Consider the following 286,932-nt stretch of genomic DNA (forward strand, 5'->3'; position numbering starts at 1 on the left):
GTGCTTTATGTGGATTTTGTGTCCTTGATTTTTAAAAACAGGTAAATAAACAAGGAACACACCGAAGCTCCTGAAATAGCCAAGGCTTAATTACGTCACCTTCGGTCAGCTTATTTTTAAATAGTGTATTGTCACTCTACATAGACAGTCAAGCTACAATCATGCACTATTTTCAGATGTCTGTGACCATATTAATCAAGTGACCAGTCTCCTCTCATAGGCTTTGATTTTGCCTTCCCAAGATCAACTCCTAAATTCAGAAAAATAAAAACTTCATGTCTTTTACCTTTAAATTATCTTGGGCTTCCCTGAGGGCCACTGGACAACCGCAAGGACTTGTTCTTTTACCTTTGAAAAGAGAGGGATGCTAGAAGTAACTAGGTTTATTCATATGTTCTATGTTTTTTAATTAGCTCAACCCTATAGTAAGAGTTGGATGAAAAAGCTATTGAATCAGAGGAGCTCAGCCTTCCTTATATTAATTTCATTCAAATAAATTGTTGTTAATAATAAATATTATTTCAAAGATAGCCCCTTACAGAAAGACCCTGCTATTCCTTGTCTTCTGTGTGGTCTGCTCAGATTAGAGAGATTCGAATATCATTGTCCATTTGTTCTTATTTGACATTAGTGTAAAGGGGACATCCTGACCGTCAATTCAAGGCACTTTTTTTTTTTTTTTAATGTGCAAAAACTAGCAGAAAAAAACCCCTGTCATCTTAAAGCAACTGTGTAAGAAGCAGGAACCTGAATTTACCTTTGGGACAGACTGCTCCTTGGTTTGGGGAAAGCTATATGAACAAACCCTTCAATTATATAAATTTAACACAAGTATCCACCACTAGTGCTGTCCCCCTCCCTGCTCTAAACCCAAGTCAAAAGATAATTGACAGGGCTTCCGTGGTGGCGCAGTGGTTGAGAGTCCGCCTGCCGATACAGGGGACACTGGTTCGTGCCCCGGTCCGGGAACATCCCACATGCCGCGGAGCGGCTGGGCCCGTGAGCCATGGCCGCTGAGCCTGCGCGTCTGGAGCCTGTGCTCCGCAACGGAAGAGGCCACAACAGTGAGAGGCTCGCGTACCGCAAAAAAAAAAAAAAGATAAATGACAAACTGGGAAATTATGCAGTATCTGTGGCATCAAAGTTAAACTAAAAAACAGACAGACCTTAAATATCAGTGAGAAACGACTCACTGGCAAAGGAACATGAACAAGTAGTTCATAGAAAAAGAAATATAAATAAAATATATAGATTAATACATAATTTTTACATAAAGAAGCCTTTTAAAATATATAAACAAAATATAAAACATTCGAGGGAAAGAAATACATTGTTTTATTTCTCAGATGGGTACAGTCAAAAAGTTTAACATATAGGATTAGAGAGTTGAAGGAAACAGGTACTCTCTTTCACTGCTGGTGGGAGATCGATCAACAATAGCATTCAATATTTGAAATAAGTGTATCTTTTAATTCAGCAATTTCTTGTCTAGGAATTTATCCTACAGACATATTCACACACATGCACAAAGATGTGTGAACATATATACTTCAGCTTTGCTTGTGGTTGCAAAAGACTGGAAATAAACAATAAAATGGTCTTCATTAGAGGCTTATGAAAGAAACTATGTGGAGTCATTCATTTAATGTTTTTTGAGAGCCCATCATTGCCAGATGCAATTTATAAAGAACTATTGCAGTTTTTTTTTTTAATGAAGTCAATCTATATACATGGCTGTGGAATGATCTAGGTATACTGAAAAAGTAGAAAATAAGTGAAAAATGTAAGGCATATTGCAATGTGTTTAGCATGCTTCCATTTTCATGAAGGGAAAACATGCATATGCCTGCAATATATATTGGGTTGGCAGAAAAATGCCTTTGGTTTTTAAGTAAAAACAAAAGATAACATTTTTCATTTTCACCAAGAACTTGATTGAACAACATAGTCACCCTTTTGTTCCACAACCTTCTGCCATTTTTCAGGCAACTTCATAATTCCATCTTCCCAAAACTTTTTATCTTTTTGAGCAGAGAATTGTTCTAGGTGCCTTTTACAGTCTTCCAGGGAATTGAATTTTTTTCCATTAAGAGAATTTTGTAAAGACTGAAATCAATGGAAATCCAAAGGTGCAATACCTGGTGAATACAGAAGATGAATCAGAACTTCCCAGCCAAGCTCTAACAGTTTTTGCCTGGTCATCAAAGAAACATGTGGTCTTGCGTTATCCTGATGGAAGATTATCCATTTTCTGTTGACTAATTCCAGACACTATTCATCGAGTACTGCTTTCAGTTGATCTAATTGGGAGCAGTACTTGCTGGAATTAATCGTTTGGTTTTCCGGAAGGAGCTCATAATAGAGGACTCCCTTTCAATCCCACCATATACATAACATCACCTTCTTTGGATGAAGACCAGCCTTTAGCGTGGTTGGTGGTTGTTCATTTCACTTGCCCCATGATCTCTTCCATTCCACATTATTGGACAGTATCCACTTTTCATTGCCCATCACAATTTGTTTTCAAAACGGAACGTTTTCGTTATGTAGATTATGTATATAGAGAACTGTATGCGGAAATACAGTCAAGAAGGTTTTTTTCGCTTAACTTATGAGGAACCCAAATATCAAAGTGATTCACATGACCAACCTGGTGCAAATGATTTCAACGTTTGATTTGGATATTTTGAGTATGTCAGCTATCTCCCGCGTGGTGTAACATTGATTGTTCTCAGTTAATGTCTCAATTTGATCACTATCAACTTCAACTGGTCTACCAGACTGTGGAGCATTGTCCAGTGAGAAATCTCCAGCAAACCAGTTTTGACACATTCAATCAGTCACAGCACCTTCTCCATACACTGCACAAATCTTTTTTTGCGTTTCAGTTGCGTTTTAACCTTTCTTGGAATTAGAAAGCATAATATGCCGAAAATGTTGCTTTTTTCTTCCAACTTCAATATTAAAAGGGCTACACAAAAATTCACCAATATTGATAATTTTTTTAAAATACACGCTGATACGACAGCTGTCACAATACAATCTAACGAAATTGTTTCGAATGAAGTTAAAGACAACTAAGTGCTACTAGAGGCATCTTACAGAAAAAAAACGAATGACCATTTTGGCCAACCCAATACGTGCTTTTATAGACAGAATATTTCAGGAGTGTCTGCCTCTAGGGACTGGAATCTGCAGTTAAAGGAAGACTTCTCATTGTACTGTTTTTGTACTACTTGATTTTTTTAAACCATATGCATGTACTAATTTTTCCTATTTATTTGAAAACATATGTAATGAGAAAAATATAATAATTTGAGGTAAAATTCCTCAATAAAAACCAGAAAGTAAATGCAGTGTCCATGAAATAAAGATGCCCTGTGTCGTCTCTGGCCATGTCCTGTAGGATTCCAGGGACAGCTCTCTGCTGACTTCTGCACTCCATCTTATCCTCCCCATTGGAAAGTGGCTGCAGTTGTATTTTGAGAGAAGATCTTTGTAGGTATCCCTTCATCCACTTATTGCCTCGCTCCTCAAAGTTGGACTCTGAGGTATTTTAATTTTCAGTTCCATTATAAGAGATAAAACCAAAATTCATACTGAATATGAAGGGATGAGGGCCCAGAAATAGGCCACATCACGGAACAGGAGAGAGCATGGATTGATTTGGTGCCCATTCCCCAAATGTCCACAAGGACATGTTGAGAATCTTCCAGTGAGAAGATGTTCCTGGACTTTCTCAGGCAGCTAATGTCTTATAATTGGTTTCTTATTTCTTCATTTACCATTTCTATAAAATGAAGGAGTATTTTTTTAATGTGAGCTTAAGGATGTTTTCCTTTTAAACATTTTTATTGACACCTTGAATTAGGTTTCTTTTCATTCTTTTTGTTGTTGGGTTTTAACTGGTTAAAAATTAACTTTGTACAATAATACAAAGTTATACAATATCTTTGTGAAAAATGCAAGCATTACAGATAATGGTGAGAGTATCCTTTGGACTCCACCCCCAATCCCAGTCACTTCCTTCTTCTTCCCAGATAAAACCATTTTTCTCAGTTTGGGGGGTATCACTTCAGATTTTTCTTTGTGCATTTACATGCATATGTGTACCATAGAAAAGATACAGTGTTATTTAGTATGAGTGTATGTATCTTTACATAAATGGTATCACGTTTCCCTAACTTTCAGTAACTTGTGTTTTCGCTCAGTGTATGTCTTAGAATTCTTTCCATGATAACTAAACATGGATCTACCTTGTTTATTTTAATGGCTACAGAGTATTCCAGAGTCCTAAATTATTTCCTGACTGATGTACATTTAGGTTTTACACAAGTCTTGGCCACTACAAACAGTGCTGCGATGACCATCTTTGTACGTATCTCCATGTGCATATATTTAACTTTTTCTCCAGAGTTACCTAGTGATGGATTTATTGGGTTCCTGCATTTTCAACTTTAATTTTAAAATACATTGCCAAATTCACCTCCAAAGTAACTGTACTGTGTTACATTCTGACCAGTGAACAGCGCTCGTGCCTTCACAGAGGCGCCATTCTTGCTAAAGTTTCAGCATCATAAAGCTGGAAATGCTAATTAGTAGTACAGATGATAAAATTAAAACTTAAAAGCCTTTCTACAACTTAGAAGGATTAAGGTAAAATTAGTAGATATAGTAAAGTTCTGCTCCTAAGTTTAAAAAAAGAATAAATTGAGCAAGTATAGCATGGCAGAATCTGGCTTAGAAAAAAGTCACGTAAAAAATACCACATGGAAGTTAAAAATTCAATGGCCTCATCCCAGGCCTACAATCCCCGTGTAAACCTATACCTCTGATTGTCCATGATTTGAAAATAAAGGTCATCATTGCTGTTGGTATACTGAAAAAAGAAACATAAAAGATCACATGATTAGTAGAAACCAATAGGGTAAATAATTGCCCCCAAAACTACCATAACTGGGCTTCATTAATAGATGTTTAGTAAGCAGATAAGAGGGTACAATTTCTCTGAACTTTGAATACATCACATATGGAACATTAATATCTTTTTTTTTTTTTTTTTTTTTTTTTTTGGGATGCGGTCCTTTCACTGTTGTGGGCTCTCCCGTTGCGGAGCACAGGCTCCGGATGCGCAGGCTCAGCGGCCATGGCTCACGGGCCCAGCCGCTCCGCGGCATGTGGGATGTTCCCGGACCGGGGCACGAACCCGTGTCCCCTGCATCGGCAGGTGGACTCTCAACCAGTGCGCCACCAGGGAAGCCCTGGAACATTAATATCTTAAGGGGACATTGACAAGACAGAGTTTTCAAGATAGGGTAACACTGATTACCATAATCATGCAAATTCCCACTTTTCATCAGGTTCTTTTATGCAAAGGCTGAATGAAAGTTCATTACAGCAAGAAACTGCAGAAACACTCTTCCTTCAGTTCTCCAAAGAGAGTTTCTACTTATTATGGACTCTTTGTCAGCCTTTCTAGACACAGGAGAATGGACCACCATAGGGCTTCCATCTCTACAGTTCTAAGATTCTTTATCTTTTCTTGGATATACTTCTGTTTTCCCAGAAATGTTCCCAGACATCAGTAGCTTTAACCTGACTACATATGGTAATGTGTACCAAATTTAGAAATATTTTAAACTCCAACCCACCCAAACTGGCTAACTATAGCCAGTGTTTATTTATGTTCAGAGGAGAGGATTGAATATTTTTCTCTTTCATCTCAGAGGAAGCATCAGCTTTATCGTAGTCCAATTTACTATATCTTCAGCCAAAACTATGACTTTCTTTGTAACTCTTCAGCCAATGACCTCAAGACTGACCTACAGCAGTCATCTCCCTGGGGATGAAAAAGGTTATTTAAACACTTCAGTCCCTAGTCATTAGGAGAATACAAAATTTCATTTCAAATTAGTGTTAAGGTCTTCTCACAAAAGTAATACAGAAAGGAGTAGTGATTAAAAAAAAAAACAAAAAAACTGGAACCAGTGTTGACTAGACTTGAAATTTTCAAGTGTTCTCTCAATATTCCTTCTATGATCGGAAAATGCATTTCATTAATTTAAACTGTCCAAAACAATGTGCTGTCTGAAAAACTAACATTCTGACCAGTAGTTAACTAATAGAATAATGAAGTTATTTTAAAGATTCTATTTAAAACCATTGCAATTCAAATAGGCTGAGATAAAGTTAATGTTTTCACTATCCATGTAAAAGGCAAACATAGTTAGAAAAACAATCAATAATATTATTATAAGGACAACTATTTAAAAACTTTAGCATTATGTATATGTACGAACAGCAAATGAGTACTAATTTCCAATTTTTCCTGTTTATTTATTATAGAGCATCTGGACATCTCTCTACCTTACATGTCTATTTAGAAAAACAATTTGAGGGGACTTGCCTATTAAAAGACAGAAGAGCTTAAAATTATAAAAATGAGCAACACATGTCACTTAAAAGGACAGTACTAATTGTACCAGGAGCTGGATCTTTACATTAATCGATCACTGAATTTAGCTCTAATCTTCCTGGCAGACAAGGCAATAAGGGAAATAAGTTGTGTTCTAAAATGTGTGCTATTTGATAAGAGCTCACGGAAAAGTTAACTCTTTCCTGGCATCAATTCTCTTAGAAACCTGTTAAGTGGCTCTTTATAAAGGGAGCAGTAAGTAACGTAAGGGCCAATATTTTGAACTGTAATTTCACCAAAGATTAAGAAAATATTCTTCAGATTTCCTTAATAAAGCCAAGTTCAACATTCAGTTGTAACTTGGTGAAAGCATTTCTGTAGAGGATTTTAAAAATGTATTTCAGAAACACAGTATTCTGTTGATCTAATTTAATACAAGAACAGATTTTACGTAATTTAGAAGAACAGTTGAATAATACACTCCTTAGGTCTTCTCTCTCAAATATCAGTTACCCCATGCCCAATTATATACTTATTACTATTATTATTTCTTACAACTACAAGAATGTTCATGAAGATAAGCACAAAGAAGAAAGTATTGCTGTAATATCCCTAGCCAGCAATTATAATGCTAACATTTTCTGGTGTATCCTTCATAGATGATGGATAAGGATAGAGATCTATAAATAGTTTAGTTTTTACCAAATTGGGTCATACTGGACACATTTTTATAACATTTTCCATTAACCAGTATATTATGAACATTTCTACATGTCATTAAGTATTTTTCTGTAGCTTTATTCTTAATGCCATCGTATTATTGCATTGCATGGATATACAATAATTTACTTAATCCACTGCTTGTGGACATTTAGGTAGTTCTCACTGTTTAAATGATATCTTACTGTATAATTCTAATTACTTTCTTAGGACTAATTCTTTGCTCTTATGTCCTTTTGATTTCCCTTTCATGGGGCTCATTGCACTTCTAATTATTTGTGTAATGTCTATTCACTCACTGATAGAATATAATTTCCAGCCCTTGATATAGAAGACACTCAATAAATAAATACTTCTGATTAAATAAATGAATGTTTTAAGACTTTGGGGTACATTTTATCAAGTTTGTTTGAAAAAGTTGTGTCAGTTTACACTTTTCCTGAAAGCATGATGAGAGTCCCTCTTTTTTCCATATTCACTTTGGGTATCAACTCGGGCATCACCTTGATGTGCAAAAAATGTCAGTTCACTAAATTACTGTTTTAATTTAAATTTTTAAATTTTTTCATAAGTTTGGCAAGTGCTAAGAAAAGGTCATTTCAATGTTATCTGGAAAGTGCCTAAAATACCAGTGTTCAAAGCAACACTCTCTGGTCCAAGTTACCAGATTCACAGACAATAACTTCAGGCTATAAATATTCAGAATTTTGACTTTTAGTCTGGAAAGGAAAGATTTTCATCTGCACAGAGGTGGACCATAGGGGTTCCTATGAGCCTGACATTTGGGGAAAGAGACAGGAAAAGCCAGTCAGGTACCTGTACCTTTTAATTGTTCTTTTCTGCTCATCACATTTCCATACGACATGGATTTTTAAAGGAACAAAAGATAAAATATTCATTGACCGTTTTTCTTGGTCAATTATTATAAGCACTTAATTTAAATTTATTTTTCCTCTTAATGTGTTCACTTTTCTCCCCCATTTCCTGATACACTTTGAATAAATCCCACTGTGCAATCATATCCACCTCACTGGTATTAAGTACTGTTAGTGACATCAGTGTGTAGGCTGCAAAAAATACCTAACTTTTGAGAGGAGCTAGTCATGCAATTTGTGTCACCCTGTTTTCACTTAAAGCCATCACATTAAAAACAAAAACAAAACCAAAAAAAAAAAAAAATTACCTCACTCATCCTGAGCAAAATGACACAGATTTCTTCATTTTGCAGTTGCTGAGGGTGTCAATTCTCTTGAGAGTCTACGATCTAATTCACACCCATAAATCACGGGTCATGGCTTCTGATGGGTGATGGCGTCAGTGCCTAAGATCAGCTCATTCTGATATTTCCAGAAGATGTTCTGGTATAATGATAAAATTTTCAAAGAGTAAATGGAAGTTGATACTTCAAGACAGCTGCTTGCAAGTGTACTTTCAACATCATTGTTCACACATAAAATGAAAAGGGAGGATACTAGCAATTTACGGCACCGAAACTGAACTCTTTAAGAGACACAGCAAAAAGAAAGACCATGTGTTCAAGGCGTTGATATCATATAGTTGAGATAGGGTGTCTTGCACAGGATATGTCAATAAGACCTGTTACTGCCCAAACCTCAAGTAGACCCTCAGTTTTCTCAGGGAATTCTACCATATTGCCTCGGTTGCTTAACACTTTCAACCTCTGAGACCATTTCACACTTCTCCTTTTATCTTAAACTTCCAACAAACCCCATTCTTAGTTGACTCCTCCTTTTGCTTCTTATTTCACTGAAGGTAATGGAATCAATTAGAATAGAATTCCCTCAACTTCCCACCATCAAACAGCCAACCTACTTGTATCTGCTCCCATGTACTCTATGTGGCCCTTGACCTGCCCCGTGCCCACCTCCACCTGAATATGGGCTCACATTTCCTCTCCCTTGCTGAAGGGTTGTTCCCCAGCATCAGTTTTGCTCCTTCCCAGTAGATCATAAAAATATGATCAGCATAAAAATATGTAGCTCTTTCCCTAACTTCATAAAAGTCCCTCCCTTCCCTTGGCCCAGACCTTTCCAGGTACCACCCCATTTTCTGCTTCCCTCTAAAGCAAAATTCCTCAAGGGTTGTCTAATTGTTGCTTCTTCTGCTTCCACCCATTTGTTTCTCTGTTTTGAGCCCTTGATTTCATTTATTGCTTAAGCAACTGTATGACAACAGAAGTGATGACTGCAAAAAAGACTTCATCCACATTCCACTAGCCTAAGACATCAGTTCTTGTTTTATTTGTGCTTGCTTTTTGTATTTGCTCATTGGTGTATGCCCTTTTTTACCCTGTTCCAATCATAGACTAGGAATATTTTTTTTATGCTACTCTCCTTGCTTAACAGTATAATTTCCTATCTTGCTACACAATTTAAAGAATTCTTATTTTAAGAATTAAATTTCATCTAGTTGATACGTGTATAATTCATTTCACCATCCACTATTTTGGGCCATTTAGATGGTATTTTACCATTGTTACAAATACTGCTTTGGTTAAGCACTTCATGTACCTAATTTACCAGTAGCCTTTGTATGAATTGTTTGTCCATGTAGATTGTAGAGAAGTCATTTAAAATGTGGTATAACTATCCAATGATATAGTGGCTGGTATTCTATCTACTATGGAAAAAGTATAAGATCCTCCGTAATATCATGTCACATCAAGTTGGACTTGGGATGGGAGGACGGTTGCCTCATCTTCTTCCTGGTTACACTTCACCACTGTTCTTTCAAGCCCTGATGGCATGGGTCATTCAGTGGCCATCTTCAAGATTCTCCAGGCCAGAAGTAGACACAGTGTCCATGTTCTGGTATGCCCCATACTTCAGGAGATCACATTACTCTCCCAAGAACTCTCTGTATGCATTACTTTGGTGGCATCACCTGACCATACCTGTGTGTTCTGCAACTCAGCAAGCATCCAGCCAAGGAACTGGACACAAGTCACCTCATTTACAATCTCTGTGCATCTCCTCAAGTGCTTCTCTCCAGGAATATTGTTTTCCTTAAGGCCTAAACATCACTCTTCCCCATCCCCAAATCTTTCTTTACACAGACTAGGGAGAGGAGGGTACTGGCTGATGTGCCCATTAGGAAGTCCTGCCGGGATATTCTGGCAGCTTGACTTCCAGATAGTTCTCTTATGGGAGAACATTTGTCTCCATCTGCTCCCCAGCATTGGGTCTAGCATAAATCTCACAACTTCTGGGTAATAGGAAAATCCTATTAACATCCTATTACTATTACATACCTTTCCTTTCTTCAAAGTTTTCCTTGTTGCTTTAATTTTGGTCTAGTGCTTGTAAACAGTATGTGTGGCAAGTATCTTGTCTGCTTGCTCCTCTGGACCCACTATTCACCCTTCTGGTCCCTGCAAAAGGGCTGACTTGTAGGGACCACACCAACTTCTTCCCTTGCTCTCTGGCTAAATCAAGGGAGGGAGACTGAAGTTAATTCTTGACTCCTTCCTGTGATGTCACCTCTATGACCTTCAACTAAGAGTCACTGCTCCTCTCTGGGTGTCCTACTCTACATGATTCTTTCTTTCCAGGTTCTGGGAATCCCACCCTCCCTTTGTCCTTTTGGGCCTCGGAGTGGGAACAGCCCTGCTGGTGTTCACCCAGTATCACACTATGCCTTGTACTTCCACTCCCCATGCACACCTTCCAGAGGAGGCCTTTCTCAAATTATCCTGTTTCCAATGTGTCATCTTACTGAGGCCCTGCCTGATACAGAATATAATCGAATTTGATTTTCAAACTCAATCTGAGAGTTTTTGCCTTTTGATAGGAGAATTTCACAATGGTAGTGAAAATTTATAGACTTAATTTTATTTCTTCCACTTCATTGTACATTTGTATACTTTCTTTTCTCTCTTTTCCTCACTCTTATTAGATTGATAAGGTTTCTTTTTATCTGTTTCTCCTCCACTCATAAATTGGATTTCCATTCTGCTACTCATAACTTTCCTGGCTTTAGAAGTTATTTTTATATTTCTATGGATATGTGAAAATTAAATAATGTCCTCCAACTTGCTCATTCCCTACCAGACATACATTTTTTCAATTTTACTAATAGTTGTCTTCCCAACTGTAATAATTACATCTTTCTATCGATGGATCAAAAAATAAGTAACAACTTTGCCTTCCTACCACACTCTATTACTAGCTTAATACTTCTCCACTTCTTCCACTGAAATGAAACCTTTAGAACATTTGACTGCCCATACCTTCCCTATTGTTTGCGGTATGTGGGTCTCTCACTGTTGTGGCCTCTCCTGTTGCGGAGCACAGGCTCCGGACGCGCAGGCTCAGCGGCCATGGCTCACGGGCCCAGCCTCTCCATGGCATGTGGGATCTTCCCGGACCGGGGCACGAACCTGTGTCCCCTGCATCAGCAGGCGGACTCTCAACCACTGTGCCACCAGGGAAGCCCAAATCTTGAGTTTGTATGAGATAATTATAGGATTTCAAACCCAGACAGTCATCAAGTTTTTCCTCATAGAATCTCCTGTTTCAAAATTCTTACCAGAGTATGATCTCCAGTTAACTGTCATATTCCATTTAGATATAATTGTAAATATTATGAAATTCATTGTTCATCAATGTTTCCTGAACTTTTCATCTTCCCTATCATGAGATTTGATTTTCATTTGGTTAGAAAATTTTCTCAGAAAGGTACACAGGTAGGATATTTTTGGAGCCTCTGCAACACTCCAAAGCTTCTTTACTTTGCTCTCACATGGGGATGAGAACTTCCCTTGATAGAGGGATATTGCCAGTGGTCTGTAAATATAAATGCAAATTGTCTGATTCAACCAAGGTTACAGATAAGAAGTCTATTACTAGTCTAGTTATCTTTCCATTATCAATTGCCTTTGAAAGTTTTGTTCTTTGTCTAGAAGCCTTGGAAGATTTTCAACTATGATGCCAGATGGTGATTTCCTAAATCCATCATTCCTTCCACATTTATTAGTGAGTATTATATATATATAGTGTTGTATACTGTAAGGAAAAGCTTTTTCTTCTCATTCATTCATTCATTTTTGTATATTAGTATGAACTCTTGGTTGCTTAATTTATTCAGTAGGCAATATCTGTTTCTATTGTTGTTTACTGACCCTCAAATTGTCCCGGATTTGCCTAGCCCCTTTAGGCTGGCTTTCAGTTCTTTTGACATATTCTCATCATTCTTTGAACACTTCTGTACTTTCTGGCACACACACAAAAATTTTCCAGGCTTATCTTATACTTTTCCAACCCCAGCCCTGGAATCAAGTATATCTTCAAAGAGCTTTGGGCTTTTTTTTGTTTTGTTTGTCTGTCTGTTTTTCTTTTGTTATTTTTTTGCAGAGAATGGTATTTAGTAACAGATCTGAACAGTAGGTATTCTCAATGTTTTTGCAATGGCATTGCCCTTAGGTTCTCTCAATGGAAAGAGCTAGGGCATATATATCTGCACACACACACACACACACACACACACACACACACCTATATACATATACTATCGAAAACACAAACACAAAATGACTGATATATCCAATTCTGATTTTACATACTTCAGGGTTTATTCCAGTTTCCTCCCTTTCCATATTCGTAAATCCTTTTTCTAAGAGGGAGAAGCCTGGCCCCCATAACCCCAATATATTTGTTTGTTGGATCAACCCCCAAGGTAATCAGTCTCTTCTCATCCCCACTGCCCCCTGAGTGGGCATCCACTCACCTCGTTCTGCAATTGCCCACATGTACGGATGCTGTCCCTATCTTGCGTGGGCGCACATGCCACGCCATCGCTACAACCCCACTCCATGCAAAGGCCTTTCTCATCCCTCTCAGGAACCACCTCCTTGCACTGGGCCACTAGCACCCACTGTCCAATGTGGATACTTACTTTTGCTCAATTTCACCTACTGGCTTTAGTACCAAATTATTTAAGCAAGAAAGAATGAAGGAAAGAAGGAAGGAATGAAGGCAGGCATTTAGGAAAAAAAATTATCTATCTATACATATATGTGTATGTATACCTACATTTATATGTATATATTCCAAAACTCCCATCACCATAATTGATGCCCTTTCTTTTATTACTTTATTTTCTTTTTCTTATTACCAAAGCAGGTCATACAAGCAATGTAATACTGATAAGTGTAGGAAAGGGAAAACATTTTCTTCTAACCTCTCAGGTTTTGTATCTGGGAGCCTACAATTAAACTGAGAAAAGATAGATTAATAGGAGAAAAACTGTGTGTTTCTTTGTAGATGTTAATATTTTCACATGCACAGGGGCTTCAAGATAAAAGTGAAAACCCAAAGAATCCGTTAAACCAGTGGACTCATGTCTGTATCGTTTTTAACACAGGGTAATAAATTGTGGAGAAGTGAGCAAAGGAAAAGGGGTTTGGGGCCTCTGTGGGTAGTAAACTGTGGAAAGATGACTAGGAAATATATGGGAGACAAAACTTGTTTAGTTAGGCAGATAAGAGCTATATTTCTCCTCTTCCTGGAGAGGAAAGCACATTTACAAATGGAAATTTATATCACCTTTACAAAGGGAAATTTATGCCCCGGTTTTAGGTAGAAAGGGGGAGGCAAAGAGTTCTTCCTGTGTCACCTCTTCTCAATTGCCTTCAGCTCAAAATAATCCTTATGCCAAAGTAGCATATTTTGGGGTGGTATGTGCTGATTCCTTTCACAAGCAAAAAGAAGAAAGTAACGAGTACTTATAACTGGGCCAGCTGCATGGGCATGTGACCCGTGCAGTCACACAGAGCCCTGCACCCAGAAGGCTCCTGCACTTGGTTCAATGCCCTGCTGTCACCATCCTGAAATTCTTGGCAATTGTTGAACAAGTGTAGGGGAGGGAAAAAAAACATTCCCTCTACCCTTTTGAGTTCTTGGTTGAGGCCCCCTTGTTAATAAAAAACAGGTTAACAAGAGAGAAAAACAAACAGAAATTTATTAACATGTATACGTCATGTATATGTGGAAGATACCCAGGGAAAATGAGTAACTCTCCAGATGGCCCAAGCCACTACCTTAAATTCCATCTTCTGCTAAAGACAGGGAGAGACCAGTTATGGGAAGTTACCAGGAAAAGCCAGGTAAACAAGGGTAAAATTTGTTATGCAGATTGACGTCTGTGCCTTCTCTATTATTAGTAAGATTCTCTTGTGATTTAGTCAACCTGGGATTCCTGGTACTGAGAGGCACAGAGGTTTCCTTTATAAATGCAAATGTCCCTTACAAAAGGGTAACTTCTCTGTTTTAGAGCTTCTGCTGTGTCTGCAGGCTCTCAAAAATAATCAGTTTAAGGTAATAATCCCTGTGTCAAAGAGGCATATTTTGGGGTGGCATACTTTGCTACCCTTCACAAGGGTCCCTGCATTTTCATTTAACTTCCATCACTCCTTTCTAAGAAAGTATGCATGTTTTTATTTTTATATATTTTAAAATGAAATCACAGGTGCATATTACGTTATCTACTTTTCTCAGCTGAAAAGTTTGTTTTATATGTCAATATGGTATATGTTCAGCATTGTTTTTAATGCCTGCATAATATTTAATTTTATGGATGTACCATTAACTTATTTAACTAATTACTTATTACTGAACATATAGATTATTTCTACCTATTAAACATAGATTATTTCTAGCTTTCTAACATTACATTTGGGTTAATAGGTAGGCTTGGGTTAAAATCCTTCCTGCATCACTTACTAATTGTATCACCTTAAAACAAATTCATCTATTTGAATTTCAATTTCCTCATCTATAAAATGGGGAAAATAATAGACTCTCATAGTGAAACTGAGTCCCCCTAAAATCGAGTTCCCCTGCTGAGTTTATGACAAACCTCTCTATCTAAAACTTTATTCCCTTTTTTGCCCCATCCCTGTCCCCCTCAGGATTGAGGGGTATCAAAGAAAAGAGGGGATTGAAACCAAGCAGGACTCTGCAGGGCCCTCCCGGGTACAAAAACCCCTGTGCTCCATGTTTTCTTGTTTGTAAAAGAAGGCTTTAGTCTTCTAGACCTTCCCTCAGTTCAAAGAGCAAACTCAAGTAGTTACTAATTAGGAAAGTGAGGGAATTCAGAAACAAAGGAAAAGCAGTCAAGAAACAATAGTTCAGCAATGAAACAGAGTCCTAGTTTCTCAAGAGATATACATAACAATCTGATGCGTATCTTTGAGTTGTTTTGTAGAAACAAAGACCTCTGTCCAGGTGAAGGATGGTGACTACATTCTGAGCACCAGCACTAGCTCCCAGACCGGTTGGAACCAGAAGGTTGATGATTTAGATTCCTGAAACATCACCTTGTCACGTCACCACCAACCAATCAGAAGAAAGCCCAGGAGCCGTAAATCTCATCCACATGTTGCCTTTAAAAACCCTTGCCTGAAAGCCAATAGGGAGTTCGGGTCTTTTGAGTGTGAGCTGCCCATTTCCCTTGTTTGGTGCCCGGCAAATAAATCCTGTACTTTCCTTCATAACAACCTGGTATCATTAGATTGGTTTTGCTGCGTGGCAGGCAAGCGGACCCAAGTTTGGTTTGGTAACAATAGTTATTTTTTTATTTAAGGGTTAAATGAGATACTACATACAAAGCACTTTGTGCCTGGTACATAGTATTTGCTTAATTAACTTTTCCTCAGCTATAAAATGGGAATCCATCTCACAGTTTTTGTGATAATTAAATGAGTTATTATATGTAAAGTGCATATAATAAGTTCTCAGTAAATGTTAATCTGATTATCAACTATAAACCAATTCGGAGATGATTGATAATAAATTATCAATTAAAAGACCAAAAAGTGAAAAACAAACTCTGTCAGTTATTTATAAACAGACAAAAATACTTTAAAAATTTACAAATGCTTCTTTGACCCAAATATCTGAAACCAAGAGGAATTATGTGCCCAAACCTTAGTTTACTCTGGTAAGTTTCTGGAACACAATGGATAGTTGTACGTTTTATTTAGATTACTGGGCCCATTTTCAATCATGCCACTGTTGAAGAGGGAAAACTTTCCCCTACCCTCTGGGTTCTTTTGGCTGGTATAATAATTAGATTGACACAAGACAAATAGGAGAAAATCAAATTAAATTTTGTGTGTTCAGAGGTCTCATAGATATGGAACCTAAAGAAATGACCAGAGCAGGCAGCTTTTATACTTTTTAGACAAAGAAACTACACAATTGTGAAGAACTGACAAGACACAGAACTTTGGGCTTGGGGTAGTAAAGTAACAAGTGTTGTTTATACAGCCTTCTGAGCACTGACTTCTCTCTCTCTGGTGATAAGAATGTCTCCCTACCTCCTGGTGCAGGGAGGGTACCTTTCACACGGGGGATTTATTTCCTGCTTTCAGGGAGACAGAGGAGGGTCAGAGTGTCCATCTTGTATTGGCTGTTTCTTAAGTAATTCAAAATAATCAATATGCCACTTTGGCACATTTGGGGGCAGCCTGCCCTAACACCATTAATTCCAGTTTTAAAACCAGAACAATATTCCCTCTTCATCTCTGTTTCCTACAGTGAAGAAAACTAACATTTTCCTTTTACTCGTTCCATTATGACTCTTTTTATCTAGCTCTCAGACATATTTTGGACTAAATTCTTATGTCTTTTAAATTCTTCTCTAGTAGTAGACATTTGGGATGTTTGCTCGTGTATCTGGACCAAGGCCAAATATTCATCGCTGCCTATTTTAAGTATCTTGAACAAATTTAAAGTGGTTTCTCTTCCTATTCTTTTCCATCTTATTCTCCTCTCCAGGGTCCAGATCCTGCAAGTCTGGACATGCCCTTCGAGGTGCAGCCCCAGGCGAGGTGAAGTGATCTAGGGATTTCCCTACCAAGCCTGAAACTGAAACCTCTAAAAACTCATCTTGATTTCTTTCCACATTCCTTTTCATTTGCCTTTCTGGCACAGTCCTCCTTTTTAGAAAACTTCTTATCCCTCCAGAGCCTCTAAGCCGGCTGCACGTTTCCGTGCCTCTGGTCTTGCAGTCCCATCTCAGCTGTGGCGAGGTTGTGCCCTCTCTTCTGAAACCCTCCTTGTTTCGAAGGCTCTATTATTTAGTCTGAGGCATCGTTGCCTCAGGGAGGATCAGCATTATTAAGGGAGGAATGTAAAAACAAAGAAAAAATTATTGTTCAGCTTTTGTGTTTCAAGAACAGACTTTTGAAACCCAGAGCTGAGACAATAGCTGTGAAAGAAAAAAATATATATATCAGGGCTTTTTGAGGGAGAAAAGGTTTTTTCAGTTCCAAAAAGTTAGTTTTCAGTATCAATTAAAAAATCCCCTAATGAAGTTTAACAGAAAAATTACCTTGTAAAGAAAGTAGTTGAAGAACCTAGCAGGTCAGAGAGTAGAAAAGTATTGCCCCAGAAGAGGGGTGGAAAGTGCCTCAGAGCACATGGATGGCATGTGGGTCAGAGAAGGCGTATGTCCCACTTCCTTAGGGGTTGAAACCTTGGATGGTAGCTGAAGAGACTCTACTGACAAGTTTTCAAAATGCCAAGATGGGGAGCCTCCTGTCCTAAGATGGAGCTCTGGGATGGCCGGAAGCCTCATAAGACCCACACAGAGCCTGGTGCAGGCTTACTCACCTCACTCACCCGGAAAGGGGCAGCGTGCAGTCAGTGCTTCCAGGCCCTAGGAGGGATGAGAGGGGTGTGTGTGTGTGTGTGTGTGTGTGTGTGTGTGTGTGTGAGAGAGAGAGAGAGAGAGAGAGAGAGAGACACACACAGACAGAGACAGAGAGAGAGACAGAGACAGAGAGAGAGAGGGAGAGACAGAGGGAGAGAGGGAGAGACAGACAGAGAGACAGAGAGACAGAGAGACAGAGAGAGAGGGAGAGAGGGAGAGAGGAGAGAGACTGCAGGGCCTCAGGGCTGGGACTCAGAGGGGCGACTACAGCACTGACTACACCTGGGGATCAGATGAGTTACCAGATCTCAGTTGATGATGACCACCTAAACACCACATGGGATGGCATATCTGTGCGCCACCAGTGTCAGTAAGTGCTGATAAATAGAGACCTCTGGATGACAGAGTGGTAGGAGAACAAGTATCCAGGACACTGGCCGATGCCTAGCCACCTTGGAAGCCCCCTCTACTAGACGCTGTTGGTCCCACCCCACACCCTTTATTTGACCAGTACACCCCCCTCAGCTGTTGTGAGTGTTGGCTGATAGTAGCTTGTGGATCCACCCTTCTCCAGAGAATTGCCCTCACCAGGGAACTGCCCAAAACTACTTGGGAGGTTTACTGCACACCCCCTGCCTCCACCCACCCAACCAGGGAACCAATGACTGACTGACACGGGGTACAAAAACCTGTCCCCCTTGTTTCAGCACCCTTTGCTTCTGAAAGCGTTCCGGCGTTCAGGTTCCAGTCATGCATCAGTCCTTTGGTTCCGTAGGGAGGAACTTTAGTTCCAGATGTTATTTTAGGTCAAAATTTTCTCCTCTGGGCATGCTTTGGCCACATGACTTGCGGGTTTTGTTCTGCTGTCTCTGAAAACAACTCAGTACCTTTTTAGAAACAGGATAGGGCTAGTTTGGGCTGGTTCAACAGTTATAAGGAGCATCGACTTTGTGGTGCCACTCACACCCCGGGGCCCCCCAGCAAGCTGAGGCTGGATTTCAGCAGAAATCTCATTGTGTTTAGCTTTTTTGTTTGTTTATTTTTTAAGCTTTCCTTTCAGGCTCCTCTTCTGCTACTCTGTCAGCCGCCACTTTGAATTTTTCCCAGATTGACCGCTTGTAACAAATCTCTGTCTCTCTGGCTTTACATCTTCTGAGAATCTGGACACCAGATGATTGTTAAGATGCAAAACAAGGGCTGGCAACCCTTGGCATGAGAGCTACTCTTCCCCAACCAATCATGACCCACCAATCACTAAAAGCCTGGACGTGGTCTTAGAATCCTTCACAAAAGACGCTCCCAGAAGTGCCTACCAATGGATAGAATTGGCATGGGAGCTGAAACCTATCTGTCATGGGATGGTGGTAGCAGTCAGGTCCTGCAAAAAATAAATGGCATCTCAAACTTGGTGACGTGAAGAGAGTTTATGAGAACAAATCTCTGACCTCATCTCCCTCCTCTATTTCAGTGTCCTCCCAGTGTTTCCTATTGGCCGGCCCCAACTGGAATACAGAAGGCAAGATAGATCTCTTTGGTGCAGTCCATACAGATCCCTCTCCCAGGGCACAGAGCAGGATGGAGATGGCTGGAGAAGGGACATAGGAGGCACCAGAAAATCTCTGACTCAGAAGGGAAATGATCTTTCTAGGGTACTGGAGAACCAGAGGCAGAGCTGTTATTTGGGGATACCTGGCACTGACTATACACTGATGTATCCTGCTGATGGTGAGAATGGTTCAAGGACCAGGAAACCTGGTATCTGTAAGCCTTCTGTTAGACGGAATGACCTATGGTGTTAGTGTAAGTTCTAGAATGGTGATTGAACACTTAGTATAGAAGGACAGGGTTTTAGCCAGAATTATGTTTCCAGGTAGAAAACCCCACCCTGTATGGACAGTGTCAGTTTTATTTTCTTGTCCCTATCCCACCTCTGCTCCCAGGGACCCTGGGTCAAGGAAAGCCATGCTGAAATATGCTACATCTGTTCCTGCTCTGTGGCTTCCTGATGTCCTATGAGATTTTGTATCCTTAGCTAATTAAATGGGAATTTGATTTAACCTTTTATCATGAGTATATGTGGGTGTGGTTTTCTACTGTCAGACTAGAGCCCAGGAGAAACATTTCTCCATCTCTGACCTAGAGGAGAGTGAGACTGATTCAGTTTTGCAGAAGAATCAGAGTTTTCTTTTAGGTGAAACCCATGAACTTGATTGAAAAAGTATAATGACATTGATTTAGGCTGTTGAGACCATTTTTGCCTCGTGGTTCTTGATCGTATTCTGGATAGGAGAGGTTGCCGGCTCGCCAGGTTCTAGGTAGGTGAGGTGCTACGAGGCCTTCCTTCCTTCAGGGCTGCCCACGTGTGAGTCCTCCTTTTCTAACGGCTCTGCCCCCTGGACCTACAGCAGACTCAGGGCTCCCATATCGTAAAACGCTGTTTTCCATACGACTTCTCTTCTTTCCTTCATCACTGAACCTCGTCAAAGACTCATCACACCTGCGACCCACTTCGTGACCCACTGCCCCTCTCTACTCCTTAAACCGTGATTAGTTTAAACATTCCCTCCCACGCTTTGCTGCCAAATGGACGCCAGTGACTGTTGTCTAATTAGATTGTTCTGGGCCTTCCTTCTCTGTCTCTAGATGATACTGTCATTACTTCATCTTGCAGTGTTCTTGTCTTTGGACCCTCCTCTCTCACCCTTTTCGTCTTTTCCTGGTGGCTTCTTCTCTGCTTCCATTATTACTGACTTTTCCTTTTTCTGTTCTCCAAACGTATAAGTCTTTCCCAAGTTCCTTCCCCGGGTCCTCCACCAAGAACTCCTACTCTCTCTTTCATTTTTAGAACCCGCTCTATACTTTTTTCCTCAGCAAACATCCACTCCCTTTTCTTTAATTACCCCTGCTTTGAGCATGACTCCTAGACTTATAAAATTAGTCTCTACCTGGGTACACAGCCATCTGATTCCCACCTGCCTGGCTGTATCTACATACGTGAGCGGCCAGCACAAACCAAACTAGTCAAAGTCAAACTCATTACGTTCTCTTGCAAATGATCACTTCCTGATGATTCATCTTTCAGCACCCTAGCTTGATACTTTGGATTTGTCTCTGTTCAGTGGCTTTCTAGAGGCTTTTCTGTCTGCCAGCCCTGCTTCTTCAAGAACTGTCCCATCCTAGCCACACGGCCACAGTCTTACAGGGTTCAACCTTCTCTGGCCTCAGATGATTGGCTAAAGGGTGGATCCACAGTATGCCTGTGGAGAGCAGCAGTACACGGTGGTTGATGGCTTGACCCTGAAGTAAACGGCAGGATTTTAATGACTAGGTTACTATCCTCTAGATAGGTGGCATGGGTTTCTCTGATGATAAAGTACCTGCTTCATTGGACTGTTAATGAGTATCAAGTGAGATAATACATGTAAATTACCATGGAAAGCAGTTATTTCCTGTGATGTTTGGATTTGAGAAGAAAGCAATGTCTGTTTGTTATTTCCTCTCAGTGGTAGAACTTGAAAGACATAAACCTCAGGAGGTATTAGTGACCACGTCTGCCACGTGGAAAAAGCTCCTCTGTAAGACGGAAAGTTGGTTGACAACAGCGTGCAGGAAGGATGGTCGGTGAGAGATAGGATGGCATTTGGGTCCCTGCTTCTAGTTGGCTCTAAGTGCTCCCAGGGCTGGGTTTCAGCCCCCCTTTGGATTTTGTGAACTCTTTTTGCCTAAGCGAATTCAATTTAACCTTCTGTTATCTGGCTGTAACCAAGAGTAACACCTTTAGCTCCCAAGTTCTTCTGATTACCAGGTCCTAAAGATTCTGAACTATCTGTGGCTTGGTGTCCTCTTGTCCATTTCCACTGCTTCCTTCGTTTTTCTGGGCAGTGCATATACCTGCTAATCGATCTCTGTACCTACAGTTTAACCTACAGTCTCATTTAAAAATAATGTTTTCTCAACTGCTACTTGAGCATGCCACGCTCTTTCTCCAGAACCTCCTAGGAATCTTCACTGTCTTCTGAGTAAAGGATAATTTCCTCCTGGTGGTTTTACTTACCTTCTCAAGCTTCTCTCCATCCTCCCTGCCCTGCCAGCTACTCGCCACTTTTTACACTGCAGCTAAATAGAATGACTTGCTCATAATCACTCTAGACTGGGCTCTCCTCTGTGTCATTGCTCACGCTGCTGGTTTCCATCAGTCCCCTCAGCTTTCCTGCCATCATTTCTATAAAAGCCTCACCACCTGCATAGCCGACACTAAATTTCATTGTTTTTTCCAAAAGACTTGTCTTTTTCCATAAGACTTGTCCCCAAGCAAAATGACATCTCTTGAACCATTAGATGTCTCATTTATGGTGTTTGACTCTGTTTTCTACTATAACTGTTTGTGTGCATAATTTATTTCTTCCACTAAGTACCTAGAGGACCAGTGTCTTACTTGCCACTACATAGCTACTACTGCGCTATGCTACTACTTACAGGGCATTCAAAAAACATTTTTTTTTTTTTTGTGGGCCTCTCACTGTTGTGGCCTCTCCCGTAGCGGAGCACAGGCTCTGGATGCGCAGGCTCAGCGGCCATGGCTCACGGGCCTAGCTGCTCCGCAGCATGTGGGATCTTCCCGGACTGGGGCACGAGCCCGTGTCCCCTGCATCGGCAGGCGGACTCTCAACCACTGCGCCACCAGGGAAGCCCCAGAAAACATTTTTTTGAAGATAATTGAATCAAGAAATAATGTTCTCTGGTAGATTGGGACCAAAGAAGTTGAATGTATGTATTTGTGAATGTGTGTCCATGCGTGTGTGCGTTGGGAGAGAGAAACAAAGAAACAGAGAGAGACATATTTGAAGAACAGAATTAACTTGCACACCACAGATGAATTCAAGATGCATACAATTTGGCCAGTGACACCAATTTTGCTTTGTACTGCTATTTCTGTTTGTCACTATGGCAAAACTGATTTAATATTTTTTTACCTTAGTTCATATTCTGTATAATTCTTCTCTAAGTTTCTATGTGTTCTATTTTTATTAAGTATTATAATTTTATAATTCAATGTCCAACTTTAAAAGATAATCTAAAGCATTTTTTTGCCTTATTATATATGGTTCTTAACGTAAGTATAGGAAAGGCAAATTGTGCTTTTAGTCAAAATCAGTAAAGTTTATTTTATTTATTTATTTATTTTTGTTGGAGTATAGTTGCTTTACAATGTTGAGTTAGTTTCTACTGTACAGCAAAGTGAATCAGCTATACATATACATATAGCCACTCTCCTTTTAGACTTCCTTCCCAGTTAGGTCACCGCGGAGCATTGAGTAGAGTTCCCTGTGCTATACAGTAGAAAATCAATAAAGTTTCAAACTGTGTTTCCTATTAGCTTAGCTGATTGCATACTCAGTTTAATAGTCATCTAGCAAGTGATGACTAGATATGCAGGAGTTTTATGTAACATATTCAATACTTACTTTTTCAAAGAATCTTTCCATTTCTCCTCTGTAACATATTTCAGGATAAACTGATCCTTTAAATGAGAATTAAAAAGAGTAAGAAAGCATTGGTATTCTGGAAAAATTTTAATATTATTAAAAATAATTGCCCCCCAAATAAAGTCTTTTGCTTAAAATACATAGATGGTATGTATTTTTCCTTTTTATTCAAATATTAACAGTTATTTTTCAAGAGGAAAAACTTCTGCATAACAAAAATATCGAGCAGGTCATCGTGGTTTACTAATAGAAATTGTGATTATCGAAATCTACATCTATGGAAATGTGTGCACATTCCGTTTTATTGAGGTGTGCCATTTGTAAGTCTTTATCTCATTTCCTGCTTAAGTGCCTTCCTGTTTAATGTCTACCCAAGGCAGGCAGTCAAGTAAAAAGCCAGAAACCAGAAAGTAAGTGGAATCATATAGAAGATGAGCTTTATGATTACCCCAATTCCAATCTTAAGAATACTCATTCCAGATGGATTAGAAGAACAGCAAGCTATAATGAAAAACTAGTTCAAAAGAATCTGAGCCATTGTATAATGTCTACACTTGGCCTTGAAGGGGAGCAAAACTTTCCCCCTACTCTCGTGATCTCCAGCTAGGCCAGGGAATTAAGCTGACATAAAACAAATTAACAGGAGAAAAGTATACAAATTTTATTTTTACATGTACATGGGAGCCTTCACGGGAAAATGAAGACCCAAAGAAGAGGCCAGGCCTAAGTGTTTATATACTAGGTTGAACAAAGAAAGTTGTGGAAAAGTAACTAACATATATGGGGAGAGCAAAGGAAGATCAGAGTTATTTTAACAAGGTCTGTTTGTACAGAGTGCTCTTGGCCTCCACTCTCCATCTCTGGTGGTAAGAATGTTCCTTTCCTCCTGGTACCAGGAGGGCATCTTTCAAAAGGGAGTTTTATCTTCTGCTTTGGGGAAGAAAAGGGGAGTGAGGGGCTTCCCTGGTGGTGCAGTGGTTAAGAATCCACGAGCCCTGGTCCAGGAAGATCCCACAAGCTGTGGAGCAACTAAGCCCGTGTGCCGCAACTACTGAGCCTGCACTCTAGAGCCTGCGAGCCACAACTGCTGAGCCCACGAGCCACAGCTGCTGAGCCCGTGCGTCACAACAACTGAAACCTGCACGCCTAGAGCCCATGCTCCGCAACAAGAGAAGCCACTGCAATGAGAAGCCCGTGCACCACAACGAAGAGTAGCCCCCGCTCGCTGCAACTAGAGAAAGCCTGCACACAGCAATGAAGACCCAACACAGCCAAAAATAAATTTAAAAAAAAGGGGGTGGGGGGAAGGTGAGAGCATCCTTCTTGTACCTGCTGTTTTTCAAGCACCTGCAGCTAGAAATAATCCTTATGCCCAATGGCATACTTTGGGGAGGCATACTCTGCCAGTATTCAGTCTTCGTGCGGATTCTGATGGGGTTTTAAAGGTGAAGACAGCAAAATGACCAAGCTTTAGGAAAAAAGGGCCTGTATAGGAAGGGAGATTGGGAAGAATGTAGAACATTCTTTTATTGGCGTTGGCTCTTCCATGTGGGTCTCCAGATGAGCAAAGACTGAGGGAAGATAAACTAAAGACCAATAACTAACAGTGAAATAGGGCTGGTTCATGCACACGTCTCTGTTCTGGTTAGTATTGACCTGAGAGCCCCGCATAATTATTCATTCTAGAGAATGAACTGTAGCCAAACTCCAAATCCTTTTTTTTTCCTTTGTAATGGGTTATGTTTTTTAAAGAATGGGTTTACTTCTTTCCTTCTTATTTTTACTTGGGGAAATAATAAAACATTAAGTAATGATACCATAGCAAACACTAAAGCAATCGTCAGGGGAAGCAGCCAAGGAGGAAGCCAGATCTCCCATCTGATATAAAACATTACTTGATAAACCAGAAAAAAAAAGCATGCAGATTGCTGGAAGTGGACGGCATTTCAGGTGTTGGCTTTTCCTTCTTGCATGTTTAATATACAAAATGTGTGCTTGCTGCAGTACTGGTCTAAGCAGAAACGCTTAGGAACGGGATGCAAGCCGAACACAGACCATATTCCCTGTGACTGTAGCCATCTGATAATTTGTTCTTGTATTCTTTGCCTTCTTTTGCACACAGTCTGTTTCCCAGAGATCTCTGTTTATAAATACTAAGAAAAGAAATCATTTATTATGACCATTGACTTCTTTCCTCTAAATGACTACTGTAACAACTTGAATTACCTTGAAGTATAAGAGGAGCTTTCTGAGGGCTGCATACCAGGCGATGGAATTTTGCTTCCATGGCAGTTTTGATGACAATGACCACTACCAAAGCAGCTGGCTAATCACTGAAAATAGAGAAGAAAAACTACTTTTTAGAAAATAACTTTTTTTGATTGTGTTTTGTAATCTTTTTTAACATACCACCCTCAATCTAAAGTAAAAATTTGCAGTTTAGAGTATTTTTTGTTAGTTTTCCTGAAAAGTAAATCCAAAAATGTTTCCCATTTTCAACCTAACTGAATAATATTATAATTCTAATATAGCAGTTTTGGTTATTCATAAAATAAAGATAGCATAAGAGAGAAAAATAAAAACAAAAGGAAAGAAAATGGACATATCACAAAGTGATTTTGGTAATGATGTTGCCTTATATTTGTATGATTCTTTGTATATTTCAACGTATGTTCATATACAGTGTCTTTCTGAGCTTTATAACAATCCTCTCTACTATAAAGAGTTTCAGACATGGAACCCAGAAGAAATAACTTGTTTACCCCTGTAATTGGGCAACAAGAAAAAAAATAGCCAGAAAATAGTATATCTAAAAAAATGTTCATTTGATGACAGCTTTTTTATCTTGGGAAAAGATATACCACAAAACTGAAGCTGGAATAGAGCAGGTTAGTTAAGGGACTGGTAATGCAAGACTTTTGATTTGCTCCAAAAGAAGGAATCAGCATTCGTATATGCTCCAACAGTAGCCTCATGTTGCTACTTCTTTTCCAACATTCAAAATTGCTTTCAAATTCCATGTTCCCTTAAACTATTTCTATTACAACTTCATCGAACTCAAGAATCTTCCGAGCTTGAACAGCACCCATTTCTCCTCTTTCTTTTTCTCTTTTCTTTCCTTTTTATAAAAATTTGCCCTTTTTCTTCTTTAAATGCTTTAAGAAACTTCTTGCCACGTTTGTTATAGATGTGGGGGAAAAAAGAAAACTGTAGAGTTCTCCTTTTCTTTTTTTATTGATCATTGGTACTGTATACTGTCTTTGAATTTTCTGTGCATTGATAAACAGTCATAATCAGATTGGAAACTGTCATATAGTAATTCTTGGAAAGAGTACAAAAGATTAGTTTGTGCTTTTGAGAAAAAAAATCCCCAAAGCACCGAAATTCCAAGTATTGTTACTTCTATTAAGAATCAGAGGGGGAATTCCCTGGTGGCACAGTGGTTGAGAGTCTGCCTGCCAATGCAGGGGACACGGGTTCGAGCCCTGGTCCAGGAAGATCCCATGTGCCGTGGAGCAACTAAGCCCGTGTGCCACAACTACTGAGCCTGCGCTCTAGAGCCCACGTGCCACAACTACTGAAGCCCATGCGCCTAGAGCCCGTGTTCTGCAACAAGAGAAACCACCGCAATGAGAAGCCCGTGCACTGCAACAAACAGTAGCCCCCACTCGCTGCAACTAGAGAAAGCCCGTGCACAGCAATGAAGACCCAAAGCAGCCAAAAAAAAAAAGAATCAGAGGGACTTCCCTGGTGGCACAGTGGTTAAGACTCCATGCCCCCAATGCAGGGGGCCTGGGTTCGATTCCTGGTCAGGGAACTAGATCCCACATGCCGCAACTAAGGAGCCCACTTGCCGCAACAAAGGAGCCCGCCTGCCACGACAAAGACCCAGTGCAATCAAATAAATATTTTTTATAAAAAGAATCAGAAAATCCCTTTGCTCCACACATCAGAATTACTGTCCAAAAGGGGAGGAGTCAGCACTTGTTGGAGGTTAGAAAGATGAAAATGATGATAGTTTATTTTGGTGATTTTCTTGCATATTTATTTTCAAAAACTGGCAGAAAAACAGAAGAGAATTGAAGTTACAAGGAAAGAGAAACTGACTGGTGTCATTGGACACTTTGATAGCAGAATATGCTGTCATTTAAAAAATTCAGCATCCCAGTATTATATTTTTGCTGAAATCTTTTTAATGAAATATTGGGATTAACATGCATACACTACTATGTATAAAAAAGATAACTAACGAGAAGCTACTATATAGCAGAGGGAACTCTACTCAATGTTCTGTGGTGACCTAAATGGGAAGGAAATCCAAAAAAGAGGGGATATATGTATACGTATAGCTGATTCACTTTGCTGTACAGCAGAAACTAACACAACATTGTAAAGCAGCTATACTCCAATAAAAATTAATTTAAAAAAAAGAAAGAAAGAAAAGAAAACAGAAGTATTAACACTGCCGCTTCATTCCCAACAGTTACATCCGTCTATCATCAGATTTCTTCTCTGTGTACATGAGTGACTAGAATGTTTCCCTCTGAGTCAGACATTGGAGCAAGCTATCCAATGCATTTGTGTAGAAACTTCTAGTGCATCCATTGGATATATTCCATTCTCCATCATTAATCATTTAATGGGGTTCCTAAAGTATTTTGAAATCTATAAACAGGAAACCCTGTGTGTAATACTTTCTTCTGGTCTTTGTCTTCTTGTAATATTATACTTCAAAAGTAATTCCTAGTAGTCAGATGACTAAATAAACACGAGATTCTGGAATTAAAAGAATAAATTAAAAGGATGGATTACAGGATTAACTCATTAGGCAGAAATACTAAGGACACTAGGCCAACTGGGACCTCATTTTCTGTCCCATGGTATTTCGTGATTTCTAATCTTTTGGCAACACATTGTTCCAACATGCCTGGGCATGTTTGGGAGACAGGCTTTGCTTCAAGCCAAGCTCCCCAAGGACTCCTGATAATTCAATGGCGGGAGAGGGTGGGAATTGTCAGTAGAGCTGTAGACGTACTTTAAGTTCAAGCTGGGATCCCCACGCCACACAGATACATAGAAGCTGTTATTATACCTACACTTATTACAGCTACATCTCATCATATCTATTTTTCACGGTATGCCCACACATAGGAGTTATTATATCTAAATAAACCTGACAGAGACCAGGAACAAGTTGAATTTGTTAATTCTACAATAATCTTAACGGTTAAGGCGATCTAGGCTCTTGACAGACATCTAGATTCTTGAGAGGGAAAGATGCTCTTAAGATTTTTATAATTGCTTATTCTTAATAATTTTAAATGTTATATATAAGCCTTAGTGTCTTACTAAACATCCTACTGTCATGAAAGAGAAAATGCCATCAGCACTAGAAGTCTTAAGATAAAGGGAACATAGCTATTCAAACAACACCATGGTGAAAAGCTTAAATTTCAAATAGACTCAATTATCTGTGTCCCTCATCAATGTGATGAACATCTAGTGTGTGTGTGTGTGTGTGTGTGTGTGTGTGTGTGTGTGTGTGCGCGTGTGTGTGTGTGTGTGTGCGCGCGTGTGTGCAGGCGTGCTCATGCATGCATGTGTGTATATAATAGTACATACTATTATATACATACTGATCTATAATATACATTGTATATAAATATAATATTTATATACAATGTATATTATAGATTAGTTCGTATCAGTTCTTACATAATAGTATATATTGTAGGAATTGTATTAAATATAATAAAAGTTGCATTATAGTGTAGAAATTATAAGCAGTGGAAAGGCTGTTTACAGCATTGCTTTCAACGTGGAACATCCCCAAAGTTTGGGGCTATTAGAAGTGTCACAATTGCTATCATAAGGCTCACCTCCCTAAATTTGCTACATTGCTTGATCTTCCCAAAATGCACAAACTGAAATCCTAAGCCTCAATGTGATAGTATAAGGACAAGAGGCCTTTAGGAGGTGATTAGGTCATGGAGGTAAGGTAAAGCTCTCTTATAAAAGAGACCCCAGGTACATACCTTGCCCTTTCTGCCAGGTGAGGACACAGTGAGAAGAACACATAGGCAGTCTATGGACCAGGAAGCAAGCTCTCACCAGACATTGAATCTGCCAGCACTTTGATCTTGGCCTTCCCAGCCTTCAAAACTGTGAGAAATAAATTTCTGTTAATAATAGAAATATATTCTTTTATAGCAGCCTGAACCAAGACATGTTGGTACTGTTTTTTTTTTAATTTTTTTTATTCAAACAGAAAGTCACAAAAATTATAATCATTCTCATCAGTTCACTCAGTCCCATGTCATTAATTATTTTTTCATCTTGATCTTTTCTTAGAATTTTTATGAATTCATCAGTTTTCCATTAGAGTTCTGAAAATGCTTATTCATTCAGTTCAGCAGTATAGTCAGTTACCAGAAACCTGTACTTGTCAGAGTCTTTTCCATGATGAAGGTGAAAATGAAAGGATGAAGATGAAACCCTTTTATAGAAACATTTTTGTAAAAGCATCAGAGTATACCCAGAACTGTCTGTAAATGACAAAAGACTTAAGAATGACCACGGTTAAAGATTTGATGAAAGTTCATAATAATGCAATTGACAAGGAAATTTAGTTATTTCTGAGATATACATTTTAAAGTAATAACTAGAATTATGACTTATAACATTATACCAGAACATATAAGATTTTTAGGAATTTCATGTAATGTCTGAAACATTTATATTAAAATGTTTCCATAAAAATAACCCAAAGAAAGTTTAGTATTAGTTTTTGTTTGTTTGTTTTTTATACAGCAGGTTCTTATTAGTCATCAATTTTATACACATCAGTGTATACATGTCAATCCCAATCGCCCAATTCAGCACACCACCATCCCCACACCCCACCCCCGCAGCTTTCCCCTCTTGGTGTCCATACGTTTGTTCTCTACATCTGTGTCTCAACTTCTGCCCTGTAAACTGGCTCATCTCTACCATTTTTCTAGGCTCCACATACATGCGTTAATATACGATATTTGTTTTTCACTTTCTGACTTACTTCACTCTGTATGACAGTCTCTAGATCCATCCACATCTCAACAAATGACTCAATTTCGTTCCTTTTTGTGGCTGAGTAATATTCTATTGTATATATGTACCACATCTTCTTTATCGATTCGTCTGTCGTTGGATACTTAGGTTGCTTCCATGTCCTGGATATTGTAAATAGTGCTGCAATGAACATTGAGGTGCATGTGTCTTTTTGAATTATGGTTTTCTCAGGGTATATGCCCAGTAGTGGGATTGCTGGATCATATGGTAATTCTATTTTTAGTTTTTTAAGGAACCTCCATACTGTTCTCCATAGTGGCTGTATCAACTTACATTCCCACTAACAGTGCAAGAGGGTTTCCTTTTCTCCACACCCTCTCCAGCATTTGTTGTTTGTAGATTTTCTGATGATGCCCATTCTAACTGGTGTGAGGTGATACCTCATTGTAGTTTTGATTTGCATTTCTCTAATAATTAGTGATGTTGAGTAGCTTTTCATGTACTTCTTGGCCATCTGTATGTCTTCTTTGGAGAAATGTCTATTTAGGTCTTCTGCCCATTTTTGGATTGGGTTGTTTGTTTCTTTAATATGGAGCTGCATGAGCTGTTTATATATTTTGGAGATTAATCCTTTGTCCGTTGATTCGTTTGCAAATATTTTCTCCCATTCTGAGGGTTGTCTTTTCGTCTTGTTTATGGTTTTCTTTGCTGTGCAAAAGCTTTGAAGTTTCATTAGGTCCCATTTGCTTATTTTTGTTTTTATTTCCATTACTCTAGGAGGTAGATCAAAAAAGATCTTGCTGGGATTTATGTCAAAGAGTGTCCTTCCTATGTTTTCCTCTAAGAGTTTTATAGTGTCCAGTCTTACATTTAGGTCTCGAATCCATTTTGAGTTTATTTTTGTGTATGGTGTTAGGGAGTGTCCTAATTTCATTCTTCTACATGTAGCTGTCCAGCTTTCCCAGCACCATTTATTGAAGAGGCTGTCTTTTCTGCATTGTATATCTTTGCCTCCTTTGTCATAGATTAGTTGACCACAGGTGTGTGGGTTTATCTCTGGGGTTTCTATCTTGTTCCATTGATCTATGTTTCTGTTTTTGTGCCAGTACCATATTGTCTTGATTATTGTAGTTTTGTAGTATAGTCTGAAGTCAGGGAGTCTGATTCCTCCTGCTCCGTTTTTTTCCCTCAAGACTGCTTTGGCTATTCAGGGTCTTTTGTGTCTCCATACAAATTTTAAGATTATTTGTTCTAGTTCCATAAAAAATGCCATTGGTAATTTGATAGGGATTGCATTGAATCTGTAGATTGCTTTGGGTAGTATAGCCATTTTCACAATATTGATTCTTCCAATCCAAGAACATGGTATATCTCTCCATCTGTTGGTATCATCTTTAATTTCTTTAATCAGTGTCATAGTTTTCTGCATACAGGTCTTTTGTCTCCCTAGGTAGGTTTATTCCTAGGTATTTTACTCTTTCTGTTGCAATGGTAAATGGGAGTATTTCCTTAATTTCTCTTTCAGATTTTTCATCATTAGTGTATAGGAATGCAAGAGATTTCTGTGCATTAATTTTGTATCCTGCAACTTTACCAAATTCATTGATTAGCTCTAGTAGTTTTCTGGTGGCATTATTATTATTTTTTTTTGCGTTACGCGGGCCTCTCACTGCTGTGGCCTCTCCCGTTGCAGAGTACAGGCTCCAGACGCGCAGGCTCAGCGGCCACAGCCCACGGGCCCAGCCGCTCCGCGGCACGTGGGATCCTTCCGGAACGGGGCACGATCTCGTGTCCCCTGCATTGGCAGGTGGACTCCCAACCACTGTGCCACCAGGGAAGCCCCTCTGGTGGCATTTTTAGGATTCTCTATGTATAGTATCATGTCATCTGCAAACAGTAACATTTTACTTCTTTTCCAATTTGTATTCCTCTTATTACTTTTTCTTCTCTGATTGCTGTGGCTAGGACTTCCAAAACTATGTTGAATAATAGTGGCGAGAGTGGACATCCTTGTCTCGTTCTTGATCTTAGAGGAAATGCTTTCAGTTTTTCACCATTGAGAATGATGTTTGCTGTGGGTTTGTTGTATATGGCCTTTATTATGTTGAGGTACGTTCCTTCTATGCCCACTTTCTGGAGAGCTTTTATCATAAATGGGTATTGAATTTTGTCAAAAGCTTTTTCTGCATCTATTGAGATGAACATATGGTTTTCATTCTTCAGTTTGTTAATATGGCATATCACATTGATTGATTTGCGTATATTGAAGAATCATTGCATCCCTGGGATAAATTCCACTTGATCATGGTGTATGATCCTTTTAATGTGTTGTTGGATTCTGTTTGCCAGTATTTTGTTGAGGATTTTTGCATCTATATTCATCAGTGATATTGGTCCGTAATTTTCTTTTTTTGTAGTATCTTTCTCTGGTTTTGGTATCAGGGTGATGGTGGGCTCATAGAATGAGTTTGGGAGTGCTCCTTCCTCTGCAATTTTTTGGGAGAGTTTGAGAAAGATAGGTGTTAGCTGTTCTCTAAATGTTTGATAGAATTTGCTTGTGAAGCCATCTGGACCTGGACTTTTGTTTGTTGGAAGATTTTTAATCACAGTTTCAATTTCATTACTTGTGTGGTCTGTTCATATTTTCTATTTCCTCCTGGTTCAGTCTTGGAAGGTTATACCTTTCTAAGAATTTGTCCATTTTTTCCAGGTTGTCCATTTTAATGGCATAGTGTTGCTTGTAGTAGTCTCTTAGGATGCTTTTTATTTATGCAGTGTCTGCTGTAACTTCTCCTTTTTCATTTCTAATTTTATTGATTTGAGTCCTCACCCTCTTTTTCTTGGTGAGTCTGGCTAATGGTTTATCAATTTTGTTTATCTTCTCAAAGAACCAGCTTTTAGTTTTATTGAGATTCGCTATTGTTTTCTTTGTTTCTATTTCATTTATTTCTGCTCTGATCTTTATGATTTCTTTCCTTCTACTAACTCTGGTTTCTGTTTTTTCTTCTTTCTCTAGTTCCTTTAGGTGTAATGTTAGATTGTTTATTTGAGATTTTTCTTGTTTCTTGAGGTAGGCTTGTATTGCTATAAACTTCCCTCTTAGAACTGCTTTTGCTGTGTCCCATAGGTTTTGGATCATTGTGTTTTCATTGTCATTTGTCTCTAGGTTTTTTTGATTTCCTCTTTGATTTCTTCAGTGATCTCTTGGTTATTTAGTAACGTATTGTTTAGCCTCCATGTGTTTGTGTTTTTTACATTTTTTTCCCTGTAATTCGTTTCTAATCTCATAGTGTTGTGGTCAGAAAAGATGCTTGATATGATTTCAATTTTCTTAAATTTACTGAGGCTTGATTTGTGACCCAAGATGTGATCTATCCTGGAGAATGTTCCATGCGCACTTGAGAAGAAAGTGTAATCTGCTGTTTTTGGATGGAATGTCCTATAAATATGAATTAAATCTATCTGGTCTATTGTGTCATTTAAAGCTTCTGTTTCCTTATTTATTTTCATTTTGGATGGTCTGTCCATTGGTGTGAGGTGTTAAAATCTCCCACTATTTTTGTATTACTGTTGATTTCCTCTTTTATAGCTGTCAACAGTTGCCTTATGTATTGAGGTGCTCCTAGGTTTGGTTCATATATATTTATAATTGTTTTATCTTCTTCTTGGATTGATCCCTTGATCACTATGTAGTGCCTTCCTTGTCTCTTGTAACATTCTTTATTTTAAAGTCTATTTTATCTGATCTATTTTATCTACTCCAGCTTTCTTTTGATTTCCGTTTGCATGGAATATCTTTTTCCATCCCCTCACTTTCAGTCTGTATGTGTCCCTAGGTCTGAAGTGGGTCTCTTGTAGACAGCATATAGATGGGTCTTGTTTTTATATCCATTCAGCAAGCCTGCGTCTTTTGGTTGGAGCATTTAATCCATTCACGTTTAAGGTAATTATCGATATGTAGGTTCCTATGACCATTTTCTTAATTGTTTTGGGTTTGTTTTTGTAGGTCTTTTTCTTCTCTTCTGTTTCCCACTTAGAGAAGTTCCTTTAGCATTTGTTGTAGAGCTGGTTTGGTGGTGCTGAATTCTCTTAGCTTTTGCTTCTCTGTAAAGCTTTTGATTTCTCCATCGAAACTGAATGAGATCCTTGTCAGGTAGAGTAATCTTGGTTTTAGGTTTTTCCGTTTCATCACTTTAAGCATATAATGCCACCCCCTTCTGGCTTGTAGAGTTTCTGCTGAGAAATCAGCTATTAACCTTATGGGAGTTCCCTTGTATGTTATTTGTCATTTTTCCCTTGCTGCTTTTAATAATTTTTCTTTGTCTTTAATTTTTGCCTATTTGATTATTATGTGTTTCGGCATGTTTCTCCTTGGGTTTATCCTGTATGGGACTCACTGCGCTTCCTGGTCTTGGGTGGCTATTTCCTTTCCCATGTTAGGGAAGTTTTCAACTATAATCTCTTCAAATATTTTCTCGGCTCCTCTCTCTCTCTCCTCCTTCTGGGACCGTTTTAATGCAAATGTTTGTGCGTTTAATATTGCCCCAGAGGTCTCTTAGGCTGTCTTCATTTCTTTTCATTCTTTTTTCTTTATTCTGCTCCACAGCAGTGAAGCAGACACCATTCTGTCTTCCAGGTCACTTATCTGTCCTTCTGCCTCAGTTATTCTGCTATTGATTCCTTCTAGTGTATTTTTCATTTCAGTTATTGTATTGTTCATCTCTGTTTGTTTGTTCTTTAATTCTTCTAGGTCTTTGTTAAACATTTCTTGCATCTTCTCGATCTTTGCCTCCATTCTTTTTCTGAGGTCCTGGATCATCTTCACTATCATTATTCTGAATTCTTTTTCTGGAAGGTTGCTTATCTCCACTTCATTTAGTTGTTTTTCTGGGGTTTTATCTTGTTCCTTCATCTGGTACATAGCCTTCTGCCTTTTCATCTTGTCTATCTTTCTGTGAATGTGGTTTTTATTCCACGGGCTGCAGGATTGTAGTTCTTCTTGCTTCTGCTGTCTGCCCTCTGGTGGATGAGTCTATCTATGAGGCTTGTGTAAGTTTCCTGATGGGAGGGAGTGGTGGTGGGTAGAGCTGAGTGTTGCTCTGGTGGGCAGAACTCAGTAAAACTTTAATCCACTTGACTGTTGATAGGTGGGGCTGTTGGTTGTTTGGCCTGAGGCCACCAAACACTGGAGCCTACCTGGGCTCTTTGGTGGAGCTAATGACAGTCTCTGGGAGGGCTCACACCAAGGAGTACTTCCCAGAACTTCTGCTGCCAGTGTCCTTGTTCCCACGGTGAGCCACAGTCACACCCCACCTCTGCAGGAGACCCTCCAACAGTAGCAGGTAGGTCTGGTTCAGTCTCCCCTGGGGTCACTCCTCCTTCCCCTGGGTCCCGATGCGCACACTACTTTGTGTGTGCCCTCCAAGAGTGGAGTCTCTGTTTCCCCCAGTCCTGTCGAAGTCTTGCAATCAATTCCCACTAGGTTTCAAAGTCTGATTCTCTAGGAATTCCTCCTCCCGTTGCTGGAACCCCAGGTTGGGAAGCCTGACGTAGGGCTCAGAACCTTCACTCCAGTGGTTGGACTTCTCTGGTATAAGTGTTCTCCAGTTTGTGAGTCATCCACCCAGCAGTTATGGGATTTGATTTTGCTGTGATTGTGCCCCTCCTACCGTCTCATTGTGGCTTCTCCTTTGTCTTTGGATGTGGGGTATCTTTTTTGGTGAATTCCAGTGTCTTCCTGTCGATGACTGTCCAGCAGGTAGTTGTGATTCTGGTGTTCTCGCAAGAGGGAGTGAGAGCACATCCTTCTACTCTGCCATCTTGGTTCCTCTCTCCAGTATTGTTTAACTGAAATGAGAAAGACATAAAACAGTAATCCTTACAGAGAGGACCATACTATCCAGGCTAGAGTTTTGAAGCTGACACGGTGATTAGAGGAGCAGCAGCAAGGTCCAACTATATACATCTATGTAGGAGCCAGAACTCAGTGATTTAGGTGGATAAGCGTAAGTTGGAGGGACAAGGAATCCTGGCATACTCTGTTTTAAGAAAGTGCCACACGGAGCAAAGTAGACATTATTTACCTGCAATCAGAGAACTTTACTGGCTAACAGATCAATGAGCATCAGGGAGAACCCTAAAAACTGGACTTGTAGGAAGTGTGTCATGAGTTCTGTAGATTTCTTCCAAAAACATGGTTTCTTACAAAACTTCTGGTAATAAGAGTGAGTTAGGGAGAGTAGTCTCATGTTGCTTAGTGGTTTATACTCCCTCTTCAATTTATAGCTACTTTTTTTCTAAATTACAAAAGTAGTACTTTATTATAAAAATTTAAATGATATAAACATGTTAATATAGAAAAAAAATTCCCAACAGTTTCATTCTCCAGATATTAATTGACTGTTGCTTAATCTCCGAAACATTTTTCTTTACACAACAGGGAGGCACTGTGACCTGGCAGTTGAGAAGGCAGGTTTGGGAATCAAACTGCTTGGGTGCAGATCTTAGCTCTGTCACTTACTGTGTGACTGTGGGGCAAGAAGCTGAACTCTCAGTGCCTTGGAATCCCATCTGTATGGTGGGGTAACTACCTACCTCCCAGAGTTGTTGGGAAGATTAACAGTAGTATTTATAGAGCACTTGGAACAGTGCCTGGTACATGGTAAGTGCTGTTTTTTTGTTGATGATGATACAATTACATATAAGTAGATATTTACACATACAAATATAAGGTAATTTATCTGTATATATAGCTTTATCTTTACAAAATTAGGGTCATAATACACATACTTTAGTGATACTGATTATTTATAGGTTGAACCTCTGTGATGTGTCTTCCATACCTCTTTGGACCACTTCTCTGACATTTTTCTCAGCATTCTGCATGATTTTCTCAAGCTTGTCCTCCATATCACAGATTGACTGCACCTGATCAATTTTGCTACTTGTTGTTTCAGATGAATTCATTATTTCTTTAATATCATTTTTAATGAATTTAAATGCATATGACATCAACTTCAAAAGGAACTCAAAGGTATACAGTGAAAAACTCCCTTGCACTTGATACCCAGTTCCTGCCTAGGAGCTAGCACTTTTGTCATTTTCTTTTGGATCCCTCCAGAGATGTGTATATGAAAACAAGTAAATGTAAATAAGTATTATTACATGAACAGTAATTCTATAGCCCTTTTTCCATACCTTCCTTAACAATACATCTTGGAGAGCTTGGATTATTATTATACAAATATCTGCCTCATTTTGGTTAATGGCTGCATATTGCAGTGTATGAATTGTCATAATTTATTAGGCTGGTCTCCAACAAATGGGAATTCGTGTCATTGCCAATAGTTTACTAGCACAAACAATGTTGCAATAAATAATCTCATATATACATCATTTAATACACATATGATTCTACACATGTTTTACACACACATATGTCACACAGAATAAAGTCCTCCTACTGGCATTTGTTATTTTTATAGATATTGTCAAATTGCTTCCCACAAAACTTGCATGGTATTATTTTTGTCTTTAAAAAACCAACTATCTACATTTAAACTAATTTATCTACAATTTAATATAGATAACTAAATTAGCCTACATTTTAATATCTAATTTAATTTAACTGCTTTTTCCCTATACCCTCTTCATTGGGATATAAAATATTTGCAGATTCCTCACTGTAGATATACTCTATAATTTATTTTAGGGTGTAAAATCTTTCTAGTTTATTACCTGAGAATTTTATCTTGGACGTCTTCTTCTAGTATAGATTTTTCATATATTTTTTGCATATTACATTCTATTCTTTTCTTTAAATTTTTAAAAATTCATCTTCTTTTCTTTGACCAAAAGCTGTACTCTGGTCTGTTCTCCCCGCAGGAGATCCTGGGGGAATAGTGTCTTTGCTAGTGAGATTATCAATCCTAACTGATTTGGCCCGTTACTTCCACCCAGTCCACAGAACAAGGGAGCAAAGTAAAATTTTGGCGGCCCAGCTTAGGCCAAAAACTAGCTGTTGTGAAGAAGAGAGTTCCTTATTGGACTTCTTACCCTCACCAATCCTCATCCCACAAACGATTAGAGAGAGGTTCAGTCTCTTGGCCACTGTTTAATAATATTTATTTTGGTCTTTGCTGAAGTTTTTGCTTATTTCATTATAAGTGTTCTTGGCAAGAAGTGGAAATTTATTTTGGTCCAACAGTACAAACTTAAACTTAATCAGTAAAATATTAGTTAAGCAGAGAGAGAAGAAAATTTCCCCATCTGATATTTGGCCTGCTTACCTATTAGGTAATTTGATTACAAAAGTCTTGAAAAGCAACAGACGAATTCAGCACTTTTAATTCCAAAATGATATAGGAGATCAGATATTAGGATCCCATTCTACCCAACTTATCTCATTATTATCCATAATAATAATAAAATAATGTTAAAAATGGCAGACACATTTAGCACTTTCTATGTGCCAAGCACTTCTAAGGATTTAATATGTATTAAAGCATGACACACAATGGCTATACTCTGCATAAGGCTCTGTGCTCCAGCAGAGATGGCTTGTAAATCTGCATCAGAGCTTCCTACTGGCCAATATAAAAATGGAAAGATGATCAGCTACATCACAGTGACCACAAGATAAAAATAAGCCAATTTGTCAGGAGGCATATGGAAAATTCTTGTTTCTGTGAGCCAAGAGAAAATTCTTCTATGGTTATTCAAAAAATGGAATGTGTAGATCACACCAATGTCAACCTTAAGTAATAATTAGGTCTATAAACTATTTCTTTATAACTTTCTGCAATGTAGGCAGAGAGATTAATATCCAAGCTTAGTTAAGTAAAAGCAATTTTACAAGAGGCCAACATGCTATGCTGTACAGAGAAGCTTTTTTGTAACCTGTCTTGTTCAAGGTATGAAATTTAGCCTATTTCGAGGGATGGATAATCCATTAAGAAATCCTCTGCAAATATGATTTTCCAAACTGGGATTTTATCGTTATGAGGCAGCACAGAATTCACAGGTATACTCTGTTAGGTAACTAACAGGCAGACATCCCATGTTATTATTTGAGGAAAGAATCATAAGCTTCAACAGTCAGCCAATGAAGGGATTTTTACCCTATTGAGAAAGTATGAGAAGCCTAACCTGGATACATGCCTCTTCATGGAAGTAAGATTAGGGAGTATCTGCCAACATGCCAAGATTCTATAGTCATTACTGTGGTAGATTCTATTATTGGCTTCGACTCTTCACCCCATATTGTAACTTGGAGCTTGCCCTGTGACTCAGTAGTTCCTCCTACTAAAGGTGAAGTTAGCTATTCCACTGGCTTGGGCAAAAGTGACAGGATGCCAATTCTGAACCTAGACCTTAAGAGATCCTGCATATTTTTGCTTGTCCTCTTGTACGTATACTATCACCATGAGATGAACTTTACTTTAGGTAGCAGCTGCCCTTTTAGTCTGGGGCTCAGAATAAACATGCATTGAGGAGAACTATTCCAGCCTATGGGTAGACTTGTAGCACGAGGCAGAGCCAGGGGCTGCAGGCAGAGGCAGAACTGCCCCAGCTACTTCACAGATCCATGAGCAAAAGCAATGCTTTTGTTAAATGCCACGGGTATTTTTTTGTGATTACACAGCAATAGCTGACTGTTGCAATAGTGTTAGGTAAGTTTCCAACACATGTACAAATAGAAAACAGAGGTTCTAAATATTTACCCCATAGAATATGGCAATGATAATTTTAGCTTGGAAAATTTTTAAGGCAAGTTTATCAAGCATCCAATTTGACCATAAAAATATATTAAGAAATACTAATAGAAGGTCCTTCTATCATTAAACAATGCAAGTTCTTGGTAAAGCCTTGAATAAAATGATAGTAGCAATCATTTTTTTTTAGAGGCAAAGGTAAGCAAGTTATTACACTAGGCACATTACATTAATTATCTCATTTTACTTTCATCAGTTATGCAAGGTAGAATGTAAAAATGCAAACTCTTGCCAGCGAATGTTGGCCAACCAACGGTTACTTAAAAGAGTTAATTTGTAAATTCCCTTTAAGTAATAAAACCTTTGGCTGGGCGTTTTCCATTCTATTATTAACTAAAGAGGCTCAGAATCAAATTGGCATAACTCTCTGAGGTTTGGAAACTACACTTGTCAGGTCAGTTTGCCTACAGAAATCAGACTTAGTACCTCTACTTCCTCTTGCAAACATTTTATGGGCCTATGACAGTTTTTAGTAGTTTCCTTAATTTTCTATCCTCTTGACTTGTTAGTGTTACAGTGATTTTATTACAGTGACCAGAAGTGAAGATGTTTAGTCAACTGACATTCTTACTTACCTGAATGAAAAGTAAAGTCACATTTTGCTTGGGTTTTAATGAACCTCTTCACTTGAAGGCACTCGGTCTAGATGTTTTGCACTGTTGTAGATTGAAAAACCTGGGCACTCTCATTTTGCAGCTCATCCTATCAAGAAGAGGATTCTATTCCCCACCCCTTGAATCTATGCTCGTCTCATCTCCTGCTTTGACCAAAAGAATGTGGTAGAAGTGTAGCTGTGTGACTTCCAAACTAGACCTTCAGCTTCTGCCTTGGTCTGCTGGGAATCCTGCCCTGAGACTGACACAGAGGCAGCCAGTCTAGCTTACTGAGGATGAGAGGCTACTGGAGAACCAAGTGCCCCTACTGAGAGCCAGCACCAACTGCAAGATATGTGCCAGAGGCCATCTTGGACCTTCCAGCCCAGCTGACCTCCAGCTGTTTGCCCAGGCAAAGCCAGCAAGGTAGCAACAAGCCAATGCACAGAATCATGAGAAAGTAAATGGCTGTTGGCTTAAGCCACTAAGTTTTGGAGTGATTTATTACACAGAAATATACAATTCATACTTTTTCTTCTTATTCCTGGTAGCATAGTGGAAAATATTAGATAATTTGGAAAAAGGTAGTGAACTAAGGAGAACAGGCAGTAAACTCTATGAAGATGGATCACATGCTTTACTTCATAGACAGCAAAGGGGGAAAATGAAGCAAGTCTCATTGCAGATTGGAAGAGATGAGTGACTGCAGATTGGGGTGGTAAGCAGCAAGTTGTAGAGGAACGGCTCCGCCATGGCACACTGGTGACCTTGCACATATCCAAAGAGGCCAGGTTTAGACTGCAGCCTGTCGTAAGTCTGGCAGATCCTCCTTAGGATCTTCCTGAAACGTGAGAGCATGAAGGCTTGCAATACCAGGACACTTCTCACTCGCTTCCCAATCTGTCAGGGAGACTGACAGGAGACGGGTTCTCATCACCTCCCGGGTTCTGAGAAGGTATGAGGCTTTCTGCCTTGCCCCCGTTAGACGAAGTGCATGCTATAAAACTGTAGAGTTGCATCTAGAAGTCCCTGCTTGGCAAGAGTATGCTGCAACTGCTTTGCGGTCATCTGGCTCTTTTGTTTCAGTGACACCTTTTTGGTCTGTAGAACAAGAACCGTGGGAAACTGGCACCTTTGGCTACTCTTCTTTTCGTTGCCTATGTAAGTAATAAATCATCTAAAGCTAAAAAGGGCTCATTTTGTCTTTACTGGCCAAATATGGCAGGCCTTGGACGTGGCCTTCACTGCCGTGTGCTTGACACAGGTCAGTAATGAAATCAAAAGAACCAGTCATAAAGAATTAAAAAAAAAAAAATCCCAAACTGTATTTCTGTAGTTGAGGTGGGATAGATTTGACACATTTTCTGAAATATGATTAAGTGGAGTACATTCTTCCTCCTTCAATCTTCTTTAAAATGTACAGAATATAATATGACAACTATAATAGAGAAAATAAAAAATAGTAACTGCAAAATTAAATGGGAATTACATGTTTTACCAATTTAGGTTTAAGTGATTTCTTCACTGATCTGTACGAGTTCTTTACATAGTAAAGACACTATTCTGTCATATTTGTTGAATATATGTTTTCCCAATTTGTTTACTTTGGGGGCTTTCTGATATGCAGATGTCTACATTTTTATATAACCAAATCCATAAATCTTTTCATTCAGCACTTCCTTCATCTTTTCTAATTTAAAAAGTTCTCCCCACTCCAAAGTCTTGATAAATATCTCCTTTTACTTTCTGTGACAAAAAAATTAATTCTTCAATCCTTCCAGAATTTGTTTCAGTAGATAGTGCAAGGTTAGCTTCTTAACATTTTTTTCCTAACTAGCTAATGAATTTTCCCAGCACCATTTATTTCTTAAACCTTAAATTCTCCATTGAATTTTTTTAAGTTTTAAAAATTTATTATCAAATTTACGTGCAGTACAATTCACGCTTCTAGTGTGCAATGTGACAAATGCATAGAATTACGTGATCACCACCAGGACCAAGCTTCATCATCCTAAAAAAAAAGTTTGACCCCTCGGTGGTCAAATTCTTCCTCCACTTCTTAATAAAAGGCTTAATGAGATATAATTTACATACTATGCAACTCACCTCTTAAACTGTGTAACTCTGGGTTTTTTTTACTATAGTCAAACAGTTGTGTAATTATCACAATTAATTAATTATGTTGCATTTTGAGTATTCTTGGTGCAAGCATGTGATTTACAAGTATGTTTCCAAGTCTGTGACTTGTCTTTTCATTCTCTTAACAAAGCTTTCAGAACAAAAGCTTTTAAGTTTGAAAATCCAATTTATCAGTTTTTAAAAAATGGTATCACTTTTGGTATCATATCTAAGAATTCTTCCCAAGGACACAAAGATTTCTATGTTTTCTTCTAAAGGTTTTATAGTTTTATGTCTTACTTTTAGGTCTATGATCGATTTTAAGTTAATTTCTGTATGAGGTGTGAGATACAGATCAAGGTTCATTTTTTGTAATATGAATATCTAATTTCTGTTGAGTTTTAATGCATCATCCTGTTAGATTTTTGTAATATAATAGGATCTATTGTTAAGCTATTTTTCTGCACCATTAATCTGTTTGATACCTTATGCATTTGATAATCTAATGCCAGTATCAGATTGTTTTTATTACTATAACTTTATAAACTTAAAATATATATATATATACCATAATCTCATCTTCAGTAATGAACTGAAATCTCATCTTCAGTAATGAACACATGGAATCCCAAATCTCATCTTCAGTAACGAACACACGGAATCAACACTTCAATTATTTGTCATCCACGTCCCTAACCAACCTTTACAAGTTGATCTGTACCACCAATAAATAAAAATAAAAAACCTGTGTTCTGGAAAGATAAATAAAAAACCTGTGCTCTGGAAAGATAGCCTGGGTTGACTCAGATGTAAAAGCACAGTAAATATTTGAAACTTTAGCTCATATGTCAGTGAAGGTGCAAATACTTTGACATAAATTGTTCCAAGTTGTTGAAATATTTAAGATAAAATTCATGAGTTCTCTTTTTTTCCTGGTCATTGTTAACTGTTCACAAAGGAAAAAAGTCAGAAAAATAAATCAGTAATACTGGGAATTTAAATTCACTACCATGTAAATATTTTTCCATACAAACAAAATTTGGGTGAAACAGATATTGTCTCTACAAAAGAACCTGATTCTCAGAACTGCATAAATACACCTATGATATTAAAGTCTTTAAGGAAGCACATAGAATTTAGGGAAACTTATTCTGAAAATTCCTGCTCCAAAAATGTTTATAAAAATTAACTTATTTTCTTCTTTCATTCTCCCCACTATCTGAATGTGAATAGAGTCCCTAAAAGGTAAAACACTGGACATTAGAAGGAATAAGAAGAAAAGCAAAAGACCTGAATTATAAACAGAATAACAGAAGCTCTGAGTAACCAAAAAGTTTGTGAAAACAAACATCCTGTGTTCAAAACCTAAGCAAGGATTCTGCCCACTCTGGGCACACAGAGTGCTACTGCTGCTCCAAGTAAATAGCAAACTAAATGAGCCCGTTTTTATTAATGTCAACAGTGAAAGTGGTCTAGCCAAACTAGTTTCTACCTTATGCAGATATCATTCATTCTTCCACAGTTAAAGATTTTTAAATTTGTGCAGGCCAATATGGAGGATGGGGTACTCATCCATGAATAAAAACGTAACAATTTAACTGACATTCACTGAGTGCTAACCATGAGCCAGGTACTGTGATTATCCCATGTGTCACCTTGGGTCCAGCTTTCCCTACTTTAATCCACTTCTCTGCTTAAAATTATTCCAAGGCTGCCCAGTGATTCCAAAATGAAACAAAAACACCTATATCTGGGGCAGACAGCCCAGCTCTTGCCAGCCAGCCTCTCTGGGCTCCTCCCTGCGAGTCCTCCTTCCTCTTTTAGATCTCCAGCCCCAGACAGACTTGCAGGTTCCCAAAGGTACCCTGACTCTGATGCCTTTGCACATGCTGTAGCCTCTTTCTCTCCCTACCCTTTCCATTTCCAAGGGAGTAAATGTTCCTTCTTTACATATCCATAGCATAATCTGCCCATGACTATACCAGCACTGATTTCACCGCAAAATTGTTCCCTCATCTTTGTGATTCTAGCGCTTAGCACAGAATAACAGTCAAAAACTGTTTCTTGAATGAATAGTGGACATTAAGGTACAAGCTGGAATAGTGTGAGCTTAGGTAGTGGAAATATTTGTAATAGTGAAGATGAGAATAATTCTTCAGAGGAAGAATATGCCTTTAAAAATGGCATACAGGTGTAATTTTTCAAAAGCCAACTACATTGATGGCTATGGATGCAAACTCTCTCATGCAGGGTTCACAGGAGTCCAGAAACTCGTTCTTATTTGTGAGGGTAAAAAAAGGTGTGGACTTATAAATAAAGGGGACAAGATTCACATGGCTTTGTATCAGTCTACAAGAGGTAAAAGCCAGAGGACTAAAGTAAACCTTAGTTTTCATGATTCATCTAAGGCCTTAGAGCTCTAGTTTTTTCCTGATACAAGCTTGGAAAAAAATGCGTGTAAGTGGCTCTAAAAAATTATACTGGGGCTTCCCTGGTGGCGCAGTTGTTGGGGGTCTGCCTGCCGATTCGGGGGGCGTGGGTTCGTGCCCCGGTCCGGGAGGGTCCCACGTGCCACGGAGCGGCTGGGCCCGTGGGCTGTGGCCGCTGGGCTTGCGCGTCCGGAGCCTGTGCTCCGCAGCGGGGGAGGCCGCAGCGGTGAGAGGTCCGCGTACAGCAAAAAAAAAAAATTATACTGGCAGAGATTGGGCTAAAGTTTCTGGGACCATAATGAATGCACAGGACTTTCCTTGGAAGGGTAAAAATAGACTGGTGTGCTATGAGTCAATAGGAATCTAGGAATGACTTCAAGGGATAAGTAAGGAGGAAGAGGAAAAGAGAGAACTCCAATATTATGGAAATATTACTGGACTTGGAGTTATAAGGTCTGAAGGAAAGTCTGCTTATTCTTTTTTAATACCGGCATAGGCTAGTCATAACTTCTTTATGCTTGTTTCCACATTAGAAAGAAGATGATAAAGTGTCTCTGAGACTTCCAGTTATTATGGTAGATTGGGCCAATAATGGAGATCTACTCATTCCACAAAGTTTTAAAACAGGCTTGAATGTAAGAAGGAGAGCTCTCCAAATAATAAAATAAAGAGGAAACAAGAAGCTAAGATGTAGAGAGTGAGAGAGAGCTAAAAACACTCACAGGGGCACTAGAACAAGATATACAACTAACGGGCTGGGGATTTCTAATAATAGGAGGAAACAGGTTAAGGTGTGTATGGCCCCATGCATGCTAGGTGCTAGACAGAGGTTCCTTCATAAACCTAGGGGCCCAAAAGGCTCAGAAATGGCCTTTTGGCCATAAAATGGGGCCCAGAAAACTCCAACATCTATCAGGGATAGGCATGGAGGAAAGCCAGTTGCATACTAAGGATCTCTGTTTGGTAGAAGGGTTATATATTGATTAAATTTTATTAAATTAAATATACATATTAAAATTGAAGAGTAACCACTCAAAAGAATAGAAATAATATGTTAACCTTCTTCTCATTCTAGTAGATTAATAACAGACTGTAAAGAAGCAAACAAGTATTAATGTCACTAAAATGACCATACTACCCAAGGAAATCTGGGAATTCAATGCAATCCGTATCAAAATACCAAGAACAATTTTCACAGAACTGAAAGAAATAATTTTGAAATCTGTATGGAAACACAAAACCCCCTAAATAGTCAAAAGGTCTTGAGAAAGAAGAACAGAACTGGAGGGATCATTCTCCTTGGCTTCAGACTATACTACAGAACTACAGTAATTTCGTGGTACTGGCATGAAAACAGACACACAGATCAATGGAACAGAACAGAGAGCCCGGAAAAAAATCTACAAACTTATGGCCAATTAATCTATGACAAAGGAGGCAAGACTAAACAATGGAGAAAAGACAGTCTCTTCAATAAGTGGTGCTGGGAAAACTGAACAGCTACATGTAAAAGAATGAAATTAGAACATTCTCTAACACCATATTCAAAAATAAACTCAAAATGGAGTAAAGACCTAAATGTAAAGCTGGAAACCATAAAACTCCTAGAAGAAAACATAGGCAGAATGCTCTTTGACATAAATCATAGCAACATTTTTTAGATCTGTCTCCTAAAGCAAAAGAAATAAAAGCAAAAATAAACAAATGGGACCTAACTAAACTTAAAAGCTTTTGCACAGCAAAGGAAATCATCAACAAAGTGAAAAGACAACCTACTGAACTGGAGAAAACATATGCAAATGATATGACCAATAAGGAGTTAATATCCAAATACGTAAACAGCTCATACTACTCAACATCAAAAAACCAAACAACAAGATTAAAAAATGGGTAGAAGACCTGAATAGACATTTTTCCAAATAAGACATACAGATGGCCAACAGACACATGAAAAGATGCTCAACATCATTAATCATCAGAGAAATGCAAATCAAAACCACAATGAGATATTACCTCACACCTGTTAGAATGGCCATCGTCAAAAAGAACACAAATAACAAATGTTGGTGAGGATGCGGAGAAAAGGGAACACTTACACTGCTTGTGAGACTATAAACTGGTGTAGCCATTATGCAAAACAGTATGGAGGTTTCTCAAAAAATTAAAAATAGAACTATCATACGACCCAGCAATTCTACTCCTGGGTATATATCCAAAAAACCCTGAAAACACTAATTTGAAAAGAGAATGCACCCCAATGTTCATAGCAGTATTACTTACAATTGTCAAGATATGGAAGCAACCTAAGTATCCATCAACAGATGATGGATAAAGAAGATGTGGCATATGTATACAATGGAATACTACTCAGCCATAAAAAAAAGAAATTATGCCATTTGCAACAACGTGGATGGACTTGGAGGGTAGCATGCTTAGTGAAATAAGTTAGACAGAGAAAGACAAATATGGTATGATATCACTTATATGTGGAATCTAAAAAATAAAACAAACTAGTGAATATAACAAAAAAGAGATTCACAGATATAGATAAAAAACAAGTGGTTATCAGGGGGAAGAGGGAAGGGGGGAGGGACAACACGGGGTAGGGGATTAAGAGATGCAAACTACTATGTATAAAATAAATAAGCTACAAATCAATAAGCTAGGATATATAGTACAACATAGGGAATATAGCCAATATTTTATAAGTATAAATGAAATACAACCTTTAGAAATTGTGAATCACTGTGTTATACAACTAAAACTTATATAATATTGTATATCAACTATAATTCAATTTAAAAAAGGAACAAAAAAGAAGAAAATAAGAAGTAAAGAAAATTCATGGTAAATAAACACAGAAAAGGTGGTGAACATAAGTTCAACTATATTACTAATCACAATAAAAATAAATATATTAAACTTATCAGCACAAATTAATGACAATAATATATTAATACTCAGCTCATAAAGTTTTAAGATTTAAATGAAATTAGATGCCATGTAAATTTTTATTAGTTACAACACAAAATGTTCACTCTCAATCCAAGTTCAGGTTTTGCTAATGACCTTTAAGACAAACCAACTGGAAGATACTTTCCAAAGCATTTAGAGAGTTCAGTACTCGGCTTTCCATAACTGCCACTCATTTAATGATTTCTTTTTCTTCCAGCAGATCAAGAATGGCAGCCTCCTGACAAGATGAAGCACCCATGTCATTGAAGACTTCTGGCCTTGTTAACTACTCATCATCTGTTTAGTGTTACTGGACTTAAGTTGGAAAAGAAGGAAAACGACAAATTTGGCTTCCAATTTACTTTGTTCTTTGTTCCATCTCTTTAAGAGTTCAGCTTGAATCTGTTTTACAATGTAAACATCATTTAAAAAATACAAAGCAAAACTCTGAATCACACAAAGAGAACCGTGGACACTGCCTATCCCAGTGAGTTTCTGGTGCTGTTCTAAAGAGCCTGCAAGGCTTTGGGAGCCACAACAGGGAGGGTGAGGGAGGGTTCTGAGCAGGAGAGCCCCAGGGGCCTTCCCATAGCTTCCTCAACCTGTTTGGGCTTCAACCCAGCTTCTGTGTGAGATTTTATTTGAAAAGAGTACCACATTCTTTGTTCAACAGAGGATGAAACAGTTCAGAGAAGGTAAGTGACTTGCCCACTGTTGACAAAGCAAATAAAAAACCAGGGACTTGGGCTTCCCTGGTGGCGCAGTGGTTGAGAGTCCACCTGCCGATGCAGGGGACACGGGTTTGTGCCCGGGTCCGGGAAGATCCCACATGCCGCGGAGGGGCTGGGCCCGTGAGCCATGGCCGCTGAGCCTGCGCGTCCGGAGCCTGTGCTCCGCAATGGGAGAGGCCACGGCAGTTAGAGGCCCGCGTACCGCAAAAAAAAAAAAAACAAAAACCAAAAAACCAGGGACTAGAAATCGACCTTTCTCTAATACTGTCTGTACACTAGAGACATGATTTTGTTTTTTCTCCTAACAAAGGAAACTCAGGCATTGTGTTAAGTGCTGGGACTAAAATATAAATAAATAAAAATATAAATAAATTGTGGTCTCAGCCCACTGGGGCCTTTGACTCTATGGCATCATCCAGGAGAAAGTTTTTTTAAGAGGGATGGAACCATCAACAATTTTTAATGCAGTCAAAGGAACCAGGAAGATAACAAAATAACCCAAGGAAATTGAAAAAAAAAAAAAAAAAAGGAAACAGACTCACATTTTTAGAGCAGGTGAAATTTGACCTTGACTGGTTATTGCTGTAAGTGACTTCACATGTATACCATCATCATAATATAATATAGATCACTGAAGAAATTTACATCTCCATAGACCTTTAAGAAGAAAATAGATAATCATTTGCTAATATGGCCTAGACTAATGGGCTCCAAACTTTTCTGATCACATGTTTGGGGGGTCCCCAGGACCACACTCACTTCTGACAACAACTGCAAGTTCAGGCAGTCCCCAAGACCACTCTCAGGTTTGATAATTCCCTAGAAGGACTTACGGCTCTCAATGAAAGCTGTTATACTCACAGTTATGATTTATTACAGTGAAAGGCTACAGATTAAGATCAGCAAAGGGAAGATGCATACGGGGCCGAATCCAGGAGGCGTCCATGGATAGAGCTTCCAATTGTCCTCTCCCTGTAGGGTCATAAATAGTGCTAACTTTTGGAAACAATATATGACATTACACATGGAGTACTGCCAACTAGGGAAGCTCACCGGAGTCTTGGTGTCCAGAGTTGTTACTGGGGCTTGGTCATGCCTTTAGCGTCCAGAGCCCTTGAAGGTCAAGCCAATGCTACTGTATGGCTGAAAGTCCCTACTGTAAGTCAGATACTTAAACTATCCAGTGTAGCCTGAGGTCGCCAGATAAATAGAGACACTCTTATCAGACAGGACATTCCGAGGGCTCAGAGATCATCTCCTGGGAGCTGAGGGAAAAGGCCAGGTCTTTCTTTAGATGAGGATAATTCTTTACCTTTATAAATTTATAAATTATACACAAGTTCTACATATAAGTACATAATGAACATTATGAAATACATAAAAGTATAATTTATTAAAGGAACACATAAAAAGTTAAATACTAGATCTGGAATAAGGAAGCCTAAGTCTCATCCTACTCTGCCATGAAGAACATCTCTGTGCCTTAGTTATCTCGTCAGTAAAATGGGACAATCAACATTGTTCAATGAACAACAGAGTTCAATATCTGTCAGCTGTTATTATTATCCAATGGGTATCTAAAAAAGGAAATAGAGTATGAGTGTGTGAAGGGATGGATCTTTTCTTGGAGCAGTTACATTTGGAAAATTTAGTAAGGGTGGAGGGGAAAAATACTTGAAAAACCAACAACAACAAAGAAAAATATGTTGCTCTGAGGAAGTTCTTAAAGTTGTGCTAATATATATGATAATGTAATAGATGGTGCTGAAATAGTTAGCTTGAACAACTGGTACTGAAAAAGAGCTAAATGATTTACCAAAAAGTTTTAAAGACATTAAACAAGAGAAGAAGCCAGAATGGCTCGATGTGCCCACATGTTAAAATATTGCTTTGAAAAGAAGATGTAAATTAAGTAAAACGAAACAGTAAAGAATTGTGGAAGATAAAAATGGCTTTATTAGCAACTAACTATATGGATTTTTCTCTGGGCCTCAGGTTCTTTACCTGTAAAATGAGGAGGTTAGAGGAGAGAATCTATAAAATCCCTTGTAGCTAGAAAATATCACCACACGGACTTGGTCCTCAATAAAGGGGAATATGCATATATATAATATACATATTTTTTTAAAATATGTGTTTTACATACATTTGCTTAGTAGCTAAGAACCAAGATGTACTTTTCTTTCTGTAACTGTATTTTTCTTACGGGAAAAAAACAACATCCTTAATAAAGAGTTGACATAAGATTTGTCAATCAGTGAAGAAACAATTGGAAAAACTAAGAATTAGAAAAAAATACTCATTATCTCTGAATCTGGCTAATATTATGATCAGGATGGTGATGTCCTCAGAGAAATTAGAACAATTAAGAACAAAGCAAATTTAAAATGATGTTTGTTTTCTTTATAAAATAAGTAAAACCTTAGATGCAAGAATATAAAGGCATAATCTACAAGTGGCTAATGGAAAGAAGGACTTCTGGAAATTCATGAAAAGATTTCAAAGGAAGTAGATTGCTTGCAAAACGGAGCTTATGAAGTCAGTGGCAATGCTAAATTGAGTCAATTCTAAACATGTAATCCTGGAACCGGAGGAGTCACTGTTGAACCATATTGTTTTAGCCTACAAACATTATTGCAAAAGGAAGAGGACATTTTCCAGAACCTCACAATACTGTAGTCATTTCTAGAAACCAAAGGTCTTAGAAATACGAATAGTGCTAAAGAAATATAAAAAGAGGTATGAAACTCTGGAGCATATGAAGAAAGAAAGTGGGAAACGTTCAAATTCATAGAGCCTGGAAAAGCAATAAGCAAAAAAGAAAGGAAGGAGAATCTAGGATTGTCAGCATATCAGTAGCAATTAAGAAAAAATTACTGGCAACAATATAAAAGAAAAAATTTAATTGAGCTTAGGGAAATTCAGTTTGATAATTGGTAAAACAGATTGCAATAAGGTTTCCTGTAACTAAAAATACTTGAATTAGCTAATTCTCTTTGGTAAGTATCCTTATAGGAATTCAAATTTCCCAGAATAAAAAGTAACTATAAACTAAAGGTAGTCTCAAAGAACTGGATTAAATCTCAAAATATTATTTGGCCAATTACCATAAGATACCATCCCCAAATAGAACAGATTTTACAGCAAGGCTGTTTTTCAGAGAGTTCTGAGGACAAAGATTCTATAGCGCCTTTGGTAAACAATCCAATATTAAATGAACCCTACTGTCAAACACTGTCTTTATGTTTCATCAGACTTGCTTTTTCTCATAGGTTAAGATAGCATCTTAGTCAATCTTTCCTGTATTCTCAAGTGGAGGAGCCTGAATATCTTTTAAACTTTTCCTGATGACTCAGTTTTCCCAAAGCACAAATCATAAATATAGAGCTCAAAAATGAAAGATCACGAAGTGAATTCTCCCCTGTAACCACCACCCAGGTCATGAAATAAGAACCCTGCCAGCACCCAAGACCCCTCCTTGTTCTCCTTGCCAATCGCCACCCCTCCTGCCTCCCCAAAGATAACCACTGACCTGACTTCTAATGCTCTGGTTTACACATGCCTGTTTTGGAAATTTACAATGGTTAAACCATGTGTTCTCTCTTTCTTAGTAGCATTTAAAATTGAGATATACTTCACACAACGTAAAATCCCCCACTTTAAAGTGTCCATCAGTCTGTTTTGTTTTTTTTACTATATTCTCTATGTTGTGTATCTGTCACCATTATCTAGTTCCAGAACACTTCTACCACCACCCCTCCCCTCCGGCCCCCTGCCAAACACCCTGTGCCTACTAGCAACCTTTTGTTCACTGTTATGCTTGTGAGATCCATACGCTGTGTTTAGCAGCCAATTTTTTTTTAATAGAGCCTAAGGAGTAAAGCACAGGTTTTTCTAATTAATTTTGGTTCCATACACAAGACTAGTGGTTTCAACCCTGGTTGCACACTAGTATCCACCAGGGAGAGTTAACAATCACTGATGTGTAGGCCCCATCCCAAATAAATAAATGACAGTTCGATGGTGTAGAAGGAGCATTAGCAGCTTGAAAAGTTTTCTAGATGATTCTGTTGTGTAGCCAGGGTTAGGAACTACTACAAACAACTAATCAGAAGACTTAACCTCATCAGGAGTAGGCTCTAGTTAACAAGACTGATTCTCTTGGGCCCTGGGGCATACTGAATTAGAATCTTCAGCGGGTGGGTCTGGGAATCTGCATTTTGACAAGAGGTTCATGTGCTCCTTATAAGACAGTTTCAGAAATGCTGCAGGAAACCAATAATTATTACTAAGAAAATAAATGACTTCATCAACAGAGGTTTCTACTGCCTTTAAACAAGAAAACACAAATGCTAGTTTAAAATATTTTTAATACACCAAAAAGAAACTATTTTAACATATAATTTAGAATGATGAGGAGAAAAATGTATTACATCTGCCTCACTTCTTTTGTTTTGATAGTAGCCCAAAGTGGAAACCTATTGGGAAGTAGCCTTTTCCACCTCCTGCTCTGAGGTTAACACAGGAAAACAGGTCTACTTTTTTTAGACGTCAAACAAGTCTCAGTGCTGTCAACAGACTGTGCAATTCCCAACTGCTTTTTGTTCGTAGTGGAAAGTGTACAAAGAATCTTCTTCACATCACCAGATAAACACATTGGGAAATTTAAAAAATGCAATTGCCGAGAAAAATAGCAAACAAAATGGAAAAGGAAAAAGAAAATTCAGAAAAGAAAAAGAAATCTCCAAATAGTCTCAAACTTCATTTCATATCGTAGTATGATACTAACAACTTCACATACGGAGAAGTAAGAACGTTTTGTTAGAAGCTAGAGGTTGCTTCGTGCCCTAGTAATAGCCCTTGTAATGTGCTCTTATCACCTGCTCCTGATAGAGACAGCTTATATAACCAGGTGCAAGGGCAGGGCTTTATGTAGCACTTTCCAGATCCTCAGCTCTTAATAATGTATCACTCTCTTTACTGAAGGGTATCTTCCATTATAACAAGAGGTGTTCTCTCGTTCTACCGCCTGATTATAGACATGACCTCATAATCGTTCATCTTAGCAGCTGGACACTAACAGTAAACTAGGTTCTGTTATTTAATGCATTAGTTCAATACATGAGATGGTGTTAAAGTTGTCTGAATGTACTAATACACTTTAAAATTTAAAATTTAATTTTAGTATAGTTTAGATGTATAGAAAAATTGTGAAAATAGCCCAGAGAATTCCCATATACCCCGCATCTAGTTTCCCTTATTATTAAGATCTTATTTTAGTATGGTACATTTATTACAATTAATGAGTCAGTACTGATACATAATTATTCATTAGAGTCCTTACTTTATTTTGATTTCCTGAATTTTTACCTAATGTCCACTTTCTGTCCCAGGATCCCAGCCAGGACAGCACATTACTTTCAGTTATCATGTCTCCTTACACCCCTCTGTGCCTATTTCTCACACTTTCCTTGCTTTGTCATAACCTTGACAGTCCTAAGCAGTGCTGGTCAGACAGTTTTTTGAATGTCACACACTAACAAACTTTTAAACATCCCTGATTTATTCCTTTTTTTTTTTTTTTTTTTGCGATACACGGGCCTCTCACTGTTGTGGCCTCTCCCGTTGTGGATCACAGGCTCTGGACGCGCAGGCCCAGCGGCCATGGCTCACGGGGCCCAGCCGCTCCACGGCATGTGGGATCTTCCCGGACCGGGGCACGAACCTGTGTCCCCTGCATTGGCAGGCGGACTCTCAACCACTACGCCACCAGGAAAGCCCCCTGATTTATTCCTATATTCAATTAATGCACTAGAAAAATTTGACTTACAGCAATATTAAAAGGAAAAAAAATCTTTGGGAGGTGGTTCAAACTATTAGAATCAACTCTAATAGACTTGCACAATTGGTCTTAGTGTATATAGAGATACAGTACAAGATAGAATAAAATTCTGACTAGTAGTTAGAATTATTGTCATTTCTAAAAATTGGAACGTAACTTTACAAATTAATGAGAATTGAAATTATTTACATTCTTCTGGGTTCCAGTCATTGTTACTGTTTTCACATAGCCATAATGTTAATATTATCTTGAGTTCTGATTTTTAATGTCATTATTTATAAATTTGTTTATGTGTTGAAGTAAAATGCATATTTGACATTTTAAAAAGCAGTACAGTACTCATTCCATCATATTAATATATTCATCTAAATATTCCCCATTGTGGAATATTTGGTTTGTCTCCACTTTCTATAATACTACTATTAACACTTGTGTACAAGAACAATTTAAAGTTGAACCAGGGCTTCCCTGGTGGCGCAGTGGTTAAGAATCCGCCTGCCAACGCAGGGAACACGGGTTCGAGCCCTGGTCCAGGAAGATCCCACATGCTGCGGAGCAACTAAGCCCGTGTGCCACAGCTGCTGAGCCTGTGCTCTAGAGCCCACGAGCTACAACTACTGGAGCTCGTGTTCCTAGAGCCCGTGCTCTGCAACAAGAGAAGCCATTGCAGTGAGAAGCCCACACACTGCAATGAGGAGTAGCCCCTGCTCACCGCAACTAGAGAAAGCCCACGCGCAGCAACAAAGACCCAACGCAGCCAAAAATAAATAAATAAAATAAATTTAAAAAAAATAATAAAATAAATTAAAAAATAATAAAATAAATAAAGTTGAACCAATTTGCATTTTCTCCAGCAATGTATATAAATGCATGCTTTCCCACATGCTCACCAACACTGAGTTTTACCTTTTATATATTTTCTACTCTAGTATGCAATGCTGCATTAAAGCAAACACTGCATTATAGGAGCAAGCTGTGCATTTTCCATGTCTCCTTGTGTAAACTGTTTCTCCTTTTTAAAGTGGAATTTAAATGCCAACCCTATAGATGAAATTAGATGGTAAAAATTTTATTTACCAATATGCCTCTTAGGGAGAACTGTCCTTTTGGGACAATGGGCGTTTATAGTCAAGGGTGAATGTAAGAAGAACTCTTCCTGAAACTAGGGATGATTTAATTGATTAAGGAAGAGGGGAGAGTGAGAGAGGAAAAGCAAGAAAGGAGGGAGTAATGAGGAAATAGTGAAAGGTCAGCACTCCACATTCTGAATCCTGCCCTCTCTGTAACTTACTCAGATCTTTAATAAAGTACTTTTAAAAGCCCATAAAGTGCTTAATATGAATGGGTAGATTAGCTGTAGACACTAAGATTAGAGAAGTAAAGGGTGTTAAGATAAAGGAAAAACAGAAGCAAAAGGACTGTATGTGTATGTGCGTGTGCATGTGCGTGTGGTGTGTCTGGGGAGCACAATAAAATTCTCAGAAGGCCTTTTGATATCAGAGTGACTAGATTTAAGTTAGGGAGACCCCAACTGCTGCCCAGATTATACATATTCATACATTTAAAATAGTAAGCTTTTAATGGTGTGTCACACTTAGTTCTTCCTGGCATTTGAAAATGTTTTTATTCTTGTAGTGCAGAAAAATGTATGCTGTGTTAATACCTTCTTCTGCTTTTTAAAATCCACTAACTTATCTCCCATCCACAAAAGCGACACATATACTATTTTGGCTTCTTTGGGTTTTATATCTTATATTCTGGTTTCTTGCAGATTTATATTTTATATTCTACTTGTGAACCCATTACTACTAATTTGGCTGCAGTGACAACAGATCTAAGTTAATTCCTTTTCCATATCATTGAAAAAAGTTATCTCACTCTATTGTATTACTCCTTGTTTGCAATAAGTTATTATAATGGTTTGAAACTATAGTTGGCCAATTTTTGAAGCTCCAATGTTATACACATCATGTACTAAAGATTTTTGTAATCAATTTTAAAGTCTGTCCTTATCATTATAACCTTTTATTAAAAAATTATTTATTTTATTTATTCATTTTTGGCTGCATTGGGGCTTCGTTGCTGTGCTCAGGCTTTCTCCAGTTGTGGCGAGCGGGGGCCACTCTTTACTGCGGTGTGCGGGTTTCTCATTGTCGTGGCTTCTCTTGTTGCGGAGCATGGGCTCTAGGTGCACAGGCTTCAGTAGTTGTGGCATGCGGGCTCAGTAGTTGTGGCTCGCAGGCTCTAGAGCACAGGCTCAGTAGTTGTGGCGCACGGGCCTAGTTGCTCCACAGCATGTGGGATCTTCCTGGACCAGGGCTCGAACCCGTGTCCCCTGCATTGGCAGGTGGATTCCTAACCACTGCGCCACCAGGGAAGCCCTCATTATAATCTTTAAAGAAGGAATTTTGGACATTTTTGCTCCCTTTCAAACGAGTTTCACTGTCACTAAAAATCTGTCAGGGATTTAAATGTGTTACAAGGATCATAAAATTTAGAGCTGGAAAGTATAATAGGGATGACCTCATTCAACCCTGTGATTTAAAGGTGAGATAGAGGCTAACAGAACTTGAATCACCTTCCCTAGTCCCAGCTAGTTAACAGCAGAGCTGGGACTCTGACCCAGGTCTGTGCTGACCATCTCAAAACATATAATAATTAAAAAGGAACTGCCTGTTACTTTTACTGGTCCTTTTACTTTAAATCTCCTTTAACATTGTATTTATGCTAACCCACACTAAAATAATCTCATCTTTCTTTCTGTGGACTTTAAATAAGCAGGTCAAAAATTTAAAAGAGCATAAGAATGAAAGTTTGCCACCTACAGGTCAAAAGAAAGAAGAAATGTTTCAGGGTTTTCAGAGTAAAGCTCTGATGCCCCTTATGAAGCAAAAGTGTTTTAGAATACTTCTTTGAGACAGTAGCTCTCAATATAGCACAGGAAGACTTTTATAAAGGGGATTCTGCCTTCATTCTCATCACTGTTGTTGTGACAAGTTTTTATTACATTCTTTTTTCAGTAGTATATGGTAGCAGAAAAGAATGATGGAACACTGAACAGCATGAATCCATAATTAGCCCGGAATGAAAATGTTTCATAGCAACTGAGAACATGGTATTTCTCTTTCTATTGGTATCTCCACCTCACTGCTAAGAAATATCTGAATGGACAATGAAAACCCTATAATGATATTGGGACAACTAGATAACCATTTAGAAAAATTTCTTTTAGAGCCATATCATCTACTAAAATAAATTCCAGATGGGTTAAATATTTAAACGTAAAAGATTAATAAGACCTTAAAATTACTAGAAGTCTATATAGGTGATTATAATGTAAACTTGGGGTTGGAAAGACCTTTCTAAACCTAACACCAAAGGAAGAAAATCAAAAGAAAACATAGACATTTTACAAACATTAAAAAAATATAAGGGCTTCCCTGGTGGCGCAGTGGTTGAGAGTCCGCCTGCCGATGCAGGGGACACGGGTTCGTGCCCCGGTCCGGGAAGATCCCACATGCCGCGGAGCGGCTGGGCCCGTGAGCCATGGCCGCTGAGCCTGCGCGGCTCGTACCACAAAAAATAAATAAATAAATAAATAAATAAAAATCACTGTTCTTTCTTTCACACTAATAATCATAGAAAGGTTAATCAAAATGAGACTGCATTTTCGCTCAAATTAGTGAAACAAAATTTTGGTAATAATATCCAGTGTTGACAATGGCTGTGGAAATGACTCTTCCATTTACAGAGCCTTTTGGAAGAACAATTTGGCAAAAATATATTAGAAAAGCTAAAATGTCTACCTACCTGTTGATCCAATATCCATCTCTAAGAATTATTCACATGATATAATCATTAAGAGGAAAGATTCATCTATAAATACATTTTTATACCCTTGTTTATTATAGCAGCCAAGCTGTAACTGAACTAAATATCTGATTGGATATGGGGTAAATAAATTATAGTAGGCTATTGTGCTGTAATAATATGATGCCACTGAAACTATTTTACTGACCTCTAATGATATTAGGGCTATTTCTTAACATATTACTTGACAGAAGTAGATTATATGGCAGTGTGTTCCATATGATCCCACTTAGAGATTATAAAAAAACACATCTACATCCATACATACAGAAGGGGCCTGGGAAAAACAAACCCCAAATATTAATAATGGTTACCTTCGTGTGTGGGGGGAAAAGAGATCAAGAGTTTCCTCTAAAACTGTTCTTGAAGAATAATGGAAAGAATAATTAATGTGTTAAAATAAATCCCAGGATGGAAGTGTGAATAGGGGAAGAGGAAAAGACAATCCATAGTTAAAGATAAAAAGAATGGGGCCTGGCTATGAGGAGAGAAAGAAAAGTATTTAGGAAGAATGGAGGTGCCAGAACATGCAAACAAATTGGCGAAGGATAAAGTCAGGTGCAAAGTAGGAGAGCCTGTACGACATGATCGAGGCGCATGGACCTGAGGTCACAAGCAGCACGGGCAAATTCGCACGCCTGCTGCTTTGCACAAGGTGGATTTTGTTCCCCCAGGGGTCAATCTAAAACAGATAATAAATTCTCTAGTCTAAATAAAGACCTATGCTGTCTAAAAAACTCCACAAAAACACATTGCTAAGTGGTCACAGATGAAAACTCATTTAAAAGTAACAAAGAAACTAGATTTTTTAGAATGGCTCATTGAAAAGTAGTTCAAAGTATTTGAGAGTATGTCACTAAAATATATATTTTTTAAGTCTCAATGTTTTTACCTATAGAAGAAGACAGAGCTAACCAAAATCCATCTGATTTTCCCTTTAGCGGAAATTTGCTCCTAGGTTACTGTCTACTCTTTCAAAACAGACTCATATTCTGCCACATGCTATTTGTATACCCATTAGCTCCTAGAGAAATGGTCTTCAAACTTTTCTCATCATTTGACCCAATATGTGCACATTTGCTTATTTATAAATAATATATCCTACTAAACTAATATGATATGTAAATTACATAACATAAAAAAATTAAAATTACAGAAAACAAAAGCAAAAGGAAGTAGAAATTCTACTATATTCCTCTTGCACCCCAATGGACCTTCTCATCTCTGCATCTGCCCCTCTTCAGAGACCACTGGCTGCCATTAGGGTCTCTCTAGTTCCACTGCCAGACTGTACTTCTAAATAGCTGTGTACTTAAGGCAAGACACGGCCTCTGTGCCTCACTTTATCTGTGAAATGAAGATAATAGTAGAGCCTGTCTCACAGAACTGCTGTGAAGACCAAGTAAGCCAGTGCCTGTAAAGTGTCCGCCATCACACTTGGCATGAAGAAGTGCTCTCTATTGGTAGCTGTGATCTATGATTGACACTTTGCCAGGAGCAATCCTTCTTTAGATTGCTGAGTTAAAGTTGATTATATATATCTGATATTTTAGAATTCCAGCTGTTTCATATAAAATAATGCATGAAGATCTGTCATCTTTCCCTATCCTTCTTTGTCACTGTGACTTTTTCCTACATTATCCTCCCCAGCCTGGACCTAAGTGCATGACTTTCATATTTTTGCAAAGTTGCAACCATGTATTCCCCCGGAATGTGTGGGTTCACAGTTTTCTCAGGGAAGATTAGCAATTACTTTGTATTAAAAATACCTCTTCATATTCTGTCTAATCTCTTCATATTCTATTTGAGTTATAGTAGTGCTGATCAATCCTGACTGCACATAATGGTCATATGGGAAGCCTTAAAAATCCAGATATCTAGGCCCCAACTCTAGAGCTTCTGATTTAATTTGTCTAAAAGCTCCCCAGGTGATTCTAAAGTGCAGCCAGAGATTGAAAACCACTGAACAAGGGGGAAATCGTCCCTTTATGTCAGTGTTCTCAATCCTGGCTGTACATTCCAATCACATGGGGAGCCCTTAAAAACACCAGTGCCTGATTCCCCTGAACCTGGAGACATAAAATGATCCAACAAGGTGCCCACCCTCAAGGAGCCTATAGTCAGCCTACTGGGGGAGAGAGATAAATCCATAGGTTACTGTAATAGGGTGTGGTACATGGTATTTCTATGAACAGGTTGCTGAGAAAACATAGGAGGGGTGCCTAACCTGGACTGGGGAGGAGGCATATAGTCAAGAAAGATGCTAGGAAAGGCTGAGTTTCTACTTTTCCCTTTGAACCCCAAGAAACAGGGTTTTACTAGATTGGCATTCTAGTAGCTGGCATAGCAGGGATTCATGTACTTTTTTTGTAAATTAAAGTATTATTGACTTACAATATTATGTTGTTTTCAGGTGTATAACATAGTGATTTGATATTTTTATACATTACAAAATGATCACCACAATGTATTTCTTTTAAAAATTAGTTCAGATTATGTCTATATTCATATTTGTATTTTACCTCAAATTACCTGTCTAGTTCAAATAAATCTCACCTTCTAAAAAACAAAACAAACAAACAAAAAATACCAATGCCTGGCACCCTGACCTCAGATTAGTTAAATATCACTGTGGATGTGGTCAGGCCATTAGTAGTTCTTAAAAGCTCCCCAGTCAATTCTTATAAGAAGCCAAGGTTGAGAACTACTGCTTTATGTAAACAGAATACTAAAGTAAAGAAGGCAGCAACCACAGTGAGAACTTGACAGCATGGTTTGTAACAGATGACACATACATACTTCAAGGGAGGCTGACTGAAGAGCGGTGTGGTGCACCATCATCTGTTGCTAACTCTTGAGTCTCCTTGGGTTGGGCCTGGCTTTGTTGCTTTAGGCCAGCAAACCCATGTGGGAGAGAGTAGCCCTGCTACCCAGGATACCAGTGGCCCACAGGAGTCTAGTAACTCTTTAACCGGGTAAAGCACTACACCAAACCTACTATTATTATTATTTATTATGTTCTTCAACTGCCCGGGTTCCTATCTCCTCCAGCCACCTTGAGAAGTAGAATGCAGCTTACCTAGTATACTCCTTTCCTATTGCTCTTATCTCCAAAGTAGGCACACTGACCCTTTTCGTCCATGGGGCGTTATTTCTAATTATCAGAAAGAGGGCAAGGAAGGGAGGGGCACAGAGAAGAATCACTAAATTGTAAACCTAGGAAAGGAACAAAAATCTCATAAAATTGTTTTATAACCACATTCCAAATGCCTGACTTACTTTCCTGGGTATATACACAGAGTTAATATTTACTGAGCTAGGTTATCATAATGCATATTTAACTTAAGCCTCAAGGCCACTTTAAGAATACATTTTGCAGATAAGGAAACAGATTAAAATAGGTTAAATGACTTGCCCAAGGTCACACATGGGAGAAAGTCAGAATTTGAACAAAGGTCTCCTAGTTTTCAGTCCAATGCGTATTTGATCTCATGGGAAGCACAACTTAGAAGCTGACAGATACCTTCCTGTCATCATTCTTTTATCATGGAAGGGAGAACCTTTAGTTGGTCTATGGGAGACTATATTCTGTTGCTCCCAGAACCTGGAGATAAGGTGATACTCTAGGGTTTAAACAAGTACCTTGAAGTGGGTGACTGTGGTTATTAGAAGATGTCACTCTAGGGAAGATGTTCCTCAAATCAAAGCAATAAGTTGTCATTTAAAGGGGCCGTAGAGTCAGAGATGGAAAAGATGGCAGAGTAGAAGGAACCCGGGCTCACCTCCTCCCATGAGCACACCAAAAATACAACTAACTGCTGAACAACCAGAAATAAAAAAGACTGGAATCTGCCAAAAAAGATATTCTACCTCCAAGGATATAAAGAAGAAACCATAACAAGACAGTAGGAGGGGCTCACTCATAATATAAACAAAGCCCATAACCCCTGGGTGGGCAGGGCAATCTACAGACTGGAGAATAATTATACTGCAGAAGTTCTCCCACAGGAGTGAGAGTTCTGAGCCCCATGTCAGGCTTCCCAGCCCGGGGGTCTGGCATGAGTGGGAGGAGTCCCCAAAGCATGTGGCTTTGAAGGCCAGCAGGGCTTGACTGCAGGAGATCCACAGGACTTGGGGAAGCAGAAACTCCATTTTTGGAGGATGCACACAATGTTTTGTATGTACAGGGACCTAGAGCAAAGGCAGTGACTTCATAGAAGCCTAGGCCAGACCTACCTGCTAGTCTTGGAGGGTGTCCTGTGGAGGCAGGGTGTGGCCATGGCTCTCCCTGGGGACATGAACACTGGTAGTGGAGATTCCGGGGAGTGTTCATCTACATGAACTCTCGAGGAGGCAGACATCTTGCTTGGGTCAAGACCAAGACCTGGCTCCACCCAACAGCCTGCAGGCTCCAGTCCTGGGACGCCTCAGGCCAAACAACCAACAGGGTGGGAACACAGCCCCACCCATCAGCAGACAGGCTGCCTCAAGACCTCCTGAGCTCACAGCTGCCTCTACACACACCTCTTGACATGGCCCTGTCCACGAAAGGGACAAGAACCAGCTCCACCCACCAGGGGGCAGGCACCAGACCCTCCCACTAGGAAGCCTGTACAAGCCTCTAGACCAGCATCACCCACCAGGGGGCTGACACCAGAACAAGAAAACTATAATCCAGCAGCCTGTGGAACTGAGTCTGCAAACCCAGACTCAAAGTGAGATGGCATAGGAATATGCTCTAGACAAAGGAATGAGATAAAACCCCAGAAGAACAACTAAGGGAAGTGGAGATAGGCAATCTACCAGAGAAAGACTTCAGAGTAATAATCATAGAGTTGATCCAAGGTCTCGGAAAAAGAATGGATGCAGAGTGCAAGATGTTACATGAAATTTTTAACAAAGAATTAGAAAATATAAAGAACAACCAAACAGAGTTGAAGAATACAATAACTGAAATGAAAAATACACCAGGAGGAATCAATAGCAGAATAAATGAGGCTGAAGAACGGATAAGTGAGCTGGAAGACAGAGTGGTGACAATCACTGCCAAGGAACAGAACAAAGAAAAAAGAATAAAGAAACAGAATAAAGAAATGAAGACAGTCTGAGAGACCTCTGGGACAACATTAAGTGCACCAACATTTGCATTATAGGGGTCCCAGAAGGACAGAGAGAGCCAAGGCCTGAGAATATATTTGAAGAGATAATAGCTGAAAACCTCCCTAACAAGGGAAAGGAAACAGTTACCCAAATGCTGGAAGCACAGAGAGTCCCAGGCAGGATTAATCCAAGGAGGAATACACTGAGACACATAGTAATCAAATCAACAAAAATTAAAGACAAAGATAAAATATTAAAAGTGACAAGGTAAAAGCAACAAATAATATACAAGGAAATCCCCATAAGGTTATCAGTTGATTTTTCAGCAGAAACTCTGCAGGCCAGAAGGCAGTGGCATGATATATTTAAAGTGATGAAAGGAAAAAACCTACAATCAATAATACTCTACCCAGCAAGGCTCTCATTCAGATTTGAAAGAGAAATCAAAAGCTTTACAGGCAAGCAAAAGCCTAAAGAATTCTGCACACCAAAACAGCTTTACGGCAAATGCTAAAAGAACTTCTCTAGGCAGAAAAGGACAAAACTAGAAATAGAAAATTATGAAATGAGAAAGCTCACTGGTCAAGGCAAACATACAGTAAAGGTAGGAAATCATCCACACACAAATATGATATCAAAGACAGTGATCATGAGAGGAAGAGAGTACAAATGCAGGATACTTGAAATGCATTTGAAATTAAGAGATCAGAAACTTAAAACAATCATGTATTTATATAAACTGCTATATCAAAGCCTAATGGTAACCACAAACCAAAAATCTATAATAGATATACACACAAAAAAGGAAAAAAAATCTCAACATAACACTAAAAATAGTTATCAAATCACAAGAGAAGAGAACAAAAGAGAATAGGAAGAAAAAAGACATACAAAAGCAAATCCAAAACAATTAACAAAATGGCAATAGGAACATACATATCAATAATTACCTTAAATGTAAATGGATTAAATGCTCCAACCAAAAGACACAGACTGGCTGAATGGATACAAAAAAAGACTCGTATATAGGCTGTTTACAAGAGACCCACTTCAGATCTAAAGACATACAGACTGAAAGTGAGGGGATGGAAAAAGATATTCCATGCAAATGGAAATTAAAAGAAAGCTGGAGTAGCAATATTCAAATCAGACAAAATAGACTTTAAAATAAGGACTGTTACAAGCAACAAAGAAGGACACTACATAATGATCAAGGGATTAATCCAAGAAGATATAACAATTGTAAATATATATGCACCCAACAAAGGAGCACCTCAATATATAAGGCAAATGTTAACAGATATAAAAGGAGAAATTGACAGTAACACAATAATAGTGGGGGACTTTAACACTCCACTTACATCAATGGACAGATCATCCAGAGAAAATCAATAAGGAAAAACAGGCCTTAAATGACACATAAGACCAGATGGGCTTAATTGATATTTATATTTATTTGTATTGAAAGCAGCAGAATACACGTTCTCTTCAAGTACACATGGAACATTCTCCAGGATAGAGCACGTGCTGGGACACAAAGGAAGCCTTGGTAAATTAAAAAAAACTAAAATCATATCAAGCATATCTTTCCACCAAAACGTTATGAGATTAGAAATCAACTACAAGAAAAAAAGTGCAAAAAACACAAACATGTAGAGGCTAAACAATATGCTGCTAAACAACCAATGGATCACTTAAGAAATCAAAGAGGAAATCAAAAAACAGAGACAATGAAAATGAAAACACAATGATGCAAAAGCTTGACATGCAGCAAGAGCAGTTCTAAGAGGGAAGTTTACAGTGATACAAGCTTACCTCAGGAAACAAGAAAAATCTCAAATAAACAACCTAACATTACACCTAAAGCAACTAGAAAAAGAATAACAAACAAAAGCCAAAGGTAGTAGAAGGAAAGAAATCATAAAGATCAGAGGAGAAATAAATGAAATAGACATGAAGAAAACAATAGAAAAGATCAATGAAACTAAAAGCTGGTTCTTTGAAAAGATAAACAAAATTGATAAACCTTTAGCCATACTCATCAAGAAAAATAGGAGAGGGTTCAAATCAATCAATCAGAAATGAAAAAGGAGAAGTTACGGGCTTCCCTGGTGGCGCAGTGGTTGAGAGTCCGCCTGCTGATGCAGGGGACATGGGTTCATGCCCTGGTCCGGGAAGATCCCACATGCCACGGAGCGGCTGGGCCCGTGAGCCATGGCCACTGAGCCTGTGCGTCCGGAGCCTGTGCTCCACAACGGGAGAGGCCACAACAGTGAGAGGCCTGCATACCGCAAAAAAAAAAAAAAAAAAAAGAAAAGAAAAAGGAGAAGTTACAACTGACACCACAGAAATACAAAGGATCATAAGAGACTACTACAGGCAACTATATGCCAATAAAATGGACAACCTAGAAGAAATGGAAAAATTCTTAGAAAGATACAATCTCCCAAGACTGAACCCAGAAGAAAGAGAAAATATGAACAGACCAATTACAAGTACTGAAATTGAAACTGAGATTAAAAAACTCCCAACAAACAAAAGCCCAGGATCAGATGGCTTCACAGGCAAATTCTTCCAACCATTTAGAGTTAAAACCTATCCTTCTTAAACTATTCCAAAAAATTGCAGAGGAAGGAATACTCCCAGACTCATTCTATGAAGGCACAATGACCCTGATACCAAAACCAGACAAAGATACCACAAAAAAAGAAAATTACAGGCCAGTAACACTGGTGAACATAGATGCAAAAATCCTCAACAAAATACTAGCAAACAGAATCCAACAACACATTAAAAGAATCATACACCATGATCAAGTGGGATTTATCCCAGGGATGCAAGGATTCTTCAATACACGCAAATCAATCAGTGTGATACACCATATTAACAAATTGAAGAAGAAAAACCAGAGGATCATTTCAGTTGATGTAGAAAAAGCTCTTGATAGAATTCAACATTCATTTATGATTAAAAACTCTCCAGAAAGTGGACACAGAGGGAAACTACCTCAACATAATAAAGGCCATATATGACAAACCCACAGCTAACATCATACCCAATGGTGAAAAGCTGAAGGCATTTCCTCTAAGATCAATAACAAGACAAGGATGTCCACTCTCACCACTTTTATTCAACATAGTTTTGGAAGTCCTAGCCATGGCAATCAGAGAAGAAAAGGTTTTAAAAGGGATTCAAATTGGAGAAGAAGTATAATCGTCACTGTTTGCAGATGACATGATACTATACACAGAGAATACTAAAGATGCTACCAGAAAACTACTAGAACTCATCGGTGAATTTGGTAAAGTTGCAGGATACAAAATTAATACACAGAAATCTGTTGCATTCCTATACACTAAGAATGAAAGATCAGAAAGGAAAATTAAGGAAACAGTGCTTTACGATTATATCAAAAAGAATAAAATACCTAGCAATAAACCTGCCTAAGGAGACAAAAGATCTGGACTCTGCAAACTATAAGACACTGATGAAAGAAATCAAAGATGACACAAACAGATGGAAAGATATACCATGTTCTTGATTGGAAGAATCAATATTGTCAAAATGACTATACTACCCAAAGCAATCTACAGATTCGGTGCAATCCCTATCAAATTACCAATGGCATTTTTTACAGAACTAGAACAAAAATTTTTTTAATTTGTATGGAAGCACAAAAGACCCCGAATAGCCAAAGCAATCTTGAGAAAGAAAAATGGAGCTGAAGGAATCAGGCTCCCTGACCTCAGACTATACTACAAAGCTACAGTAATCAAAAGAGTATGGTACTGGCACAAAAATAGAAATATAGATCAATGGAACAGGATAAAAAGCCCAGAAATAAAGTCATGCACCTATGGTCAATTAATCTATGACAAAGGAGGCAAGAGTATAAAATAGAGAAAAGACAGTCTCTTCAATAAGTGGTGTTGTGAAAACTAGACAGCTATGTGTAAAAGAATGAAATTAGAACATTCTCTAACACCATACACAAAAATAAACTCAAAATGGATTAAAGACCTAAATGTAAGACCAGACACTATAAAACTCCTACAGGAAAACATAGGCAGGACACTCTTTAACATAAAATGCAGCAATATCTTTTTGGATCCAACTCCTAGAGTAATGGAAATAAAAACAAAGATAAACAAATGGAATCTAATTAAACTTAAAAGCTTTTGCACAACAAAGGGAACCATGAACAAGATGAAAAGACAGTCTACAGAATGGGAGAAAATATTTAGAAACGATGCAACTGACAAGGGATTAATCTCCAAAGTATGCAAACAGTTCATACAGCTCAATATCAACAAACAAACAAACAGTAAAACAACCCAATCAAAAAAGATCTAAACAGACATTTCTCCAAAGAAGACATACAGAAGGCCAAAAGGCTCATGAAAAAAAATGCTCAACATCACTAATTATTAGAGCAATGCAAATCAAAACTACAATGAGGTATCACCTCACACCAGTCAGACTGGCCATCATCAAAAAGTATACAAATAATAAACGCTGGAGAGGGTGTGGAGAAAAGGGAACCCTCTTGCACTGTTGGTGGGAATGTAAATTGATACAGTCACTATGGAGAACAGTACGGAGGCTCCTTAAAAAATTAAAAATAGAGCTACCATATGATCCTGCAATCCCACTCCTTGTCATATATCTGGAGAAAAGCATAATTTGAAAAGATACATGCACCCCAATGTTCACTGCAGAACTATTTACAATAGACAAGACATGGAAGCAACCTAATGTCCATCAACAGAAGAATGGATAAAGAAGATGTGAGATGTATACACACACACACACACACACACACACACACACACACACACTGGAATACTACACAGCCATAAAAAAGAATGAAATAATGTCATTTGCAGCAACATGGATGGATGTAGAGATTATCATACTAAGTGAAGTAAGTCAGACAGTAAAGACAAATATATGATATCACTTATATGTGGAATCTAAACAAATGATACAAATGAACTTATTTACAAAACAGAAACAGACTCACAGACACAGAAAACAAACTTGTGGTTACCAAAGGGGGAAGGTGGGGGGGGATAAATTATGAATTTGTAACATATACACACTACTATATATAAAATACATGAACAAGGACCTACTATATAGCACAGGGAACTATACTCAATATTTTGTAATAACCTATAAAAGACTCTGAATCACTTTTCCATACACCTGAAACTAACATGTTTTAAATCACCTATACTTCAATAAAAAAAAATTAAAAAAACAAACCAAGAAAACCCTAAAGGGGCCACAGAGTGATGCTTCCAGAGGGCAAGTCCAAAATATAATTGAGTAAAAAAATGCAGTGTCTAATTATTTTATCTTAACATCTGAATAAAGGGTTTGACAACAGAAGTGAGCAAAGAGCTCACCTTCCTGGTTAGTGGTGGGTTCCCACCATTGTTCCTGAAGAGAGGGTATCTGGCTAGTGCTGTATCAGAGGAGACTCTTGGCTTGGATTGTAGCCTCAACAAGCGATCTTCCCAGCTTCCCAGAGACTTTCACACACAGGAGAAAAAAATTCTTGGCTCAGTTCATATGAGTATTCTGTTTTTTCTAGTAGTAACGTTATAAATATAAATATGAAATTAGCATCTCAGTTTCCACAATTGTCTGTGAGTTTGATTAGTAAGTCGATTACACTGATGATGATTACCTCCTGTTAGCCTGACAGTTTGTGGGCCTGTGAACCTATGATCATGGAAACCCTGCCGTTGGGTGACTGCAAGGCACGGCCACCCTGAGAGGCCCTGGACTCCTTTGATCCACCATTGCTCTCCCCTCACTAAATAGAGACTTTCAGAGTAGACCAATGGTATGAACTAGGGAGCTAAGAACTGCCCCTAAACTTAAATGAGTGATTAAAGGCTTTGAAAGTTTCCAGAGGGTGGCTCTAATGTTAGACTGGTCCCTGCTTTACATAGAAAAATCATCCTTTGTAAAGTTTGGCCATTTAAATCATCATCTTAAAAGAAAAATGGTACAATGCAGATCTCTGATATGGAAATTTAGAATTTGTGAAAGAGGAGATTGCTCTACTGGGCTCCTGGGAATGAAATTTATATCCTGTACTGTGCTTTCTGTGGAGTCTATTGGCTCCTGTATTACTGGTACAGTTGGCCCTTGAACAACATGGGTTTGAACTGTGCAAGTCCACTTACACACAAATTTTTTTTTTTGATAAATATATACTACACTAGTACATGATCTGAGGTTGGCTGAATCCTCAGATGTGGAACCTTGGATACAGAGGGCTGATTGCAGACTTATACTCGGATTTCTGACTGTGACGGTTGGGGATCAGTGCCCCTAACACCCATGTTGCTCCAGAGTCAACTGTAATTTAGTCCAATTCCTTTCTGAGTTGTGTCAGTTGTCATTTCATAACCTGTTGTTAGCCATCTAATTTCTGAGATCGTCATTCCTACTTAGTGCTGTTTTTTCAAAAACTTCAAACTAAATGATTTCTTTGAACTCAGAAATATTACTTTTCATCTGCTTTGTAGCTACATTTTTTTTTTCTGGTGAGCTCTCATTGTCTGTTCAAATGTTATTTAATCCATTTTAATCTTTTGCCTTGTACTGAGGTCATTTGAGGTTAAATGGCATTTCTTTTTTCCCCCATGTTCAAATGACGTGGATTTTTGTGAATCCCATCTCAGGAGGAGATTCTTGTGGAAGAGATGGGGATGGGCTGGGGCCAGTTACTCAGTTTCATGGCTCATCGTCTCTCTTCTAAGTGAAGGACTGAAAATATAGCCTTTCTCTGTAGTTCTTCTCTGTGTGTCAAAGCTAAGTCTGGTTGGAAAGATTTTCTACCTCCAGCTCTGTGTTTCCAAGAGGTCTATGGACCTTGCCTTCAAGGTTACATTTATCTTCAGAGCTCTTATTCCTCCAAGTTTCCCGGCCACCCATCCTAATACAAAGTGACATTGTTTCACCATTCCCAATGTAGCTCTTCTCTCTCCCTTATTCCAAGTGTTCCTGCCCTGCTTTATTCTACTTGCCTCCAACATTTTTTTCCCCTCAGAGTGTGACTCAGTTCTCCTGGAAGGAAGTATTGAAACCGAGTCCCCCTAAAACCGAGTTCCCTTACTGAGTTTATGATTAATCTCTCTATCCAAAACTTTATTCCCATCCTTGTCCCCTCTGATCTCAATCCTGTGCTAACTGAACTAATCAACCAGAGTCAGATGACTAAGACTGCTGCTGTTGATAATATCATTAATGTACTAAAATTGCTGTTGTTAACATCATTAATGTACCAAAATCGCTATTACAGATGCCATGATTAACGTACAGACTCAGGTTGTTTCTACAGGGTAAGATGAGTTAACAGACCCCCCAAGCCATGGACCACTTGGCCAGAGAATTGTAAACCAGAGACATCCTGACTCCCAAAACTATAATTAAGAAATGTCACAGAAATGTCACAAGATGATAATTAATCCCAACCTCTTTGTTCTTCCCCTCTTAGAACTCCTAACTCAAAGACTAAGTTGGAGTGGATCTGGGGCTTGCCTCCCACTGCCTTGCTTGGTGCCCTGCAATAAATCCTTACTTTGCTGATAATTCTGGCTGCCAGAGTCTGGCTTTCTGTACTGAGGGCACACGAGCCCTTTGCTTGGTTACAGCATGCGCTGAGTATTTCTGATATTCTTCAGAGCTTAGATCACCACAGCACTAGTCAATTCTCCTACATCTGCTATGTAAAAAAATAATAATAGTAATACAGAAACCTCAATTAAATAAGAGCTGGGAGACCAGAACGGGAGCTCTCATGCCCTGGGACAATAGCAGAGCCCAACAGGAAGAAGACAGACTCATCTTCTTTGCTGGCAAGGACTCAGCCAATGAAAAGCCATGGACTCTGTTTTGCTGTAACCCTTCCAACTTCCTTTTCCTCCCTATGAAAGTGTTCTCCTGCCCTTGCCACGTGGGGACTTGCATGTGGCTCTCCATGGTTACAGACACTGAACTGCAATTCTCTGCTGATCCTGAATAAACCCATCTTTGCAGGAGAAATATCTGGTAGTCTGTTTATTTCAGGCAACAACACAGACACATAGAGTTGGGGTTATTTTGTTTGTTGTTGTTTTGCACTCACCCAGAATGTGATGCCCGTGGGTTAGTTCTCAAACCTGCTTACACTTTTTCTTCCATTCATATTTCCTTTCCTTTTGGAAGTACTTGTTAGCAATTTGGGGGACTGTAGCTCACAGTGACCTGTCAGTAACCCCTTCACTCTTGCTGCTTCCCAATTCCTTTCTGCTGATCTTGCATCTGTCCAGCCTCTGGGTGGGCAGGCACACTTGCCTATAATCTGGAATACGTTTCCTACAATTCCATTGCTGGAATTTTTTTAAAGATTATTTTTTGAAGAACTAATTAACCCCTCGTCCAGGAGGCGTTATTTACCTTTGGGAAAATGGGCTATAATGTAGAGGTAAGTTAACTGCAAACCTCTTTGTAGTCTGTAATATTCAAGAGGCAGGTTGGTCTCACAAACATATCAACACTGCACTGGTCTTTTAAGAAATGTCTACCTGCTTATAGATAGGGTTTCTTGAAAACCCCACTTACTTAGATGAATCAAGATTTTTCAAGGGACTGTCCTCAGTTTGCAAGGACAGAAAAATCCCTTGAGTAATTAAAATTTAAAGGTATTTCTTATAAGAATTAGAAAAACAGCTGATAAACCACATGAGAGTACAAAGCTTTTTTTAAATCTGGGAACAAAACAAACTTACAGAATCTATATTAGAGTGAACTTCTAGTTTCAAAGGAAAGTATTTATTACAAGATCTACTCAGTACTTAATAGTATGAATACATGCAAATACGAACTTCATTAAAAAAATCTATATTAAATGAGCTGAACATCTATGTGAATATTAGTGGCACTCATAATCTTCGTACTATTTTAACAAAAACTACCTGTTAATAGTATACAGAGGGAGAATAAAAGTATCGCTATCTACTCAAGTAAAATAATATCCTTTATTTTTAAAAACAGTTCAATACTCAACATTGTTATTATTCTAACTGTGAACAAAGACGGTACGTATAATTGGAATGATTATCTGTGCAAAGTTCTCACATTATAAGACAAGCACCAAACCAAAAATGATATTCTTTTACCCAAGCATGAACATAATCAAATTACATTCTCTGATACATTTAAAGTAGTTCTGTAAATAAACCAGGCATTCTCTTTTGTTTTGTTGTTACCTTACAGAAAAAAAAAAGCTTCATATCACAATTAATGCTTAGAAATATATACCTTTTTTTTTTTTTTTTAGCGGTACACGGGCCTCTCACTGCTGTGGCCTCTCCCGTTGCGGAGCACAGGCTCCGGACGCGCAGGCTCAGCGGCCATGGCTCACAGGCCCAGCCGCTCCGCGGCATGTGGGATCTTCCTGGACCGAGGCACGAACGTGTGTCCCCTGCATCGGCAGATGGACTCTCAACCACTGCGCCACCAGGGAAGCCCAGAAATACAGACTTTGGAGCCAGATAAAACCTTAGTTCAAATTCCAGCTCTACTACCTATTACTTGGACAAGTGTCTTAACCTCATTAAGCTAATTCCCTCAACCGTAAAATGCAGAAAATAGATGTTGCAAAGATTGAGACTACATATGAGTTATGGGCTGAATTGTGTTCCTCCGTCAATTCATACCCTGAGGTCCTAAACCCCAGTACCTCAAAATGTGACTGTATTTGGAGATAGGGTCCTGAAAGAGGTACTTAAGTTAAAATGTGGTCACTAGGGTAGGCCTTAACCCAATATGACTGGTGTCCTTACAAGATGAGGAAATTTGGACAAAGATAGGTACAGAGGGAAGATGTTATGAAGACAAGGGGAAAAGACAGCCATCTACAAGTCAAGGAGAGAGGCCACAGAAGAAACCAGCCCTGCCCACACCTTGATCTCAGACTTCTAGCCTCCAGAATTGTGAAAAAATAAATTTCTGTTGTTTAAGCCACCTAGTACGTGGTACTTTGTTGAGGTGACCCTAGCAAACTAATGCAATACATAAAGAATTTAGAATGGTGCCTGGAACATGATAGGTAATCAGTAACTTAATTAATACAATTATTTTCTCATAGCTCTTCTAATATTCATTTCCAAAAACTACACACATAAATTCAGGCCTTATAATGTTCAATTTATGGCTAAGTAGCAAAAGAGGCTTTGTCGGGACAGGCAGTCTGCCATGGGCTCGGAGCATCCCTGCATGTCCTTGCTGGGTATTGAGTTCTCTTTTTCCAGGCCATTTCTCAAGTCTGTGTTTGCAGTGAGCAACCTTGAATGATGATGTAATATCTTTCTCCAGACTAAGAATAGGCTTACTTGTGCTAACTATAAAAGTTGTGAATCGGGGGGCTTCCCTGGTGGCGCAGTGGTTGAGAATCTGCCTGCCAATGCAGGGGACACGGGTTCGAGCCCTGGTCTGGGAGGATCCCACATGCCGCGGAGCAACTAGCCCCGTGAGCCACAACTACAGAGCCTGCGCGTCTGAAGCCTGTGCACCGCAACGAGAGGCCGCGATAGTGAAAGGCACGTGCACCGCGATGAAGAGTGGCCCCTGCTTGCCACAACTAGAGAAAGCCCTCGCACAGAAGACACAACACAGCAAAAATTAAAAAAAAAAAAAAAAAAAGTTGTGAATCACCTGAGCTCAGTGTTCCTCTACTGTAACACAAACTACCATGTGTGCAGACATTCATCATGGGCTCCTTATGTCACCCCCGAGGGACTTGAGAGCGCAGGGGACCAACATAAATTAACATGCAGCTCTGGTTACTTTTATAAAGTCCTTTGTCTCTGACCCAGGAGTCTCGAGTCTTCTGCCAGTGTTGCATGAAATTTTAATAGGCCAACTTGTTAGCTTGTAAACAGAGCAAAATCCCAGACCCTGCATAGTTCTTGCCAGTTTTAACTTGAGAGAACCATGGTTCTCTGGAAAAGATGAGCCCCAGTGGGTGGGGTTAAGAGATATGATTCCATGGGTTCCATAGTGAATGCTTTCACTCAAGTAGTGGGTAAGGGGGAGGGGATTATGGGCTGCCTACTGTCTACCTGTTAATGAACGTTTGGAGACTAAGTATGAGAGAGAGGTCATACAACCAAATGGTGTCTTGGTTGTTGCCCACTCACGTTGGGTGGGAGAAGGAAGAATGTGAACATGACAACAGGGCAGCGTGCCCCATGGCACAACCTGAGAAGAAACCGGCTGCAGCCACCAAGTCAAGGGGTCCCCAGAGCTGAAAGAAATGCTGTCAGCAAGGAAGAAATACAACTTTTTTATGTGGGATCTTAGTTCCTCGACCAGGGGTCAAACCCGCACCCCTTGCGCTTGGGAGCATGGAGTCTTAACCACTGGACCACCAGTGGCTGAAGAAATACAACTTTGAGTAGACCAAAAATACAAGCTTGTTGAGCACAAGTTGGGCAGCTGATCAAAACCAAAAGTAAACACAAAGTGTTCCTTCCTGGCATGGAGCCGTTCTCTCCCTCTACACTTAATACCTCCGGCACCCTCCACCCTGAAGTCATTTGTTGTACGGAAAAAGCCAAGTGTGTAACGGGGGAACTCTGGGGAAGAAAGTGACTCAAATTTTTATAGCTCTGTTAGATACAGGTGCCCAAAGGACCATGCTACCCAGTCCCTGAGGGACGTGGCTACTGGGCACAGGGTGGCCCAAGGTACCCAGGACTGCAGGGCACTGGGGAGATGCAGTGGTCAGCGGAGGACAGAGAGAAAGATCCCTGGAGCCTGGGTGCTCTCCAGATACTAGGAAGGGCACGGGGAGAAGCTGGCACCAACACTGAAATGCAGAGTCAAAAAAACAACCCCCAAAACAAAACCTCCCTGCCTGCCGCCCTCACTCTCTGCTCCTTCCTGAGCTACCCGTCAGGGAGATAACACCAACTCTTGGCACCCGTTAAAGCCCCTAATGTGAAAGTGTTAAACTTCTTGGTCCATGTTTCCATAGGGGGAAAAAGTGACTAAAGGTAACTGACAGGATTGGAGCAAATCTTGCAGTAAAGGAAAAAAGTGACCCTGTGGGTGGGTCCCAATGGCCCAATTCAATGTACTATTATCATGAAAATACATAATTGGCATCGAGGTGTTATGTGCTTGAACTTAAATGCTCATGAAGTGCCAGAGGAGATTCTCTCACGCGGGGTATTGCTACAGGTAGAGAAATGAGACAAGCTTCCGGCTAGCTACCACCATGCCCTGACCCATCCTAACCCATCCACAGGGTGGGACTGAGTGTGTGTGCCTCTGTGCTCTGATGCCTCAGGTGTTCACTATACAGGTGATATATATAGACGTTCTGGGGTTGACAGGTTAGAAGCCTGTCTCAATGGCCCTGACTGTGGCGTTATCTACCTCTACCAGTAGGAGTGACCGATAAACCTGAACAAAATTCAGAACACTGGTTGCCAAGGAAAGTTCCTTGATACCATTTGGAGAGATTCACAGCACTCATCCCTCCGGGAGTCAAAAAAGCAAATGCTTTATCTCCTTGACCACCACAAGCCACCACCACAAAGGAGGCTCAACTCCTTGTTAAGCCTCTTATTTGGTACAGGAGGCAGGACATGATGCCATCAATGGCAGCTCTCAGTTAAGAACACTTACAAACACAGGAACCAGGACAACCTTGTTTCAATCTGACTGATCATATGCTTCTCTTAATGCCTGAGTGGCCTTGGATTTTGCCATGCATGGCAACTGAGGCTGAAACTACTAGGTAACACTACCTATGTGACTTAATCAAATTTATATACTGGTGATTCAATTCAGGTTTAACAAGAAATCCTGATATACAGTGACCTGGGCCTATTGCGGTTATGTGCTTGTATGTGGGGAAAATGGGCCACAAAGGTATCTCCACTAGCGATGGGAGTTGCCTTTTGGCCCATCTATTGCCTCCTGTTATTTTCGGCAATGACACCAAAGACAGGTAAGACAGTCAAAGCTCCCTTGCGTGGTTCATAATGGATAACAAATTGGTCTTAGGCTACATTCTGGCTAATAAGAAGGCCTACTGGCCCTCCCTTGGAACTTACATTTGACTACATTCAAGGCCCTTGGGAACATGAGTGAGGTCAGTACTGCAGCCTGGCTTCACCCTGCTGCTCGGCGTCTGTTTTAGTAGCCTTGATTTAGTTGGTATGTGAGACCAACTGAATAGATTTGGTACTGACTAAGCAACCTGTTTGCCAGATTAATCAGAGTAGCCGACAGAGTGGCATACTCACATGAAAATTCAAGTCTGGCCAAGAACGTATCAGGTTGAAGAGTGAATTTCTGGAGCAGGCTACCCACCATGGCTCTGAGTGACACTGCAGACTTTCTCAGGACGCCAGGCCTATCTTTACCCAGTCCACGTCTCAGGCTTGTGTTTACACTGAGCAGCCTTGAGGCATGAGGTAACAACTGCCCTTGGACAAAGAACGGGATTGTTTCTGCTTACTGTAAAAGCAGTGGCTACCCCAAGTGTTCCTCTTCTGTAACACAACACACTGCGTGTGCAGGCTGCCATCAGTGGCCCTCCGTGTTGCTTTCGTGGGACGTAGAGAACTGGGGAACTGATGCAAAGCAACCTGAAGCTCTGGCTACTGCTTTTCCTGTGAATAATAAAAGCCCTTTGCCTCTGATCCAAGCATCTTGTGTATTCTGTAGCATCCCATGAAACAGCAACAGGCTAACCTGTTAAATTATAAGTAGGGTGAATGGCAATCCCACTACTTGGCATATACCCTGAGAAAACCATAATTCCAAAAGAGTCATGAACCACAGTGTTCACTGCAGCTCTATTTCCTGTAGCCAGGACATGGAAACAACCTAAGTGTCCATCGATGGATGAATGGATAAAGAAGATGTGGCACATATATACAATGGAATATTACTCAGCCATACAAAGAAACGAAATTGAGTTATTTGTAGTGAGGTGGATGGACCTAGAGTCTGTCATACAGAGTGAAGTAAGTCAGAAAAACAAATACAGTATGCTATCACATATATATGGAATCTAGAAAAAAAAAAAGGTTGTAACGAACCTAGGGGCAGGACAGGAATAAAGACACAAAGGTAGAGAATGGACTTGAGGACATGGGGAGGGGGAAGGGTAAGCTGGGACAAAGTGAGAGAGTAGCATTGACATATACACTACCAAATGTAAAATAGCTAGCTAGTGGGAAACAGCCACATAGCACAGGGAGATCAGCTCGGTGCTTTGTGAACACTTAAAGGGGTGGGATAAAGAGGGTGGGAGGGAGATGCAAGTGGGAGGGGATATGGGGATATATGTATACGTATAACTGATTCACTTTCTTATACAGCAGAAACTAGCACAACAATGTAAAGCAATTATACTCCAATAAAATGTTAAAAAAAGAGACATGTCCAGCTACAGAATAAAAATATAGAAACAGAGAACAAAATTGTAAGTAGGGTGAAATCTCCGACTCTGTACAGTTATTGACACACATCAATTATTTTCTCTTGGTAAAAGCTGGCATTTTAGAAACTGTAACTTGGCTACTAGAAAATTTATTATTAGCACGACATATTACCAAAGATTATTTTCCAAAGACTTAGCCAATAACACTACAAAAATAAAAAGCCCTCTGATTCCTGCGAATTTATCTGCGTTTGTTCAAGTCCAGTGATAATTTCACTGTCTGTCTGAAGAACTAACAGTACTAAATCCAAGGCTCGGCGCCATGCCTCAGTCTTTGGTGTAACAACGTCATAAACTCTTGGAATCTGTTCCAGTTTATCTGAAATGTCTGAATTTAAAATCCCACTATTGAGTTTACTATATTCATTCAAGACGTAAGAGGAAGGAGAGCCAGAGTCTGTAGCATTTTGTAGATGATGTTGAATGAATGTGCCGGCTTCAAATTCTGATGAGTAACTGGCAGTGTTATACAGGAGAGTTGAAAGGTATCTGCGCCACCCATTTGCCAGGAGTTTAAGCACAGTCGGTCTGTACTGTGTCACAGATGAGGCCAGCCAAGGGGAAGTATTATGAAGCCATCCTGAATAGCCTTGGTTTCCTTTATTCACAGACTGCTCCGCAAGAATCTGAAGATGGCTAAGACACAAAAATTCAACTGCGCCACCCCCAAGGAATACCTTTTGCTCTTTTAGAGCATGATACAGACGATAGGCACACGTCCAGAAGGTATCTTCTTTGGTTTGTACCTGGGCAGTGACTGGACTAGTCAGCACTACTGTAACCAAATTAATTCCTTCTGTTTTTAACATGATTGCCATTCTGTTGATCTCATCTGCAGCATCAAAGGGAATGCTTCTCCAGATGGTCACACAGACCCCACTGCCCACGCAGTTTTCGTTCACTTGTGTAATGTAGGTCACCTGCACTGCTCCTGAAGCCTCTGCAAAAGCCTGCATTACATTGCCATTCACTGATCCAATTACCAACCTCTTGCTGTCTGTGCATTTTTCAATTAAGCGTTCAGACACATTTCCTTGTGCCAGGACAAGGTTCACATTGAACTTGATTAACACCTGTAACACATGATCTGTCCACAGTTCTTCTGAGCCATCTTGTTGAACCTTCAAGCTTTCTGATACTGTTTTAATACTTGCAGACTTATTAAATCCCAGGTGGCGATAATTCTCTGTGAGATCACCTTCAACAAGAACAACGCGAATAGGCTGATTCTGCAATTCCTTGATCAGAGCAGCACTAGATATTGATACAACAGTGATATATCCTGGACAGACACAAGAAGAGGTTTCAGGGAAGCCCGGTAAGCAGCAAGTGAAGATTCTTGAAATGTCAAAAAGAAATGGCACTGTACAGCTGCCTTGTTGCATACCTGCGTTCTGATATTGTAGCCGTACTGCTTTGTCTACTAACTTCATGCTGCTGTGACCTCCGTGACTCAAACCCACCTCCAACTCCACCAAATCATCACATCTGTAAGTCTTGGGAGTAGCTGCACTAAGTTGTTCTAGAACTCCGTCTGGTTTGCTTATCCATTGATTATTACCTGTCCTACTAAAATGTCTACTGTGGGTTAGTACTGACTTTCTGCAGCGGGTGTCTGCAAGCAGACTGTTTTTCAGAGTTTGAGGAGTTTGTGATGTGTTTTCATCTGCTTCAACCTTATCCTGAGACCTAAAGAGTTGAGGTGATTTAACAGGTCTCCCAGAAAGACTGTAAACGGCCAGTGACTGAGAGGCAACATCTTTGAGATCACGCTCTTTCTGTATCAAACCAGTACCTGAAGGGATTTGGAGAAAAGGGTATACGCCAACACTAAATGTTTCAGGTCCAGAAAATGTCTTTGTGTTAACCATACGGTCAAATACATTGTGGATAGGTACTTGAAGGGAAACTACCTCTTCAATGCATGAATTCAAGCCTTCTGACATTACAGACACTATTAATGAAATGGGGACACCCAAATGAAGACATTCTTCAGCAGCACTGCTCCATGCACCAACAAGAAACAAAAGAGTACTGGTTCCAGTTCTGTATGTGTTATTTTGTGCTTGAACTGCTTCTCTGAGAAGCTGTCCCACTGCATTGGTTAAATCCAAACTTTCCAGAAGCCTTACTGTTGAACTGATTAACACACTTTCATGACACTCTTCATCTATAATAAATTTGGATGATTTTACTGGGCCTAGGAAAGTTCTTCCTGTTTCTGCAAACGATGAAAGCTGTTGAAGTCCCACGTGCCTTCTTTTGTTTATGACCCTGCAAGCCATCACCATGAATCATCATCTGCAAATAAAATTAAAACTTGGAACTTTATTCAGTGCAATTCATGGTAATAAAAGAAAAGTAAGATACAGTCCCTGCCTTCGAGGAGTTTCTGATATATGTAGTTTCCATTAAATATGGTCAGTGCAATGATACAGCATTAAAATTTGAAAAAATAATTAGCAAGTTGAAGGAGGTAGTAGTAAATGCACATATATGTGACAAAAACACAGTGTACTTGGGTAACACAAGTAATTTAGTTTCACGGGATATAAAGCAAGTAGTGGGGAATAGTAGGACATGAAGCGTTAGAAGAGGAAAGGGGCTGGATCATGAAGGGCAGTATGCGCCACGTCAAACCTGACCCTACTTATAATGGGAAACATGGAAGTGCTTTAAGGGGGGGAGATGAAGAAACAGCTTGATGTAGTATCTGAAAGCATGTACTCTGAATCTAGAAGTCTGGGTTTGAACTTGTCTCTACTGCTTACTAACTGTGTAGCCTTCAGCAAGTTTCTTAACTTCTTTACCCTGTTTTCACGTCTGAAAAATGAGGATAATAACAGAATCTACTTCATAGGGTTATTACCAGGAGTAAATGAGTACAGTGCTTAGAACAGTGTCTGGCACATAGTGCTTTATGAGTACTTGCAATAACAATGATAAATTTATAATATAAAACTGAATAATATTAAAAATAAAATTAAGTAATATTAAAATTATTATTATTATTAGCGTTTTGGATATATTACCACTCTGATAACAGTGTAGAGAACTGATTGGATGAGTGCCAGACAGAAGGCAGAGAGGCCATGGTTATCTAGATGAGAAATGTGGAAGAGGGATGGAGGTAAAGGATGGATTTAGCTATTGATTAGAATATAAAGGGAGGAAAAGTACTGTTTAAAAGGAAGTTCGAGGGCTTCCCTGGTGGCACAGTGGTTAAGAATCCGCCTGCCAATGCAGGGGACACGGGTTCGAGCCCTGGTCCAGGAAGATCCCACATGCCACGGAGCAACTAAGCCTGTGCACCACAAATACTGAAGCCCACGCGCCTACAGTCCGTGCTCCACAACAAGAGATGCCACCGCAATGCGAAGCCCGTGCACTGCAACGAAGAGTAGCCCCCGCTCGCTGCAATTAGAGAAAGCCTGCATGCAGCAATGAAGATGCAACGCAGCCAAAAATAAATAAATAAGTAAATAAATAAATTAAAATTAAAAAAAAGGAAGTTCGAGAGCAATTAGACTTTTCCCAGGTAGTATTTCAGAATTCATATCTAAAGCTAATAGGAAGAAGTTATAAGAGAAAAACTTCAGCCCAATAGAAAGAACTTTTTAACAAAGTACTCTCTAATTGAAAAGCTGTCTGTAATAAAATAACCTGTCTTGTGAGGTACGGGCTCTTAAAGCACTACAGCTAAAACTGTAGATAACATACACTTCTTTTCCAACTCTAAGACTTTATAATTCTTCAAGTACATATATATACATATTTTAATATTTTTAAAAAATATATATATTTATTTGGCTGCGTTAGGTCTTAGTTGCGGCACGTGGGATCTTCGTTGCAGCAGGCGGGATCTAGTTCCCTGACCAGGGATTGAACCCGGGCCCCCTGCATTGGGAGCGCGGAGTCTTAGCCACTGGACACCAGGGAAGTCCCGCAAGCATATTTTTTACCACAATCTTTTAAATCCAAAATATCAAAAAGTAAACAACTCTCGGAGTTTTTGCTTTTCTTCTAATGCTGGCCACAGCACTGGTAAATTTGTTCCTATAATGCCTAGAGTCATCCTTGATTCTGAAAAGCTCCACAGTTCCAGATACACCTTAGGATCAGCAGGAAGCCACAGCACCTGTTGCTCAAGAGTAGCTTCCTAGAGGCTTTCAAGGACGAAGGAGAAAAGCCAGTACAGCCTAAGAAAACATATAACAAATTGTTTGAACTCAGCTTCAAAACCTCTTTTGTGAAACTTTCAGTTCTGTAAAATAAAAATAAAACTCTTGATATACTCAGGTATATCCCTGGACAGCATCAAATTATACTCTAGACTCCAACAATGCTGAGACCCATCCTGTCTTACAGCTCTCTTATCTTACCATATTTTTGCTGTCCTCCACCCCATATTATCAATTCTCTACTTACCCAGTTTAAGTTCCCATTTGCGGATTATAATCACTCTCTTGTACATAGACTCTCAAAGTCCTTGTCTCTCTTTTGGTTCATCTTACCTTGCAAAGCCACTAATCTTGAGGAAATCCAACTCTGTCTACTCCATGTTTACCCTGGGGCAGCTGAAAATAAACAGAAAAACACACACAACCGCACTGACTGGTGTCATTTTAAGTTCATGACTCCACACTGCAAGTGGCCCTTAATACTGCCTGGCAATCTATTTTGTTAGTCCTTTTGTCTTTTTTTTAATGGTTATTGGGTTCTATTTTTAAAAGTTTCATCTACCCCTGAGTACAAAGGACATTCCATATTTCTTCTAAAAGCTTTATGGTTTTAGTCTTTTTTTAAAAATTGAGGTAAAGGTCATAAAGGTCATATAACATAACCATTTTAGAGTATACAATTCAGTGGCACTTCGAACATTCACAGTGTTGTACAACCACTACCTTTATCTAGTTCCAAAATATTTCCATCACCCCGAAAGAAAACTCTGCAGCCATTAAGCAGTCCCTCCCTGTATGTCTCCCCCCAGCCCCTGGCAACCACCAAGCTGCTTTCTTGTCTCTGTGGATTTACCTATTCTGGATATTTCATAGACTCATGTAATATGGGACCCTTTGTGTCTGGTTTCTTTCACTTAGCATAATGTTTTTTAAAAAATTTTTATGGGAGTATAGCTGCTTTACAATGTTGTGTTAGTTTCTGCTGTACAGCAAAGTGAATCAGCTATATGTGTACATAAATCCCCTTTTTTGGATTGCCTTCCCATTTAGGTCACCACAGAGCACTGAGTAGAGTTCCCTGTGCTGTACAGTAGGTTCTCATTAGTTGTCTATTTTATACATAGTATCAATAGTGTATATATGTCAATCCCAATCTCCCAATTCATCCCAACCCCCTCAGTTAGCATAATGTTTTTGAGGTTCACCCACATTGTAGTATGTGTATTTCATTCCTTTTTATGTATGTGTGTAGGTAGCTATCATTTTGTTTATGGACATTTGGATTGCTTCTACCTTTGTTATTTTTAATTAATTAATTAATTTATTTATGGCTGTGTTGGGTCTTTGTTGCTGTGCGTCGGCTTTCTCTAGTTGCGGAGATTGGGAGCTACTCTTTTTTTTTTTTTTTTTTTTGCGGTACGCGGGCCTCTCACTGTTGTGGCCTCTCCCCTTGTGGAGCACAGGCTCCGGACACGCAGGCTCAGCGGCCATGGCTCACGGGCCCAGCCTCTCCGCGGCATGTGGGATCTTCCCGGACCAGGGCACGAACCCGTGTCCCCTGCATCGGCAGGCAGACTCTCAACCACTGTGCCACCAGGGAAGCCCTAACAGCTTTATATAATTATGCAAATCTCCCCCTTTCAACCAGGCCTATCCTGAGCATCCTATTTAACACTGCAAACTCCTCTTTTCCCTTTACATTCTGGATTCCTTTTATTCGCTCTAATTTCTCTTTTCCCACAACATTATCACCTTATAAAATAGTACATACACTACTTATTTATTTACTATTTATTGACTATGTCCCTCTGTTGGAATATAATTCCCAGAAGGGCAGTTTTAGTCACTGACGTATCCCATATACTGATAACACTGTCTGACACAATGCAAGTACTCAATAAATATTTGACAATGTGGTTTTCACCACATTTATTATCGTACATTTAAGTACAGAACTGAAATAAGACTAAACAGATGCCATTGTCAGTATTCCTCCACCATAAATTTAAGGTTCTACCACCTCTGGAGTCGACATGATTGCTATTTGGCACTGCCATGGTTGAGGCCCTTTAATTGCTTCCAAAACGGTTCCTCCTTCACATGGTTGTCAGAATTATCTTTGAAAAGCACAAACCTAATCGGATCACTCCACTGCCTAAAACAACTCTTCATCTTAGAAAATAAAGTCTTTACCTCGGTAAAGGTGTCTCATAATCTGACTTCAATCTAATTTATAAGGCTCATCTTCCACCTTTCCTTATAAACCCAATGATCTAGTCACACTACAACATACATTTACTTTCATTTCCGCACATACTATACTCTGATTTGAATATCCTACACTTTCTTCACCTTGGCAAATGCTATATATCTTTCATGACCCAAGGCAAATGCCACATTTTTGATACAGCCTCCTCCAATGCCTCAAGGAGAAGTAGCACCTCCTTCCTGGGCTGCCAAAGTACTGTCTACACACATCTACTAAAGCACTTAGCACCCTGAATTAAAAATACTGTTTTTATGTCTGTGCCTATCTCCCCACTACTCTGTGGGTTCCTTGCTTTCATTCATCTTTATACTCTACGCTCAGTTCCTTTCAAACTCACCCAATACATGGCATAGTACATGATATGTAGAAAGCATTAAATAAATTTAGTAGATTTAAGAGTGATAGTAGGTTTAACATTTTTCCAGATTAATATTATTAATGTTCTATAGTAAAATTAGATTAGTAACAGCTAGTTTTCAAGACTGAGTACTTCCTACCTAAGACCTAGAAACTGCAATCTGAGCCTATAATTGAAAAATCATTTTCACTAGAAGTTAATGTCCCAAATATAAAAGCCTAAATCACAGAATGATGTAAAAGCAGGTGAACACACTACGCAGCCTTTTAGTTGCCATAAGATCAAACTTGATCCAGGAGAGCCTAAAAAGTAGAATTGTTTCTACAAATTTGGTCATTATTCATTTCTGGTCTCAGAAATCCCTTTAATATTAGTAGTAAAGAAGAAGTATATGTCCTTGAAACTAATCAAGAGCAACTTTCTCAGTGAGATTAATGGCCTGAAAAATCAATATACTATAATTAAGTGACTGAATATTTTACCTAATTCATGAACTATCTTGAATTTGCATCGTTTAAATTTCCACTGGGGTAATTTTACACAGAAAAATCACTTCTAATATTAGAATAACTTTACCTATTTTCCAGAATCCTAATGAGGTTTTGTTTTTGGGTTTTTTTTTTTTTAGATCAATTATTACAATGCTTGGGTGTCTGCCTGGTATATAAAGTGAGCAAGAAAGGATGATGGTTTTGGAAAATGTGCCATGTTTCAACTAACTGAAGTAGGAAAAGTGACTTGGAAGACTACTTCAAGAATGTACTTTGCACATTTTTCTTTCCTTACCTTCAAGGAGATAAGTGGGATAGAGGGAAAAACCTAGGCAAAACTTAATATTCTTCCTGAATCCACTGTTGGAGAATCCTGTATGATTTTTAGGAAAAAGTACTTACTCTAGAGAAGGCACTGCAGGAGGCATAAAAAAGAGCCCTGATGTGTAAGCGACTAAGCGTTAGAAGTTTTAAGAGACTATCACCTCTTCATTCCTACCACCTCAGTCCTTCCCCTTCACCCTTTAGCTGGTCCCAGACAAGATTCAGAACTGGGCGGAACCAGCAAGTCTGGCCCTTTGGCCAAGAATTTGCTTTGATTTACAGCACTTATATGGCATCTGAATCTCGACAGTTACTGAGTCAAGTGGATTTTCAGGCTACCTATGTCGGACTCAATGCGGATCTATGCTGGATATATTTGGAAAACCGGCCAAATCTTGGGATTCAACCAACTGAACGGCTGTGGGTGAGAATGTCGGGGGCGTGGAAAAGTCTGATGGTGATTATGGGTGGGTCCAAAGTCCAACCCCGCAAATAAACGCTACAACACTGGTAAAGACTCTTTCCTATGCAAGGAGTCTTCATGTGCATCCTAAGACCCGCACTGCCCCCGTGCCCACACCACACCCCTCCTGTAAAGAAATGCTGCCTAGGGCTTCGCTGGTGGCGCAGTGGTTGAGAATCCGCCTGCCGACGCAGGGAACACGGGTTCGTGCCCCGGTCCGGGAAGATCCCACATGCCGCGGGGCGGCTGGGCCCGTGAGCCATGGCCGCTGAGCCTGCGCGTCGGGAGCCTGCGCTCCGCAACGGGAGAGGCCACAACAGTGAGAGGCCCGCGTACCGCAAAAAAAAAAAAAAAAAAAAAAAAAGAAAGAAAAAAAAAAAAGAAATTCTGCCTACCAGGCCAGAATCGCTGTGAACCAAGGAGGAGGGAAGTCGCTAAAGGCCAAGCCCCAGGCACTGTGGAGGCTGAAGGATGCCTAGCGGCGCAAGGTAAGGACAGTCCCCTCCGCCTCTGGTAATCCGGCCGGTAAACCGAAGCTGGACCAATTCAGCAGACCCACCAGGCTCTAGAGTCTCATCCCTTCCCCCGGCCCCAAGAGGTTAGAAAAGCAAACAATATCCCCCCACATCTCCGTCAAAGACTTAGCAGTTGGTAGAAGCACCTCGCTACGAACCTCGCTCTTTTCTCCATCCCTATGGGAGGCTCCAGTTCCCCGAAGTTCTGCCTGACACTGTGACGCCAAAACGCCCGGGGGAAGAACCTTCCTTTCCGGTTCGCATTTTGCGCAAGTGCGCCGCGGGCCCAGCTGGGCTAACGGATAGTCCTGGTTGCTAAGAAACCCTACGGAAAGTTCTGCTTAATGGTAGCCTGGGAAAGGCATAGCGTTACGCTATTGGTAGAGAATAGAGTGGGGGATGGCCTCAAGGACCTTCTTTTGTGACCATTGGGTGGCATGACTGTCAATCAGTGGGGGCAAGCCTGTGTGGGCGGGGCCGCAGAGAGGTCGGCGAGAGAGGCCTTAGCAACGGCTAGCAGGCTGTGAAGACTACAGTCGGGCTGTGTGGCGGGCGGGTGAAGCCCGGAGGTCCCGGTTGAGGGCGCCGGTCGGGGACATGGTGAGTGCGAAGCTGCAACCACTTACTGGGGCAGGGCTGGGGCTGAAGTTTCTCCCCGGAACAAGGAAGGAATTTAGTTTACGAAATGTATTATTCGCCTCCTTTCATGATCCTCGACTGTCATTAGTAACCGCTCCCTTCGTCGCCGAATAGAAGCGCACTGTCCATAACTCTAGAGACAGAAGAGCGGTTCTCCAGTTCATTTTTTCCCCTCCTCAAACCCAGTAACCGCTATTACCAACGGTGTTGGAGACAGAAACCGCTCTCTAGCCAGAAATGAGTTGAATACAGAGAATAAGATGCTTTAAAACCGTTGGAGGGCCTGGGCCTCTAGGAAAGACATCCAGAACTCTGAAAAAACTGGCCGGGGGAGCTACGAACTCTGTCACTGGAACTGTTGAAGATGAGTGTATCTGCAGTCCAGGGATCAAGAATCTGATGCTGCCACAACCAGTCTTAAGATATGTGAAGCTGGCATCTAGATACACGGGTCGTGGAGTCTCTGCCACCACTGCTTCTTAACCCAGAGCTGCAGACAAGATACTGAAATGAGGCTGCAGAAGAATCTCAGGAGTAACTCTGGGACCTTGCTTGCCAGCAGAAAATGGCAAGTAGCAGGAAGATGACCTCCATCTTCCCCAGATACGGATAATTGGTCCAACATTTATTCTTCTCCCAGGTCCCTGGAGTAATTTTTCACCTGGAAAATGTATTTTTTCATTTCTCAGTCTCTGCAACATAGAAAAGTATGTGAGAAGGTGGGAAAGGAAATGATGTTCCAATCAACCATGTCTCACAAAATAAATTTTATTATGAGACACACAGGCAGAGATGAGAGTAAATATGCCTTAAACACTGCTGTTCAGATATACCAAGTAAGGGACTTCCCTGGTGGCGCAGTGGTTAAGAATCTGCCTGCCAATGCAGGGGACATACGTTCGAGCCCTGCTTGGGGAAGACCCCACATGCTGCGGAGCAACTAAGCCCGTGTGCCACAACTACTGAGCCTGCGCTCTAGAGCCCGCGAGCCACAACTACTGAGCCCACGTGCCACAACTACTGAAGCCCCCGTGCCTAGAGCCCGTGCTCCACAGCAAGAGAAGCCACTGCAATGAGAAGCCCATGCACCGCAACCAAGAGTAGCCCCCGCTCACTACGACTAGAGAAAGCCCGCGCGCAGCAACAAAGATCCAGTGCAACCAAAAATAAAATTAAATTAAAAAAAGATATACCAAGTAAGGCCAATTGTTTTCTGACATAACATCTGCTATTCTAGCATGTCTTCTTTGCCTCTTTTCCGTATCAAAAGTCACTAATTTGATGGAAAAACCTAAGATGTAAAAAAGAACCAGGCTTTCCAGCAAGATATGAATAACTAAAATCACAAATGTTAGCAAAGGGAAAGGGGGAAATTCTTGAAGTTCATTATATGATAGGGACTAGGATACTTGAATATGTTTATTATATTTAATTAGTTCATCATTAACTCTTCTGCTTCTGGTACTTTTTCCAGTTACACAGTTTATCTTTTACCCACATGTGTATTTATTACAGGCATCCAACTGCCGCACAAGTTCAGGCCAATGGAAGAAAAGAGCAGCAGAAATTGAATGAAACCCAAAAGCAAGAAATTAAAGAGGGCTTTGATTTATTCGATGTTGTTGGGTCTGGAACCAGAGATGTGATAGGATTGAAGGTTCTGAAAATACTTATAATTCCAAAACATTTGAAAAACTCTCATTGCTTTGTTGCAATCTTTAAATCTTTCTTTAACAGTAGCCTTCTGAAAGCTTGATATAAAATCTCTTCAGTGCAGACACCTACCCCTGCAGTGTACATGCCTGGCCTGCATTAACAAAACAGTATCTCGTTAAGCATTTTATTCTTGTTTTATGAATGAGTAGGCCAAAGCCCATCGTGTCACAGTGACATCTTATGGCACGGTAGGATTGGAACCTAAGCCTGCTGACCTGACTTTCTAGGTTTAAGCCTAGTGCATAGTGAAAAAGAGAGAACCTAGTAATTAATAGGTAGTTTAAGAGCTAGGAATGAGATTGTGGCCTGTTATAATTTATTTGCTTTCTATTTCAGATTGCAATGTGGGCCTTAGGATTTGAACCAAAGAAAGAAGAAATTTAAAAAATGGTAGCTGAAATTGACAAAGAAGGAATCGGCACCATTAGTTTTGAAGATTTTTTGGCCATAATGAATGTAAAAATGGTATAGTAGTGATTTTGTTTTTCAATGAAATACAAGCAGTAGCCTTCTACAATTTTTGGCTGAAGCGATCAGAGGAAGAATTGGAACTAGTTCTTTAAAGATGGGTAGGATTTAGATAGATAGGAATAACAAGATTAAAGATGTTTTCAGGGTAGTAATGAAGACTGTCCAGTGTGGAGAAGAGGTTTCTTGTTAGGAAATAATAAGGATATATGGCTGGATAGAGAGAACGGGGCCAGCTTTTTTAAGCCTTGAAATCAGCAAACAATTTATTGAGTGCCTATTTTTGTCAGGCAGTATCCTAGGGAGCATTGAATGAGACAACCTCCCTGTTCTCTTGGAGCTTATATTTTTGAAATGGATCTCAGTTAGTGAGGTTAATACAAGATAGATTCTCTTTATCACCCTGTGGCTCTTCCACTTAAATAAACCCTGAGTTTCAATACCTTGAGGGCAGATGTGAATGCACTGGAATAATTGTTAAAAGCCAGAGCAGTAAATAGAGCTCAGCTACCTGCTGTGTTGCTGTTCTAGACCTCAAAGACCTATACATCCAGACTAATCAAATAAATAAATGAAAGACTAATGACATTCAGTTGTTTCTGTTTTTAAGAGTGAAAAAGATGAAAAAGAAGACATATTGAAGGCTTTCAAATTATTTGGTGATGATAATACAGGAAGTATATCACTAAACAATATCAAGGGGGTTGGTAAGGAACTAGGGGAAAATTTGACAGATGATGAACTTCAGGTAAATTTTACTTATTTGTATAATTATAATTTCACATATAACTTATATACAATTATAATTTATTATAATTTATAGCTATATTCTTTAGTTGTATTAATACATTTAAAATAAAATTTGGTTTTGAGTATGTATTTGAATGTTCATTTATATCATTATTCCTTTTTAATAGATTTCACATATCCTATTTACATTTCATTTTACAGGAAGTGCTTGATGAAGCTGATCATGATGGGGATGGAGAAATAAATGAGGAAGAATTTTTGAGAATGATGCAAAAGACCACTCTTTATTAATACTGTTTTTTGTTCCTTCTGGCAAGTTGTTAACAAGTTTGTATCTAAGTCCCATAATATCTGTATGTATTCATTTTCAGTGTTTAGTTTATGTACACAAACTGGCCTTTTGTTATCTAGTCCATGTGAGAAGTTACATGTTTCTACCAATATGTTGTTAAATCTGTAGCATCAAGAAACAAAGGAAATGTAGTGACTTCCTTGAACCATGAATCTGAGAACAGTATTAATTCCAAGTGCTATTTTTAGAGCCCCAGGGTCCAAAGACTTAGATTTTTTTTTTTTAATTTAAGGAAATCAGCCCCACATCAAATGAATTTGACAAGCAAGCCATTACTTTCCCTGTTACTTTCCTTTTGTGCAACTCTAAAAATGATGAACATTTGCTTTTTAACCAATTATTCAGATACATAAAGCCTTAAATAAAACTATCTGGCAACTTCATTATTTGCTAATTTGCTTCTTATAAAGAAATTCAAAGCAGCACTTATATCATCCAGATTTCCCCATACGTTTGACCCTATAAGTTAGCATTTATTTAATACCTATGTCCTAGGGCAGGTGCTAGGGGTTTTACATATATTATCTCAGTTACTATTTAGAAGCAGTAGTATTAGCTCCATCTTACTACATATGAGAAAACTAAAGTTCAGAGAATTTAAAATTGCTAATTTGCCCATAGATGATAAAATATGGATCCTAAATCTTATAACCTCACTCTTCATTATGTTGCTTCCCTGTGGATAAAAACTCTCAGGATAATTGTGTGTATTTTCTAACTCATATAATTCTATGACCCTCTTGTAATTTAATTTTATTTGTTTTTTATGAAAAAGCCAAACTATGGGGAGTCTTTTGACCCCCGCTGGGCCGCACAAGAATGGGCCTTGGGCCTGGAACACTTCCTTACCAAGAGATGGAATCCTTACAGCTTACACTGGTCTTGTCACCTTGTCTGTAATTATCTTTCCCTATTTCAGACTCAATGTGTACTACTTTGTTCTGCTTAAGTACATGTGTCATATGGCACCTGGCCAACCCCAGTGCCTATCTGTCCCCTTTGGGGAGAAGACGGGGTTCTTCTGTTGTACAAGAAGGGTGTGTGTTGGCCAATTGCCCAGTGTCGGCTTCTGGGAGGGACCTGCTGGCTATAGGAAACTGACACTCACTACTGAAGCTGATCTTTCTCTGTCTTTTCTCTATTCTAGTAAAGCACTGTTCCAGCCAGTACTTAACTGCACTGTGTTTTCCTTAGCAACTCTGATACCAAGATGCAGTGGGCAGAAGTGCTTCAGGCTTCTGCTCCTGATAATAGGTAACAGATGCCACTTGCTGGACAAAACTCTTCCTAAAATCAAGTACATGGTAATGGTCTTTGGAGCAAGAAAGGCTGGTAGAAAATGTTCCTTTAATTGCCCCACCTAGTTTATTTTTAGCTCAACTGAAATGAAGACTAAAGTTTTTTGTTTTGTCAACACAAGAGAGGTTTTTATTTGATTTAAGCTAGGTTGGCATATGCTAATGAATGTTCTTAAGTGCTTCACAGTATTTTTAATTCCTAATTATGTAGCATTTCCTCTAGACTAAAGAACGATATACCTACTAAACATGCTTCATATGTGAAAATTATGGCCTTTAGGTTGTTAAAAGATTTATATTTTTAAGTGGGTAATACACTTAAAAATACACATGAACAAGTTTAAAGAGTTCTAAATAAGTCTTCTTACCATTCAGCCCCAGGTCTCCTCAGAGATAATTATTTTTACCAGTTTCTTATGGATCATTGCAGAGGGTGCATATACCTATGCACATGAATAAAGAATAGATTTTTTTCCCACAAATGATAGCATACTACATACATTGTATATATTAATTTTTTCACTTAATATATTTTAGTGATACTTCCAGAGCAATGCAAATAAAATGACTCATGCTAATGGCTATATAATATCCCATTGTAAAGATTATATTTTATTTAAGAGTCTTCTATTGGTGGACATTTTCTTTATTTCTAATCTTTTCCTTAATATCCTTATACATATGTCTCTGTATAGATGTGAGTATATCTGTAGAATTAATTCTTACAAGTGAGATAGTTGGGTCAAAAGCTATATGCATTTTAATTTAAACGTTTTTTATTTTGATAGATATTGTCTTCTAAAAATATGTTTGCCAAGTTACATTCTTAATAGTATATGAAAATGCCCATTTTTTGATAAAGTATTACCAAACTTTTTGATTTCTGCCAATGTAACAAGTTGCAAGTCATATCTCATTGTAGGTTTAAATGTTAAATTCTTTTATGAGAGGCATTGAGTATCTTTTCATATTTGGGATCTATTTTTTTCCTTTCTGTGTATTGTCTGTCTGTGTCCTTTGCCTATTTTTCTGGTGGATTTTAAAAAATTTATTGATTTCTAGGAGCTCTTTCTATACAAAGGAAATTAATCTTGTCATATGTGTTACATGTATTTTCCTGTTTGTTGTTTGTCTTTTGATTTTAATTATGGATCAGTTTTTAAATTTTAAAAAGCTTACTTCATGAGATTATTTCTATAGATGTTCAAACTATTGTAACAGTAAGAGGGCAATGATGTGTCTTTTATCAGTATTTATTCTCACAATAACTGTATTTGTCCTACGAGACTGTAGTCTAATTCTGAGAGTTAAAAAGTGGGGGACAGGCTTCCCTGGTGGCACAGTGGTTGGGAGTCCGCCTGCCGATGCAGGGGATGCGGGTTCGTGCCCCGGTCCGGGAGGATCCCACATGCTGCGGAGCGGCTGGGCCTGTGAGCCATGGCCGCTGAGGCTGCGCGTCCGGAGCCTGTGCTCCGCAACGGGAGAGTCCACGACAGTGAGGGGCCCATGTACTGAAAAAAAAAAAAAAAAAAAAAAAAAAAAAAAAAAATTATACAAAAAGTGGGGGACAAGGTGATTATTTATCATACCATTAAATTTTCCATTTGAAAAATAATCATCTTTACTTTTTAGATGAGATGATCTGGATTTAATCCAATGCTGGAGTAAGGGAGAGTTTTATAAGCATTAGATCTGTTTGAGTTTGCTTTATGTTTGACTGAACCCAACTAAAATGCCTCAAACTCTAAAAATGGCCCTGGGAATATTGCTAGAAGAGGAAAATCCAGGACCAGGCCAGAACTCTTGAGCTATTTTGGAACATATTCAGCCTTCTATGACTGCTGTGGCAGAAATTAACTCCTTAAGATGAAGTGAAATTTGTTGGGGTATTTACATCTCAAAATGTTCCCCTATTAAAAATACTTTTTGAGGGCTTCCCTGGTAGCACAGTGGTTAAGAATCCGCCTGCCAATGCAGGGGACATGGGTTCGAGCCCTGGTCTGGGAAGATCCCACATGCCGCAGAGCAACTAAGCCGGTGCGCCACAACTACTGAGCCTGTGTGCCACAACTACTGAAGCCTGCGCACCTAGAGCCTGCGCTCTGCAACAAGAGAAGCCACCACAATGAGAAGCCCGCGCACCGCAACGAAGAGTATCCCCCGCTCACCGCAACTAGAGAAAGCCCGCGCACAGCAACAAAAACCCAATGCAGCCAAAAATAAATAAATAAAATAAATTTATTTTAAAAATACTTTTTGAGATTTATAAATTTTGTAAAAAAAAGAAAAAATTGAAAATTATGACTATTTTATGGTTTCACAGTCAAATAAAGGCAGATAACGTAAGATGATAAGACTTAAAACGCTTGAATCATCTTAGCCAAAGATCTTAGAATTCACTTACTTTTATCCCAGAACAAATTCAAACTTACCTAGTTTTCTACATTTTCCTTCCTCTCCCGGGAGCAAGATCAAATCCAACAGTATGTGGACAACTTAAGAAGCTCTCATAAAGGCATAAAGGTGGTCGAAATTAGAATAATGCTTACTAAAAGAAAAATCATTTCAATCACTAATCAACATCAAAGTTTTTAGATTGTCTGCTAGGTAGGGGGGCTGTGAAGGATACAATGAATTAGATGTGGATCTTATTGTCTCTAAGTTGGCTGGTAGTTCATGTGGTAGGCATCTTCTGAAGTGGCTCTCAGTGATCCAGTTTCCTGGTATCCTTGCCTTCGTGTAATCCCTTTGTTGAGTGTGGAGTAGATCCAATGATTGGCTACTAATTAATAGAATATGGCAAAAATGATGGGAGGTCTCTTACGATATTGGGTCTTAAAAGACGTTTACTTCCCTCTACTGGCACTCTCTTGCCTTTTTGTTTGCTTGCTCTGGTGAAGCAAGCTGCTGTGTTTTGATCTGCCCTGTGAAGAGAACCACATGGCAAGGAGCTGAGAGCAGCCTCTGGCCAACAGCAAGTGAGGGACCAAAGCTTTCAGTCTGTCAACAAGGAACCAAATCCTGCCAGCAACCATTTGAAGGAGCTTGAAAATGGATCCTTTTCTAGTTCATCTTTGAGGTGGGCTGCAGCCCCTGCTGGCACCTTGATTACAACCAGTGAGAGACCCTGAAGCAGAGGAGGACTCAGTTAAGCCACATCTTGATTCTTGAACTTCAGAAACTAAGATAATAAAGGTTATTTTAAGCTACTAAGTCTTGGGAGTAATTAGTTACACAACAAGGGATAACTAATACAGTCCCCCATCTTGAAACTTGTGTGTTCACTTCTTATCAGTTGGGTTGCTAGATATACAAGTAACCAAGTAACAATTACAACTCTCCATACTAAATATAGAGGAGATTAATTAGACTTATCACATGAGAATATAGTTAAACAGCAATACCATTCATTAGGGTGCTACTGTTCTCTGACTACTCACTTTCAGCCACATACCTGAAATTCAGCAAGTTTTCTACCTAATGTTTGTAGCTTGGTGTCTTAGTCTGTTTGGGCAGCTATAACAAAATACCACAGAATAAACAATAGAAATTTACCTCTCACGGCTCTGAAGTCTGGAAATCTGAGATCAGGGTGACAGCATGGTCAAGTAAGGGCTTTCTTGTGGATTGCAGGCTTTTCATTGTATCCTCATTGGAAGGGGCTAGGGAGCTCTGCGGGCTCTCTTTTATAAGAACACTAATCCCATTCATGAGGGCTGTACCCTCATGACCTGATCACTTCCCAAAGGCTCCACCTACTAATACCATCACCTTTGGGGGTTCGGATTTCAACATATGAATTTTTGGGGGGGGAACATACACATTCATATCACAGCACTTGGATATCATGAGGAATTCAGCCCACCAATGAGAGGACCCCTAAGAACTTTATTATAAAGTTCCATTTTGCAGTTCCTGCAACCTGAAGCTGTCACTCAAATGACCCTTTCCTTAGAGCCATTGGCTGGTATAGATGTCCTAGAGTTCTGACTGATATTTTAGTTGCTAACAAGCAGGTGTTGGCAGTGAAAGTAACTAACTACTGGGCTTCAGGCAGCACTAAAAGCGGGGTGATTTCAAGGTTGGTGCTGATAGAATCTTGGCAACTACAAAAGCAGACCGACAAACACCTTAAAATGGATGAAAATACATATTGGATGGATCACCATCTGGCCTAGGAATCAGCAGCAAGCCAAGGATACAAGAATATGTAGCAAAATCTAAACAATTCTTTAATTATTAAAGAAATTGACCCTGAACATTAAAATGTTACTTCAAAGAAAACTCTAGGTCCAAATAGCTCGTTGGTGATTTCTGCCATTTAATGAAGAGGATATTTAATCCTTCCAGAAAATAGAAAAAGAGGTAACTCTTCCAAACTTGGTTTGTGAGGTCGGCAAAACTTTGTTACCAGAAGCTACAAGCATAATGCATTTTAACCAAGTTAGTTTTGTTTCAGAAAAACAAGATTTGTTTAGCATTTGAAATTTGATCAATGTAATTAATATATCACATTTTAGAATAAAAACCAAAAATGATGTAATCATTTCAGTAGGTAAAAAAATCTCACACTTGATCAAACGTAACCTCCATTCATTGTAAAAATTTGTGGCAAACCAGGAATAGGAGAGAATTTCTGTTAACTGTGTGAAGGTATCTTCAAAACCTACAAACATCATCTTAATTGCAAAACATTCAAATCTTTCTCTCTGAAATGAGGAATAACAACAGAATGTCCTTTATCACTAACTTCTATTCAATACTGTCCTGATGAGCTAGCCAGTAGAGGAAGAAATAAAATTCTTTTTATTTGCAGATGACATGATGCATACACAGAATAGTGAAAAGAACTCATATATTGCTGATGCAAGGCTGTTATGCAAATGCAAATATAAATACAATTGTATTTTTACATACCAGGTACAAATAACTGTAAAATGAAAAAAATTAAGAGACTAATTATAATAGTATTAAAAATATAAAAATCCTATGACTAAATCTGATGAAGCTATACAAATCTTCTACATCAAAAACTATAAAAGAATATCGAGAGAAATTAAAGAAGACCTAAATAAATAGAGGAATATTATGATCATGGATTGGAAGACTCAATACTATAAAGATGTCAGTTCTCCCTTTATTGATCCATAGATATAGTGCAACCAAAATCCTAGCCTGTGTGGAACTTGACAAGCTGATTCTAAAATTTACAGAAATCCAAGGGGCCAGTACACATTTGAAGAACAAGGTGAGAGGACTAGCTTGCCTGAATATCAGGATTTATTATAGACCATAGTAATTAAAATAGTGTGGTGCTGACTAGGAGAGACTAATGGACCTATGGAATAGAGCAGAAAGTCCTGAAACAGATTCATACATATACGGCCCTTGCATTAAAACAAAAGTAACTATGCAGATCAGTGGGACGTTTTCATTATAACAAATGGTTCTGAGTCAATAGGATATCCATAAGGAATAAAGGAAAACATGATCCCAAACTCACACCATACATTAAAATTAATTCTAAATGATCGTTGATCTATACATGAAGAATAAGAATATAAAGCTTCCAGGAGATAACCTAGGAAAATATCATCATGATCTTGGAATCAGATCCTAATTAGGATACAAAAAGCACTAACTTTAAAGGAAAACACTTATAAATTGGACTATATTATAAATAAGAACCTCTCTTCATAAACAGAGAGTATGAAGATATAAGCTACTAAGTGGAAAAAGATATTTTCAATAAATATACCTGACCAGAAAGAGAAAAACAAATATCGTATATTAATGCATATATGTGGAACTTAGAAAAATGGTACAGATGAACTGGTTTGCAGGGCAGAAATTGAGACACAGATGCAGAGAACAAATGTATGGACACCAAGGGGGGAAAGTGGTGGTGGTGGTGGGGTGGTGTTGGGATGAACTGGGAGATTGGGATTGACATACATACACTAATATGTATAAAATGGATAACTAATAAGAACCTGCTGTATAAAAAAATAAAATTCAAAAATTCAAAATAAATAAATACATATACCTGACTAAATACTTGTATGTAGAATATATAAATAACTGTTTAAAAATCCGTAAGAAAAAGCCCAGTTTAAAACAATGAGCAAAAGACTTAAGCAGACATGTCATAGGAGAAGATATCCAAGTGATCAAAAACATGTGAAAATTAATCAAAATAAGGAAGGTAGTAGGCTGAGTAATGGCCTCCCAGGAGATATCCTTGTCCTAGGCCCTAGAAAATGTGAATGTTATCTTATATGACAAAAAAAGGACTTTGCAGATATGATTAAGGATTATGAGATAGATTTCCTGGATTATCTGGTGGGCCCTAAATGTAATCACAGTGTCCATATGAAAGAGAGGCGGAAGGACATTTGACACATAGAAGAAGAGAAGCAAATGTAAGCATAGAGGCAGAGAGTGGAGTGATATGGCTAAGGAATGCTGGCAGCCACCAGAAGCTGGAAGACTTAAAAAATGGATTCTCACCTATTGGCAGTGTATCCCTGCTGGCTCCTTAATCTTGGCCCAGTGAAACTGGTTTCGAATTTTGGACTCCAGAGCTATGAGAGAATAAATTTCTGTCATTTTAAGCTACCAAGTCTCTGATAATTTGTTTCAATAGCCACATGAAACAAATACAAGGGCAATGCAAATTAATGTCGCCATGAGAGAATTATAAATCCACCAGAATGGCTAAAACTAAAATAACCAATAATTCAAAGTGTTGGTAAGAATGTGAAACAATGAGAATTCTCAACTACTGCTTCTAGGAGTGTAAATCACTTCAACTGCTTTGAAAACAGTTGGCATTATTCGATAAAGAGTAGCATATGTATATGTTATGATCAGCATGTATTCCTAGGAACAACATATCCAACAGAAATGTGTGCACATATGGGCCATGAGACATAAAAACTGATCATGGCAGCAGTATACATAATAGCCCCAAACTAAAGACACTCTAAGTGTCCATCAACAGTAGAATATATAAATAAATAGTTACATATTTATATAGTGGAATGCATATGCTAATGAAAAAACAAATTCACTCACATGCAGCAACACGGATGAATTGCAACCATAGCATCGACAGAAAGAAGCCAGGAACAAAAGTATATGTTCTGCATAAATGCCATTTCTATAAAGTTCAAAACCCAGGCATATCTAAAAGACAAAATAATGATTACCTTGGGGAAGAGGGAGGAAGTAGTTGTTAGGAGAGGGCTTGCAGGGGATTTCTGAAGTGTTGGTAACTTTATATATCTTGGCTTGTGTAGTAATTACTTAAGTGTTTACATTGTCTTAATCCGTTGAGCTGTTTATTTGGCTTGTGCATTTGTGTGAGTGTTGTACTTCAATAAAAAAAAGTTGAAAAAAATTCATGTCATATTGTTAGGCATCATAATTTTGTGTCATTTACATCAGTAATGTGGAGAGAGTCCTGGGGTGAGGGAAGTTATCAGCCAACACACTGATAGACTAGAGAGGGATGCCAAGCATTCAGTTACAGGAGGATCTAGTGAACCTTCATCTCCTGTGTACTCCTATTAATCGTTGGAGCCAATACTGGAAAGAAACTATGTTTGTAATGAATATGAAAATCTTTTCAACTAAATATATCTCTGTTGCATATTAGTTATGTCCCTTTTTTTCAATACTAACATTGTTTATTTATACCCTATTTTTTTCGTGAATCGATCTTGCTAGAGGTTTCTCAGTTTTATTAGAATTTTCAAAGAACAAACTTTTGAATTTGTTTATCCTATTGTGTCTTTGTTTTCTATTTCATTAATTTTAGTTTTATTGTGCTACCTCACACCAGTCAGAATGGCCACCATTAAAAACTCTACAAGTAACAAACGCTGGAGAGGGTGTGGAGAAAAGGGAACCCTCCTACACTGTTGGTGGGGATGTAAGTTGGTACAGCCACCATTGAAAACATTATGGAGGTTCCTCAGAAGATGAAAAATAGAATTACTATATGATCAGGCAATCCCACTTCTGGGCATATATCGAGACAAAACTCTAATCCAAAAAAATACACGCACCCCTATGTTCATAGCAGCACTATTCACAACAGTCAAGACATGGAAACAACCTAAACATCCACGGACAGATGAATAGATAAAGAAGATATGGTACATATACACAATGGAATACTACTCGGACGTAAAAAAGAATGAAATAATGCCATTTGCAGCAACATAGATGCAACTAGAGATTATCATACTAAGTGAAGTAAGTCAGAAAAAGAAAGACAAATACCATATGATATCACTTATATGTGGAACCTAAAATATGACACAAATGGGGCTTCCCTGGTGGCACAGTGGTTGAGAGTCCACCTGCCGATGCAGGGGGCACTGGTTCGTGCCCCGGTCTGGGAGGATCCCACGTGCCGTGGAGCGGCTGTGCCCGTGAGCCTTGGCCGCTGGGTCTGCGCGTCCAGAGCCTGTGCTCTGTGGTGGGAGAGACCACAGCAGTGAGAGGCCCACGTACCGCAAAAAAGAAAAAAAAATAAAATAAAATATGACACAAATGAACCTATCTATGAAACAGAAACAGATTCACAGACGTAGAGAACAGACTTGTGGTTGCCAAGGGGGAGGGGGTTGGGAGAGGGATGGGTTGGGAGGTTGGGGTTAGCAGATGTAAGCTTTTATATATGGAATGGTCCTACTGTATAGCATAGAGAACTATATTCAGTATCCTATGATAAACTGTAATAGAAAAGAATATTTAAAAATGTATATATATATATATGTATAACTGTATCACTTTGCTGTACAGCAGAAATAAACACAACATTGTTAATCAACTATAATTCAATTTAAAAAAAAGGATGAGAATTGTGATTCTTCCAGTATAACAAAACAAAAAGCAACAAAAAGAACAAAAAAGATGTCTACAAATTCTTTGACATTTCTCCCATCAACAGGAAGATTCTTCACTTCCCTTCCTTTGAATATGGGTTGTACCTAGTGACTTGCTTCTAACCAATAGAATGTAATGGAAGTGACACAAGACTTCTGAAGATAGATTAGAAAAGGTGATATAGCTTCTGCCTTGCTCTCTTTCTAAGCATCCAACCCAGCCACCATGCTATGTTAGGCAGCCACTTGGCACAACCACATGTAGGTGTTCTGGGCATAGCCCCATGGAGGTTCCAGCCAATAGCTAGCATCAACTAACCAGGCAGGCAAGTTAGGGAGCCTTCAGATGCTTCCAGCATCCAGACTTTGAGCCATCCTAGCTGATTCCGAGTAAAGACAAGATGTCCCCACTGAAGACAAGATGTCCCCACTGAACTCTGCCTAAACTGCAGATTTGTAAGCAAAATAAATGCTGTGATTTTGCTGAACCAGTAAATTTTGGGGTGGTTTATTAAGTAATAATAGAATACAACTTGCATCCTAGACTTATTACACTTTTCCTTTAATTAGTACTTTTACCAATTCCCCCAAATAGAATTTTACAATATAATGATAATCAAAAGAGGGTTTAACTCCATTTCTCTCTCTCTTTTATTGGCTATTGTCATATATTTTACTTTTATATATATTCAAATCCCTACAAGATATTATAATTATTTGTCTTTTATAAACCAGTCTGTATTCATTTAGATTACCCACATAACATTTCTGGTGCTCTTCATTCCTTTATGCAAGCCAGTGGTTCCATCTAGGATCATTTTCTTCAGCCTTTATAACTCTTTAGTATTTGTTGTGGTAAAGATCTACTGGTGATAAGCTCAGCTTTTGCTTGTCTGAAGAGGCTTTAATTTTTTGCCTTCTTTTTTTTTAATAATATTTTTACTGTGTACAGAATTCTACGTGAGAAGGTAGAAAGGTTTTTTTGTTCTTTTAGCATTTTAATGCCATTCCATTATGTTCTGATTTCCATCATTTTTGTTGAAAAGTAAGCTTACAGCTTTATTGTTGCTTCTTTGAAGGTAATGTGTGGTTTTTTTCCCCTCTGAGTGCTTCAAGATTTTTCTGTTTTTCTTGGTTATTAGCAGCTTAACTCTGATGTAGCCAGGTGTGGTTTTCTTTATACTTTTATTCTACATGAGGTTCACAGAGTGTCTGGATTCTGTGGTTTAATGTCTTTTATCAACTTTGAAACATTTTTAGCCAGTATTTCTTCAAATGTTTTTTCTGAACTATAATTTCCTCTCCATTTCTAGGACTCTAATGACATGCATGTTAGACTGTATCACTATTCTTCATGTATCTCTTACATTCTTTTTTGTATTTTCTATCCCTTTTTCTCTTTCTGCTTCAAACTAAGTATAGTTTACTTACCTGTTTTCCAGTTTACTAGAAGGTCTCTGTTCTACCATATCTAATAGATTCCAGGTCTCTGTTGAAATTCTCCATATTTTCCTCTGTTTTATTGAACCCACTTATTATTTTTATTTTAAAGTCCCTGTCTGATTGCTTCAATATCTTAATTATCCCTAGGTCTATTTTTATTGTTATTTTAAATTATGGCTTTTAGTTATTTGGTTTTTTTTTTTTTAGCCAGGTATTATGGATGAAAAATTGGAGAGGCTATAAATGCTATCATATTCCTCCACAGAAGATTAAGTTTTCTTCCAGCAGGTATGTAAAATATAGAAGGATTATTTTAATTCTTTTGAGAGATGGTTTTAGTTATTATCAAGGTTTTTATATTTTAGGTTTGTCCTTACTCACAGGATACAGTACTTCCATGTTTTGACTGAAAGCCCTGGGTATTTATCGACACCCCCTGCCTTCCTTCATCTTGCCTGGGCTTGAACTCAAATTTCAATCTTTGCAACATTGCACAGCTATTTAATTAAACTTTTGCTCAGCTCTTTTGTTCTCTCAGATGCTATTTTCTGCTGAGGTTTTTGGGGTCTCACCCTGGGCATGTGTAACTAAGGAGTTAGCCAATGAGGGGGTAAACTTGGGGGATTTGGACAATTTTCTCATTTCACTCCACCTTGATTGAATCCCTGTTATCTATAACTTTTCCTCTCAAGTCCTAGACACTTAGGCAGCCCCAGATTCCAACCTACTTCCCCTGAGCCCAATTAAGATTCCTACCTTTCTGCTTGGGGCCTATTTCCCCTATTTTGTGAATTAGAAAATGTCCTCAGGGGAAAGTCATGGTGAGTGTGGACCTGCACTCCAGTACTTCTCTTCTCTCAAGGATTGTAGTCTTTCCTTTCCAATCCTACCCAAACTGGGTGCTTTTCAGTTCCTTCACGCAGTTGTTTCACATATTAGCTTTTACAGTTGTTTTCAGCAGGAAGATTAGCTCATCATATCCTGAACCAGAAATGTCAACATTATTTTTAGGAAAATAAATCTGAAACTGAGTCGCCCTAAAACCGAGTTCCCCTGCTGAGTTGATGATTAACCTTTCTATCCAAAACTTTATTCCCTTTCTTGTCCCATACCTGTTCCCCTCAGGATTGAGGAGTATCAGAGGAAAGGGGGGATTGAAACCGAGCAGGACCCTAAGGGGCCCTCCCAGGTACAAAAGCCCTTCTGCCCATTTCTTGTTTGTAGAAAAAGGCTTTAGTCTCCTGGGCCACTGCTGAGTTCCAAAGAGCGGACCTAAACAGTTACTAATTAGGGATATACATAACAATTTTATACATATCTTTGAGCTGTTCTGCAGGAGCTAAGGACCCCACCCCCACCAAATGGAGGATGGTGACTTCTTGCTGAGCACAAGCACTAGACTCCAGACTGGTTGGAACCAGAAAGTTGATGATTAAGATTCCTGAAACATCACCCTGTTACCTCACCACCAACCAATCAGAAGAAAGCCATGCACCCTGCAGTCCTCACCTGAAATGTTGCCTTTAAAAACCTTTCCCTGAAAGCCACTGGGGAGTTTGGATCTTTTGAGTATGAGTTGCCTGTACTCCTTGCTTGGATCCCTGCAAATAAACACTGTACTTTCTTTCACCACAACCCAGTGTCAATAATTTGGCTCTGCTGTGCAGTAGGCAAGCAGACCCTAGGTCAGTTCCATAACCAGACCGATGACAGTGGACTATAATTGGGAGAGACTGCTGGCCTAAAGGTCTGTTAGGAGGCTACTGCAATCATGTAAACAAGGGATGGTGAGAGCCTGACTAGTGAATAGCTGCATTTAGGACTGGATTCAAATCTTTCATTTAGGCTACCTTATTATTTATTCATAAGACTCTGATGAAATAGCAATATTAACTAATAGTCATTGAGTGTTTATTATGTGTTAGGCACTGTTCTATCTCTTTTACATGGATTTTCTTATTAAGTCCTATGCTTTTTGGATACTATTATCATCATCCTGAATTTTACAGATGGGGAAACTGAGACACTGAGGGTTTAAATGACTAGCCCAGCATCACATGGACAGTAAATGGCTCCTCTGGACTTTGTGAGTCAGGGCCTCTAGCTCCACCTTCTGCTCTTAACTACTATGCTCTGCTGCTCTCATCATTCCTTGGAACAGGTATTATAAATGGGAGAGGCTGATAATCTGTATTCTCAGAGGGAGAAAAGCAGAAAAATGAATTCAGTGGTTATTTTGCAGTTGTTTGGAAAAATTAATGAAGAAATACTTAAGGGAAGCGATACATCTGGAGAAATGAACTTAAAGAAAAAGATATTTTTTTAAACAAAGGAATAGATTCAAGTCTTTGTAGATTTAATGGTAGAGAGTCATGATATGGCCAAGAGTAGGCAGTCAAGACAAGCAGAAAACTTGGAAGATCCAAGATAATTATAGTGATAAAAGTTATTAATGGATATTTTATATATGGGCATGACCACCCCCCCCCCAATATTTTCCCTTGTGTTCTTGGTGATGGTTCATTTTAACCAGAAAATTTAAAATACAAGTTTAAATATTAATTAAATGAATGAAAGAAGGAAGTACAATTCTAATATGAAGAGCTTGTATCAATTCATCTTACCCACTGGAATCAGAGGGTTGGTCCCATATGATGGAGCATGGAGAGGTCACTCCACTAGAGGGCGTTGAGGTCTTGTCTCAGTTTGGTAAGTAAAGGTGTGGTTTGATTTATTCTTATTCTGATAGTTTGACCTAAATTAGTGAAAGATTTAAAGAAAGATCAAAGTTAAAGATGTAATTTATCTAGCACAATTTGGGGAAAATTTTACAGAAACTGTATTATTCTTGAACCCACTTCCTTGGTAACTAATTATTTATGTTAATGAAAAGTCAGGAGTTTCTCTTAAAACCAAATCTGATGCTACTCATAATGTAAGCCATGGAATTATCAGGGGAAAATATATTATTTGAAGATTTTTTTAAAAAGACTTTTTTCCCCTCCAACCCAATTTTGAAGATATTTGACATTTTCCTCCATCTGAGGTAAGAATTCAATTATTTCATGTAAAAATGACAAAATGGGACTCCCTAAACTGTTAACAATGGTTACTTCTGGGAGAGGACAGTGTGATTTGGGAGAGGGTAAAGATGTTTGCTTTTTATACACCATACCTATATATGGTTTGAATTTTTATGAACATAAAGTTTATAATTTAAATAAAAAGAAGAAAATTCAATTGCATTTAAAACTTGGTTAGGAAGCTACTATAAAAATGAATTAGAAATAGAAGTCAATATAATCTGCTTAAGTATAAATTCAGCGTCCAAGTAATATTAATAAGCATTCCACAGTAGAACGCTAAAAAGGAAGGAAGGTTGCTGCTACCACTGTATACCTTAACATCTCTTGGGGTGTGTAGTGGATAGTCACACACAGGCTGTGAAGTCTTCAAAAATGAAACAATTTTTTCTAGCTCCAGTTTAGTTGAGAATGGAACACTTTCTTCACACTTAACAAAAGAGTTAATAACACAGTTGTATAACTCTCTGTTTGCAAAAGAGTGACATACAAAAGAATTAAATATATATAAACAAAGAAACATTTATAGTCAAAATAAATTATGTCCTGGAATGGGGTCCTTTAATTATAAGCTATTGGGAAAATATATAGGTGCCCTGATTACATTATTTCCTTCTGCGTTTTTATTAGAAATATGTAAGTACCTTTTACTTCTCTTAGGAACATATTGTGGATAAATCGAATATCAAACCATATAAAAATTAAGAAGTAAAAACCTATAAATGTGAGTAGCAACTCCATACTATCATTGACTAAACACTCTTGAACTGCTGTGCCCTGAGGAGTGTCGGATGGTTGGGTGGAAGCAGTGTCAGGGCCTTCATGTTTTCACTGCTAACCCAATCATAGGGGCCCTCTTCCTGCCCAAAGGACTAGAGTTAAAACATCCCTTCCATCAACCCAGCAGGGGAATATCACAGAGGCATCCAGTGGGGGGACACAGAGCACAACTACGTTTTACCAAGCACGTTGAAAGGAAAGAACGTTTCAGGAATACTAATTATCAAGATAGAATTAAGAAAATAAATTTTGAACAATAAGATAAGCAGGAGGCTAAGCTATTTTTGTTTTTTGTTTTTTTTGGAAATAGAGATGAGGGCTCTGATGATGGAAGAAACAGATGAGAATACTATGGGACACACTTTGGAGAACGAGCAAAATCCAGACAATGAAAAAAAAAAGACAGCAATCTGATTTGAGCAAGAGTAGAGACCATTTTCTTACCTATAGGTGGCTAAACATAGGATGTGTGTGTGTGTGTGTGTGTGTGTGTGTGTGTGTGTACTAGCCACTGTGTGTGAATAATACCACATTTCCCCCAACTGTGTATTTTTGGTAAATTTGTAGTATGAAACTATGCATAACTTGCATATTTAGTCATTATTTTTCAAAATAAGTTGTCTTCCTTCAAGTCCTTTTTATTTACGTATTTATTTTTTATGAAATGTAGGTTAAATAATACCATCAGGTGTCTGAAGTGGGTTGACACTACCTAATTAATGTAGCCAAAATTCTTTACCCCAACTGTGTAAAACATAATATAGAGCATCTGATAAACAATTTTTTTTTTTTTGGTCTGGATATGTTAGGTGTCGCAGAAACAAAATCTTATTCTTTTTAAAAATTTATATATACATATATATATTTTAATATTAACTTAGTTATTTATCTGATTGTGCCAGGTCTTATTTGCAGCAGGAGGGTTCCTTAGTTGCAGCACGCAGGCTCCTTAGTTGTGGCATGTGAACTCTTAGTTGTGGCTCATGGTCTCCTTAGTTGCAGCATGCATGTGGGATCTAGTTCCCTGACCAGAGATTGAACCCAGGCCACCTGCATTTAGAACGTGGAGTCTTAACCACTGCTCCACTAGGGAAGTCTCAACAAATCTTATTCTTAATGTCCCTGGATATTTTCTACTTATTATTTCAGAATTATATTGCAGAATTCTTCATGTCACCTATTTTTTAAAATTTCAATTATTTAGATTAATTTGGAAATTCAGTATAAGTGACTACTCATTCTCATGCTATAAATCTATGTTGAACAGCACTAAAAATCTATCTTACAAAGAATTTAAATGTCCTAATTAAAATCTTGTAGCCAAAATTAATTATAATCAGTAAACCTCCATTTTAAAGCTTCTGCTAACTTTTCAATTGTTTTGGAAAATTTCTAGCTCAGTAATCTTACTTCCTCATATCTCTTTTTAAAACAACTGGAAAATCTGAACCCTCCTAAGGAGGGCTGGTGCCTGTGAGTAAGTAAAATAGGTAACACGTCAACGGTGGAGTATGATTTGGGGGACAGGAAGGGTGCAGTGGGTTCAAACATGCTCTTCCACAGTTGGGCATGATTTGGATTATTTCTGGCTTAGATGACAAAGTTGGAGTCCTCATCTCTGTAGCACACAATTAACAGACATACAGGGTACACTATGGAACAAGACAGAAAACTACTTTCTAATTCTCAAGTTACCATTTAACTAGATTGGACACTTTGTCCATGTTGGCTAATTTCTCTGGGCTTTCTATTACAGCATATATAAAAGGTAGATAAGAAAACTGTCTAAAATATACTATTGTACTGCTGAAAACCCAGATGATAAGGGAAAACATCTTTTATTTATGAAATATGTGAAACCTACAGAAAATTAATTAACAGCTACCATGCATTTACCAACCAGATTTAAAAGATGTGAACAATCTGCTGAAACTGGCACAAATTTCATTTCGTATTAAAAAATAAAACACTACAGATATAGCAAAAATCACCCCCTTGCCTCTGGTATCACTTTTCCCTCCCTTGTCAGAAGTCATTGGTGTGTATCATTTCCAGGCATATGTTTGTTAACTATATAAGTATGTACCTCTAAAATTATAAATTATTGTTTTGGATGTTTCAAATATTACATGATAGCATACGTAAGTATCCTTTGACAGCTTGATTTTTTTTAACTTGACATTATATTGTTGAGATTTAGTTACATTGGTACATGTTAATATTGTTCATTTCAACTTCTCTATAGAATCGTGTTATGTGAACAGTTTATTTCTCTACTGGAAGTCAGATTGGTTCCTTATTTTTACTATCAGGAACAATAGTCTCATGAACATCCTTATATTTCTTTCATGCATATGCATAAGAGCTTTTCTAGGATAGCCACTATCTTAGCTTCAGCTGCCATAATGAAATACCATAGACTGCGTGGTTTAAACAGCAAAAATTCATTTTCTCACAGTTCCAGAGGCTGGGAGTCCAAGATCAGGGTGTCAGCCTGGTTGGATCCTGGTGAAAGCTCTCTCCCTGAATTGTAGATGGTCACGTTCTAACTCTGTTCTCACAAGGCAGATAGAAGGAGAAAGAGGTCTCTTTTCACCTCTTCTTATCATATCAGTTTAGGGTCCCACCCTTATGATCTCATCTAACCTTAATTACCTACTAAGGGCCCTATCTCCAGATACAGTCCCATGGGGGTTAAGGCTTCAACTTATGAATTTTGGGCAGACACAATTCACTCCATTGTAGCCACCTAGTAGTAAAATTGCTGGGTTGTGTGAAATCTGCATCTTCAACTTTTCTAGATATTTCCAAATTGATCTCCAAAGTGGTTGTAATAATTTACACATTCTCCAGCAAGTATACAGGTGAAGGGGTATTTTTAAAAATATTTATTTATTTATTATTTATTTTTTGGCTGCACCAGGTCTTAGTTGCGGCACGCAAACTTCTTAGTTGTGGCATGCGTGCGGGATCTAGTTCCCTGATCAGGGATTGAACCCAGGCCCCCTGCACTGGAAACGTGAAGTCTTACCCACTGGACCACCAGGGAAGTCCCAGTGAAGGGATATTTTTAACTACAAGAACTAAAAAATCCCAAATGGAAGATAGAGTGTATATTTTCAAGTCGCAACTTTTTCCAATTCCACCAATATCTGGAAAGTCTTCCAAGTAGCTCTCTCAGTATTGGCTTCTGCCAATCAGTTCTTTCGTTTGTAGCCATTGTGCTACATGGAGTGGTCTGTCCTCCTCTTTAATCCCAATATAAAAACCACTGACCTTACTCAATCCAATAGAGCTTCATTAGGGGTCAGTGATGTGGAAGAGAACTTCTCAATGGATTCATAGTGATAGCTAGAGAGTTTTCCCAGAGCAGCCAGATCTTGTTTGCTGGGGACAAATGGCACAAAGAAAGTTTCAAGTCCATTTCAGTACAGCCCCTCAAGCTCCCAGTCATCTCTGGTTCCAGCTATGAAAAGCTAGTGTTCTTTGACATCCACAGTGATTTTTTTTTGGCAAATAAGATATGGAATTTTCCTTAAAAATGGTTTAAACAGCATTTGATTCCCTCCCTCTCATTTCCTCTGTCACTCCTCTCCCCCTAATTTAGCATCTTGCTTTCTCATTTCTTCAGCACTCAGGAGCCCTATTTTCCTTTTGTTAATGTGATTCCTCCTCATGCAAGCACAGGGAGGTTTTATTTGCCCCCTGAGGTATGAGTCTGTGAATTGAGAAGTGTCTGATTAGAGAAAGGGATGGTTTCTTATGTTTCAATCATGTAGACAGTCTATGAATCAAAAGGGATTTTTCAGAGTGAGTTAAGCAATCTATTTTCCTTCCCATATGTGTCACCATTTTTCTGGAAACTCTTAGTTATCAGGTAAAACTTGACTTAAGGTGGTTCTCTGACAACTTAATCATGTTCTACACTGGATCCCACAGTGAAGCCAGAAAGCTGAAAGTGTTTGCCACTCTCATTTCCATGGCAACTGTCTGAAGGGCCAAACATAGGATTGCTGTTTCGCTGTAGGACCCAGCCGAAGAAGAAAACTGAGTGGTGAGGAAACCCCCTTTTAGTCAGAAATTTTTCTTTAGGAGGTCAAAACCTTTGAAAAATTAATGGAAAAGTACCAAACCAGACCTTTACATTTATATTTTTAATGCTGCATTTTTCTTAACCAGGGAATTTTACATCTGTGTCATAATGAATTCATTTCCCCTTTACTGCCCCTTTCTCCCTCTTTCCATGTCTGTCAGTCTATCCATTTCTTGTTCTTTCCACTGTAATGTGATGCCTCTCTAAGCCAGAAGGAACTGGAAAAGTATTTAAAAATTAATACATGTGACCAGTTATGAATAATCCCATACATATATGAGGCTTTTCAAGAGATGAACAAATAAATATCTGTCCAAGGAGTGCAGTGCAGATTCCCTGCATTATCTGGGGAACAAGAAAGTTTTCTGAGCAGGGGTCAACATGGAACAGCTGAACAGTTTTCCAGTTTCTCCTGACTTAAGATCTTTACTTTTTATTTTCAAAGATTGTGAATTTTTAGAGCAATTCTCTCATACTCAGGTACGATTTTATAAAGATAAGCTACCACTATCTTTGGTATGAAATATCAAGAAATGACTACAAAGCCTCCCTTTTTGAAAGAAGGGGGAATGTGTTTATGCCACACTGTTGGGCAATATACATAATACACAAAAAGACTTGGGTTTAAGGTTGTTGCCACCTTCAAAGGAAAACCTGAACATTTCTGTATAGCAGGCTGTTTGGCTTTTGATGGCCACAGTCTTAATTTCTCCTCCCTAGGAGCTGTTCTCTATAAAAAGGATCTTAGAGTTTTATTTACACATTTATAACTATTTTATATATATATATAATATGGCAAATAAACATCATTTTTATAGTTAGAAATTAGATCGAGACAGTGGTCTGATTACTATGAGGACACCTCTTTTAAAGTCACTGAGTAACCTGTTAGAATCCATGTCATTCCTCAGCTCCTTTATCAGGGTCAAAGAGAGACATTGAATTAAAGCAGTTATCCAGCTAGAATGAAACCGCACATACTATTGCAACATAGTTGTCTCTTTGATCTACAATTTAGCTCCCATCTATCATTTCTTAGTGCTCATTTATCAAGTTTGTTTACAGTCGGCCCTCCATATCCACGGTTCTGAATCCACGGATACAGTCCAATGTGTATTGAAAATGTTGGGGAAAAACAATTCCAAAAAGTTTCAAAAAGCAAAACTTGAATTTGCCTCACCTGGCAACTACTTACATAGCGTTTACACTGTATTAGCTATTATAAGTAACCTAGAGATGATTTCAAGTATACAGGAGGATGTGCGTACATTATATGCAAATACTACTAATGACAGCTTATATAAGTGCCTTGAGCATCTGCAGAGTTTGGTATCCGAGGTGCAGGGGTTGGAGGGGTGTTCCTGGGACCACTTCCCCGGGGATACTGAGGGATGACTGTATTTCATTATTCACAATTTATGATAATTTTTAAGAAACACTATCTAAACTCTGCCAATATTTGTTATGAAACAAGACCTGGAAGGAAGCTCCTACGTAAATAGAACAAAAGCATAAAAACTTGTTAAGTGTGGCATAATTTCTCCCCAAGCTGTCCTCAATCAAGCTGTGAACATGAAGAGCCACCTTCTTAAGCGCCCACACTAAAAAGGAATTGTATGCGTATAATCCCTATGTTACATTTTTGTTGGTTCGTGTATACATATTTGTATATGTTTACATATGCATACACACACACACACACACACACACACACACACACACACACACACTTATAAAACAAATCATCTGGATCTATGGCTTCTTGGTTTCATTTTGCTTCCTTGGACGCATGTTTCTTTGCCCTTGGACCCCCAAAGGGCAGAGTGTTTTCTTTTTGTTTATTAATATTGTGGATAGTAACAACAATAAGAAAGTCTTAGTTTAACATTGAAATACATATTAGTTGATGGTTTCTTTATACTTATAATACCACATCTCAAATTCTACAAGCAGTAAAAGAGATTTTCCTATGACTTGTAAACTCCCAGTAGAGTAGTTTTGCTATGATTTCTAAAGAAAAGAAACAGGTGAAAGTTAAGAGGTGCTGGGCCAGGATGGCACCCCCACTTCCCCCAAAGGTTAGGAGGACGGACATCTCAGAAGAATGTGTGCTGGTGCCCCCGTTCTCTAGGGGCCGCCTGACCCTGGGAGCCCACTCTTTTTGGCTTCCTGACAGCTGGTGATTCATGACACTGGAGTGCTCATGGAGTGGCCAAAAGCAGTGCCAGGCTCTAGACACATCCTCATATCTGTAATTCAAACAGAGGCGTATTTTGACGTGTTTTAAAGAGAACTGAGTCACTCCTGTAACTGTGGGGGGCTGGTGCAGGGAGGTATCTGCCCTCTGGGCACATGGAGCCAGGATCAAATTCTGTCAGAGCCTTCTTTCCCTTGCTTGTCCCTGCTTCTCTCAGAATGTTCGTGCTTTCCCACAGCAGAGCAGATGAGAGGCTTCCACACAGGGGAGGTCAGCCGGCCACGGCACCAAAGCCTCCCATCTCTACCTTCCACACAGAAGGGTCAGGACCTGTGCAGCTGAATGCGGCTAGTGGTGATGGCTTCCACTGGCCCAGCTTGGGGAGGTGGAGGTGTTAATCCTGAGCCACTCAAGAGTGTGCAAGAGCATGGCATTCCTGAGAGGGTTTTGAAAGTGCTTTTGAGAGGCACTCAGTTGATTCACAAGGTGGCCTCACTTAGTATTTAAGCCCTTGGCTCAGGACACTTCTTATCTAGAGCTGAGGTCTCACAGTGCGCTTAACAAGTATATGGACTGTGTATAAGGCATGACACATAGATTTAAACTCATTGAAAAAAAACCACGAGCTACATTAAAGGACGGCTGGAAAATCTCATAGTTTAAAAAATCATAAACTTTTATAGTTAAAATATATGATTATCAATAATATGTTTTACTGGCTATAAAACTTATGGGGAAAATAAATGATAACTTTGATACTTTTATTTTTTTAACATCTTTACGGAGTATAATTGCTTTATAATGGTGTGTTAGTTTCTGCTTTATAACAAACTGAATCAGCTATACATATACATACATCCCCATATCTCCTCCCTCTTGCATCTCCCTCCCACCCTCCCTATCCGACCCCACTAGGTGGTCACAAAGCACACAGCTGATCTCCCTGTGCTATGTGGCTGCTTCCCACTAGCTAGCTATTTTTATTTTTATGTCATAGAGTGTTCTGCCTATGTTTTCCTCTAAGAGTTTTATAGTGTCTGGCCTTATATTTAGGTCCTTAATCCATTTTGAGTTTATTTTTGTGTATGGTGTTAGGGAGTGTTCTAATTTCATTCTCTTACATGTAGCTGTCCAGTTTTCCCAGCAACACTTATTGAAAAGGCAGTCTTTTCTCCATTGTATATTCTTGCCTCCTTTATAAAAAATAAGGTGACTATATGTGCATGGGTTTATCTCTGGGCTTTCTATCCTGTTCCATTGATCTATATTTCTGTTTTTCTGCCAGTACCATACTGTATTGATTACTGTAGATTTGTAGTATAATCTGAAGTCCGGGAGCCTGACTCCTCCAGCTCCATTTTTCTTTCTCAAGATTGCTTTGGCTAGTCGGGGTCTTTTGTGTTTCCATACAAACTTTGAAAATTTTTGTTCTAGTCCTGTGAAAAATGCCATTGGCAGTTTGATAGGGATAACACTGATTCTGTAGATTGATTTGGGTAGTACAGTCATTTTCACAATGTTAACTCTTCCAATCCAAGAACATGGTATATCTCTCCATCTGTTTGGATCATCTTTAATTTCTTTCATCAGTGTCTTATAGTTTTCTGCATACAGGTCTTTTGTCTCCTTAGGTAAGCTTATTCCTAGGTATTTTATTCTTTTTGTTGCAAAGGTAAATTGGAGTGTTTCCTTAATTTCTATTTCAGATTTTTCATCATTAGTGTATAGGAATGCAAGAGATTTCTGTGCATTAATTTTGTATCCTGCAACTTTACCAAATTCATTGATTAGCTCTAGTAGTTTTCTGGTGGCATCTTTAGGATTCTCTATGTATAGTATCGTGTCATCTGCAAACAGTGACAGTTTTACTTCTTCTTTTCTGATTTGGATTGCTTTTATTTCTTTTTCTTCTCTGATTGCTGTGGCTAAAACTTCCAAAACTATGTTGAATAATAGTGGTGAGAGTGGGCAACCTTTTTTTGTTCCTGATCTTAGAGGAAATGGTTTCAGTGTTTCACTATTGAGGATGATGTTGGCTGTGGGTTTGTCATATATGGCCTTTATCATGTTGAGGTAAGTTCCCTCTATGCCTACTTTCTGGAGGGTTTTTATCATAAATGGGTGTTGAATTTTGTCAAAAGCTTTTTCTGTATCTATTGTGATGATCATATGGTTTTTCTCCTTCAATTTGTTAATATGGTATATCACATTGATTGATTTGTGTATTTTGAGGAATCCTTGCATTCCTGGGATAAACCCCACTTGATCATGGTGTATGATCCTTTTAATGTGCTGTTGGATTCTGTGTGCTAGTATTTTGTTGAGTATTTTTGCATCTATGTTCATCAGTGATATTGGCCTGTAGTTTTCTTTCTTTGTGACATCCTTGTCTGGTTTTGGTATCAGGGTGATGGTGGCCTCATAGAATGAGTTTGGGAGTGTTCCTCCCTCTGCTATATTTTGGAAGAGTTTGAGAAGAATAGGTGTTAGCTCTTCTCTAAATGTTTGGTAGAATTTGCCTGTGAAGCCAACTGGTCCTGGACTTTTGTTCGTTGGAAGATTTTTTTTTTTGCGTTACGCGGGCCTCTTACTGTCGTGGCCTCTCCCATTGTGGAGCACAGGCTCCGCACGCGGAGGCTCAGCGGCCATGGCTCAGGGGCCCAGCTACTCCACGGCATGTGGGATCTTCCCGGACTGGGGCACGAACCCATGACCCCTGCATCGGCAGGCGGACTCTCAACCACTGCGCCACCAGGGAAGACCCTGTTGGAAGATTTTAAATCACAGTCTCAATTTCAGTGCTTGTGATTGGTCTGTTTATATTTTCTATTTCTTCTTGGTTCAGTCTTGGAAGGTTGTGCTTTTCTAAGAATTTGTCCATTTCTTCCAGGTTGTCCATTTTATTGGCATACAGTTGCTTGTAGTAATCTCTCATGATCCTTTGTATATCTGCTGTGTCAGTTGTTATTTCTCCTTTTACATTTCTAATTCTATTGCTTTGAGTCTTCTCCCTTTTTTTCTTGATGAGTCTGGCTAATGGTTTATCAATTTTCTTTATCTTCTCAAAGAACCAGCTTTTAGTTTTATTGATCTTTGCTATTGTTGTCTTCTTTTTCATTTATTTCTGATCTGATCTTTATGATTTCTTTCCTTCTGCTAACATTGGGGTTTTTTTTTGTTCTTCTTTCTCTAATAGCTTTAGGTGTAAGGCTAGGTTGTTTATTTGAGATGTTTCTTGTTTCTTTTGGTAGGATTGTATTTCTATAAACTTCCCTCTTAGAACTGCTTTTGCTGCATCCCATAGGTTTTGGGTTGCCTTGCTTTCATTGTCATTTGTTTCTAGGTATTTTTTGATTTCCTCTTTGATTTTTTCAGTGATCACTTCGTTATTAAGTGTGTACTGTTTAGCCCTCATGTGTTTGTTTTTTGTACAGATTTTTCCTGTAATTGATATCTAGTCTCATAGCATTGTGGTCGGAAAAGATACTTGATACAATTTCAATTTTCTTAAATTTACCAAGGCTTGATTTGTGACCCAAGATATGATCTATCCTGGAGAATGTTCCATGAGCACTTGAGAAGAAAGTGTATTCTGTTGTTTTGGGGTGGAATGTCCTATAAATATCAATTGAGTCCATCTTGTTTAATGTTTCATTTAAAGCTTGTGTTTCCTTATTTATTTTCATTTTGGATGATGTGTCCATTGGTGAAAGTGGGGTGTTAAAGTCCCCTACTATGATTGTTTTACTGTCAATTTCCCCTTTTATGGCTGTTAGCATTTGCCTTATGTATTGAGGTGTTCCTATGTTGGGTGCAGAATTATTTATAATTGTTATATCTTCTTCTTGGATACATCTCTTGATCATTATGTAGTGTCCTTCTTTGTCTCTTGTAATAGTCTTTATTTTAAAGTCTATTTTATCTGATATGAGTATTGCTACTCCAGCTTTCTTTTGATTTCCATTTGCATGGAATATCTTTTTCCACCCCCTCACTTTCAGTCTGTTTGTCCCTAGGTCTGAAGTGGGTCTATTGTAGACAGCATATGTATGGGTCTTGTTTCTGTATCCATTCAGCCAGTCTATGTCTTTTGGTTGGACCATTTAATCCATTTACATTTAAGATAATTATTGATATGTGTGTTCCTATTACCATTTTCTAAATTGTTTTGGGTTTGTTATTGTAGGTCTTTTCCCTCTCTTGTGTTTCCTGCCTAGAGAAGTTCCTTTAGCCTTTGTTGTAAAGCTGGTTTGGTGGTGCTGAATTCTCTTAGCTTTTGCTTGTCTGTAAAGGTTTTAATTTCTCTTTCGAATCTGAATGAAATCCTTGCTGAAGAGAGTAATCTTGGTTGTAGGTTTTTCCCTTTCATCACTTTAAATAATGTCCTGCCACTTCCTTCTGGCTTGCAAAGTTTCTGCTGAAAGATCAGCTGTTAACCTTATGGGGATTCCCTTGTATGTTATTTGTTGTTTTTCCTTCGCTGGTTTTAATATTTTTTCTTTGTATTTAATTTTTGATAGTTTGATTAATATTTGTCTTGGCATGTTTCTCCTTGGATTTATCCTGTATGGGACTCTCTGTGCTTCCTGGAGTTGATTGACTATTTCCTTTCCCATATTAGGGAAGTTTTCAACTATAATCCCTTCAAATATTTTCTCATTCTCTTTCTTTTTCTCTTCTTCTGTAATTTGAATGTTGGTGTGTTTAATTTTGTCCCAGAGGTCTCTAAGACTGTCCTCAATTCTTTTCATTCTTTTTTCTTTATTCTGGTCTGCAGTAGTTATTTCCACTATTTTATCTTCCAGGTCACTTATCCATTCTCCTGTCGAGTTAATAAGCAGAAGATAATAATAATTAACTATTACTAATATAATAATAGCTATTCTGCTATTGATTCCTTCTAGAGAATTTTTAATTTCGTTTATTGTGTTGTTCATCATTGTTTGTTTACTCTTTAGTCCTTCTAGTTTTTTGTTAAACATTTCTTGTATTTTCTCCATTCTATTTCCAAGATTTTGGACCATCTTTACTATCATTACTCTGAATTCTTTTTCAGGTAGACTGCCTATTTCTTCCTCATTTGTTTGGTCTCGTGGGTTTTTACGTTGCTCTTTCATCTGCTGTGTGTTTCTCTGTCTTGTCATTTTGCTTAAATTACTGTGTTTGTGGTCTCCTTTTCACAGGCTGCAGGTTCATAGTTCCCCTTGTTTTTGGTTTCTGCCCCCAGTGGCTAAGGTTGGTTCAGTGGGTTGTGTAGGCTTCTGGTGGAGGGGACTAGTGCCTTTGTTCTGGTGGATGGGGCTGGATCTTGTCTTTCTGGTGGGCAGGACCGTATCTGGTGGTGTGTTTTGAGGTGTCTGTGAACTTATTTTGATTTTAGGCAGACTCTCTTCTAATGGGTGGGGTTGTGTTCCTGTCTTGCTAGTTGTTTGGCATAGGGTGTCCAGCACTGTAGCTTGCTGGTCGTTGAGTGGAGCTGGGTCTTAGCGTTGAGATGGATATCTCTGGGAGAGCTTTCGCCATTTGATATTACATGGGGCCAGGAGGTCTCTGGTGGAGCAATGTCCTGAACTCAGCTCTCCCACCTCAGAGGCACAGGCCTGACACCTGGCCAGAGCACCAAGACCCTGTCAGCCACACGGCCAGGTGGGTGGGGAGTTTCTTGCTTTTGGGGAAGTCTGAGGTCTTCTGCCAGCATTCAGTAGCTGTTCTGTAGGAGTTGTTCCACATGTAGATGTATTTCTGATGCATTTGTGGGGAGGAAGGTGATCTCCACATCTTACTCCTCTGCCATCTTGAAGGTCTCCTCACATGATCTTTTTTTAGAGCACATGAGACTATGGAGAGACACAGACTTATGCAACACAGACTATGGAGAGAAATGTCTTTCAATTAATTTAAGAAGAAAATTCTAGTGATAAAAAGAAAGGTCACATGTCTATACTAAATAGTTTGATTTTTTAAAATATGAGACACAATTAACAAATAGAACTTTAACCGAAGAAAAGGTTAATGTTAGGTAAAACAGTGATCTTACTGAAAACTGTCAGCATTCTCTCAAAAAGTGTTGCTGAGAGTGTGTATTAGAATAAGCTTGTACCAGTTGAAGCTAAGGTTAGGGAACAATTAAATCTCTGAGTTCTGAACTGAGAATAAGTTAATGCATTTTTATGTGATTTTCAAAGAAATGCAACACATATACACTTTTAACTACCTCTTTTAGTTTCTCCGAAATCAACTTTTATGTCTCTCTTCTAACAAAACATAACTACTCCTCCTCCATGAAAGAACTGGAGATCCTTCCAAAAGATGTCATTGTGAAATGGAAAGTTCTCCCTTTCAAGACATAAAAGGAAGTTGCATTCAAGATGTGCCCAGGCTTCCTCAGTTGGAATATAGGAAGAATTCTGCAATAGGAATAGTGAACAGAAGGGGTTGGGTCTTAGGACTTCTAAATGCCAGCTACCCCTGGTCCCCCAGCTTTCTGACTGATGTTGTCTCCAGTAAGGATCACCAGCCAAATGAAAGAAATTAAGCACTTATTTATTGAGCTGCACAAGCATTAAAAAAAAAATTTCCTTGTTAAAGGATTTTGGGTATTCTGTGTTGGAGAACCCATCTCAGTCCTAAGACAAAGGTGGGATTTCCTGTTGCCTTTGCAAATATGATACATAGGAACTGTAGGTTCAGGTATGTCTTAGAAGGAGAAAGAGAGAGAGAGAGAGAGAGAGAGAGAGAGAGTGACTGCAGAGCAGACTACAAGTCCATGAAGCCAAACAGTTGTGTGGGAGGAGACAGGGCATAGACAGTGGTGGGTCTTCATCACCCTTCAGTATGGAGATCCTGTCTAAATTCCATCACATTTCTTCACTGTACTAGGAAAATGACAGTATCAGTTAGCTTTTAGTGCATTATAAACCCCACCACAAAATTCAGTGGCTTAAAGCAAAAACTACAAGACTCACAGGTCTGTGAGAGGCAATATTCAAGGCCTCTAAATACCTGGGCTCATAATGGTACATTGTCATTTCCCTTTCATTCTATTGCTCAAGGCAAGTCACATGAGTAATCCTGAAGTCAAAGGGTGGGGAAATATACTCTGTTCCCTTAGAGAGAAGAATTGCAAGGTCTGTGGCAAAAAGCATGGACACAGGAAGGGGCAGCGAACTAGAGGCACTGATGCAAGTTACCACAATGGTCACTGATCCAACAAACTTAAATTAGATATAGATACTGCTCCTTGAAGATTCAGGTGTCTCTCTATGTGGGAGTTAGGGATCACAGAAAGGAGAGCAGGGCAAGCTTTTGAGTGGCATGTCTTGCAAAGGCACAATGCCTAAACCTGACATTTAGAGATTCAAGACTCCCTGAATCTAAGAGTATTTTAAAGCATTTGATCTACTGGTTCTACAGAGGAGCTGGGGGCCTCTCTCTCTATCTCAGAGCTGTGACAAATAGAGCCAGCCAGGAACTTTCTCATCAAGACAGGTTAATGGAAGGTAGATGTTCAACAGAGGCAGGAACACATAAGGGGTAACTAACTATGGGAAATAGGTACATTTTCATACCAGTTTTGAGGAGCCTCAGTTACTTGGCCCTCAGTCTTAAGAAGGGCCCTGAGGTATTATAGATATGCCTCTGGCTCACTACCCTTATCAGGATTACTTAGAAGAAAAAATCTTCTGGTGACTATGCTTAACTTTTGTTGGGGGGAGTGTATAAATACAAAAGCGTTCTACTTTCCTGTAACTCTCCTGGCAGTTGTGCAAAATGACCCGTCCCCCCAAACTTTTCCTCTAGTATTGGTTTCTTTAACAACACCTCAGCCAGTTTATAAAAAAAATTTCCACCTATTTTGGATATTAGAACAGTCTAATTCTGGCATTTTCAGGTTTAGTCCTGTTCTCAAACTTGACTCAAAGTTCATCTTCTCCTGCCTCCAGCTCAGGCTAGATCTGCCTGAAGGGACCATGGTTGCATCTGTATCCATCCCCTCCTCCCTCTTCTAGCTGCATTTCAAGGGGGGCTGGGGGGAGGCGGGGCAGAGTTGCCAAGCTGTTCTTGGTTGACCATGACTACACTTCCGTTCAGTGTCTACACAGCGGATGAGGAGGCCCCCCAACCTTTGCCAACATGGTGAGGAGGTAGCTTATTCTGGTACAGCTCCCTTAGGCGCTGGCTATCCTTTGCCAGGTCTGGCCATCTATTCTAGGCGCCCCCCAGTTGTGGCATTTACTTGCAATGCATGGGCCTCTTTGCCAGCATCCTCCTTTCCAACATGCGTATGCACACACACTGCTTCCATTGCCCCAAACTATAGCCTCGGTTCGCACCTTCCGGCCAAGTGTTAGGTGGGCCGGCACACACCGGATCCATCCTCTAATGGAGACTGACAGATCACAGGCAGAATGGTCCTTGGATGTCACCATGCCCTCTCTCTCCATATCTCTCTTCCCCTATTCAGATCACATGGGAGCCAAGCTTGAACTAAATCACATTATGGGGATCAAAATGTTGGTTCCCTCTTCTGGTAGGCATTCAATCTTTAGAAGAAATTCTCTTTTTTCCCCCTTTCCCTTTCCATTAGCTCTGGGGAGGGGAAAACTACACCTCTCTCCCTCTCAGTCCTCTTAGTGGGGGAGGGGAAGCAAAGATGGGAGGTGCATAGGGTGGATGGTGGGAGCAGTTCTGCTCCTTGAAGCTCTGGCAGAATGTGGCTGGCTCCAGGTGCTGGCAGCTCTCTGATTTTAAAATGGCTTTAGTCCACTGCAGCTGGACCCCCACTGCAGTTCAGAGACAACAGTAAAAGTCTTACTAAATGTCTTATTAGCTTTGGAATCAGGCAGAACTTGTTTCAAAACTGGGCTCTGCTACTTATTATTGAGTCTCGTTTTCTTCACCTGTAAAATGGTGTTACTAGAAACTACTTCTCAGGGTTATTGTGATGGGAAAATGAATGAATGAATGTCATTTGGTTCACACATAAAAGGAGTTCATTAATATTAGCTATATTTTCTCATCATCTCATCCTCTATGTCCACTTCCTGCACCTTACTTGTAACCACCTCTGCACATCTGTATATCTATGTAGACAAATATAAATGTATGTGTATGTTATGTGTGTATAAAATCTAGGCCTTTGATGTTTTTGCCCCTTGAATCCATGTTTTGTTATTGGTGGAGAAAAATACATTTGGGACATAAATTTTCAACATTTAGTAGCAGTAGTCCTAAGTTCTTATATGACTCATCAAGTCATAAGTTACAAGGGTATCAGGTGTGGACTTCTACTTCCTGCAGCACATTTGTGTAGGTGTATTCTTACCAGAAACCCTCCATAATGCTACCTAGTCATTTTGGTCTCTGTTTCTACAGAAATGACTAGGATGAAAGAAAGAAAGACTGAAACAAAGAAATGTGATTGTTTTTATGTTTTACCATCAAGAATATCATTTTAGTTCAAATGAGATCATTCAAATGAGAATAAACAAATTTAAATGAAAAAGAAGTTTTGATGCTGATTTCTAAACTGAATGGGGTTTTCCCTGATAAAATCTACAAAGCAGAGTATTTAGCCTGAAAAAAATATCAGCTGCATATAATCATAATCATTACTCATGATTTCACACCTTCAAATAGAGTAGATTTTTTAAAAACTCAATAGGTTGAGAGATTTTTAGGATATTTGGGCTCTATGTTTAAAGAAAGGAAAGGTAGCTTAATTATTCATTCAACAAACATTTGTTACAAAGCTAAAGAGGCTCTGTCCCTCTTCTCCATTGCTTTAAAGTGTAGAGATTAGTCTAACACAGGAGAAATGAAGTGAGTTTAAAAAATCAGACTTCAGTATCTTCCTATTCTTCACCGCCTAACAGCTCCACCAACTTTTGACACCGTCAACACCTCTACCATCACAAAGCATTCTTAAAATGACCTGCTGTATTTGCCTTGCAGGAAAGTCTACAAGAATTGGAGAAATCTTGATTCATTGCTTCTCAAACTTTCTGCAAAATTTACACAATATTGTCCTGACACAATATTGTCCTGACATTGGACAAATGTGTAGAATACCTATGTTCAGGTTCTGCTTTCATCTACAAGTACACACACACACACACACACACACACACACAGAGCTTAAAAATAACTGGGAGAGAGGCAGAATTTTTGTTTGATTTTTTTTTTTAGACAGAGATTGAATGAGGATGCACTAATAACTATGGCTGGTTTTGACTAATACACATGACTACAATAGTTTTGACATACCAACAAAATAATTCCATGAGTTATACTCACCCACATAGATAATGGCCAAGGAATCAGAGTAATAGGATGTTGGAATTGAAGGGTCTCAGAGGTCACTTGTCTGGATCTCTCATGTTACTGGTAAGGAAATTTAGGTCTTTGACTGTCAGGAAAAATTTGAAAGACATTTAAATAGGAAAAAAAATCGCTGAGTGCCCTGTCTAATACATCTTTCCAGGTTGTCTGGTTCTACAGGGGTCTGAGACCAGTCGTTGAGCTATTTTATAACTCAGTAAGTCTTAGAAAACTTACAGTAATGCAAATGATTCTTTTCCATAGAAATGCAAATTAATATTTTCATGTGGAACACAATTGATTATTGCCCTGCGGATAATGATCAGTTTTCCATCTGCTTGCAAGTTCATTTCAGCTTTCCTAATGATATACGTAAGCATGCTTTTGAACCGGTTGTATTATCTTACTGGTTCCCTCATTAATTAATGTATTAATCACAGCCCTCATCTTAGTTCCCCATTTAGCATATCAAGGGACAGACTCAGCCAAGTGGATTCTAGGGTTTTTCCTTAGGGAGGTCCAGATACAAAGGGGAAGGGCGTGAACTTGCTTGTTCTGTTCCCAGATGACTGTGGAAAGAGAAGGGAGATAGAGGCAGTGACAGGCAACAGTCAGATGCAGGTCCCCACCATCAGTTACAAACAAACAAACAAACAAATAAATAAATAAATAAAAGATCGCTCGCTCGCTCGATCGATCTGAGTCCTGCTGTGAACGTGGTTTCCTGAACCCAGCCCGGGCCTACTGAATCAGTCTATGAAGGTGAGCTTCATGCACACGCAGGTTTGAAAATGACTGTTCCAGAATCACAAAATACTCTGAGACTATAAAAAGGAAGGGGAAACATGAATTAAATGAGGCGAGAGGAGAAAGCCCTTCAACCCTGATGTGGTTCAAATTTTCACAGGGAATGACCCATAGAAAACTATACCCTTGGTCTAACGGTATAAGGGCTTCAAATGTGGGTATAGCTTTGGCAAGATTATCTTCTATTTAATTGCCAGAAGCTACCAGAGAGTGTTTTCATACGGTTCTCCAAGCCCAGTAAAGGCCTTATCTTCAGTGCTATTTCTAATGATTGCTGCAGAACCCACCCCAAGCAGCCCCTGCTTCAGCAAGGAAGAATTAGGATATTTTTCTAATGGGGATCTGTTCACTTTTACAATGAACAAAGAAAAATTGTAGTTCTTTGAGATTTTGTTTGTTCATTTGGTGATTCGGAGCTTAAACATAAAACACTAGTTTCAAAAGAGGAGATGTCCAAAATTCACCTACCCTGAAGAAGTCAAACAAACTTTTCTATGACAGGAAATAATGTTATCCTTACAGAAAAATGCAGGGAGGCAAACAATCAGGGCTCAGGGCCATCCTAGACATTGGGGGCTAAATAAACTTATACTGTAGAGCACATTGAATGCACCTCTGGTCTTAATGGTTCTAAAAACGTCAGTGTAACTAAACTAAGTAGGTTACAGAAGATTTGGACATCAGCGTAATTCAAAACGCTCCTGCCTCTCATGTCTGAATATGTGCATCGAGAGTGGCTCAAATGTTGGGAAACCAAAATAGATTCTGTACGGTGTTGAGAAAAATACCTTAAACCATTCCATGAAGAGAAAAGGAGGCACTGTTGAAGCAAAGTATTGAAATATGGCTTATACAAAACTGCCTTTGTGCTTGTTAAGGTAGCCCAGGCATTTTCCCTAATTCCCACTTAGCAATAACTGCATTTCTGTATGTGCCTCATGCTTGTCACTGAAGAGGCTGAAAAGAAAAATCAGTCATGGCCCTCGAGGAGCCTTCACATTAGTTTAACAGTTATATTGATGAGCTTGTGGAGCCAATAAGACACTCTTCTCAGTAACACCAGATGTTAAAATTCCACAAATAAAATACATTGTTGGTCTGGCTAAAGCTACATTTAAAGCTATATATATATTGAAGAACTGAGGTTAAGTCTCAACACCGTAATTTGAGTATCTCTTAGATGACATGTTACAAGATTGACTTACAGCTGTAGCTCATGCTAAAGTCCTCCAGTGATTCCTCGTGACCCAAGAACAGACCCTAGACAGTGAGACCACTTTTTATAGAAATGCATGAATAAAAGCCCAGTATCAGCTCTTGACAGCAGAGTTAGCAGAATTCAGTAAATACATACCTAAATGTCTATCGATGACTTAATCACTTAAGCAATGACTTAACTCAGCCTACGGAAGCATTAGCCGACCCCCCATCCCTCTTTGCTCCTAGAGTTCGGGTGGCATAATGTGGATCTGAAAGACCACCCTGAACAAAGTATGGAGTTACATATTCATCAGAATACAGCTGCGGGATATGGAGATCTTAGTTGTTCAAGTGGCAGCAAAGCTAGCAACGTTGTATTGTTATTAAGGTCTACTATATTTATATCAGGGACTTCCATTGTGTAATAATAAGTTGAAAATCAACTCTCTATGCAAAGTGTTAATAAAAAAAGAAAACACTGAGGAATAGAGAATTAAACAAAATTCAAAATATTATTTTGCTTCGGGTCTTTGAAAAGCCTCTATATGCCAGTATTTCCTAGTAGTGCAGGAGATGAGACATGCAGAATATTCCAGATATATTTGACTATGGTATCAGTTAAGATTAAGTTCAACTAAGAGTGATAGAAAAAAATATAAAATATCAGTGTCTTAATGTCTTAAACTAGATAAAAGTTTATTTCTTTCTTAAGTAAAATTCCAGAGATAGCTAGTCCAGAGCTGCTTCAGCTCTTTAGGGTGTCATGACTCAGGTTTCCATTGTTAAGACCACCTCATGGTCCCATATGGCTGCTCCAGCTCCAACTTATACATCCATATGCCATCTAGCAGGAAGGAGGAAATGAAAAAGAGAAGAGAAGCCCCTTTCCCTTCAAGGACACTTCCCTAGAGGTTACAAAGTGACGTTAGATTACATCCTATTGATCAGAACTTAATTCCATGACCACGTCTACCTAAAAAAGAGAACTAAAAATGTAGGCTTTATTCTATGCAGCCACATACCTGCTTAAAAATTATATTTGTATGGAAGAAGAGGAGGGACCATGAATAGTCTCTGCCACAACCATGAAACTCTTTATTTCATGGAGCACTTCACAACATAAAGGTGTGGAAAGGTCGGTGTAAGTTAATTACTTTTCTCAGTATTTTCTCAATTGCTAAGAATCAGTGTCCAAGGCAATCTACTGGAAGAGTCTGAGAACCAGGACTGGCAAACTGATTTACCAAGGAATTCAAGCAGGAACCAGAAGCGTGAAAAGGAGAATTAATGTTATTTCATTTGCATTTAGCAATTGCAATAATTCATTTGAAAGCAGAATGCTTCCTCAAACACTGGGAAGCCATCTCTTTGAAATGTAATCATCAAGAAAAACAGAACCCTTATCTCCCAGTTTCTGTGGGAAAGTAGGAGCCTAACTTGAGTGGGCACCTTGCTCTAAATTACAAAGTGATCTTTTTTCATAAAGATAATAAGAACTTTGTTCTTCCTTTGGATAAAGCCAATTAGCTAACGCAGAGGGTCACCTCAATTACCAGATACGTTTAAGACGAACTGTAAGACACAGATTTAGAGAATGGACTTGAGGACATGGGGAGAGGGAAGGGTAAGCTAGGACGAAGTGAGCGAGTGGCATTGACATATATGTACACTACCGAATGTAAAATAGATAGCTAGTGGGAAGCAGCCGCATAGCACAGGGAGATTGGCTTGGTGCTTTGTGACCACCTAGAGGGGTGGGATAGGGAGGGTGGGAGGGAGACGCAAGAGGGAGGAGATATGAGGATATATGTATAGGTATAGCGGATTCGCTTTGTTAAACAGCAGAAACTAACACAATATGTAAAGCAATTATGCTCTAATAAAGATGTAAAAAGATAAAAGATGAACTCTGTAATAAATGGTGCTGTCAAGTCCTCTTTTTTGAGGGCTAATTACCGTTTACCTTGAGAACATGTATGGAATGGGTAGTTATCTGCCTGGCTATGTAAAAGGGTGAGATTTCTTTCTGTTTTTGCAGTCTCTCAGTGGATTGCCTGTGATGCACATCACATTCTGGATTAATGCTTATTCAATAACAAAACTGTTTTCTTTCTCCTCTACTTTTGTGGAGAATTTTTCTTGGTTGGCAGGAGATTTTTTTAAGTTTATACTCTGCAACATTTTCCTCAATCTCATTTGCATCACATCACTTAGTGTATTCTCTGACACAAGTAACAGACTGTTGTAATTTAACATTGAACTGCCTAACTGGAGCTTTTTCTTGGTGTGGCTCAAGCAAAGATTCAATTAAAGGAAAAAGATTTTCTACAGAGAGATGTTAATCGACATTAGCTGCTTTCAGATTCTTGGGTGTTGAGTTCTGTGTTCACCATAGAGTCAGTGAGATTCTTTACACTGTTGTCTTGTGACTGCAAAACCCAGTTCCATTGCTCAAAACAGGCTGCAAACCACAAAGATAAGAAGCTCCCAAAGCCTTTACTTAGTGTATTAGCCACCTGGGGGGCTTAAAACAACAGAAATGTATTGTCTCACAGTTCTGGAGGCTAGAGGCCTGAAATCAAGGTGTCGGCAGGCCTGCACCCCCTCTGAAACCTGTAAGGCAATCCTTCCCTGCTTCTTCCTAACTTCTGGTGGTTTGACGGCGGTCTTTGAGGTTGCAGCTGCATAACCCAATCTCTGCCTTAATCATCACATGGTGTTCTCCCTCTGTCTTTGTGGCCATATTCTCATAAGGACACCAGTTACATTGGAGTAGGTCCCCACCCAATTCCAGTATGACTTCATCTTAAATAAGTACCTCTGCAAGAATCCTATTTCCAAATAAGGTCACATTCTGAGGCTTGGACAGTTAGAGCTTTAACATATCTTACTTGAGGGGACAAAATTCAACCCATAACACTTAGTAAGAGTCACCATAACAAAGTTGCCCTCCCTGGCCCTGCCAGATGCCTCAAGCTTCATGTGTTAATGTGCTCTCCAATATTTTGCTCCTAGTTTATTTTTTAAACAATAAAGAGAAAAATTCTCCCTGTCCAAGTTCTGAAGTATAAAGGAGTTGGCTGGCGTTTGGAGGTAAAACTTAAAACTTTTGTTTAATTAGTAAGGGCTGGGCTGGAGGACATGGTTTCTGAATGCAGGTGAGCTTCCAAACACTGAAGCCCAGAATTCAATTCACCCATCCAGCAGCAGGGCAGCCAGATCACACATATATCACTCATGTAATCAAGATGTGCCCAGGTTTGACCTTGGCCCTGGTATTTTGCTGAAAGAGCCATACAGACGTCTACTTTCACAGCATTTCTCACATCCTGAAACTTGTGGGTGATCAGAGGTCGGGTGATATCATAATCATAGGGGACCATCATAGATGATCAGCTTAACAGTGACAGTAACACAAACAAGAGTTGTGAACAAGGGATGTCATTTGGATTTATCAATGATCTGAATAACTATCTGGATAGTCCCTTTCAAATTATGGGCAAGTAATGAAGATTGAACTTGTGTTAAAATTCTTATTATCAAATTCTGGGAAGATGACAATGGTGGGAATGGCAAGCTTTTGGATCTTCCCAAATCCCAGTATGGAGAAAACAGTGAAATTAAAACAAAAAACAAACCAGTGTACAACATTTACAACAAAACTAGGTGACAAGGTACTCCATGAACCCCAAAGTGCAAACAAGCAAGAGTCACAAGATCAGCACATAATCAGCAACTGTTCAGGAGAAAGCAGAGGGAAGCCAGGAGACGACTGACAACCTGATAATAGGAGACACCAAGATGGCTACCAGATCCTCAGGAGGAGGTGGGACAGTGAAAGCAGCAGCAGGAATGAGAGGGGTTTGCCCCTGGCTTAGCAGGAGAGGCAAAGGGCCTGCAGGAAGCCGGGCTGACGGGCTTAGCAGCACACCCTCCTCACCTTCCATAGGGCCCTACACCCAGGCAAGATGGTCAGAGATGAATCAAAATTGAGCAGAAAGGAACAAAAGAGATGAAGGAAAGAGAAGGCCCAGATAAAAGTGGGGCAGATGAATAGAGGAAGAAAAACTCAGAAAAATCATTTTAAAATTAAAAATATATACACTCAAGACCACACAGAAACAACAGGAGTTGTTAGAACAAAATATCCTTCTGATAGTCAGGAAAACTTAATTCATATAGAAATGAGTAACAGAAAATGTCAAGGCCAAATCCCGTACAAAGACGCTACGTGTCTTCAATAAAAAGTCCTATTTGAGAATTTTTCACATCTTGTGAGGATGAATTAAATCATCATTTTGCCACCTTAAACTTTCATGAGGAGGAAAAAGTTCAAAGTCTGGATAAATTACTTTCTATTTTGACATAATAAAGAATGTGAAGAGAAAGGGAATGGAATACATTGTTAGAAAAAATATTTAAAACACATTTAATTTCACTAATCAACTTTTAATTTGTGACTACTAAAATTATTATAATAATTCTATATTCTTAAATTATTTTTCAGATTTATTATTGATTTCTAGTTCTCTTACGTCAATACTTGGTTTTGACCTTGATTTCAGCCAAGTATTGACTTTAACTTCTGGTCCTCTAGCATTTGGAAAAAGTATCCATCAGTGCATATCCACCCTGTACAATTTATGGTCTGGACGGCAGAAAGAGAACATGGATTCTCAGTGGGCTGCTTCCTCCCAAAAGGAGAATGAGAGGAAGGAATTGGGCTATGCATCCTCAACATCTTTTTCTAGATTCTTCCATCAGATTAAGGATTTATCAATTATCTATGATAAAAACCACTTGAAAATTCTAATTTGAAAAGATACATGCACTCCAATGTTCATAGCAGCACTATTTACAATAGCCAAGACATAGAAACAACCCAAGTGCCCAATGACAGACATGTTTAAGAAGAAGGGGTGTGTGTGTGTGTGTGTGTGTATGTATGTGTGTATATATAATTATATATATAATGTTCCATTATATTATATATAATATATATTATATTATATATAATGGAACATTATATATATATAAAAGTGGAATATTACTCAGCTATAAAAACGTTTGAAATATTGCCATCTGCAGCAACCTAGAGAATATCACACTAAGTGAAGCAAGTCAGACAGAGAAAAACAAATATTATGTAATATCACTTATATGTGGAATCTAAAAAATAACACAGATGAATCTATATACAAAACAGAAACAGACTCACAGACATAGGAAATAAACTATGTTACCAAAAGGAGAAGGGAGCAGGGGGAGGGATGAATTAGGAGTCTGTAATTATCTGTTAACTCCTATACATAAAATGGATAAGCAACAAGCATTTACTATATAACACAGGGAACTATATTCAATATCTTACAATAATCTATAATGGAAAATAATATAAAAAAATATATATAACTGAATCACTTTGCTGTACAACTGAAACCAACACAATATTGTAAATCAGCTACACTTCAATTTAAAAAAATAAATTAAAAAAACCCTTAGTAACTTAAAACAACAACAATTTTAAATGTTCATAATACCATGAGTTGTTGTTGCTTCAGCATCACATATACTAAAATTTAAACAATACAGAGAAGGTTAGCATGGCCCTGAGCAAAGATGACACACAAATTCACGAAGTATTTCATATTTTTAAGGGGTCAAATTTTCAAGAAGATATAATAATTGTAAATACATATACACCCAACATAGAGCACCTAAATATATTCAGCAAATAGTAATAGATGTGGAAAGAGAAATAGACAGTAATACAATAATAGTAGGGGATTGATTACCCCACTTTCAGCAACGGATAGATCATCCAGACAGAAAATCAACAAGGAAACATTGGATTTGAACCCTACATTAAATGGATCTAACAGACATTTATAGAGCATTCCATCCATCAGCGGCAGAACACTCATTCTTCTCAAGTGCACACAGAATATTCTCCAGGATAGACCATATGATAGGCCACAAAGCAAATCTTAGTAAATTTTAAAAGATTGAAATAATACCAAGTATATTTTCCAACCACAATGGTATAAGTTGAAATCAACAATAAGAGGAAAGTTGGAAAATTTACAAGCATATGGAAGCTAAACAACATACTCCTGAACAATGAGTGGGTAGAAGAACAAACATAAAAGGGAAATCAAAAAATATCTCAAAACAAATGGAAATGGAAACATAGCACACCAAAACATTTGGGATGCTGCAAAAGCAGTTCTGAAAGGCAAGTTTAACAGCAATAAATGCATATATTAAGAAAATAGAAAAATCTCAAATAAGCAACCTGACTTTACACCTCAAAGAATTAAAGAAAAAAGAACGAAGACCAAAGTTAGCAGAAGGAAGGAAATAACAAAGATCAGAGCAGAAATAAATGAAACATAGACCAGAAAAACAACAGAAAAGATCAATGAAACTAAGAGCTGGTTTTTCAAAAAGATAAACTTTTAGCTAGACTAAGAAAAAAGAGAAAAGGGCTTCCCTGGTGGCGCAGTGGTTGAGAGTTTGCCTGCCGATGCAGGGGACACGTGTTCATGCCCCGGTCTGGGAAGATCCCACATGCCGCGGAGCGGCTGGGCCCGTAAGCCATGGCCACTGAGCCTGCGCTCCTCAATGGGAGAGGCCACAAAAGTGAGAGGCCCGCGTACCACAAAAAGAAAAGAAAAAAAAGGAAAAAAGAGAAAAGACTCAAATAAAATCAGAAACTAAAGAGGAGACATTACAAATGATATTACAGAAATACATAGTATCGTAAGAGATTACCATAAGCAATTATAGACCAACAAATTGGATAAGCTAGAAGAAATGGATAAATTCTTAGAAGCATACAGCCTACCAAAACTGAATATGGAACAGACTCACAGACATAGAAAACAGACCTGTGGTTGCCAAGGGGGGTGGGTGGGGGAGGAATGGATTGGGAGTTTGGGATTAGCAGAGGTAAACTATTATATATTAGAATGGATAAACAACAAGGTCTTACTGTATAGCAAAGGGAGTTATATTTAACATCCTGTAATAAACCATTATGGAAAAGAAAAAAAAAGACTGAATCTGGAAGAAATAAAAAATCTTAACAGACCAATAATGAGTGAGATTGAATCAGTAATCAAAAACCTTTGAACACAGAAAAGCCAGATGACTTCACTGGTGAATTCTACCAAACATTTAAAGAAGAATTAACACCCATTATTCTCAAATTCTCCCAAAAAATTGAAGAGAAGGGGACATTTTCAACTTTCTTTATTTCATGAAGCCAGCATTACCCTGATACCAAAGCCAGATAAGGACACTACAAGAAAAGGAAACTATAGAACAATATCCCTGATAAATGCAAGAATTCTCAACAAAATATTAGCAAACTGAATCCAACAACACATTAAAAGGATCATACACCATAACCAAATGGGAATTATCCCCGGGATGCAAGAATAGGTCAACATAATGCAAATCAATAAATGTTATACACCACATTAATAGCATGAAAGACAAAAATCATATGATCATCTCAATAGACGCAGAAAATGCACTTGACAAAATACAATACCCTTTCATGAGAGAAACCATCAACAAATTGGGTGTAGAAGGAATATACCTCCACATAATGAAGGTCATACTGACAACCCACAGCTAACATCATACTCAATGGTGAAGGACTGAAAGCTTTTCCTCTAAGATCAGATACAAGATCAGGGTGCCCACTCTCACCGCTCCGATTTAAAATAGTACTGGAAGTCCTAGCTAGAGTAATTAGGCAAGGTATAGAAATAAAAGGTATCCAGCTGGGGAAGGAAGAAATAAAATAGTCATTATTTGCAAATCATATGGCCTTATGCAGAAAATTCTAAAGACTGAACCAAAAAAACTGCTGGAACTAATCAATGAATTCAGTAAAGTTGCAGGATAAAAATCAACATATATGCTCAATATTCTGTAATAACAAAGAATTTAAAAACTCATAGATACATGTATATGTATAACTGAATCACTTTGCTGTACACCTGAAACTAACACAACATTGTTAATCAACTGTGCTCCAATATAAAATAAAAAATTTAAAAAATCAACATACAGAAATCAGTTGTGGGCTTCCGTGGTGGCGCAGTGGTGGAGTGTCTGCCTGCCGATGCAGGGGACACGGGTTCGTGCCCTGGTCTGGGAAGATGCCACATGCCGCAGAGAGGCTGGGCCCGTGAGCCATGGCCACTGGGCCTGTGCGTCCGGAGCCTGTGCTCTGCAATGGGAGAGGCCACAACAGTGAGAGGCCCGTGTATCGAGAAAAAAAAAAAAAAAGAAATCAGTTGTGTTTCCATACACTAACAATGAAATATCTGAAAAAGAAGTAAAACTATCCCAGCCACAACAGTATCAAAAACAATAAAATAATTAGGAATAAGTTTAAGCAAGGAAGTGAAAGATCTGTACAATGAAAACTACAAGACTTTGATGAAAGAAATTGAAGAAGACACAAATGGAAAGCTATTTCATGTTCATGGATAAAATTAATATTGTTAAAGTGTCCATGTTATTCTAAGCCATCTATGGATTCAATGCAATACCTATCAAAAATCCAGTAACATTTTTCACAGCAATAGCAAAAACAATTCTAAAATTTGTATGGAACCACAATAGACCCTGAATAGTCAAAGCAATCCTGACAAAAAGGAAAGGATATTTTCTTCAGTAAATGGTGTTGGGAAACTTGGGTAACCACGGGCAGAAGAATGAAATTGAACCCTTATATCACTCACAAAAATTAACTTGAAATGAATTAAAGACTTAAACATAGGCCTCATACCATAAAAGTCCTGGAAGAAAACAGAGAAGAAACTCTTTGACATTGGTCTTGGCAATGATTTTTTGGATGTGATATGACACCAAAAGCTCAAGCAACAAAAGAAAAAAAATCGACAAGTGGAACTATGTCAAACTAAAAATCTTTTGCACAGAGAAAAACAATTAACAAAATGAAAAGGCAAACTATGGAATGGGAAAAAATATTTGCAAACCACGTATTGGATAAGGGGTTAATATCGACAATATATAAAGAACTCATAGAACTTAATACTAACAACAAATAAACTGATTAAAGATGGGCAGAGGAACTGAATAGACATTTTTCCAAAGAAGATATCCAAATAGGCAACAGGTACATGAAAAGATGCTCAACGTCACTAATCGTTAGGGAAATGCAAATCAAAACCACAATAAGATATCACCTCACACCTGTTAGGATGGCTGTCATCAAAAAGACAAGAGATAACAAGTGTTTGCAAGGATGTGGAGAAAGGGAACCCTTGTGCATTGCTGGTGGGAATGTAAATTGGTTGAACTGCTATGGAAAACAGTGTGGAGGTTCCTCAAAAATTTAGAAATACAACTAACGTGTGATCCAGGAATCTCAGTTCTGGATATATACTCGAAGGAAATGAAAACAGGATGTTGAAAAGACATGTGCACTTCCATGTTTATTGTAGCATAATTCACAATAGCCAAGATATGGAAACAACCTAAGTGTCAATGGATGAATGGCTAAATAATTTCTATATATATATAAAATATATTTTTATATATATATAAAATATTCCCTTACATATATATATATATGGTTATAGAAGCTGTTTTATATATATATATATATATATATATATATATATATATATCCCAATGGAATATTACTCAGCCATGAGAAAGAAGAAAATCCTGCCATTTACCACAACATGGATGGACTTTTGAGGGCATTACGCTAAGTGAGATAAGCCAGACAGAGAAAGACAAATATTGCATGATATCACTTACAATGGAATCTAAAAAAGAAGAATTTGTAGACACAGAATAGAATGGTGGTTACCAGGGACTGGGGGAGGTGGGTGAACTGGGGAGATGTGTTAAAGGGTACAAACTTGCAACTAGCAGATGAATAAGTTGTGGAGAGCTAATGCACAGCATAGTGACTACAGTCAACTGTACTGTATAATATATTTCATTGCTAAGAGACTCCATCTTAAGTGTTCTCACCACAAAAAGTGAAATGATAATTATGTGCCATGATAAAGGTGTTAGCTTAAGCTATGGTGCTAATCATATTGCAATATATAAATGAATCAAATCAACACATTGTACACCTTAAACTTACACAATGTTATATGGAAATTATATCTCAATAAAAAAATACTGTGGGTCATCAATTTGCACTGGACCCAATGGGAGGTCTTCCTGCTGGTTTTGTCTGGGTCACACACATAGCTGCAGTCATCTGCAGGTGAGCTCTCTTATACAGCTGGTGGTTGGTTTCAGCTGTTGGTTGGGCCTTTCTGTCATGTGTTCTCTCACTGTTGAGAAGCCTAGTCTGGGTTACGCAAGAGCAGCATTCATGGGGACCAGTGCAGAAGCTGCAAGGCCACTGGAGGCAAAGAAGTTCAGAAGCCACAACCCACCACTTGCACTGTACTCTGTTGATGAAAGGAAATCATAAATGCAGGCCAGATTGAAGGGGTGGGAAATTAATCCTGCCTCTTGGTGGGAGAAGTGGCTAAGTCACATTATAAAGGGCCTGAGGAGGGAGGAATTATTGTGACCACTTTTGCAAACAATCTTCCCCAAAGTCCAGCTCCTCTCCTGGGACAGATGAGTAAAGGAATGAGAGGCCAGCAGTGCCAATGGGAATGGAGCCTCTGAAAATGGAAGGAAATAGCAGGAGTGAGGGAGAAGTGTCTGTTCTTCCCACTCAGCCCACAAAACTTTAATACTTTATTTATTTTTGGCTGCTTTGGGTCTTCGTTGCTGTGTGTGCAGGCTTTCTCTACTTGTGGAGAGTGGGGGCTACTCTTTGTTGTGGAGCACGGGCTCTAGGCACACGGGCTTCAGTAGTTGTGGCTTGCGGGCTCAGTAGTTGTGGCTCGCAAGCTCTAGCGCACAGGCTCAGTAGTTGTGGCGCATGGGCTTAGTTGCACTGCGGCATGTGGGATCTTCCCGGATCAGGGCTCAAACCCGTGTCCCCTGCATTGGCAGGTGGATTCTTAACCACTGTGTTACTAGCGAAGTCCCTAATACTTTAAAATAAAGGATTCCTTTCAACCTATGAGTAGCAATTTCAGAAAGTAACATTAATTCAAATAACATTATTCTCTGCTTATATCTTTTAATCTTATGATATCACTTATATTTAGAATTTAAAAAAATGATACAAATGAACTAATATACAAAACAGAAGTAGACCCACAGACATAGAAAACAAACTTACAGTTACCAAAGGGGGAAGGTGGGGGAGGGATAAATTAGGAGTTTGGTATTAACATATACACACTACTATATATAAAATAGATAACCAACAGGGACCTACTGTATAGCACAGGGAACTATATACTTTGTAATAACCTATATGGGAAAAAAATCTGAAGAACTATACATATATATATATATATATATATATATATATATATATGGATGTATATATATATGTATAACTGAATCAATTTCCTGTACACCTGAAGCTAATACAACATTGTAAATCAACTCTACTTCAATAAAAAAAAGGTTACCAAGATAAATTAAAAAAATAAAAAAACAAAACCTCTACAAGCAGTAAATGCATTGAGTGATTCTAGATTTTTAGACTGCATATATATTTTTGCTAAGCCCTGATTATTAAAGAAAGTTTAATTAAAGTTTAAATATATTTTTCTCTAGATGTAGAAAGGAAAGTCAACGAATATACTAGGAAGTGAAGTGAGATTGCCATACTACAAAGATTACTGTTAAACATTGGCATAATTAAGGAAAGCTTCAAACTCAAGGTTTTCTCTTCAGGGCTTTACAAATTGGAGAGATTCTTCTATATTTAGATGGTTTAAAGGACAGCATCATACATACCAAGGGAGGCGGGGAGATGAATATTTTTAACCATGATTCATTTTGCCTCTGCAGCCCCATGGCCAACCGGTGTCTTATAATGAGAAAGGCTGCTAACCCATCACAACCCCATGGATTTGGGTGCTGATGAGTAAAAGGAAAACAAGGTCTGCATCATCATCAGTGGCTAAGGAGACAGGGGTCAGGGCAAGTGGAGGACAGGCTTCGAGTGTGCAGTACAAAATCCAGCGCCTCTGCGGCTCCCAGGAAGCTTGCTCAACAACCGCTCCAAACTCTTCCCTTTGGGACAGTCTAACATTCATGGAGCAAAACTGGACCAGGAGGTAAAACCAGTCTGTCTTGAATGGCTGGGCCTTGGTTTCATGGACATCTTGGTGTCAAGTCTTGGCTGTTGTGTGATCTGGTCACAGTAGGGAAAGGGGCTGGTGCTATATCCCTCAGTAGGTTCTCACCTTTTCGTTCTGAATCAGGGCAAACTGTAAGGTGGAAAAACAGAGCCCAAGAGGGGAAATGGAAAAGCCTGCTGCCTCACACCTTTTCTGCCCTCCCTCTGCTGGGGCTTTCCTAGTGCTGAGCTGCAGCTAGCAGGGAACCAGAGGGAAGGAGAGGTGCCCAAAGGGAGCTGCTGATATCTGGGGGACTGTTTGTATGCAGGAATGTCCCAGAAAGACTAACCCCACCTACAGTTTCTCTTCCTTTTCACTTATGGTAACAATGGGCAATGAATCTCTCTCTTTCCCTCCCTTCCTTCCTTCCTTCTCTGCTTCTTCTTTCCTTTAAAATTCCTCATTACTATTCACTGTGAAACTTGGTAAGAACTACCATGATTGAATGTGACGGGCATCCACACAGCTCAGGGACATTCACAAAAGGCATTTTAACCATGAAAGCTGCGAAGTATGACTTAGAACATCTTCTCAAGGGCGTGAAGAATTCTGAATTTTGCATCTTTTATTCTGGCTATGCACATGCATACATATACACATTAACACTAAAAAAATTTTTTTCTGAGTCTTGAAGAAATGTATCAAGATTGAGTCTTCAGAAAAATCAGTATTTTGATAGAGTATCATTTGTATTTTTTATCTTTACTAAAGATATATCTGATATTCAGTCTGTCTTGTAAAAAGATGTAGCTCAGTGGAAAACTTTTGCTTTTTATTTACAGTATGATCTTCGGTCAATGGGAGATTATAATAACTGCTTTTGACTTATTAAACCGTTTTATTCTGTGCTGAAGTTTATGTAGCACATGTTGTATCTAAACAGTACCAGACAGAAAACTGACCCCAGTATAAGGAGCTGAGGGAAGGCTGAGACTTCATTTGTCACAGAGGAGATTCCCAATTGACTAGATCACCCTTATACATGAAGATAGAGGAGCTGACAATTGGCTCGGTTGGCATATAATGAAGCAGCAAGATGACAAAGTGGTTGTCTTAGGGTTTTGTGTTCACTTTGTAGATATTTTAGAAATAATAGAAATTATTTCTGATACTACTTTAGAAAGGTGTAGTACAAATTCACAAAAATCCTTATCTTCCTACATTAGGCAAACTATCCTATACTCTTGAGTCTCTGGATTGGTATCTCTAATCTCAGCCCACTCTGTAGCCAGCAGAGGTAGCCATCCTGACCTTTCTTTAATAATAATAGTGTTAACGTATATCTCATTCCTCTCAGGTAGATTCTGTTTTTACCACCGGTAGGTGGTAAAGCCAGGACTTGAACCCATTAGTCAGACCCACGCCATCATATTGCATTTGTACCTTGATATCAAGTCAAGTATTTTTAATGCAAGTGTACTGAAATGCTTCATGTTTGAGAGGCAGATTAAAATGCTTATTAAATGCAACAAATTCCACTGTAGTTGGGTTGAATATGTCACTTCCTTGCTTCAAAATCTCCAGTTGTTCCCTATTGACCCACACCTAAGTGATCCATTGAAGAAATCAATTAAAATGAGGAAAATGCTGTAAACGCATACTAATATTTTAAATTTAACATGAAACATGGGCAGCCACGTGTGATATGGAGTGAGGGTCTCATCTTGAGCAGGGGTCCTCTGGTGGAGTTCAGGGGGGCCTCCTTACCTACATCACAGTCAGCTGCATCATCTTATGATCTGAAGTTGCAGTTTCTTTAAAGTAGAACAAGATCTGAAAGACATCTCTGAGGCAATCTGAGCCCAGAATCCTTCTGGAGTTCTATATATTTTCTCCAGTTTTTAAAATAACTTTCTCCCCTACAGCTAATTTAACATCAATTTTTTTAGGTCCTCACTTTAATCAATTCTTTCCAAAGCATTCTACTTAGCTGTCATAGAAATTATCCCCCCATCATTCCCCCTCACATTCTTTTTTTAAAAATAAATTTATTTATTTATTTTTGGCTGCGTTGGGTCTTTGTTGCTGTGTGTAGGCTTTCTCCAGTTGCGGTGAGTGGGGGCTACTCTTTGTTATGGTGCATGGGCGTCTCATTGCTGTGGCTTCTCTTGTTGCAGAGCACGGGCTCTAGGTGCACGGGCTTCAGTAGTTGTGGCACGCAGGATTCAGTAGTTGTGGTGCACGGGCTTAGCTGCTCCCCAGCATGTGGGATCTTCCCGGACCAGGATTCAAACCCATGTCCTCTGCATTGGCAGGCGGATTCTTAACCACTTCACCACCAGGAAAGTCCCCCCCACCCCACATTCTTATTTCATCAGGTTACATAGCATTGAATTAAATTATGTTGTTCCAGTTACAAATAAAGAAGGCACCAACAGGCTCAGGAGCAAAGGTAACTAATTCTTGGTAAGCCCTGAACTCAGATGGTGGAGGCAGCAGTGCTGGGAGCTGTGGAGAGAGGCAGCTGTCTCCCAAGTTCAGGTGCAGGAAGCATCAGCAAACAAGTTTTACGAAGGGAATGAGAAGTGTCAATTATCTACAGAGCTGACTGACTGGACATCCATTATGAAAGCTTCTCTGGTTCAGGTTTCTCAGTCTGGCATTCATGGTCCTCAGACTTGCCTCCACCCAGCCCCCAACTCTCCTATCCCCTGCATGTGTCATATGGACCATGGATGAAGACCATATTTACTCTTCTCCAGCCAGAAGTATCAACACTCCCCTGTGGTACAAGATACTTTGTCCAAACTCTCCTGGAATGTCCTTTGCACCAGCACGTGTTCCTGTTGAAAGCCTACCCATCCTTCAGATCTCTCCAGAGAGAAGAACCAGCCAGCATATACCAGTATATACAACATAAATCCACATACATATCACTGACGTTCCCAAAGGATTTCCAAACAACTTGAAAAAATTCAAAATAAATATGAAACAGGACAAACGAAAGAAAAAAAAATTGCAGGGGAATGCATGTGTTCAAGTATTTGAGGTGATCTCGTAACATCAGCAGAGTTCTTAATTTGTTTCTCAGCTTTTCTTAATTTAAAAGGCAAAAGGACTATATCATTTTTTTTAACCTGATAAAAGAAAGTAAGCTTGTTTACCTTTAAGACCAATTCATTCCTGATACAAAAATCAAATCATGTGTAACTACATGTTAACACAGAAGGGAAGCCTCCAGAGAGAGGGCTTGATTCCTTTGTCAAGATAAATTCATGGGCCCGTGTTAGAAATCCTTGGAAGTCTTTTCATATTCTGTCTAGGCTCTTAGACATCACCTACCATTCTCTAAGAACTTTCCAATGGGTCATCTCATGTCAGCACTGTCAGGCACTTCAGACACCACGGGGCAGCACTGAAACTGAATTCACAACACGTGGGATGGTTCTGCTCTGCCTCTTAACAGGTGAGTGATCCTTCCAGGTTACTTAAACTCTATGCTTTTCATTTTCTCATCTATAAAATGGTATTCAATAATTGGAAAAATATAACTGAAAAGTACCTATCACAGTGCCTGACACATATTAGGTGACAATTTAAAGTACTGTTATTATTATTACTAGTTTTCTTTAAAAATGGCCAACAAACAAACAGACAAAACAACAACAACAAAAACTTTTCCTTCTCCCTGGCTTCTTTTTCTCTGATTTAAAACTTCACAGGTCCCACCAGAGGGCAGAGAGCAGAAGCAAGAAGAACTACAATCCTTCAGCCTGTGGAACAAAAACCACATTCACAGAAAGATATACAAGATGAAAAGGCAGAGGGCTATGTACCAGATGAAGGAACAAGATAAAACCCCAGAAAAACAACTAAATGAAGTGGAGATAAGCAACCTTCCAGAAAAAGAATTCAGAATAATGATAGTGAAGATGATCGAGGAACTCGGAAAAAGAATGGAGGCAAAGATCGAGAAGATGCAAGAAATGTTTAACAAAGACCTAGAAGAATTAAAGAACAAACAAACAGAGATGAACAATACAATAACTGAAATGAAAAATACACTAGAAGGAATCAATATCAGAATAACTGAGGCAGAAGGACGGATAAGTGACCTGGAAGACAGAATGGTGGCATTCACTGCTGCGGAACAGAATAAAGAAAAAAGAATGAAAAGAAATGAAGACAGCCTAAGAGACCACTGGGACAACATTAAACACAACAACATTCACATTATAGGGGTCCCAGAAGGAGAAGAGAGAGAGAAAGGACCCGACAAAATATGTGAAGAGATTATAGTTGAAAACTTCCCTAACATGGGAAAGGAAATAGCCACCCAAGTCCAGGAAGCGCAGAGAGTCCCATACAGGATAAACCCAACGAGAAACATGCCGAAACACAGAGTAATCAAATTGGCAAAAATGAAAGACAAAGAAAAATTATTGAAAGCAACAAGGGAAAATCGACAAATAACATACAAGGGAACTCCCATAAGGTTAACAGCTGATTTTTCAGCAGAAACTCTACGAGCCAGAAGGGAGTGGCATGACATATTTAAAGTGATGAAAGGGAAGACCTACAACCCAGATTACTCTACCCAGCAAGGACCTCATTCAGATTCGATGGAGAAATCAAAAGCTTTACAGACAAGCAAAAGCTAAGAGACTTCAGCACCACCAAACCAGCTCTACAACAAATGCTAAAGGAACTTCTCTAAGTGGGAAACACAAGAGAAGAAAAGGATCTACAAAAACAAACCCAAAACAATTAAGAAAATGGTCATAGGAACATACATATTGATAACTACCTTAAACGTGAATGGATTAAATGCTCCAACCAAAAGACACAGGCTTGCTGAATGGATACAAAAACAAGACCCGTATATATGCTGTCTACCAGAGACCCACTTCAGACCTAGGGACACATACAGACTGAGAGTGAGGGGATGGAAAAAGATATTGCATGTGAATGGAAATCAAAAGAAAGCTGGAGTAGCAATCCTCATTTCAGATAAAATAGACTTTAAAATAAAGAATGTTACAAGAGCCAAAGAAGGACACTATGTAATGATCAAGGGATCAATCCAAGAAGAAGATATAACAATTATAAATATATATGCACCCAACGTAGTAGCACCTCAATACATAAGGCAACTGCTAACAGCTATTAAAGAGGAACTCGACAGTAATACAGTAATAGTGGGGGACTGTAATACCTCACTTACACCAATGGACAGATCATCCAAACAGAAAATTAATAAGGAAACACAAGCTTTAAATGACAAAATAGACCAGATAGATTTAATTGATATTTATAGGACATTCCATCCAAAAACCGCAGATTACACTGTCTTCTCAAGTGCGCATGGAACATTCTCCAGGATAGATCACATCTTGGGTCACAAGTCAAGCCTCCATAAATTTAAGAAAATTGAAATCATATCAAGCATCTTTTATGACCACAACACTATGAGATTAGAAACAAATTACAGGGGAAAAAACGTAAAAAACACAAACACACAGAGATTAAACAATACATTAATAAATAACCAAGAGATCAATGAAGAAATCAAAGAGGAAATCAAAAACTACCTAGAGACAAATGACAATGAAAACACAATGATCCAAAACCTATGGGACGCAGCAAAAGCAGTTCTAAGAGGGAAGTTTATAGCAATACAAGCCTACCTCAAGAAACAAGAAAATTCTCAAATAAACAATCTAACCTTACACCTAAAGGAACTAGAGAAAGAAGAACAAACAAAACCCAAAGTTAGCAGAAGAAAAGAAATCATAAAGATCAGAGCAGAAATAAATGAAGTAGAAACAAAGAAAACAAGAGCAAAGATCAATAAAACTAAAAGCTGGTTCTTTGAGAAGATAAACAATATTGATAAACCATTAGCCAGATTCATCATGAAAAAGAGGGAGAGGACTCAAATCAATAAAATTAGAAATGGAAAAGGAGAAGTTAAAACAGACACCGCAGAAATACAAAGCATCCTAAGAGACCACCACAAGCAACTCTATGCCAATAAAAAGGACAACCTGGAAGAAATGGACAAACTCTTAGAAAGGTATATCCTTCCAAGACTGAACCAGGAAAAAATAGAAAATATGAACAGACCAATGACAAGTAATGAAGTTGAAACTGTGACTACAAATCTTCCAAAAAACAAAAGTCCAGGACCAGGTGATTTCACAGGTGAATTCTATCAAACATTTAGAGAAGAGCTAACACCTATCCTTCTCAAACACTTCCAAACAATTGCAGAGGATGGAACACTCCCAAACTCATTCTATGAGCCCACCATCACCCTGATACCAAAACCAGACAAAGATACTACAAAAAAAGAAAATTACAGACCAATATCCATGATGAACATAGATGCAAAAATACTCAACAAAATACGAGCAAACAGAATCCAACAACACATTAAAAGGATCATACACCATGATCAAGTGGGATTTATCCCAGGGATGCAAGGAATCTTCAATATACACAAATCAAGCAATGTGATACACCATATTAACAAATAGAAGAAGAAAAACCATATGATCATTTCAATAGATGCAGAAAAAGCTTTTGAAAAAATCCAACACCCATTTATGATTAAAAACTCTCCAGAAAGTGGGCATAGAGGGAACCTACCTCAATATACTAAAGGCCATATATGACAAACCCACGGTAAACATCATGCTCAATGGTGAAAAACTGAAATCATTTCCTCTAAGATCAGGAACAAGACAAGGAGGTCCACTCTCACCACTATTATTCAGCATAGTTTTGGAAGTCCTAGCCACAGCAATCAGAGAAGAAAAAGAAATAAAAGCAATACAAATTGGAAAAGAAGTAAAACTGTCACTATTTGCAGATGACATGATACTGTACATAGAGAATCCCAAAGATGACACCAGAAAACTACTAGAGCTAATCAATGAATTTGGTAAAGATGCAGGATACAAAATTAATGCACAGAAATCTCTTGCATTCCTGTATACTAATGATGAAAAATTTGAAAGAGGAATTAAGGAAACACTCCCATTTACCACTGCAACAAAAAGAATAAAATACCTAGGAATAAACTTACCTAAGGAGACAAAAGACCTGTATGCAGAAAACTATGACACTGATGAAAGAAATTAAAGATGATCCAAACAGATGGAGAGATATACCATGTTCTTGGATTGGAAGAATCAATATTGTGAAAATGACTATACTATCCAAATCAATCTACAGATTCAATGTAATCCCTATCAAATTACCAATGGCATTTTTTTACAGAACTAGAACAAGAAATCTTAAAATTTGTATGGAGACACAAAAGACCCTGAACAGAAAAAGCAGTCTTGAGGGAAAAAAATGGAGCTGGAGGAATCAGACTCCCTGACTTCAGACTATACTTCAAAGCTACAGTAATCAAGAAAACACGGTACTGGCACTAAAACAGAAATATAGATCAATGGAACAGGATAGAAGGCCCAGAGATAAACCCACATATATATGGTCATCTTATCTTTGATAAAGGAGGCAAGAATATACAATGGAGAAAAGACAGCCTCTTCAATAAGTGGTGCTGACAAAACTGGACAGCTACATGTAAAATTATGAATTTAGAACACTCTCTAAAACCATACACAAAAATAAACTCAAAATGGATTAAAGACCTAAATGTAAGGCCAGGCACCATAAAACTCTTAGAGGAAAACATAGGCAGAACACTCTAGGACATAAATCACAGCAAGATTTTTTTTGACCCAACTCCTAGAGTAATGGAAATAAAAACAAAAATAAACAAATGGGACCTAATGAAACTTAAACGCTTTTGCACAGCAAAGAAAACCATAAAGAAGACAAAAAGACAACCCTCAGAATGGGAGAAAATATTTGCAAACGAAGCACCTGACAAAGGATTAATCTCCAAAACGTACAAGCAGCTCATGCAGTTCAATATCAAAAAAACAAACAACCCAACCCCCAAATGGGCAGAAGACCTAAATAGACATTTCTCTAAAGAAGATATACGGATTGCCAACAAACACAGGAAAGGATGCTCAACATCACTAATCATTAGAGAAATGCAAATCAAAACTACAATGAGGTATCACCTTACACCAGTCAGAATGGCCATCATCAAAAAATCTGGAGAAAAGGGAACCCTCTTGCACTGTTGGTGGGAATGTAAATTGATTATAGCCACTATGGAGAACAGTATGCAGGTTCCTTAAAAAACTAAAAATAGAACTACCTTATGACCCAGCAATCCCACTACTGGGCATATACCCTGAGAAAACCATAATTCCGGAAGAGTCATGTACCACAATGTTCATTGCAGCTCTATTTACAATAGGCAGGACTTGGAAGCAACTTAAGTGTCCACTGACAGATGAATGGATAAAGAATATGTGGCACATATATACAATGGAATATTACTCAGCCATAAAAAGAAACAAAATTGAGTTATTTGTAGTGAGGTGGATGGACCTAGAGTCTGTCATACAGAGTTAATTCAGTCAGAAAGAGAAAAACAAATACAGTATGCTAACACATATATATGGAATCTAAAAAAAAAGGTTCTGAAGAACCTAGAGGGAGGACAGGAATAAAGACGCAGACATAGAGAATGGACTTGAGGACACAGGGAGGGGGAAGGGTAAGCTGGGACGAAGTGAGAGAGTGGCATGGACTTATATATACTGCCAAATGTAAAATAGATAGCTAGTGGGAAGCAGCCACATAGCACAGGGAGATCAGCTCAGTGCTTTGTGTCCGCCTAGAGGGGTGGGATGGGGAGTGTGGGAGGGAGACGCAAGAGGGAGGGGATATGGGGACATATGTATATGTATAGCTGATTCACTTTGTTTTAAAGCAGAAACTAACACACTATTGTAAAGCAATTATACTCCAATAAAGATGTTTAAAAAAAAAAAAAGCATTGCAAGTCTAGGAGTGAAAAAAATAAAAAAAAATGAAAATGCACAGGTCTTCTCACTCCTGGAGAAACCCTGGTTTGACTGTGATGTGCCTTTAATCTACTATTTTATTTCCTACCTGCTTTTTAACGCCATTTGCCATCTTACTAACACTTCAAAATTTGGCTCTCCAGTAACTTAATCTTCACTCTATTGAAACTTCAAGATCCCCAGTGACTCAGTGTCACTCTCTGCAGCGCTCAGCAATTTGAAGAGACGTTGAGATTTCCCCTTCCCTGTCACACTACTTTCTTGTCCTCCTACTCCTCTGTTTCTTCATTCAATTTCTCCTACCTCAACTCTGTCTCAGTGGTGGTTATTGCCCAAGGAGATGTCCTCAGGCCTCTGGTTTACATAATCTCCGCTGTCACTGAGTAACTTTATCAGCAAACATCTTTACATAGATGCCTCCCAAATCTTTCTTTCCAGACTAGATTGTTCCCCAGATTTTAACTGCAAAACTGCTGAACTTCCATTTAGATGTCTAATAGGCATCTCAGACTCAGTGTGCTGAATGAAGCACATAATCTTCCCCAAATATAATCTCTTCAAACCTCTAAATCATCTTTGATTCCCTCTTATCTCCCCACATCAAGTCAGACGTGAAGACCTGTCAAGTCTTCCTTTCTCATGTATCTCAAGGTATCAATTCCTTTTCACTCCTACCACCACCGCTAACATCATTCATTGTTGCCATCTTGGATTATTATAATCTTCTCAACTCTAGTTTTCTTCAACCTCAATCTAGTTTGCATTCTGCTACCAAGTTATTATTCTTTAAAAAACTGCTTTCATCAAACATCAAATAACTGCTTACCTCAAAAACATTCATGACTCCCTAAATTTTATAGGAAAATAGACAACCTACCTTGATATTCCAGAGTTAGAGTTTCCAAAATTGGGTTTAGTTTGTCAGTTTAGACTTGTCTACAACTAATTCTTGACATTAATATTTATTAAAATAAAATAAAATATCCTACTCATAATTCCTAAAAGCCCATGATGTTTTTAGATTCCAGAGTCTACTCCTTGTCTTTCTCTGCCTGCTTCACTTAAAAAAAAAAAAAAGGATAAACCAATTTCATGATTTCTTTCTGGCATATCAACTCTTACCTCAATATCAATCCAATTGTTTGCCAAGGTTCTATGTCCAATTTCAGAAATACACCATGTGACACAAACTTGAACAATTAATGCACCAATTCCTCCTTGGCCATAATAATTGTTTCAGGGATGGGCATACGACCCATGTATTTCCAAGTGGAATGAATCTTAGGACTTGTGAGGACATTTCTGAGAAAAGAGTCAGGATAGGATTGACTAGGCTGAAATTAAAAATATCAAATCTCAGTGGCTTAACTCAATATGTTTTATTTCTTGCTCATGTCACAGTCTGATATGGGGTAGGAGGCTTCCCCTCAGGGCTCTCCTCCAAGTGGTGATTCAGTGATCTAGCACCTTCCACACTGCCATTTTAAGCAAGTGACGGCAAATGCAAAAGGGGCAGAGAACATGGTTAGTCTTGGACGTTGAGTGGCCAAGTTTTATTTCCAGTGGGCAAAACCCAGTCATGTGGTTCCAGACAAACCCCAAGAGAGGTAGGAAATATAGCCCTATATGCCTGGGAAGAGGAAAATGAAACAAGATTTGCTAAACATTGGGATTCTTTCTGCCACATGAGGGAGGGTTAGGAAAAAGTAAGATTGTTGAATCATTTAAGGATGCATAAAATATCAGGATTAATCTTTTATTTCCATAAAAAAGTTAATATAAGATTTTCCAGAGTGTACAAGACACCCAGAAAGAGTCATAGATCTGCCTGTGCCCACCCAGAAGACCCAGTGTTTCAGCTCCTAGGAGTGTAAATTTAATGCTCTGAGGCGGAACGTTGGTCCACTTCCATATTTTTTTCCTTTCATGTGTACGCAGAAGTTTGCCCTACTGTGGACTTCCTGGAAAAGAGAGAGGCCAAAGAGGGATGTACAGAGGAAAAAGGGGAGAATGAAAAAGAGCAGGGGGAGAAAGGAGAGGTGAATCGAGGGAGAAAAAGGAGACAGGATGAGAGAGAAGAAGGAGGCAGTAGTGGTAAGACCGATGGCATTTGTGTTTGTCGTTTTTAGTTATCTGTTATCTAAAAACCCTGAGAGCATTTCCTTAATTCTGCACTTCTTGCAAATAGACTATGGCTTCACACATGTGGGGAGGTGTGGCTGGTCCTACTTACATGGGAAATAATAGAAAATACATATATTGGTCTTTGCCCCCAGTTCCTAGCACAGAGCTCCTGAAACTCTTGTATTTCCTAGGCGAAAACAGCACTAGGAGCATCTTTTCTTCTCATATTTTGTCTTTGACCCCTGTTCCTGACACAGGGCTCCTAAATTCCTTGGAATTTCCTGGATGATAGGAGTGTCTTTTGTTCTAATGAGGTGACCCCGGATGAGCTCCTGGATGGGGGCCGATCACCAAAAAGGCCAAGCCATGATTCGAAGCTTGGAACTTTCAGCCCCGCCCCATTCTCCTGAGAAGGGAGAGGGGCTGGAAATGGAGTTAATGATATATCATGCCTACATGAGGAAAGTACAGGGTTTGGGGAGCTTCAAGGTGGGTAAACACACCCACGTATGGGGTGGGTGGTGTACCCCAACTCCACAGGGACAGAAGCTCCTGTGGACACATTCAGGATGCGTCCAGACCTCACCCCATGTACCTGTTCATCTGGCTGTTCATATATATCCTTTATGATATCCTTTAATTATACAATCAAATGGAAAACATGTTTCCCTGCATTCTGTGAGCTGTTCTAGCAAATGATCGAATCCAAGGAGGAAGGTCGTAGGAACCTCTGATGTGTAGCCAAGTCAGACAGAAGTTGTGGGTAACCTGGGGACCCACAACTTGTGATCGGCATCTGAAGCGGGTGCGGGAACCGTCTTGTGGGATTGAGGCCTTAACCTGTGGGGTCTGCAACTTTGGTTAGTGTCAGAATTGAACTGAATTATAGGACATCCAGCTGGTATCTCAGAGAATTGCTGGGTGGTAGAAAAATCCCCATACATTTGGTGACCAGAAGTGTCAGAAGTGAAGTGTTCTGTGTGGGTAGTAAAGGAGAGACACACAGGAAGAGTGTGTTTTTTCCCTTTACATGGTAGCAATAGACCCCCACTGTATGAAATGATTTGAATGCCTCCTAGACACATCCCTGAGAGAAACATAATCTCCCTCCCTGGCTGGCTTCATGGCATCCTGGCCTCCTCTGTGTCTGCAATTGTCTGCCATGGGGTCATTCTCTTTGGTTTAGGTTCTTGGGAAAAGTAACTTGTATCTGGGATAATATTTAAAAAATATGTTTCCTCTTGCATTCCTTTGTACAGACTGTTCCCCCAGTCTTTTTTCAGAGGCATCTATTTGCCTAACGATATTTAGAATGTTCCAGCAGGAATGTAAAGAGAAAAGTTTATAATATATAATACGGGATTTAGGGCAAAGACAATAGTTACTGAAGTCAGGCTTTATTAAGAGATAGGGTTTTCTAAGTTCATTTAGCTCTCAGATAATTGAGTTTCTCCTGTAGGCAGGGAGGATACCTTCCACTGTGCTATCTAGGTCATGAGACTTGCTGCCCTAGGGAGAGAGAAGGATATTTATTCATATGTTAAACAATGAAGTGTCTTCTCTGTCCCGGGCATCATTCAAAGTGTTAGGAATTCAGCAAATAAACAAAAGACGCAGCCTTTTTTTAGGAATGTCCATACAGTGGTGTGGTGGTAAATGTTTAATAGTGAGCTCTCTGGAGAAAAGGCTCTGCTTTGTAGTATTTGCTGATTTCATGCTGCAAATGCTCTTACCTTGTCAGATTTCAAGTTACTCACATGATATCACTAAATGAAGAGTTGAGAAGGGATAGACTACATAACTGTTAACTCTCTTGAACCGGTACAAACTAGCAACAGTACACTGAGGGCTACATATGAGATAAAACTGTGTGTGTGTGTGTGTGTGTGTGTGTGTGTGAGAGAGAGAGAGAGAGAAAGAGAGAGAGAGAGAGAGAGAGAGAGTGGGTGGGGGGAGAATAAAGAGGTGGGGGGTAGGGTGAGGTAGATGTGAGTTATTGATGATGTTTTAGTTCCTGGGTTGGGCGATGGTTTCACCATGTTCATTATATTATTTAATTAATAAACAACCAGCTAAAAATAAAAGAGGGACATGCAGGAAACCAATGAAGATAATGCATTAAGAACAAAAAATTCTGATTAATCCAATTCTGTGCACCTAAGGACCATAAAAGAAAAGTGAGATATGACAAAGAGAATGTCAAAAAGATCAAAACATCTCTTTTTAGCTGGAGAAATGGTGGGAAGGAGAAGACCCAGAAGCTGTGGACAGAGATGGACATGGGGAAGATAGGCAGGTCTTTGCACTTCCTTTAAAAGCCTAACCTGGTGGATTTTCTAGAAACACTCAAGCAGGTGTGAGAAGGCTCACGAACATCAGGGCGCACGACTCACCTTCTCAGATGAACAGGAGAGAGCACACATCACCACTGGTTGAAGGTGATTCAGGAAAGAGTGTGGGAAGGATGCAGACAGATGGGCCTCAGCAAGGGCTCACAGTGTCCCGCAGATCGCTCGGAAGTCAGGGGCCTGGATGTTTCCAAAGTACCCTGATGAGAAACCACAGAAGTGTGGAAAGTGCTGGTGGACTGGCTAAGCCCAGGGCCAGGGTAAGTAGGCTGCCCTGAGCCCAGATTTTGACTCAGAAGGACAGGGGTTGGAATCACAGAGTTGAGCAGGCAGGCCAGCCCTGAACCCTCAAAGCCAGATGAGCCAGTTGCACCTCAGTGGCCACCAGTGTAGGAAGCAAAAAACCCAACTATTTCTCAGTAGAAGTCAGTGAGGATAGAGGGGTCAGTGCTGGGAACCCCACGTCCTATCCCCCCAGTCTCTGTCCTGTGAGAGGGTGTGTAAGCCATGCCCTGTCCCCACCTGCGGAGGAGCAGCCAGAGGGAGAGGAAAGAGAGACCTTGGGCACTTTAAAGAGATGGAGCCGTCATCTCAAGGGACTGTTGAATTTATTACCAGGGCCAGCTTTGTGGGTGTTCGGCCATAAGGGCCACAGGCTTGCGTTAATACTCCACTGTTGCCATCTTGAAATCCTTAATTTTGAGCAAGGGGGACTGCATTTCCATTTTGCCCTGAGCCCTGCAATTATGTAGCTGGTTCTTCTTACTACAATGTCATAAGATTACTTAGAGACTCAACTAACATTTAGGGTTTTGTTTTGTTTTGTTTTTTCTTGTTATCTAGAGTGTCAGGTCATGATGAAATTGAGACAATTTATGGAGATACAAGGAAATATTTTCTCAGCCCAATCTGAGTGTAGTGGGAGCAATTTCACCTTGTCACAAGTGCACAAAAGGGTTATTGTCTATTAACAACTCATCCTACACTTGGATCCCAAGGCTTTTTATCCACTCTGGTTCTTGACCTCCATTCCTATTCAGAGCAGCACCACATCTGCATGTTCACTCCCTGCGCCTCACTACGAGATCTCAGAATTTACACTGAATCTCAAGCCACAACCCCTACCCCCTACAAGTATGGAAATTGCTCTTCCCCCACCCAGGACTTCTAATCATCAATCTTCAGTCACTAGCTCACTCTGACATGACAGGTCAACACCAGCCTGGCTTCCATGGTAAGCTGACCTCACCCCACACAGGACTGGTAGGACTCAATACTCATTTTCGAGTAGGAGAGCAAGCCTGACTTGTGCTGCTGACTCATTAAAAAAATATATTTTTTTCTTATTGATTGCTGGAAGACTGGGAGCTTCTTGAGGAGAGAAGCTGTATTTTATCCATCTTTGTATTCCTAACACCTAGCACTGTGGCCAGTCAAGAGCAGAAGTTCAAAAATGGCTTGTGGAATCAAACTGAACAACTTTCTCTCAAGCCCTTAATCCTAACCTCTTGCCTTTTCCATCATCAGAAGACCTCCTTTCTAACTTTAGGGAGAGTATCAGTGGTGGTGAAACAGCACAGGACCCTTAGGGATCTCTTGGCTATATAAGCCTCACCCCCAGTGCAGTGTCCCCCGTCTCTTGAAGTAAAAGCCTTTGCTTCAGGCCTCCCCTGAGTCTCAGAAGGCTTGCTCAGGAGTTAATGATCAGGAAAATGTGAACATGCAGAAACAAAAAATAGCAGTTGGGCCGGGAAACTGGTAACAATTTAAACAAAAGATCAGCCACATAGCAGAGTCACAGGACATTTAGTTCCTCCCTGAAGGACATAGATAACAGTGTCTGACACACATTCCTAAGTTGTTTTTACAGAAACCAGACTCCCACCAGATGGAAACTGCTGACCACAACCACATAGACCCCAGACCAACTGGGATTAGAAGACTGATGATGTTGACTCCTAAAACATCATCCTGTTACCTCACCACCAACCAAGCAGAAGAATGTTCATGAACTGAATGGGCACCCTGCAAATCACACACCTATCGTTACCTCTAAAAACCCTTCCTTGAAAGCCACAGGGGAGTTTGGATCTTTTGAGCTGCCTGTTCTCCTTATTTGGTGCCTACAATGAACTCTGTACTTTCCTTCACCACAACCTGGTGTCAGTAGATTGGCTTTGCTGTGCATCAGGTGAACGGACCCAAGTTCAGTTAGGTAACAATGGGAGAAGATACACACCCCTCCACCCTCCTAACCTCACCCTCTAGGAGTGGGGATTTCCCAAAGCTCACTCCTTGGTCCTCTGTTCATTACTTCTCATCCATCCAGTCTCTCTCTACTTCTCATGACACAATTGTAACAAGTCTCATCTCAGTGGGGTTTCTAAGACCCTCCAAAATATGGCTTTATGCTCCTTATCCAATCTTATTTCTTATTGCTGTCTAGTCTGTTCAGGCCACTTTCCCACAAACCCTCAACACTCCCACATGCCCCCAGCCCGCAATGCGTTTTTCATCCTCCAGCTCCATCTTCTATATCCCACTCTTCACAGTGCCAGCAAAATGCCAACCCTGATGGAGAAGGATTTAAATGAACTCTTTACATTACAGGAAGCATCTCTTTTCTAAATTTCACTACATCTTCTCAGTCCTAATTTTTTAAGCATTTAGGGACAATGAACTGGAAACAAGAAAAAGAAAATTCCAATCCCCTCTTTCTTCTACGTCCTCTGAATCCTTCTCTCAATTCTTGCTCTCCACCCTCAAAGATAAACTCATGTGTGTGCATGTACACACACACAGTAGCAACTTCCTCAGGTGGAACCCCCCAGAGAGGACAGGATTACTTAGGACTGTGAGGAGTCAGGACCCACAACTTATCCTGCTTTCCCAGGCTCTGACTCCACTGATGTTGGGCTATTCTTACATCTATAAGACAGAATGCAGAACAGAGTAAGGGATGAGTCCTTAGGAGCTAGAAGAAAGCAGTTGGAGAATTGGAATTCTTGGGATATTCTGGAATAATGACTCTAGTAACCCCATAGATTAGTACCATTGTTCAGTGACTAGTAGGGAAGGAACTGTCAAATCTTTAGAGCTTGGAGGAAAGACATTTACCAGTTTTGTTAGTAATTAAATTGCTATTTGTGACACCACAGTTGGAGTTGAGGCAACAATTTCCCTTCTAAATTTCCATAAATGTAGGTCAGTTTGTGAAAAACATAACAATTTCTGGCTAAGCCAGAGAGAGGAGTTGTGTCTGACACTGTTTATTAAGGGACCAGTCTATTTACTCTGATAAGGCTGAAAACAGGACATGGGTTAATGATCTCTCTGCAGGGAGTATCTGGCCATCTGTATTGGTTAATTTTATGTGTCTACTTGGCTAGGCCACAGTACTTGGAGATTCGGTCAAACGTTATTCTAGATATTTCTGTGAAAGTGTTTTTTAGATGACATTAAACTTTAAATCATCAGACTTTGAGTAAAGCCTATTACCCTCCGTAATGTGGGTGGGCCTCAGGCAAGCAGCTGAAGACTTAAATAGAAGAAAATTGACCTCCCCTGAGGAAGGGGGGATTCTGCCAGCATATTGACTTCAGACTTCAGGTGTAACATCGCCTTTTCCCCATGTCTCTAGCCTGCCAGCCCACCCTGAAGCTTTTGGACTTGCTAGCCTATACAACCACGTGCATGTGAGCCAATTCCTTAAAATAAATCTCTCTCATAGATAGATACATAGATAGATAGATAGATAGATAGATAGATCTCCTGTTGGTTCTGTTTCTCTGGAGAATCCTGACAATACACTATCTTACATAAGCTTAGAAACTTCCCTGAAGAGTGAGTTCATAACATCTCAATACTGACTATTCTCTACCCTTTAGAGGCAGACCATTCTAATACCTTTATCTCCCTTGGAGAAAAATTATAGGCATTATCTGTAGGCAAGGAGAAAAAAAACAAATAAGGCCGAACATAAAATCCATTTTGATAGATATTAATTTTGTGATTAGATATTAAATTTTGTGATAGATATTAAATATGTGATTTCTTTATATGAACTGATTTTAATACTCAAAGAAATGAAAAAAAGAAAAGAAGGAGGAGTAGGAGGAGAACAAGAACGAGAAGAAGGAGAAGAAAAGAAATGAAATTATTAAAATGAACAATGGGTCTTTAAAAAAAATCTAAAACAAAAAACAGCATCCGTCCAGGATGAATCAATAGATTGGCCAAGCCCTTTTCTAGTAAAATGATATTTAGTTGTAAGAAAAGCAACCACAAAGGGTTTTTTTCTCCTCTCTCTTTTTACATTTTTAAATTTGTGATTCGTACCTTGTCTATTTCAAAGTCTCATTTAAACTTTCTATGGTGAATCATCCCCATTGCATATTTTCTTAGTAACAGTAGTGAATCACTCTTTTAAAATGTTTTAAGTACATATGTTCCTTCGCATTCAACACAATAAATCTGCTAAATGCTACTATGTGTTAATGATCCTAAATATCATTATAAGATCATCATTTTCCACAGAATTGAATGAGTATTTAAATGAGATATGAATGGATATTGCCTTATTTCTGACATTCCTGAAAATATATTAATTGTTGACAAGATCAGTAAGCAGACAAGTATAGCAGAAAAAGTCCTAAACTTGAAGTCAAAGGACCTAGATCTTAGTGCCAGTGTCATCCTAGGCAAAGCTATTTGATACCTCTGAACTGCAGTCATGGCCTTCTCTATAATATCCTAACCTTACCATTAGCATTATATAAGAGAGATTATTTTATGTGAGAGTGCTCAGTACAGAGAAGGATTCATTCATACAGTGCAATTTAGGGAGGTGTGGAAGTAATGTTTTACATGGTGAAAATGCATGGTGAAAGGAGGTGAGAGACTCAAGAGGACATTCAAGAGTCTTTCCCAGGAGCTCTGGGCTAAGAACAGGTGCCTAAGTTGAAGGACTAAGTGAGCCCCTTGGCTAACAAGAAGGGTTCCAATTGGACCAGCATGGTTTCCCTGTATCCCAGGTTCAGGGAGAGGTGTGGGAAGTATGGTCTTACAATGTGACTGACCAGAATGAGAAGTCACCACTGGACAAGGCCACATGACCTGAGGGGGTCTATATTCTCTATGATGGCCAGTGGCAAAAAGTGATTGCTTCAGGTGAGGGGGCTTCTGGCCTGCAGAACCAAAATGTTCACAAAGCTTGCTTCTCGGGGAGTCCCAGATATTTCAGGAAGGTTGCCTTATAAGGGATAGTCCTTGAAATCAAGAAACCCGTGTGTGGATAAAAACACACACCTTTCTGAATTGTTGGAAGGATAATATATTTAAAGGACTTAGCATAGTGTTTGGGAGGTAGCAGGTCTTCACTAAATGATAGCTGTCACTATGTTTACTGCTACCATTATTATCATCATTAAATGGGAGAAGAAGGTAAAGGAAATTAAAGCCCCTGGCGAGTGAGTGCCCTCTGAAGATTATTTCTGAATTATTCTAGAAAGGAGTAAAAAACACTTGGTTTTCTCTGGATGAGCAGAACCTAATCATAAACCTGATATAGGTCAGAGGATTCACCTGAATTATCTGAATTATAACTGGGGGTAGGGTGGGGAATCCTTGAGATGTGAGGCTTCTGGAGCTTCTGGGGACAGGAACTAATGACTCCCCACACCAGTCCGCGTTCACCCAGCGGTAGAGCCAAGGATGGCACTTGTGCTCACAAAATGAGTAAATGATGATGTTCAAGCATTTAATCTGCATATGCTTTTCCCCTAATTTTAAAAAAAATTTTGTTATGTTTTATTTTCATTTACTTCAACGTATTTTTAAAAAAGATTTAATTTTACTTACTTTTGGCTGTGTTGGGGCTTCGTTGCTGCATACGGGCTTTCTCTAGTTGTGGCGAGCAGGGGGTACTCTTCGTGGCGGTGCGCGGGCTTCTCATCGCGGTGGCTTCTCTTGTTGCGGAGCACGGGCTCTAGGCACGCGGGCTTCAGTAGTTGTGGCACGTGGGCTCAGTAGTTGTGGTTCACTGGCTCTAGAGCACAGGCTCAGTAGTTGTGGCACATGGGCTGAATTGCTCCGTGGCATGTGGGATCTTCCTGGACCAGGGCTTGAACTTGTGTCCCCTGCATTGGCAGGCAGATTATTATCCACTGTGCCACCAGGGAAGTCCCCCTAATTTGTTTTAAGTAGAAATACCAGGAACGGGAACAAATAAATCCCCCTGAAATTCAATCACCGAGCTTAGCACTTTACCTATTTTGACTTAATTAATACTCATAACAATCTTAAAGGTTTGTATCCTTACTCTCATTTGCTATATGAGAAGATACAGGTGCAGAGAGCTGAAGTGACTTTTCCCAGCTGGTACTGAAACTGGGATTGAAACCCAGGGCAATCAGTCCTCCAAATCCCTGCACTTTCCTCCACACCATCTCACTATGATTGCACCCTCCCTTACTTGGCAGCATTCCTCTGTTTAGAAGCAATTTTTATTCTCTGTGGTGCTTTGCAGTAAAACTGTCCTCTCGCCAACACTGACCTGAGTTTTCTGAAGTGGTTTCCTCACGAGTGCTGTTTACCATTACCAAGTAACTTATTGCTTCTCAGAGTGCTGGTGAATATGGATGATGGCACATAATCAAGCAGTCTGCACTTTGGCCACAAACCACTTGTACCACTAAACAGAAGAAGAAACAAAAGGAAATCAAGTATACAAAAATGATACAAGTGTTAAATGCCAAAAATCAGAATTTCTTGGTTTACCCCCCCCCCACCCCCCATGGATCCTCTTCTAAAGCACGTGCTCTCCCTTTGCTATTCTCTTTACAGATATCACCCCTTCTAACACCCACCAACATTAAGGATATTTCCTCTGCATTAAATTGGATATTTTTCTTCATTTGAAATAATGTATCTAAACTTAATATGATGTTAAAATACTTAAGGTAGATTTCTCCAACTCTCTGTGTGCTGTAAAAATGCAACTAAGCAGAGAGAAAATAGATTCTAGTTAAATTGGCAAGATTTATATCCTTTTCAAAAATGAAGAAGGTAGTTAAATTTGGATCCTCGCATTATTGTTTTTCATTAATTCTTGTTTCAACATTATAGAATTACTTGGAAAGAATGTGTCCTTTAAGCATTCTGTCACTTCAAATATGTTCATCTTTAATTAGAAATTTTTTCCAGTTACTAAAATTAGGTCACACCAAACTTTCCAAAATATTACATTTAAAATTTTGGTTTACTTTTGACATCTCCCTAACATCGACTTACAAAATGAAGAATAATCCTTATCATAAATTTCAGTAGTTTTTATTCAGAAAAAAACTCCCACATTAACTGTAGTCTCCAATGCTTCCTCTACATGTTCATAAAAGAATTACTTTCTGAGAGAAATGTTCTAGGTAGTCACCCACTGCATTCTCTGGTGGTTGGGAGTTTTAGCATTTCACAAGTGAAAACATCACTTTTTCTTATTGTTACAAAACCTGGATTTTGAACATGAAGCCTCAAAGCAGCAGAGTATTGCTGGTAAAAGTTGAGTTGCTAGAAACCATCCTGTTGCCTTTCATTTCAGTGACTTCCTACCACTTTTGTTCACTGATGTTGCATGTGCTATAGGTGTCCGCCTTCACAACTTTCCACTTGCGTGGAATTCCATCTGTTTAATCAAACCGAAACAAATTGTAGTGGCAAGGTCCTTGTACCTTAAAAGATTTCCTTCCTGATATACTATCTTGTTAACCCATTGCATCATTCCGAAGAATAAATACCCCAGCTCAGCACACAGGAAATGTAACAACAACAACAAAAAAAGGAAATAGAGAATATTAAGATATATACATGTATGTATCACACACACACACACACAAAATATATGGTCTATGTAACAGAAGAGTCACACATTTATTAAACATATATAATGATATTTGCCAAGCGCATTTCTTGGCACTTCCATGTGCCAAGAAAATGTAGCTTCGTTTCTCTGTGGCTAATTTCATCCTCCTTATGTGTTCCCATCCTATTGGATGGAGAGGACATTTAGACACATCAACAAATAACTGATTATTTAAACAGTACTATTTCAGTCTAAATTTCAATCTATTCATATATGATACGATACCATGAATCAGAGCTTGTTCGAATGGTTTCTTTTGGGTGACTCAGTCCTTCAGTACATGCTCAGACTTTCAGAATTCTCCTCTCCCTTTCGGGCAGCAGCTGGGTGAGGGAGGGGCTTTGCTGTGCTCTCTGTGGTGTCCCTGGCCACATGCTGGCTGCTGTCCTCTGAGCTCTGGCTGCCCTGCTTCTGCCCCGGGCATGCTGCTGGTGGCCGCTGCTGAAGTCTGAGGCTGGTATGACTGGCCTGTGTTCTCTCAGCTTGACCTGAGACCAAGGTTCCTCTCTGGTGACCTGGCCCCTGAAGGTTGGCTGCAACCTGGCTTCAGAGCCACTTTGTTTCTGCCTGGGGATTTCTGCCAAGCTGGACAGTCAACATCACCTGCAACCCTCCTCCTGCCAGCAGGAAACTCTGAACTCTCTGTGTCACCTGAATGCCAAGGGCAGCTCAAGAGGGCCAGCCCAGACTCTGCCTAAGCGCATGGAAGCCCAACATGCCCTGCAAGCCAGTTTCTCCCACCTTCACAAACAGGAGTAGGGCTGCTCAGCTAATTCAGCAGACCTGTCCCTGGTGGGACTTCAGCCAAGGGAGGAGGCCAGGACTCAGTCCCTCCTAAGCTGCCTCTCTCCTCCCACCCTTACCCCTTCACAGGTTCTTTCCACACTCTTCCACCAGCTTTCTAATCCTCCTTCCTTATACCAAACCTCAAGACCAAGTCACCAGATCACGTTCTTCCCGTGTTAATAGGACAAATAGGAGTTTAGAAAAATTATCCTTTTTTTCAATGAAAAATCAGGTTTTATTGTCTCCACCAAAAAAAAAAAAAAAAAAAAAAACTTATTTTGGTTCTCAGAAGCCAAACAGTGAATCTTTTTCTTTGCACTCCGGCCACAAAAAGTTCCAATACACCCCCACTGCCCCCCACCTCCCTTTCTCTGCAGGCCCTAAACAGGAAAGCTCAGTGATAACATCTCCGAAATCTGTCATCCTCTCTCCGTGTGCAAAAGGGAACACAATTTCAAGGGTCTCTAGGGTTAATAAATCAATAAAAGAACGTGATTTTTTTTCACGTTTTATTCACGTTTTATTCACGTATTTTATTCACGTTTTATTCTGAAAGTTAGCAAATCTTAAAATTGGAGAGATCTTTATTTATGGTCATGGACTCATTCTAGCATTTACATGATAGCAGTTTAGAGAAGACTTTTGAAAATCTGACATCTCATGGAATTGTTTTCACCTTATTTTACAGGATTATTTCCTCTTTCATGTCTTGTTCGGGCATCCTAAAATAGCTTAATGACCCTCTCCATACAGTTTTAATAAAATATGAGTTCGAGTTCTTTTAATCAAAAAGGCTTCAAAATACTTCGACACTCCACACTGTATTTGGGAGATGATCTCAGACTTTATCACTTAAGTAAGATTCTGAATTCATGCTTCTGAACTCAATATGAAGCTTTAGGTATGTTTCTAAGACTCTGTACATAATTCCCTTGTTAAAAACAAAACTGTCAAAACAAAACTGTTATTTGATTGTCTATAAACCCGGAACTCAGGAATTTTAAAAAGAGTTCCAAGAAGTCCCTGGGGGCTTCCCTGGTGGCGCAGTGGTGAAGAATACGCCTGCCAATGCAGGAGACATGGGTTCAAGCCCTGGTCCGGGAAGTTCCCACACGCCGTGGAGCAACTAAGCCCGTGCGCCACAACTACTGAGCCTGCGCTCTTGAGCCCGCGAGCCACCACTACTTAAGCCTGCACGCCTAGAGCCCGTGCTCCGCAACAAGAGAAGCCACTGCAATGAGAAGCTCGTGCACCGCAACGAAGAGTATTCCCCACTCGCCACAACTAGAGAAAGCCCACGGGCAGGAACGAAGACCCAATGCAGCCAAAAAAAAAAAAAAAAAAAAGTCCCTAGAATTATATGCAATATTTTGTAACTACATTTTTATGGGAGAAAAATCATAGGTTTCATCAGCTCATCAAACTGGGGATTTTGATTCCCATCAGGTTTAAAATTTCTTCCGTGCTTTATGCTTGCTAATACTGAGTGGCCGAAATCAATTATCTGAAAGAAATTGAATATAAATGACAAATTACACTTCGCAATGAAATAATTAGGTTGAAAGGTTCTTATTATGAATGAATTATTAAAGGTAAATAACTGTGTAGTTATACAAGTTTTTCTTTAGAAAAGATGTAAAAAGCAAAGGAACGGAATCCCATCTTCCCTAGCCCTTTCTTCTGTACTGGACGGAGTGCAAACTCCTTGGCATGACACAAAATGCCATTTAGAACCTGACCCTACCCAACCTTTTCAGATTTGCCTCTTGTCACTTTGCCCTTACTCTGTATCTCAGCCAAACCCAATTATTGACTTTCCTCTGACTCTCTCATGCATTTTCAAACCACTCTGTTCAAAACCTCCTGTGTGGCAAACTCCTACCTACCCTTCAATGTCTCTTCTCTGTCCCTTTCATAGTTAGTCACTGTCACAGCACTCTGTACAGCTCTCTGCCATACTAGGTAACACACTGCATTGTAATTGTTACTTCCATGTCCTTACCCACTATTAACAGAGACTATCTTGAAGGCTGGGATATTATCATCTTCATCCCATATCCATAGGACTGAGCACAGAGGAGAGACTCAATAGATGTTGATTGAATTAATAATTAAATAAGAGGATTCAAGAGGGTCAATAAAGGACTCTGGCAGGGGACAGTGGGAGGCAGCTCAGCCTTTGGACAGGGAGACACGAATTCACTATAGTCTCATGAAACTATCGAGAATGATACCTTGTTGTCCCAGCAAAGATCTTCACAGATCAGCTGGGAATAGGGGCAAGTTATGGCAGCTCAGGCCTCATGCCAGAGCGGAGCGCCCTTCCGTAAGGAGGCCTGGATTACATCAGGCTCCCGGAGGCCTCCTCTCCCACCCTCTGCTAGCTTAGCCTGTACTACTGTCCCTCTCATTTCTTTTCTTCGTGCTCCCACTACTTTCCCTGTCATTGCATCACAGCCCTCCCCCAACCATGCATATCCCTTTTCCAGAATGGGCCAATGAAAAGGACCAGGACCTAGATGACTTCAGTGAAGTTGGGTAGTCGTGAGCTCTCTTTGACCAGCCAGTGTTATGGACCTGCATGAGGGGTTCACAGTTCGCAGAGCATTGTCACATAGTCATATATATCACCTCATTTGATCTTAACTTGGGCCCAGTTATCTCAGGTTAGCAGATGTGGGAGAAAACACAGCAACTTCAATCATCTAAGGTAAGGTGCCTGGATAAATGCAGGCTGGAACAAGGTCTTTTAACTCTATTTGCACTTTGAAGCTCATGTTGGAAAACAGGGCGAAGATAGATGACGATGTCCTTAGTGTAACCCAGTATTAATAAAAATGATTCTGTTGCTCTAACAGTAATAGACAGTAAAAAATAAAGGCTATAAAATGAAATACAAATGTATCCTTCCCTACTCCAGCCCCAAGATCCTCATTCCTGCTTCCCCCGAGGTAACCACCAGGAAAAATTTCTTGTGTATCCTTCCAGGAATGTCCTTAGTGTTTCTGTGTGCATACATATACATGATACGTGTTATATAAAAATATTATATCAGTGTCACAACTAGAAATATGTATTATGTAAATATACATTTATGCACAAATTATAAGACCATGAAAATGTAAAACATATAACCTAAAATCATGCCTAAAATCATGCCTATATATGTATGCATATGTATACATACACACAAAATAATTCTCTATAAAATCCTACTTAGATGTGCTATGTGCATATACGCATAAGAATATATGCATACATACATGGAGTCAACCACGGACCTAGCACTGGATGTTAAGGGACATGGCTGGCAGTGGAAGTTGGTGACATTATTATTGTTTCTGATGGTATGCCAAATTTAATGAAGTGAAATCAGGTAGCAGTTTTTTGTTGGTGGAGAGGATAGCTGTTTGTGCAATGCCAGACCTCCCACTGGGCCCAGGCTGGTTTGGCCAGAGTCCTCTTCCCTAGAAAGCTTGGTTGGTGGCTCCCCTTATTTAGTGACTCTCAGTTGCTTTCCTGTGACAGCAACTGCTTGTGACCAGCTGAGCTCCGAGACTGATCTGCTGGTTGCTTTGAAACACACACATCCAAGTGCTCAGTGGGGTGGTCTAGAGTGGTCCTTGCCTGTTCATTGACTCCACCTGGCCCCCCTGCCAATGACTGGAGGGTAAAGACCGTGTGTCAATCATCTTTGTTGCCCCGGCACAGACCCCACACCTGGATGAGCGTTTGTCAAACAGATCTGAAGCTGTTAACTGGCACTTAACGCAATACCTCACTTGCAAAGTCTCCACAGAGCCCATGGAGAGGTAGCTGCCCTTTCTTAATGAACAGTTATCAAGAGTAACCTCTCTTCTAGACACCATTTGGAAGTAGATCATCTACCTTGAATGCTTCCAGCTTCCTCTTCTATCCTCATACTGCTTTCAAACTGGCAAACTGAAGCAAGCCATTCAATGTGATTTCTATGCTTGGCAGCTGGGGTCATTAGGACCGGGGAAGCAATTGTTTTATGTTCTGAAATACTCATGCAGAGTTCCTGTAATCTTTGTTCTACTGGGGAAGAAACAGCCTAGAGTCTCTTAGGAAGCATGCGGTGAAAAAAGAGAATAAAACATTAGAGAACAACAGCAAACTGGAAAGAAAGATAAAAGACCAAGAACTGCAACTCTATAAACTCATATACACACATTTTTTAACGGTGTAGTTGGTAGACTTGGAAGCAGTGAGGTTTGACTGGAACGCACCAGATGGGAACCTGGACTCAGTCCCAGCTCTGCCGTGGAGTTGCGAGGCGTGAGGCAGAACTGCTCCTGGCCTCAGCCTCCTCCCCGGGGGCATGGGTTAACTGGAAAAGATGAGGGGAAGCTGACACAATAGTGGCATTATTGCTCTGATGAAGATCTAAGTGGAAGAATTATTACACTTATCCTGAATGTAGAGAGAGAGAGAGAGAGAGAGAGCAGAAGTTACAGGGATATGGATTTTGACTCAGTGTAAGGAAGAACGTTCTAGTATAATGTTTTCCCAAAATGGAATGGACTGCTTTGCAAGGTGATAAAGTCTTTGGTCCTGGAAAGATCTGAACCATCCTGGATAGAAGAGTGTATTAGGTGGTTTTCAAGCTCCCTGACATCTCTTAAGAATATGTTTCTATGACTAGTTGAGCTCTAAGGCAGCAGCGTCCAGTTGAATTTCTGCGGTGATGCGAATGTGCCATATCTGGGCCGTTCACAATGGCAGTCACTAGCTACGTGTGCCTGCTGAGCACTTGAAATGTGGCCAGTATGGTGGAGAGACTGAATTTTTCATTTAATGCAATTCTAGTAAATTTCAATTTTAAAAGCCACATGTGGCTGATGGCTACCAAATTAGCCCAGCTCTAAAATCCTACGGTGTTTTTCTAGCTCCCATCACTGACTACCATATTATCATCACATCACACTCTGTCCTGGACCCTGTATATAAAATTGCTTTCTTTAGGATACGGTCTTGCTGTAGAAGAAATTACCTTCTGAGAAAGAAGTAAAACCCATTTAAAAACATGGAAGTGGATAAAGAATAAGAGTAGATAGCAAATAAACTACTGCCAAACTGGGAAGTGCGCTCAGCCAGAGAATCTACTGCACAGCCGCAGTAAAAACACTGGTGTTTCTAAGAAGCGTAAAGGTGTGAACACCCCCCTGACTGCGGGGGTGGGAGGGAAATAGCTCTGAGCTCAGTCTCCCACCAACCTGCTGCTGTGCTGAACTGAGGATCCTTCCTGCAGTGCACGCTCGATGAGCTGCCAGTCTTCTTCCTATACATTTTAAGAGTGATAGAGATTTAGAACAGTGTGATAAAGTAACCTCAGGCTTCATGACAGTTCACCAGAAAGAGGAAGTTGTTTGAATTAGAACTTATCATTTCAGATCAGGAAGAAACTTCGGAGATTATATAATCTAGTCTCTGTGTTTTACAGAGAAGAAAACCAAAGCCCGAAGCCCAGAAAAGCCTCGTGACTCGCCAAGCTCATGTGGTTATTTAAGAGTAGAATATTACATTTCTGTAAAAAAAAAAAATCGTATGTAGTAAATAACAAATAGTTACTCATGTAAAATGTAACCTTTTTCTTAAAAACAAACAAACAAACAGAAATAATGCTTCCCACGAGCTTATTAGAGATGACGGAGAGTCAAGGGCATCATCAACAGCTTTCCCGTGGAAAGTTTCAGTCCTCTAGTGTTTCTCGAGAGTGTGACAGAGGCCTTTATTGGAGACCTGGTTGAAGGACTGGACTGAACTTCTGCTCAGACTTTGCTAAGACAGCATCTCCCCAAACTCGGTCCAGAGAAAAGCTGCAACGTGCTCAGGGGATGCTCTGGGGCCATATTCTCTCCAATCAAGGCTCTGCAGCAGTTCCCAAGAAGAAATTCTTCCCGCTCTTGGTTCATGGACCATCCTTGTATGTTTGTCCCCCAGAGAATGGCAAAATCTAAACAAACAAGTTCTATTTTCAATTTGTCTTCCTGAAAACCAGGCTTCACCCACATGAAACTAGCTAGCATGTTTCAAATGCTGAAGGCTTCTAGGTACTTTCTGAGTTTGCTCTGACTCATGTCTTACCTACGTATATATCCTCAATTAAAAATAAAATAAAATAAAATAAAATAAAGCAGAGAAATGAGGGCTCTCTTTCAATGTAAACAATTTGATTCTTCCCACATCCTCATCTTTCCTCCATTACCAGGTAAAACTCCTTCTTTTTCCTTGAAATGCATATGTAATTCAGATAACATATTTGAAAGATTATTTATGGAGCATTTAAACGTAAGAATTTCAGCAACTTAATAAGGAGTACTGTCCCATCAAGTGCTATGTCACAGTCAAGCTATGATCTAATCAGATTGCTTTTCACAATGACTAGCAGATTTTCACGATGTCATTCACCCATACAAAAACCATAACTGCCTTCCTATTGGGATCCTTTTGTATTAAATGTGACCACCCGAGTCTGGCAGCCTATGATTAACCTGTTCTTTCCCCCTCCTATCAAACTACATCTTTAATGCACCCCCAGCCCTACTCCAACACATTCTCCCTTTTCAGCCAGGCACTTCCCCTCATCATGCTCTCTCCCACAGATTCTCTGTATGGTCCTCTTCATGCCTTCTTTGCACAGCATCCCATACCTCATTCCCTCTACTCAGGACCATCACCTCCTCCAAGAATGGGCTTAAAGTGACTTCTCTTTCAGAAATCTTCCCATCTAAGCCCATCCACACTTGTGTCCTACCACTTGTCTACTCTGAGAGTCACCGGCATGTTTTGTTTTGTTTTGTTTTGCATTACCTCTGTGCACAAAGCTGTAAACCTGTAGAACTGGAGAGATGGGAGTGAGGGCAGACTATGCAGGTACCAGCTGGCTTTACCCCCATCGTTCTCCAGATGAGGTTCAGATTGGCCAAGTGATATGTCCAAGATCACACAGGATTCGAAGCCACATCTCCAAGACAACTGTTCATTTCACCACACTACACTACCTTTTAGTTTCAGATCTGCCTCATACTAAAAACTGAGAAAAATATAGTGTTATATAATACCTAAAGAAAAATTCGTAACTTCACTAAAGTGAGGCTTATGTTTCTATTGCTAAAAATTATGGCTGCGGCAGACACTGCTGGACCATGTTTCCCCATCTTCCCATCAGTGAGATGCAACCATGAGATGAACTCTGACCAATGGAGTGGGTGTAGAAGTAATGTATGCAGCTCCAGGGCTGGCCCACAAACACCTCCTTACACACCTCCACGCCCTCTCCTCTTGCTCCTGGTGGATACTGGTGACCTTGGAGGCCAAAGTTGAAGATGGTGGAGTCATGAGATGGAAGGAGCTTGGACCGGAATCGCCACTTGGAGGAGAGCTGCGTGGTGATCTAGAGCACTCACTCTGACCTGTGATGTGAGCAAGAAACTGTGATGTTAACAAGAGACGACGTTAAGCCATTGAAATTTTGGCTAGCATTTACCCAAACCAATATACATTTGTTACTTAATTCTTACAACATCTCTGTGAACTAGATATTATCCCCATTTTACAAACGGAAAACCAAGAATTAAAGCGGTGACACTTCTCGCATGACGCCGAGATTTGAACCCGGGTTTATCTGACTCCACACGCTTTACTTTCTTTTTTTTTTTGATGAATGCAGAGGTTCCTGTGATGAAGTTTCAACTTAAGAACTTTCATAGATAGAAACCATCTTATGCATCAGCTCTGCTCATCGCCAACAGATGGCAGCAGCAGCTGCCTATAGACTGTCACTTTGAATTTGTGAACAAGTGGATTTGGGAATATCATAAAATAAAACATAACCCATATGTGCATAGAGGGATTTCTAAAAGTTCTGCTGCCTTTTCTTTGGTGAGGGATAATTTAACCTTCTTGAGAATTACCATTGCAAGTTATGTAAGCTCATGGGCCTTCTAATTCTCTCCTCTGAAAATGAGGAAGTTGGTCTAGAAACATTTGATAATCATACGTTCCCTTCAGATTCTGACAGTCCAATGTGCAGATGTGAGAAAATACAAAAAGCTGACCCTGTAAGCAAATGTTAAGCGTACAACTCACACTGGGCTGCCTCCCGCTTCCCTAGAGGAGACAGGCTGGGTAGTAAATTATGTTCTGTGATTACTCTCAACAATGGGTAAACCAGGCTACAACTAATGCCAAATTCAAACTGTATTTATTTATGTAATTGTATACTTAAAATAATATCGAGAAAAAGGAATCATACACAGAGACACTCAAAACCAAGTAAGCAATGTGAAGGACGTATTATAAAGAATGAGGCAGTAGAGCAGGAGGGTTGAAAAAATAAGCTTTGGATCAGGACAGTCCTGGGGTCAAAGCCCTTCTCTGCCACTCACTCACAGTGTGGGCCTTAGGTAAGTTTCCCAGCCTCCCGGAGCCTCAGTTTCCCCATCTATAAAAATGAGGGAGGGTAATACATCTACACCATAGGTCTTTGTGAGGGTTACACACAATATGGTCCAGAGGGCCTGGGGATGGGGTGGTGAAGGTGGTGGGGATGATGTAAATGGGATTATATTAAAAGGCTTTCGGTTGACAATAAAATCGTAAATAGCAACTGCAAGTTAACTATTTTCTCTCACTTATCGTATTAACCCAAGATGTTTCCTGGTGTCTGTGCAGCTTGAATTCCCTAGATCATCACACCTTCCTCAAGACAGAGTCACATCTTTTTATTCTCCAACATGCCTGGTTCATGGGCACAGAAGGAGTGTAAGTCAGTCTGTGTGGGAATTAGAACACTCTCTTTGCTCTATCTCTAAGCGTTCGACTTCAGATTTTCACAGAGCACCACAGCTGGCCACAGAGAAGAGGGAAAGAAGGTCTGTCTAGTGGGATGCCTACTGTGTGCTATAAAACTATAGAACTAGGGAGGGGGAATTAAAAAGGGAGATTGGGATTGACATATACACACTACTATATATAAAAGATAACTAATGGGAACCTACTGTATAGCACAGGGAACTCTATTCGGTGCTCTGTAATGACCTATATGGGAATGGAGTCTAGAAGAGAGAGGGTATATGTATACGTATACCTGATTCACTTTACTGTACAGAGGAAACTAACACAACATTGTAAATCAACTATACTTCAATAAAAAAAATTTTTTTTAAATCTATAGAACTATAGGCTCTAGATCTGTCTTGAATACTCTGGTAACCGCTTACCGCATGTGGCTCTTTAAATTCAGATTAATTAAAAGCAAACACAATTAAAAACACACTTCCTCACACTAACCACATTTCAAATGCTCAATAGCCACCTGTGGTGAGTGGCTACTCTACTGAACAGTACAGATAGAGAATATTTTCATCATTGCAGAGAGTTCTACTGGATGGCGCTGCTCTAGGACCCTACAGACAGTCCCTGGAAGCTGAAGAAAGAGAACTTGAGAGTCAGGGCCTTCTGACCACTACATTAGTCCAGACATGATCAGGATGGGGTGTTGGAGTTAAATAGTGAGACGGCAGAAATAGAAAAGGTCATAAAGGACGAAGAGTCAGTATTCAGGGACCATTTGGATTTGGGGAGAAAGAAAAAGGGCGGTGTGGTTGCCAGTCTCTAAGATGACCCCCTTCCCACAGTGATCCTCACCTCCTGGTATTCATGCCTTGGTGAGTCCCTCTCACATTGGAACTGACCTGTGACCAGTGGGACATGGTGGAAGTGATGGTGTGTGACTTCCAAGGCGAGGTCCTAAGGACGATGTAGCTTCCTGCTCTCTTGGTTTGCCCAGTCTGTGGGAAGCCAGCCACGATGCTGTGAGGCTTTCCAGAAGTCCTGTGGGGTGGTCCACAGGGGAATGAACCTGTGAGACATAATAAGTGCTTATTGTGGTTTTTAGCCACTAAATTTTGGGGTGATTTACTATGTAGCAATAGAGGAGGCATCAGGTTACTTTGTGATTTTGAGCTTGGGTGATGGTGGAGCTAATGAACCATTTTCCTTCCTTTCAAAACATAATAATCCATATAAGCAAGCCACTTTGTGATACAATCCTATGTGAAATTCAAAGAAACAACTGTCCAGCGACTGAAAAGTAGATAAACACTATTTTATCTCTCACAATAGTCTCTCCTGAATGTGCCATAGGGGGATTACTTTCAAAATACACACTTAGCTAAATCTGTTTAAAATCTGATTTCCCCATCTTATCCTCAATATTGCCTTAATATTAAATTAGTTCCAAAATTTATCTTCAGGATCATGTAAAAAAAAAAAAATGCTACCATAAGCTCAAGCCAAGTAGGCTTTTGCCATTCCCTTCTTTGATTAAAGTTTTACTATGTGGATCTATATTAACCTCTGTCTTTTCAGGGTCCCACCTTCTCATCAATTGCATTCTGTACAACAAAAGGGAACCCAAGAGCCATCCTGAAAGCAAAGAATCCTCTGTGAGAGGGAAAGAATGGGGAAGAGAGAGTGAGAATGTCCATGTTACAAGTACAAACAAGCAAACAAATTCCCTGCAATTTTTTTTTTTTTCATTGGTATGCTCAGCAAAGAAACCCGTCTCAGGAGGCTGCCTGGCTCAGGCGAGTCCACTTACTGTCAGTGTGACACTGAGCATGTCGGGGAGCATTTCTCTCTCTCAGTCTCCTCATCTGCGAAATCATAACATCCATTTGCTAGCTTGTGAAAGGGTTAAGTGATCTCAAACATGGAAAGCGACTCACATAGTGCCAGCCACATTGGAAAAGCGTTCAACAGCTATTAAAGTTTATTATATCTAGATTACGGGAAATTTATTATACAAAGGATAACTGACTTCAGATACTAGTACTTGAGTATCCCTCCTAAAACATGCTTTGCTTGTCTCTTTTGATATTTTGAGACAGCTTCTTCTATCATTGTTAGGACAACGAGGTGGCCATGATGTTGGTGTGACATTGAACAACATCCATCACCTCTGGACACAGAAGCCATAAGCACTTTAATTCTGATTTATAGCATATCATATGTGACAGACAACTCTTACAACCAAATCATTTTTATATCTTTCTGCACACTTGTTTCTGATTCTGAACAGTTGACCCCTGAATAGTTGGGGGGTTAGGGGGCACCAACCCTCTGCCCAGTGGAAAACTGTGTATTACCTTACAGTCAGCCCTCCGTATCCAGGGGAACACATCCACGGGTTCAACCAACCATGGAATGTGCAGTATCGTAGTACATATTTATTGAAAAAAACCCACCTGTAAGTGATCTGCACAGTTCAAACCCGTGTTACTGTTCAAAGATCAATTGTACATATAATAAAGCTCATTATACTATAACTGCTGAATCTCAATATCTACTATGAGCATTTAATTCAACTCCACAACTATTTTTTGAGCCCCTACTATGTGCCACAATTCTAGGTACTTTGGCTGCATCAATGTACAAAAAGTCAAAGATACCTGGCCCCATGAAGCTTACGTTCTAGTGGGAGGATACAAAAAATAAACAATAAACATAGCATATAAGTAAATTATACAGGATATTAACAAGTGATAATTACAATGAAAAAAAGGAAAAGCAGAGTAAGATGGATGAGAAGTGAGGCAGTGGGTGGAAGTTTGCTATTTAATAAGGCTGTCAGCATAGCCTCATAGAGAAGGTAAGATTTGCACAAAACCTTGAAGAAGTTGGCTAAGTGTTCCAAGCAAAGAGAACAGTTAGTGCAAAGGCCCTGGGGCAGCAGTGTGCCTGCATATTCAAGGAACAGCAAGGAGGCCAGTGTATTTGGAGAAGAGTGAGGGTCAAAGGGCAGATGATGTGGGGCCTTTTTGGGCATTGCAAAGACTTTAGCTCTTACCCTGAGGGAAAAGCAAACCACTGGGGAATTTGAGCAGAAGACTGACATAATCTGACATATTTTAAAAGTATCCCTTTGGCTGTAGAGCATTGTGAATAACTGTAGGAGGAGAGGGTGGAAGCAGGGATCCCATGTAGGAGGCTGTTGTAATACTCCAGGTAGAGGTGATGAGAGCTTGGCAGGATGGCAGCAGTGGAGGTGGTGAGAAGTGGTCAGATAATACAAAGATTTTACCTTTCTCAGTAGTATTTCAATTCAATTCATGCCTCAATAAAATGCTTTAAAACGTCTTCTGAGGTTGACGGATGTGAGTATACTCATTTGCTCTCCAGTTTTGTAGCTTTCCCCTAGATTAAAAAAAAATTTTTTTTAATTCTCAGAAAGAAAAACAGCTGACAAACAACTTTTTGATACTCTAGGAACAAATTTATGATATATTGCACATTTCCAAAATGCTCACACACTATGAAGTCATTCCTATCCAACTGGAAAAAACCACACTTAAACACACACAATGATTGCGAGTTATGCCTCAAATCTTCAGTCCTGGATCAGAGAAAAAACCAAGAGCTCTCCCTAGCACCTCTCAAAGCTCCCTCTCATTCCCACCATAAAAGCGTGCAACCACCATAGACAGTGTGGTTAAAGAGTAGCTGGAGAAAACTAGGGAGGCCATCATGATATGACGTGAAAACGGATCCTGAAGATAAACTTCACATTTCAAACTGGATTAGCTATTTCTTCTTAGTAGTTTTCTCTACCTTCAATAAAAGGAATAAAAGGACGGCGAGACCCTCCTTCCATTGTAACTCCTTCTCCCAATCAAGTTTAGTCTCCTTAAGGTCACAGAGCCACCTTGCTAGGCAAACCTTCTCTGCTAGAATTGTTCAGACTGTATATGATAGGCATATAGAAATAAAAATATACAGATGGATTGTAAGGAAGTTATATTAATATGGACCAAGGATAAATAGTTTTGGCCATAATTTCTGAGGGCAGTGGTGGTCTGATCCATCCAAAGACAAATTCATCTAGAGATAAATCTCTTTTCGCACGGAGCAGTAAGGCAGATGAAAGTGTGACCTGGAGATGAAGCCTTATGAAAATGAGTCCTGAGTTGGGAAAGGAAGTTTCCCTAGATTTCTGGGTTCTCTAGAGTAGTCCAATGCTTCTTCGTTTCAGAGCCATTAGGGGCTTCCTTTCAGAAGCTTTGGCTATGTATCTTTAGCTATTTTTTGGAGATGCTTCATACACAACCATCCAGTTCATATTCCAAGCCAGAGACCTGGAAACCTTCCATCATTTCCTTCCCTTCGTCCGTGTATCGGTCAGGGTTCCATGGGAGAAGAACAGCTACGGACATTATGGACTGAGGAACTGATTGTAGGAATCAGACCTCACACAACTACGGGAAAAGCTAGGGAAGTAAACGACTGAAAACAAACTGTACATTTCAATTTGAATTAGCTATTTCCAGAGAAAAATACTAACCAGCTGCTAGCGTGGAACTATGAGGGCTGATGCTCAAGTCCATGGAAGGCTCTTGGCTCTTTATGGCAACTGCCTCCGGCTACTCCAGTAAGCTATCCAGTGGCGTCACTTTTGGTCAGGAGGGCTGGCAGTCAGGAAGGAAAGTTGAACACACTTGGGGAAGAGTGAGGGAAAACTAGAATCACAAGGATAAACTAGAACCTACAAGGAAACATGGGAACTCATGTCTGTCTCTCCCTGCACCTAACTCTGATGACCAGCAGGAAAAGCTGGAACCACAGGTCTGAGCTGTTCATGTGCCCAGCCCAGCACTCGCGGAGGCTGTGGGTCAGCTGCTGCCCAGGGGAGCCAGAAGATCAGTGGCAACAGGGTGGCTGCTGTCTCACTTCCACCTTACAAATGACACCAAAATGCCTGTGTGGCTATTCCCGACCCAGAACTGTACAAAGAAGGGAATTCTGGGAAATGCTGACTCCAAGCTAAGCGAAGTAGACAGAGTACAAAACCAACACACTCCTTACATATCTATCAGTTTTAATTCTTACAGAATTCTTAAATATGTCCCTTCCTTTCCTTTTCTCCCACCACTGCTCTAGTGCAGATTCCTGGCCTTTCTCTCCTGGCCTATCAGCACAGCAGAGACACAAAACATTTGATCAGTTTCAGGGTCCTGGTTTTAGGGTCCTGGTACTTCAGAAACCACCCGCTATGACAAGAGCTCTGCGCACCTAGCTCTTTGAGGTGCCAAGAGATCTCTGGAATACCTTTCAGTTTGTTTGGCGTCATCATTATTGGCCAGTATTACTGTCAGCACCCTCTCTCCCTGCTGACATGTTCACCAGCACTGTGTATGTGTACACTCTAGTACTCAGAATGTGCATGGGCCAGAAAGGAGAGGAGGAGTAGATAATACCAGCAGCTAGCATTTACGGTGGTAGGTATTTTCTTATATATATTATTTCCTATCCTCACAACATGTTTCAGTTAATACCTCCATTGTATAAAAAAGAAAACAGGTTCTTAGCAGCTGAGTCACCCAAAGTTAAACTATTAGCAAGTAGCTGAGCTTAGATTTAGACCCAGGGCTGTTTGTTCTTGAAGCAGATGCTCTTTCTATTGTACCAGAGAGCCTAGGGCAGCCTTGTCCCCCCACCCCGGGCTGCCCCTCCTCTTGGGTTTTCACAACCCCAAATAAAGATAAAATGTAGGTTATCTTTTTGGGGTTGGCTTCCCATCAGACTGGACTGGATTCCATTTGTAGACTCTAGTTGTAGGGTAGGTGCCCAGCACAAGTGCCTCCATAAGCCAGACAAGTACGGCAAATACATGAAGAGGCAGGGGGCTGGGATGGATAAGGAGTGGTGGGGACTACAGCAAACTGGGGAGATACCCTGTCAAAGGGGCACAGGAGCTAATCAACTCCAGCCAGTGATTGCCTGGCTGGAATTCAGACCCCGGGTTACATAAAAGAAGTTGTGGCACCTCCTAGTTTTAAATGTCAACTCAATATTTTTGCCAAATGTGACCCCAACAATATTTTTAAGATGCCACGTGAGCTAAACAGAACTCTGACCAGAGGCACCTAAGGACAGCTAACGTGCAGCCTCCACTCTGGAGACCTCGTGCTGAAATCTTCACATTTATGTGTGTCATCCCGGGCTCCTCCAAAAGTTGATCCAAATACTATGGAGGAGTGGGGAGCGTCACAGGTCAACCCATGGTTGCTTTGGCTGCTTCGGAGTCCAAGATATATGTATACATATAGCTGATTCACTTTGTTATACAGCAGAAACTGACACACCATTGTAAAGCAATTATACTCCAATAAAAATGTTAAAAAAAGAATTAAAAAAAATTTTAATTAAAAAAAATAAATGTCATGTTTTAATTTGGGCATCTCAGAATCCCAACTGACTAGATAAAGGATGGCTAAGTAAAGATTATGGCTATAATTAAAGTGCATGATTCCAAGACATTCCTGCCTTCCCTATCAAAGGCTTAAGGTCTGTGGTGAAGGAACCAGGTCCACAGAGTTCACATTGGCAAGCATTTTAATACATAAGCAAGTAAATTCATGAAACCGAGTGCACTGGTGGCTGGGGCTGGCCCTGCTGCAGCAGGCAAAGGGTGAGAGCCTGGACACAGCAGGCAAAGCACAGTGCAGGCCATCACAGCTCGGGGAGGGCTTCTGCCTCCAGGGCTCTCCAACTTCGTGACCCCATTCTTAACTCATCTTGTTCCTTCAGGAGGTCAGGAGAGGTTGAATGCATATTATGAAACTTCTTTTTTCCACTTTGTGAGAAAAAAATTATACAATTTGAGGTGATGCTCGTATGGTGGATGTGCAGTTTTCACATCATAAAACGCAGGTGCTAAGTGAGCCTGGTGTGTGCAGCACTCCTACGCAGAAACCAGCAGTGAGAGAACCCCCGGAATCTGTTACCTGGGTACATTTCGCAGTTTTAGAGGGCAGGAAGGGAGGACAGAGAGGATCCTGGATGCGCAGGGTGGCGGGCTCCCCTTATGGATTCCACTTAATGGAGGTTTCAGAGCCCTGCTGATGTTTTGGAAAAGACACCATGATTTTACTTAATATGATATTGTTCTTCCAAGATTTTTTAAAAAAAATTTTTCAAACTGATTTTTTTTTCTCATCTTTATTGGAGTATAATTGCTTTACAATGGTGTGTTAGTTTCTGCTTTATAACAAAGTGAATCAGCTATACATATACATATATCCCCATATCTCCTCCCTCTTGCGTCTCCCTCCCTCCCACCCTCCCTATCCCACCCCTCTAGGTGGTCACAAAGCACCCAGCTGATCTCCCTGTGCTATGCGGCTTTTAACAAACTCCCTTTTCCCAACTCCTAGCTCCAGCTCCAGTGAAAAAGATTTTTAAAAAATCAATTAAGGTTAAGTTTTCTCATCAGAAAAATGAGGAGCTTAGACTTAATCTTGAGTCAGGAATGTTTTTAAGGATGTAATGAAAACTACAGGCCATTCTCTGTAAAAATGCGTATGCCTTCAAAGACTCAAACACTGTCAAACTCTTCCCTAGGGCAGTAGTTCTCAACGTGCCAGTCCATCAGAATCACCTGGAGAGCTTAAACAATGCCTGGGCCCCACCCCAGAACGATTAAATCAGTATGGATCACAGTAGGGCTTGGGTATGGTACAATGTTAAAACCACTTCAGGTGATTCTAATGAACAGGATGGGCTGAGGATTACAGCCCTGGGGCACTAAGCGAAGACAACAAGAAAACAAGTTTAAGAGAAAAGAAAACCAAGCAATAAAAAGCCTCTAAAATACCCAGCTAGCAGGATATACTATAGAAGGTATAAGATGATGAGAAAAGAAGACAAGATGTCAAATGACTGGCTCCTCATTGCTAATCCCAGATTATTCTTGCTTCCTCCACCCTAAAAACAAAACACCTGCTTTGAACTGTAGGCTACAAGGCCCATACCTCCAGCTAGTCTCCTAGTTTCAGTGTTTACACTCCCCCTCCACCCAGGTCCCTTCCCTCATTCCTTGAAATTTTAACTCTTAGTTAACTGTCACTCACCTCCTACAACGTTGCTCCTGACAATTCTTGGTGATTTAAGTTATTGACATCAATTCCTTGACCTCATCTGCCTCTCACTTCTACGGTCACATTCTACTAGTGGAACCAGGCAGGACTGGGGCCCTCCCAAGGTACAAAGCCTTTCTATATCCCCTGTTTCTTGTTTGTAGGAAAAAGGCCTCAGCCTCTTAGACCTTCCCTGAGTTCCAAAGGGCAGATTCAAACAGTTACTAATCAGGGAAGGGAGGAATGCAGAAACAAGGGAGAATCAGTCAAGAAACAATAGTGCAGCGATAAAGCAGTCCTGGTTCCTCCTCAAGGGATGTACATAATAACATATCTCTGAGTTCTTCTACAGAAACTAAGGCCCACACCCGGGTGGAGAAGGGTAACTTCAGGCTGAATACAAGCCTGTGGACCCCAGACTGGTTGGAACCAGACAGCTCATGATTGAGATTACTGGAACACCACCCTGTTACCTCACCACCAACCAATCAGAGGAAGGTCACAGACCCTGTAGACATCCCAGCAAATGTTGCGTATAAAACCTCTTCCCTGAAAACCACTGGGGAGTTCGGGTTTTTTGAGTAAGAGCTGCCTGTTCTCCTTGCTTGCTCTGCTCTGCAATAAACTTTCTCTGCTCCAAACTCCGACGTTTAGGTTTGTTTGGCCTCACTGTGCATTGGGCACATGAACTTGGGTTTGACAACACTAGCCCTTGTCATTATCAGTCATTTCAATCCCTTTATAACCTCAGTTGCAAGCATCCCACCCTCTGACCCCCGTCTTCTATCTTTCCGGCTTATTCTCTCTAGTGCCCCAACTCCAAACAATCCTTCACTTCACCACTTACAACTTATTGCTCTTACTAACTTTGGATTGTCCCTTGCTCAAGCCTTTTGTCATCACTTCCCTCATTATTCATCATTATTATTGCCCACTTTCTCATTTCATTGTCTTCATCTACCAAAAGTACAACCGTGGTTAAATCCACCTCTTCACCTTCTCCGTGCTCATATGCACACAACTGAGCTTGGCTGGAGAAACACATGCATCCATACCAACTACCCTCACTAACAATGCATGACTAACCACCGTAAGTGGGCCAGAGGGTTATCTGAGAACCTCACTAAATTCCCTAGTCCTTTCACTACCTCCACTCCCATATGATTATTTCACATCTTATCTTTTCTTCCAATACCTCCTTCCCCATCTGCACTCTCAGCTAATGACCTTGCTTCCATTTCTCTCAGAAAAAATGGAATCAATCAGAGGAGAGCTTCTTCGTGCCCCCACCACCATATCTACCCACCTGGCTGCATCTGTGTCCATATTCTCAGCCTCCCCTCCTGTTGTCCTGGAAGAACAGACTGTGCTCCTATCTAAGGGCAAGTCCTCCACACGTGCTCTGGATTCCACCTCCACTTGGTCACTCAAGGACACCGCTGCAGCCATTCTGCCCCTTCTCTGTTATCGTCCATGTTCTCATTTCTAGTGAATCATTTACACTAGCATAAGAACAGACTATTATTTTTCCCGTCTTAAAAACAGTTTTGACTGTTCACCCCTCTCTACCTACTGCTTCATTTCTCTGCTACGCTTTACAGCAAAACTCTCTGAATAATGATCTCTTCCTACTGACTCTATTTTCTTTCCTTCCATTCTCTCTCTAACCCCACTATTCCCTGAGTTTTTGTTCTCCTAAATCAGCTACTTCCACATTGCTCTATCCAGGTCAATGTGAAGTCTACATCTCACTTCCTCTATCAGCATTTCATTGGGTCCATCATTCTCTTTCTTTACTTGGCTGCCTCTCTCTTGGGTTTTCGCCCTTGTCAGTGACCATTTCACGTCAGTTTCCTTTGCTGATTGCTCCTCCTCATCAGGGCGAACTTTAAACTTTTGAGGTGTTTACACTTTGTGACTTAATTCTCATACCTTCTCTTTTCTTCATCTACACTAACTCCCTTGGTGGTCTCAACCAGCTTCTCAGTGTTAAACACCATATGCATGCTGATCACACCAAATGTAGATTCCAGCCCTGAGTGCTCTCCCAAACTCCAGACTTATGTCCGCTGCCTGACGTTTTCTTCCAGCAGATATTCTCATGGCTTAACTTCCTTACTCCTTCATTCATAGGGCTTTCTTTGTGAACGTGGTGAAAAATAACTCCTGCTCTCAGACCCCACATTCCCTATCTTCCTCTGCTTTTTCTCTCCTAAGCAATCCTCCGTGTCCGACTTACCTTACAGTTTACCTTATTATCTGTTCATTATCTGACTCCACCACCAGAATATAAGCGCTATAAAGGCTGGGATTCTTGGTCTATCTGCCTGGCACAAACTGTGTATTCAATAAACATTTCTCGACTGAATGAATGATCTAAAACTTTAGATTCTGAAAATCAGTGGGAGAAAACATAGAAAGTACCCTTCTTCCACACTAGATCACTAACAAAGAGAACTTTAATGGTATTCTATAGACTCTCCTCATTTGCCTTTGTGTGGTGGCAGCTGAAGTTAGACCACTGAGAGTCAGTAACTAAAAGGAAACCTGGGTGGGGGAGCTCGTTCTGTTCAGCGGCACCCCTTGGGAGGGATGCTCCACAACTGTGTTGGGGATGTACCTTCACGAGTTAGACCAGAGTTCCCAGGGTCAATCCTGTACGACTCGTCCCATGTGATGCTCCAAGAGGAAGGGTCTCCATGGTTACGTGCACACTGCTGGAAAGTCACAGATGCAACAGCATATTAAACAGTCAGCAAGTCCTGCAATCAAGAAGCCTGGCTTAATGCTTTTCCCATGCCTATTTAATCACAGAAAGCTTTTGTTTGCAACTCCTTACTATTTACTTGAAATGCATTTTTAGAAACTCCACATTAGAGTAGGATGAAGTACACTACAGGCAAGTATGTAAAGCAGAACCTGCAGGGATAACTCTCCTCTTCATGCATTCAGCCAACCCACTCCAGCTACTTTTGTGAGAAAAGACTAAGGTTTGAGTAGTTAAGGGAAGGAAGGAAGGAAGGAGGGAAAAGAAGGAAGGAAGGAACGAAGGAAGGAGGGAAGGAAGGGAGGGAGCGGGGGAAAAAAGACCAGGGAGGGGCTTCCCTGGTGGCGCAATGGTTGAGCGTCTGTCTGCCGATGCAGGGGACACGGGTTTGTGCCCCGGTCCGGGAAGATCCCACATGCCGCGGAGCGGCTGGGCCCATGAGCCATGGCCGCTGAGCCTGCGTATCTGGAGCCTGTGCTCCGCAACGGGCGAGGCCACGGCAGTGAAAGGCCCGCGTACCGCAAAAAAAAAAAAAAAAAAAAAAAGACCAGGGAGTTGTCGTAGTTCAAGCTGAGTATAGTGAGCATTGGAGTACTGGTCAAAAGAAAAACACCCATCAGGCTGCATCGTTAGAAGAATGACTTATTAAGGCTGGAGTTTGAGTTTGTTTGGCTGTTATTACAGTTATAAGAGATTTTGGTTACTCCTTGGGGGTCACTGTGGTTAGTGCAGTGAGACAGGTGAGGGTAAATCATATCATTTGGTGCCGACTTCTCATTTATAGGCAACCTCTTGTTACAGTGAATAGCAAGGATAAACTTGGAAGGAGACAGGAGTCTTAATTTGACACATACATCTTGAAGAGCCTGTGGAAAGAGCGAGGGACTCTGCTGTTATCTGCAGTGGTGAGGAAGGATGAGTTTATTGACTGAGTACACTTATGTCTGAAACCCTCAAGGTTTTCCCCACACTTGTGCTGGAAGCCTCCTCTGGTTCCTCTACACAGCACCTCCTGAGTCATTTCCTACCCACCTGTCACTGTAACTTGTGTGTGTGTGTGTGTGTGTGTGTGTGTGTGTGGCAGAGTGCAGAGCCTGGGAACTGTCCCAATTTACCACAGCTGGGACAGCACTGTCACCACATTTAAAAGCAGATGTGGCAAAGAGCTGCAGGGTCTAGAGAAAAACGGGGAACAAAACGATAGTACTATTGGAAACTAGGTCCTGTAGGAAAATATTAAACAAGTTTGGTTAACAAGTTAGAGAGAAGCAGACCACACAGTGTCTTCAAATATTTAAGGGTATGAGCCATTGTGTTTCTGTGGCAGAATTTGGAGACATAAACTAAATTAGAAAGTATATTTGCCAATTTTAAGAGGATTTTTTTAGATCCTAAAGTTCAGGTCTAAATGAATGTCCTATGAGACAACTTAACAACTTGGAGGACTTACAGGTCATTATAACTGTGGTTTTGCAAACTAGTTGGAACCAGCTCCTTGATGGCTACCCTCTGCCCTCTCCAGCTGGTTTCTACGCACCAGGACAGCCGGCTGTTATGAAGTGGGAACTCCATCTTTCACACTGTCCTAGGTGTTAGCATCCCCAAGCATGTCACTTAACTGCATAATTCAATGCTTCAGTCTTACCTTAGTAGAGATAAATTCACCCTACCTTTTATTTTTTTAATCTACCTTAGAAGGACTTTGCTAACTGATTTCTGAAAGAGCAAAGCAAAAGCTCATGAAGAGAACTTGATCAAGATTTCACCCAGTCTTCAATACTCCTTAAAATGCCTGCCAGGTTTCTTTCTGTTCTTTGTCTAAAGTGTTCATGTTCCGAGCACACGGGGCTCTTGGGGACCTCCATAAGACACTGTTTGGAACATAGGGAAGTCTTTCAGTTGCTCTGGCTGCTGGCAAGTATATTTGTGGTGACCGCTTTTCTGAAGACCCAGACTGAGCCATGCAAGGAAGTATAAAACAAAACAGAACGTTTCAGACATGATTTTATCATTTGATTAGAAACTAGCAACTTATTTCTGGATTTTGTACTGCTTTTCAAGACATTTCCTGTGACTAAAACAAGAAAAAACGATATATATACATATTAGTATTATATACTATATATATAATACATATATGCTGTATACACATTCAGTCACTAATACGTATATATGTATGTATTCATGAGTATATATACATATTAGTGAACGAACAGTAAAACAATGAAGCTGACTATTAGACAAGTTTATAAGCTAGAAAATTCCTTAAAATAATATTTGCCGAGTACGGTAGATTATAGTTATGGCCCCAATTTTTCATGCCTCCCTCTACCCATATTCTTCCATGTTTACTTTGGGCTTGGCCACTTTACTTGCTTTAGCTAATGACTTGACCCAAGCAGAGACTTGGAAAAAGACTTGCTGTTTCCACTTTTTCTCTTGGACCCTGGCAACCACCATCAGAATATGCCTAGGCTGGAGCGATGTGAGAGCCAAGTAAAACAGAACTTAGTTGTCTGGGCCAAGGCCAACCCCCCATTGATCACAGACAAATGAGTGAGCCTAGCCAAGATCAGCAGAGCTATTAAGCCATCCCATAAGCTCATGAGAAATAATAAATGGTGGTTGTTTTTAGCCACTATGCTTTGAGATTGCTGGTCATCCAGCAATGGCTAACTGTACACTGTACTCCTTGGGTGCTTCAGGAATTCATCTGCTTGAGGGATTACTTCTTAAGAATCTCCAGGGGCTGCTTTTAGGAGCATGTTGAGGTGTCAGTACAGATTCCAATTATCTGATTCAGGATAAACTGCTTGCCACCTGACCCTTCCCTAGAAAGATCAAAAATGTCTTAGGGGTATTACAATAGTGTTAGGAGATAGAGGGCGGTAACTTTGTCAAGGCCTACCAAATGAATGCCCTTATTTACTACAGATAAGTGACCCAGAGGGTGTTTTAACTGGCTGAGTGGCAAGTGTGGATAAACTATTCAGTGTTAGTAAGATGACTGATGCTAGGTAGATGGCTGCTCTTGGCTTTCTGGAGATATGGAATCACATTGACTAAATAATAATAACAATAATAATGACTAACGATTATTGAGCACTTACTCCAGATACGGTCCTACGTGCTTTATGTGCCTTATATCATTTAATTCTTATCGTAACTCTAAGAACTGGCTACTAGGTACTATCATCTCCATTTTACAAAGGAACAAGCTGAGGCTCAGAGACATTCCCCATGGCCAAATTGCTCTTAAATCACAGAGCCAGGATTCAAACTCAAGCACCTGACTCCAAAGCCCACACTCTTGACCTCTGTACTATATAATCAAAATACATATTTTTTAGGGGGAAAAAAGGCATTGAGTCTAACTCCTTTATTTGGCAGATGGACAATGAAGAACAGAGTCTTGGTATAGAGATTCTCTGACTAACATGGATTGAAGGAACTCTCCCCACTCTTGGTCCAAATCACCAAAAGCTGAACGAAACCCAAACTGTTTCTGTGAGGCTTCATCTAGATGAGTTTCCACGTTTAGGTGTGCCTTTTGTGTATTGCGAAATGGTGCCCAGGAAGGGGCTGAAGCATGCCCCACTCACCTCCTCAAGCCCTGTGCCCAGGGCTTCATCTTCTGAGAGGAAGAGACACTTTTGCAAATAATTCTTTTGCACACAGAGGGGGCTGGGGTTTTTTTTTTGTTTTTGTTTTTCATTTCTACAAAAGTACCATATGTGCTAGGAAGTCCCTGCTAAAACATTTGCCCAATAAAGTTGTGCCCAATAAAACACAGCTAAAGACCATCCCAGTTTTTCACACATGGAAAAACAAGAGGAGAAAGCGTGACTAGTTGGTGCTCAATAAATACTTGCTGAATGAATTTTAAATGAACAAAGATGCACTCATTATACACAGACACATAAGGATCAAAGTGCATGGGACATGCAAATTCATAACTGAAGACCGAAGCCATGGCATCAAGCCATTCATGAGAAATGATTGATATAATCTAATTTTGCACATTCTATAAAAGTTAAAAAAAAACCAGTATATGCACTTATTTCCTGAGACGTCATAAGCGAGGCTTTCATGAAATTCACACTCAAAGAAAGTTTAGAGCCATATTTATTTATCTGAATTTATTCCCCAGCAGCCCTTCTCTTCTAGAATGAAAGAAACGAATCACTCTTGTCAGACTAGCTGGCTTGCATTACAAATTTTAATGTTTCACCAGAAACTGAAGCAAGCTGGTTCCCTCCTCCATTCTCACATCCTCCCCAACCGTGGCCCACACCTTTGCTGACTGCAGCATCTGAACTGAGTACCCATGAAGGCCACTCTTTTTCTCTCTGCCTCTAATAAGCCGGTCTAACAATTGTGGTGAGTAATTTCTTTACCACTTCTGTTGTGAACAAATGCTAATAATGCTGCATGATACAGATGGAGCACGGCTACTGAAAAAGAAACTACATAAATTATTTTTTAAAGTTATCATCAAAAGAAATGCTTTTCTGCAGGAAATTCGTTTTAACTGCTCAAGGCATTTGCCTAGGTTTCTGCTCCAGTGACCACTTCTTTGTTGATTAACAAATACTTCTGTTTCACGAATGGAAACAGTTTGTCTTATCTAGGGAACAACTGCTGGCTTTTTTCTGTGGATGTAACTGTAGGGAAGTCACCATCTGTCTTCTAGAACCTGAGTTATCTGTTTTTGTGATACTAGGTAAACAGACTGTGGGTGGTCTCCTCCCATTTTGGTGTCCACTAAGTCTCATTCTTCTGTTTGCAAGAATCAGGGTCGAGCTAGTGATTGGTTTTCTGCTATATCCAATTGTATTTCTTGTATTGGGTTGGCCAAAAAGTTCATTTGTAAAAACCCAAACGAACTTTTTGGCCAACCCAATACAGGCCAATAATCAGTTGATGAATTCATTCATTCATTCATTTAATCAATCAACCAATCATTCATATGTTCAGGAGACAAATATTTATTAAGTGCCTTTCTGTGCCAGGCACTGTGCTGGACCATGAAAAGACAGCAGTGAGCAAGATAGTCACATGGGTTCTCTACACTCCACTGTGGCAGAAGGCAGTTATCAGAGGTTCTCCTGCCTCAAAAGGGGAAAAAATTACCACGAATTTAAGCCAATATTATCAAGATGAATTCTAATGCAAAGCTTAATAAAGGAATCCCACTAGCATATTAATGGCTAAAGTTCTTATTCCATAATTCCCCCAATTAATTTTCTTCTGGTAGATGAATTCATATATAATTAATATTGTTGTAACTTCTGTATCTTACTAGTGTCTTACACTAATGTAGGTTTTACTAACCTTTCCCAAATTCATATAAGTCCAGATTACTTTTACTGAAGCATCAGTCATGAGACGATAATAGTACTTGCACATGGTTTTAGTTACTATCAAGATCTCAAAGCCAAAAACCATTTCGTGAGCAAAGACTATACGTCTAACCTGTGCTAATCATCTTAGAATTATGACACAGGTCACCAGCAGTAAATGTGCTAAAGAAATTATGGAAAGAAAACTCAGTGCAAGTGTAAAACAAACCTCAAATGCACATTTGTCTGATCATATTTAGTGTCATTTTCACACGTAAAGACCAGCATGCTTTCATTTCCTCAATCATGTGTATAATTAAGGTTTGCTTTGTATCTTCGTAGAGCAGTGACCTGATAGCATCTAGGAGGATACCAAATACACACAGCCTCAATAAATGTTTTCTGATGATGTAATGTTTCCTATTTATTGTTTTAAATAGCAAGCCACTTTATCTTTCAGACTGGAACATTCTTACAGTAATTGCTGAATAATGAATTTAAGAATCCTCAATTTAGAGATTAAAAAAAATTCCTTGAAAGCAGTTTTGTCACCTTGCCTCCTAATTTTCAGAATACTGTTTAAACTACCAGTGACTAAGCTGTAGGAAAAATCTCACCGTGGTATTATGTAAAGGAAAATGTGGGTGGAGGGAATGAGGTCTGATTTGTATCCATCGCATGATTTGGACAGTCAGAGACAGAGGAAAAAGGAAATCTCTGCTCTCCCCAGGTAGGGATATGAGGTTGCTTAGAATTCCACTTTTGGGGAAGTCCACTATCAAGGTGATGTAAATTCTCAAGTAGCAAATTGACTCAGCATGTTCCTAAGCCACAGACCTCTTAGGTGACGTGTGATAAATTCACGTCATTCGCCTAGTTGCTCTCACTAGGTGACAGGGAAACTGTATTTTCCCCACCTCACGCTCACACAAAGTGGACGTCTACTGAGTTCTCCTGTTGGTTTTGTTCTTATTCACTTTTCTAACAATCAAGACATTCTGTCCCTGATCATAGTTATTAATTTTAATTCTCTTCACCTTCCCTCCATGATGTTCCAGTGAACTTACAGTAAAAAATCGTAGACGATCCTCCATTGCCTAAATGCTTTTCCTATTTCTCGAGTAGTCAGGAAAACTGCTTTACACATGATAAATCTGTTTAGAAATCAACTGGAATCATCAAAGCTCTAACTGCAATATTCCCCCATGCTTACTTCTATTTACAAATAAATTTAATATCCGAGGTGGTAGCCACCACCATGACATTTTAAAAGTATGATCCACAAGACAGTTTTTTTGACCCCGGAAAAAAAGCAGGGAACTAACATTTAATGGGTCCCTGCTATGTGCAAAGACAGTTTTGATGGACTTACCTAAGTTATAACCTTTAAAGGCAAAAAACCTTCTCATTATCTTATTCATTAATAGATAATTTTTACTGTGAATAATGAAGTTAGAGAGGGCAGAGTTTATAGAAAATATACAGAAATGTAAGACTTAGTCTTCTTTTTTTCCGACAAGTTATGCATAATTTCATATTATGGCTGTGATATATTGCCACCCTCATCATGGTTCCCATATCAAAACTTTTATTCTCAGCACTAACAGGCATCATCCTAGCCCATCTTATTACCTAGTCAGTAGCAATCTTGATGTTTAGCAGTAGCCATCACATCACCTCTTATAAGTGCCCCTTTGGACAAGTTTCTTAAACTCTCTGTGCCTCAGTTTTCTCATCTGTAAAATGTATAACAATAGCAGTTACCTCATAAATGTGAGGGTAGGTGGCTAATTGGACTTTATTAACCGTAAGTTGCCATTGATTATAAAGGGCAGCCTGGCTTCCAAGACATAAATATACAAATATGTTGTCCAAGAATTGATTTAATACAGTAATAACTAAAAGATAGAATAGGGACAAAAATCATCAGAATAATGCCTGGCACATAGTGTGCGCCCAATAAATTGTTAACTGTAATATCTATGAGCAACCAATTAACCACAGTGCAAAAGTGGGCTTTCCATGCCCTCTGTGGACCATGGCATGGCTTCCTTATCCAAGGCAGAACACCTGGGCACAGGTAGGTGATACCACCACCCTGGGCTCTACAAATAGGGAACACCATCAGTCACTTTTAAACTGTTTCTTTTTTTTCCCTAGTGGGTAAACCTTTTTTCAAACTAAATCTCACACAGGACGCAATGTATAAAACAAATAAAAGAAGATTTTCTCTGATTGAAGCAGGGGTGGAGAGGCACAAAGCCCTGCCTACTTTCCCTCCCCTTCACCTGCAGGGAAGCCCCCCCAAGGAGTCCTTTCAGAGCAGCAATATCACTTCCTTGTCGTAGCTGAGATAACGAGTCTCTAAAGCTCCTATGGATGTTTGTGAATCACACAAAACCCTGTCAAATTTCACCTTATTGAAATGTCACTTTATTTGTGGCATTTCACCGAATGCCACCTTAGTGGCATTACTTAGTGCCCAACACATGCACTGCACAGAACGTATTTTCAATGTACTTTTCTCATCTTCCTCCACTTGGGTCTTCAAACTCCTTCCAATCTGTCACATGTGACGGAGACCATCCTTCCATCTCAATCAAGTCACCTCAGGACCCTCCCCAGATGTAGTTTAATGCTCTTAGAGGACACAGCGTGAAGGATGTCACACTTTTGTTCCACATAAAGCTTTCTGCTATCAAGGACTTTTAATTCTAATGTCTTTTTCTTGAGTCCCTCTTTGAGCTCTTTCTCAGGAGGACTCCAACCAATAATAAGTGAAATTTAATAAACTATTATTGTGTGTTGTTATGAGTTTATGAGAAACATACATGGTGTGAGGATTTGAACAAAAAACAAACTAGGATGAAAGAAAACAAAGCCAGGGAGAGAGAAGAAAAGAGGAGGAGAAACTGGGAGTGAATGAGCAACAAAAGAGAAAAGGGGAAGAGAGAGATCCAGAGAGAAAGCCAGGAGGAGATCAAAGGAGGGAGAGGTGGACACTCAAAACTTTTCTAGGTATTGTGGTTCACTTGGATTGTGGGCTGCTGGGGTCATTGTTCTTCATAATTACTGAGGACCTTCTCTAGACACCTTAATCCTTACATTTCTAAGGTCTCCATCCTAAACGTTGACCTGTATCGCTAAATACTAGAGAAATGCAAATCAAAACTACCATAAGGTATCACCTCACACCAGTCAGAATGGCCATCGCCAAAACATCTACAAACAATGCTGGAGAGGATGTGGAGAAAAGGGAACCCTCCTACACTGTTGGTGGGAATGTAAACTGGTACAACCATTATGGAGAACAGTATGGAGGTTCCTTAAAAAACTAAAAATAGAGCTACCATATGATCCAGCAATCCCACTCCTGGGCATATATCTGGAGAAAGCCATAATTCAAAAAGATACATGCACCCCAATGTTCATTGCAGCACTATTTACAATAGCGAGGACATGGGAGCAACCTAAATCTCCATCAACAGAGGAATGGATAAAGAAGATGTGGTACATATATACAATGGGATATTACTCAGCCATTAAAAGAATGACACAATGCCATTTGTAGTGACATGGATGGACCTAGAGGTTGTCATACTGAGTGAAGTAAGTCAGACAGAGAAAGACAAATATCATATGATATCACTTATATGTTGAATCTAAAAAAATGGTACAAATGAACTTATTTACAAAACAGAAAGAGAGTCACAGATGTAGAAAACAAACTTATCATTACCGGGGGTGGGAAAGGGGGGAGGGATAAATTGGGAGATTGGGATTGACATATACACACTACTACGTATAAAATAGATAACTAATAAGAACCTACTGTATAGCACAGGGAACTCTACTCAATACTCTGTAATGACCTACATGAGGAAAGAATCTAAAAAAGAATGGATATAAGTATATGTATAACTGATTCACTTTGCTGAACAGCAGAAACTAACACAACATTGTAAATCAACTATACTCCAATAAAAAGTAAAAATAAATAAATAAAAATAAATGTTGACCTGAACACTAACCCCATTAAAAATTATTCTCTGAACATAGTAGCAAGGATCAAAGCAGTCATTCTGAGGCCTGGATGAAAATCAAGTCAAGGGCAGGAGTCCCTCATCCCTGTCATGCCATTAAAGCTTCCAGGTGATACATACACAGATGGCAGAAGTAAGAGACAACTTTTTTTAAATACACTGACATGCCCTGTGATGACTTAACTGTGGATATACCAAAACACTGAGGCTTCCATCTCTTAATTTCATGAAGATTTAATTTTAGTTGGCTCTCTTTGTAAGCACGTTTCTTTTGTCTTCCTCTGTACTGATTGCCCCCTCAGTGTCTATTTTAAAGTTGTGGAAGCTAACTGGAGCAGAAGATGAGTGTTCTGATGTTTTCATTACCGTGAGAAGGCTTGAAAAACATGGCAAATGAACAATAATTGATTAAATACATGTAACTAACTTAATCACATTTTGGCCATTAAGTTGTCAAGATAGCTGATTTTCCTGATTGACTTTGTCTGTGCTATTCATGATCCAAATGATTGCAAGCGTTTATTCACTTCTTTCTCTCTTCCTGTATGGGTATAAAATGCCAGAAAATTATTACACTTAGTGTAATAAAAAGTCAAATCTTACACTGGACCAGGTTGGGTAAAATAAAAGACAGGCAATTGGATATTCCAACCCAGATCGGAAGCTGATTATTTAATTAACTCTGACAACATATACATTTACATTCTGGATACCACCAAGAATAATTCTGCAAAAGGACTCCTCACCTCTCTCCAAATCCACATGTCAGAAGCATCACCATGGCGGTTTAATCCCATTATGGGGTCTCACGAACTGCAGAGGCTATTCTGTTATAACCCAATGGCCTTGGCACCAGTGGCAGTTTCCTTATATGGAGAGAAATGGTCAAGCTCTGCAAACAGTTGTCGTCCAATCACTTCAACTTTGCTGTGCCTTGATTTCCTCATCTGTAAGGAGGGATAATCATAGTACCTCATCTCACGTTGGTGCTTTAAATGAGATAATGTCTGTAAAGCACTTAACTATATAAGTGTTTGCTCTAATAATTATTAGTATTAGTATCTTTTCGACTGGTCCAAGGTCTTTTCCCAGAGATACCCCACCCCCTTTATTAGTGACAGAAGTGGCTCTCAGGTGTAACTATTTTTCAGTTTAAAGGCTGATTTCAGGGCAACCTTTGAGTCCACTGAGCAAATCTCAGAGACTGTTTTCCTGTTGTCCACTTTGTTAATCAGTCAATTTTGATTATAGAGCTACCGTGTACATGGAGAATCCATATTTGAAGACTCTAAGTAAAATAAAACACTCAGCACTAAAAGTGTAGCAAACACAATCGACAACTGATGGCTCGGATGCCATGTTAGGATTCTGCAGTGCTTTGTCCCCTTGGGTGTGGTATAAGATTAGACTTACATAGTAATTATATATCATATCCAACTTTGTTCTGAAACGATGGTATTCAGGTGCCATGAATCCAGTGATGTGTGGGCCACTGTTTATAAACTAAATCATTTTCAACCATACATGTATTATTCATACTTTCAAAAAAGTATGTAACTAGTCTTGTGATGAATTAAATGCAAATTCATTTAAAAGTACTCCTAAATTCATAGTGACTCATTGGCATTAGGATTTCTCAAGCAAGAGGAAGACTAAACCAATTTCTACCATTTATTATTATGGAAGGAGAGACATTTTTGATATCCAATAGGAGCTTATGTCATAAAACATAAGATTCTCAGATCCAGTAACATAAAAACAAAATCTCTGTATGGCAAAAGACACCACAGAGAAAATACTTTAAACATGTTTAACATATCTTTAAGAGAAAAAGAGCCTTTACAGGTAAGAAACAACCCAATAGATGGGCAAAGAATATGAACAAGGCTTTTCACAGAAGAAAACAAAAAACCACTGATAATAGAGATATGAAATATGCCAAACTTAATTATTGATCAAAGAAAGGCAAATCAGTGATAGGATACTAATTTTTTTTTGCCTTTTTTTTTTGCCTTAGCATAATGGCAAACATCTAAAATATTCACAATATAAAGTGTTTATGAGGGACTTCCCTGGAGGCACAGTGGATAAGACTGCGTGCTCCCAGTGCAGGGGGCCTGGGTTTGATACCTGGTCAGGGAACTAGATCCCACATGCATGCCGTAACTGAGAGTTCACATGCCACAACTAAGAAGCTGGCGAGCTGCAACTAAGGAGCCCACCTGCTGCAACTAAGACCCGATGCAACCAATTAATTAATTAATTAATTTAAAAAAATGAATAAAGTATTTATTAAAAAATGTGTTTGTGAGAATGGAGTGGGAAAGGAGACTCTTTTGCTGGTGGGAATATAAACTGGTATGACAGGTCAGAGGGCAATTTGGCAGTTTCTATCAAATTTTTAAAAGGATGTAATCTTTCCACTCAGGACGTGAAATGTGGGATATGCACCTAAAAGAAATATAGTTCACATATGCTAAAGACATAGATGTTTAAGGATGTTCACTGCAGCACTGTTTGTAGGAGATAAAAATTGGAAACACTCTAAATGTCTATCAGCAGGGTTATAAATAGATAAATCATAATACAGCCATACAATGGAATATCAATCTATCTATTTAAATGAGATAGCCCTGTGTGAGTACTGTATGGATTGCTGTCTCTGACATATTGTTGAGTGAAAAAGGAAAGTTGTAGAATATGTATGGTAAGATTAAATTTTTATGTAAAAACACATTTTTTCTATGTCTATATCTTTATATTTGTTTTTCTATACTTCTTTACGTCCATTTATAATTCTACTTCCTTCAATATGTATGTATCTATATCTATGCCTCTCTGTTGTTCTAAGTACATAGGAAAAGAGTCTATAACGATACTTTGTAAACTCTCAAGTGTGCCCCCAGCAAGTGAAAATTAGGGAAGAAAAGAGAGCAATTTAAAATTTTGCTTTTTACTTTACACAATTATATGTTCTTTGAATTCTTTGTTTTATGACACACATGTATTAGTTTTGTAAATACAACGATGAAAAGTAGTGATTTTCCAAAAAATGATCCTCATCCCTAGAAACAGAAATAACTGTCCAGAATGAGGGTGGCATTCAATCTGCAGACTCCTCTCTCTGAGATCCTGATGCCGCCCCTTGGAGAACATGGGGAGGAGGTTCCTATGAATGAGGAACTCAGCAGACAACTTAGGAAGAGGACACAGCAAAGGCCAATGGTGTACTTCTTTATTTTCATGACCATGTGTTGGGAGCTGCAAGGTCAAGACAGAAGATGTTTTTAGCAGCCCCTCACCCTAGGGAAGGAAACAGGTGCAGGCCTTGAGTCCAGTGGAACGTGTCACATCTCGTGCTGTGGGGTCAGGATGGAACTTGGGTGGACAGTTTGGATCTTCTGGTTCTTTTTCTCCATCCTTTATGCCTGATGGTCGTGGAATGATGGACATCTGATCTCTAGCCTCATTGATGGGTGTCATAGTTGTCTATAGACAAGCCACCTGTTTGAATACCTTTGGCATGTCAGAGTGGCACATATTATAATAACATATATCACTCTAAACACCGGAGACCTCTCTTTGCAGAGTTTGCCAGGCAGGACATCTAATCCTACCCATGAGTGGCCAAAGCAAGTGAAAGCAGAAAGGGAGTATTTGACACCCAGCGGTCACAAGGAAGAGCTGTATAGACAGGGCAGAAGAGTTGGGTGCAGAGACTGACCAGCACTGTTTTAGACCTGGCACATCTTTCCCCATGACCTAGCAGCATTCATTTTCAGACTTCAGCCCCTCCTTCCCTTTATTCCTCTCACCTTCAGTCTGCTCTCCCTGCTGGAAGCCTTCCCTCAGTGCCCTGGCCTCCTTCCTACACTGACCAGGGGGTCTATAAGCACAGTCCATTCGAGAAATTCTTGAAATATGTCCACGAATCCCCTCGGGTGGGTGACTAAAGTTTCATGCTTTCATGGTGACGACCTGGGTTATCTTCCTGGAAAGAAGGCATCTAGCAGAACCCAACACCTCACTCCAAGGTACCAAATAAACATGGCAGCTAAGTAAAAGCAGGGTGCTTACTACACAAGTGTAACTTCAGCCAGACTGCTGTCCCTTCACTTGTCCTGTACAGAAAGTTTGGAGCTGTCGCTCTTGTGCACAGTGCTGTGGACGTGCTGAAGGAGCGTGGATCGCACTGCCCTTCACAGAAGTCTCTGGAACCTAGAAAACAAAAATAGCAGCTGCCTGATATTTCCTTGGAGAAGAGAATGAAATTTAAGGTTTTCTTCTTCCCACAAACATAAACACAACAATTTGCAAATAATTTCAGGAGGCTCATGGAGGCCAAGATGAGCTTCCCTGTGCTAATGGGGAGGGGCCAGGGGAGGAGCGGTACCACCAGGGTTTTTGAAATCTGAGCTCAGATAAGCCATGTGTAAAAATAAGAAAGAGTTTGTTTTTTTTTCATTCTTTCTGCCTTCCTCCCTCATCCCCCTTTTCTCCTTTCTTAGGAATAAATCCTTTATCCTAGTCTTGTTCTTTACCTGGATGTAACTAGATGCTGTTGAGACTTAAGTGTGACACTTCCAGACAAAATAGTCAGTTCCGGTACACTGTGACATACACTTTTCTAAAAATCAACTACACTATATAAAATCGCACAATAACAACCACAGAGCTTATGGGGGAAATGGGATTAGGGGCACAACACTAAAACTTTGTCAGTGACACATTAAAAAGATGACAGGAACCTAATAAAAAAGACAGCAGTCTTACACATGTTAAATGGTTAAGAAACACATAAATACTACAATAAATATGGCATTTTACCTAGAAAAAGACCTGAAGTTTGTTCGTGGAGGTTGCAGCTACCAGCTATTGAGAAATGGCAACAGAGGGTTCCCAGGATGGAACACCAGATGTGGACAGGTGGGGCTCATCACACACTCAGTAAACTGAGGTGACTGGTGGGTGTTTGAGGTGTGTGTACATTTTGTACATTCTTATATGGCTCGGTTCGGTTGGATGCAGGATTCTGCATTCACCTAGTACTTCTTGCAGACAAAATCGCATATAAGGAAACACAAAGTTCTTGTTATACTCACATTGTGCCCTGGTATCTTAGTCACAGTGAAATAAATTCTCATTTTCCTTACAAGTGTTAACGGCAGGACTGACTGAATCTAAATAATAAAAAAGATTATAATTTAAAGAGTAAAAATACATTAACACCCCAATGAAATGATGCTGCAAAGGTAGCAATAAAGTTAGTATTTCTAAGCAGAATACATAACTCAAGTAAATCTGAGCCCTTTACTCCCACCCTAAGTTCCATCTCAACACAGTGATAAATTCAAGTGCAATGCAAATTGGGCTGCATAACTTTGAAACACACTGTCACTCCTGAGCAAGCCTTCTCAGTGCCAGGAAGAAGCTGTTATAATACACCAAGACTTTCAGGAAAGTCCTCATTATATATTCTTCTCCCTAATATCCCATACCCCATGGTAGTTACACTAATCTTACTTCCCTCTCTTCTTCATGATTCCTTGTCCCCACTACCTGCACCCTCCAAAGCCCAACAAACCAAATTCCAGCCTTTACTAGTTCTCTCCTTATCACCCTTTCCTCTTTCCCACCCTTCTTCCAAGAGTAAAAATTCCATACCTAGGTGTGTAATGTTCCTACAGCTACTGTAACAAATTACCACAAAATCAGTGGCTTAAAACAACACAAATTCGTTATTATACAGTTCTGGATTTCAGAAGTCCAAAATGAGCTTAATGGGGCTAAAACTGAGGTGTTAGCTGCATTCTTTCTGGAGGCTCTAGGGAAGAACCTGTTCCCCATCTTCCCCAGCTTCTAGAGGCTACCTATATTCTTTGGCTTCTAGCCCCATATCACTCAGACCTCGGCTTCTGGCATCACATCTTCTTTGACTCTGACACTCCTGCCTTCCTCTTATAAGGACCCTTGTGATTATATTGGGCCACACGGATAACTCAGGAGAATCTGATTATCTCAGGATCCTTAATTTAATCACATCTGTAAAGTCCCTTTTGTCACCTGTGATGGTAACATATTCATGGGTTCCAGGGATGAGGTTGTGTACATCTTTGGGGTGCCATTATTACTCAGCCTACTATACCAGCAGTGATATTCAAAATGCTTAACAACTGAAATGCCACTTAAAGCAGGGGATCTGACTCAGAAAGCTCTTGGGTCCTAAGGCTACAGTGGGACCTTGGAGATCCTGGCGTGCTGGCTGATGGATTGCAGAGGGCTGGGAGGTCTCAGGGAGCAACTGGGGTATCTAGGGTGGTAGTGAGGCACTCCAGAGTCGGGATGAGTGATTCTCTCTAAGCAGCACCAAAGACTATTGACCTTTTCATGACCAGCAGAGGAACACCCTTGTATTTTGGATGACCTGCCCATGTTCTTCCTTCCAGGGATCCATTAGAGTCTCCAGGCTTCTATAAATTCTCCTCTCTACCCTCATCCACGGTCAGCACACAAATCTTCTGGGATTTTATTGTGTGCTGTACTTGGCCCTTTTACTTGGAATGTCTATTTAAGCCTCATCACACCCTATGATTAGATTCTATACTTACCTTCTTTTTGCAATAACATATCCAGGGTCATATGTACAATTAATTGTTATGGCCTGGATTTGAATTCAAGCACTTTGCTTTAGAAATTGAGCTCTTGAACACTGTGGTTAGTGTCTTCAAGGAGACTCACATCTCTCTAGCAGAAACAGAAAGCATGCACAAAGGTGATGCAGGCAATCTTGAGGTGCCAACTGGCAACCCCAAGTCCATATGTATTTCATGGGTTTACACATGAACCCTCCCCTATGGAATTTAATGATTATAGGGAGGACTTCTTGATACCTTTATTTTATGGTAAAAAGATACCTTGATACCTTTATTTTATGGTAAAAAGATTACAAACAACCTTCAAAGCAAATCAAGTCCAAAGTCCAATTTATCTTAGCCAGATAACATTTTAGAAAAAAGTATGGCTGTAAGCTTGTGATGAAACAGATGAAGAAATAAATGGATAAACAAAATCTATAGTCAAGAGTTTTATTTGTAAGGCCTAGTTGACTAGCTACAATACTACTTCTATGTTTCTGGAATATCGTATTCAGCTTTCTCAAATGAGTGAAGAGTAGCAGGGAGAGGAGAAGCAGCAGAGAGGAGGATGATAAAACCACTTCTGGACTTTGAGCTTTTTATTAACCTCTATCTGTCATAGTTAGAAATGTGTTGTTCATACCCAGAGAAAATAATAAGTAACACCACCCGAAGAGAAAAAGAGTCACTTATGGGTATTTTTGGATTTTGCTGTTTGAAATAAAATTTTGGTTTAGAGAGGAATGAGTATTAGCACTTTTCATTCATTTAACTGATGCATTATATAGAAGAGATAGACATTACAGAGTTTCTTTTTTTTCTTTCTTTTGAATGAAGGTAGAGTGAGATCTTGATTGGGGGATAAGACGATATGTATAAATCAGATTGTTAAGTAAAATGTTAGAAGCTGAGATTAATGTTACTTAAAGATGCTTTGGAGAAGAGTTGGAGCACATTCTACTTTAAACCATTTAACCTGATTAAGAACCTAAAATATTCTTGCTAATTTGGAAAATACCCCTGATATTTAAAATTTCCTAAAAGGCAGCTCTCCTCCTACCTTTATGATGGAATACTGGACGATTTCAGTCAAAAAGCCTAGTTACTACCACAAGAAAAAATCCTGCAAGAAAGCACATGTTGCCACTTTACTCATTATTGAAGTGCCCTTATGACTGTCAGGGAGAACAGGTAAGATGCCAGGGAGGCACAGAAGGAGACATCAAAGTATTTTGTTTACTTCTTTGAAGTCTTGTAGTAGCTTTTATTTACTGTGCACACTTCTTGATTCATGCTGAAAATTGGAATTCACCCATTTCTCTCTTTTTCCTGTCTAAGATGCAGATGGGGCACATTTCGTTGACTCCATCAATCCCTGCCCCCGCGCATTAGCACATGCACACGTATACCTAGCCAGCGGAAAAGAAAAAAGAGTTACTCACATTCATCCATTTTACAAAGATTTCCAGGCTGCAATGGGAGGGCTTTATCTCTCCCTGAAGGATGAATAAATAGATAGCTTTACTGACAGCCTGTTCACAAACTGAGGTGAAAACTGAGACCAAGGTCTTGCTCTACTAGCACTTACGAGATCCAGACCTGGCAACATGGAGAGAATAGTCATCTGCCTGATGGTCCTCTTCTCAGGGACAGTGGCCCATAAATCAAGCTTCCAAGGGCAAGATCGCCTCTTGATTAGACTGCGTCAACTTATAGATATTGTTGATCAGCTGAAAAACTATGTGAATGACTTGGTAAGGCCATATTTGTCACAAAAAAGTTTAAATAATATTCTTCAATTACTATAAAAGGAGCTTTTTGACTTATATAAATAACTCAGAACTAATTTTCTTTTGCTCTAGGACCCTGAATTTCTGCCAGCTCCAGAAGATGTAAAGGTAAGACCAGTTGAATTTATTTGTGAAAATAAATTTGACATGTTTTAAAATCAAATTAAGAGAGGCATTAACATGATTATTTAGAAATATACTTAATTTCCATGAATTTCGGGGTTTAATAATTGGTAAAACAGTTATTTCTATTTTGCTCAAATATTCATTGGTTCACCAACAAGCCAACCAATAAAACACTACATACCTTACAAGATATACTTTTATCTCCAAATATCTCTAAGAGTATTCTCAAGTAGTATTGTTGAGATAGAATACAAAACTAGAAAATAAATCTACACTATGATCCTTTGCTGAACAATGACCAACTAATTACATTTTAAGAATCCTTGTGCGTGAAAGTTCTTGAGCCTCTTTGTAAACCTATGTATGAAATATAGACGCATACCACAGAAGCAGAATTCACCTTTTAATAACTAGAAAGGAAGAAAGAAAGAGAAAAAAAGAAAGAAAGGGAGGAAAGAAGAAAGGGAGACAAAGAGAGAAAGGAAGGAATAAAAAAAGAAGGGAAGAAAGAAAGAAGGAATACATTATAGCACGGCATGGAAGAATGGTAGTGTGGAAATCAAGGCCATCCTTTAGAATATAATTCCCATGTACCTTGGTCTCAATGAGTCTTGTCTTTGGCCTTCGGTGAGGTCTTTTGAAAGGATGGTTTACAACAAGTCATCCTGTTCTCTTAAGCCATTTAAATCCATTAGGTCCCAGGAAGAAGAGGCCTATCCTAGCGTACAGTTCAAGTGTGCTATGTGCTGATCTTTTCCTTGGTAACTTCGATCTAGTCTTCAGGTTTGGTACCCTGAGGATATAAACACAACTGGGGGAAATGTTTTCAGTGTCACAGACCTTTAACTGCATAAATTAGAATAACTATAAAAGTGTTACCAGTAATTAGGACACTACAAAGGGGAGACTTAGGAAGATACATTGCAAAGAAAACAATTATCGTAAATGACTATGTGTAGAAGTTTAGAAAGTGAATGAGTCACAACTATTGCTTTTCTCTAAAATTCACTCTCTAGCTCTGAACCTAACCACTCTCATTTACTAGGTCCTTTTCTAATAAGCAATACCTAAAATGAAAGTAGCACATTCAGCTCATTGGAAAGACTTTTCCAACAAGTAAGACTATTTCTTAATGCCCTAATTATCAAAACGTATCTTTTTTAGCATCTCATGCCTTTTGTCTAACTGCTGTGGTTAGAGTCCTTTGGGGAGATTCTTAGCTCAGTCTCTAACTTTCCAAGTTAGATATCCCACTTTCTAACTTGAGTTGATCCAGTGGGTACTTCCTTTATATCCTTTGTTAAAGAGAGATCTTTTTTATCTTATAATGACAGGATTTTGTCTCAGTGACACTGTATCTATCTGATAATCTGATCAAGCAATGCTGGCTATGATACAAGTGAATAATGGTATTACTAAGATCTTTAAGCTATGCTGGCAGGCAAACCCAGGAGAGAAGAAAATAGTTCAAGGCCACAGTAGCATTATATCAAGTTTTTCAGGGCTAGCATCAAAGCAGAGTCTATAAAGAGTTAAAAAGATTAACAAGTTTAATGAAAATAAGTTCATTTAAATGTTGCATATAAATGTTGATATATAGTGATCATCTAAGGTTGCTAATTGGCCTCACCGGGCATCTTTCTTTCTCTTTCTAATCATACAATCAGTAGTCTTCATCTGGTGGTGATTTTGCCCTCTGAGAACATTTGGCATTGTCTGGAAAAATTTCTAGTTGGCACAATTGTGTGTGTGGGGTTTCCATTGGCATCTAGTAGGTAGAGGCCAGGGATGCTACTAAACATTCTAGAATGCACAGGACAGTCCTGACAACCAAGAATTATCCATCTGAAAATGTCAACAGTGCCACTGTTGAGGAACCCTGATATAAACCTAGTTTGTATGCAGGACAAAGGTAATTTTATCCAGTTAGCAAGACTTCGTAGTGTGTGAATGGCCAGGGCTTTCTTTGCAAAAAAAAAAAAAAAAAAAAAGAAAAAAAGAAAGAAACGTTAAGTAGGTCAAAAATAAATTGTAAGGAAGCAAATATTTTCAAATATTCAATTGCAAATCAACAAAGCCAAGTGCACCTCCTTGCAAAAGCAGCACTTGACTAGCTAAAAAGAGTGGTTTGTTACTCTTGCTTTTGATTTCCTTACTGCTGCCTCGATTCTGCAGAACTAATGTAGGACGGATAACTCCTCATGTTTCCAGGTGTTAAAGGATGAGGGAAACAAAGCCTTGCCCTCTGAGTCTGCAAGGCACAGCAAAGCAAAACAGTGGCTCTGCTCCCAGATGGTAGTGCTGCACGTGAACTCGGGGTCATCCTGAGTGACAGGGCACCTAAGCTGCCTGAATCGAAGTTAATCTCTCTACTCCTCTTCTCAACACATCCTTAAGGCAGTTTAGCAGAACAGCTCCTTTGCTTCTTTTCCTTATTGAGGCTGCCTTTACTGTGCATCTGAAGCCAAATCCAGCAGGTATTCGTCCTGGACCACAGATTGCCAGGGATAGCTCTGCTGCTTGCAGAAAGCACAAAGCAAAATTCCAATGTCTATTGACACAGGTGAACAAGGAAGGGCAGGAGAGAAAGCACAGCCCCATCAATACAGGCACTGGTGTCCAGATGCCATTCAGAGGTTTTCAGAAAGGCTTTCTCAGGTGCAAAATCTTTGCTTGCTTGTGTTGACCACTCTTGGCGATACCTGTCTCAAGGGAGTTCATTTGGTAGGCCCCTATAGTTCTTTGGAACCTAATTTTCTTTCAACATCCACATGTAAATGTTAACTCAGCAAAATGGGTCTCTGTGAGAAATGCTGGTTTCTCAGATCATCACGGATGAAACAGTTAGTGTTTTCAGTTTCAGCTGGAAAATTTACCTCTTTAAATATGAATATTATTTTTTTCCAGTAAGTTAAGCCGGTTGTGGTCAAAAAGAAGAGAAAAGAAAAAACTTCAACAAACATGAACATGTGGTTTTCAAGGAAAAAAAAGTGCTATAATTAACATTTATATATAGTTTCTATTAAATAAGCATTTTGGCAAACATATGTAAAGGACACTATCTCGCCCTTATGAGAGGCAAGCTGCTCTGATATAAGGAAACCAGATAAGCTGGTTCTCGGCTTGTGGCCACGTATGCAAAGCAAACCTGATGGGGTTGTGTCTTAAAGATGCATGTTATTAATCAACATTCATAATGGGTAAGCATATAGGTTGGAAAATGCAAAGCAGGCCAGATGCTATTTTCAGCTGATTGTCATGGGAAGACTCACGTAGTATTGTTGTATATAGGACGGCCCTTGTAGGAACTGAGAAAAATTGAGGCTTCTGTATACATGGCGGTAACTTCCATATACACCGGTGAAATGAAGATATAGCAACTTTAGGGCGGTGGATAGCATCATATACAGACATTTGCTGAAAGAAAAAAGTAACCTGGATACAAGTTCTTAGATCAGCATTAAAATGTTTCCAACAAACCAGTATAAATTTTGTTCTTCCAATCAATTCCATTTCATTTTCAGCTCAATTTCTAACATTTTGACTTATTCACTAGTCACTGGTTATTTGATTAAAGCAAGAGTCAAGTTTTTGATCCTTGATCTGCCCACTTCTCCATGCTCTGAGACATTACTCTTATGTTCTAAGGGACAGTCTTCCTGCCCATTGCGGGGGAGGCATGTCTCAAATTCTGTTCCTTGACTGCTTGATTCAGGCAGATCCCACCCTAATGGACTTGAGAGTGTGAATAGGATTTTAGAAAAGTCACGCATGGTCTACAGCAGGTGTACTGAATCTTAGGCGTGGAATGTGCCATCAGAGGTAGGCACCCACTTCCTTTCCCCAAAGGAGGGGCTTTAACTCACTTACTTCATTTGTCCACTCCACAAATATTTGTTGAGCACTCACTAGCAACAAGACACTATGCCAGGCATTGTACAGGATAAGGTGCTGCTCAAGACATGTGTGTCATTGTTAGATACTCCTACGTACATTGCAGAGAGAAACAAAAGACAAATGAAACGATTCTTAATCAGACTACAGCGTAACTCACCCAAAGCTGCCACCAGTCACAATGTCTCTTAGAGCCTCATAATTCATAAAGTGTGTTCTAAAACCAAACTAACTCTCCCTTATGAAATACCAAGTCCTGCCCAACACCCAGACCTCAAAATGACATTAGGAATAAAGAACCGTGGCAAAGCAAAGCTCCCTCTTCTTGTCTGTGAGACAGGAAAATGTCCTCTCTCCCCTAACACGGGGAAATTTTATATCACAAGAGTCTGCTCTTTAGCCCAAAGATTAAGTAGGACATGAAATCATTCCTCATTTGTCTGCTAAAATAAATGTGACCCAAGACACTGCAGTAGAAGTAGGAAAAGAGGATTGGGAAGGTCATTTTTACTTTCTGAATAACTTTCATTAACATCTATACAAATTATTTCTCTTTCAGAGACACTGTGAGCGGTCGGCTTTTTCATGTTTTCAGAAGATCCAACTAAAGTCAGCAAATACCGGAGACAATGAAAAGATAATTAATGTATTAACTAAACAGCTGAAGAGGAAACTACCTCCCACAAATGCAGGGAAAAGACAGAAACATAAACTGGTAAGACTGTCATTTGTCATCTAACTTATTTGTACTTATTAACTATATCTATTACATCACACACACACACACACACACACACACACACACACACACACAAACACACAGAGCCAGAGCCTCCAGTGCCTTCCTTCCAGTTACATGTTATACCTTATCATATAGAGTGTGTTTTGAGAAGCAAAGTCACCACTTCTCAGTCCACAAACTTGAAAGCGTCCAGAAATCCAATTAGAATTTGCTAACAGCCCCTGGTAGCTGGAATAATTAATATAGCTTTCAAGGTGAGGAAGTCATTAGGCAGAGAATTCAATTGTGACTTAAGAGTTAAAATATATTCTGCTCTCATTATATGATCACATATAACTTGTATCCTTATTAACAGGAGCTAGATCCCAGTTTTCCTGAAAGAAAAGAGGTAGCCTACAAGACACCAGGATAAATCTCAAACATTGCCTTCCTCTTTTAAAGAATATTATTACTGTCCTGTACAACTGCAGAGTCAGTACTACATTTGAATGGGTAGACCCCATTATTTGGCTGGGGAATTTCAATAATCCCTAGTTTTGTGGTCCCTGAGAACCTCTTGTATATTTCCTCTTACGCCAACTCATGAGCAATGCAGATAATCTCATGAGTAATTCAGGCATTAATCAAAACCAGTGGATAAACACATAAGATAAATTACTAGAAATTTTTCTATCAGTTCTCTCTCCTCTAAGGAATTTCACATGTGATTCAAATGAAATCTTAATTACAATATCAAAATGATATTTATTTCCTTTGATTGCTTGACCAGGTTGCAATGTGAAAAGTATCCCTCTAAAACTTTCCTCAAAGAAGAAAAGAGTTGAGCATGTCTTTGAAACCCAATATCAAAGACCATAAAATGGTAATATTGGCACTGAACATAGAATTATCCAGTTAAGCACCTTCATTTGATAGATGGGAAAGTGAGACCAAGGATATAAAGTGACTTGTCCCAAGCTCCACGAATATTAAGTGCCAGAATGAGAATTAGAACTTATATCTCTTATCTTTCAGTCAAATATCTCTCACCACAACATCAAACCGGCATTAGAGATGCTAAACAGCAAGCAATGGCCTGGTGTTTGGTATCTCAACAGGAATAAGGGTAAAGAATATAAACCAAGGATTTTTAAAAACGAGAAATATAAGTGGGCAATGCACATGTGAAGAATTGTTTAATCTCTTCATAATCAAATAAATGCAAGTTAAGATAGGAAATCCTATTTTTTTCAATTAAAATTTTTAACAATGCACAATAATGGTAAGAATGTTCTATGTGAATAGAGGTAAAAGTTTTATAACGTATATCAAAAGCCTTAAATTTTTTTATCCCTTTAATTTAGTAATTCTACTTTTAGTAATTTATCGAATAAAATAAAGATGTACATGAAAAATTACTCAGAGATGTCCATTGCAGTATTGAATACAACAGTGAAAAGTCAGAAGCAATCTACATGCCCCAAAATAGTAATACTTCAATCCTATGTAGGAATACAAAGCAAACATTATGGGATATATTTTTGAAGAATATTTAATATGTAGGAAATGCTTGTGTTATGTTGTGTTGAAACAAAGGCAAATTAATAGCCAGTGTAAATAACACAAATGCAAAGAAAAAATTACTGGGAGGATACCTATCAAAACACTGCAGTGGCCATCTCTAATGATGGGATTACAAGTGATTTTTCTCATTGTTATTTTCTGAACAACTTTATGTGCTTCTCAAAGTTTTTCAGTGAACATGATTTATGTCTCTAATTGGAAAACATAAAATTTGAATGAACATTTTATTAAATAGGAAAAAAGCTTTAAAGAAGATTATTACTCTTTCATTGATTTCTAGACATGTCCTTCATGTGATTCTTATGAGAAAAAACCACCCAAAGAATTCCTAGAAAGACTAAAATCACTCATCCAAAAGGTATATAACTTAAATTATATTTGACTTTCATCTTTATTCAGATTGCTTCTTATGTTGAGGTTACTCATGGTATTCTATTTCCACAGATGATTCATCAGCATCTCTCCTAGAACACACGGAATATGAAGGTTCCTAAAGATCTCACTTGAAGCTGGACACTATATTTCATACTCTAACACAGTAGTGAAACTCAGTTCTTGGTATTCCAAATGGAGGAGTACAATATATTAGTGATGGGGGAAAAAACTCAGATAAGTGTTCAAGGTCAGGATTATTCCTCCAAAATCACTATGCAATACTTCAGTTTGATCCACATGCTCTGTGTTTGGTCAACTTGAAAAAACTTCCTACTAAATTCAAGTCTGATTTCCTGTGTTATAGATTTCTATGACCTCTAAAGTTTTTACTTTATCTTACTGCCAACTATGCCATTTCTTGGAGAAGCTTAAAAATTTTAACCAAAAATACAGTTTGGGAATTTATTGATTAACCTTGATCTTGATTATGACAAGAATGAGGTTTCTGATGATCATAACTTAAAAGGTTACATACCTTCACTCAATCTGAAGAATATAGAAGCATAGGGTGAAAATCAAAGTTGAAGTGTTTATTCTTTTAAGGAAATGAAAACTGTTTAAAATCTATATCTGAAGAGATTTTATTTTATCTCAGAATGTCTAACCTATAAATACATGATTTATTTATGTACCAGGGGGATAGCTTTACCAGATGGCTCCAAAAAGTCTAACTTCCTTATTAGAATCTGTCAAAAATATTTAAATACTATACATATGAATGTATTTATGGAATAGACTCTTTTGGTCTTTTTTTTTCTCTAAGTGGGTATACTAGTACCTTCCCCAACTCAAGTCCCTTTATAAGCTAACATTCTAAGCTTGTGGAAGTGGCAATTAAAATCTATAGAGGGACATGAATTAGACGATCTTCTGGAACCAAACAGAATTTTAAAAAGCCTTGTAGCTCTCTTCTCAAATTGTTATAATGATTGTATGGGAGTGAGTTATTAATGCCAAATGTCTGTTTCCTTCTTTCTTTCTTCCTTTCTTTCTACTTTTAAAATTGACAGACACTTTGCGTTTGTATGCTTTGCATAAGGCAAATTCAATCATCTATATAAAGTTAAAATCAGGAGACGAATCAGGAGTTCAGGACTCCTAGTAGAAAACAGACTTTTGCATAAGCATCCCAATCTTTCAACCATGGGTAGCAAAAACAAGCAACCTGATCTAACTGCCATTTCATATCAACTCCAGCAGTTTATTTAAATATAAAGTTAAAAACGCTAGAAAAATAAAATTTTCACTAGAATGTTATAAGCTATTTGAGAATCTCTTATTGTTAAAGTGGCTGTGAGTGTGCAAGAGGGTGTTATATGGGAAATGCTTTATGCTCTAAGAACAAAGATGATCTACTTAAAAATATTTTTTAAACAAGTACAGATAATTTATGGTTCTAAAACGTGTATTAGGAATCAATTATTTCAACTCACAATGAAATGTTTTATCATCAGAAACAAGGTATTCTGTTTTAAAATTTTTAAATGTTATTACAAAGGAATCGTGTAAATATGTGCATCATGATGATAATATGCATCTAAAGCCTGCCTCAGCATCAGGCTAGGTTGTTGGGATAAAGGTGGAAAGCAGGCACGAGATTGGCTTGGAAAAGATGGAGTCCTTATTTCTTGTTTCTGGCTTTATAGTTGTTGACTTTTTTGACACTGTGATTTTATATTTAAAATAATGTATTTATTTTGGTGTGTCTACTGTCAAAAATCTCTGTTCTAATTCTTTTGACCAGAGATTCTACCTTAAAAGTAAAATTAACTTAATGGGGTGTTGGCTAAGAGCCTTCACTAAACTGAGCTTAAAGACTCGGGTAATGATCCTGGCAATATCCCAAGGAAAGCAATGCATCAGAATAAACAAGATGAAGAAGTGAGACTCGAACTGCTCCATCTTCACTGCTCTGTGTTCAAGACTTAGCCAGCCCTCCGGAAGATCTGAGGCTGACCCATAAACACTGCTGTTCACCTATGGATGGTGACACAGGAGACCTGAAATCTCACTGGATGTGAAGTCATGGTCACTTGCTTAAACTTTTTGGGTTTCCATTTCTTTATCTGTAGGATGAGGGTTGGGCTTAATCTCTATGGAATATTCAGCCTTTTTTGGAGCTTTATGTGTCTATGAGTCTCTAAAGTCCTAGACACTCTTACAGGAACATCTGACCATACTTCTGAGTAAAACTTTCTACTGAATTGGATCATTTACTCAACATTATTTCAACAGCATTTGTAGCAACACTTGCTGCAGGAACAAGGGAAATGTTCCAAAAAAAATAAAAGGAAGGAAGGAAGGAAAGAAAGAAAGAAACAAAGAGGGAGAGAGAAAGAGAGAGAGAGAGAAAGAGAAAGAGAGAGAGAAAGAGAGAGAAAGACAGAAAGAAAGAAAAGAAAGAAAGGAAGGAAGAAAGAAAGGGAAAGAAAGAAAGAGGGAAAAGAAAAGAAAGCAAGGAAGGAAGGAGGAGAGAAAGAAAGGTTTCTTTCAGTCATGGTAGTTCAGGGAAAATTAATCATTATTTTTAGCATTTTAGCTGAAAGTGTCTTCTTTGGACACAAAATTGTAGCATTATTATTCTATGTTATTGCTCTGTTATATTTACATTTGCATCTGAGAATTTAGTTTTAATATGAACTATGTACTTTATAACTTAATGATTATTTATTATATATTTGGTTTTAAATGTTTATGTTCATGGCTTCTTATTTAAGACCTGGTCATATTAAATACTACCCAGTCAGTACAACTGTCTTTTGTGATTCTCTGGAAACCTATAATTTAACAGTCTTAGTAGAAAGTAAAAGATGATCCTTAGTTTCTGAGAGCATAACGTTTTTACATGTATATGATAAAGACAATCTTTTCTCCTTACATATTTCCCCTGAAATGGAACTTTCCACTTCCTGTCCCTACCTCAAGGGCACCACTTCCTTTGCAGCCCTCCCAAATGTATGGCAGGTCCAAAAGCAGTTGAAGATATTCTTCCCAATGTCTATTACATGCACACTCTTGTGTAAAACTCATTCCTGCTTTGAAGTTTATCCCATCTAGCTTTGCTGTCCCCTTACTTTTTTTTTTGATGATTGTCATCTCCTGGACACTCCTCTATGTTCATTGAGGACTTAGGCATGTTCTTTTCCATGAATCCAATTTCTGCCATCATCCTGGGTGACTTCAGTGACCTTGAGGAGGATTCCACGAACACTGTAGCTTCCCAGAACCTTGAGTACCTCAGTTTCAAACGCTTGCATTTTTCACTCCGTCATCTGACCACCCCCATGGCTGTGCACCAGACTATGGCACCTGGAACCATTCTCTGTCTGAAATCTTCATATATAAGAAACCATCATCTATTAGTCTCTTTGCTCTCAAACTGCCCTCCTTCTACTACATCTGCCCTGAGACTTTGCCATGACAACTAGGCCTTCACCCTTCCCATTCTCTCAGTTTGTTAGTTTCCCTCCTTCCGCACTGAGCCTGGAGCCCTGATCAATCCCTTGAACTGCAGACCCAGTGGCACACACAGTCTCATTCTTCTTGAGGACCTGCCTACAAACTCCCTACCTAGATGTCTGTCTTGCTCCCCTAATCCAGCTTTAGACACTGGCCCTGGCCCCTTACCTTTTGGGGACCCTTTCAAACTCCCTTATCTGGCTTACTGGAGTCACTTCCCCACTTCACTCTCAGCTCTCAACACTCACCTGTTTTCATCATCTACCTCCATCTACTCTAGTCCACAGGTTAGTGTGGGCATGGCCTCACCTCATGTGGAAGAGGGAGGGTTTGGGTATTCAGGCTAAGTCAAGCTCACTGGAAGAGTAATCTATAAACGTGTCTGTACTCCCTCACCTTCTATCCACTTCAAACCACTATAATCTGATTTCTACCCATCCCACACCCTATCACTGTATCATTAAAATTGTCCTCTCTCTGATCAACAATGACCCCCAACTCACACAACTCACAAATGCGTCTAAATCCTTATCTTACTTGATCTTATTATGACCTTTGTTACTTTTGATTACACCATCTCTTTTCCCTCTTTGACTTTGGAGGCTACTCTTTATCCTGCTACTTGTCTTACATCTCTGACCATATATTCTCAGTGTCAGTTGTCGGTTTGCTTTCCTGTGTCTCCCCTTAGACGCTGATGTTCTTGAGGATTCTATCCTTAGCCACCTTTTTACTTTAAACCTTTTCCCTCAACAGTCAAAAAAGTTCCTGTTGTTTAAAATATCCCTATACATGTCACTGACCCCTAAATTATTCCCCTCTGCTAATTTCCAGGCCCAAATGGGAGATTTCCATCTTTATCCTCCAGGTGCTTCACCTTTATCTCACATGCCAAAATTGATCACATCACTTTCCCCAACTTCCACGACCTTCTTTGTTTTAAAGCTTTCCCTGATCTTTGTTTATCATTTCTATTTTTAAAATTTTTCTTTTTTTGATTTATTTTTATTGAGGTAACATTGGTTTATAACATTATATAAGGTTCATGTGTACATTAATATATTTCTGCTTCTGTATACCCTGCAGTACGCTCACCACCAAAAATTTAGTTTCCACCTGTCACCATACAGTTGATCCCATTTATCCATTTCACCCTCACCATCCTGCCCTTTCCCCTCTAGTAACCACTACTCTTGTCTCTGTATCTATGTGTTTGTTTGTGTTTGGTTTGATTTGCTCATTTATTTTGGCTTTGGTTTGCTTGTCTGTTTTTTATATTCCACATCTGAGTGAAATCATATGGTATTTTTCTTTCTCTGTCTGACTTATTTCACTTAGCATAATACCCTCAAGGTCCACCCAGACTGTTGCAAAAAAAGATTCCATCTTTTTTTATGGCTGAGTAGTATTTCATTGTATATATGTACCATATTTTCTTCATTCATCTGCTGATAGGCACTTAGGTTGCTTCCATATCTTGGTTATTATAAATAATGCTACAATAGCAGTGTCCTCTAATCTTAACTGATGTGAACGCATCTGCCAGCCTCCAAGACTCTGCTTTCTCTCTCATACACCATAACCAATTTGCCACTGGGCTTTGCTATTTCTAATTCTTAAGTCCAACCTTTCCTTTCTATTCCCTCTGCCATTGCCTTAATTCAGGTTCTCAGCAATGGTTGCAATAACTTTTGTTGGGTTTCTAGCCTCTTGCCTTCTCCTCTTTCCAATCATCTCTGCATGGCCACCAGAGTGATATTTTGCAAAACTTAAGTCTGATCACAACTCTCCCTTATTTAAAACTTTTCACTGGCTCTCCTTTGGATAGCCCAGGCATGAAGCAGGGTATATAAAATCCTTTATCATCTGCTCTCCTCAGCTCCCAGCCTCTCTTCACCTTGAACTTCACATTCCAGCCAATCCAATTTATTTCTATTTCCCTAGGCACACCACATTTGTTCTATTCCTCTGTGTCTTTGTACTTGCAGTGACCTCTCCCTGGAATATTACTTCTCCACCCCCTCTTTAGCACCTGGAAAACCCCTCATGTGTCCATCAATATTCAACATAGGCATCACTTCCTTTAGAAGGACTTCCATCATTGTCTTACTCTATCTCTGTGACAGTGTTAATCTCTCCCCACTTTCAGAAATTGAGTATAGTTTATTAGACTTAGTGTGGTGCACACAAATTTATTGATTTATATGTCTGTTTCCCTTTCCAGAATATAAGCTCTTTGGCAGAAGGAACTGCATTTCACTAGCACAGTGCCTCATATGTGCTAGATAACCTATAGTAGAAAACAAATGTTTATGTAATTGAATTGAACTAAACACAAATACATGATTATGCATTGAAATTTTCCTTGACATTTCTCTTTCTCTTTCACGTTGAATTTAATTATCACCAAAGTCAGTGATAATGGACAACTGTTTTCAAAATACCTCTATAATTCAACTACTTGTCACCATCTCCAGCTCCCACTTTATTGAGGCCACCACAATCTCTCACCCAGACGTGGTAATACCTTCTTAAATAGTTTTCCTGCTTTGGTCCCTGCCCCTCATCAAAATCTATTTGCAATAGAGCAACCTGAATGATCCTTTAAAAAAAACTAAACACAATGTGGCATCCTTCAGCTCAAAACCTTCCAACGGCTCCTACCTCATTCATGGTAAAGCCTGAGTCCTACAACAGGGGCTACATGGTCATGTCCCCTCTACCCCTCATCTCTCTAACCTCATTTTCACTCTTCTTACTCAACTCCAGCCACACTGGCATTCTCCTTTTTCCAACACTCCGGAAACACTCCTACCTATGCCATCTGCACTTTCTGTTTCTTCCTTTGGCATGCTCTTCCACCAAATGTCCATCTGGTCCATTGCCTCACCTTCTTCCTTACCACGTTCAGCTGTCATCTTCTCTACCAGGTCGTCTCTGGCTACTACTATATTTTAAATTGCAACCCCCCCACCCCAAACACCTCTGCTTTATTTTTCTCCATAGCATTTACCACTCTGGACATATATATTTTAATAATTTCTGTTGACTGTCTCTCTCTCCCACTAGAATGTAAGCTCAATGCTACAGAGATTTAGTCTGTTTTGTTCACTACTATATATCTGGCACCTAGAACGATGCCTTGAACATGGAAGGAACTCATTAAATATTTGTGGAAAGAATTGGTGGGTTCTGTGATGGTTGGCATTGGAGTTCTCCCACTGGGTTTTAATTCCCAATGCACAGTTTGCTTTCTCTTTATTAGGCTAGTAGTGTACTAATGGTTTTTTTCCTTTATAGCTTCTCCCTGATTTTTGGGTATCATGCATTTTCTGCAAATCTCCCCTGATCCTCTTATCAGATATACCCACACCTCTTCTTTATTTTTGAAATTGGCCTTCAGCAATCCAAAATGTGGAATATAAAAATGGACACATTCCACCTACCATTAAAATTTTAGCAAAAATATTTTTCTAAAGAAAACTCGTGGGGTTTTATTGTCTACAGTTCTTTTGCTGGTAGATAAAACATCTTGATGATTTCCAGTCACACAACTGAAACTCTTCCATATGATATCTCTTCTCCCTTTACAGAAATAGAAAATTCAAGGCATCCATACACCCACTTATGAATCCCTAAAGATGTCTGTTTCTACCTTCCCATTCATAATGAAATGTTATTCTTTTCAAGAAGGCTTCCTTGCATGTTACAAATTATTTTATTTCTCTCATTTTCTTTAGTCTTCCTTTACTCATTTGAATGAGGTGGTAAAGTACTATGGAGAAACACAAGCAGAGAAAGCGGCTATGGAGAGGTGGGCGGGGCATGTATGAGGCAGACGAGAGTCAATTTTAAATAGAGAGGAGAGTGAAGGAAAAACCTAGCAATTGCTACAAAGGAAGATTCTAGGTTGTGGTACCTCAATTACAAATAACATCTTTAAAATTATCTTTTTAAACTAGCTCTGAGCATGTTACGATCTTCCCATTAGGCTGAGAGATGGTGGATTTGGAGGAGACAAGTTTAGTTGCTGTGTGATTTTCCCCTATAAACTTAATTCAAGAAAATCCCCCAATCCAGACTTCCCTGGTGGTGCAGTGGTTAAGAATCTGCCTGTCAATGCAAGGGACACAGGTTCGAGCCCTGGTCTGGGAAGATCCCACATGCCGCGGAGCAAATAAGCCTGTGCGCCACAACTACTGAGCCTGAGCTCTAGAGCCCGCGAGCCACAACTACTGAGACCATGTGCCTCAACTACTGAAGCCCGTGCGCCTAGATCCCATGCTCCGCAACAAGAGAAGCCACGACAATGAGAAGCCCGTGCACCACAACGAAGAGTAGCCCCCGCTCACCGCAACTAAGGAAAGCCAGTGCACAGCAACGAAGACCCAACACAGCCATAAATAAATAAATAAATAAATAAATTTTCAAAAAAGAAAGAAAGAAAACCCCCAAATCTAACTTACAAAAGAAAAAAGAAAGAATACCCGTGTGCGACAGACAGAGAGAGACTGACACAGAGACAGAGAAAGAGAGGAAGAGAGAGAGACAAGAAAAAGCAGTAAGTATCCTTTATCAGGTTTTCCTAGAAGTAGAACCTGAGTCAAGGATTCCAGTGCAAGTGGTTTACCAAGGAAATGCGAGAAAAACCAGGAAGGGAGTGGGGAAAGCAGGATTGGGATGGGGAAATTCAGGCCTGGGTATAAATTCAGGGGAAGCCCCAGATTCAACTTAATCCTGCAGGGTTCCCTGGAGCATAAATTACACCTCAGAGTTGTTAGTTCTGCCTGGAATGCAAGTGGCTGCGTTTCTGTACTTTTGCAACCACCCGTTATGTCTGTGGAGCTTCAGGATACGGGTGAGGCTGCTCCAGGGCCCAAGCGCCATCCTCTGAGTGTGCCAGGTCATCAAAGGGCACAGATAGGATGGACACACGGAGTTGATGCAAAGCATCCATGGATATAGCTGGGCGGGCACCAACTGTGTCTACTACAATAAGAGTGATTTTTTTTTTCTTTTAAAAGTTTATTTTTTAAATAAGAAGAAGGCTTAGGGCAAAGATTAATTTTATTATCAAAACGAGGTAGTTTCAGGATCTATTTGTTCAAATGTAGTTATATATAATTATATACATATTTATTATATATATTTTATATAGGTTATCTCCTTTTCATGGGGGGCACAACTTAATTCTCAAAAGCCCAGTTTTGGAGATAAACGGATGTGTAGCGCAAAGAGTCGCCTCTCAAATTCAAGAATATGACACTGCTAATGGGCACTCACAAGTCCTCCATCCCAGGAGGACCTGCTACCCCTCCTTACTAAACTACCCCTGCCCCAGGGCGGCCATCACTCCCTGCCACAAACGGAATAGATTTTTTCCTGATAAGGATAGTTTTATTCTTAGAATGTAGGGCAGTTTGTGCATTTCAAGCTTCTAGTAAGCCTCTCCCTTTCTTTTTTGCCTCAGTTGAAATCAACCATTCCTTGGATGGTCCCTTGGGAGAAATGCCATTGTGAGTGGAATTAAAACATTTATATCTGTTGACGGAGAAAGCAATCCTGAAAAGAGAGAAGAGATTGGAGCTGGTCACTCAGAATGGTGGAGACGGGTAGGTGTGATCATTCACAACATGGTGAGTGGGAAAGAGTTCAATGTCATCTGGCAAAGCTTTCCCAAGATGCTACATCCCTGATGAGGAAAGAACTAAACTGTACTAGAATTTGAAGTAGAAGTGTCATGATACAACTTTTGGTCTGGAGTTATTACTGGTCGATCAAAGTCTGAATCAATGACTTTAGTTGTGACCACGAGCAATGTGTTCATGGTGGGTCACAGGGAACATTTTCTATTTGCTTTTATTACCATTAGCACCTCTTCATTTCCTGATAGAGCTTTTCACTGAATATGCCCTTTTAAAAAGACAACCTTTTAAAGGAGAGGGCATGCTGCCACCTATCGAAACGATGCAATTACATACAAGACACCCAAATTCTAAACCATCAGGACCTGTCACCCCACCCCACACAAAAGCAAATGGTTGAAACTCTGAAACATTTTCTCAGCTCTTCCAGTCCTGGACTTTACAAAGATTTTCACTATTGAGATCATTTCTAAAAGGAGCTTCAGGACCAGGAAGACCATTTCTCCTTGGACCTACAGATCTCAGTGTGAACAAGAACAGGAGTGATTGAAACCTGCTCTGGTACCGTTAGCCGCTGCCCTGCTTATATAGGAGCAGCCGAGAGAAGAGCTCCCAGCATCCTTAAACAGACAGAATGCCCGGCCACTGGCTCCTGGGAAAGTGACCTTAATCTAGCTGGGGTCCTTTAACCAGGACACTGCTATCCTCTTTCCCTCATTTAGGATGAAGCCAGAAACACACTGCAGATTTCCTCACCTGTGAAATAGTTGTAATCATTCCAGCACTTTTGACATCAAAGGCTGCTCATAGAGGTAGAATAAAACAAGGCACAGAAAAGTGCCTTGTAAAATGTGTACACATTTGACAACGCAGAAGTTTGTTTTCAGACTTATTCTGCCACTAGCGACAATTAGCTTGTGCTGAATTCCCATTCACCTCCTGCTGCTTGAGGGATTTTTCCCAGACGAATAGCTCACCAGGGAACCTCTTTTCCACAAACTTGGCCGCATTGAACTGTATTTTAATTCACAGTTTCCTAATAGGTCAAAAAGTGTTCTGAGTAGTTGCCACAGAAGAAAGATTTGAGGTTGCAGGACGTTAATTAAACACATCAGTTAAATCATCTTTTCCAGCTGCCTCTGGTCTTGCCTTCTCCTTCCGAAAGTTTACCGTTATTTTCTGTGTAATATAGCCCTCCCCAATAGAGTCTCAGTGCTCTAACCGATTCTGTGTTATTTACCTTTTCTCGTCTCCTGCTTCTGCTCTCCTCATCAGGTCTAGCCCAGTAAAGGCTCAGACATTCTGGCCTCTGTTGCTTCTACTTTTAATGCTGAAACTTTCTTCTCCCTGGTTGGGGAGCAACAAGCCAACCAACAAAGAACCCCAACCCTTTGTTTTGTCTGCCCTGCATCTCTTTTCCTTCCTCTGGCACTGGAACCCTTCTTTCTCTTTGGGAATCCTTGCTTGACCAACCCTCAGTCCTTGCGGTCAAGTGGGGCTGGTCTCACCTCCTCCCCAGCCCCATGGGTGGGAACATAACACAAGCCAGAGCATGGAGAAGCCTCCCTGTGACTTTTGTTGTAATTATTTAGAGAGAAATGTTCTCTTCCTACTGGGGTTGTTGAGCTGATGGGATTTAGGCTGGAGCTGCCAGTAGTCATCTTTGCCACTCTTTGGGGAGTGCCTTCTGAGCACAGAGAGAAGCAGAGTGAAACAGAGGGAGATACACTGTGTCTGAAGGTTCACCATGAAAACTAATTTATGTAAGCCACTGAACCCCCTTTTATATTGAAACTAGTTTCAGTTGTATTTTTGTCACTTATGAGAAGAAGAGCCTTAAATTAATAGACTCCTCAATCCCAACACTTTAAATTACCTTGAACATAACCTTCATAAAAGAAAGATAGTATCCTGATCTTCACCAGGCCCCTAGTTAAATAAAATTGAGGGGGCTTCCCTGGTGGCGCAGTGGTTGAGAGTCCGCCTGCCGACGCAGGGGACGCGGGTTCGTGCCCTGGTCCGGGAAGATCCCACGTGCCGCGGAGTGGCTGGGCCCGTGAGCTGTGGCCGCTGAGCCTGTGCGTCTGGAGCCTGTGCTCCGCAACGGGAGAGGCCGCAACAGGGAGAGGCCCGCGTACCGCAAAAAAACATAAAATAAAAAATAAAATAAAATAAAATAAAATTGAGGTGTGAAACTCCCTCTGACAGTACACTCTCTGTCTAACCATCTGTGGAAAACAAAAATGTAGAATCCCCTTCTCCTACCTTTGAAAAACGAGCCTGGTCAGTTTATGATGGCTACCAGTCAGCATTAGCTCTTGACAGAAGGATGGCTCCTTGCAGGACACAGAGCCCTGTGTGGAGTCTGTCCCCAGCTCCCAACCCACACACACCTTGTAGTAAAGGCTACATCACCAGGTAAATAGCAGAAGGGACCATAACCATATAGAAGAGTTACACTGAGTAAAAGGTTCTGAGATCCCACAGTTATTTGTGCTGTTTATTTCCCTCAATAATCAGGTCAGCACCGAACACTGGTCAGCACCATATTACAGCAAATAGAATCTGGGGTCATACCTTCTACTTTTTCTGATCTGGAATCCACTGCTTCTCCATACAGCCAGGAAATCCATTTGGGCTGGGCTCGATATTATTTCTCCTTATTCTTTCCTGCAAGTGTGAGGCCACCACATCTGCTGTTTCAAGTCATATGTTTCATCTAATCATTTAAAAATAAAATAAAATAAGAAATAATGTATCATTACTTCCTATGTTAATCCATAATCTGTGACTAATTGTCAAAGGACTGGTTTTTATTATTGACATCACTATAAATTAACGGTAAAATCATCAAGGCTAGCGAAAAGAGGAGGATACTTTTCTCCTGTAATCCTCAGAACACTCTTCAAAATGACTGGCCTGAGAAAACCAATGTTCCACATGAGAACTGCTAAAGAGGCAGGCCCTCTCACCCTGGTTGTCAAACTTGCTAGTTTTATTAGATTTATTTACTCAATTAACATTTATTGAGCACCACGTGCCAGACACTGTACTAGACATTAAAGGTACCTGAATAAGTACATCATACCCTACAGAGTTTAAAGTATCGTGGGAGATGCATATAATTAAATTCATAATTATAGTACAAGATGACACATTCTGTGATAGGTGAATGTTCAAAATACAATGGGAAAGCTCTGGTTCTGGGAATGGCAGAGTAGTTTTTATTAGAACGACCCTCCCATAGACAAACTGTCTCAAAGCCTTGGAAGGCCCCTGAACTCTGCCTGCACAGAGGAGACTTCAAGGAGCCCAGTGGGTATTTCTGAAGCCGTCCAAAGATTTGAGGCAGTTTCTGTGCCAATTTAGAGGAGTCCTACCTGTGGCGCCCCCGTTTTTGGACTTCCCTCCCTCAATTCCCACCTACTCTAACACCCTAAACTATGTCTTCTGACAACTCAGATCAATAGACTGAAGCCTCCTTATTGAGTTCTGGTTATACCACACCTATGGATTGAAGGAGCCCTCAAGGTACAGGTCATATAAATGTAGCTCTCACTCAGTGTAGTTTCCTCCTTTCAAGAGTCAAATCTCTTCACTTTTTGCCTGCTTTTGATTTTCAGCAAACTATAAATAGTGGTTTTTCATGTTTTATCAAAAATTAAGGCAAAAGAGACACTCCCAAATAAACAAAAGATTATAGAAGTCCTATAAGAAATATTAAAAGAAATTCTTCAAACTAAAGGAAAGGATAGCAGATGGAAACTCAGATATACAGGAAGGAATAAAGACCATTGGAAATGGCAGATGTGTGAGAAAATATAAAATAGTATATTTTTTCCTTCTTGTAATTTATTTAAGACAAATACCCGTTTAATGTCAAAAATTATAACATCTTATTATGGAGATTATTAAAAATATATGACAACAACAGCACACAAGATGGTATAGTGGTAAATTGAATTACATTGTTTCAGGGTTCTTAAATTTAATACAGTATCAACTCTACACAGACTATGGTAAATTGAGGATGCATATTGTAATCTTAGTCGCAACTAAAAAGGATGAAAAAATAGCTAAAATTAGGAGAATTAAAATGGAATAGTAAAAATATTTAATTAACCTAAGAAAAGCTTGGAAAGAAGGAACGCAAGAATAAAAAACAGATGGGACAAAGAGAAAACACACAGGAAAACACTAAGCTTAAATCCGCCAATATATAACTAATTACACTAAATGAAAATGGACTAAACCCCCTATTTTAAAGCAGAGACTGTTAGACTGCATTAAAAAATAAGACACGGGCTTCCCTGGTGGCTCAGTGGTTGGGAGTCTGCCTGCCAATGCAGGGGACACGGGTTTGTGCCCCGGTCCGGGAGGATCCCACATGCCACGGAGCGGCTGGGCCCATGAGCCATGACTGCTGAGCCTGCGTATCTGGAGCCTGTGCTCCGCAACGGGAGAGGCCACAACAGTGAGAGGCCCGTGTACCACAAAAAAAAAAAAAAAAAAAAAAAAAAGACACAACTATATGCTTTCTACAAGAGACATACTGTAAATGTAAAAACAGGTTCAAAGTAAAGGAATGGAAAAAGATATATGACAAAAACAATAAGTATAAGAAGCAGTTGTGTCTATGTTAACGTCAAACAAAATAGATTTTAAAACAAGAAATATTACCAGTGAAAGAGATGAACATTTTATAATAATAAAAAGATCACTTCATCAAGAAGAGATAAGAGTCAGAAATGTGTATTCATCTACTGTCAATATTTTTATATATAACCTTCCAATGTTTTGTATACATACTTTTAAATTGTTTTTATCAAAAGTGAAGTAAGTCATCCTTTAACCACTATTTGTAACCAGCTTGTTTCATAACATGTTATTTTCCTGTGTCATTAAATAATTACATCAAGAAACAAAAAAGAAATGTGTATTCATTTAATATAGAGCTTCAAAACAGACGAAGCAAATACTGACAAAACTAAAGGGACAAATAGACAAATCCACAGTTATAAGTGGAGATTTTAACACACCTCTCTCAGTAATTGACAGAACACTGAGTATATAGAAGATCTGAACAACACTATCAACCAACTTGATCTAACTGCTATTTATGTAACATACATCCAACATCTTCAAAGTACATATTCTTTTTAAGTATGTATGAAACAGTCACCAAGATAGGGCACATCCTCAGCCTCAAAATAAATCTCAATAAATTTCATAAGAAGTAAATCTCACAACCTTAGAGTATATATATATATATATTTTACCACAATGAAATTAAATTAGAAGTTATTACTACTAAGATATCTAGATAAGTCCCAAATATTTGGAAATTAAGAAACAGACTTCTAAATAACCCATGAATCAAAGAAGAAATCACAAGAGATATCAGAAAATATTTTGAATTAATAATAATAATACAAAGTAAGCAGTAAGTATTATTTTCTTCCTTCTACTTACTTTGGATTTATTTTGCATGAAACACTAGCACCTATCATTTCCCAGTTTTTGCTGCTAGTATATATAGAATTGATTTCGTATATTGACCTTAGACAAATAGAAAAAAACAAGAAAAGCCAAAAATTTGTTCCTTGGAAAGAGCAATAAAATTGCCAAATCCCTAGCAAGACTGATGAACAGAAAAGAAAGTACAGATAGCCAATATGAATAAAAGAGGAGATATCACTGTAGACTCTACAGACATTATGATAGCAAGTAAATATTATTTAAAAAATTTTATATCAATAAGTTTTTTAAAATGAGATGAAATGGAAAAATTCCTTAAAAGATAAATTTATCAAAATGGACACAAAAAGACATAGAATATTGAAAAGGTCTACATCTATTAATGAAATAGAATTCATAATAAAACAAAAAATGTCTCATAAGGAACACTCCAGGCCCAGATAGTTCCCTAGTGAATTCAATCAATCATTTATAGAAGTTATATCAAGTTTATAAAACTCTTTCAGAAAACAGAAGATGAAAGAATACTTCCAAACTCATTTTATGAGTTCTGCATAATCCTGATACCAAGACCTGAGAGAAATATTTTGAGAAAATAAAATCACAGGCCAATATTCTTCATAAACATAAATGTAAAAAAATACCTTAAAATTGGCATTTTATCCAGCAATATATATATATTCATTAGATTATGACCAACTATATTTCATGCAAAGAATACAAGAATTGTTTAACATTCAAATATCAATCAATATAATTCACCATATCAATAAAGGAGAAAAAGCAAATTATCATTTCAATAGATACATAAAAAGCATTTGATAAAATTTAACACTTTTCCTGATTTAAAAACAACAAAAAATCTCTGCGAACTGAAATAGAAGAAAACTTCCTTTTTCTGATAAAGGGCAGTTTTAAAAACATACTGCTAACAATAAACTTAACGGTGAACTATTAAACTCTTTAGATTTCAGACCAGGAGCAAGGTAAGGATATCTACTCTCACTTTTATTCAAAGCTGTTTTAGAAACCCAAACACGTGTAATGAGGCAACAAAAGACAACAAGAAGTATAAACATTGGAAAGGAAAAGCAAAACTGTTTCTATTTACAGATTGACATGATTGATTGCATAGAAAATCCCATGGAATATAAAAAAATCTACTAGAGCTAATAAGTAAATTTATCAAGGTCTCAATATACAAGGTCAATATACAAAATCAATTCTATATATACCAGCAGCAAAAACTGGGAAATGAAAAGTTTTAAATCTCATTCATAATCGTATCAAAATTATAAAATGCTTAGCAACATATTTAATAAAAGACATGCAAAACCTCTAAACTAGAAACTACAAAACACTGTTGAGAGAAATTTAAGATCTCAGTAATTGGAGAACTATATTATGTTCCTGGATTGGAAGACTGAATATTGTTTAGGGTCATTTTTCCTCAAAATTGATCTATACGTTCAATGCAATTACAATTACATTCACAATCCCAACAGACATTTGTTTGGTAGAAGTTGCAAGTCGATTCTAAAATTCATATGGAAATGCAAAATGCCTAGTTTAGCCAAAATATTCTTGAAGAACAAAGTTGAATCTCATATAATCTGAATTCAAGAATTACATAAAGTTACAATAATTAAGACAGTATGATAGTAGCATAAAGATAGACAAATAGATGAAAGGAACAGACTAGAGTCTAAAAATAGACTAATGCATATATGGACAAACAAGTATTTACCATATGATTCCACTTATATGAAGTTCAAAAACAGGCAACACTAATCTGTGGTGATAGAAATTAGGATAGTTGCCTAATTGGGGGGTGGGGGGGAAGGGCCGGGTAGAGATGGACTGGGAAAGAGAAGAAGGGAATTGTCTATATCTTGATTGCAATAGAGGTTACATGGATGTGTATAAGTTTATTAAAACCCCTTGAATTATACATTTAAGATCTGTGCATTTCACTGCATGCAAATTTCCCTGAATAAATGAAAGCTACAGTTGAAGCCTAGGGAGTAAAGAAGGTTTCCTGGAAGAGGTGGATGTTTGAAAAGCAAGTAGGAGTTGGTTGGGTGAAAGATGGAAGCAAGGGATTTTTTTTTAACATCTTTATTGGAGTATAATTGCTTTACAATGGTGTGTTAGTTTCTGCTTTATAACAAAGTGAATCGGCTATACATACACATATATCCCCATATCCCCTCCCTCTTGCATCTCCCTCCCTCCCTCCCAATCCCACCCCTCTAGGTGGTCACAAAGCACCCAGCTGACCTCCCTGTGCTATGCAGCTGCTTCCCACTAGCTATCCATTTTACATTTGTTAGTGGATATATGTCCATGCCACTCTCTCACTTCGTCCCAGCTTACCCTTCCCCCTCCCTGTGTCCTCAAGTCCATTCCCTGCGTCTGCGCCTTTATTCTTGTCTTGCCCCTAGGTTCTTCAGAACCATTTTTTTTTTAGATTCCATATATATGTGTTAGCATACGGTATTTGTCTTTCTCTTTCTGACTTACTTCACTCTGTATGACAGACGCTAGGTCCATCCACCTCACTACAAATAACTCAATTTCATTTCTTTTTATGGCTGAGTAATATTCCATTGTATATATGTGCCACATCCTCTTTATCCATTCATCTGTCGCTGGACACTTAGGTTGCTTCCATGTCCTGGCTATTTTCATTGTGAATAGTGAAGCAAGGGAATTTGAAGTAGAGAGTATAGAGTGTGGAAAGGCATAGAAGCCTGAAATAGCACAGACCCTTCAGGAGGAGGGTCTTGGAGAGAGGAGGCTGGAGGAGGAAGTAGTGCCAAATTGGAATGGGCCTCGTGGATTGAGAAGTTCATCCTGAAAGCTAGAGGAAGCCACGGAGGCATTTTCTGTTGGCAAGATCAAACTAAGAGCAGAAGAGGCGGTGGGTGTGAAGGGACATCACCCAGGGTCTGGGAAGTCAGGCTCTAAAGAGGTACCACATAAGAAGTGGTGAGGGCCCAGCGAAGGCACAGGGAGGCCTGTAGGGGAAGATAAATCTTCAGGAGACTAAGGAAGTAGAATCTATACGTTTAATGCAGGGTGGATGCTAAGGTGGGTGAGAAGGAGATGATAAGATTGACAGGAAATGTGAGTCCTGAAGGTCTCCATTCCTCCCGTTTTCCCATTAGCCTATTAGCTTGTGAGAGTTGGTGGCACACAGGGTACCAGGGTAGGAGCTGTGAGTAAAAACTGGATGACGAAGGGGTTTCTCAATTTATCTGTAATGTCAACTAAGAGGAAAGACTTAGAGAGCAAAATATGTTTTGTCTTGCAAAATTCAAAGTTTTTACTAAGGTGAAAGAAAAACTTTACTGTGACTAAAAAAAAAAAAAAGTCTAATATACCAGAAAAAAAAAAGGTCGACTAAAGCTAACATTTATTGAATACTTACTATGTGCCAAGCGCTATGTTAGGCACATTTTATGCATTATCTTGATAAATCTCAGCACCAGTCCTAAGAGGTTGATATAATCATGGTCCCATTTTTCAGAGCAGGAACTGAGATTGCCTATGACCACTCATCTTGCTAGTGGTGGAGGCAGGATCCAAGGATGCACGGCTATCTGCCTTTGGTCACCTGTGTAAGGCTGTTAGCACCAAGGCTACATCAAGCGATTTTCATCTCACAGCCCTCAGTGGTTTGGAGGTAGAAGGCAGCAAGATTGTTAAAGAGAAGCCAGAATTGGGAAGGGATCAGGAGAATTGTTCTTCTCCAACTGAGAAGTTGGAGTTGAACTGCAGAATGTTAGAGATGATAAAAATCTGTCTGTGAAGGACCAAATTGTGTCCCCCTTGCCAAATTCATATGTGGAAGCCCTAACCCCTAGAACCTCAAGATGTGACTATATTTGGACATAGGGCCTTTAAAGATGTGATTAAAAGAGGTGATGAGTTTAAGGTTAGGGTAGGCCTTAATCCAATCTGACTGGTGTCCTAATAAGAAGAGTTCAGCAGTCTGCAAGCTAAGGAGAGAGGCCTCAGAAGACACTAAACCTGCTGACATCTTGATCTTCGACTTCCAGCCTCAAAAACTTGGAGAAAATAAATTTCTGTTGTGTAAGTCATCCAGTCTGTGGTCCTTTGCTATGGCATCTCCAGCAAACTGATTATGCCATCCATGCATCCATCCCTTTGTTCTACAATACATGCTAAGCTCAAGAGATACATAAAACACGCAACAAGAAATAGTTCCTTATCTCCTAAAGAGAAAAATGGGTAAAGGATAACTATAAAATGTAGCATATAGTGATAAAGGTTTTGATAGCTTTATGTTCAGTTTAGGGCATTAGACAAGGTGTCCTAGGGAACGTGGCATTTAAATTGCAGGCTAATGACTTGTAGGAATTACTAGGTCTAGAAGAGAGTTTTCAACCTGGCACTACTGACATTTGGGGACAGATAATAATTTGTTGTGTGGACTTGTGCATTATAGGATATTTAGTAGTGCCTCTGGCCTCTACCATTTAGATGCCACTTGCACCCCCAACCTCAAGATGTGACAACCAAAAATGTCTCCAGACATTGCCACATGTCTCCTGAGGGGCAAAATCACCCACTAGTTGGTCTAGAGGGTGGGTATGGACTTCTAGGCTGAGGCCATAGCATGGGACCTGGCCAAAGACAGCATGGCCATTCAGGAAGCTACAGCCTGCCACATATCCCTATAAACAGAAACTAAGGCTCAGGAAGGCTCAGTGACTCAGGCTAGCCTGTGAGCTGGTCAGTGTAACCAGAAGCAAGTGCAACAGTGGGAGTAGAGGGGCAAATCCAGAAGGAATCTTTAGTATGACTGTTGTTGTGTTCTTTAAAGAAAAATAACACCAAGCTCTTGCCTATGGCAGCATTTGAGACTGTGAATCAAACATGTTAAGGGTTTATTTCCTAAGCCTGGAGTAGCAAAACTAGAGTAGGGAATCTGATGTCTATTTTCATTTTTCAAAGGAACAGTCTAAGATTCATGCCTTGGTAACTAATAAGTAGCCAGTAACTGTGCATGCGGGGCCGATGCTGAACGCAATAAGTATCAGCTAGCACCGCCATCACGTGCTGTGACAGGAAGGCAGCCCGCAGACCCGCGTGTGGCTGGCGCGACGGCTCCCCGTGGCAGGGGCTGCTAAGAAAGCGTCTGGACAGGTGGGGACTGACAGGTGGACAGGCCTCGGAGGCTAAAGTTTTTCCACATGAGGCAGGCAGAGGACGTGGGCAGGGGGCTGTGTCCGAGGATGGCCCCAGAGGGCCTGTTAAGAGGGACAATGTTAAAAGCTGCAATCTCTAGGTAGACACTTTTTTTATGTTTTGAAGGAGATCAGACTGTGCCACCCAAAACAGGGCACTGTAGGAGAGCAAAAAACATGTGCTTTTCCCTTTACCTTTTTAGGTTCACTGGCTAAGACCCTGTAAATTAGACTGACAAGAGACAGCTTAACAAGGGAAAAACATATGACATAAACTTATGCTGTCTAAGTTTTATGTAACTTGGGAGGCTTCATAAGGAGATGAAGATCCAGAGAAGCAGTTAAGCCTGAGCATTTTCACACTAGATTTGGTGAAGTGTGGAAAGTCCTGGGAAAGTGTGACAGGACAAAAGGCATGAGCTAAGGGCAGTACACTGGGGGAAACTTAGCAAGGCCTGCTGGTTTGGATTCCTCTTGGCATTCCTCTCTCCTCAAAGATGAGGATACTCCTCTCCTCCAGATTTAGGGAGGGCAGCTCTCACATAAGCGTCTTAACACCTGCTTCAGGGGAGAAAGGGGAGGTCAGAGAGTCCTTCCTGTACCTGCCATTTCTCAAATCTTTCATCTTAAAATATTCAATATGTCAAGGTGCCACATTTTGGGGTAGTGTGTCCAGAATGCTTTTTCCACTTTGGCATAAAGATTATTTGGAGCTGAATATATTTGAGTTTCAACAGCTGTAGAAAGAAGCTATCCTAGACCTTCCTTATTGGACTAAAAAGCAGAAACTCCTGAGAAATAAGCACTACCATAAATCCCCTATCCCAGGGAAGTTTTATGGCCATGAAGAAGATGGAAAGGTGGTGTTGAGATGGACCTGTACAAACAAACCTAGCTAAGACGGCCCTTATCTTCTATTAGTTTCCCCCATATATTTATCTTCCCATAGTTTTCCCCATGTGAAAGCCCAAAACCCTTTTCCTTTGTCTTGTGGCACATCCATAATTTACCATTCTTTGTTTTTTTTTAAATTTTTATTAGAGTATAGTTGCTTTATAATGTTGTGTTAGTTTCTACTGTACAGCAAAGTGAATAAGTATACATATATCACCTCTTTTTTGGATTTCCTTCCCATTTAGGTCACCAAAGAGCATTGAGTAGAGTTCCCAGTGCTATACAGTAGGATCTCACTAGTTATCTATTTTATACATAGTATCAATAGTATAAATATGTCAGTCCCAATCTCCCAATTCATCCCACCCCCCCTTTCCCTCTTGGTATCCATACACTTGTTCTCTATGTCTGTGTCTCTATTTCTGCTTTGTAAATAAGATTGTCTATACCAATTTTTTCAGATTCCACATATATGTGTTAATATACGGTATTTATTTTTCTCTTTCTGACTTACTTCACTCTGTATGACAGTCTCTAGGTCTATTCACATCTTTAAAAATGACCCAGTTTCATTCCTTTTTTATGGCTGAGTAATATTCCATTATATATACATACCACATCTTCTTTATCCATTCCATTCTTTGTTAAAAATGCTATATAAGTTCTTAGGACTATCCACTTCTTTGGGTCCTCATTTCTTTTCTAAGAAGGTCCCCACGTGTCATAAAAATTAACATCAAGTAAAATTTGCATGCTTTTTCTTCTGTTAATCTGTCTCTTGTCAGTCTAATTTGCAAGGCCCCAGGCAATGAACCTAAGAGGGCAGAGGAAATTTTCCTCCCTTATAGTTTGTTTGTTTATGTGTTACTTCACTGTTTGTTTTGTTCATTATGCTCACTGTTCATCTATGTTCCCTGATTGTTAACTAACATTTTATGGTGTGCTCTATCCATCCATCATCCATGTTCTTCCATCCATCTAGCCTTTTATTTGTTTTACTGAATCTTTTGAGAGTTACTTGTAGATATCATCACCAAGACTCTCCAAAAACAAAGACTTTTTCCTACACAAACAATGTTAGAAATTTAACATTGAACTAACATTACTATTTAATGCCATGTTACTCAAAGTGTGGTCCAAGGGCCAGTAGCATCTGATTTCACCTCTAGGAACTCAGGTGTGTGCACTGGGACAGGGGTGGGGGTGGGAGTCGGGGGTTGGAAATCTGTGTTTTAACAAGCCCTCAAAGTGATTCTGATTCCTGCTAAAATTTGAGAGCCATGCTTCTAGACTAAAAGAGACTTAAGAGACTTGACAACGAGATGCAATGTGTGATATCTGACTAGATTTAAATTTGGGGTGGTGGGACTTCCCTGGTGGTGCAGTCGTTAAGAATCTGCCTGCCAATGCAGGGGACACGGGTTTGATCCCTGGTCCAGGAAGATCCCACATGCCGCGGAGCAACTAAGCCTGTGTACCACAACTACTGAAGCCCATGCACCTAGAGCCTGTGCTCTGCAACAACAGAAGCCACTGCAATGAGAAGCCCACACACCGCAACAAAGAGTAGCCTCCACTCGCCACAAACAGAGAAAGCCCGCACACAGCAACGAAGACCCAATGCCCAACGCAGCCATAAATAAATAAATTTATTAAAAAAAAAAATCGGGGGTGGAGATGGGATGGGAAACAGCCAAATGGGATGTTACTGCGACAATTCAGGAAATCTGAATGTGAATTGTACACTAAATCAGAACTTCTCAAAATTGAATGTGCACAGAATCACCCGGGGAACGTGTTAAAATGCAGATTCTGCTTCAGAGCCTGGGGTGGGCCCAAGATTCTGCATTTCCAATAAGCTCCTAGGTGATGCTCATGCTGCTGGCCTTGGGACCATGTTTGGAGAACTAATCTAGAATAATTCCCCAGTCTTTTGTTTTGTTTTGCTTTGTTTTAATTACATTGACGTTTTTGAAGAGCCCAAGCCAAATATCTCACAATTTGCATGTACCTAATTGTTTTCTCACCACTGAATTCAGGTTAAATACTTTTTGGCAGGAATACAACATAGGTGATGCTGAGCCCTTCGCAGTAGCACACATCAGAAGACACGTGATTTGATTACTCTTTAATGCACCTACAGCTTCAACTTCCAGCCTTTCTCTCTCTACCCGTCCCACCTGCCTCCCCAGCAGGGGTGGTGTCAAAAGCAGTCCAAGGAGACCTTAACCTGCACTAACGTTCTTCCTGGTGCTGTTGACAGGAGCAACTGTGAAGAACTAACTGGAAAGTTGAATAGCCGTGGAGACAACTTTCCTTGATCTGTCTCCCTAACTCAAACCCCAGTGATACAAAACATTACAGCCGTGTTTGTGAAGGTCCTCCCGTACTGAAGATGAATCACCAGTTTGCCTCAGAAATGAAAAGCAGACTGATTCAGGTAAGCTCTGTTGCCAAAAATACCCTATGGAGGATGTTACACTGAAAAACAGAAAGTGAGCAGAAGCCAACAGAGAAACACGGAGGGTGTTATGACAGACCTACAAAAATCCTTTTGAAGATAAATATAGGTAACAGGGTTTGAACCTCCTCTGGAAAATAGCAACTGGTTCAGCGAACATCCTTCCTTTACTCTCAAAGAGAATCTCAAAATAGAATAAGAATCTTTTGGTCCAAAGATACATATTTCATAGAGAAAACTTATGGAATGCACCGACTGAAGACAAAAAATAAGAATACACGATTTTTGTGATAAATGAAGCATTAATTTAAAGCTGACTAACCAGAAAACACTTTAATACTTGATACTTTAAAGGCAAAGAAATAGAGGCAGAGTGGTTCCTGAGAATACTCAAGACAGTTGTTAAAACTCCTAGTCAGTGGGAGTTGCTGCACTCAAATTCTCTCCTTGGAACAGAATTATTTTTGAGAGGGACAATACAAGAACTGTAAAATAAATCTGCCTGCCTAGGCTGGCCAGCCTGCCCCACGGGCATGCTGTGATTTCCACTGAAGACAGGGGTGTGGGTTGTGGCGTATGTCCTGCTCTGTGGGCTGGGAGGCAGCTGGTCCAGCCAGAAAAGCCTGCCAAACCCAGATGGCTGGGAGAGTCATTTTTCCCCAAAGCTGGGGACACTTTGGATGCCACGTCCATAGTCTGAGAGTCTGAATATGGTGAAGTTTCCAGACACAGACACAGACACAGACACAGCTGAAGCACAGTCATTCTATCCCAGAAACAGCACGCAGAATGAAAGGAGAGTTTTTACCCCATGACCCTCCAACCTTACATTTTAGGTCTGATGTGCTGTTATTAATTAAGGGCGATTGTAGGGAGAGAGGTTTAAATGCAAGTAAAGGGGGAGGGGTGTAGTCCACTAAATTTAGGGGACTTTCATAAAAGCTGCCAAAGAACAAGAGGCAGCTGACCGCACCTCTCCAGTTCCATCTCCTTCATACCCCTCTGGCATTCGCATCCCAATCATTCGGAACCACCACATTCGGAACCAAGTGCCTCAAACGTGCCGAACACTCTAGCCTCCAGGTCTTCGCCCCTGCCCTTCCCACCGTCGGCTGGTTCAACTCAGGTCAGTCTCTTCCCTGGGAAGTCCCCTTGACCCCCACCCTCTCCAGCACTGTTCTCACAGCACTCTGTGCTCACGGTCACGGGCATGTCTGTCTCTTCCACTAGACTGTAAGCTCCTTGAAGGCAGAAACCCTGTTCTGATCCACTTTGAAATTTTAGCATCTAGTCCAGTGCCTGGCACAAGGTCTTAATCATGACAGAGATGTACTTACACTCCAGGCACTAAGTGCTTCACATTGATTCATCCCTTTAATGTTCACAACAACAGCACAAGGTAAGTACCGTTATGATCCCCATTTTACAGGAAACAGAGGCACAAGGTATTTATGCAACCCGTCCACGGTCTCACAGTTGCTAAGCAGTGGAGCCATGGTTTACACCCGGCCAGTTTGGTTCTATGGCTCATGCTCCTCAACTAAACTCTCAACTAAACTACGCTGCTCTTAACAAATGCTAGGTGAAAGGATGAATGAAGGGAGGTGCTCTAGGTAAGGATGGATGGATGGACGGATGAGCGTGTAGGCCTCTAGCCAGTTAAAGAAGGCTAAGGCGTGAGAAAAATGTGCCCACCATAGGTCTCTTGTAAGGAAGACCCAATTTGGCGCAAGTTTGGGGGCACAAACTATTGCACACTAAAACAGGAACACACAAATGCACAAAAGCAGACACTAAGGAACCCATGGGAATAGCATGGGTGTTGCAATCAGAGGACTAGATTTGAATCAGGGCCAATCTGAGGCCAGGTACCTTGTCTAAAAATACCCACCTCCTCAGTGGAGGATACTTGTGCGTCCGGCAGAGTGCCTGGACCTTCCGAGAAACTGTGGCTCCTTCCCTGCTCAAGAGAGCTGACATCACCTGGATCTGATTTAACACAAGCAGGAAAATGCTGAGGCAAGGACTGGCTCACTGGAGGACAGGGAGGTAGGACGTGTTTGCCCTTTTCCTGGGACCAGCCTTTGGGCTTTGAAAAGAGAGGTGGACTCACAGCTATCTTAGCTCTGCCAATTCCTTAAATTCTAGAAGTAGCTGGCAACTCACATGCCAGCTTGGAAAAATATGCTCATTATACAAAATGTGATACCCTTAAGGACAGAGTGCTTGATATTTATATTTTAATACTTTTTCTCAGATAGTAAAAGTAATTAAAGCTCATTGCAAAAAAGTAAAAGAAATACAGAGAAGTACATATAAAAAAAGACAGATCAGTCCATGTTAATCGTCTTGAAAGAGCGTTCTTAACTTCTTTCTATGTATATAATTATGCATACTTTTTAAAAAAACAAATAGAATTAAAGTGTATATAGCATTCTGTTATTTTTGCTCAATGATATACTGTGGAGAGCTATTATAAGACAGGTATACATCTTCAACTGCGCGGCAATCCACTCAAAGGATATACCATGAATTATTTAACAATCCTGTTAAGTGACATTTATACGGAGCCATAATTATGAACAATACTTTGGTAAAAAATCTCTGCATGTATATCTTTGAGCCTCTTTTCTATTATTTCTTTTGTTTAAATTCCTAAAATGGGAATTTCCAGGTTAAACTTGGGCATTTTGATACATATTGCCAAACTCCCCTAGAAAGGTGGTATTTCATCAATAATATAGAAAAGTCACCCACACACTCTAACACTGGGTATAACCATTGTTTTTAACATTTGTCAAACAGAGCAAAGAAAAAAAAAAAGACTTCTCATTTTAACTTACATTTAACTGCTAGTGAATTACACACATTTAAGTGTTTGTTGACCATTTGAAATTTTCTTTGTGAAGTTCTAGCTCATGTCCTTAGCACATTTTCTTATCAATTGTAAGAACATGTATTCATCTTTGCAAATCTGATGCCCAGTATAGAACCTCACACACAGAAGTCCCTCAGTAAGTTTGTTGAATCCTCATTTGTTGGCTGCAAAGATATGTTTATTCCCACAGGACAAAAGGCCAGGGGTTCTAATTTTCAATCTAAGTTTAATACCAAGAATTTACTATCTAACTTTGGAAAATCAAATTCTTGGAATTTGAAAATGCTGACCACAGTCAGACCCCCAGTACGCTTGACACCATATATTCCCCAGTCCAATACTTTAGAGAGAATAGCTCCTATATCAAAATTTGCTGAAGAACAGACTAGGAAGGAGAGCAGGGACCACCTACCTGGTATCATTGAGAGGTACCACATGGCTGGCCTGTCCTCAGGTCCCCAAGCCTCCCTCTTTCTTGGTCTTCCAGAAGCCCCAAATCCATTTTCTAGCAGTCTTATACCTTAACAAGTCTAGTTTTCAGAGTAATTAAGAACTCTTGTTTTCTATGAGATATTAAGGAAAAGAAAAATATGTTTTCTATCAAAATATCATTGGATTCATATTTTAAGCAGCCTTGATCAATCCAGACCATGCAGAAAAATCCCTAAAGGAACATCTGTAATACTTTTATATATATATATATATATATATATATATATATATATACACACACATACACACACTCTCTATATATAGTATATATAACATAATTTATATTGTGTTTACTTTTAATGTTTGTAAAAACATATTTTCATTTTCTCTAATAGTTTTCCAATAACAGAACCCAACATAATATTGTGCCTCTAGGAAGAGTCTTATGAGTCTGTTGTGCATGAACCTATTGGGATGTCACTGGGAATTATTTGAACCATCATTCAATAGATATCAGGCCCTCTAGGAAAAATTCATGGAATTTTGCTGTCTACCTCTATACACTGCCAAGGTTTCACAAGAACGATCACATCCATCCCTCACATTAACTTGTGATAAAGAGCAAAAAATACGATTTTTTTTAGTTCTATGGGGCCATTAATCAAAAGACACACCATTTATTTAGTAATGCCTTTTGAGGATTAAAGAAAAAAACCACTACCTCGTTAAATGTATACATTTAAAAATGTTTCCAGATTTCAGAAATGCAAGAAAAAGTTTTTTTTTTACCATCAGGGAACCATGATGGCACTAGCCCCATTTCACCTGAGAAAACAGAAGGAAATGGAACGACTTACCCAAAGAATCAAGGTGTGAATGCATATTTCCTGGGTTCAGTGCTCTTTGTATGACGGGTCTGCTAGAGCAAAGCGGGTAAGAAAGAGTTTGAAGTTTGAGGTCAAGTCAGCTAGAGGGGAAGAGGGCCTGGCAGGGAAGGAGGCTGGGCCACAAGCCAGACAGACTCTGCTGGGATTGTGATTTTGCCTTTGGCTACTTTGTTTCTGACCATGGATTCCAGATTCTATTCCAAACATTCCAAGCTGTGAGCAAAATCTGTCTTGTCATTTTATCACTCCCGGCATCCTGTCCCACCTCCATATACCTGTCATTTCCCCCATTTCTACCAGATATACCCACCAGAATGTTTCCATCCTAAAAGAGATCGAAAAGACTCTTGACTCAAGGAAGTGAATTTCCAGTGGTACAGAGGTGCCATAACAGACAGCGGGGACTGACATTTTGGGCTGGACAATTTTACATGTGTCTATAGGTACCCTTAGAGGTACAACTGAAAACAAACTACGTGTGACCTTGTACTTCCCTTGACAGAGGTGCCAGTCTGTCCTTCGGGTGGTGACTGGGTGGCTTGCTTATTGGCATTGTTGCAATGGGAGAGCTGAAATACTGTACAACGTTGCTTCTCTCACAGGGCTCTGCGTTGCCCATTTTAGCTTTGGAAGCTCTGTCCTCCAACAGCCAAGCCAAGCCACGTGATCCAGAGCACAGAGGTTTAAAACTTCAGGCACGCTGCAGGGAGCCCTGTCTTCACCTCTGTGAGGGCCTCATGTTGTAGTCTGAGCCTCAGCCAGCACACAGGCGGCTGCGGGGCATCTAGAGCAGCATGGAGTCATGTGTGTGAAAGGGGAGAACTCACCAAAGACGTGATTTTCACTGTTGTAAATTCTGCCCCGACTTACTGCCCAACTTCCTCCCCTTTCACCCCAACGTTTCAAGAGGATAGAGACTTTCTGTCTGATAAAGTTCTTTCTTTGCCCACATGAAAGGGGTGTGGAGCAATTGCAAGCTTGCCGAAGAGCAGTTGCCTGCGGAGATAACCGCAGCTCCGGTTTTCAGGCCACCAGCCCCTCTGGCTGCCGCTCGTCCTCCCTTTGTTGGCGCAGGAGCAGTAGTCTGTGCCAACTCCAGAACTTCAAGCGTGTCATTTCTGAAACCGCAACAAGTCTCTCAAGCTTCCTGAACAAAGTGCTCGGAGTGGAAAGCCCTGAAGTACTTTCGGGCCTCCTGAAACCACAAAGCTGATTAGCGAACAAAGCCCCGGAGCCTGCGAGCATGGGAGTGCCTTCCTTGGAGCTCATCTCAGAACATGGAAGGCAGCTGTTGAGAGTAGTGACCGGGGAGGTGTGTGTGGGGATGGAAGTCTGCCTTCTCTCCTCGGAGCAGCGACACCATCTAGACAGTCTGCACCAGTAACGGCTCACAGCCTTTCTAAGCAGAAGGACCTACTTGTAATATCAACTTTTTAATAACTGTATTGTTAGCAGACCTAATTGCGAAAATATATAATAACCAAAAGCTAGTGTGAGTTCAGTAGTTCCTTTACATAAATTTTTATTTTGCTAGTTCTGGTTATCCTCATATTTGTGAAAAATATTGGTACGTTTGCACAAAACATTATTTTTTCACTCCTGAAATTATGCATCTAGAATCTAGATTCACGGACACTTTGCAATAACTGCATGGCCCACTAGAGGTCCCACCAGAGGTTGGGAACCACTAAATAAGAACTACTCATCATATCTAATACTTAACAGGTCTGCTGCAAGCTTCCCTGGAAGAGAATCGACTCTGCATCTTTTAATTCAGTGTTTATTTATGGGTTTCGAATTACTAGGATAAATTCCTCTTGGAATGTAATGCCAGAAACTAACTAAATACCTCTCTCTTTCTCTTTAAAATTATTAAAAAATTTTTGTTCGGCTTCATTGAGATATAATTGACATATAACACTGTACAAGTTTAAGGTGTACAGCATGTTGACTTGATATGTTTAGATATTGCAAAATGATTACCACCACAGCCTTAGCTAACACCTCCATTCCATCACAGAAACTGTGTATCTCTGAAGGAGGGTTATATTTTCTCCTTCCAGGCAATGCAAACTATATAAGGCTCTGTATTTCCAGTGTTTCCTTGGCTACAAGGAAATTTAGAACTAAATGTAATGCTCGGTGTGGTGGTCACCTGGTGCCACAGTCCCTGCACTTTCTGCTCTTTCCTCAGCATTGCAGAATAAAGAGGAAGACTGAAGCAAAAGCTCTCTGAATGTCATATTCATTGTAGGCCTCCTCACTTCACTGGAATTAGATGGGCATAAATTATAAACAAGCACCAAGCGCCTCCTTTGGCTGTGAGCCTCCAAGGCAGTTAAAAAGGGTAAAATGCCCTGCATAGGGCCTTCCTCTGGGCCACTGAGCGACTTTGCCATGTCCTCTGCCAAATGTATGCTTCTGGACTAGCATTTAATTTCCTAGAGGCTACATTTCCCTGAGACGACGAGGAGTGTAGGGGATGGTGGTGGATGAGCAACATGACTCAGTGTTACGATACTCACCCTACACAGGGCTTCAAAGCAAAGCAAAAACAAACAAACAAACAAAGCCAAACCTCGTCTGTCCTAAGCAATTCAAGAGAACTGACCATCACAGCTAGGCAATAAAGCAGCCCCTACAGGCGCCAGGAGCTCTCCCCAGCATTCTCAATGGCAAAATCTCCTGACCACTCTTCCAGGAAACTTATTTTCTATTTTATTTCTTATCTGACCTATTGCACATTGTTCTAGCCTCTCATATGTCTCCTGTTCCAAGCCTCTTTCTGCCAACGAACTAAGCCATTTTACCACAAGGGGGCAGTGCAGTCAAAGAAACTGTGGGTCCAACTGGCCTTGCTGCTCTAGGCTAAGAAGTTTTATTCATAAAATACATTGTGCTTCAGAAACTTGTCTTTCTCCGTGATATTTTTTCATTCTCCGCTCTTAGCTCACATTCTGGTGAGATGCACATTGTAAATCTACATTCATATCAATGTTTTTATAAATTGGTTGTCTTGAATTCTATTAAAGTCTATACTTTAAGATGCCACTTAACATGTGGTGATGCGATATGTATATCAAAATAGAGACCCAGAGGTCATTACATTAGACCAGGGCCTCCTTTGGGTACAAACCACAAAGTTATGATGATGAGGTATTTCTTAGAACTAAACCCCTTCAGACAGTGCTGTGAGAGCACTGCAGAGTAGAGGGGGTCTCTGAACTTGAAAGGAAGCTAAGAACTACTTACCTACAAATATCCCGTCTGCTGAGTGATCTTCCTCTTTATTATAAACAAAGGCTCTTGGGTATTTGATCTGTGCACTGTAAGTCTGGTAGTGTGAGTCAGACCCCCTAAGTCAGCTCTGACAGGCTCCAGCTGCTATGTGGAACAGGGTGACTCCCAGGCCCTGCCTCAGGGGCAGCTGCTTTGTCCCATTATCCCTAAATGTCTGCTTTTACAATGTGGATATAGTATTTGCTCTGCTTTCATTATAAGAGTCTGTCACTACAAATAAAGGTAATGCCAAAGGAGGGTAAGTAGTATTATACATGTAGTCACTACTCAGTCATTAATTCAAACTGAGACTACTATCCTTAATTAGCACCAGAGGGTTACTGGGCATTTTCTAGAACACAGAGAGGAAGAATAGGCCTGAAATCTCATCTCTAGATCAGAAGAAAGCACCAGTCATCACTAAGGAATTTGGCCTTTGCTCCTTAGAAAGGAACCTGAACTGACCAAGAGACTTAGGATTTCACTGAGAGAGCTGGTTCCCAGAAAAGGGATGATTTGATAGTCAAGTATGGTGAGATTTTCCACCTGTCTTACATTGTTTTACAAAGATTCATTAAACCTGAAAAGAACTAGACTTAACTGTGGGGATTATTTTGCAGTATTCTGTAGGAGGGTAGGATGGATGCTTACTCCAAGTTACAAATCTGCCTCCTGTCATAAAGAGATGAGACTGCTTTTTCCCTCCAGGTAAAGTCAATTAGCTAACACAGATGGTCACCCTAAATACCAGGTAGAGTTAGAATAAATTATGTGTGACAAAGAGTGCTATCAAATCATCTTACCTGGGGACTAGTTATTGTTTATCTTGAAAACATGTATGTAATTTGCTGTATCTGTGTGGCTATCTACGGGGGGGTGAGGTTTCTTCATGTCTTTGCAATCTTTTAGCAGATTGCCTGTGATGTGCATCAAATTCAGGTTTAATGCTTATTCAACAATAAAACTGTTTCCTTTTCCTAAAAGAAAAGCAAACAGGTTAGGAAAGAATCCAAAAGGAAGAGAAATTTATACAGGGGAGTGTACTGAATATGGGCACTATACTAAACTCTTAACTTGGAATTATATAACCTCCTTAGTAGGTAGGTATTATTATTATTACCCTTGTATAAAGGAGGAAGTGGAGTGAGGGAAGGTAAGTAATTTTTCCAGTGTTTCTCAGAGAAACAGGCGGGATTCTAATCCAACCCATGTTCTCAATTGCTACCATGCTTTCTGACTCCAGAGTGTGCATTCTTAACGATGCTGCTGTCCTCTCTCCAGAAGGGTCTGTGAATCTAGAACAAGTCAAGGAAAGGCAGAACAAAGGCTCAAGGGAAGCAATCCTGGGACCAGCTTCTCAGCATTCCTGCCACACTGATAGATGAGTATAATTTATTTTCATTTCTCTGGTAATACATCTGTTTCTTTATTCCACTACTGTGTGTTTGAGGGTCCTTCAGCATAGACACGGCATTACTTCTCCAGTGAATCAGACTTCACCATAGAGAAATCATTCAGCAGATATATTGAGTTTTGTGACCAAAACTTGGGAATAAGGAAATCTATAAACAGTTTGATAAGTCCACCTCTGGGAACTAAGATAAATAACACCCACCTTCATCAGTTCAGTCAAAATTATATAAATAAAACTGCATACATTATGGGAGAAGGCAAGCGTACCATTTAGTAAGAGGGAAATATTTGTTAAAAGAATTCACGTTAGAAACAATTGTGGTGATCCAGAATCGGTATCAGAAATAACTGCAGATACATATAATGAAGGGAATCTTAACAATCAACCTGGACAATGTATAGAGGTTAAGGAAACCACAAAAGACAGAATAGGGAGGCTAAAGGTTATATTCACTAGCATAATGATGGCCACACTTTATTCCACAAGAGTAAAATTTCAATTTAACTAAAAGAGAGTGAACCTAGTATAATATTAAATGACCCAGAATTATCATCAGGAATAGGAACCATTGTACCATGTGGAACTGATGCTTCGCCATACTCTTAAATTCTTGTGTCTGATTGGTAAATTCCTTTTTTTTCTCTCATTGCAGACAGAGTGCAGCAATGTGTCTGTCTTGAGTGGTTACTGCTGGGCAGACACTCTGTGTGAAGGCCGCCTGGCTCCCTGCGGTCCCCTTAACTCCTCTCTGATACACAGGGGCAGGTTCCTAGAAGAAGCACCTTTTTTTGTTGTTGTTGTTTTTTGTTTTTTTTCGGTACGCGGGCCTCTCACCATTGTGGCCTCTCCCGTTGCGGAGCACAGGCTCCGGACGCGCAGGCTCGGTGGCCATGGCTCACGGGCCCAGCCGCTCCGCGGCATGTGGGATCTTCCCGGACCGGGGCACGAACCCGTGTCCCCTGCATCGGCAGGCGGACCCCCAACCACTGCGCCACCAGGGAAGCCCAAGAAGCACGTTTTTTATAGTGACCTGAGAAGGTGTCATCTAAGCCCATCATATGGCCTGTCGTTTGTAAAGTAGATGCTTAATGAGAAGGAAGAATAAGAGGCAATAAAAAAGTGTGCAAGGATTCACAATGGACTTCTCATTACCAATTTGATTCCCTCTTGAGGCCCAGAACATTCCTGTAATAAGACATCTCCATATTCTGATAAGAAATCCCTCTTTACCCTTTACGTTGCTGTAGCAGACGTTGGTTCATGCTTCCCCAGTGTCCGTTCTTTACTTCCTCCTTCTTAACAGCTCCCCAATTTTCCAAATCATGAGTTGAGCAGAATTGATCCTAAATCTCAGTTCCAGAGTGGGCCCAGGCTGAAGATAGTTAGCACACCTCATTATCCTGGATAAGGTTATTGATGCACAGGTGAACACATGACCTAGCTTGTCCTGACTGAGCTATTAAGAGGCTTTTTTGGGAACTTCTGAGAAAGCCTCCTTTGTCATTCTTAGGAGTTAGCAAAACAAGATGCCCGGTGGACATAAATGAGGACATTTTAAGTGTCAGATGCTTCTGACAGACTCCTTACAGATATAAGAGAAGTCGGGTTTAAGATAAAGCCAAAACCATGCAGAAAAAAGTAAAGAAACTGGGTTCTTGGTTCTTGAGAACCTGGATCAAACTTTGCCTGAAGCCTCTAGATATGTCACTTACATGGATGATACATTTCCTTTACCTTTAAAGGGCAACTTGAGTTAGGTTTTTGGTTGTTTGCAACTAACAGAATCCTAACTGATAAGCCATTTTAAGGTGATCTCTGTCATCTGCAACAAAAGAACACTAATTTTGTAGTATTCAGAGACTTAAATCTGACTTTACTATGAAAGTCAGAGTAAGCAGGCACTGAGGAGAGACCCAAGGGGATCTCTTGATAAATAAGTACTCAGGCTTATGTGTGTTGGGGAGAGGGGAGGTTTAAACACTATTTCTACTTGTTCTGAGGACTTTAGGGGGTTACTTCCTGATTTTTGGTTTTCTCAAGAAGCTAGATTACCAAAGAAAGGAATTCAGGGTAAGTTCTAGCATATTTTTACTAACAGAGGAGACCTTAGAACAATGAACTAATTCAACCTCTTCATTTTATATACAATATATGAAAATTACTGCACATCCTCAAACACAAGTGTATCAGGTTGTGGAACAGAACTTCTATTGCCTTGAAATTTCAACTAAAGCACAAAGCTGAAAATAATGGGTAATCTCTCTACATTCTAAAGAGTCATGACTTGCTGGGAAGTATCCAACCTGGTCCGGTGACCTTTACCCACACATACTGTATAAAAGCAAACTAAGGATTCCCTGGGAAAAGGAGACCTTGTGTAGAGCTCATAGTAGAGAAAGTATTTCCCCTATCCTCCCTGTGAGGGAAGATCCAGGCTACATGTCCCCTAAGTGCATGAGGGAGACCCCAAGAGAAGTCCTCCTAGAGACTGGGGTTGTCGGCTAGAACAAGGGCTGACCCACATTACTTGCTATGTGCTCTACCACCAGAGTGCACAAAGATGAGTTTGGGGGTCAAACTCATGTGTGCTTCCAGGAGCTTAGGGGCACATCTGAAGAAGAAACCAGAGTAGCCCAAGATGGCAGGGCAAGGGGAGAGGACAGCAGTGGGACAGCACAGGGCAAGGATGCCAAATGTCTCCCAGGTCAGTTCCCGGTGAACGGGTGGTGGAACGGCCACGTAAGAGCCAGTCCTAAAAGGCTCCAGCCCCAAAGACTGTCCACTGGGGTGAGGGAATCCTGGCAGAACAATGCTGTGTGGGGTTGCCACCAGGACAGGAGCTGTTTGGGTATCACAAGAGGTCATCTGGGGAAGGAACTGCCTAAGTCAAGAACAAGGGCAAGTGGACGGACATCTCTGAGGAATTCACAAGTGTGTACAACGAAAGAGCCAGCACTTGAATCTCAGTGTGAGAGAGCAGAGTCAAGAGCACCAACTAGTTAAAGCTCCACCCTTTACTTCTTGTCTCTCCTCTGCCACTGGCCCTGAAAGAGCCAAAGGTAGCAAAGATGTATGTTTGCAGGGGGAGAGAAAGGAGAGCAAAAGAGTAGAGTGCCCTACTCTCTCTTTCCCCACAGCTGGTTTAAAGCCATGCGTCAATTTCATGCTGGCAGGCAGGGGTAGGGAGAAGCTTTAATTGGATGAAAGATTTAAATTTTGATATTAGATTGGCTGGCCTTCTATAGCTGAAAATAGGATGTTGTGATGTCCCAAAATGACTGGAAAAGATTGGAATCTGCCTCACATGTTATCTAGATGTGGAGAATGGAGAGCCAATACGGTGTTCAGGGGCAGTGATGGGAGAAGACTCATGCTGTTTCACCTGCTAAAGAAATCAGTAACAATTTTATCATAAATATAAACCAATATACAACAACATTGTGTATTTTGAGGCAGAAATAATAGCAGATCAACAAATTCAAGCTGCGGACCTAACATTCTACTACTAGGCAATCATAGAGCAATCTACTGATAATGCTATTTAACTAAAACAGAGCTGGTCCAGAAACATGCCACAAAGATAAGGATAAATGCCTGCTAGAGAAGCCTCCCTGCCAAATGCTTAGTTTATGACTCAGCTTTGAGGGCATCAAAATTATTATCACATGACTGTCTTCTCTCTTTTCTCTTACTCTGCCCATTAAAAATAATTCTGACTTTGGCTCACTCAGTCACTTCCCCTGTTTGCCTAGAAGGTTCTTTAGAGACTTCAAAATACTATAGGTTCAAACATCCAGTTCTACAAATATCAACCTAAGGGTAATTTCGACTATATTATATGAAATAGAATGAATATGAATCTTGTTTGCATGTGTGAGCAGGGAAAATTTCATGATGATCACATTTGTTAAAAATTAAAATTCATGTGTTTTGGTAGTTTAAACTCTCCTTGAGATCTTGTAAAAGGTAGCAGTGGTTTAGTTTGGTACTTTTATGAATTTGTGTTTAATTATGAATGCATACAGGGAAGTATGCATGTGCATATGCCTTTGACTTTTCAGAGCATCAGTTCCTTTATCTATAATGTAAAGTGTTGCATCCCAGGATATGATCCCCGTTCTTTCTATAGCAATAGTTCCAAAGAAGTTATTCTCAAGGCACTGAAGATTAAGCATCAGAATATGCAATTACAGTTGCCGTATATTTTACCCTAATTACAAAGACTGGAAAGCATATACATGTGAACCGACCCTCTCAAAGATAGTAACTGAAACCAAAAGCCTTTTATTTAATCCTGGATTGTCCAGAAAATTCAGTTGACTTTTAATACCCTATTCTTTGGATACTTTGATTAATTAAGGTTAATATACTTTCAGAAGCAGGTCATTACTAGTATAATGAATTTAAAATATGGTAACTCCAAGTTAATATAAAAAATAAGGCAGATGGGGCTTCCCTGGTGGCGCAGTGGTTGAGAGTCCGCCTGCCGATGCAGGGGACACAGGTTCATGCCCGGTCCGGGAAGATCCCACATGCCGCGGAGCGGCTGGGCCCGTGAGCCATGGCCGCTGAGCCTGCGCGTCCGGAGCCTGTGCCCGCAACGGGAGAGGCCACAACAGGGAGAGGCCCGTGTACCGCAAAAAAAAAAAAAAAAAAAAAAATAAGGCAGATGGACAAAATAGGTGAAGGGGAGTAAGAGGCACAAACTACCAGTTATAAAATAAATAAGTAATAGGCATGTAATGTACAGCACAGGAAATATAGGCAATAATATTGTAATAACTTTCTATGTGTGTAATGTATAGAAATATCAAATTACTATGTTGTATACCTGAAATTAATACTGTAAGTCAACTATATTTCAATGAAAAGCATAAGGCAAATAATATATGAAATTATGCTTTTGTGGAACATTCTTGCTGATTTGGAAAATCTTTTAAACTTCATGTCTCTTTCTGCATGAAATTTTTATCCAACTTTGGATTTTAAGTGGTTGAGAACTCTCTTTTAATAAAATTCTATTCTAGTCAGTATCTTCATTTTATGAGATAAACATTGTCAATAAGATGGATGTAAATTTCCTGTCTCAGAACAAAGATACTGAACCCTAAACAAAAAATCCAGTACAATTGTATCATTCAGAATCCATTAGATATCACTACCATTAACTTTTTGGAGGCTTATAAATTCCATTTTGCACACATAGAGATTTTTTTTTTGAAGTATAGGTGATTTAAATTATTATATTAGTTTCAGGTGTATAAATAGTGATTCAATATTTTTATACATTATATTCCATTTAAAGTTATTACAAAATATTGGCTACATTCCCTGTGCTGTACAATATATCCTTGTAGCTTATTTATTTTATACATAGTAGTTGTACCTCTTAATCCTCTACCTCTATTTTGTCCCTTCCCCCTTTCCTCTCCCCACTGGTAACTACTGGTTTGCACTCTCTATCTGTGAGTTTGTTTTTGTTTTGTTATAATCATTCATTCGTTTCATTTTTTTAGATCCATATATAAGTGATAACATACAGTATTTGTCTTTTTCTCTGACTTATTTCACTAAGCATAATACCGTCCAGGTCCACCTATGTTGTTGCAAATGGCAAAATTTCATTGTGTGTGTGTGTGTGTGTGTGTGTGTGTGTGTGAGTTTGTGTATATGTGCCACATCTTCTTAATCCAATCATCTGTTGATGGACACTTAGGTTGCATCCATATCTTGGCTATTGTAAATAATGCTACTGCTATGAACACTGGATCCATGTATCTTTTCCAAATAGTGTTTTTGTTTTCTTTGTATATATACTCAAAAGTGGAATTGCTGGATCATATGGTAGTTCTATTTTTAGTTTTGAGGACCCTCCATACTGTTTTCCATAGAGGTTGCACCAATTTACATTCCCAACAATGGTGTATGAGGGCTCCCTTTTCTCCACATCCTTGTCAACTTTTGTTATTTGTGGTCTTTTTGATGATAGCCATTCTGACAGGTGTGAGGTGATACCTCATTGTGGTTTTGGTTTGTATTTCTCTGATGATTAGCAATGTTGAGCATCCTTTTATGTGCCTGTTGGTCATCTATATGTCTTTTTTGGAAGAATGGTCTTCCGCCCATTTTTAAACCAGGTTTTTTGTTTTTTTGATGTTGAGTTGTAAGAGCTATCCCAAAGCAATCAATCTACAGATTTAATGAAATCTCTATCAAAATACCCATGACATTTTTCACAGAACTAGAATAATCTTAAATTTTATATGGAACTGCAAAAGACCCTCAATAGCCAAAGCAATCTTGAGAAAGAAGAACAAAGCTGGAGGTATCATGCTCCCTGACTTCAGACTATACTACAAGTTTACAGTAATCAAAACAGTATGGCACTGACACAAAAACAGACACATAGGTCAATGGAAGAGAACAGAGAGCCCAGAAATAAACCCACACACTCGTGGCCAATTAATCTATGACAAAGGAGGCAAGAATATACAATGGGGAGAAGACGGTCTCTTCAATAAATGGTGCTGGGAAACTGGACAGCTACATGTGAAAAAATGAATTAGAACATTTTCTCACACTAGATATATACAAGGCAAAGGAAGCAAAAGCAAAAATAAACAAATGGGACCTAATTAAACTTAAAAGCTTTTGCAGAGCAAGGGAAACCATCAACAAAATGAAAAGACAACCTACTGAATGGGAGAAAATATTTGCAAATGATACAACTGATAAGGAGTTAATATCCAAAATATATACACATATAGATTTTTTGTTGCTCCTTTGCCACTATCCATTCTATAATATAGTCATTATTGTCAAACTGAAATATGAAATAGTTTATGAAGGTTTGTGGCTTAGATTAGCTTCAGTTGAAAGAGAATTAAGAAATGTATTCCAAAGTGTATTATAAAGTCTTTTAGAATAATAGAAAATTGTAAGCTCGAGGTGTTTTGCAACACTAAATAAATGATGCACAATCAATTATGATTAATAAATACATTTCTTTCCTCACCACAACTTTAATGTACTTAGAAAGAAATATAATCATTCTCTCTTCAGTATTTAATACCTTCCTAGCTTTTCATCTTTTTTCTCCATTAGTTCTCTGATACACCTGTCCTAATCCTCCTCTTACTGCTCTGATTGCCTTTTTCCGTAGCACCTCTTCCTTTTTACACCCTGAGTTTGTATTTCCTTATTCCCAACTACAATGGCTTCCACACACAAGAGTTTATTCTCTCCAATAAAAGAAAATCTAGTTTACAGAATGTCCAGAGCTGGTATATAACAGCCTCATGAAATCAACAGAAATGCAGACCCTTCTAGTGTTTGGCCCATTGCATGTGACTTCCTCAAGGCCACCCCATGGCCAACATGACTGCTAGAGTCATCCACTGCCTCTGCACTCCAAGCACCGGGAAGGAGAAAGAGGGCACGGCCTGTCCTAGAAGCCCCATACAACATTGGATGTGGTCACGTGGTCAGTAGCTATATGGTAAGCTGAGAAGTGTGCTCTTTGATTTCAGGAGGTGATGTGCTCAACTAAAAGTCTGCATTCTATGACTAAGGAAGATGGGGGAATGGGCATCATCAAACCTTGTTTTATCTCACCCTATATTCTATCTTGTTAATCTTAACCAGTCCCACACAGTTCATGGATGGACTCTCAAATCTCTTCCAGCCTCAATTTCTCTTCAGCTTTCCCTTCCCCATTTACACCCTCCTGGTTGGCTTTTCCATCCAGACCTTTCTCTACACTAGAGTCTCAAATTCAATATGTCTAGAACCAAATTTATAATCATCTTGCTAAATCCCCAAACCAGCTTCCACATAGTTTTCTGAAGCTTAAAGCCTACATTCACACAACCAGCTCATACCACAAGTGGCAGTTTTCCAGGCCCTCCTAGTGTTTACTGCCTTAGGGCTAAACAGCTTGCTGTGACCTGAATCATGCTTCACATAACAATTTACTTCTGATCTTATGTGATTCCCGTAACCATTTTGTAAAAAAAAAGAATTCAGGTTTTTTTTGTTGTTGTTGTAATTTTTCTGCACTTAGCAAACCCTCACATAGATGCAGGACTAGTCTTTTATGTGACTCATCATTATAAAATAAAATAAGCATCAAAACACAAAGATACAAAACAAGTAATTGGAAATATGGGTTGGCAACCATTTCTGGGTTTCTACCAATTTGTCTTTTCAATCAAATTGTTTTTAACCAGATCATCTGGTGTGTGCCACACATCCTGGATGGTGGCGTCACAGTCCAATGGGGGTGCTGTTTGCAAAGTTCATTAATACAAATGAAGCTGTCCAGAGAGCTTCCGTTCAGATAAGAACAGAGAGTTGTTTTTACCAGAATTTGCTGGGCAAGTAAGCCAAGAAACAGTAGCATCTTCTATAGAAGATGTGGGGGAGGAGAGAATAATACGTCACATATGAGGAAGATAAATCTCAATATGTTTGGGGAGGAGAAGGGAGAAGGAAAAAGGGAAAGTGAAGAAATCTGCTTCTGGGTGTCAGCAGAAGCTGATACTATAAATAGAGATGCTAGAAGGTAATGCCCTACTTTCATGGTGGCTTAGGAGACACAGGTTGAGGTTAGTAAAATAATGTACCAGATGTTCTTTGTCCACCCCTCTACTGAAATGGATACCTCTGAGTTCATTAATGCTAAAGGCCTTTGTCTTTATCCATCTTACCTGACCTCTCCATAACACAGCAGCAGTCACTATAAATTACTGCTTCTCCTTACACATCCTCCCGTGTTTTTTTTTTATCATTTAAAAAATTTTTATTTATTTATTTTTGGCTGCATTGGGTCTTTGTTGCTGTGCGTGGGCTTTCTCCCTAGTTGTGGCGAGCGGGGTCTACTCCTCATTGCGGTGCGCAGGCGTCTCATTGCGGTGGCTTCTCTTGTTGTGGAGCACGGGCTCTGGGTGCACGGGCTTCAGTAGTTGTGGCACGCAGGCTTCAGCAGTTGTGACTCGTGGGCTCTAGAGTGCAGGCTCAGTAGCTGTGGCACACGGGCTTAGTTGCTCCGCGGCATGAGGGATCTTCCCAGACCAGGACTCGAACCCACGTCCCCTGAATTGGCAGGCAGATTCTTAACCACTGCGCCACCAGGGAAGTCCCCCTTCCATGGTTGTTAAGAATTGAGAAATACTCCCATCTGATTCTTCTCCTACCTCTGTGGTCAGTCTCTTCAGTCTCATCACTGGTTCCTGTTTCTTAATCCATTTATTAGTCTTGCTGCTTCCTGGGGTTCATCTTCCACTTGCTTTTCTTCTCTTTTTTTTTCCCGTGGATCTAATTTATTCCCATCATGTTAATTTTATGCATCGATGACTTCCAAATCTACATTCCAACTCTGACTTCTTTCTTTAACTCTAGACCCATATTTCTGTCTACTAGATATCTCCACCTGAATAACTTACAGATATTTAAAACTCAACATGTTGTCTTCTTCTTCAAATCTATTTGCCTTACATTTTCTGTCTTGGTTAATGATGTCCCATCTCCCCAGTCACCCAGGCTGGGAAGCTTGGAGTCATCCAAGATCCTTACATCTTTTTTGTTTCCATACCCATTTCATCAGTCACCAAGATCTGTGGATTCTCACAACACGTACCACACAGATCATCATTGACCTGACCTTCCCCATACCCACCTCTACTCCCTGGGTGATCTGAGAGCAGAAACCGTCTCTGCTTGGTTGTGGATCCTTAGTTCGTACCGCTGGACCTGGTATGTGGCACACTGACTGCTTTGTAAATGCTTCTATGTTGCTGATTCTCCTGGGCACATACACATACACATACACAATAATCAGTTAATATCTGGGTCCTATAAGGAATTCTGAGAGAAGAACATTCTCTGATGTATTTGTTTTTCCCAACAGAAAAACATATGATATATTTACATTTGTATAATGGATTATTAATCACACACCTAAACTTTTAGTTTCTGTAGAAAAATTAAGCCCACCTTCCCTTCAAAAGGGAGTACGTCAAGAGAAGGATATAGTGGGGACTTCCCTGGCAGTCCAGTGATTAAGACTCTGCCTTCCAAGGCGGGGGGTGCGGGTTTGATCCCTGGCCAGGATCCTACATGCCTCACAGCCAAAAAACCAAAACATAACACGGAAGCAATATTGTAACAAATTCAATGAAGTCTTTAAAAATGGTCCACATCAAAAGAATCTTAAAAAAAAAAAAAATAAGAAGGATATGGTGGAAATGCCAAAAGGTAAAAGTTGTCAAGGAGTCCCAATGAAGAGATCTGCCTTAGTGTGAGTTGCCCCCAAAGCAGGGCCTGAGACAAAGACATAGGTACAGGTCTCATCACATACTCGTGTGGTGATCCCAGGAAGCGGGAGTAAGGGAGAAGGAGAGTCAGGCAGAGGAAGAGAAACCAGGAAAGAGGGATTTATTGGGCAGGTTTCTACTGTGGGCACCTAATCGGGACCCTCTGAAGAAGCACGTAGAATGCCCATCAAGGCTGTTCCAGTGCACAAGGTCAGGGCATTGGTCTACTGACGCCCGTCTACCCCTGGAGGAGGGTTATCTCCAGGAAAATAAACCCTCCTGTATTTCTGGGCTGCTCATATGTATGGGCCAGCAAATTACTCTGGGTTTGCTGAAAACCCTGGGGCACGAAAGCAGAGAGGTTTATGGTGGGTGTCTGAGGTGGAGGATTAATGGCATGCAGAGAACTGTCCACCATGGCTGCAGTTGAAATCGCAGGTGGGCTGAGAGGAAATACATCTGCTACAATACTGAAAGGTGATAAGAGAAACAGGTTTCCTTGGTACCTGAGCAGATTGGGTGGATGCAGGATGAAGACTTTGGTGAGTCTGATGACTCTTTCCACTAGAAACATCCTCGAGTGTCCTCTACCTAAAAATAATACTGTAATGAGGGAGGGAGGGAGGGAATGGTAAGGGAGCAAGTGGTGAGGTGTGTTTCAGAGCCAGTGATTGACACTGTATGTTGGTTCCCCCACACCCAGATCCAGCTCTCCACTGACTCTATTTTAAAGGAGGCAAAAGCCAAATAGTTTATTTTCCAGTCTTCCTTGCTAGAATCCCCAGACATTACCAAGTGATACCATTCTGGCAACTGGACATTAGAGAAAGTATGTTGACATTAATTCTTTTCTCCCAGCCCCTCTCCTACTGCCTTGAATGAACATGGATGTGATGTTCAGAGCTGCACTGTCTATGTTGCAAGTGATAAATGAGGAAGAAAGCAGTCCTAACTGATAGAGAGGCAAAGCAAATCCCAACAGAACTGGCTCCCTTTAAGTCTGGGCGGTGCATGAGGCCCCCAGCCTCTGCTTCACCAAAGCAATTTTCTTTATGAAAAGGTGGCCAGCTCAAGGAAAACGCTCAAGCCTAGCTCCAGTCCAATTGCTATAGGACAGTCCTACTGGCAACACCTTGTTTTAAGTCTAACTTGAATCTGAACCACTCGTCACACTATCTCCACCCATCCATGTTGTCCTCATCTCACTGGTCTCAGAATCTACCTTGTTCCAGGGCCTTCACCTTTCATAATTTGTACGCCTCTTGTCCCTTGAGACACTCTTGAATCAATTCTTCCTTCTCTAGTATAGACTTATCTCCTTGACATGGTAGCAAGCTCTTTGAGGGCAGGGGCAGGGGCCTTCCATTTGTCTTGTAACTCACAGGGAACCCAGCACACTGTAGTCTACCTTGTAGACTCAAGACAGCTTTAATGAGTACGTGTATATCACTTTCTTTACTCAATATCCGAACACCTTCCAAAGTGATTTAGGCCACTTGTTAAAACAGCAATCTTCTTAGTTGGGGATGGAAAATTCCCACTCTTTGGTGGTTCATGGGCCAACATGAAATTAGGTGGTAGGTGGTTTCTGTTTAGATACTGTAGGTAGACAACTTTTCTTTCTGAAGACATTGCCTTTTACAGTAACTGGCAGTCCTGGTGTTTTTGGTTGGGAGGCTGAATGAGTCATGGAGGCCTCAGGTTACAACTGAGGCAGGTTTTAAAACCACATGGGAAAAACATTTTACCTGAGGAAACTGAAGTATATAACTATCGATCAGGGCATCATCTATTCTGGTATTCATTCAACACCTAATTGAGCACCTACTGGGTGCTAAGTCACATATACTAGAAATTGGGGTAGAATGATGAATGAATGAGGTAGATAAGCTGCCTTTCTAACTTACAGTCTAGTAGTAGATACAAACAAGTAAAACAGGAAATATTAACAGAGTACAATCGCAATCCAATTAATAGAAAATATGCACAGTATAGTCAAAGCAAATCCTAGGAATCTCTATATTTAAAAACCAAGGATGATAACCTCTAAGTAGACCACCACACAATAATCAGAAGAGCTTGGGCAAGAAGTTGGGTGTTTTTCCTGACACTCCAATTCAAAACATCAATCATAATGGCAACAATTCTCCATACTTGCAAAGCACAGGACAAGTTGTAAACCATTGTGACATATTATCTCATTTAATCCATATAACAACCTTTTTGAAAAATATTTTATTATAACCCTTTACAGAAGAGGAAACTGTGGCTTAGGGAAGCTAAGTCATTCTAAAGGAGCATTTTCACATTTCAGTGACAACAGCACATGGTGCTGTTTATTAGGGGCATATTCTGTACTGAGTGTTATTTGATAATTATTATCAATTTTCTAAATTAAACTCTTGTATCCCTAAACACTGTAAATAAGAATTCTTCTTGTATGAGCAGGTAGACAGTTTACCAAAAATAAAAGCACCTTATGAGAAATGACTTGGGGATTGTGACTAAAAGACCCAAAACTACTTAGAAATTTCAAGTCTCACTTTCTTTTATCTTGGAATTCTTTTTAAGTGTCTAAATTTTAAAATGTTCCACTCTCTCCTACATGGGAAAAAAGTAAAACCTGTCTTTCTATTTTAAGTCTGTAAAAACAGGTTGAATGATCCTTTACAGTGAAGTCAATATTCTCAGGCAAACAGCCGCACCAAGCAGCATCTCACAGCCCAGCAGAGATTAAGTAACTAGCTATACGACACCCTACTGATCCTCAAAACACAATATTTTATAATCACAGTAATATCCAATATATACATCCTTCAAATTCACTTTTCCTTCAAACCATTAATGTAAAAATCAGTGAATTCTACTGGCTGTACCACAGTACCAAATGTCTAATATTTATATATACTAGTTATAGTTTGAATACTTTCCTATTACTTGTCAAGACAAACATTTTTTAACTGAATTTAAGTTTATTTTTTTAAAACTGATAATTGGAGTAATATACTGACAACTGTATAAGTATTTTAATTATTTTAAATGTTTTCAGTCATCATTGCTAAATCAATGAGCACTTTACAATAAAAGTTTATCTTTCAAAAATACACAGTTACATTATGAAATCAATTGTCACCATGCCTGAGAAGTCACTTGATTCTGAAATAATAGGAGAGACTAGTTTATCGGCAGATTTCTCACAGTCTTTTCTGGGAACTTTTATTGGTCTGTTTCTTTGCTTTTTCAGGCATGGAGTGAGCATAGACCCTGTTTCCCAAGGGGTAAGAAGGATATTAGGACATTTGCCTGGTTTTCTAAAGGGAGAGCATGTTTCGATTTTTCCCTGTGATTTTCTTATTTGTCCTGCCACAAAGGTCACATCATGTTGGCAGAGGTGTGTTTACCATGAAGAAAAAGGAGGTTAAGCCTCAGGTCTCCTCACTTAAACTGATCCCCTCCAGGGCACTGGAGGGCTCCTCTCAATGTGTTCATAGGGCCATATGTTTCTTTTCCTTCCAATTTACCCTCTAACACATTTCCCCTTAGGCTGAGTGGCATTAGAATGGCATAAATGTTTGGGGGGATGTAGCTAAGGCATGCTTTCTCAATGTGGGTGATATTGCACACCCCAGAGGGAGAAGGTCTCATTCTTTTTATTTATAAAGCACACATATATATATATATTACATAAACATCTATACAATATCTCTTTGGTATAGCTTTTGGCTTAGCTTCAGTGCCCACTGCCCCAGCTTTAGCAGGTCCAAGTTCAGGGCCCTGGAGAAGCCCAGCCACTTTCTGGAGGAGACCATATCACAATACCAATCTCATGCTCCTAGGAGGGTCCCTCCACGGTGAGGTGAGTCCTGCTCTGAGACCAAAAGAGGAGAGCAAGGGTCAGGGAGCAAAGTCCTTTACCCGCCTCCCCTCAAAGTGACTTCACTCCACAAAGCTGGCATGTTTAGTGCTTCGCTCAGTTTTCCCAAAAGGGGGCACTGGGAGGAAAAGTGAAGGAGCCGCTGACAGAGTCGAGATTTCTCATGAGCCTGGCACCCAGTCTAGGTTCACAGAGTAAGTGAGGGAACCAGCAGCCAAGCTTGGGGCTGTCTGCTACTTCTCAGGGGAAAGTCATGGTTTCAGTTGTGACCCTTATCCTTTTTATTGACTATTTTAAATGAATTTTTAAAATAAAGGCTCTTTTCCTTTAAGTGTCACCCACACAATCAATCGATCGATCTGAGCATTGAGGAGACCTCAGCATGGCAGGGCCTGGCATGGCGTGCTGTGGTTACAGCAGGATCTGTGCAACAGGAGGCCCACCATTGTTAAATCAGCCAGAAGGAGCTAGGGCCAAGGGGAACACTCCCCAAGTTCCGTCCTAGGCAGAGCCTTTGATTCCTAAATGGCCCACAGCTGGGGGAGAGAGTCATCCACCAGGACAAGTCTACCTGGGACTTAAGCTCTGCCTTAAGAGCTTGGTGAATTCTCTCCTTCAAAGTCATGTTCTGGTAAGTTTAACTTTACAACCAAAATTCCATGTTAGCATTCATCCATGGAAGTGAAGCTATAGCAGTCCTCAGGGGATAACCATTAAAGGATGTTGCCTGGGAGGTGGGGACAGAAGGATGTCCTTTCCAAAAAGAAAAAAAGTAACTAGAAACCTTGACTGGGGAGAAGACAGGGTTTTAATTAGTGACTTCATCTCTTCTCTTTCAGAAATGGCCGTGAAGAAAAACAGTTTTTTTCTCATTTTAGAACACAAAGAAAGAACCAATCAAGAGAAAAAAAAAAAAAAAGAAAATCCCCATTTCAGGGAAGTTAAAGCCTATAGTAAAATAAACGTCAAAGATATATTGACTCCTGGTATAGGCTTTTCAATTCTGTAATGGTTTTTGATTTTAAGTATAAACATTCAAGGTGAAGAGAAAAAAATCTACACAAGCCGAAGGAAAACAGCGTAAGATTAAATAATGATTGATGACAGCTAAGAATTTGTAAAGTGCCTAATTGTTCCTAAGTGTTTTTATTTATTTAATCATGTTTTCTGTACTTTTTAACAACGGGACTTACTGTTATATAGATATAGGGCTTTGCTTTGCAGCGTTTGTTCACATTTAAAAAACGTAAGTGGGAGAGGGTTGTTTTTCCCGTGAATTGTATCTATAGGAAGTCTAGCTGCATTGAAATTCAGCCACTGTGTTATTAAGATTCTGGAACCCTGTCACCATACTCACCCACTTTCTCTCCTACTGAAGAAGGTTAGATGTAAAGGGACTCACCCACAGGGCAGAGTAGAGGAAATCCCTAGGTAGAGCTTAGATAAATATGTCAGGGAGAGGTACCTGCACCAGGCCCTCTTAGGTCCTCTGGCTCTTTTAGCTCCACAAGCCCTCCCCTCCCCTCCCCCCAACACGCCCTGGTTCATCCTCTTAATGATGTTGCTACAGGCATGCTTGATCCATTGCTTTCTCTCCTGCACCTGTGCCTTCTTTGCCAAATCCCATGAGGTTAAAGTCCCCATCCACTCTTTCTTGCACTTGCATTCAATCTTAGAATAAAGTCACAAGGCTGAATGGATCCACAATAAAGCCATGCAACCTGCTTGGGCTGTCACTGTTACTTGACAAGCCTCTCTCTTTTAACAGATGAACCAATAAAGTCTCAGGATACTTACTCTAAACCTTTCTATCAAGCCCCAGCACCACTGCTGCCATTTTCACACTCAATAAACAGCTTCCCATCCTATGTAATGCAGACCTAGGCTACTCAATATAAACCTCCTATACTTTCTTCCTCTTCAAATTATATTTTCTCAGTATCTCTCTCTCTCTCTCAAACACACACACACACACGCACACTCAAGCTCTTCCTTCCTTCATGTCTCTTTCCCAGCCCCTCTGCAAAGTTGATCCCACCACATTTCACTCCAGGAGCATCATTCTCTCAAAGAATCTTTCTCTTGACTCTTTAATCATCCCCTCACTCTGACATATCTTCTTCTTACCACTTTTTTTTACCTTGTGTTAAAGTTATTTGTGCATATGTTTTGTGTCCTTTACTAGAATAAGGACTCCTTAAGACCAGGAAATAAAATTTAAACACCTTTTTAACTTCTCCAAGTTCTAAGATTGAGCCTTACATACAGTAGGTGCTCAATGAATGTGTATGGAATGGGTGAATCATTATTTTCAATCTAATCACGCCTTTCTTGGGCTTGTTCTTGGTCTCTGAAATAAAATCCACGGAGTACTCCGAATTGTTTCAGTAAGACTCATTTAGGATTTAGAATGCCTGAAGACTGCCCTGGACTCAATATGTGGGATATCTTCTCAGATAGTTAGCTACTTCTCTGTGTAATAAACACCATGGCCCTCTATCAATGCTTCTATGTTTTATTTACTGATACTGGAAACTTCACAGATAGAAATTAATTCTCTTGACTTATGCCTTCAGTCATTCTTTAAAATTGCAACCATCTCTGGGAGAGGTATTATTACATTTAGATTGGAGTAAATTAATTTTTCTGATATTTTCCTTTGGACTGAATGTGATAGAGAGGAGAACAGAAATACCTTTTGTCCATCAGAAATAGGGGCAGAAACAGATGGTTTGGGGGGTCCAGAGTATACACTTAACAGTATAGCTTGCTGTGCAGGCCCCAAACACAGCAGGGCTTCAGTGAATCTACAGTGTTTCTCCAATAGCTTGCTGTGTTTCCCTCCCTATCATGTGGTCTGAAATCCCCAAGGGTAGGTGCTCTCCAAGGCCTACATAATAAAAGCAAAGTCATTGCTGTCTCTAGCAGGCCACTATTAAAATATAGTTTAGAAGCATGCTGGAATCTTGCATTAATTCCATTTCTGTCACTATTAAACTGAGGACCAACTTCAGTCCTCGTCTGTGAGTAGACTAGACTTCATTTCGCTGATCCTGCAAGTACTGGTGGTGCTTTCCAAAACAGGCCTATGGCATTACAGGATTTGAACTATTTTCCCTTCTTTCTAAATTTCCGTAATTTCAAATGCTCTATAATCACATGCTTTTATTTCACTAGAGAAAAAAAAGTAAAGTATCTAAAGCAAAACAAGAGCCCATTCATTACAAACTTTAGGGGAGAAAAACATGGAGATATCTCTGGTGCTAGAATGTTTTTCCTAAAATGAATCTCGGTGAAAAATATTCTCTACAGTATACAAAGTCATAGTTAGACCTAGTCTCCACCAAATCTTAATCACCAAAGATTAAGGAAGGTAAAAGAAATTATATAGGAACAGGAAGGCCAGAAAAGAAGATCTACTGATATAAAATAAATATGCCCCTCACTGCATGTAATTATGCCAGATATTAAATCCCAAGTACTTTCAACACACACACACACACGCAGAGTCATGAAGAGGGAGTTTTTGATGTTCTTGACAGGCGTAAATCAGCCTTAATCAGAAATTTCCAAATTACTATGTCCCTATGCTTGATTGCAGGATTTCAACTCTCCCTCAAACTTCCCCACAGTTGTGTGAGCACCAATACAAAGGGCGTACGTGACATGTGTCTCTCTTGGATCTGGCCCATTTTCCCACAGTGTCTACAGTCTGGAGGGCCATTGGAAGGAGCATCACTGTAGCCCCTCGTGAGAACATCAAGGGCCGCGGCCAAGTGCTCCATAAGCTGACAACCCTTAAGGCACCTCAGCCATGCCCGTTTCCATGAGGGGAGCAGTCCCATCTTGGTGTACTTTGTCACTCAATTTATCCAAAACACAGCTCTTTGGCCACTGGCTTTCCCCTTTTTCTCAGTCCAAAGGGTAGCAGAGGGCAAGCACCATGTCCTTTCCATTATCCAAGCTCAAACCCAGTTCTAGGAGCCAGAGAGGGGATAGATGCTATACCATCATTCCATTTTCCTCAATTTCTTTACTCGACTGCGGGCTCAGATCCCGAAAAACTTCTCCCTCCTTCCCCACCCCCAATTCTCTTGCTTTTCTTTGGATGCAAAAACTAGTGGCAGGAGTGGAGAGAGGTGGGATAAAAGGAGAAGACGTTCTTTATGTCACCAGTGCACAAGCCCTGGGTCAATCAGTCAAATGCCCTGTTATAATTCAAACACCAAAGACACTAGCTTGTCCTTTAGTCAGTAAAATCATGTCACAGGCCCCCTTAGGATCCTAGTAATGAAACCAAGATTTCTGTACCATTTGCCAAATGTCAAGACTCAACCTCCACTGAAATCCTCTTACACGCTGGGGAAATCTAGTAGATTGTTTCCAACTGATTTTTCTTCCAAATCCCTGAATCTACCTGACTACTTCCCACCTGGCTTTTAAGTCAGACGAGCATGTTTTTTCTACCATCCCCAGCTGCACCACATCTGCAAAGTTCTTAAAGGATGAGGGAGAAGAGAAAGAGGGAACGGGGTAAGAAGCAGGTAAGGGAAATGCATTGAAGCAAGGGGATGCAGTGTAAGCGTGAAAAAGAAAGAGAAAGTGAGGAAAGCCTATAAGACAAACTACCTTAATTTCATCGTAGAGAGGAAATACTGCTAGAATTGCTGATTCAAGCACTGTGCGCCTATTTTAAAACTCAGCGCCTTCTTCCAAAGACAGGGCTCTAAGGAAGCCAGTTTTTCCCTCTTCCCTTGTTGTCACAGCTCCCAGCACGATGCAAGTAGCTGGAAAGCAAATAGCTTTGTTTTCCCCCAAATCACTAAACAACGAGACTTAAATCTTCCATTAAGTGGGCCTCTTTAAATACAGCCCTGAATCTAGGAATTGAAACCGAAAATAATTCACTAGCAATCAAGACTCCTTTCCAGTTAGTGGTTCTCTCCGGGGGAGGAATTTCTCTTTGCGCGCTCCTCACGTTATTTCGAAGGCAGTCAAGTGCACTGATGCAAAATAGGGCTTTGAGACCATTTATACCTGGCTGTCATCCAAGAAGAGGTTTATTGAGCATTATTTTATGCGAGAAAGTTGCTAAGCTGTAGTAAACACCCACAGAGCTCTGGGACCAAGAATGTATCAAAGTTATAAATAGTTATAAAACCGGATCGTTTCCTTTTCTGTGTCATCTTCACAAGGGGTGAATAGGTTAATACATTTCAGGGTTAAAAACAGGACAGGATATGGAACCCTTGAGAATTCCTTCCTATAGAGAAGTCAACGTTAGCCTCCAGACCTCAGTTTTATCAACCCTGACACAGGTCATCACGATGTGGATTAGCAAGTGACAGGAAAGTGTTTTCTAATTATGAGATGGTGTACCATTGTAAAGTCAGGAAATACTTGAGAGTTACAGCCAAAATCACACACTTAAGAATCAGATTCCTCTCTATCTTGCGACTGATTGGCTTTTCTGATTTAGGTCCTGGAGATAGTGCTACATGAGTAATTGCCTTTTCTAAAGTGTGTTAATATCCCTGTAGCTAGAAACCTACTATTATGTAAATTAATGAGAATTAAAAAAAACAAAACAAAAAAAAAAAAACCTGGTCGAAAGCATGGTGTGGTTCTACTGTTTTCCTAAGACTTGAGGTCTTTAGGGTACCACTTCCTTCCAAGGGTAGTGCACGGAGTGACCAGCATCACCCCAGGCACAAAGGAGCAGACTCCATGTATGTCAATGCAGTAGGCACATGTTGCCGGAGGTGGGGGGCGGTGTCGTCAATTGCCCATATCTTAGTTCTGTCTGTATCAATTTAGGAGTGAAAGGTAACCCTCTCATTTCTTTCCCAGAGTGAGGAGACTTCACTGAGAACTTTATGTGCTTTCTGGACCCTGACAGCCACGATAAACACTAGTTTCTTTCTGGAAGCTGGACACAGTGCTGCAAATATAAAAGTTTGCTCTTAGTCCATAGAAGAGTGATTTATCCTGAGGGTCACGACCTGCTGCATTAGTCTGAGACACATTGCCAAACTGGTATGAGATTTCTTCCTTTGAATCAAGTACGTCTGTGAACTCTAATTTAACAACATTTCCCTTGAGCACAGGGGCCTCAGACAGCAGTCATGCCCCATCATTCTATATATAATATGATTCTGGTTCAATGGAGGCTTCTTCTTTTTCTCTATTGATTCAGCCTTGAGGCTGCAGTTGTTCAGTTATGAGGTAAAACAAGGTGTCTGTCATGACCTTCAGCTTATTTCTCCATCACTCCCTTGGCTGCGGCTTGCTTGAGTATTCCCTGGGTATTTTGCCTTTTTTTGTCAGGGTTTTTTATGGCACAGAATATATCAATAGTGTTCAAATCCAGTCTGCTTTGTTCACTTTATTCCTCAGAATATTAGGGATCTAAAGCTTACAGGTTTAATGAGGCAATTTTTCATTTTTCTATGTTGTAACAAATCTCCATTAATTTATCAGATATGTCCATTATGTGATTCTTCCCCCTCCCATAATCTAAAGACAGGAAACCACAAATTACCAAATTACCTCATTGTGCATAGTAATTCTGAGCTCTGACTCACTTAGGTGTGATTAGAATCACAGAATCTAAATCTTGAAGGGAATAGAGAGGTCATCTCACTGACTTATCATGGGAATCACCTAGGTTGTTTTTTGTTGTTTTTTTAAAATACAGGATTCCTTCCTTCTTCTCCCCACCCCCAGAGATGCTGATTTTCTAGGTCTGACTTGGAGGTCAAGTATCTGTATTTTTAGAAGTTTCCCTAGGTGATTCAGAGGATTAGCTGTCTGATACGGTGATACAATTCCTTCTCCTTTCAAATGCAGGAATATCTACTTTAACATACCTGATTTATGAACATCCGGCTTTTGTAGGAACAGTGTAAGAAATGAGACCCTCTCTGTAGAGTCATGCTTATCACTTCAGACTGACTGTGTAGTAACTTCAACATTCACTCTTTCTGCAAGCAGGTGTTAATGCTTAAGCTGAGTACTAGTACTATTAATAGGACCTATTTGGAAGAACCAAATGGGCAGGTGCTGTACAAAGCATTTAAAAATAATATATTTAATCTCCACAATAGTCTTGCAAGGTAGGTTTGTATAACTGTCCTCATTTAAAAAAGATGAAATTTAAAGGAGCTAGAATTTAAACCCGCATCTCCTAAGAGCTCTATAGCTCATATGTTTTCCAGTGTTTCATGTGTACCATCCAATTATAAAATAATTACATAGATAAGTAGACACATTTTGCTTTTTTTTAATTAAAAGAAGCAAATTTTCTTAGCCTTAGGAAGGTGATTATTTTTTTGTAACCACCTTAATTATGCAAAAATAATTACAGCCAATAATTATTGACCACTTATTATGCCCCAGGCATTTCATGTGTTAGATTAATTATACTACCGGAAATTGCTGTCAGTGATATACTATCTATTTACGTCTATAAAAGGCTTTAGGATTTAAATTTTCAAGTTTTTTACAGACCTTTTAAAAAAATAGGATAGATTCTTACCTGTTGGGGATGGTTTAAACACTGTGCTACTAGAAGGCAGAGTAAATAAATTGATTTCCCAAAGTCCCTATCAGCCCTTCAATTCTATAAGTTGATTATAATTAGCCCTGAGAGATCCTCTACTGAAAAACTTTCTATTTCCTGTCAAATTAAGAAATGTTTCCAGTGCATTCATGGATTGAACAGGCTATATCTGATCATAATGGTTCACTTTTCCCATGAGTTCTATCAGTTTATTTTTAGTATTTTTCTGAAAGCCAGAAAAAAAGTCATGCAAAAATCCCAACAAACTCCAAAGTACTATTTTCAAAGGGGAGTTTTTTGGCCACAAGTGGTGAACTACTTTTCAAGTGATTGTATAGAGTAAAACTTAGCTCAAGTTAAATTTAAGATATTCTCTATTTTTTCCTTCCATACGGACCAAGAACATTTAAAAATGTCTAGATGAACCAGAAATACTTCTAGACTCTGAGAATAATGCTTTTTTAACTTGAATCTTTGAATGTAATTCTAATAAATAAATACAAAAAGTCATGTGTATAAACTCAGAGAAAAATCTAAAATAATGAAAACTTACTATATACTCCAAAATTTTCTTGAGTGTTCTTTAATATAAAAATGTTTCATTAACTTAGAAAACATTTCCTTAGGACCTGTGATGTGCCAGAAATCAAGCTAGCCACTGGGTAAACTGAGATGAATGAGACATGGCTCTGCTCTTGAGAAGTTTCAAGTATACTTCTCATTTTATATTATTGGACTAAGTTGCATCATGTTCTACCAATTTACCTTTTTTTTTTTTAAACCTAAAAGATGGCAATTTCTCATGGTTTAACCTAATAGCTACTATATTGTATTGCACTGATTTATCATCAGAAGGATAAGTAGGCATCCCCATGAGACGTGGAGTGGAAGATGATGACTTCCTCTCGCCTGTACTACTGAGATCGTATTGAATCCTGTAGCCTAGAAAAACCACTGGAGGTTGCTACAGTGTTCTGGCAAAGGGATGAGGGTGGAAAACACTACCTATCTGTGTTATCTAAAAGTAATTTGGGTGGTAGTTTAGGGGATGAATGCAAGGAAAGAGAAGTTGAATATCATGAGATTAGTTGTAAGGTGTTTCACTAGTTTAAGCAAGAAATAATAAGGACCTGAATTAAATCTACTCTACAAATACTATAGACAACATCTATGAAAATAACAAGATGGCTGTGATGATTAATGTTATGTCTCAACTTGACTAGGTCACAGGATGCCCAGATATTTGTTTAAACATTATTCTGGGTGTGTCTGTGAGGATGTTTCTGGATAAGATTAACATTTGAGTCACTAGATTGAGTAAAAGCAGATGTCCTTCCTAATGAATGTGGCCTCATCCAATCAACTGAAGACCTACATAAAATAAAAAGGCTGAGTAAGAGGGTACTCCACCTGTTTGACCATTTGAGCTGGGACATTGGTCTTTTTTGGCCTCCAGACTAGAACTTATACATTAGCTCTTCTGAGTCTCCAGCTTGCCAACTGCAGATCTAGGTACTTCTCAGCTCCCAATGTGAGCCAATTTCGTCTTTATCTATCTATCTAATCTATCTATCTATCTATCTATCTATCTATCTATCTATCTATCTATCTATCTATCTATCTACCTGCCTATCTATCTATCTATCTCCTATTGGTTCTATTTCTCTGGAGAACCCTGACTAATACAGGTTTTGGTACTGAGAGGTGTTCTAGAGGAACAGAATGTTAAGGATCAGTTTTCTGAATTATTTCTGGATTTCTAGAATTGGTTCCCTATTCCGATTAGGTTTAAGATGCTAATGGCTTTATTTCCAGTAATAAAAAGAGTACTAACACTCCATGGTATGATCTGACTATATAGATAGGATAAATATCACAACTGGATACTCCTAATCAACTACTTTGAAGAAGCAAGGATCTGGGTGACTGTGTATATAATACTTTCAAACATTTTTGGCAAAATAATGAATATAATGAATGAGGTTGGCTGGTTGCTCCTATTGTTGCTGGACAAAGTTGGGATAGAAAAGGATGGGTTCATGGATTCAAATTCCCAGCTCAAGCATGCTGCATAGATGATCTGAAAGTTTCTTTGTGTGCTCACAAGGAGACCCTTATTTCCTGTAGCCACAGGGTTGAGACTGCTGAAAATCAAGGACAGACTCTCATCCTGTGACTGACTGGCTTAATTACAACGCAAGTTGAACTCCTAGCCTCTCCAGAATGTCTATTGTTAAAGTGAGACATTGATTGGGAAGGAGCAGATCCTGAAAGTTGAAATAGAGATGTGTGGGAAGACCCTGGTGAGCTGCAGACATTGAGACCCTAAATTCTGATTTAGAGTCTTTTCAGTGGAAGACACCTCCCTACTTCCAGTGGAAGCAGCCTCTCTACCCCTGTCTGAGGGGATAAATCCTGCATTGCCTGAGGAAACTGTAATGGCCTCCCTTGAGCAGTTGCTGTACAAGACACTGATGATTCTCCTCAGGACCACTCCTGCCACCCATCCTTGCTTCTATACCTATAACTAGACTCATGTTCCAGCAAGTCCCTGAAGGTAGGGTGCAAATTGTGATCCATGAGGAGATATGCTACACGTTCAAATAATTACTTGAGTTTTAAAATTTATACAGGCAGAAATCCAGGGTTCATATGTAGGAATGGATGTTAAGAATGTCGATAATGGTGGAAGGAACATAATATTGAATCAGGCAGAATTTATCGATAGGGGCTCACTAAGTAGAGATTCTGCCTTTAATGTTACAGCTTGGGGAGTTAGAAAGATCTCTAATGGTTTCTTTGGTTGGTTGGCTAAAACATGCACCAAAAAAGTGGCCCACAGTGAGCAAGCTGGAAGTACCAAACCTGCCTTGGTTTAATTCAGAGGAAGGGTTAGGGTTAGGCTTAGAGAGATTGGAATGTTAGAGTGGATTTGTCACTTAAGACCTAATCACCCACACTGGGAGAGTCCAGAAGAGATACTTTTCATGATTACTGTGATAAATAAATTTGTGAGGAGAGCGCCAGCCCCCTTAAGAACTCTGTGATCACTCTTTTCACAGTGGGAACTAGAGTCACTGAATTGAGAAACCTAAACACACGGGGAGTAACTGGATATGGGGGTGGCAGGAACCAAGTGGCAGCAGTCAGCAGCCAAAGGCAAGGTGGGTGTGATTACTGTAAATGGAAAGCAGAGTCAAAACAGTCACTGGAATAGTCTGAGTGGCACAGACCCATGGGGTTGGCTAGTTGATCTTGGTATTCCTAAAAGTGAAATGGATAGAATGCCTACTAAATTCTTACTTTACCTAATGGAACAGAATAGAAAGCCCAGAAATAAACCTATACACCTACGGTCAGTTAGTCTATGACAAAGGGGGCAAGAATATACAATGGAAAAAGAAAGTCTCTTCAACAAGTGGTGCTGGGAAAACTGGACAGGCACATGTAAAACAATGAGATTAGAACATTTCCTCACACAATATACACAAACAAATTCAAAATGAATTAAAGACCTAAATGTAAGACCTGAAACCATACAACTCCTAGAAGGGAATGTAGGTGGAACACTCTCTGACATAAATTATAGTAATATTTTCTTGGATCAGTCTCCTAAAGCAAAAGAAATAGAAGTAAAAGTAAACAAACGGAACCTAGTTAGCTTAAAAGCTTTTGCACAGCAAAGGAAACCATCAACAAAATGAAAAGACAACCTCCTGAATGGGAGAAAATATCTGCAAATGATGTGACTGACAAGGGGTTAATATCCAAAATATATAAACAACTCATACAACTCAATACCAAAAACAAACAAGCAAACAAACACCCTAATCAAAAAAATGGGCAGAAGACCTGAAGAGACATGTTTCCAAAGAAGATATACGGATGACTAACAGGAACATGAAAAGATGCTTAACGTGGCAAATTAATTATTAGAGAAATGCAAATCAAAAACCACAATGAGGTATCACCTCACACCTGCCAGAATGGCCATCATCAAAAAGTCTACAAATGCAGTCATGGACAGAGTCTCCTTAACCATCTCAAGTCCCAAGCTGGCCCCTTTTCCTGCTTTACCAACAGAAAAATTCACATCATCCTATTGTCAACATTGACATAGTCCAACAAGTTGCCTTCATTTAGAGAGCTGAGAGAATAAATGATAAGCACTTAAAAAAAAAGTCTACAAATAACATAGCATAGATCAAGGGAACATGATAGAAAGTCCAGAGATAAATCCATGCACCTATGGTCAACTAATCTATGACAAAGGAGGCAAGAATATACAGTGGAGAAAAGACAGTCTCTTCAATAAGTGGTGCTGGGAAAACTGGACAGCTACATGTAGAAGAAAGAAATTAGAACACTTCCTAACACCATACACAAAAATAAACTCAAAATGGATTAAAGACCTAAATGTTAAGACTGAACACTATAAAACTCTTAGAGGAAAACATAGAAAGAACACTCTGACATAAATCACAGCAAGATCTTTTTTTGACCCACCTCCTACAGTAATGGAAATAAAAATGAAAATAAACAAATGGGACTTAATGAAACTTAAAAGCTTTTGCACAGCAAAGGAAACTATAAACAAGATTAAAAGACAACCCTCAGAATGGGAAAAAATGTTTGCAAACAAATCAAGGGACAAAGGATTACTCTCTAAAATATATGAACAGCTCATGCAGCTCAATATTAAAAAACAAACAGCCCAATCAAAAAAATGGGCAGACGACCTAAATAGACATTTCTCCAAAGAAGACATACAGATGGCCAAGAAGTACATGAAAAGCTGCTCAACATCACTAATTATTAGAGAAATGCAAATCAAAACTACAACGAGTTATCACCTCACACCGGTTAGAAAGGGCATCATCAGAAAATCTACAAACAACAAATGCTGGAGAGGGTGTGGAGAAAAGGGAACCCTCTTGCACTGTTGGTGGGAATGTAAATTGATACAGCCACTATGGAGAACAGTATGGAGGTTCCTTAACAAACTAAAACTAGAACTGCCATATGACCTAGCAATCCCACTAGTGTGCATATACCCAGAGAAAACTATAATTCAAAAAGTCACATGCACCCCAATGTTCATTGCAGCACTATTTACAATAGCCAGGTCATGGAAGCAACCTAAATACCCATGGGCAGACGAATGGATAAAGAAGATGTGGTACATATATACAGTGGAATATTAGCCATAAAAGGGAACGAAATTGGGTCATTTGTAGAGATGTGGATGGACCTAGAGACTATCATACAGAGTGAAGTAAGTCAGAAAGAGAAAAACAAATATTGTATATTAATGCATATATATGTGGAATCTAGGAAAATGGTACAGATGAAATGGTTTGCGAGGCAGAAATAGAGACACAGATGTCAAAAACAAAATTATGGACACCAAGGGGGGAAAGAGGAGGGCGGGGGTGGTGGTGGTGGTGTGATGAATTGGGAGATTGGGATTGACATGTATACACTAATATGTATAAAATAGATAACTAATAAGAACCTGCTGTATAAAAAAATAAAATAAAATTTTATTTTAATAAAAAAAGACAAGGGGCTTCCCTGGTGGCGCAGTGGTTGAGAGTCCGCCTGCCAATGCAGGGGACACGGGTTTGTGCCCCGGTCCAGGAAGATACCACATGCCATGGAGCGGCTGGGCCCGTAAGCCATGGTCCCTGAGCCTGCGTGTCCAGAGCCTGTGCTCCGTAACGGGAGAGGCCACAACAGTGAGAGGCCCGCGTACCACAAAAAAAAAAAAAAAAGACAAATACTGGATGATATCACTTATATGGGGAATGTAAAGAAATAATACAGGTGAATGTATATGCAAAACAGAAACAGAATCATATATATAGAAAACAAACTTGTGGTTACCAAAGGGGAGAGGGCAGGGGGGAGGGACATATTAGGGGTAAGAGATTAAGAGATACAAACTACTATATATAAAATAGAGAAGTAAAAAAATATACTGAATAGCACAGGGAATTATACCCATTATCTTGTAATAACCTTTAATGAAGTATAATCTGCAAAGATACTGAATCACTATGCTGTAACCTGAAATTAACACAGTATTGTAAATCAACTGTACTTCAATAAAACAAACAAGCAAACGAACAAAATTCTAACTTGATTTGTATAAGCCCAAAAGTTTCAGGTCAAGTGAAGAAAAGCCTAACCTGAATTATAAAAACAGAGAGTCACAGTCCCTCAATCAATTCCTAGACTTGAGCCAGGCTACTTATTTAGAATTCCTTGGATGAAGGGAAGGCTGGATCCCATAAGGAAGGACCCTGGTACACTGCCAAAAACTTATACCATCAATCTTTCTTCTAGCCTTCCCCAAAGCAATCTTTAGCCTTTTACCAGGATAACTGTGTGTTGGGCAAAAGAAAATAATCAAAGCTTTTGGGGACTACTGCATACTGGCTCTGCACTGATATTAATTCTAGGAGACCCAAAACATCATTGTTGTCCACCTATCAAACCAGGGGATTATAAAGGTTGGGTAATGAATGGAGTTTTAGCTCAGGTCTGTCTCACAGTGAGCCCATTGGGTCCCCTTGTGGTTATTTCCCTAGTTTCAGAATGCATAATTGTAATAGATATACTCAATCCCTACATTGGTTCCTTTTTTTCTTTTTCTTGAAATTTATTTTTTATACAGCAGGTTCTTATTAGTTATCAATTTTATACATATTAGTGTATATATGTCAATCCCAATCTCCCAATTCATCCCACCACCAGGCCCCCAACCCCTGCTTTCCCCGCTTTGTGTTCATACTTTTGTTCTCTACATCTATGTCTCAGTTTCTGCCTTGAAAAATGGTTCATGTGTACCATTTTTCTACACTCCACATATATGCATTAATATACAATATTTGTTTTTCTCTTTCTGACTTACTTCACTCTGTATGACAGTCTCTAGATCCATCCACGTCTCTACAAATGACCCAATTTCTTTCCTTTTTATGGCTGAGTAATATTCCATTGTATATATGTACCACACCTTCTTTAACCATTCATCTGTCAATGGGCATTTAGGTTGCTTCTATGACCTGGCTATTGTAAATAGTGCTGCACTGAACATTGGGGTGCATGTGTCTTTTTGAATTATGGTTTTCTCTGGGTATATGCTCACTAGTGGGATTGCTGGGTCATATGGCAGTTCTAGTTTTAGTTTTTTAAGGAACCTCCATACTGTTCTCCATTGTGGCTGTATCAATTTACATTCCCACCAACACTGCAAGGGGGTTCTCTTTTCTCCACACCCTTTCCAGCATTTGTTGTTTGTAGATTTTCTGATAATGTCCATACAACCAGTGTGAGGTGATAACTCTTTGCAGTTTTGATTTGCATTTCTCTAATAATTAGTGATGTTGAGCAGCTTTTCATGAGCTCTTGGCCATTTGTATGTCTTCTTTGGAGAAATGTCTATTTAGGTCTTCTGCTCATTTTTGGATTGGGTTGTTTGTTTTTTGTTTTTGTTTTTATTTTTGCGGTACGCAGGCCTCTCACTGCTGTGGCCTCTCCCGTTGAGGATCACAGACTCTGGACGCGCAGGCTCAGCGGCCACGGCTCACGGGCCCAGCTGCTCTGCGGCATGTGGGATCCTCCCGGACCGGGGCACGAACCCGTGTCCCCTGCATCGGCACACGGACTCTCAACCACTGCGCCACCAGGGAAGCCCAGGTTGTTTGTTTTTTAATATTGAGCTGCATGAGCTGTTTATATATTTTGGAGAGTAATCCTTTGTCCCTTGATTTGTTTGCAAATATTTTCTCCCATTCTGAGGGTTGTCTTTTCGTCTTGTTTATGGTTTCCTTTGCCGTGCAAAAGCTTTTAAGTTTCATTAAGTCCCATTTGTTTATTTTGTTTTTATTACCATCACTGTAGGAGGTGGGTCAAAAAAGATCTTGCTGTGATTTATGTCAAAGAGTGTTCTTCCTATGTTTTCCTCTAAGAGTTTTATAGTGTCTGGTCTTACATTTGGGTCTTTAATCCATTTTGAGTTTATTTTTGTGTATGGTGTTAGGGAGTGTTCTAATTTCATTCTTTTACATGTAGCTGTCCAGTTTTCCCAGCACCACTTATTGAAGAGACTGTCTTTTCTCCATTGTATATCCTTGCCTCCTCTGTCAGAGATTAGTTGACCATAGATGCGTGGGTTTATTTCTGGGCTTTCTATCCTGTTCCGTTGATCTATATTTCTGTTTTTGTGCCAGTACCATATTGTTTGGATTACTGTAGCTTTGTAGTATAGTCCTAAGTTAGGGAGCCTGATTCCTCCAGCTCTTTTTTCTTCCCTCAAGATAGCTTTGGCTATTCGGGATCTTTCGTGTCTCCATACAAATTTTAAGATTTTTTGTTCTAGTTCTGTAAAAAATGCCATTGGTAATTTGATAGGGATTGCACTGAATCTGTAGATTGCTTTGGGTAGTACAGTCATTTTCAGTTAATTCTTCCAATCCAAGAAAGTGGTATATCTCTCCATCTGTTTGTGTCATCTTTGATTTCTTTCATCAGTGTCTTATAGTTTTCTGAGTACAGGTCTTTTACCTCCTTAGGTAGGTTTATTCCTAGGTATTTTATTCTTTTTGTTGCAGTGGTGAATGGGAGCATTTCCTTAATTTCTCTTTCTGATCTTTCATTGTTGGTGTATAGGTATGCAAGAGATTTCTGTGCATTAATTTTGTATCCTGCAACTTTACCAAATTCATTGATTAGCTCTAGTAGTTTTCTGGTGGCATCTTTAGGATTATCTATATATAGTATCATGTCATCCACAAACAATGACAGTTTTACTTCTCCTTTTCCAATTTGTATTCCTTTTATTTCTTTTTCTTCCCTGATTGCCATGGCCAGGACTTCTAAACTACCTACATTCGTTCCTTAACCTGTGAAGAGAGGGCTAGTACTGTGGGAAAGACCAAGTGGAAGCAACCAGAACTATGTCTACTTAGGAAAATAGTAAGCCAGAAGCAATACTGCATTGCTGGAGGTATTGCAGAGACTAATGCCATCAAGGACTCAAGAGATGCAGAGGTGGTGATTCCCACCATATCCCCATTCAGCTAGCTTATCTGGCCGCTTCAGAAGATTTTGGAGAATGACGTTGTTTAATGCTAAGCTTAACCAGGTATTGACTCCAATTGAAAATTTTGTACCAGATGTGGTTTCATCGCTTGAGCAAATTAACCTATCCTCGTGTATCTGCTAGGCAGCTATTAATCTGGAAAATGCCTTTTTCTGCAGCTCTGTCAATAAGGACCACCTTGCTTTCAGCTGGCAAGGCCAGCAGCAGACCTTCACTTCCTATACCTCAGGAGTATATTAACTCTCCAGCCCTATATCACAATTTAGTTTGCAGGGATCTTGATCACCTTTCCTTCTCATAAGATATCACACTGGTCCGTTACATTGATGATATGATGCTGATTGGACCTAGTGAGCAAGAAGCAGCAATTACTCTAGACTTATTGGTAAGATCTTTACATGCCAGAGTATGAAAAGTAAATTAGACAAAAGTTCAGGGGCCTTAGTGAAACTTCTAGGGGTCCAGTGGGGTGGGACATGTCAACATATCACATCTAAGGTAAAGGATAAGTTGTTGGATCTGGCTTTTCCTACAACTGAAGAGAGGCACAAGGCCTGATGGGCCTCTTTGAATTTTAGAGGAAACATATTCCTCATTTGGATTTGTTACTTTGGCTTATTTACCAGGTGACCCAAAAAGCTGCTAGTTTTGAGTGGGGCCCAGAACAAGAGAAGACTCTGCCAACAGGTCCAGTCTGCTGGGCAAGCTGCTCTGCCCCTTGGACAATATGATCCAGGAGATCCAATGTTGCTTGAAGTGTCAGTGGCAGATAGGGCTGCTGTTTGGAGTCTCTGGCAGGCCCCTATCAATGAATTACAGCTCAGGCCCTTAGGATTTGGGAGAAAAACCCTGCCAAACTCTGCAGAGAAACTACTCCCCTTCTGAGAAATAGATCTTGGCCTGCTACTTGGCCTTTGTAGAGACTGAATGCTTAACCATGGGCCACCAAGTTACCATGTGATCTGAGCTGCCTCTCATGTACTGGGTTTTCTCTGAATCACCAAACTGTGAAGTTGGGCATGCACAGCAACATTCCATAATCAAATGGAAGTGGTATATACGTGATCAAGTCTGAGCAGGTCCTGAAGCACAAGTAAGTTATAAGAAGTACCCAAATACCTATGGCTTCTGCTTCTGCTACACTGCTGCCTCTCTCCCAGCTTGCACCTATGGCTTCATGAGGACTTCCCTATGATCACTTTATTAAGCACTTCATATACATGAACTCACAATAACCTTGAGGTAGGTAGTATCATTTCCTTTTTACATTAGAGGAAGTTGAAACACAGAGAGGGTAATACCTTGCCCGAGACCATTTAGCTACAGCTAGGCTTTGAAGCCAGTCTGATATCAACATCTCCCTTTGACAACATGCCATACACATATTTTCTAAAATTCCACAGGCTATACATTGGAGAGTTCTCCTTTAGCCCTGATGTTCTTTTTAGTAAATTTCTATTTCTCCTTATTGGGCAGAAATGATTGTGAGGGCAAGAGTAGGGAGAGGAAGCAAGCTGTATATCCAAAAGGTACTTCAATTAAATGGGATTTAGTCAAGTTAAATTATTCTAAAAATTAACAATAACAGAGAAAGTAACCTAGAATCTTTCCTTTTATAGACACAGGACTTTTAGGAGGAGTACTGTTTATTTCTCACAAATAAGCCAAATTTTTTAAAGGACTTAAAAAAATTAGAAAGGGTTCATTTAGAGACCTAATTTTCATCTGTAAAAATTATTTGCCCAAGTCTCCCTCTCTTCCACACTAATTTTTCTTATTTCCTCTAATTCCAACCTTTAAAACATATAATCTAACGTTCAGCATGGTGACTATAGTTAACGATACTGTAATGGATACTTGAAATGAGTAGATTTTAAATGTTCTCACCACACACACACACACACATACACACAAGGTAACCATGTGAGGTGACAGATGTGTTAACTAACCTTATTGTGGTAGTCATTTCACAATATATATGTATATCAAATCATATTGTACACCTTAAATTTATACAATGTAATATAGCAATTATAGTCCAATAAAGCCAGAAAAAATTAAAAACAGACATCAGAAAACAGCATTCATATGGGCCTTAAAGTAACCAGAATGCTAGTCCCTCAGATAATCAGAAAGTAATTTTTTAGTTTATTTTCAAAAAACTGTATCATTTGTTATCATAAAAGCCCAAGTGGTATTAGAGATAGTCTGGTGGACTTTCCTCAGAGTTGCAAATGAATCTACTAGTCTCCCTTTTGAAAACTGTTTCCTCACTGGCTGGTAAGTACAAAGAAGAAAGTAATAAATACAAGAGCAGAAATCATTCAAATATAAAATGAAGAAACTATAGATAAAATCAATGAAACCAAGAGTTGGCTCTTTAAAAAATCAACAAAATTCATAAACCTCTAGCTATAATAATCAAGATGAAAAAGGCAGAAAATTCAAATCACCAAAATAAAATGTAAAAGGAAACACCAATACAGATCCTATAGATAGTAAAAGGTAATAGGAAATGTTATAAAACAACTTTATGCCCCAAATTTTGACAACCAGATGAAATGGATAAGTTCCTTGAAAGACACAAATTACTAAAACCCTTGCAAGAATAAATAGGAAACGGAAAAGTCCTATATCTACTAAAAAAAAAAATGAATTCATAGTCATAAGCTTTCCCATAAAGAAAACTTCAAGCCCAAATTCTTCACTGGATAATTCTATTAAATATTTAATAGAATCTCTGTCAGAAAGTTGAGGAGGAGGGAACACTTCCAAACTCATTTTACAATGCCATTATTACTCTGATACCAAAATCAGACAGACACAAGAAAAGAAAAAATATAGATCAATATCCCCCATGAACATAAATGAAAGAAACTTGAACAAAATATTTACAAATCAAATCCAGCAAGATATAAAAATAATAATACAGCATGACCAAGTGACGTTTATCCTATGAATGCAAGGTTGGTTTAACATTCAAAAAATTAATGTAAGTCACCGTATTAATAGACCAAAGGAATAAATCATATGATAATCTGATAACATGATAATAAATCATATGATAACTTGATGATATGATAACATATACAATGTATATCCTATACAACCAATACTTTGGGAATGGCTGAAATAGAAAAATGAAATGGCAGAATTTCAGGAGCAGGAATTTTCTTGAAGAGAGGGATTATCTGAAGGCACATGTGTGCATAAGATCAATAGCCATTTATATAGTGGATAATTAGTTTGACTTAGCCCAAGTTCCCCAGAAAACAAAACCTGAGGCAAGGTTTATGTGTAAAGGCTTTACTAGGTGGTACAATCTTAGGGCAGCAAAAGTGAGGGGAAAAGGAACATGAGCCAGGAAAGGAGAGAAAGCAAATACAAGTTATTGCATTAACAAGCTGGCCAGTTTCACAAGGAAACACTGTTGACTGCTCAGTTGCACAGGATATATCTCTTTGTAACCACAGTGCTTTAAAACAGTTCATCAGGGAGAGGAATTATCAGCCAACACCTTTCTATCTTCCATGCCTCAATGGTCAAAGTTTGCCACGTGGAACAGCAACTCTCCTGCAGTTCTTGGTTGTACAGCCCTGATTTGTCCAGGCAGCTTCTGGAAAAGCTGGATACCATGCCTTACAGTAAGATGCTTCATTTGAGACCAGAGTGTTGGGAGAGGCCAGATCCTCTGTAGGTCTGGTTAGCTCCTGTCTGTGTTCCCAACAGGCCCAACAAAGAGTTCAGCAATCACTTTGAGGAGGCAGTGACAGCAGGTGGTATTAGGTGACAGTGGTGGCCAAGGCACTCCACTGACCAAGCAGTGAGAACAGTGAGAACCCAGAGGGCAGGCAGGGCTGAGTAAATTTGGAAGGTGCATAAACCAGGTCTGATGCAGTCTCCAAAGGACTGATTGCTGAGGGTGATCTGCTCATAGCTTGAAATACCCATCTAAAGTTGGCCCATAGTTTCTGAAATCCTCTGAGATAAATTTGCTCAAAAATGTGGTACATGTTCCTATTTATTGGCAATACACATAAAAAGTTGCTCAAAAATGTGCTACATGTTCCTCTTTATTGGCAATACACATAAAAAGTTGCTCCCTGAGTTTTCGCAAATGCTGGAGCAGAGTTTAACTGAGCATCAATTCATTTTCTATGTCGGAAGTCTGAAATGTTTTTTTTTTTCTACTGAGATGTACACCCAGATGATGTGCCTGGGCATCATATACTCCTATAGGTTTACCTGAGATGGGGTGCAACTCCTGGCGTTCTCAATGTAATCTGCTCGTTCTCTCTCTCTCTCTCTCTCCTACTCAAGGGAATGTCTACTGAGAAAGCCACATAGGGATAACCATTTTTAAAAAAAATATATAAATCATTTGCAATGATTATTAGTATTGTTAGGGAGTGAAGTACAGTGTTTAAGCATTTAAGCTGTGGAGTTCTTAAACAATCCAGCTTCTGCCACATTCTATGTTACTTAGGACTTTGGACAAATATCTTCACCTCTCCTGCTACATAAAACACAGACAATAATGATATCCATCAAATTTGGTTGTGTGACAATTAAATGAATTAATCTCTTGCACCATTGCTGATCTAGAAGAGTGCCTAGCTTGTACTAAACATTCAATAAATGTTAGCTAGTAGCAATATCTAGTTACTCGTGATTATTATCAATACTCAAAAACCATTATTAATAACAAATGACTTCATTTACCAGTGTGCCACTGGTATTCAATTCAATTCAATTTGATGAATGTAAACCACTGTTCTATAAGAGAGGTAGAAACTGTATTTTGAGTTTGCTACAATTTTGTCTTTGAAAAAACTGGAAATCTAAGTCACATATCTAGTTCAAGTACTAACTTCAGCAAGGTATATTAACATTTCTATGAATTAGATCTTTATTCTAATTCTTATCAGAAGTTGCAGGATTCTGGGTTCTTTATTGAAAAGGTTATTCTGGAGTTTTCAACTGGTTTTCTTCTCAAAAGGCAGGGTAAGTTAAAAATTGGAAAGTATCAGAACTTGGGTCTTAGAACCACTGATGGAAATGAGTTCATGAACACAGGTAGGTGGGAGAGCTGCAGAGCGAGGTCAGACAGTGTGGGTGCAAACAAGTTCTCTAAGTGGGTGTTTGTCTTTCTCATGTGCTGTTTTCTTCCCAGGCATAAGTTCTCGGTTGTACTAAACAGAAGTTGTTTAGTAACAGCCACCACTGGGGCACCTAATCACATCTTTACCTTTTCTGTTAGAAGCAGCTTCATTCTTTGGGCCTCCCAGGACAGAAGTCTTGGTCTGGTCTTTGTTTCATCCCTTGTAGCCACTGCATTCAATTTGCCTCTATATTCTCTAGTTGCTTCCTCTAACATACCCAGGGCCCCATTCTGTGCATAGTTGGTTTTTACTGGTTTCCAAGATAGATTGAAATTATCTGTTTATGGACCTGTCTCCTCCACGAGGTGAACAGTTACTCCAGGGCAGCGCTGCCTTCACCTCTCTACCCCCAACACTTAGCATAGTGTCCAGCGCAGCACATTCTCAGTGTTGATTAATCGGGCACGGTCTTCTGCTCTTTCACTTACTCTTGTAGGCTGTTCACACTTTTCCATCCAAGGACCGACTGCCACAGAGAGCCCAAGAGAGCTAGCTGGCCTTGGAGCAGAACCTATAGCCATTCTGCAACATGCAGAGAATGTCATTTCTCTGAAGTATTAGATTTTATCATATTTGTTTGATATAAAGAAATGTCTTCAATTACTTACAAGTTAAAGTACCTTTTCCCCCAAATCTTCAAGTAAAATGAATGCTTAGTGAACATTTTGGTGTGTGAATGTGAGGGGAGTGCACCCCAGTTTAAAAGGCACAACTCTATTTTGTCTGCCTGGAGCAGCTATCAGGCAAATATTTCTCCTACACATTCTAATGATGTCCCTCCTCTGCTTAATAATTTACAAAACTTCCATGTGTCTCCTGCATGAAACTCAAACTCTCCAGTCTGGCTCCTATGCTCCTGTTGCCTCACTTCGCCCTGCTCCAGGGTGGGGGGTGGCACATCACTCTAACCAGCTTGCCTACTGTCCCTGATGTCACGCTCAATTTCATCTCTGGACCTTTGTACTAATTCTCTAAAATGTCACATCGTCTTTATTCTGTTTTTCTTGAGGACCAACTCATACAACTCCTCTAAGAAAACGTGTACATCGCTCAGGGCCTTTTACCTTCTCTAAAATCCTCTGTTAAGGCAAGGAACAAGGGCTAATTTCTCTCTCTGTATCTCCCACATGGGTACAGACGGGATGTTAGAAACATCAAGGAGTATCAGCATTCTTCTAGACCTCTGTGGCCACTTGGTCTTAGCTTGCACAGTAATACACTCATTTACTTACCAAACATGAATTTTTTCCAGTTTTATTGAAGTAATAATTGACAAAAATCATGTATGTTTATGGTGCACAATGTGATGTTTTGACATGTGCATAAATTGTAAACTGATTACCATGATCAAGCTAATTAACATTTCCATCACTTCACATAGTTGCAATTATTTACCAACAAGAATTGAATGTTTATTTTGTACAAGTCACTATGCATAAGAATTTTCACACTAATATATTTGAAGATGTTACTGGTCTTGCCCGAACATTTGTTGTGACAAAAAGCTTAGTTCTTAACAAGGAGGTTTATTTTATTTTTGGGCAACTGTGCAAGCTTTTCTTTATGATCATCTGAAATATGTTTTTCTGATCTTAGTTCTCCTTTTGGAACAATTTAGAATGAATCATATATCTTTTCCATATAACAACACTTTGATGTTCATCTCATTTCATTTTTTTACAGTTCTATCCCCAGCTGACATTAAAATTCTCATCTTCTGTTCCTCCTTCTCTGTACAGCCAGACCCTTCCTCAACTTAACTGTTTTCTTCTCAATGTATTTGAGTTTGCCATAGCCCTTGGTAATTGAATATGGAAGTATCATTGTAATATTACGAGTGTAAGTATCTACTGAGTAATCAGGGCACTTTAACATTTTAGCCTAGAGACCAGTGTCTCAGATGACATACAGGCATGTCTTAGTTACCTATATCACCAACGCAGACTTGATTGTCCTCTCAAAGCCAAACTTGTTGACAAAAATCAGATCTCAAACTATTATTTTCAAAAAATGACTAGCAAAAATGCATCACGGTTCCTTTTTGGAACACATGGAAATCAATGTGTAGAAGAATCCATTGTGTTCCTGGCATGGTACCAGCTGCTAAGTGGATGGTAGTGAACTAACAGAGATAGTCCCTGTGATCAAAGAGCTTTCAATTTTTCCAGAAAGAAAAACAAATAATAGAAAGAAAACAAAAAACAAATTAATATAATTGGTATAAAAGAAACAAACAGGACAAAGAAATGGAGTAAAAATGGTGGGCCCCACTTAGATAGGGTGGTGAGGGAAGGTTTCTCTGTGGTGCTGACAATAAGTTGAGATCTAAAGAGGAGAAAGAGACTGCCGTACTAAGTGAGAGGGGCAGTCTTCCAGGAAGAGGAAACGAATTGTGCAACAGCGTTAGGGAGGAAGACCTTGGTTAAGTTTTAAAACAAAATGGAGGCCAGAGGGCAGGGGAAAAAGTAGAACAAAACAAGACTGGAAAGGTAGGCAAAGGCCAGGTTACTTAGGGTCTTATAAGTCATGGGAGGTTTTGAGTAGGATGGAGCTAAGAAGTGGCTTTTGATTTAAAAAATATTCGGGCTGCTAGACACCCAGCCAGGAGGCAAATATAGTGGTCCAGGGAAGAGGTGATAGTGAGTGGCTTGGACCTGGGTAGCTACAGTGGGGCTGAAGACAAGTTGATAAATTTGAGATCTATTATGGGGGTGCAAACAATACTTTGCTAATGTAATTACCTATCAAAAATACGCATCTGCAAATGAATTCTTACAAACCCAAAAGAGGTATTTTCATGAAACCATGGGCACATCAAATAAATAAATAAATTGGTTTTTTGGTTGTCTTTTTAAAAACCCCAAAACAATATGTAGCAGGGTTTCTGTTTGCATTGGCAGAAAGTGGCCATATTCCAGATTTGAAACATCTGGCACTATCTCTTCTGAAAGCATGAATGAAAAGAAGGGCAAAAACAGTCATGGGGGCTATGCTCCTCTGTCCTTGCAGTAGAACAGTGGGTCCCAGGCTTATTTTGGGTTCACATTATTAAACTGTGGATTCGGTTCAGCCTTAGATTCATGACTCAATATTCTAGGAAAACAGATTTCTGCTCATTTTAGAAAAGAACTTTCTCATAACTGCCTTTTGAGGAGGTAATCTTCATGCAGATTATCTGTAAGACTTTCTGTCTTCTCAATTTTTACCAAATAGCCATTTAACTGGCCAAGGGATATCAAGAGAATGAACTTGAGAATATAAAAGTTGCATTTATTGGTTCTCAGAAAGGAAGTCAGCACAACATCCCAGAAGCTGATGCTTTAAATGTGCTTGGATAATAAAAATCCAAAGAGGAATGTTAAGACATTTTAGTCCTATTGCTAAGAGAGATTAACTTTGTTGTCTTGGACAAGATTCTTGGTTATTCTTTGACTTGATTTACCGAAATGTTATATAGTTATAAAAATCAATGGTTTTATCTCCCCTGTAGTAAATTAAAATCTGAAAAATCCCCCAAACTGAAAAGGAAAACTGAGAGAAAGTACCCACTAGTCAAAAAAGGAAAGAGGGAATTATTGAAGCACCTGGCAGCATTAAGCAATCATGACTCAAGGGCCAGAGAAAATCACTGAGTCAAAAATGAACAATTTTTCACTTGAATAGACTTTTCCTGCTCTATGAGCCTTGTTGTTTCACATTTCTAATCCTCTGAAAGGTTACTGGATACATCATATGGTGAGGATACAGATGTCAGCAAGACACTGTGACCCCATTCTCATCTTGACCTATGTCCTAAAGTGCATTCAAAAGAGGGTGAGAGCTTGGTGTCTATACTTTGAAATGTGGCCTCTGTCTGGATTGATTTTATAGTGGCTCTTCTAAAGAAGATCCCAAAGAGACAGACCCTTTAGTGTTATTGAAGACATTTCTCTCTTCCAGAGCAAGTCTCTTAACCTCTCTCTATCTCAATGTTTTCATCTGTAAAATAAGAATAATGTCACCTAACAGTTGTAATGTTTAAGTGATAAGCTTAAGTAAGATAAAACAATTCTTGAAACCATGTTTTATGTTAGTGATGTATTGCTGGCTACGTTAGTGACAATAAATGCTATTATTACTTTTACATTCTCATCCATAGCCATAACTTGAACTTCCATGTGAACACCCATAATTCCCAAAGACTGATCAGCCCTTCTGACCAAACTTTGCACTGTCACAGACTCTTGTGCCTCTCCATCCAAAATACTCAGTCCACAATTGTAACCCTCTCTATTTATTGAGTTCAATGTGTCTGTCCCAGCATATTCCCACAATTCTGCCCTGGCCAGGACTCTTCCTTTCTGTCCCCATTCACACCTCCTTTCTCTCTCCCCCCACCATCTGCAGCGGAGCACAATGACACATGTAATCTCATATCTATGTCTTGTTCATGCTGTTTCCCAAGCCTCTAACGCCCTTTTCTTGGTACACACAAATCCTATGCATTCTTCAAGGCCTCCAATTCCATCGCCCCTACAACTTTATCTTCTTGAGCTAACACATATCCATATCAATTTGGTACTATTTATAGCAACCTTATTTATGTTTTCATTTGTTTTTCTGAATGAAAGTCTACTTTTCCTAACCAAATTGGAGACTTCCTAAAAGTAGACTATGTCTAACGCTTCTTGCATATCTCCAACAGAGTCCCTCACTAAATCACACACAAACTGGGAACCCATAAGCACTACCTGACTTTAATCAAATCTCCAATTGAGTAAGTTCTTTCTGAAACAAGCTTACAACATGCCACAAAAATGGCTACAGGAGTGGTAGAGATCATATTTGTAATTCACTAAAACCCCTCATAACTACCACTTAATGACATCCCACGTGGCAGACCCCATACAAGGCCAGAACACAATTAATGCTCCCTGAAACCTACTACTATCTCCATTTTGCAGATGAAGAAACTTAGAATCTCAGTTATCTTCCTTAGGAGATAGAACTTGAAGGTCATTACCTTCAAGCAGGTAGTTATACAGTTTTTCCTGCATTTAATTACATGCTGTATATACTCCTTTTATCCACCAGCAATGTAACAGAAACAGTCGGTCTTGTTTAATTTCTTATGTGAAATCTTTATAACTAGAAGTCACAAAATGGCAGTTCACAGCCAAATCTGGCCACCAAGGTTGTTTTGGCTCACACATTAAAAAGATATACATTTTAATGGCAGACATTTTAAAGCTAATGATTTTACCTGAAAACCTGGATTCCTAGCTAAATTTGAGTGAATTAAAGTTAGATCAAATATTTGATTATGAAAAAAAATAAGGTTCTAAAATAAAACAGGAATTGATATTTGCATACTCTTGGAACTGTGAAAGGCCTTTCTAATATATATATGAAGTCCAAAGGCCATAAAAACTTTTGACATAAAAATTTAAAACACCTATATGGGAAAGAGAGGGAGAGAGAGAGGGAAAAAGGAAGAAGAGGAGAAGAAGAAAATGAGGACAAAAGACAAATTAGGAAACAAAATTTGCAATATGTATAGCAGACAAATGCTAAACTATCCCTAATATACAAGAAACTCATCAAAATCAGTAAGAATATCATTAAATTCCCAACAGAAAAAGAAGACAGAATTAGGAATTCACAAAAGGAAAATACAAGTAGCTAAATAAACATGAAAAGACGCTGAAACTTAATAACAGTGAAAGAAATTCAAATCAAAACAACAAGATACAGTTTTCACCCATCACACTGGCACATGTTAAAAAGACTAATAATATCCAGTCCTGGCAAAAGTGTACAGAAATAGGCACTCTCCTACAATGATGGTGGAAATATAAAATGGTACCATCTCATGGAGGGCATTTGACAACAGTCCTTAAAATTTTTAATATGCCTTTCCTTTGACCTGACAATTCCGCTTTCAGGGATTTACTTTAGACACATTGCAAAGATGTGTGCATACAAATATTTATTGTAGAATATTTGTAAACAAATTTAAGTGTCCAAATAAATAGAGATATTAGATAAATTATGGTACACTCATACAATGAAATACTAAGTAGTTCTATGGAAAAAGGAGATAAAGATATGAAAAGAATTATAAAAAAAAGACAAAGAAAGAAAAGAATTATAGAGCGTATTATTAGATGAAATGTTTCTGTGTGTATTACAATCCTATTTTAAATAATTATATATTTATATGTGGGAAAAAGTCCAGAAGAATATACATAAACCATTAACAGCAATATTTTCTGATGAGATTATTTTATACATTTCTGTACTGTTTGAATTTTTAACTAGGATATATTTCTTTTGTAAACTTCCTTCTCCACCACAAAAAAACCTATAGATATATTTTATGGTTCCTTTAGTACCCACTTCCTCCTTATTTCTCTGTACGGAGTCATTCCAGGAGACCAGTATCAGGCCATGTGGAGAAAAAATTCTGTTCTCTTCTCTATTTCCCTCTCCATCCAAGGACCCCATGCACTTACAAATTTACAGTCCAGCAAACAGGTGGGGAAGAGGCTTTCTCCAGTCTTACATGCTCAGCCTTCACTTAGGCTCAAGGGGAATACAACCCAGTAGTGTGTTCCTCAGAGATGAGCATAGTGTTTGTCATGGAACCTTGGTAAACTGCTTAATATTTCCTCACCTCATTTTTTTTCTTCATAAAGGAGTCATAATAGTATCTACATTAGAGTGGCTTAGGGATTAAATGAGAATATAAATGGCTGGCATATGGTAAGTACCTGCTAAGTGGTAGTTGCTCTTATCATCGCTATTGTTATCAACTGTTCCTTTTAGGGTCAGGATTGTGCCGATGGTATTCACTGTACATTTTATTTCATTCAGTTTTATACGTAAATGGGCATCTATATTTCTTGACATGCATGGCCACAGAGCTCCAAATGATTCATGTTCACGTCAGTTCGAATGAATACTGAGTTACATTTTATAACTCAGATGGAGACTGTTATATTTTTCAGATGGAGACTCTGCTTTTACAGGCTGATCCTAAGAAATGTTGAACTTGTCCATTCAATCTAAGACTGCATGCCAGAAATGTTAGAGTTGCCCAGGACTGAGTATCAGTGCTCTGAGAGTGAAGAGCTGGAATACAGAGAGGCAAAGGCAAATCTCTCTGCAGGCAGAGCCAGCACAGAGGGGTAGAGAGGAAGAAACTGAGTTGCATAAACCCCAACCCAATCTTCCTTTCAGTTTACTCATCGTGATTTCACTAAAGATAAAAAGTAGACCTGTCTTTACTGACTAGCCTTCCTCCACTCCCCTGCCGCCCAAAGAAAAATTAAACACAATCTTTTCAGGTTTGAAACCTCAGAAGGTTTCTGTAGTTAATTCTTGTCAAAAGAATCTCAAAGAGAGATACAAGCAGTCTTAACAAGCCTCTTAAGAATTCGATTTAAAAAATATCTTCATGATTGTGTGCATGAGACACAACTTCTTGAGTGACTAAAAAGATCTGTTACAGGGAAAAGAGATTGTTTTTGTGTGGGCAGGGGATTCCTGATACGATCAATCAAACCAGTAAAGTATGTTTTCTTGGATTTGTGATTTAAGTTGGAATTTCATTTCTTCCAGCAAATTTCCTTGCCTTTGTTGATTGCTTCTAATCTTAATGCCATTAAAAACTTGAGTTTTTTTTAAAAATATGATTCTGAATGTGGAAAAACAAATTGCTTGCTCATTCTCATTTTCAGTGATGGAAGGTATGAGTGAATTCATTGTGGTGCACACACCTCCTTTACTTTCAGTTTTTCCCTTGTTAAGATATGGAAAGTAATAAAGACAGTAATTTGAATAAAGGTGGGAAGACCAAGTCTTGGGCAAATTTCTCCACTGCTTTTGCTTAATTATCAAGTTGATGTGAATAAAAACTCCAGATTTTTAAGGTAAAATTAATACCAGGATTTCAGCATTTCTTTCCATTGTATCAACTCTCTAATCACCCTCCATCTCTCCCTCTTCAGAAGGGGAAATACATTTTTGTGAAAAAAAAAAAGTCATTTTTTCAAGGGTTTAACTTCTAAAAACTCCATATCATGATCCTGTCAAAAACTGAGAGCTATGAATGCACTATGAATACTCCGGGGCAAAAGTTCGCATTTGATTTGAAGTAAACATTTTTTTGGTTTTTTCTGTATGTGTATCTCAAAATTATTACAAACACCACCAGCACAAAAAAATAATTGTTTTTTAATACATAATGCATGGTGGGTCCATTTAGTTTAATCCCCACATTCCACAGGTGAAGCAGCAGAGTGTGAAACAGCTCAAAAAGACTAGTGCACGGCACAGAGATACAGGGCACTGGAGTGAACTCTTTGGCTAGTTTCCAAGCACTGTGGCTTATCCTCCTCCACTAAGAAGGAGGCAGCTCAGTAGCTGCACTGATGGCAGGAGAAAGGTAGGCATTTGCTAAAGGCTTGGCTGGAAAAAGAGAATCTCTGCCATACTAGAAAATCTAGCCCAGAGCCATCCAAGAGGGCCAGGCCGACAGTGAGAGCTGAGGTCTAAAGATGGACTCAAATCAAAGAACCAGGAATCACGGGGCAAGAGCCAGTGAGTGGCACCAAAGAGGAGACCATCTGGATTAATTCCAAAGACCTGTGTGAATGGATCTAGCTTACTTAAGAGACCAGGGTAGGGCAAACAATCATATTAACTTCTACTTTTTAAAAGTATAAATATGCAACCTCATTTGAGCCCTAAATTACAGTGGACAATAATCTTAAAACTAACAGAAGGTGAATGAGCCCTTTCTTTCTGCTCATATAACCCATAGGATTGGCTTTATCAGTTTAGAGTCAGTCATAGTGCTAATTTTAGCAGTTAATTGTTTTAGCCCCACCTGCAAGTTATTAACAAGTCCAGTATCTCAATCTTGAGCCCTTCCCACTTCCTCAACCCTTAACTGACATGAATTGCCAAAAAAGCCAGGTGCCTACTCAGTTCAAAAAAAGTCAGTCTTGATTTCAAGCAATAGGTAGAAGAGACCCTTGCTTTGGTTGCTGCCATGGGTCCCACACAGGCCAAAGGACGTTGTCTCTTGGTGGACTGATGCTCTTGCTATCCCAGACCATACCCAGGCTGAGGTACTGCCATACTGGGCTTTAAGGAGAGAGCCAGCCAGTCCACATGTTCACGGTCTTTGTTCCAAAGGCTGAGAGCTCTAGGCCAGGGGGGGGTCCCAGGAAGGCCTTCCAGCCTTAGCCATGTTGTACAGATCTCCTCCTTGCCCCCATGAATCCATCAGACCAGGTTCCTCATCTCTTACAGTGTGCTTGCTTCTAGGCTATTATCCTTTCAAACTGCAGGAAAATCTGTCAGAGCCATCCCAATCCATCAGGAAGTTTCTAATGAACTGACATTTAAAAGGCTTTCTACCTCCTTTTCTCCCAGGGGGTTGCTTGGCATCTATGCAAATTTACCTACCTTTTCTCCAGCAACCAGCCATGCACAACAAGGGGTCTTGAGAGATGTCTTACATTAGGATTCTGTTCCACCCTTCTCCTGGGGCAATGGGTGCCTGTGTACCTTTTGCTTGCCTAACCATTTGGGATCACTTAAATGACTATCCTGAAAAAGAAGACCCACTGTGCCCACCTACACCAGGGAAGTGCTGTCAGCTTTAAGCACTGGCTGGAGTTCTTACATTTCTATCCCGGTAAGCACTTTGTTATACCTGGAACTCCAAATCTAAATTCATGGGAAGCAGAGTGGGTTTGGTACCGTATGCCACATTCATCTTGTAATTCAGGTGTGTCTGAGCATGTCTAGAAGGCTGGCAGGGTGGCCCACAATAGCTCTGTTTGCCTAAAGGACTGAAGAGCCTTCTGGGAAAGAAAGAACTCATCCAAACATACACAAGAGTCCACATCCTCAAGTTTGGTCCAGGAACAAAGGATCACAGTGGGCAATGGGGAGGGAAGAAAGTCAAGAGAGGGAGTAGACCAAGGTGTTTACTACTCACATTGTCTTTCAATCCAACTCCCATGGACGTAATTCTATGTCCAAGGTGGAAAGGGCTGCAATAAAGCGTGAATAAAAACTAAAAGAGCTATTTCACTAAACTTTGTAGACCAGGAAACTCAAGGCAGCACTTTCCAGAGGAAATTCAGAAGACAAGATACTTTTGTCCAGCATCACACAAATCAGAGTTTTGGTCGAAGCCAAAAGGACCTTGACAATATCAACAGCTTCAGGACACCACCACAGCGAGCCGGAGAAGAGGGCAGGGAGGAAAAGTGCCACGTGTGAGCTGAGAGTGAGTTAGCAAACACAAGTGACCTCCCTCCTGGCCTTTCAGAATCAGCCGGGAGGAATTTCTGTGTAGCAGGTAGAAGTGCAGCAAGAGAGATAATTTTTTTGTTTGTTTTTTTTGTTTTTTTGTGATACGCGGACCTCTCACTGTTGTGGCCTCTCCCGTTGCGGAGCACAGGCTCCGGACGCACAGGCTCAGCGGCCATGGCTCACGGGCCCAGCGGCTCCGCGACATGTGGGATCTTCCCGGATCGGGGCACGAACCTGTGTCCCCTGCATCGGCAGGCGGACTCTCAACCACTGCGCCACCAGGGAAGCCCGAGAGATAATGTTTTGTGACTGTTCCTGTGCTTGTAACCCAGTCTGGGCTGGGAGACAAGCCTAAAATACAGCTGAAGCGTGAAAGTTTGTTCCGTGGAAACGTGCCAGGTCTTCTGCATTCCATTTGCCTTCTATAGATAAAAATGTTTCAAAAACAATTTGACAGTAATCCTTATAAATGATAGCAGCTGCTTGGGGGCTGCAGGGAGGAGAAATCAATTTGGAAAATGGGCCTATATTTTTGGGTAAAAATCAACCATTAGGAACGGAAAGATGACAATCATTTTGTCTTGTCCTTGGTAATACGTAGTCATGCTTGAGGCTCAAGGTTCTAACACGTGCTCTCTGCTCCGAAAATTTTTTGCCATGTGGAAATGTCAACTTCTGGAAATATTTTCTTGCAAACTTCTCTTGAAAAGAGCCTGCACATCAAATCCTGAGCTTACATGTTTTCATTGCTTATATTAAACCAAAGAATTTACCTATCTCTTTGTGATGATTTTGACCAATATTATATTTTCCTTTTTTAAGAGCTGCTTGTTTGGAAATTTTTTTTTTTTTTGCTTTTTATTCAATAACCTTTTAGAAGATTCTCTACTTTTTCTTTATCTTATTTCTCTTTTATCTTTCTTTTGTAAGTGGAAGAGAGGAAGAAGAAACAGAAGAGTATCAGATATGAGGACTAACCAATGGTCTGTAAAGGGAAGGCTGAAACTGTTTTTCCCCCAAAAGAGAATACTCTTTATTGTTATTGTTATTATAAAGGTAATATTGCTTATGTCAAAAATTCAAAAAATAGATATAAAGGAAAAGTAAAAATTTACTCTTCAGAAGATAATCTCTATTAATGTTCTAGTAAATGACTAACATGTGTCTCTCTATGTAGAATCATACATACGTACAGACAGAGAAGGAGAGAGAGTGCACAGGAGCCTTTCTAGGCCCTTCAAGAAAAGCCTGGTACTGCCCCTTGAACCAATGCCTAAACGTTGTCACCTAGGATAGGCAGACAGATAAGTAAACCTCGTGTTTCAAAATTACCCATACGCAGCAGCTCCACAGATCAAATTAACCACACAGGATAGCCCTAAAGCTTGCTCAGGAAAATTGCCAGAACCACACTGTTATCTTGTTTCCAGAACAATTCAGATCATCTATGAGGAAACTCATAAACAATCGTTTTTTGACGTACATAATCATCTGATAGGGACCACAGCTCCTGAGTGGCTCAAAATACCACAGAAGTGGGTGGGGAACAGTTCTACTCAGGAGAGTCCTTTAACTCATTTCCCTGTATCTGATAACTGCAGAAGGTCCAAGTTGTTTTAATTTACCTTTATATTTGGAGAAAGCATCCCAGAGAGACTCTGATAAAACTTCTGGTATCCACTGGTTGCTGGTCTGCATCCAGGACAAACTGAGTTACTTTCCATCAAAGCAGGAATTTTAAAACAAAACAACATAAAATAAAACAAAAACTTTTATTAACAGGGGAAGAGGATTGGTGCTGGTATAATCCCCAACAAAGCTTCCAGTATAGGAGTGGTGTTCAATCTTAGTGGCAGAGTAGAAAGAGTTGGACTTTGGTGTCACATAGTTCTAAGTCAAATGCCACTCACTTTGAGCTGTGTAAGTCTATCTGATTCAATATTTGGGACTAATAAGTACTTGTTTTTTTATCTGAAATACAATTTTAGCTGGTCATCCTATATTTTTATTTGCTAAATCTGGTTACCCTACACTCACTCAATGTGTGTCAATGCACAAGCTACTTTCTTTCTCAGAATCTCCAGCTCTGTATATGTACAATAACTAACTCCTAGGTGATTGAGATGCACCTAGCATTCATTCAGTTGATATTTACTGACTGCCTACTGTGGAGAGGGCACTGGCCTAGGCCAGGGAAATACAGCCTGTCCTCCTGAAGATTACATTAATGGTTAACTGCGCAATTGGTCACTTACCTTAAACTGTGATTAGCACAACAGAAAAGCAGAGGATGTTAAGAGATGGAGATTTGTACCCTACAACTAGTCAGAGAAGCTTTCTCTGAAGAAATGACACTTTAACTTGGATGCATATATCTATATGTGTGTATTTATGGTACTCAAAACTCAAAATGTCCAAAACTGAGCTCAGTATGCACCTTTCATCTCCTCCCCCAAACCTGCTTTTGTCCTAAGTCCTTATACTTCAGTTAAAGGGACATCACTCATAGAGTGCCCAGGCAAGAAACCTGGGAGTCATTCTGAACTCATTCCTGACACTCAGTCTCTATATCATTTCAATTATCAAGTTTTGCCAGTTTTATCTTCCAAACATTCCTCAGATCTGTACCCTGTTCTCCATCTGTACTATCACTGCCCTCATTGTCTCTTGCATGGCTATTTTGATAGCTTCCTAACCAGTTAATATACTGCTAGTTCTGCTCCTTTTAAACCTATATTTTACACTTGAAATAGAAAAAGCTATTATATTTCCCTGCTTAAAACATTTCAGTAACTTCCTTTTACCAAAAGTCCAAGCTCTACAACTTGGCAAATAGGGTCTTCATAAATCGGTTCCTACACAAGACTACACTGTCTTGTATCAACATTTGTATCCTAGTAACACTGAACTACTTAGTTTCCCGCACATTGCATAATGTTTCCTGTCTATGCCTTTCTTCAATCTGTAATTTCTGCCTGGTACTCTCTTCCCTCCTTATCCAACTCTAACTATACTTCAAGACTGTGCTCTATTGTCCTCTCTTCCAGGAATTCCTCTCTAGAAGACTTCTCAATCACCTAAAAGTTATTGTTATCCTGAACCATACATATGTAGAGCTGGAAATGTGAGCTAAGTGTCAAGTGGATAGACCATGCCAGCGGCCTGCACTGACCCCACTGGGAAAGCCTCAGACTGTCTGATATCCCTTCTGAGAGAGGCTTCTTGGTCTGAGTCATCATATTTATTAACATAGGATTCACCACCATGTTTATGGTTGCTTGCACCAGGAACAACCAGCAGATTCAAAGACAGTCATCAATAGACTGGCCCTTACCCATGAGGCCTGTCATATGAGTTCTACTTAACCTAGTACTGTGCTCAGCAGGAATGAGGATGGGCCAATCTAGTCTGCATCGCTCTCTTGGAGAGTTTGAACTGAGAACACTCAGCATCAGAACCAGCAGACAACAGTATGGATGGAAGCCAAGAGACACTGAAAGGGGGCAAGAAACAGAAGCCATAGTAGAGTAGAAGCCATGCCTGAACAGAAGCTATAAGGAGATTAAGGTCAGTTAATTGTTAGCAGCAGAAGACATAAAAACACAGATAAGAAGTAGCCTACCAGATGGAGCTTAGTCTGCTACAGAGCCGCTGACATCTGCTACTGAGAGAAAGATAAAATTGCTAGCCGCTGGAGTAAGCACTGTACCCCGAATGAGCTTTCCATGGCTGCTCTTGAGGTCTGACCGAGTAGCTGCAGGATGATGTTCAAGTCTTCATTAGACTGCAATGCCCAGGTGCTCCTGATATGTTGTATGCCCTTATCTCCTGAGGTAACCTACACACATTCCATACAACTCGGAAGGGCTGGAGTAACCCAGCACCCTTTGCTGGCTGTCCCAGCACTCTGAATAGCCTATGAGAGCCTATACATTTTCCCAGTATAAGAATACTGCCGGCAGTTCTGGTCCTAGGCAAAAAGGCTCACCTGAGAAAAAAGGTGTCATTTCCAAAATGATAAAAGAGTCAAATCAGCAGTAAGGTATAACAATTATAAGAATATAAAACGTAAAACAAAACTACTCTCATACCCTATTGGTGTATTTTAAATAAATACAGGCCTTTAGAGTACAGTCTGACAATACCTATCAGGAATAGCCAGACACCTTACTATGGGTTAAATTGTGTCCCCCTAAAAAGATATGTTGAAGTCCTAATGCTGGTACCTGTGAATGTGACCTTATTTAGAAACAGGGTCTTTTCAGATGTAATTAGTTAAGATGAGATCATACTGGATCAGGGTGGGCCCTAAGTCCAATGACTGGTGTCCTTCAAGAAGGCCATGTGCAGACACAGAGAAGAGAAGTACCATATGAGCACAGAGGCAGAGACTAGAGTGATGTATCCTTACATTGAGGAATCCCAAAGACTGCCAGCAGCCACCAGAAGCTAGATGAGGGACAAGGAACAGATTCTTCCTCAGGCTTAACTCTGCCAAAATCTTGATTTTGGACATCTAAACTCTAGAATAATAAATTTTTGTTGTTTTAAGTCAACAAGTGGGTGGCATTTTGTTACAGCAGCACTAGGAAACTCAACACACGTCCCAACCCCTAAACAAAAAGAAACTCATCTGGGGGTTTTTCAAAGAAATGGTTTTAAATATGGAAATATTCGTATCATGAACATGTCCATCATGGTGTTAATTATAAGTGGGAAAAAACAAGAAACAGTAAAAAATACCGTAATCCGAAATGGCTAAGTAAATTATGCTCATGAAAACTATATATCATACAAAATGCTTTTGATGGTTAATTTTTTGTGTCAACTTGACTGGGCTGTGGGTGTCCAGATATTTGCTGCCCGTTATTCTCAGTGTTGTCCGTGAGTGTGTTTCTGGATGAGATCAACCTTTGAATCAGTAGACTGAATAAAGCAGAATGCCCTCCCTAGTGTGAGTAGGCCTCATCCAATCAATTGACAACCTAAACAGGACAAAAAGGCTGAGTAAGA

At 39.5% G+C, this 286,932-nt stretch overlaps 3 protein-coding genes and 2 long non-coding RNA genes across 17 annotated transcripts; 2 read left to right on the forward strand and 3 right to left on the reverse strand.

Annotated features, from left to right (window-relative positions):
* Nucleotides 1–298: 298 nt before the first annotated feature.
* BBS12 (Bardet-Biedl syndrome 12) lies at nt 299–95,156 on the reverse strand. Of its 11 annotated transcripts, XR_013828031.1 has the most exons (8): nt 87,037–87,209; nt 82,792–82,854; nt 29,331–29,457; nt 25,522–25,628; nt 23,275–23,330; nt 8,319–8,493; nt 4,830–4,879; nt 1,406–3,790 (listed from the first exon to the last, which is right to left on the reverse strand). XR_013828031.1 is itself a non-coding variant. In XM_079919576.1 (3 exons), exon 3 carries the CDS (start codon nt 80,566–80,568, stop codon nt 78,424–78,426), a length of 2,145 nt encoding a protein of 714 aa, XP_079775702.1. In that variant the 5' UTR covers nt 80,569–80,578; nt 82,792–82,854; nt 94,534–95,156; the 3' UTR covers nt 72,671–78,423. The 11 variants fall into 11 exon arrangements, 6 of the variants coding, with proteins under 6 accessions (XP_079775702.1, XP_079775698.1, XP_079775701.1 ...); XR_013828030.1 differs by lacking the exons at nt 1,406–3,790; nt 4,830–4,879 and adding an exon at nt 299–348; XR_013828032.1 differs by lacking the exons at nt 82,792–82,854; nt 87,037–87,209 and adding an exon at nt 30,350–30,579.
* LOC307185379 (centrin-4-like) lies at nt 87,503–92,589 on the forward strand. Its single transcript, XM_079919578.1, is given in 7 exon segments — nt 87,503–88,353; nt 89,033–89,083; nt 89,085–89,174; nt 89,570–89,614; nt 89,618–89,698; nt 90,312–90,449; nt 90,653–92,589. Coding segments are annotated over 7 exon segments (663 nt in total). The 5' UTR covers nt 87,503–88,185; the 3' UTR covers nt 90,743–92,589.
* A 2,994-nt stretch (nt 95,157–98,150) lies between the features above and the next one.
* Nucleotides 98,151–156,939, reverse strand: LOC307185380. 3 transcript variants are annotated; one of them, XR_013828037.1, is made up of 8 exons: nt 156,425–156,939; nt 150,611–150,765; nt 122,891–123,002; nt 109,581–109,691; nt 105,841–105,954; nt 105,066–105,196; nt 99,179–99,289; nt 98,151–98,685 (listed from the first exon to the last, which is right to left on the reverse strand). It is a non-coding gene; the product is annotated as an uncharacterized lncRNA (long non-coding RNA). The 3 variants fall into 3 exon arrangements; XR_013828035.1 differs by lacking the exon at nt 150,611–150,765; XR_013828036.1 differs by lacking the exon at nt 109,581–109,691.
* Nucleotides 156,940–169,074: 12,135 nt separating this feature from the next.
* LOC307185856 lies at nt 169,075–178,966 on the reverse strand. The gene is made up of 3 exons (XR_013828188.1): nt 178,827–178,966; nt 171,376–171,488; nt 169,075–169,152 (listed from the first exon to the last, which is right to left on the reverse strand). It is a non-coding gene; the product is annotated as an uncharacterized lncRNA (long non-coding RNA).
* Nucleotides 178,967–196,588: 17,622 nt separating this feature from the next.
* IL21 (interleukin 21) lies at nt 196,589–203,576 on the forward strand (the record flags this gene model as incomplete). Its single annotated transcript, XM_079919925.1, has 5 exons — nt 196,589–196,747; nt 196,856–196,891; nt 201,363–201,518; nt 203,389–203,466; nt 203,553–203,576. The coding sequence occupies exons 1-5, from the start codon at nt 196,601–196,603 to the stop codon at nt 203,574–203,576; spliced, it is 441 nt and encodes a 146-aa protein (XP_079776051.1). The 5' UTR covers nt 196,589–196,600.
* Nucleotides 203,577–286,932: the final 83,356 nt, after the last annotated feature.

The sequence above is a fragment of the Stenella coeruleoalba genome, assembly GCF_951394435.1.
Source record: "Stenella coeruleoalba genome assembly, chromosome: 4".
NCBI classification, from domain to species: domain Eukaryota; kingdom Metazoa; phylum Chordata; class Mammalia; order Artiodactyla; family Delphinidae; genus Stenella; species Stenella coeruleoalba.

What these genes read in the sequence shown, in the direction of transcription:
- BBS12 (XM_079919576.1), bottom strand. Translation starts at nt 80,568, where the DNA reads ATGGTGATGGCTTGCAGGGTCATAAACAAAAGAAGGCACGTGGGACTT.